The sequence below is a fragment of the Oryzias latipes genome, chromosome 12 (genome assembly GCF_053564925.1).
Source record: "Oryzias latipes strain Hd-rR chromosome 12, Olatipes_Hd-rR_3.1".
NCBI classification, from domain to species: domain Eukaryota; kingdom Metazoa; phylum Chordata; class Actinopteri; order Beloniformes; family Adrianichthyidae; genus Oryzias; species Oryzias latipes.
This window is the reverse complement of record NC_136248.1, coordinates 25,759,618-26,047,975: the sequence shown is the minus strand read 5'-3', so window position 1 is coordinate 26,047,975 and position 288,358 is coordinate 25,759,618. Positions and strand designations below refer to the sequence as shown.

At 37.8% G+C, this 288,358-nt stretch overlaps 1 protein-coding gene and 3 long non-coding RNA genes across 5 annotated transcripts; 2 read left to right on the top strand and 2 right to left on the bottom strand.

Moving 5' to 3' along the window:
• The first annotated feature begins 58,755 nt into the window (after window positions 1-58,755).
• lamc3 (laminin, gamma 3) lies at window positions 58,756-210,569 on the top strand. 2 transcript variants are annotated; one of them, XM_011481527.4, is made up of 28 exons: window positions 58,756-59,306; window positions 67,055-67,359; window positions 88,890-89,020; window positions 97,658-97,824; window positions 117,569-117,757; window positions 118,903-119,020; window positions 126,733-126,831; window positions 128,923-129,059; window positions 129,428-129,547; window positions 148,710-148,908; window positions 162,436-162,545; window positions 168,449-168,676; window positions 186,130-186,318; window positions 186,607-186,852; window positions 187,466-187,619; window positions 187,730-187,872; window positions 187,994-188,172; window positions 191,287-191,470; window positions 192,444-192,688; window positions 196,467-196,543; window positions 196,862-196,996; window positions 198,455-198,674; window positions 200,751-200,897; window positions 204,208-204,310; window positions 204,674-204,876; window positions 207,192-207,308; window positions 208,397-208,496; window positions 209,003-210,569. In XM_011481527.4, exons 1-28 carry the CDS (start codon window positions 58,901-58,903, stop codon window positions 209,263-209,265), a joined length of 4,914 nt encoding a protein of 1,637 aa, XP_011479829.2. In that variant the 5' UTR covers window positions 58,756-58,900; the 3' UTR covers window positions 209,266-210,569. The 2 variants fall into 2 exon arrangements, with proteins under 2 accessions (XP_011479829.2, XP_011479827.2); XM_011481525.4 differs by having other exon boundaries at window positions 207,192-207,332.
• Window positions 167,863-168,297, bottom strand: LOC110016041 (uncharacterized). Its single transcript, XR_002291299.3, has 2 exons — window positions 168,159-168,297; window positions 167,863-168,052 (listed from the first exon to the last, which is right to left on the bottom strand). It is a non-coding gene; the product is annotated as an uncharacterized LOC110016041 (long non-coding RNA).
• Window positions 200,827-210,801, bottom strand: LOC144996745 (uncharacterized). The gene is made up of 3 exons (XR_013659590.1): window positions 210,661-210,801; window positions 201,270-201,375; window positions 200,827-200,960 (listed from the first exon to the last, which is right to left on the bottom strand). It is a non-coding gene; the product is annotated as an uncharacterized LOC144996745 (long non-coding RNA).
• An 11,709-nt stretch (window positions 210,802-222,510) lies between these two features.
• On the top strand, window positions 222,511-223,335 carry LOC144996743 (uncharacterized). Its single transcript, XR_013659589.1, has 2 exons — window positions 222,511-223,100; window positions 223,180-223,335. It is a non-coding gene; the product is annotated as an uncharacterized LOC144996743 (long non-coding RNA).
• Window positions 223,336-288,358: the final 65,023 nt, after the last annotated feature.

Below are 288,358 nucleotides of genomic sequence, written 5' to 3'. Positions count from 1 at the left end.
GTATTGGAACATTAACAGTTTGCCACACAAGGGGGTTGGTCTTCATCCTCTACCAAACTTTAACTCATGGTGCAAAAGAAAATAAATATAACAGTTTAAATCACTAGTTAAAACAGAGTAAAACAGCTAGACAATAAAACCCATGGACAAAAACTCACACTTAGACCCCAATCTGCCCAGACAGACAAAGAAAATGGTATCCCACAATTCCTTGCGATTACTAATGCATCCAATTTAATGGTATCATGTTGGATCAACATGATTGAAATTAGTAACTTTTAAATGGATTATTTTTATGTACAATCGACATGATTCATTCACGTAAGATTTACAAACATAAAATTTTCTGGTTGAAATGACAAGTTACTTTTTCGTTAACTTAATTGGCTGGTAATTTCCTTTTTTTGAGTGTAGCTCAAACTACTACTCATCTAAAGTGTTATCTAAAACAAGTTGTTGTCAGGGAAAGATGAGAAAAGTGATAAAAATATATCTCATTAATACCTGAATTAAATTGAGGAAGCAGAACTGCACCAGGTTCTTGTCCAAGAGGTCACCTGTAAAATGACCATCATCTTTGAGGGTTTGAAAAATATCCATCCAAAACTGAGCACACTGCTTCCGAAGGATCCCCCACCATGATTCAATTCGTTGATTGGCGGTGCTGGAACCATAGATGAAGCTTTGATGTCCGGCGTGATGGTCTGCATGATGTCTGCGTAGGAACATTTCCATTTCTCTGATATGCGTATTTTCTGTCCCAGGATCAGCTCGCAGGCGCTGAGGGCATCCTCCGACGCGCGTCACTGTGTTGATGTAATAATCAGCAATAACTTTGGGGTCGCTGTTGGTGGTATATGCTTCCATCCACATTACATGACGACTAAATCCATCGATGCAGCCGTTTATTGCAATCCCATAAGGCTTTAGTTTGTCAAAGGAGTCCACATGCCATAATGCGTTCGGACCCCGGCATGTATACTGCCTACGCCGCAGACGGCGTGCCCGACGCAAATCTACCCCTTCAGGATCCAAAATCTTTATCAGAGCTCTAATTGTCTCTTGAGAAACAACAAAACCTCTCTGTAGTGCCCGTTGATGAAGCCATCGATATCCCTGCAGCTGTCCACTTCCAATCATTTCTTCTTCCACGAAAGTCAAGATCTCCTCCAAGTCTGTATGATGCTTCCGCCGGAAGAGGCCCAGTTTTCGACATATTCTTTTCAATGTCATGATGCTAATAATAATTTGATTTTGAGTTGCCAAAAGGTTAAGAATTTCTTTGTTTGTGAAACCTATCCGAAAATAAAGCTTCACGAAATGATCCACGTCTCTCATCGTCGACCACGGCTCCGATAAACAGACAACTGTGGTGCTTTCTTCTTTAATTTATGACTTTTTATCTGCTAAATTTATGAGATTTTAAGTTGAAAGTCGACTAAAAAGATTAGTTTTTTTCTCATAAATTTACGACTTTTTATCTCCTAAATTTACGAGATAAAAACTCGTAAATTTATTTTATTTTTTTTGTGTGGCTTTTTTTTTTTTTTTGGTGGCCCTAATACTCCGTCGTACTAAGGACTCTTTTGTTCTCGTAATTATTTTGTTATAATGCTAATTACTTTTTTCGTTGGTAAACTGACACTCAGTTGCATGCCTATTATTCAAAAACACAGCAGACTAATTTATTTTCCAAATTGTTTTGACTTTTACTATTATTTAATATTCAAAAGTCAGGGGTTGATTTGTTTCTTCCCCTGCAGTCTGTCTTTTTTTGTGGTTTTTCAATGTGACCACTCCCTAAACATATCATCATTATAACTAATTATTTAGTTGCAATTTTTACAATCTAAACTAAACTCTAAAATTCTTTTGTTAAAAGTGACTCTATAATTCTGTTAAAAATTTTTTTTTGGAATATACATAGAAATTATTATTTTTTAAATGTCTACTTTTAATTAGTTGTGAAACTGAACGCATTAACAAAGGGTTTGCTTACAATTTCAAAAACTGAATTACAATTTAATTAGAATAGTCGTAACTTGGTAGATACTGCATAGTCGTGTAGATACTTGGTAGACACTGCATCATTTCGAGGTTAAAGTTATTCAAATATCTTAAACCTTTATTAATAATTTGTATGGAACAAAAAAAATTACTGTCAAATGAAAAAATACTTAAAAAGCAAATATTTTTAGTTTACCTCTCTAAATGTGTAAAGTCATTGTGTAATATTCTGAACCAAACTCATTTCAATAAGTTGGATTCACAGTCATCAGGAACTTTGGTGGTCATAAAATAACTTGAAAAATGTTAGAAATAAAGATTTTAACGCAGGAGGGTAGGGGGTCAACGGTAAAAAGCTGTTTTCAGGTCGCAAGGTCAGCTCTCAAATGTTATGAAGTGAGATTAGAATTAGAAGAAGTGGATTTACTCCTCAAAAAAAATGGTTGCTTTGTTACAGCTTTACTCCACATTTATTCTGCAGAGCTTGGAGAGCCACTGTCTAACGAAGTCTAATAACATTAGACATATTGAAGCTTGAATCAGACAAGATATAATGGTTACAGCAGAAAGCCAGAAATCGTCAGTACACAGTTCATCCATCCAATTATGAAGATAATCTGTGCAAAATTAAGCCAAACTGACAAAAGAAAAGACTGCAGTGCAGTAACTAAAAAGAACTGATAGCAAATAAACCAAAAAAAACTGCATCAAAGTTAAATATTTAGGAAGGTACTAGTCGAATAACCTTGTTAGCTTATTTATCACAAAAGCAAACAATGTTTGCTGACCTTCACAGCAATATTTCCATCCAGAAAAATATTTCAATGAATGCAGAACCACACAAAAAAATGTAAAATATTATTTAAAAAATGATAAAATAGGAAAATGCTGATTTTTTTTTTTTTGCATGATTAAAAAAAATAACAAACATTCCTGGTCGAATGCTTTCTTTGCTGTTAACTACAGTCTTTTTTGTCTAAAGCTATTTAGCCTTTATTTTCTATTGGCAAATCTCATCCCACACGAAGCCATAAAGATAAAACTAAATCCAGTGAAAATGTAACTCTTTATTGTAGCTGTGTAATGAAATTTAACCGAGTAGCACAACATTTAAAATGACAAAATGACACCATAGTTTACTGTCCATAAAATAGTCATAGACATTATTGTTGGATTTTGTCTATTAAGCACGGATAAAAATAAAATCTAAAAAAAATATACTTAAAAATGTTTTAATGGGGATTTGTAGGGAGAAAAATATAAATAAATTTGTTTAAATTCTTGGAAAAATTTTCAGCAGCTGGCAGCTTGCTGCTAATGCAGAACATGAAAGATAAATTGGAGGAAATAATAAGCTGGGGGTCTCCGGGTTCAGGCTAGTGATATTTTAGAACTAACCCCTCGGTAAATTTTAAAAGGAAAATGTGTTAAAGGTAGAAAAAAATAATAATTCTTCTACTCCAAAGGCAGCTACATTAAAATGTGCTATGTTGTAGGTAATTAACGCTGAAACTGTCTGCATTAATAGTTTTAAGTGTCGTCAATCATCCATACCCGATTTGTCCTGGCTGGGATCATGAGGGTTGTGGATTTGGCTCCAAAACAGTTTCTACTTGGTCTCCACTGTACAGTCAGCAGCTCTTATGCATCCTGATACTCAAGGATATAAATTATTGAGTCTACATCAATCAATTCCCTGTAACCATGTGAAAAGTCTCAAAGACACTGAACTGGTGCTTTGGCTGAACCAGACATGACAACACCTTTAAAGTCTTGCACTTGAGCCTTCATGGCTTTCTTGAGTAAGCCCTTTTATAGATGCAAGCACCCAACAGCTTTTGGGTGGACAGGGGACAAAGATCTAAATACTTTATTTTAATTATTTAACAAAGTTAGGAACATCTGATGAATCCCTGGAGGGTCCAGAAGTGGGAAAATCCAAGTGAACTTGAGGTTTGGGCTCACCAGGCTGATAACTGTTGAAGTGAACAGCTTTAATGGTGTTAAGAATATGTTGTCAGTGGAGACATATTTGCTTTTTATGCTCCAGGAAAGCTAAACAGTCTGATATTTTTCATCTCTGTGCAACAAACAGACGCAGAAACAGTTGCACAGAGTCGTCCTTTTTCTGGATTTTTAAGTCAGAAAAAGAAACACTCTTTAGTTTAGAAAAGTTGACATCAACACACTCCCTGAAGCTGATTTGTCTGTAAAGAGAACTAATGAGCAACTCTCACAGTACCTTCTACTCTCTCAAACAGTATTTTCAAGTCGAAAACCTGCTGAAATAAAACCCAATAGCCCTTTTTCACTTTCTGCTTTGATGGATCAACTGTTTCCATTATCTTATTTGTAAGATTTTCATCAGCACCACCCATGTAACCCCATTAAAGTGGCTTGAATGTATGCACGGCTCGACCTACCTGAGATGTCTGCACCGAGGAACAGACTGTCACCTAAAATCAGGTAACATATCATTCATGTTTCTTTCATTAAATTAGTGGAGTGTGCCTTGGGAGGACCATTTTCTTTTTTCTTAATTGGTGTATTAATTAAATCAGAGGAACGTATTGTGTTTGCCCACTTTCTAGCTGACACTGCTGAGATACCCAAGCAGGTGAGATTGTGGATAAAAATATAAATGCTAATAGGAAAATAATTATACCTTCAGGAAGGAGTGGGATACAGATTAGATGGTATCTCCAACATTTAATATACAAGTTTCTTGCCAGCCACAGGTGAAAAGACAAATTAGGATTCTAATGCAATTTTCTTACTGCTGCTATTGTGTTTCACTAAACCATTACTGAGGCAAACCCGCGGCAAGTTCCCCATCCGGACATCTACACGTTTGCCATATCCAATTTAACTCTGAAACCCAAACAGAATATTGAAAAGGGGCAATAAACAAACAAATAGCTCATGATTGCTGGGACCAATGACAGTTTTTGACACTTGGTCTCAAAAGTGTGACATGAAAAGCTGTCTTAAAGACCCACTTTGATCATCTTTTGATCTATTTTCAAAGCATTCCCAATGGTTTTTTAATCATAGTTATGTTGTTTATGTTTTTTATAGCCCCCCCCAAACAATTTTGTTTTCAAGGACATAGTTTCTGCAGAGCGAAAGTTCATTAGAAATTTGCATTGGTGCAGAGCAAGCCCTTCCCCACTTCCCATCACCAGTCTGTTTACACGCTCTCCCGCTAGTTTACGGCCAATCGCACCTTCAAATTAAAGGGCCTTAACCATGGACAATCAATTATCAGAGTGGTTAAGTGTATAATCATGTTCATTCGTCATGAAAGAAACCTCAAAGCGGTATTTTGATCCATTAACGCATTTCTGAGTATGGCTCTAAAAAGCTGCTCACTGAGCACCAGCCCCTCCCAACTCACAAATATTAGCGGGTTCTCACGAGCTGACGTAGACAAGTGAGAAGTGCCCCTCCCAGGAAGAGTCTGCGCTCCCATCACAACCCCCAGGCTAACACAAACACAGACCTTCTCCCCAGAGGGAGGAATGGGCGGCACCCACACGGAGCGAAAGCCGGGGTCTCAAGGATTGAGTCGTCTTACTTCTGAGTTGGAAAAGAGCTAAGGAAAATAACTAATATTTATTAAAAACTTTGTTATTTTTTTGTCCTAAAGTAATATATTATCATATATGTGGATTTTGTTCACTATAAAAGGCTCAAGAATGGCATTGGTGAGACATTACTTTAATTAACTTTACTAGTAGCTTCTACATTACAAATACAAGCTTTGTCTGCTCCTGATTCATAATGATTTGAGTTAAGAAATACTCAGAAATGCAATTTGAAGCTTAATTTTATTAAATATGTCCTCCATCAGAAAAATACCACAAGAACATGTTAAAAACACCGAAAACATTTTTTTTTGTCAAAGTAGGAGTTTAAAGCACATTGGTATATTACACACTTCTCTACATTCCATTAAATGAGTTATTATCTCACACTTCTGTATTCCATGACATCTCCATCACAGGTCTTGTAAAACAACATGATATTGTAAATATAATATTAGATGTACCGGTAATATGTAAGTTTTTTAAACAATTATTGAGGCTGTTACAAAAGTAAAAAAAATACGGTGTATGTTTTCAGGTTTTCTTTTTACCTCCAATCCATTAGCCACTACTGATCCTTTAGAGCAGTGTTTTTCAACCTTTTTTGAGCCACGGCACACTTTAACCTTGACAAAAATCTTGCAGCACACCAGCATCCAAAAAAAAAAAAAAAAGAAGGAGAAGCTCTCTACAACCCCTCTGCAATCTCATGTGCATTTTTGTGATAATCATGGCAGAAAAAACTGGAAGTTGCTGCTGTTTTTTCTAAAAGATGTAATAAAAGTTAAGTTAGAAGATTTAAAAACTGTTTGACGTGTGTTTGTTGTTGTTTCAAGACGTTTAAAAGGAGAGACTCGTTGTTCGTTGAGACAATGTCACTTTAACCCAATACATCATGGGAGATGTAGTGCAACCAGCCGCCAAACGCAGACAGACTAGCGTCTCTGAGCTTCATTGTTTTGTTCACTTGTTCCACGGTCTGACACTGGATCCCGCGGGAAAGCTACAGCGCTAAAGAAGAGCTTTAGCTGGTACTTTTGTTGGAACTGAGAGACTTTAAGAGCTAAATCGGAACAAGAAAGTGAAGACTTTAACCACTTCTGATTGGTCAGACTGATGACATGTGATTAAGCCTCCAAGAATGATTACTGGAGACAGTTAAAGGGGCGGGACTTTTCCGAAAACAGTTTTAGCTGCAGCTAGATCGCGGTATCATTCTTATCAAAATGTCCTTAATAGAATAGTCTTTTACGATCTTTCATATTCCTAACTACTCAGTGTTTTATCAGGGCCTGTTTGGATGAACAAAGAGCTGATATCTTGGAGATGGAAAACGTTTTTAGATCAGTTAATAAGGGGGAATTTCCCACGGCACACCTGACCATCTCCCACGGCACACTAGTGTGCCGCTACACACTGGTTGAAAAACACTCCTTTAGATCACATGTGTCAAACGCAAGGTGCCCGGCCATGTTATTTTATGTTGCCCGGGAGAGCATAAAAGTTTTTAATTTCTTAAAATAAAATATTTCTCTAGTTGATTACATATCATTTATGTGTAGCTGTTGTTGTAATTATTCAATGTTTGCAGGTCTTGTGTGTATCCAGACAAATTGTTGTCATCAAACCATCAGTTGGATGCAAGGCTGTGTGCAGCCTTTTTTTTTTAAATGTTACATGTGTAATACATGTTCTTTCTAGCTCATTTTAATCTTATTTTTCTTATTCACTTGGACAGTTTGATCCTTAATTAATGGAGTTGTGTGGGTTTTAATAAGGGGAGAAAATTTAACAGGATTTATGCTAGAGTTATGTATTATAACAACAAACATATGTTTTCTATGCAACTGTAATTGTCACTTTAAAACATTACAACAAATAAATATTGAGTTTTTTAACACTAAGGAGTAGTTGCATTTATTTTTCATTACATTAAGTTACATGTATAAGTTATATCTGGCCCTTTGAGGACTGACGTGGCCCTCTGTGAAAAGTTTGACATCCCTGCTTTAGATAGAAAAACATGTTAAAGTGGAAAATTAATCAAATAAGCATTATAACAACACTTAATCAAACATAGCAATTTCCCCATGATTACTGTCACTTTGTTTTATGTCCACAGTCAAGGCGTATTTTTACCCTGAAACAGTAAAAGAGCTCCGGCATGGCAGAGTCAGCATGCATACAGACTTCTTTGCATGAAGAGGCTTAAACATTTGTTTTGTTCAAAAACAACTAAACCAAAACCCCAGTTATTGTTTTTTTTTTTTTTTTTTTACATTTTTGACTTTAATATGTATTCATATGCTAGCGCTTGGACTTTTTGAGCTTTTTTTTGCCACATTAACTTGGACAAAATGTTAGCTAAATTTTCAGTTGAGTACCCTTTTTACTGCTCTAACAGCCGGATCACTCATCCTGTAGCAGTGTTTTAGGGCTCCCTAAAGACTAAAGGAAAAATTCTATCTGCTCAGTGACAGTTGGTACCCAACAGCAATACCATAAAACCAAAACATGTTTTAGAATGGCCACTGAGGGCACTGAAGCTGAATGAGAGGGTAGCAAAATCCCTCGTTTGCTAAATAAATTGGACCTAATTGACGACAGAAATCTGTGGAAGCATGTGGTTAACTGTTCGGTGCAAGCTCTTGTTTTATAACTTCTAGAACTTGAACCTCCTTCGGGGATATATCCCTGGATATCCCCTGGCAAATCCCTGGATAATTCTCTGACACTCTTGATTTGTTCAAGAACTTTGACTGTAAATAAGAGCTGGACTGAGCAAATGTGACATCACCCATAAAAAATGACTTACTTAAGGATGCAACTATATGAAACCAATTTAGTTGTGGGCGTAGCCATGTCGGAAGCAAACAACGTATCCGATTGGTCCCAGTCTGTTGAAGTCATTGTTTTATGGGCAACCACTCTCGCCAATCAGGAGTGAGCTTGGTGGAAGTCCACACCCCTTCCACTGAAAGTGAGCTTGGGAGTGTATGTCAATCAAACATTTCAAATATTATACATGGGGGCCAGCGGGCACAGCATAGTTATATGGAGGCATCTGATTGGCCAATTTCTCAATTTAATAACTTACACTACAGAAAAAATATGAAAGAAAAAAAATAACAAGAACATGTTACAGAGATATAGTGGTCAATCTGACCTATAGAATGACTGTTTATTTCTTAAAAGAAGTCTATGAATTTTGTCTTCTTGGAGCCAGCAGCTACTTTCTTTTGGGAATGTGAGGGCATCATTGTTATACTGTAGCTTCTTGTTTCCAAAGAAGTACATTTATAAATTAAGCTTACTATTTTGAAAAACGATTTTATCTGTCATATAGACATTTTTGTGAGGTGTTGTGATCCTGGTTCAAAATACTTTGAGGTATTAGATTATATCAACATTAAAATCAATTATGACACATTAACTGTTTAACATTTTCATGGAGAGAAATAGGTTGCCCTCCCTGTCTCTCTTTTTTTATTTTTATTTTTTTTTACTTGTCCTGTCCAACAGCTGGGCAGGCAGATGAGCACTGAGGGCCTCTTGTGTTGGACATATTTTACTTAAACAAGAGGGGTTATGAATCTTCTGACAAACCAGAGGTATGTCTGAATAAACCCCTTTTGTAATTGAGGCCAAACTTTATTAATTTCAACCATGTTTGAAAATCTTTGGTGTTGGACCGGACGGAAAAGGAAAGGAGGGAAGAAGAGAGAGGGATGTTAGGGGGGGGGGGGGGGGGGGGTAAGAGGGTGATAACAGGAGGGGGGTTGGGATAGGACCATGAAGCAGCATAGAGCAACAAGTTTACTGGTTGTTTATCATTACGGTAAGGTTCAAATGTAGTACAGAAAGGGCGGGGCCTGTCTACTCAAAAACTCAAATGTTATCAACACACCTGCTGGCTGAAAAAAATGTCCACATGTCAACATGTACACAAAACCGATGGTGTTCACACACGCATACTTATGCCTTTAAACCAACTAGTGTGAAATATTTCAGTCATTCAATCATGCAAACTGTTAGTGCAAAGGTGAGCTAACACCCGTGCTCAGGTGAGTGTTTCTGTTTTTCTAAAATGGACGGTGGAATGTGAAAAGAAGGAGAGAGAGTGCCCACCCATCCCCACACCAAGACCCCCGCCGCAGCGGCAGCCGGAACCCTCAACGCCACACAGCAGCAGGCAGGGAACAACCGCCCCCCGGGCGACCCAGTCCGCCCTCCCTGTCTCTAAATGCTTTGGGATGCAGTCATTTCTTCTTCCCAAAATGTCATGTAATGGGTGTTTGTGTGTGTGTGTGTGTTTTGTTGCTTGGTCAATTTGTTCTCCTGTCCACCTTTCAGGCAGTCAGTGCCTTTTCATTTCCAATAAATTAAGTTATTGTTTATTTTATTACTACTTTCAGGCCATTATACAAGCCTTCCTTTACCACATTGTCCACTAAACTCTTTCTTGATTCCACGACCACTTTTAGTGTCCAGACTAATAGATCCAGTCCTGATCCTGAACTTGACATGCCATAGCGCAGTGTAATTACTGATACTTTTTTTTTTCAATTCCAAATATTCAATTTTTTTCTTCAATAGAATCAAATAAAATAAAATAGAACTGCATTGATTACATAAAGGGGAAATTACCTTCTGACCATAGCTCCATTAAAAAGAGCAGTTTGAAAATACACTAAGAAAAGTATCATCAATAACTATTGTTCTGTGTCTATAAGGCATTGCAGAGTCTAACAGCTGACAGGAAAATGGTCTGCGAAAGCGCTTTGGGTCTCTGACTGAAGAAACTCCTTGGTGCACCCATGGTCTCATGCAGAGGGTGATGATGAAGATCATCCATGCTGGTTTCCAGTTTCTGTAACATACCTCTCTCACCCACCACAGTCACAGACTCCTAGAACGAAGCCAGATCTCTGCACCAGTTAGTCGATCCTGTTCCTGTTCCTGTCAGTACACCAGCAACCTTACCCCCTAGCAGCTCATTTCGCAGAAGTGGGCAGCTGCAACAATGCCATCATTAAATTTCTTTAAGACAAAGTCCTGTAAACTCTGGAGCCTCCAGTTTGCAATCTTGGGTCGATTCTCCAGCGGCACTTTGTTGTTGCCAAGCGACAATAGCTGACCGTGTAAACGATGCTCTCGCAGACCGCTGCAGACCCAGAAGTGGTGGAAAACAGCCCAAAAATAGTAGGCATGCCACTGCACTCATCACGTGTAAAAATTAAAAGGTCCATGTCTGTCAAAAACAGAATAATAAGAGAATAACAAAACAAAAACAAGTAATCTAACACAGAACTATCGTAACTAGCAGGCTACCGAGATGCTGGTTTGAAACCAAAAAAGAGAAATAAATAAAAAAAAAAAATAAATATATATATATATATATATATATATATATATATATATATATATATATATATATATATATATATATATATATATATATATATATATATAAAAAGGAGTCCAAGTCTAGTTTTTTCAATAGTTGTTATTTTACTTTTTTGGAGAGATGATCACTCCCCAAGCTGAGCAAGCCTCCAATTTTGTTTTTTTGTTTTTTGCATTAATAGTGCTAGAACGGAACCCACCTACCTAACTAACTGCTTTGTGAAAAATGTGCACTTGTATGTAAAGGTGGGGTAAACTTATACAGAATGCTTTAGATGAAAGAAGCAAACTGTAATATTATCCCAATAAAACATTATCTCTCTGTTATAAAAGTTATTATATTCAGTATTCAAATAAGATGGTGAAATGAAAGGAGAAAAAACTAACCAAAACCTCACAGTGTGTATTTTTTTTTTTATCTCATGTATTAACAGACATGTTTGTTTGATTAGTATTGTTTTCCAAAATGCTGTGGAAATACAGCACTTTGGCCATTTTCTACATGAAACCACCACGATGCTTTTAGTTTAATGAAAAGGTCTGCATGTCTGAGAGGCAGTAAATGCACGACATGAGACTTCAACTGTCTTTCACACCCATAATTGTAATCGACTCATTTAGAAATTCTCGCTGCCCCAATCCTCAAGCCCGGAGACTGATGGGAAATGTGTTCAAGCTATTCCATCTAAACCTTTGCCCGCCTACAAAGGCAGCAACCCTGAAAACTGCCAAGAAATTAGTCCCAGTGCTGCGATCAAGCTTCAGCTCAGCTGGAGAGAATAAGTGCAGATCCAACAGTCTTGTCATGTTCTATTTTCTACTCCTCTACCCTCTTCTTCTCACACTCCTCTCACTCACTTTGCCTGTAGATGTCTAATGCAATGCCTCATTATCAAGTGCACCCCCCCATCTCCATCTGTACTGTCAGTGTATTCATCACACAGCGGGCCCCATTACCTGTTAGCAGTGATTTACAGGGGTAGAAATGTGGCTAAAACATTCTCCCTTTGAAACTGCTCTGCACACAGAGCAAAAAGTTTACCCTGTCAATTGAAGTTTCCTATGAAATAGAATAATACAACTGAATTCTTACTAATAATACATTATTAAGTAAAAGTGTGATAATTGCATTTGTACAAAAATAAGTCTTGTTTATAACAAGGATATGATGTTGTCGTTATAAAAAATATTGTGAATGATATACTTGAATAAAAAGGGGATTTAAAATAACACCAAAGGCTACAGATCAACAAATGTGTTAACTGCCTGGCTAAAAAAAGTGAAACAAACTCTCTATCATCATCACATTGGAAGACATCAATTTGGCAAGCCTAATTTGGGATAACAGTTCACTATATCTTCTATTTTTACTTCAAAAACCACAAAGGCGGCTATCTTGATCATTCAAACAATTTATTTTGCATGAACTTATTGATTTTTACACTGCACAACTTCTATACAGAGCTAGGGGGAAATCATTGCCATGTAATATCCAAAAACAGTTCCTAGAAAATGAAAGAGGCTACAAACTGAGGGGATGTAGGAACTTTAAGATCAATTTGATAAGAACCCCCAAGGAAAGTTTCTATGTCTGTGTGTGGCACTAAACTTTGGAACAGGCTAAGTAATGAGCTCAAACAATGACCAGAGGAAGTATTTCCCTCAGAGGGGGAGACAGAGTTCTGACTTCTGAGATGACAACAATAATGTTCCAATGATATTCCGTTTGGATTATTTTAATGTGGAAAAAAACAGTGGGCTGAACTTTAGGAAAGTAAAATGTAAATGATTTAACGGTAATTCTTGTTTACTTGTTTGTTTGTACACATGTTGAATTTACAATTAGAAATACTAGGAATCTGGAAAACGTACCTGCACTGTTCAGTACCCAGGTATTTATCTCAAAGTCACACTGGTTGAAGTTGGCTAAAGATGTCCTGGAATTCAGGTCAGATCGTTCAAAATGAACAAATATTGACTATGAATCGGATTGTCAACCACAAATTAAGATATGTGTTTTTAAAATGAATTGTTACACCCCTAGACTTGACTAACCACCTTCAGAGGTCAAGGCATATTCTAAAAAGTTTACTGAAGAGTCCAAATACCTTTTTGTATGTTCTGCAAGTGACTATAAAGTGTTACCAGGATACAGAAAAGGTGAAAAAACCCAGTAATGTGATTAAAGCTGTAGCAAAATAGGAAAAAAAATGTGTGTGTGTGTGTGTGTGTGTGTGGGGTGTCACTTACACTTGCCCAATGCCAGGAGAGTAAGTGAAAAGAAAAGAGCATCAATGTGACAAAGATCCTGAAGTACATCAGGAATATGCCCCCCCCCCCCCCCCAGCAATTAAGTCCTTTGTGAAGGAAGGCAGTTAGTATCAAATGAGAAGAAAAGAGAGGACAACCAAGGCACAACACGTTCCACTGCTAAACTAAAGCAATGACGGATACTTAGAAACTCCAATACAGTATTCTCCCCACATTTGCGGGGGTCCCTAACCCCTGCGAACATGCAGAACGTACGGGAACATACGGGAAACCACCCCCCATCTCCGCGGCTGAAAATTGTCTGTCACCAGTCCTTACTCATCAAAATGCCTTCTGAAAAATTTCTAATACTTTGTAAAAAAATATCAAAGAATATTGAAATATTGCTCAACATGTTTTTGCTTTTTTTATTCAGAGCAATAAACGCTACAGTAGCATACTTTATAATGCACATTGGGAGTGTCACTCTGTCTTAAAACCAGGAGCTCATGCTTCCTCCTTCATCAGTTCAGTGCATCTTAACATCAAGAGGCCGGTTTCATCCAGATTAAACACCTGCTCCGGATGATAATTATTCTCAGCGATTATCATCATCAGCCTATCCGGATATTTTCCAGCTGCTTCTGAGTCAGCTGATGCCATTTCTCTGTGCTGGGGCACAAGCTTTAGTTGGTAGTGATTCGGGAACGAGGGGAAATTAAAAATAGGTGATTAGAATTCCACAGAGTTCAATAGAGTTATGTGAAATTTTAGGTTGTCCAGGCCCTGTAGGTCACAGGGAGGAGGGGCTGCTTGAAGGCAGTTCTTCGGGGAGTGCAGGTAAGTCTTGGAGTTCCTTTGAGGCTAGGTGAAAATGGAATGTTTGATCGCCATGCATGTTGTAAGTGTATCGTGACGTATTGTGAAGTAGTGCTCTGACAAGCGGATAAGGGCTGTCTATGGGCAAAAAATTGACAGACCAATATGGGCCACTCAGGTAGCCTGCATTTATCCCCTAAACAGCTGTTCTGGCACATTCTGTAGGATTTTGGGGGATCGAAAAGAGGGGGGAAAAAAATGTATAACACACCTGCATTTTACCTACTGACCCTTGCTTGTTTTATAAGCGTTCGCTACGACCTGTCACTCGTTGAAAAAATATGCATGAACATTTTGTAAAGGGAGCAGTGAATAAGCCATAACCTAGCCATTAACCACAGCACTGATCTTGGCGGGTTCCGGACGAACCTCCCCCTCAGCAATCACAAAGCCCAAAAATGACACGCTGGGGGAGTGGAACTCACATTTTTCAGCCTTGACAAACAACTTGTTCTCCAGGAGCCGCTGGAGGACCAGGCGAACATGCCGCCTATGTTCGTTGAGGCTCCTGGAGAAAACAAGAATGTCATCAAGGTAAACAAACACAAAATGATGTATGTAATCTCGGAGCACGTCATTTATGAGTCTCTGGAACACCGCCGGAGCATTAGAAAGTCCAAAAGGCATTACTAGGTATTCATAATGTCCCAGGGGAGTGGTGAAAGCGGTCTTCCACTCATCGCCTTTCCTTATGCGCACCAAATGGTATGCATTTCGCAGGTCCAACTTGGTGAACACCCGCGCCATCTGCAGCGACTCGAATGCGGAGTTCATAAGAGGCAGGGGATACCTGTCTTTAATCGTTATGGCGTTCAGCCCCCGAAAATCAATACAAGGACGCAGCGTCCCGTCCTTCTTGCCCACGAAAAAGAAACCTGCTCCAACAGGCGATGAGGAGGGTCTTATGAGGCCCGCCCGGAGAGAGTCAGTGATGTACCGGTCCATGGCCCCTCTCTCAGGTTTAGACAGACTGTAGAGATGACTCCTGGGAAGGGCGGCTCCAGGCAACAGTTCAATAGCGCAGTCGTAAGGCCTGTGTGGGGGTAAGGAAAGAGCTCGCGACTTAGAAAATACCTCTCTCAGATCGCGGTATTCAGGCGGAACACTGGAGAGGTCAGGTGAGGGCGGCTGCCCTACCGGGTCGGCGGAGTCAGCCCCTGGATACCGAGCTGAACGCAGACAGACTCCATGACAGTCATCACTCCAACTCACAATACGGTTAGTAGGCCAATCTATATGCGGATTATGGAGAAGAAGCCAAGAAAAACCTAACACTACAGGATTATGGGAGGACTCGAAAAGATAACACTCTGTGTGCTCGTGATGATTTCCAGACAGAATGAGGTGAACGGGCTCCGTAATCTGGTTAACAGTAGCAACTGACTCACCATTAAGGGAAATAACCTTTAATGGATGGGAAAGGGACCTGGTCCTGAGACCGATCTGTCTGGCCAGCTCAGCATCCATAAGGTTCCGTTCGGACCCAGAATCTAATAACGCCTGAATGGAAAACCCCTTACCCCCAGAAAAAATTTGACCCTTCAAAATACAGGAAGTGGATGTAACACTAGTGGGCGCTTGACCCCCGCTCGTCAGTGTGCCCACTCTTAAGGACGAGCAGAGGCTTTTGGGCAATCCTTACAGAAATGACCCCGCCGACCACAGTAAAGACACTCACCCGCCGCCATCCGCCGTCTGCGTTCAGTGGGAGATAACCGACCACGCCCTAGCTGCATGGGCTCCTCCGATGGTGCTGCCGGAACGGCTGTGGAGGTGACAGAAGACAAGTGAGTGGAAATACGACCATGGTCAACTGGGGACACCCTGTATGAGGTACCCGTCTCGCGGCGACCTCGCCGACGGTCCTGCAGCCGATTGTCAATACGAATGGCCAAAGCAATGAGCGGCTCCAGAGAAGAGGGCAACTCCAAAGGAGCCAAATGGTCCTTTAACTCCTCCGATAATCCCTCCAAAAACGCGTCTGTGAGCGCTGCGGGGTTCCACCCGCTCTCAGCAGCGAGAGTCCGGAACTCGATGGCATACTCTGCCACCCGGCGGTCCCCCTGAGTCAGCCGTATCAGCGCCCGCGCCGCCTCCCTGCCGGGTTTCGTATGTTGAAAAACCAGGGAAAATGCCTCTAGAAAGGCAGGGAGTGATGAGCAGGTCTCTCCCCCACGTTGCCACTCCGCAGTGGCCCACGCTCCGGCTCTGTCGGAGAGGTGAGAAATGATGAACGCCACTTTGGAGCGGTCCGTGGGAAAGTTAGCAGCCTGTAACTCGAAGTGAAGTTCACACTGGGTGACGAATGCTCGACAGTCCCCGGAGTCACCAGAAAACCTCTCAGGACGTGCTAGTCGAATCCCCGAACTGGAAGACGTCTGGACCGGAACCACCGGGGTGGGCACAGGAGGGGATGGATGAGATGGAAGCGGCTGCTGGATCTGTCTAGCCAAGGCATCAAGGCGGTTGCCGATTAAGCTCAGCTACTGCTCCTGGCGCCCCGACATCTCCAACATCCCTCGTCGAAGGCAGTTCAGCTGCTCCTCCTGCTGACTGATGATCCAATCCCGGTCACTGCTCTGGGCTCGTGCACTCTCCGCGTCTGCTGTGTCCATGGTGACTGGGTCGTAATGTCACGGTTGAGACAGGACACAAATGCAGGACAGCGAAAGAGCTTCAAAAGCAAACAAGGTTTAATCACACTTGGTACTTGAAATGACTGAAGCAAACTTACAGAACGACCCAGTGACAAGAAACAAACAGACCAGGGTTTAAATACACAAATGGGAATGACAAACAGGTGAGCAGACAGGTGCCGGTGATGACTGGTGAAGTTACCTAGTGAAACAAAAGGGGCCCTGAAAGGAAGTAACAAAATAAAAGCCCAAAACCGGAAGTGAGAAAACACCCACCAAACCCGCCCTGGCTCCGGCTCCTGACACAAGCTGTTTTATTGGTGAAATCGTGAAGCTGCAGCAATAGGTGCATAAAACTGCATCAGTTTTAATTTAAGGACATTTATCAATTGTGAATTATTTGATCAATCCTTTAGTGTGCTTACCAGAGGATATTCCTTATGCACAAATTCAATGTAGTCAAGGTAAAGTGATTAGCAAAAAAAAAAAAAAAAACAATGCACTCCTGCTCCCACCATATCAGTTGAGGTTAATGAATTATAATGCTGGTCACAGTCACTGAGAAGAAAAAAACTGTGCTACTCTGATCCTCATCGACTTCAGGCAGCCACCAGGCCTACCAAGCCAGCAAACCCATGAGAGCCCAGCTAAAAGGGCCCGTAAATCTAAATGCTTTTTTGCTTGTGGGAATCAAACGTGCCATCGTGTGCAAATGTGTGTGTGCCTCTGCACAAGCAAAAGGTGGATCAAGTGAACCTTTTGAGGTCTCTGAACTTGAGCTCCAATCAGCACAGCTTGACCTACATTTGATTACTGTTGAGGGTCAATAATCTCAGGAAATCTGACTGTAAAGACATTAGAAAAGCAATAAATGGGAAAAAAAAATCTTCATGCATTGTTTGGCTTTTTATTTTTCTGAAAAGTGTCTTGGTGGTCGTGTTTTTAATTTTTTATTTAATTCTTTCTTGTTTAATTAAAACACTTTGAGTCTGTTTTAATTTTATTCTATATATGTATTTTATTTTATTAAATTTCCTAGAAGAAAAAAAAATCTCAAAACTATTAAAAACACTGCAAATGCCACAATTTAGGAATAAATAAAATATTCAAATTATTATGCAGTAGGCCACTTTTTCCTAATGGAAATGCACTTACATGGCTTACATATAGGGAATAGTTTTCCCTGGTTGTTTACAAATCTCTTCAGCACATTTCTGTTTCAATGCACCCAGAATAAAGTAGATTTATAACTTTTTCTTTATGAGGAAAAAAACATAAATGAATAATACAAATTTGATTCATGTATAATTCTGTGGTTCTTGTGACCTAAGGGGCTTGATACTAACAGGTACGAACACCCTTTCATGGAACAAAAACAATGGGGGAAATTGACTGCAGGGTTTTAATTAGACCTTGTTAGCTAAATAATTGCATCAGTAATGCTAATAATGAACTCTAATTACTTGTGGAAGACTAAATGAGAAAATCAGCAATGGGCAGAGGTGGGTAAGGGGGTGTTCAGGCGTGTTGGATGTGACTCCTTGGAGGAATTTATGTGAAACTTAGTGTTCCATTTTTCAAATTCTAGAAATGAGCAACCAAAGTCTAAGATCAGGAAAGATAGATCCATAATTTAATGCTTTTTAGTGTTTCATTTTTTCAAACATCTGGGAAGGTAATTCACATGATGTCTTCCGCTCATATACTGTCAATAATTCTGCTCTCGAGTTCTCGTTAGGTCTCTCTGACTTTTTGCCTTTATCCTGAGGCTAAATGCCCTGCAGTGTTCCCAGGTCGGCCAGCTCCTTCCATGTCCTCAGGCTCTGTGTCTTTATGTTCTTTCAGTCCTGTCATGCTGTCAGAACAGGAGATTAGTCATTCAATCAGGCTGAAGAGAGGTCTTTTTTGTAGATAAGGCCTGTTCTAAAGGAGCTCCTTTACTTGAAATTGGCCCCCTGCTTATCAGCACAGGACATTTGCATCTTTCCTACTATTTTTTTCTGTCTTTCTGTATCTCTCAAAGTTACCTTTTCTCATAAACTTGCTCTTCGACTCATCAGTCGCATTTTCTTTTGTATACTTTTAATGCGCCTTTGAGGAAACACTTAACAAATTCCCTGGAAAAAAAATCAATGCTTTGTCTGGTATAAAGCCTAAAGTTATGAATGAATCTTATTTTCTCTTATTGCAATTAAATCATTTTTATTTTCTGACACTGACTTGACATCAAACTGTTGAGCTCAGAGCAAGTTTTTTCCCCCCATTCTGTGTATAATAGGCAGCCAGTTTTGCCTAAAGTGACTGCTCAGCATGCTTCAGCAATGCACCAGGGAATAGACCGACACAAGTGTCAAAAACGAGAGATGCAGTTTGCAAGGAAACTGATTTCCAGAAGCAGAAAGATGAAAGGATTGTGCATTTTGAGGGGGGCTTTTAAGTTTATCTCCAATTTAAAAAAAAGGCTTTTTAATGATATGGTGTTTGTGAAGCTTTTTATGATGAAAACTTGGGGTTATGTGGGGTTAACCTCCAGAATTTAGCTCCTCTTGTGGGAAGAACACAAGTAAGGCAGTTTTGCTTCATGACTTCAGTTACAAACAACCATCCTACATTACCGGTAATCTCTAAAGAGAAATCCATGGAAGGCAACACTTTATTCTTATAGTCACCCACTCAAAGTCTCTATATTATCATGACTGGACCATTATATTTATAAAAATGCTATGTTAACTAAACATAGAAACAATTTTAGTGTAGTATTGAATGTTAGGTCGACAGCCTGTACACTCACAATCCACTTTATGTGGTCCACCTTGCAAGTACCGGCTTAGACCCCCTTTTTGTCTTCAGAACTGCTTTAATCCTTGGTGACACAGAATTAACAAGATGTAAACATAGACATAGAATGCAAGTTGTAAACTTTACTATCAACTCAGAAATACACATTTTGGAAAAAAAAAAGCAGATCATCACAGGAGTGAAACCAGCATCTCCTCTATTTTTCTCTGCTCCACTTCCTCTTACCTCACCTGCACAGATTCATCTTAGCCCTACATTTTACCTTCTGGTTGCACCTCTTTCCTTATGGGCTGTGCAGCATGAAATATGATATGGTGTGCAGAGAAAGACCCAAAACAAGGCAATTTGTCAGAGTTAAGGACATACAGCAGCAGGGCACAGAGAGTACAGCCTCCTCGGTGAAACCCACTGCTATAGGTAATCACTGGAAGCACCCTATAATTTTTTGTTTGCCATACGCCATGTCAAAAAGACTCAGTGATGTGCAGGAAAATATGTAAAATGAACAAACACATACATGAATTCAAGCCATGCAGTTGCCTCCTTGGTTTTTAAGCTTCTCTTTCCTGATTTGTGCATTCTAGTTTTCTCTTTATCCCTCCATGTTTCTTTGTTTACTCGCCTAACCATATCTCAAAAACCCTGTTTTCCCTTCTGAGTCTCTTACGCTCTAATCAGCATTTCACTCGCATCTGCTGGCTGCAACTGCCAGTTGTGAGAGCACAAAGACGGCACTCTGCCTCCAAAGAAAAAGTAGCCTGAAGACCACTGCAGTCTGAGCGTGCTGCACTGCTAAAATGTGCCAATAGTTTCCGGATTTGCAAGACTGAGCCTATGGCTGGGTTTTCGTGGCTGTGTGCTCATTCTCGACTCTCCCCACTGTCAGAATTTCCCAAAAAAATGAGGAATTCCGACTAAAACAGCAATGTAGCGTGATACATGGATAAAATTGATTAATTTCACACTCTAACACAATGCTGTAGATGTCACTGCGCTTTGTTCCAACTCAAAAAGCTCATTATGCTTTGGAATTTCAAGGCTAAGTTAAAGAGCTGTGGTTGTTAGGGGAACAGAGAAACAGGAGTTGTCAAAGAATCTGGTTAAATCTCGATTCCAGGAAGTACAGACAGAGCTAATTCTTAATAAAACAACAACGTTATGTTATTTACTCTTTGGCCGAATCCGAATTCATTCCCTACTCCTACGGCTCGTCCCACTGCTCCAATTGTAGGGGTGTTTGGAGCTTTAGTGGTGTCTGAACTTGCATTTTTAAGAGGGAGACGTAGTGACTTAAAGCTGGGTATCCCTCTGCCAGTAGGGTGATTTGCGCCTTGCTTTTGGCACACAGGAGAAATACATGTATTAGATTTGTGTTTTCTGAGCGCTGGCGGCTGCACACTAAGTTAGATGACCGGGAACTGGCTTGACGTCATCGTCTGGATTCGAAGACACTATTTTCCAAACTCCCTACGGAGAAGCCGTACGGATAGCGAAGCAATTCGGATTTGACCTTTGTACTATAAAAAAAAAAAACTTTAAATGTAGAAAAAATCATTTTTCTATTGCTTTTAGACATTCACACTGACGCACTTCACTGATGTGCACAAATTCACTTGAGTCTAATTAAAAAATGCCAATTTAAAACCAACGTTGTTACAAAAGAGTATTAAAAAAACAAAAGAAAAATAAACCATTAAACTAAGGCAAAGAGTAGAATAATGTAGGACTGTTTGCATTCAACTCACTTTAAGTCATTCTAATAAGTCAAAATAATTTGAAGCTATATGTGACAGCTGCTTTCACAAGTGATACACATATAGGATCTAAAAGGATTTGACATAACACCCTGAAATAAGTATGCAATTAAGAAAAAAGCCCAATCTTTTATTCAAAAAGACATAGAAGTCATTGGCTGGATAAGAAAACTGGACTGAGTGAGAGTGATGTCACCCATAAAAAAATGGCACCTCTGTCACCACTTATGGCAATACGGACCCCCTCATGTTGGAGCCAAATGATCTCAGTAACCAGTGATTGGTCCAAGTCATTCTAAGCCAGTATTTCAATGGCAACGACCCTCGCCAACCAGGAGTGAGCTTAGTGCAATAAAGTTCATAGTGTCTGTATTATTAACTGACTTCTTTGTTCTTTTGTCACATACCTGACATGTTTTGATGGAGGTCTTCTCTCTTTGTGAGAGTCCAGGAGTGAGCTTGTTGGATGTTTACACCCATTCCACTTGAAAGCGTGTTCAGGAGAATCTTTCAGTAAAAGATTTCTAACGTTCAGCAGGAGACCACACACTTTTATAGAGGCATCTGATTGGCCAATTTATAACTTGAAGAACTTAATTGCGCTATAGAAAAAAAATTGGATTAGCAAGAACATGTTTGAAAAAGGTAGCAAAGCACACATTTTTATTCGGCGTAACAGCTGTTTATTTTTCAATAGAAGTCCATGGGATTTTGGCTTCTTGAGCCGGTGGGTACTCTTGGGTTGAAACACGAGGAAGGATGGGTCACTAAGTCCACAAAAGCAAAGAAACATAAATTAAATGGACACAATATTTAACTACAATGTAAGAATGCAGCAGTGTGGGTTTGTAGCAGCATAACTAAAAGCAGTGCTCAGAGTCATTCAGACCAACCTTGAAGTCATTCATACTCCACATACTACACGTATTTGTTCAGTTTTGTTGCCAAGTAACCTTTTTTTTCATGCAAACACATGAAAAAGATTTGAAGGCAAATCAGATTCAAATGTGGCTCCAATCAGATTTTGTGAGCTACAAAGCCCAATGTCCCTGTTTTAGAAAAGTCATGTAAATAGAATCTGATATTACAATAAATATTTGTTCATTAAATTTAAGTAAGTAAAACAGTTTATTTCTGCTCCTAATTCAACTTAAACGCAATCTCTTTTTATTTATAGATTATGTAAAAGAAAACCACAGTCAATAAAGATGAAGAAAATGTGCTTTCATAGAATCAAAAGGTTTTTTTTAATTGAGAAGAGCTGAGAACTTTTTGTCCCCCCAAAATTATTTTAAAGCTGTGTTGTATTAATTTGGAACCTGATTTTATACACTTTTACATACTTTTTGTTATACTTGTCTAAGTGGTTTTCTGATAACCGTAATCTCTTTCAGAGGTATGACAAATTAACCTAGAATATTAATCACTGCCTTCGACATTTTTTATTCATTTAATGTCTATTTAACATTAACCTTGCTCACCTTTAAACTAGCTTTTTCCTCTGAAAAACTCTCATATTTATTCATACATCATTTTCTCTTTAGCGACCAAGTCCAAAAGCAAAAACAGGTTTTCCATTAAATTAGAAACCTTCTGGAGAGGAAAAAAAACAAGCCCAAGTTATACAACAAAACAATTGGGTGAGTTTGAATGTTTAAATTCATGTAAAACCAGGTTGTTTAGAGTATTGACAAAAACAAACACAAAATCTTAAATAAAAAAAGAAAGATTTTTTAACATGAAAGTGTTTTCACACCAGATTCTGCATCAGAGACAATTTTCATAGACTACAGGTGTGAAAGCTCAACAAAATTGCTAACTTATGGACCTAACAAGCTTTGTTCAGTGGAGATTTTACCTTGTAGGTCTGGTGATTTTTAGAGATTCTCATATAAGTCAAAAATGGTTCAAAAGTCCAGTTGTTTCAGTTGTTTACTCACAAGTTCAGAGCTTCTCACAAGCAAAATCATACAGTACAGTGTTACCTCGCTATTATTGTGGTTTACCCTTCGCAGTCTCCCCATTTTGCAGATTTTTTAAGACCAAATTTGCGTGTTTTTAAAAAAATTTTTTATTACATGTTGTGTTCTGCTTCCTGATTGACTGTTGACCAAATGTCAGAGGCCCCCAGCTGTTCTGATAGCATGGTGGGATTCATCACTGACACCCACAGCATGGAGTATAGAAGACCGATTCAGGACTTGGTGAACTGCTGTCAAAGATTCCTCATCATTAATGTACAGAAGGTGTACTGCACCATCCCAATGTTGGAACATTAAGAGCTCTTATAAACCTGTCTCTTCAACTGATAATTAAACTTGATTATTAACTTGTCTGCTGAGGAAAACGTGGTTTGAGCAATTTCTCTGAGACTTTTGTGGCCACAAGCTCTTACTAGATGATATAATTATACTGTAAGAAAATACTACAAAATGAAAAAAGTTTTATTTCTGGTAAGATGGATAAAATATGCTTATAATTGTTTGTATTAGGCAAATTTGAGTCAAGGTTCATAAATGTCACTGAGTCTTCAATGGAGTTTTAAATTTAGATACAATATGAATGGAGAGTTTCATAAAAAGGTTCCATAAAAAGTTATCTGAAATGGATTACTTTCAGTTAACTTGCCAATAAAACATTCCTCTATGGGAAATTTCTCTGGCTTCAAGTACATTTATTTTTAAATCTACCTCAAACAGGAAGTCAAAATGCTATATCGTGTTGGGAACATCATCTTAAACTTAATCTGCAATCCTGAAAATAATATGACAAATACTTAGTTTTGCCTTGGAATGTTACAATCTGAAATGTTGTGTTTGTAAAGCTGTGACACCGTTGCTGCATCTCCTGTTTGTGCCTTGAATACATCTAGATTTATAAGTATAAAGGTCATGTTTCCAGTCTCCTACAGTGGCCTGCAGCTTGCTTTATTCATTTGGACACACTCAGCTATATATGTTCCTTTGTTGTCCTTGCAGCTACAAATGCAAACGATGCTTTCGTACACAATTCAGGCTGATTGCTCGCAAATTGCAACACGAGCAATCAGTCCTAAAGGTCAAATTAGAGACACGAATAGGATTTTCCAGAAGCAAATAGACAGAGTAATTGCAACTGATATCTAATTGTTTGGCATTGTTGGTGCTTGTAAGCAATAAATATTGTAATGTTTAGCAAGAGCATGTAAAACGAAACCGCAAGATCTTCGCCCTTTAACATCATTTACCAAAGCATTCATGCTTGAGACCTTAAGAGTCTCATTTGTGTACAGAGATATGCTAAAGGTGAAATATCTAAGCAGCACACCTGGAAGTAGGACCTGCTAGAGGACAGGATGACTCTTGCACTCACAAGCCTATGGAAAGTATTTGTCTTTTCTTTTTAATTGTGGTGGATGTGCAACAACGCTTCATTCATGTCACACAGAGCCTATAAATCACATTCAACACTGACGATGATATGTCATGTTCACGAAAGCGCCAATTGGCCATGAATGCAGCGCTGTGTTGGAGGGTGTGCACAGCAAGTTGACACTTCATGTGTGAACTCCATTCAACCGTGCTCATCCATCAAAGTCATTTGCAGCGGAAGGCCACAATCACGAAAAGGGCACTTCTATATGGATTTTATGCGGCTGTGGAAGGAAACCGGTTAATGAATTTCAATGACTTGCAATTACAGCTGCTGTATTTACATGCAAAAGACTGTGGTGCACGATGCAAGCTGCTATCGCTGCAACAGGGCTCAGTCTCCAGGTGCTGCACCGTGTTGTGTCAAGAGACTAATGATTCAACAGAAGACATCTTCTTTGTTCAAAAAAATCCTCGTTTCAGCCATCTGGTTAACAGATTCAGAAAAATCTCTGGAAACTAGACAGAAGTTTTATCATCAGTAACAGTCCATTATGACTTAAATTACCCTTTAAATACAGCATCTATTATGTATTCATGTATGCCTGCTTTTCTGCTGACCTTTGAAATGCTAACCCCTCCATGTTACTTAGGGAGTATAAATCTGAATCTGCTACATGCCATTTTATTAAACATATATATAAATATATATTTGTATATAAAAATGTTACCAAGATTTTTTTATTTTTTATTGTAGCCCCATTTTTTTTCAATGCTTTATTTATTTGAACATTTATTTATTAAGAAAGGGGCATTGCATTGTACCGTATATTTAACACAGATGATTAGCCATATAGCACAATTGCCATCTGCAGTCCTCTAGCAGGTTGATTTTGTTGAAGAAACAAAGCCGATTTTAAAACAAATGTAAGAGATAAATAGAAATACAGTCTGCAAAAAAGTCAAATACAACATTTTAAAAATTGTCTTTATTTTGTTGTAAATTCTGATTTCTTGTCATTTATATTTCATGGCCCAACTCACTTAATCCTCCTTGGATATTGGTTAAATTGAAAACTTTCACGCTGCAAAAACCGGCCCCCTAGAGGTCAATAAAAAATTCTTAAAATTAAAATGTGACGGGTGGAGCCTGGAGAGAAAACCCAATAGCAGGAAGGAACGACTCGGATCCAGTTTCCAAAACGAGAAGGCTTTAATGCCAAGACCACAAGCGTAAACTGGGGCATAGACAGAAGATGCTCCAGCACAGAATCAAGAACAGTCATAGTTTAAGTAGACCCAAACATAGTTAACACAAAATCAAAACACCTGTGACACTCGCAGGGAACCTCAGGAAGGGGGAGGGACTCCAGGAGAGATCACAGAGAGAAAGTCAGATCTTTTCTTGACAGAACCCCTCCTCCTACGTCCGGCTACCAGACGGACGACGAGGTTGATCAGGGTGGTCAGAGATGGAAACGGGCAACCAGGGATCGGTCAACAACGAACGTGATACGCTCTTGGTTACGCAAGAGTCCGAGCCTGTACCTGCTCCAGGTTCGGCGACAACGTCTCACGAAGGCAGCGGGTCCAGAATAGGAGGCCAGTTGTTCCTGACGAGGAAACAGAGGTGGCTGAAAACCATTGGCAGCCTGGAAAGGGGAGTATCCGGATGAGTTGACCAGAGAGGTTTTGGAATAGTCCGACCATGGGAGCTGAGAAGACCAGGTTCTGGGTCTTTTGCTGCACATGGCTTGTTACGTAGTCTCCAAATCCTGGTTGTACCTCTCCCTGGCCGTTAGTCTGAGGATGAAAGCCAGAAATCAGACTAACCTTAATCCCGAGTATGAATGAGGCCTGAATCCGATCTGAGAAAATCGGAAGCCATGCGGTTTTTTCCTGCTTTTAAATTTAAACCGGTCGTATCCGATCTGTGAGGAAAAAATCGGAATTGGGTCACTTGAACCATGCAGTGTAAATGGGGCCTAAGGCATTCAAAAAAGCTGCTAAAAAAACATTTTTCTTCCATCTTATCAAGACAGCATAAAAAGTAACAACACAGATTTATTAATCTGCGTAATCAATGATAATGTTGGTAACATACCTAAATTGCAGTAGCTGCGTTTAGGAAAAAAAGAGCACAGGTAACGGCCCCTAAAATATAACTGAATAAAATAACAGTTAAAGTTAGTTAATGGATTTAAAGGTTCGATAGAGATGCAGAAGAAGCAAGAAACAAAAGATGAAGGAGAAAAAAAAAGGATTTGCAGGGATCTTTTTGCACTGGCTCAGCAGTAACTGTCATAAGAACCGGGCCACTCCCTGCAGCACCACAACCAAGCCCGATGAGGAATAATGAGCTTTAGAAATCTGTAAAGGTCACTCACTGTTAAGATCTCTTTACACCTTCCTCTGAAGTCCAATCAGAAATGCCGCCGCCCAAGCTCAAGAAGAAAAGTCTATAGTTTTGAGATGGTGTGTATAAAAAAAAAGAAGAAGCAAAGCAGAGCTAAGCACTCTAAAGAAGATCTTTACCTTTATCTGACAACCCCAGAGCAGAGGAGCAGTTGGGAACCACAGTGGGAGCTGAGTAGAGACAAATGAAGGAAGGAGTAAAGGAATTAACTCAGAAAAGGAGAAACGGGAAATGTTAAAGACAACATGGAGAGATTGTGTGCAAAAATGGAGGCAACGACTACTGAACCATGGCAGAAAAAAGTGATGCAGAGAGATGATGGGGACTAAAATCTTCAGAGACGGAGTGGGGGAGCAAATGCATTGTACATCCAAGTGTGTCAAGAAAAAAAGAAGTGAGGACACCTGGTGCTCTTTCATACTGAGTGAGTGCTTGGTTCATCCTCACCTTTCTAAATCATCAAAGGAAGGGAAGAATCATCCTTACCTGTGTGATATTGCACTCAGAAACATATGGTTCTTAATTGCTTCATTTAAACTTAAAAACAGCTGAACTATAACACCAAAAAAGTTTAATGTACACTATAAGGGAGGAAATTGCAGGTAATGGTCTGGACTATATTTGTGTTTAGCTTTTAATGTCTGCATGCTTTGCATTCCATTTAGAGCTGATGCATTGGAGAGTACGCATCTAAACCCAGAACACCTGGACTGAAGTAAAATCTAAAATATGCAGGAAAACTTTGCACATATTTCGGATTTGCATGTTGAGTGAACTTTAAACTGTTTGAAAACAGTGTTCAAAAAGTCAAAGTGTGGGGCGGAGATAAATATCACCTATCTCACTCAGATTTTCTGTAACACTTGAACTATTAGGTTGACATTTTGAAAAGATGTGCCTTGACTCTGTATTTGCTCTAGCACCAGCAAGTTAAACTAATTCCACTCTCATGTCACAATGAATACTCAGTTGTTATGAAAAGCTTCAGTGTCATTTTGAACTGCTTTAGGCCTAAAGAGTTGAAAATTCTTGTGTTAATTGTTTGCATTGCTTATGACAGCGCATAGACAGACGAGTTGTAAAGAGCTGGAAGTGAAGATTTTTTGGGGGGAAAATTTAAAAAACTAAATGTAACACCGACTATTTAAATTGGTTGGATAAAAAAAAAATTTGGTTTTCAAACATCTGCAAACATTTAAGCAAAAATAGAGTGGATTCAGCATATTATTTGTCTTTAAATGTGAAATGGTAACTTATGTGAATTTTGATTTGATTTGATTTGATTTGATTGAATTTAAAATGGTTTATTCCAAGCAATCTAAACAAGAATAATGCATGAAACAATAAATCAACAGTTAAACATTCATACAAAGACGTATCAACTTGGGATAACGTGCTTCTAATATTGTTTTAAGAATAGTCACTGGTGTTTATGCCCTACAACTATGGTGTCCAAACTTTTTTCAGGCCACTGATCGCTTTAATGTCAGACAATAATTTCATGGCACCAGACTGTACGAAGGGTGAAGTGGGCGTCTTCCTCCGTAAACTATCTGCAGCTGATTTAAACTTTATTTGTTCACTAGATTTTGTTTTGGAACCATTAAAAATTGATATTTTCCTTTAACCCGTAACTGTTAAAGTGGAAGTAAAAAAAAAAAGTTCAGCCTGGTCTGACTTTTGTGGGAACAACTGTTGCAATAAATCCATATTTGGAGTTAAGATTGTAAAGACTGGTTTTTGTTTGCTGAATGGAGAAATATTTTTTTAATTATTTTTGCAGCTTTCTTCAAAAAAAAAAAGGTTTTCTGAAATTTGGAGCTCAAATTCAGAAGGTCAGACCAGTATTTATCTTTATCTCCTACTAAGGTTTAAAATTGTAACAGAGTGAGAAAATAAATGTATTTTTACCTCACTTAAGATGTATTTGATATAAAAAAACAAAAAAAACAAAAATGAATCCTAGCAATCTTACTTGTGTTTGGATTTAAATTGTAAGTTGATTCTGGCTAAGATTTTTTCACTTTGTTGCACCTGGAAGAATTCCAATGTCACCCGTATATAAATCCTTACCAAACAATGGAGACAGGACAAGTGGGAGACCAAAAAAAAGAAAACAGGAAGAATAGTGTATCACAACTCTCACCTTGTTTCCTGCGGTCAATTAACATGCAGTACAGAACAATTCTGCTTTGATTCAACTCGCATTACGTTCTTTTTTTTTTGTTCTGCCTCCTCCAGAAACAATTGTACTTGCTTATCAGCTGCTTCATCACTGACTGTTCATCATAAGTGAGCGTTAGATAGTCGTTTTGCCCCGTCATATTCCAAAGAGGTGCTTTTGCTGAGATGGTGATCTAGGTTATCTTTTCTAGGTGATGTAGATGGCATTGTCGAATTGATAAAGTTACATATCTTGAAGAATATATCTACTGGATTACTTTTTTGTTTTATCTGAGAAAAGCATCCCTGCTTAGTCACATTTCCTGATCTTTCTTACAGTGTTTACTTTTAAATGTGGCACTTGGAGGGAAAGAGTCCTCTGGGAACTCCAGCTTCCTCCCACAGTCCACATCATGCTTCGTAGGTCAATTGGTGACCCCTAAAAATGTCCCTTAGGTATGAATGTGAGTGTGTGCAGTTGAATGTCTTTCTGTGACCCTGTGTTAGACTTGCAAAATGTCCATTGTGTACCCCGCCATCGTCAAACAGTAACTTGGTAGTCTCCAGCAGACCCCAAACAGGACAGAGTACGTATGGAAAATGGATAGATAATGGAATACTCCAGTGTACATTTAAAAAAGGCTAATGCATAAAATTAAATAGACTTTCTAACAATCACAACAATTTAGAAAAAACATGGTCGCCTTACAAGGTTATCAAATTATTAAAATGTGTCCTTTATTATGCAATTCCAGTTTTCAGGGCACTGTGACATCACAGAGCCAAGTCAAAACAGAGTTATTCATATTTTCTGTTGTAAGATCCACTCACAGCTTCCACAAGCAAATAGAAGAGTACAGGGAGCAAAAGGATATTCACTTAATCCATTTCTAATCAAAGGAGTTCACAAAGTTTTTTTGTTTTTTTTTAAATGATCTTGGCGTTTAAAAAGAATATTTTTAAGCATAAACTATGAATAGAAAGTAAGAGGCATTAACTAAATAAAAACAAAAAAAAAGGTAAACTAAGGTTAATAATTTTTGGGACAGAACAAAAAGCAGCAACGAATATTTGCTGAAAAAAATAAAGTTTTCAATTTATCGTTTTATGTCTGAATAAAAAACCGTGATGTTCCACTTGAATGCCTTTTTGTATGGTCTTTAGTTTTTACTATTGAGGTTGCACAAAGGGTTGAGCCATATCCTCACTAAAATAAAGAAAAATATGTAGATTTACTTAAAAGCCTTGCCTCAACCGGTTGCACTCTGCCACTCTGAGTTGTAAAACATGCTTATATTATATATAATACGAGCTACGGAATCTCACGAGGATAATTATTGTAGTATTCTACTCCAAACGTTTTGTGTAATCCCTTGCCTAAATCACCGAATAATGCAAAATATTAAATTTACTATATATCTTTTTAAATATGTGAAAAATCTAAAGAGCTACATATGCGTTTTAGTAAAAGTAAAAAAAACAAAAACAAGTGTAGTCCATTTTTTTGGAGTTTTTGCTGATGTTAGAGGTGAGTAGGCATCAGAGGTGGATATTCCGTAGGGAAAAGGGAGCAGCTGCCACCCCTTTAAATATTTTTGCAGCTGAACTTGTAAATAAAAAGTCACAGCTAAGTGTAAAATTGAAGGAATCTAGCTTTTCTTTTTTTTTTCATCTAATTGTAAACCCCAAAATGTGGTCTTACTCCTTTCGGCAAGTGCATTCAACTCCAGTTTAGCCAAAAGAATCAGCTTTGGCATCACATTGGGGTGCCGAAGCTGTTGTAAAGTGCCTGTTTTATTTTGCTCCAGCTATTTTTTTGTGTGTGGTAAAACTGACAAACAAAACAAAAAGTTAAAGACATTGTTTTTCTTTGGTTTTTTCAAATGTATATCTTTGTAATTCCCAAAATCTTTAAGCAATTGTGTGACATGTGCTGGATAACTGTAATTTGACATAACGGCTCTATTTATTGAATCCGTCAAAATTGTAGAAATCGGGGCAGCTTGGTTGGTTTAGGACACAACACTTCTTTTCAGTGCAGGAGGAGTCACTGAAGCTATGACACATCTGAATGCTGGGTTTAAAAATGTAATAATGTTAAGTGTTCAGGCATTAACTTATTATTATTGTGTTAAAGACTTAAAAATCAATGAGCAAGTATTTTACCCCCTAACTAATTTCCAGCTAAAGAAAAAAAAATCACTTACATTTTGCTTTCAAGCACATGCTAAATGAAGGTAATTTTGGAGCAGAAGCTGTTTGATGCATGTTTACATTACCAAGGGGATTAAACTCACAAATTTTCATGTCATGACATTAGTGCTCATCTGGTCTTTTAGGACATTGCAACACATAACTTTGACCGAAGCTCCTTACAGTTTAATCCTAGTAGATTCTTCTAGCACAGCTTCACTCAAGAAAGTGAAGCTGTTGACAGCTCATTTTAGCAAGAAAATAAGGAGGACTGAACAAGACATAAGAGGAACGATGACAAAGGCAGAAAGAAATGTTGCTAGACAGACCTGGAAGCTCAGAGGAGGAGATGGCCGCTGAAAAAAGAGATAAAGAGATTAGTGACGAAGAAGAGGAAATAGTAGAAGAGAACAAAGAGATGAAGCTGAGGAAACAAGGAAAGAGAAAGTCAGTGATATAGAAGCAGATGGTGGTGGCAGGGAGTTGGTGAGTTCTGCTGCAGTTTAAATGTATTAAATGTATAGATTTTTATCATAACAAAATTCTACTATATTGACAATCAGAGAAGAATTGTACTTTTCTGTTGTACTTATTTGTAAAAATGCAAAAATGGTCCAGGTCTTGGCTTAAGTGTTCCATTTTCAAAAATGCACACAATAAAAACTACAGAGTTAAAAATACCTCAAGTTTGGTGGTTTTTAACCCCAACACCGAGGTTATAAAGAGACTAAATTTTCTTCTGAGTTATTGTTACCCTGGAGAAAATAACAAATACTAACTTTCTAAACTAACTTAAAAAACATAAAGGGTTACTAAACAGTAAATTACATTTTTTTGTCTGTTTACCTGTATACATTTTTAACAATTTAAACCCTTGTCCTATCCTATTACCCCACCCTTACATTGACGTGTTATCCCCTACCATGACAAAGGTGGATAAAGGGGAAGAGGATTTCATGTAATCCATGGACACCAGTGAAGATCACAAATAATTAGATAGATAGATAGATAGATAGATAGATAGATAGATAGATAGATAGATAGATAGATAGATAGATAGATAGATAGATAGATAGATAGATAGATAGATAGATAGATAGATAGATAGATAGATAGATAGATAGATAGATAGATAGATAGATAGATAGATAGATAGATAGATAGATAGATAGATAGATAGATAGATAGATAGATAGATAGATAGATAGATAGATAGATAGATAGATAGATAGATGACTTTATTAATCCCACAATGGGGAAATTTCATTTATCTGTGGCAGCAACACGACATTCAGAAATAATCTATATAATATAACATCAATAAAGGACATCACAAATTACATTTATATTAGATAATTTAAAATATTACTAAAATTATTATGAAAAATTATTATCAAAAATGATATTCTTATTAAATAAAGAAATAAATATTAAATAAATACAGCTGCAAAAGTGTAAAAAACATGCGGTCTGCAAAACATGTAAACTGTAAAAAAACATTACAAATTTTTTCAAAATACAGAAATAACTAATGAAGTTCACACCAAGAACAAAAACAAACAACTGTTTTGAAGAACAAAGGTTTGAAACAAAATTTCAAAATTTCAAAAAATTTCAAAATTTCAAAATTTCAAAGTTTCAAAATTGAAGAACAAAGGTTCAGCGCATTGTCTAGTGGGGTCTAGATGACCCAACTCCCGATGTTAAAGTGCCTAGGATAGCACAAGGGTTACAACAAATGTGTTTAATTCCTGAAATTATAGTCTAAAGCTGTCTGTGTACTGCCACCTAGAGGTTAAACAAGGTAGTAAAGTTGAATTTTGTCATTTATTAACTGATGTGAGTCCCACATATTTTCAGATGTTTCACGTTACACTCTGGAGCTCCAGTATAAAACCAGATGTGTTTGTCGGCAATCTTTTCACTGCAGTAGGAGCGGAATATGGACAGCTTTTCGTTGTAATCCGCTGGAAATTTCTCCGCTACCGTAGTCCGGATGGAAAGATGACAGCGTTTCATAAAACAAAAGCACCAAGACGGACCTACAAAAAAATGTTCAATTTTCATTTCCTTTGCAATCATTACTGCCTTCAGTCGAATGGTGACTGTAGAGACGCTGTTCTCTGATCGTTAATCTATCGCTAATCTAACGAACCACCTTGCCTTATTTCCACGGAAACTCAGCAGCATCTTCTTGACTTCCTCCACTTGCGAACCATGGATCCATTAATCTTGAATTATCTTGCATATTCCTCCGCGTAGCTGATAGCTTGCAGTTTAAGTCTTCTTTCATGTCCTCACTTCCCTCCTTACCGTTCTCATGCTGTCCTCTCCTACGTCTTCTTTACCGAAGTCACGTATCAACACATTAGGCGCACGGCAACATAGGGCGCACCATACATTTTGGAGAACATTTACTACTTTTAAGTGCACCTTATGGTCGTGAAACTACGGTCATATGAGGGCGAATCCAAGAAAGCAGGTCAGAAAGCTCATAGATTTAGAAAGATGGAATCCAGGAACAGAAACCAGTCGGGGTTCATAGGAAAAATGCAATTTAAATCCAAAAAGGCACATTCATTGTTTTAGAATCTGAAAAACAAAGTTTCCATGATGAATTAGAAAGAAATATCAGATGAAGTCAGTGTACATAATGCCTAGATGAAAAACATATGTCACACAAACCCAAAAATACAAAATCCACAACCAAGCACACTTACAATACGTCTTTGACATGTGTGGCAAAAGTTCTAATAAAGAAAATAGTGAACCCTTTAAGTTGATGAGAAAAAAGAAACTGGGTTTGGTTCAAAGATGTTATGATGGAAAGTTTCAGGAGAGCTTCTTTGAGTACCAGAACCCTGGATGCAGTCGGTTAGACTGAAAAAACAATTTCCTGTCTGGAGATTATTGGGCTACAATACAAAGAAAATTTAGCCAAAACTATGATGCAGTCATGATGGGCAAGAGCTCTGCAGTCCAAACAAAAGTAAAGAAGTTGGTAATTGTTCACTGGAGTAAAAGGAGTCCTGGAGGAAATTTAAAATGAAGCTGTACAAGTGGACTACTTTCATATTCCCCTAAATTTCATAGGGCTCCTTGCAGTCTTCAAGTTTCTATCTAAGAGGCTTTATTTTTCTACTTTTGCTTTGGATCTTAGTACAGCACACAGATCTTAAGAGTTGCAAGAAAGGGAGACCTTTAATGAGCTGTTCAACAGTGCTTGAAACTGTTTTGAAAGTAACATTTCTCACATTTTAAAGAACCGTTCACATTAAATTGGTATTTTTTGTGTTTTGTGGCATTTTTCTCATGATGGACCTAATATATGAAGAAAATTAAGCTTAAAAATTGCATTTCTAAGTATTTCTTTTTTCATATCCTTAAGAAGCAGATACAAAAAGCAGTTGAAAACGCTTGAAGGTTTGATGTAGAACGTACAACAAGCCACAAGCTCCCTGCTCTGCTCCATTCTGATGCATCTACTTGTAGATGACTACATCCATTTACATATTTGCTCAAAACTGGATAGCTCCAATTTTGTTGCACCACTAATGTTAAGTTGGGCTCATCAAAGAGTGATTTCTTAAAGGAAAATCTGTTTTTGTTAGTGTCTGAGGCGTGTGGGTCTGACCTGAAAGACATAAAAACTGAGACCAAGCAAAATGACTTCTTACAAGAAGCATAGCAAGTGGCATAGGGAACCCCTCCAGTCTGACTCAGTTTGTGGTACCTTTTGAGGAAGTTTTCTTAGAACTTTTTTCACCTGTGTAAGATTAGCATTGTTTTGCCAGTGGATACTGCTGTATGTGAGAGCTGGTTTTCAACTGTAAAGCTTGTATTAAAAAAAACATAGCAGACACATGAGAAATGTAGCAGATCGCAGAGTCAAGAAAAGGCAGCCAAAAGTACTGGATCTGGAAAATTTTGTCAAATGTTTTCCTGAACAAAAGCCACAACTGTTGCTTGGTCTTCTACCTCTTTAAACAAATGAAGCTCTGTACTTGAATGCTCTCGTCCACTGTTTTGTACCCTATGTAAGGGTATTTCCTGCCTCCAACAAGCCTATTAACGCCTCACTTGTTTCTCTGCATTGTGTTATAATATGAAAAATGAGACGACTTCCATTTCATCTGTTCTGGCATGAATGAAAAACAACAAATCTGTGACTCCAAGTCTTCAGAAAATGAATGGCTCTAATAATGGAAGGACAGCATGGACTGAAGGAATCACGTCCTAATCTCGTGCTACTTCCAGAAGGGACAGCAAACTCAGTACCAACAAAAACAACAACAATGATAAAAACAAACAACTAAATAAACTAGAACTCAGAATTTTTAGAGAATTTAAAAAAAAAAAAGAAAAAAAACAGTTTCCTCCTGGGTTACACCAACACAACCTATAGATACTTACTCATCTAGTTCGTACAGACTTTACCTTTGGTCAATGCTGTTTGTGTAGGGTTCATTCCAGAATTAGAGGACATTAGGCTTTAAATTTCATGAAAAGTAAAGCTTTACTTTCCTGCTACATATTCATCAATAATAGGTAATAAACTTTTAAATGCTTGATCTGCTCAGCTAACAGATCAAAGTTTCTGATTAAATGTGTAACAGAGTTGCATGAGGTAGAGTGAGACATTCAATCTAGGCAATCTACATTGTAAAAATATGAACAAGAGAATCGGGAATGCTCTTTTTATTAAATCAATTGTCCACACAGTTACAGGGGACAGCCAGGAAACAACTCCTGAAAACAAAAATAATTTTAAATTGAAGATTAACTGTTTTGATTATTTGGGGGGTGGGACAAAGGACTGGCAGTTTAGGGGATACTCCAAACTTACAGTATTTGGTATTTTAAAAACTGTTTTAAAACATTATTTTCTCTTGTGTTTTTAGGACAATTTACATTTATTTAGAAACTGCATGTTTTAGTAATTTGTATGGAAATAATTTGAATTATAAGGGGGATGTAAAATGTCGTCCAATTCTAGAATGACTCCTAAAGTTTTTTTTTTTTCCTTTCAATTATTAAGACCTTTTTTTAATTAAATGTGTAATTACAGCTGTAATATGAAAAGAAAATGTTTGAAAATACATTCTTTAGATTCTTTCTTTCCCTCCACCATGACCCTTTTGCCCCCTCTTCAGCCACCCAATATAAAATGTCCTTGGTTTGCCACTGGTTGGCATCCATAACACATAGACACAGCCCTTTAAAGCAAACAGAACCAATTCGCACAATCTAAGTTGAGATGTGACCAAAAATGTTAAGAAGATAGAAATATCCACATAGAAAAGCTCCTACCAATATTACACAAGATTTAGTTAGACAGCAGCACTAAAGTTTATCTCAAAACAATCTCTGGCACAATTTCTCTTTTTTTAATTTAAACGACCTCTAGTTGTTCAGAGAAAAATCTCGGTTTCACTATAAATAGTCAGTATCGTGAATTAGATGGGCAAAAATCAACAAAAGTGGTATATAACTTATGTTGGAGTCATGAACGAAGCTCAAGGTGAGCACATAATGCCTGATTAGTAAGAAGGAGACAGATGAGGTGAAGGTACACAAAGTAGCTGAGCAAAATGCTAATGAGTGAAACGGTCAAATATGAAGATTCACACTGATATATGCTGAGGCATGTGCTGTTCTCCTGTTGTGAAGTGTGACTTTTTTCCTAAGGCACACTGGAGCTCCTAATGACTCAAACAACAGAAGTGCTTAGTTCATCAGAAGTGTGCTCTAACATTTGCACTAGTTAAAAATGCCCACAAAACCCACACACCACATGACTCAACCCAGAAATACAGACTTACAAATCCAGGGCCACAAAATGTCAGCATTGGAAATTAGGTCTTGGGGGGGAAGAAAAGTTCTAAATTTTCAAGCCCCCTTTTTTTAATGAAGATATACAAAAAACATGTTTTAGTCAAAGATATTTAAAAACGTTAAAGCAACAGGGAAATTTCCAATCGATGTGTCTGACGTCCAAATGGTACTTGCACTTAACCTTTAGTTAAATGGCCAGTTAGAATCCGCCTGTACCATTGACTCAACTTTAATTCTTGGAAAACCTGCACCTTCCGCAGATTTCAGAGCTTATCAATATGCATATCTAGCTTTCATACAAACATTAAGGTTAAAGGCTGCATTTAGTTAATTCTTCGTTAAGCTGTGTTTATCCATGAGCACGGCTCAAAGACACAAAGCTGCAAGCAAAAAGGCAAACAACTTAATAAGTCAACGGCACGTACAAATCCAACACTTTAAACATTTTGATTTTGTCAAGACACTTGTGCTAATCCACAAAAATAAGCCTGGTAACATAACACCTTTAATATGTGGTTAATACCTTTGATTGAATCGTAAGTAGCCTGTTCACTAAAAGGTTCCAGATCTTAGCGAGTTTGGTGAGCCTGCAGTAGTTTGCATAAATTAAATAAGATCTTCGATACTTTAGAGTCCCGTTGTTTACATTTTAAAATCCAAATTGATTTGATTAATTTCTATAAAATATAAGAATGTTATGTAGTACTAACGACATACATAACCCTTTTATATAATGCAAAGGGTTCTGTACTAACGACATACATAACCCTTTACATTGTAGAAAAAGCACTCAGAACCTTCAATTTAACCATTTGACACCGGAGGGTTAAAAATGTGGTTGACGCTTAAATAACCCAACACTCTTACACATACTGTAACTCTTTGCCGTTTACACGAACAACGTGAATCAGCTGATTCTGACGCAGGGAACTGTGGGTTTTATATCGGTTTTGCCCTGATATAACACAAAATGTTGCATTATGACGCAAATCTGCTTTTCTCTACAACAGTCTAAGCTAATTGACATCATTGTGCAAGCGCATCATTACAGTAAAGGGTTTCATATCAGCGCAAGGTTGCTTTTCTCTGCCTAGGAATCTGCTGGAATTGGAACTGTTAATTGTGTAAATGGATGAAGAGTTGCGGTAATCAAAATACCGTCCCGGTAAAGGGTTAACGGACACATGGATTTCCATGACACCAAAAAACGTCCACTTCCAATGAACAGTCTATGGTAATATATATGTATGCGCGTCTCTAGGGGATGCATTCAAAAGTTTTGCGTTCATGCGGCACTATGCAAGTTAAGTCAGTTTTCGGGCTCTATGGACAGAACGCGCAGCCATTGAGTGGAGTGTTGAAAGCTAAACCAGTAGAAGTTTTATTTATTGAGGTACTAGAATTTGGTAGTGTCCTTTTCAAAACGTTGAAGCACAAACTGTTGTGGGGATTCTTATTCCTTATCCTTATACATATTGTTTATGCTACACACATTTAATGCCTTTTTCATTAAATACCTTTTACATCATTTAACTTTGATGAAGCGGACTGATAAAAACAATTGCGTTATTATGACTATTTCTTTCTGAAGGGCAGTCTGGAACAAGATGGGTGGAAAACAGTTTAGGTCGCACATCAATGTCTTTCCACCGACTCTGCCTCATGACAGACGTTGGGAGGATATTAGATCCTGGAAGCATGCGCACAACAAACCAGTTAGAACTCGAGCTACCCCTCCATGACCATATCAAGACAAAAGGTGATGAGCGTGCTCCTACCCTAACTTACACGGGCTGAGCAAGGAACCAGATGTTTACTCCTTTTATTATTTGTGTGTATGCAGATGGGGAACGCCCCTGTGGCCATATAATCTGCCAAATTTTTACTAGGCAACCCTGCTTGACAACCTCAAGAATGCCGTTTAGTGTTCTTGAATGCCCATCACATGCCCAGTACATAGCATAAGGGTGCATGTAGCCCAAATGTTGCAAGGCAAACCATACAGTGTAAACATTTTAAAGGAGTGAAACAGTGTGTTTTTCTGACGGGAAAAAAAGAAAAACGTTTGTCCCTGCACATCCCATCTTTTAGCCTTGAAAGTGATCACAGGCACCACTGTGAGATAAGCCCCTGAAAGGTCAATAAGGTATCCCATTAGCTGACAAATGACCAGCTCTATAATTCCCAAATAACTAGACCTGCAGGAATTAAAGGATGCATATCAACATAAAAGAAACACCATCTTAATCCCTGAATAGTCTATTTTCCGTTTCTGATCCTACTTTAGGTGGCAGCTCTTAGAAGGTTGTCAAAAAAGGTCATTTTTGTGCTTTCATTTACGCTTTTTAGATCCAGACCTTCAATGGCAAAGCAGACAAAAACAAAAAAAGACTCCTCACACTGTGTCCATCCATATTAGCCTGGGCTATAGTGAGGTAAACACAAAAATAAAAAGCTGAGCATGGCCTGAATAGGCCCAGAGAGATCCACACATTATTCAGGGCACCTGCATGGCCTTGTTTACTCAAACAAGTTCTCCTTCTTCAGTGATAGCTCTGATCCAGGATTAATGTGGTTATTTCCCCCCATTTGTCACGCTCCCCCTCCTCCCCCGCATACACCACTTCCTGTACTCCACCCATATACTCTGTCCACATGGACAGCACTTTTTTTTCTTGAGTTTCTTCCCTTTAAGCATTCTCATGTCCTTCCATTCTTTTCATCTGTTCCTGCAATGACCTGAAAATTGAACAGAGCAACAATGCATGCAACCCCAGCTCCATGAAACGGAAACTCTCAAAGCCTTTTGGGGCTGATTGGTGTGTGGGCACACGCATGTACAAACGAAGCGGATATGAGCAGGTAAAAGACAAAGTTGGAAGGCTAAGAGGTGCACAAGGTTGTTAGAGTGGGCAGGTAGCAGCTGTGGTCACGTAGCAATGAGGTTAGATTTACAAAGATTGAACAGAAACACCCACGTCTGCTTTTCTATTCATCAAAGGTGAAATAGCTGTTAAAATAATGATCTGATCTTTCAGCTTCCACGTACTTCTATGCGTGTGCATAATGCATTTGGGTATGAAGAAACAAACAAAACCCTTGTGATGCAAATGATTTTGTTACTCATGAACAGGAGCTTGGAAAAGCCCACTTAAAAAATGACAATCTATGATTTATAAAACACTTTAAAACAACATGGGATCAGCTTTTAAGCATGAATGAGTCATGGTTTTTCTGCCACCACAGACACGCCCCATTAGTTATGGGTGCTAGACTGATTTATAATTAGTTTCCTCCACGTTCCATCTCTCGTGAAATCCTCACACATAACACAGTTGGATCTATGACAAAGCGCAAAAACATGAACACTGTCCCACAGTTACTTTCCATCTTTATTGATGGCAGCTCATTTGAGTAAATCTTTTACTTTAACAAACATTGCTTTTTATTAGAGGGAGACGAAAATGTTACTCATTATACGCTCCGACAGTTTGAGGCACACAAACATGGCAGAACACCTTTTTGTTCTAAAGACACCATTCAAAGAGAGCTGATGACAACTTTGAGAAATAGCATAGCAGATACTCCACTTCAGGCAATGACTGAGTGACTCCCACTTTCAACTGCATCATTTTGTCATTTCTTCCTATAGGGAGAGTAGGACATGTTCACGCTAAACATTAAACTGAGCCGGATGAGTCTTCCTCTTGAATCTCCACCGGCTTGTACTCAAATTGTGCTTTATGGTCTGGATTCATGTGCATATTCCACTACTTCACATCCCACCGTTGGGCATTTTTTTTCTTAGTCTGTTAGTTAACCACTGCATAAAAAACAGGGATTTTAGTTCCAAACCAAAATACATCTATGGCAGGGATCAGGTAAACGTGCAGTCATCATCATCTGCCATTTTAAGATGTGTGCTAGCAGAGATAAAACAGATATTTGTCCACTAAGGATGCAACAATTCACTTTTCCCATTATTCCGGTTAAATTTAGCATTACAAAACAACAACAAAAAACAAATAAATCAGAAGCAAAATCCTTTTTAATTTTGCTAATAAACAAGTAGCAATGAAGAAAAAACATCAACTGTCTTAAGCTAAGTTTGGTATAACAAAATAATGTTTTTTTTCCTAAATTTAGCACAATTGTTTGCTTTGTGGACTTTTAGCTGAGCTAATAAACCGGTGTGGGTACCGGATGTTCTCGGGTTGCCGGATGTTCTCGGGGTCCTTCAGGGTCCTTCAAATGAGTTATATCACTAGACGAGACATCACGTGGTTCCTCATGGGAGGAGAGCACCGCCATCTTGGTGAGGTCAAGTTTTGAAGACCAAACCACTTTTATAACATTTAATAAAGAGCTCTGTTTTTGCTTTCAATCACTTCATTATATGAAAAAGAAGAATGGCTTGAAATTGCTTAGTTTTGTTCAGAAATACAAACTTCACGAGTACCCCTAACTTAACTAGTATTAGACTACTCAGATTTTTTCTATGTTTCTTTATTTTATTTTACTTGTGTTTGTATTTATTTGTGTGTTATGTTCATTGTTTCTTTTTTTCCCCCTCTTTTGTTTATTTTCTATGTCAATATGTTATATTTGGCAATGGTGACTGATCTTCGAGGCAATATTGATTACATCGTTATTGTTCGTTGTTAACGTTAATGTCATTGTTAATGTATGATACCGCAATTGTCAATAAAGTTTTTAAAAAACTTTGCGACGTTAACTCATTGGTCGTGGCAACTTACAGCCAATCAAATAGTGTGACGTCATCATTGGTCGAACGACCCTGAAGGACCCCGAGAACATCCAGCAACCCGAGAACATCCGGTACCCACACCGGCTGCAATGGGACCCAGCCGACTGCCTGTTCATGTGACAATACCAGTGCATCTGATGCATGGTAATCGGATAAACGGCCCCAAGATTTACGATATGCCAAAAAGCGTGTTATTTGGATGCTACTGGCAACACCTCCAGTGTTAAAGGGTTTATTAATGTAAAATATAGAGATAATGCTCCATATTTATCATGAACACTTTAGAAAACTATGCTCTACTACTGTCAGCGAACATGTCAGAGACCTACTGCTTTGAGACCAAAACATGCTGTGGTCTACTTTTTCAAGATGGTCATGTTTCAGTTTGCTAACCCAAGTCTAAGGTTTAAAACACAACTGTCTCAATAGTAAAAACAAAAAAATTTAAAAAAAACTTTGAAGGTCAAAGGTGCTTGAGTGCAGTAAAATTTGCACACAACTTTTCCATTTGTACACAAACTGTGACAGAGCTTCTGCATAATCCAGAAACAACCATATTATTTGCAATTGTAGACAGTCAAGAGCATAGAAACTAAACCTTTCTCTGCTTTTCTGTGTCAGGCAACCCACCAGGACAGACATGAAGCAGTGTTAAGGGTAAGAAATGAAACAAAAAAGGTAGTCCTTTGGTCTTTGTTTCCAAACCTTTAGGGTATTTTCAGACACAAAAATAGGAGGGAACCGAATTGGTTCCACTTACAAACCGACTAAAGCACAAAGCAGCTATGTCCAATTAAGGGAGGAGCAAATTTTAAGTACAATTCAAAGTGTAAAAAATTCAGAGTCAAATTTAAATGTAAAACTTGAAGCCAGGGAGTGTGAAGCATTCTAATGAAGCCATTGAAGGGGATTAATATGCTGGGTAATTGCTGGCTCTCTTCTTTCTCTCTAAAGCCCTTTTTAATCAACAGTCAACTAATTACTAAACCTAGGGATGTTATGAATGAAAAGTTGCTGGATTCAGGAAGACGGGTGGACTCAGAGATAAGCAAATGGGTTTTTCCCTGCAATCCATTTTAAAAATGCTTGTTTTTGATGTTACAATACCAGAAGTATTTTGGGAATGATTCAACTGTATGGAGGAAGCTGCGTGTTATTGGCATTTGGGGGCAGCTAAAAAAACAAGACCTAGAAAATATCCGCAACCTTTGCTTTGTTTTAACAGCTTTCCACTTCTTGAAATAGTTTTAAAAAGCTTAAGTTTTTTCAGTGGCGGTCCTGTGCATGACTGACATGTTACAGTGCTTGTAAATCTCATTAAATCTGTGACTTTATTATACCATTTAATTCCTAGATTTTGTAATAAGACATGAGTGGTTAAAAGTGGTTATAAATATCCAGCACAGCAATATCCAATAGCACGTCTCCATATGAAAACTGAATCAGATTCAGCTTTGTTGACCAAGTTTAAGTGCATTTATTGGGAATTGGACTTTATTTAAGGACAAAGCATGTAAAAAACTTAAACTAGAAAAAAAAGATGTACACTTTAGCCAGTTTAAAACCATTTAACTGATAATAATTGAACTCCTAACACTGCTAAGCATAACAGTCCAGATGTGGATCCCAGCTGAGGCTATTCTGTATTTTTTAACTGTCTCTTTTAGAACAAGCTATTGCAGTAGCTTGTCATGGTTATCCTAACTAGAAGCAGAAACACATCTCAGTGCTCAGCAATAGTTCAACAAACAAAAGATACTCCTCTTTAACTGAAATCTTGCCATTTGTTTGATGCATTACATCGACTTTCCGTCACACGCAACTTTCTTCTTTCAGAAAGTCCCATTCTCCAGGAAATAGTTTTTCTGTTTGCCTTATTGAACTCTCAAGACCTGTGCGTGTGAATAATTCAAAATATGTCAACAAACAACCCAAAATATCAGGAAAATGACTTCAGCTAACAGGTTGGAAAAGCTTTTGCCATGTAAATAATTTCTAACAAAAATAAAAAAAAAATAAATAGAAATACACCAGATGGTGATAACAGTACAAAGCCATCCAAAAAAAAACCTCCTCAGACCTTGAATTACGTAAAAATGGATTACATACATCGAAGGCCTAATCCAATCATCCTTTGAACTATTTCGGTGGTTTTTAAATTATGATTATGCTGTTTTTTCGCCAAAATCAAAGAACCTGTGTTGTTTTCTTGGACATAGTTTCTGCAGAGCAGCAGTAGTTCATTTCAAATTCCTGGGCTCGAGTGTTGACGTGGAGCAACTTTTATGATGCTGAGAGCTCGAAGCAGGAAGCTTGTGGCCAAACCAGCGTGTCAAAAAATACATTCTTTTTCAAACAACATTTTTTATCTATCCCTGATTCACAACAATTTAAACACAAGTACTCATAAAAAAATTTTTTGCGCCTGTCTTCCATCATGAAAAACAAAAAAAAACATTTTTTTCGCAGTGAGCTTTTAAATGCAGCATAGCCAACACCAACAAGCATGAATGTTCTTAAAACAGTTATAAATTTACTTAAATACTTAAAATGGGAGATTTGTCAGTGTAAGCTCATGTTGCACATCATAAAACTAGACAGATTAATATTTACAAACCTTTATAAAAATCTGTAAAATTTGATATTGGTTTCTTACAATTTGTTATCCTACAGACATCAAAATTCACACAAAAATGTACACTGACCAAAAATATAAACGCAACACTTTTGTTATTGCTCCCATTTTTTATGGTATGAACTCAAAGATGTGAAACATTTTTCACATACACAAAATAACCAGTTCTCTGAAATATTGTTCACAAATCTGTCTAAATCTGTGATAGTGAGCACTTCTCCTTTGCCAAGACAATCCATCCCACCTCGCAGGTGTGCCACATGAAGATGCTGATTAGACAGCATGATTATTGCACAGGTGTGCTTTAGACTGGCCACTCTGAAATCTTCAGTTTTCTTTTGTTGAGGGGGGGCAGGGGACTCAGACAACCAGTCAGTATCTGGTGTGACCACCGTTTGCCTCATGAAGTGCGACACATCTCCTTCGCATAGAGTTGATCAGGTTGTCTATTGTGGCCTGTGGAATGTGAGTCCACTCTTCTTCAATGGCTGTGCAAAGTTGCTGGATATTGGCAGGAACTGGAACACGCTGTCGTATACGCCGATCCAGAGCATCCCAAACATGCTCAATGGGTGACATGTCTGGTGAGTGTGCTGGCCATGCAAGAACTGGGATGTTTTCAGCTTCCAAGAATTGTGTACAGATCCTTGCAACATGGGGCAGTGCATTATCATGCTGCAACATGAGGTGATGTTGTTGGATGTACGGCACAACAATGGGCCCCGGATCACGTCACGGTATCTCTGTGCATTCAAAATGCCATCAATGAAATGCACCTGTGTTCTTCACCCATAACATACAGTACGTATACCTGCCCCTACCATAACCCCACCACCACCATGGGTTACTCGATCCACAACATTGACATCAGAAAACCGCTCACCCACACGACGCCACACACACTGCCATCTGCCCTGAGCAGTGTAAACCGGGATTCATCCGTGAAGAGAACACCTCTCCAACGTGCCAGACGCCATCGCATGTGAGCATTTGCCCACTCAAGTCAGTTACGACGACGAACTGGAGTGAGGTCGAGACCTCGATGAGGACAACGAGCATGCTGATGAGCTTCCCTGAGACGGTTTCTGACAGTTTGTGCAGAAATTCTGTGGTTATGCAGACCGATTGTTTCAGCAGCTGTCCGAGTGGCTGGTCTCAGAAGATCTTGGAGGTGGACATGCTGGACGTGGTCTTGGGCTGGTGTGGTTACACGTGGTCTGCGGTTGTGAGGCCGGTTGGATGTACTGCCAAATTCTCTGAAACGCCTTTGGAGACGGCTTATGGTGGAGAAATGGACATTCAATTCCCTAGCAACAGCTCTGGTGGACATTCCTGCTATCAGCACGCCAATTGCACGCTCCCTCAAAACTTGCGACATCTGTGGCATTGTGCTGTGTGATACCACTGAAGATTTCAGAGTGGCCTTTTCTTGTGGCCAGTCTAAAGCACACCTGTGCAATAATCATGCTGTCTAATCAGCATCTTCATGTGGCACACCTGCGAGGTGGGATGGATTGTCTTGGCAAAGGAGAAGTGCTCACTATCACAGATTTAGACAGATTTGTGAACAATATTTCAGAGAACTGGTTATTTTGTTCATACCATAAAAAATGGGAGCAATAACAAAAGTGTTGCGTTTATATTTTTGGTCAGTGTAAAAGCACCGCTAGAAAAGTTGTTGATAAATTTCTTTAAAAATGTTAATGTCCTTTTTTTTTTACATTTTTGCAGAAGTTACTTGATTTAGGTAATGATCCTATTAAAAAAAGTTGTTTTTTTTTACCAATAATAATTGTTTTCTTTTTGGTAAGTGCAAAAAATGTTAGTTTTCTGAAGTCCAGAGATGAAGAAGCCAAGGCGAAAATGTTTGTCTTTTAACACTTTTCCTTCTTTTTTTGATTGTTCAGTAGGCCCTTAAAATCGTGACGTCATGCACAGTAAATTTTTTTGTAGTCTTTTTTAACTGTTCCCAGAAGAGTTTGGGGGGTGGGTGGGGGCTCAGGAAGGACACGCTAGGTTTTGCTAGGCCACAGCTCATATCAAGCCCATCACGGATGCATTTCAGCTGTTGCTACTAAAAATTACAGAGCCATATCCAGCCCTTTATGGATGCATTGCTTGCCGTTGCTATCGCAAATCCCCTCAGCTCAAGCCATTGTGGAGCAGCAAACCTCACTAAAACTCACTAAATTTTATCCCCTAACAGATTTTTTCGTGCCCCACAGCCAGTTTTTCCTTAGTTTTTATTATATTTGGCTACACTCTTCCATAAGTTTATTTTCTATTGTGACTAATGTTCATCTCTAAAATTCTAGGAGTTTTTATGTTAGTTATTTGACCAATGTTGGCTCATCTCTCTAAGGAAAAATTCACTCCTAGGTTAGTCTTTCAATTATTTAGGGGTCACCTTCTCTCTTGGTTAAGAAACGAGTCCCAAAGTTACCAAGTTACAACCTCCCTGAGTCTAGTTACCAAAATATGGAGTTTCATTAGGGCTGCACTTATGATTCTGCAGTTAATTTAATAAATCAGCTGCACGTCCTCCTCGGGTCTCTTCTCATTGAAGTGAAGCCCTGGCGTAATATCAATAAGGAAGATCTATTATTTTGTTTCCTGGGAATCCTGGGCTGCTGTCACTTTTACTTTCTGCCCTGTCATTTATCATCACACCTTTAATCCTTTTTACCAATAGCTAAACTCTCTGCCTTTTTTCAGCCAATCAGCATTCCCCCTTTTTTTTAATTCATCAACATTGACAACAAACGGTGCAAATGACTTAGAAGCTTTCACACTGATCACAATGTTAGACGATGGAGTCAAACAAGCTCAGATGGTTCCGATTGCGTAGTGTGAATATTTCTGAGCTCTTATTTTGGTGAACATACAGAAAATACGTTTAAAATTTTCACATTTTCTTTTTAGTTGGAGAAGGACTCCACATAACTCTTTCTTTTGAATCCAAAAGCTATCGAGAAATAATCTAATACCCAAAACACTTACAACCGTTTTTTTTTTTCCTTTCCAAAATAAAACAAACAGATAAAGAATTTTAGCTATATGTTAAACAAATCCAACCACTACGCAGTCTGCTTAACAAAGTCGTATTCTACTTTCAGGTGACAAGATGTGATTAGTGTGGCTGTTTTTATATACTGCTGGCGTGTTTAGGGTGTGCTCCTCCAGTCACAGCTGGGATAGCCTCCAGCTGCACCCCAAACCAGATCATGCAGGTGCAGAATGATGAGATTAACTCTCAGTGTTCCCATAAAACTTCAATACAAATAAAACCTCTGGTTTAAAACTTTCTTATTGCAAAAATCTGAATAAAAGTTATTGTTTGACAGTTTAATTGCAACTTCCCACATCTGTATAAGCATCCAACAGCTGGTGCTATTCAGACTAAAAAGGTTCAGAACTTTTGCAGAGCTCGTTAAATATAGTCATCAACTCGAAAGCCCCTCTGCAGTCAGAAAAGGACAGTAATCTTGGAGAAATACAAAAGACGAGAGGACTCTGAGATAATTACTGTTATTTTCTACCTGTGCTCCAGCCAATAGTATCTAATGCCAGCTCTCCTGCATTATATCATAGCACACATAATATGCATTAGAGTGCAGCGTTTAAGGTCTGCTCCCATATACTTGCTCTCCATCTGGCCTCACCATTTTTGTCTCCAGAGCTAGACAACATTATTGATAGCCCGAGTCTATTCATGCATGCCAGGAAGCCAGAGTGAGCCAGCATGTACAATGGCGCAGCTCTGGGCCCCAAACAGCCAAACAGAATCTCTCATCTTAAATTAGAAATTCATTCTGTGCCGGGCACTGAATTGCAAGTGTGGAGGTGTCTACTTCTGGTTTAATTTAAACATTTGAACTGCAAACGCTCACTTGAAATCTGTGTAAGGTTTGCGCTTTGCATTCATGGCACCGTCCACATGAGATAACTTGGACTGAAGCTGGTTTTCGTTGGCATCCATGTCATGTTTAACCTCAGAGGCACAGACTTCCCGTTTGTCAGGCTATGAAAGATGGCTGTGTTTTAGTCAGAGAGAGACGCTCGCATAAGAGACAAAGACGGAAAGATTTTATATGAATGAAACCTAAATTTATGACAAATCCTTTAGATTTTCTGGCTGGGAGCAGACATGACAGATGGGGTAGAATCTGCTGCGACGGACAAAATTGTTGATCTCCAGTGCCACAGCTGACGGAAAAACACTGTTACAGTATTTACCACCCAATTATAAAGTAATTATTTTACGCTTTAAAGACCCACTCTGACCATCTTTTGATCTATTTTAAAAGCGTCCCCAGTAGTCTTTTGGTTATCATGATGCTGTAAAAATAGCATCATGATAACTAAAAGAAAAAATCAGTGTTGTTTCTAGAACATGGTGTATGCGGAGAAGCAGGAGTTCATTAGAAATTCACCTCTAAGTTGTGGGTGGGACAATTGGGATGGAACATCAGCGCCCCCCTTTTTTTCTTCCTCTTTGCTGAGAGCTTTCCGTTTACACACTCCCCAGTGGCTCACAACCCTTCACACCCCCAACTAACATTAATAGTGCAACAATAATGGCAAGCAATATTGGGGCCATCCAGCTGTACAGCTTGCAGCCATATGCCAGCTAAGACAAGGACATTTACAAGTGGACGCATCAGAAGAGAGCAGAGCAGGGAGCTTGTGGCCCACCCAGTGTATTTTCTACATAAAAAAAATATGCTCTTTTTCCAACTGCACTTTTATGTCTGCTCCTGATTCTCACCAATTTGAATAAAGATAGACTCATTAATGCAATTTAAAGCTTAAATTTCTTTGTTTGTCCTCCATCGTCAACAAAAATGTCACAATAACCCTAACCCTAAATAAAAAACACACCTTTATCAAATTTAAACCACAAATAACAGATCAGGTAGGTTAGGGGTTTGCAACCTGAGGCTTTGAAGCTTTTAATTTTTCCATTATATTTTTACTTGGTTTCAAACTAAATGTTAAGAAAATTTGTATTGAAACTGTTCTTTTTTAGGGGGGGTATTTATTTCAGTTAAATAAATGTTATTCATATTTTCAACATGAACATTTCAACTGGATTCTGCATTCATGTTGTTATGTTTACCTATATTTCATACTTAGGAGAAAAAGGATAAAGGCACATCAAAGTTGTTGTGCCCTGACGTTTGACTAAAAATCTGCTCCAACAGGAGGATTCTATTTTACTCAAGGTGCATTTTATTTTGAAAGGGACTTATATGTGATGCTTTCACATATAAAAAAAAGTTTAAAACTGTTAAATATATTATATCACTGTTATAATGTATCCTTGTAATATTTAAAAGCTACGTGTTGTGAATGAATGGTTTAATAATCGCAAAATGATTTAAAAAGTGGTTTTTGTTTGTTTTTCTTTTTACAATAAAGTGGGACTTGATGTCTTTCCCTGGTTTTTGGTTAGTAAGAAAAGGCTCTTTTAGTGTTAAAGATTGCAGACCCCTGAGATTTTAGTTATAGTTTGGTCCCAATCTACTCCACTTTCTGAGTATAACTCAAGCCAATTTTTGTTTCTTTTTTATACCGGTAATTTTAGAAACTGTTTTAAAAGCCACAGACCTTACAACCAAACATCAGTTGTGTTTTTCAAGCAGCCTGTTGGTTTAGCCTTTGGTATTGTGCTTCATTATGAAATCTTCTGATTTTTGTGGAGGTTTTTTTCTTTGTTCCATCTCTGCTGCATCACTAGAGGTATTCAGAGAGCTGGAACAGAAGCAGAATGGCTGCTGTTTGTAAAGATAGTACAAAAAGGTGCAACAGCCCTCAAGGCTCTGTTGATTGTTGTTACTTCCAGTCATTGAGTTTATTGAGAACTCCAGAACAGTTTCAGATTTCTGACCATTAAAAGCACATTGTGTTACAAGCCATGCATGTGATGGCCTTTTATTCTGTGCATAAAATCTTGTACACATAAAATGACCACACAACACATTGGTGGCAGTTCAGTCGCATATGAAAATGTGTCAACATGCAGATCAGAAATAATGACAAATATTATTTTCTCTGTGGATTATGAAAGTCTACTGTAGATTATTTGCAATATACCGGTATATTGATGCTACAGGTCAAGGACAGCAAGGACAAAAAGACCCCAGCTTTTACCCCACTGCAATAGGTGTTTTAAACAAGGCTAAAAACCGTTAAATAATTATACCTGGACCTGCCTGAACAGTGCAATGGTGGAGGTTTTCTTGTCTTTTTTTTTTCTGATTTAGGAATTTTAACACTTATTTGTTAGTGGGGTACCATTTTTTTAATTGTTTTTTTTTATGACTGATACACCTTTTATTTAGCAACAAATTAATTTAAATAATTATAATTCTCCAAATTCACCAAATTATACACTTTTATGTATGATTCATTTAGTCATATTTTTTATCCTGGTATTTTTATTTTTTTTAATATATGAATGTTGCACTGACCAAAGAGCTTTTTTTTTATTTCATTTTACCTATGACAATGACAAATAAAGGTTTATTTTTACATGAAGATAGATACCTATGTACAGTAGACAAAGGTTCTATTTTATATGAGCACTGTAACATGTAAAATATGTTTCTTACCTGAGGGAAATCTGTTTTTTTCAAATACAAAACTCCTGTGTTTTACCTGGTTAACATACATTTTTCAAGATCACATATGTTTGTGTGGTGTGTCGGCACCTGGTTACTTATCACCTTTCACCAAAAGTACTCTAGTGCTGATGAAGACACTTTAAATTTGATGAAATTAGGCCTGCTGAGCAATTAATACCTTTAGTCATCGGGGTCTTTGTATTATTAATCACAGCTAATTAGAAAATGTGATTGCAAAATTGTGTCATTTAATCATCAGTTGAAATTCCATCCAGAAATTCAACATCATACTGTTTCTAAGCGTTCAGAGAGCTGCAGAAGCGACTGCAGTCTGTGTCAGAGGGAAAGCAGCAGCCCTGCAGACACGTGTTGAAATGGGATTGTGGCTTTCTGCACGGAGAACCTGGCAGTGTGCAGCAGCACACAGGTGATGATGTACGGTGCCCATAATTGTACTCGGTCACAAATGTAAAGAGGTTTCCAAAATTCAGAAAAAGGGATAGACAATTTTTAACTATTCAAATGAATATGAAAATTTGTTCATAAAGAAACTGGTTTCAAATGAGCATAATGCGCCGTAACGCAACAATTTCCGTTAGTAATCCTGTGAAGGCCGAAAAGTTTCATTATGTCAAAAATTGTGTTTTATTTAGGTGTCGCCGGCAACAGCCCCAGTGTCAAAGCGTTAAAAAGAAACATTTTTAAAATGCTTGATTAAAAAATATTGTCTTTTCATAATAAGAAGCTATGTTAAAAGAAAAAAAATCCAGTCAGAAAAAAAGAACACTTATGTAACCAGGTGGTATAAAATATTTGTTTGAGGAAGAAATCCATTTTTTATATCATTTTCCAAGTTTCGCAAGTGCCGTGATAAAACAGTAGAGGGCGCAATGCAGTCTGAGGAGGTGCAATCTGCTGAGTTGAGGGTGCACTGAGGGTAGAAGAAGTTGGGTGCAGACGTAGATGGCTGCTGAGATTAGCGGTGAGGGAAAAAAATAACAATCCTTAGCATTTTTATGGTGTGCAGTTCATAGATAATGCCCTGGGTTTGTAAATGTTGTCCAAGTTAATAAATGTTGGCTATATTCTGTGTTGTTGTATTAGGACAGTGGATGTGCGTGTAATTGTAATTGCGTGTAACACTCACGAGTGCTGGAGTTTGTAGGAGAGTGTTTAACATTGCAGTTTGCACCCTTTCCTATTTAATATGTATGGACCTGCCAGTTAGTTTTATTCAGAGCAGCGTGACGTTTAGTGGAAATTGATCATTTACACTACCACTGTATAGAAATGTCAAAAGGCAGTGTGATGATTGTGTTATTTATTTATTTATTTTGTCCATTCAGGTGCCACTGCCATATGATTTTTTTGTTTTTATCTCAACATCCAACCTAAAGTAAACTAAAAAAGTTGACAAAAAAAGGTTTAAAACTTCCAAACTACTATGGAAAATTATTAACAGGAAAACCTTCCAACTGTTTTTAGCTGAAGGTTTTGGCGCTCCCATGTAGTTTTGGATCATTTGATCACACCTCTGTTAAGCCATAATCTTGAGACAAAAACGTGTTCCGAGCAGACTTGTTGCACATCCATGTAAAACAGCTTTGTCAGGCTGGAGGGAACTTTCCTGAAGGTGTGTAACGTCTGAATGTGCTGTACGTGGTGGATGTGCAGGGCTCATTAGCTCGTCAGACTCTGCATTCCCCTGCAGGGATACGGCAGCTCGCACCTGCATAGTTAAGTGAAGGGCTGACAGCTGCGACATCAAATCGCTATATGAAAGCGGTGCTCACCTATACGACACTGTGTCATCATAAAAAGACGGCCCTATCTGCTGGTGTCTTTGCAACAAGCCTCACATCATGACAGCCAGTTGCACCAATCTGCAGCATGAAAGAGGAAAATGGCAGGCGGAGGGCGGGGGGGCATGGGATCTGTGTGAGCGAGGAGTATCGGAGGGAAGATGCACGGAAGATAAGGAGGGGAGAGAAAAAGGGAGTTTGAAATGTAGCGTGGAACTGAGGAAAATAGATGAGAAAAATCTCTCTGGCAATCACACATGAGACAGACTCCATTTGAAATGATCAATCTACCCTCTACAATAGTCATTTTGAGAACCAAAACACTGTGACACTTTGAATCCTGCCTAAACTGGTGATCAGACAAAGGTGCTTTGATAAACCAGAGTCAGATGTCCTCCAAAAGTAGCCATGTGGCTGCGAAACACCGAGAACCCTGAAGTAGGGCATCAAACATAATGACAGTTACGTGTTTATCAGCACTGCATTTTTTCCTAACAGAAGGACTAAACACTCTGGTTCCAAAATGGAACCAGCTTAAAGGAAAATCAGCAGAGGGATTTTTGACAATCTAAGCCTCTCGCTCTGAGTGTGTGGTCAATCATTGCTCCTCGCATCATATGAGCGGCTTTTCTGAATGCTTACAAAAGCAGCATGCGGTTGCTGCAATTGTACACTCCTAAGTTTTCCGCAGACGTCCGCCCCCCCACGCTATCCCCTACTGAAGTTCCATCAGGCCACACGCTGAGTTTATTCAGCCATCAGAAAATACTGCACAGTTTTGAAGTAAAGGGGGGGGGGGGGGGGGGGGACTTCCTCAGCTGACAGGATTATCTATTTATTTATTTTTTAGGACTTTGATTTCTCAACCAACCAGACGTGTCAGGTAAAAGTCCAAAACCCCATTTTCTGCTGATACACTGGAAGTGTCATCCTGACTCAAACATTAAGACTCACATCTGCACTCAAGAAAGAAAAGATTATACATTCTCAGTTTTTCCTGTATTTTCCCATATATTTCACTGTATGTGGTGAAAAACGATTCTCCGTTTGCATCATATGGGAACGTTTCTTGCAAAGCTTGTGTATATACACGCTGAATATCAAACACAGATAGAATGGTTCATGAATGGCAGTGTGTGCATAAGCACTGCATGTTTTATCATGACCCACTTCCAGTGGAATGAAACTGAAGACATCGCGCCTTCGTCCAAATCAGGAAGACGATTTCACTGTGAATGGATGTGGTCCCTTCTCCAATGTCCCTGCCTGAGTACTGAAAGAGCCCCAATAAATCAAACCAATCACAGGCATGAGAAGGGACTTTTCTGCAAATTCTACTGGGATCAGACATGTACAGCATCTAAATGCATCTGTGCGCACCAACTTTATCACCGTCTGCAAGCTGTGGTAGCTCTAACGCTGCCACTAAAAAAAAAAAAAAGAAAGGAAAGCACAGAAACATCCCAATTGGTTTGGTGACAAATACACAGTAAGTGCATACAAACAGAGGACTGTCTTGCAAAAACTTGTGATAACATAAAAATAGGTTTCAGTATTACAGAGTCATTAAAAATAAACTGTTTTACTTTCCACTGGCCTTAAACGTCCCAAGTTGTTGGAGAATGGAAATGAAATTTGCCCAAAAAATAAACAAGTGTTCATCAATGATATTTTCTCAACCTCTATGGTAAATAATATGTAAAAATAGAAAAAAGAAGGGCTGTAGAATGAAGAAAAACTGCTGTGACTGCAGTTGTCAGACTGACAATACAGCACAAAAAAGGAAAATATTAAATGTGGATATTTTTAAATAAAGCATCAATCCTCCAGGCAAAACAGTTTTTGCCAGAAGTCATCAATATTCATTTCTGGGGGGTTATTTTGTAATTCTTTCACAAGGTATTTATCATTATTTAGTACAATTCACAGTTTCCACATTGGTGAAACAGTTCCAAAATTGTCCTTGAATTGCTGCATGAGATCCTAATTAAAAGACAACTGGGAATGGTTTTACAATATATTTTACACAAAGAAATATGTGTATAGTTGGATTGGGATTTTAACAAGATCTTGGAGAGTAAAAAGATGTCAGACAAACGTAGACAAATGTTTCCCTCTTGTTCAAAACTTCACAGAAATATACGTATAGTATTATAGAATAGAAGCAAAGATCTGCTCACAATGGAACATTTCTGTTATCGTACAGGAGAAACGGCAGAGAAGTGTTTGATTGACAATTGCAACAGCCAATCAGGGCACAGAACACAGTGCACTGTTAAGAAAAAAACTTACAAAATCCACGAAATGGCGAGACAGTGAAAGGTGTATGAGGTTCCATTTGTGCCAAAAATATCAAAATGTGTTTTTGCGTCTACTGTTATGTCTTTGGTCCATTGTCTATGTCTATTGAACGAGTTCATTTTACATTGGTTCATGTCTATGTATTACTAAGCAATATCTTCTGCATGCCCATGATTCTTTGATTATTACTTTGTATTAACTTTGTGATGTATATGCTTGCTTTATCCTTAAACTTTATATTTGTCATTGTCCTTATCCCATGTCGTCTAACTACGGCGTCAGGAAGATCCTTAGCAACCGTTGCTAGTGTCGTTTGCTACGTCGTCTCGCCATGTCGTCAGGAAGATCCTTAGCAACCGTTGCTAGTGTCGTCTGCTACGTCGTTTCACGTGTCGTCAGGAAGATCCTTAGCAACCGTTGCTAGTGTCGTTTGCTACGTTCTTTCACCATGTCGTGTCCTTAGATCTTGCTGTATTTCAAATTTTGCAAAGGTCGTCAGAGAAGTCTTTTGTACGGTCGATAAATTGTTTCCCGTATTATCACGGAACAAAACACTTTAAAAAAAAAAAAACCTTTATTGACAATCCTGCAAACGCGCACTGCCACAAAGGGGGGGGGGGGGGGTGCAGCGTACAACGGTTTCACGTTCCCGTTTAAAGTGATTTAGAGTATGGCTTTAATTTAATCTTGTGATGAAACTATTATTTCAAATTATTTTGAAAAATGACTGATCTTTATAAAATATGTTGTTACAAATCTGATGGATAAACGAGGATCAGACGGGCTGATAAGAGCCTTATGTGGTCCCGAGTGCGCCATCTCATGGTCACATAAATAGATTAAAAAGAAAAGCTCAAAAACCAGTCAGTTTTCGACTGTTATATTCATAATTAGTGACTCGACCCACTAAAATTTGAGAAGGTAACTCATCAAAGATATTTTAAAGGCCTCCTTGCAAGGCCCCCGTAAATCGTTCAGCGGCAAAAAAATAAATATTGCCATGGACTAATGACTTGAGGGTTTATTTCTGAACAAATACATTAAATCAACACCAATGTGTTTGTAATTTTATTATTAATAAATCAACCACGTTTTTCATGATCAGAACACAGCACATTCATAAATAGTCTTCGTAAAATGTTCATATTTATTATGTGTCATTCTCCGCGTTAAATAGAAGTAGTTCGCCTCCAGATCAGGTGGTGGCGGTAATGCGCCACTTTGTTTTCGTTTCAAGCGTTGTATGCAAGCCCCCCCCCCCCCCCCCCTTTCTGGCAATACGCGTTTGAGGGAATATCAAAATAAAGTTCATCTTAAAAACGTGTTGTCATGGTTAACCCTGACGTCTGCTTTGATAAACATTTCTTTTTCGTTCCGTGGTAGTACAGGAAAAAATTTACCGGCCTTACAAAGGATAGTAGCTATCGACAGTAGCAACGGTTGCTAAGTCCTGACGACAAAGTGAGACGACCAAAGACATAGACAGTGGACACAAAAACAGATTTTTGGCACAAATGGAACCTCATAAAGGTGAACCGCTGTAGCAAAGGACCCCTGTGCTTGCAGAGAGGTTCCAGTGTGGTCATGTGATCGCACCAATGGCCCATCTCTTTTTTGTTATGGAGCGCCTCATAATTAATGGAAAAAAAGAACTTCAAGGTTCTAAAACATCAGAAATTTAAATCTGGGTGTTTCATTTATCACATTAAAAACTCATTAAAACGTGTTAATTGCTGCTCCTCATCTGGAAAAAAAAAGCCACAGTGCTCACTAAAAAACTTGAACTGACACAAATTGAAACAGAAAAAAATGTTCTACAAATGTTACCTATATATATCAGAGATTGCTTTTTTTCTATTTGATTAAAAATAATCCTATTTAAAAATCTAAAAGTCAGTATGTGATTTCACGAGAAACAACAGTTTTGATACTGCCCATGTACATTCCTCTTTAGGGTGAAAATCATTATTGCGACATAACGTGTGATCCATGTAGCCACACTAACATGACAATTTAATGAACCTTTATTCTTTAGCTGTTTACCTGCCATATCCATTCTGCTCATTGCTAAACACCTGAATCAGGTGTGCATAGTCAGAATCTACACTTACCTGAGACAGTAAACCTGCAGTGAGCAAGGCAGAGATTTCTGAAAACCAAGCAAGAGGTTGAGGCACCAGAGTTAGTTTAGCCCTTTCGCTGATTTCATGATTACATTTTCAACAGTCATGTGTTCAAATCTTGGAAAACTTAAAGAAAGGCTAACAAAAATAAACTCAAACAAACTGGGTTTAGGCGCTGCATGGAGGAACTTGGTCTCCTGGAGAGAACTTGGAGTAGAGTTGCTGCTCATCTGCATAAAGAGGATCCAGCCTGGGTGGCTTGGGCATCTGGTTCAGATGCCTACTGGATGCCTCTTTGGGGAGAAGCCCCGGGCATCCCTCACCTCAAAGAAAGACTTTAACGCCTAGGTACGAACATTAATATTACTCAATACTGTTACCCCTTATGAACACATCATAGTTTCTCTCTGCTTTTAAAACATTTTAAAATTTGCAACACTTTATTAACTTAATATTGTAATGATTCACTTTCATTTAGGGAGTTTAAAAAGGCCATTATTCATAGTCTTGATCCAGAAATTGTGTTTTTATGATTTTTATTATAGCTTCCCTGCTTTAAATTTATTACAAAAAGATATCAAGCACATTACTGCAGAAGTAACAAATGACCCCGAGCTGTCTTTATGAATCACAGGGATACGAAAACAACTTGCTGAATTTCATATTAGCTGTGTCTGGAGTAGACATTGCTGAAAAGCAGTGTAGCGCTTTCATAACTCCATTTTCCGAAATAAATTGCGCCTTTAGGTCACAGAACTCCCCGGAGTGACATTTCTTTATGGAGATGATCCATGCCTGATGAAATATTTCAGACACTTTTAGCACCTCTAGTCTTCCACTGCGAGTCATTATAGTCAGCATTTACCAGTGTGTCCTGCTGTGTGGCCGACCGCCAAGTGCATTTTTTACTTGTATCGATGAGATTCTGTGCTGCCGTGTGAGTCAAATGCAAACACACTGTTGTTATTCTCCTCCCAGCCTAAAAATGTAATGACCTCACTTTTGCAATATTTAAAAGATGTTAAATGAAGGATGTTATTTTTTTGTACCCCCCCCCCCCACACACACACACACACACACACACACTGTTTTACAGTTGATGTAGAAGATCTGTCTGCCAGCAGGTGGAGAAGTCTGAAGGGCCTTTTGATCTTTTAGCCCCCTCCCCTGTCCCTCCTCTGTTTCTTGCTGTTTCTGAAGTGAGGGGTTCTTGCACAAACTTCATTCCAGTCCACAGAGGGGCAACATATGTTGAGGACCAGGCAGGGGCAGGGAGCAGACAAAGAAGCTTGTGGAGGGTTATTTTCTGCTGCTGCTGGATTTTTTTTTCCTTTTCAAGCTTATTTGTCTGCATTTTCAAGTCAAAGTAGATGATTGGGTTTATAGGCATGGATGCGTTATATGTGGTGAACCCTTCACTCCTGACCCTGGTGCTCTCACTTCATTTGCACTTTTACCTTTTGGTTGGGGCCGCGATGGACTCCTGCTATGACGAAGGAGGTATTCCCAGTCACTGCATGCCCAAGTTTGAGAACATCGCCTTTAACCGCACGGTGGAGGCGTCCAACGTCTGCGGTTCTACACCTGAGGACTACTGCATGCAGACTGGCTCGACGCGCTCGTGTCACTACTGTGACGCATCAGATCCAGAGCTGAGTCACAACGCCAGCCTCCTGACTGACTTTCACCGGAATGAGGAGCCCACGTGGTGGCAGAGTCAGTCCATGTTCTATGGCATCCAGTACCCCAAATCCGTCAATCTCACCCTTCACCTTGGTAAGACCAGCAGCTTTCACTCTGTTCTCCTGTTTTCTTGAATGATCTGCATAAAAGCATTGTGTGCAATAACAGCAGTTCAGTGGAAAGAAAATCAATAACACATGCTTATCTTTGTGTCATTAGCATATTTTCTTCTTTTCAATGAGCATCTTCATGTCTCATCTCGAAACTCCTTGGGGGGAGGGGATCTGTTAACTCCAAACAGATGTTCTCAAAACCACACAGTTAACATCCTTCAGTCTAGACTCATCTTTGCAAAATACCCCTTCAGTCCAGACACGGTATCTCTTCACACCAAGGCATTCATGGGAATTTTGTGGGACTTTCATTGAAGGAGGGCATTCAACTGTGGATGACGTATCTAATGAGAAACAGGCAGACAGAGTGTGTGAGGCTGGCCCCCTTTATTCTTTATATTTCCCAAATCTAAAGGAATTCAGAGCTCAATATTGAACATTTCAGACAGAAATTGCACATCAACAAGCCTTTTTCAGTACCAAAATAAAACAATTTGGTAGAGTAATCATTTTGCTTGTCAGGCATTTGCTATTTAAAAACCAACACGAATCTGCTTTAGGTTAAATTTAGCAATTTCTGCAGAAAGCCTGTGTGCTTGATGGGAGTATTTGTTATGATGACAGGACCTGAACTTAGCCAGGCATTTCCATAAAATACCTTTGAAATTCAAAAAGTTACACTTTTTTTGAGAGGTAAATGTCATCAACCCCCTCCAGCGAGGGTAATAATCCTGCAGCCACAGACTTGGCGAGCACATCCACTTTCATGTAAAATTAACTTCATTTTCTTGTCACTTTTGGAAAGTTTTCACAGAACTTTTATGGAAATGGTTGAAATGCATTCCCAGCCGAGTTTAAATGTTAGGGTATATGAGGATAGATGCAATAAAAATGTGTGTGCTTGAAAAATAGGGAAAGTGAATATATTTAGATGTACAATTTGTTTTTAAAATTGTATTAATTCAAGATATCTATTTGGAAAAAATGAGTTAGACATCAGTAAGAAAAACCTTCAGTTCCCAAAGTGAAATGGATATTTGTGTCAGTTGTCAAAGCAAGTATGCTTACATCAAAAATGGTATACTTCCAATAGTGTAATTGTTCTTAAATGTCTTAATGGAAGTTTGATATAGCTAAACTGTCAAAAAGAACAGTTCAACTTGAATGTAAGTTATGTTATTTGAAGGTAATATAAATAGTATTAAAGCAAAAACTATTATTAATATGCACAACTGTGTTTGCATTTTTAACTTAAGTCTCTCAAGGATTCACACAATGGAGTTGATCAAACCAGTAAAGAATATGGCTGCCAGGCAACTGCCAATATTTATTTTATATTTTCCTTTTTATGGAAATGGCCTTAAATAAATATTTCTTCCACGTGGTAAAACAAGACCAAAAAGAAAAGGAAAAGATAAGTTTACGCTATATATTCCTCAAGTTTATTGTCCCAAATTGTCTTTAAGTTAAAACATTTATAAAGATAGTTCTGAATTTACTATAGAATAAAATATAAAAAAGGTTGGAATTTCATTTAAATTGGAAATAAAATAACAAAAAAAAACTAAAACAAAAGTTGCTTTAAATTACAGATTTATCAAAAAATTATGCTAAATCTACCAACTTTTTAAAATCAGTTACATAGTTATACAGTTATAGACATCATAATATCAAAATTGTTCAAAAGAAATGTAAATATCGTATTAAAAAAAAAGGAAGAAACCTCAAATTGAACTCAATTTGAACCAGATTCTTGTTTCCACACCCAAATCCTCTGGATATAATGTGTGTGTTTAGGCAAAAATTGCTTTGACTCCAACCTAAAATACTTTTAAACTAGAATAACTGCTCCCGATGCAGGGGAAGAGACGCTAAAAGATAAAAGTAGATAGAAAATGTCACAGCTCTGACCATTAATGAACGGTTGCATCACAGATGTCCGAAAACAGGAAGAACCCCCATCAGATGGAGAATATGGATTTCCAATAACAAGCAGATGTCTGAGTGTGCCTTTGCTCTTCATAATCTCCAGCTGCTTCTTTTCCTGGAGAGATTTGCCATTGCTGCTCCTCTAAAACCATTCTTAGCGCTTTGTTTGGTTCTTGACACACTTGCATGTCTTGTCTCCCCAGGACTAAAGTGACCCTTGCTCCTTCCAAACATGTGTTCTTCTACACTCAGTGCCTCTGGAGCTTTCTGTCTTAACTCTGTATTTCTAAATGAGTGATGATTAAGTTTTTATCAGACAAAATGTCATGTCATTGGATATCCCTAAATTATGCATGTGTGGCATGCTTTGAGTGCATGTGAAAGCGCTGCGGTCCATCTGGGCTGCTCATGGGGGGTGCCGTCTATGCGACTGCTTTCTTTCGCCTGTCCAAACAAAACAAAATCACTGTGAAGGGAATACAGGCAAATGCTGGGATGATAAACACAGCGGCAGGATGCAGGGACACAAACTGCAGCTTGGTCAGCATGGGTCTGCAATGAAGGAGGAAAAAAAAAAGTAGTGAGGGGGGGGGGGGTTAAGCTCCTTCAAGGGGAGTAAACAAAACATACCAAGGAAAAGGGGCAGGAAATACGCAGAAGTAAATAGATTTTGAAAAAAAATTGCTTTTGCCAGTTGAAAAGTGAGGTCAGGATTTTCCCACACAGAGTTGCTGTGTCACACACATGCACACACACTCAATCTGGATACACTGGCGTCTACAGCTGGTTCTCATTGAGCCGCGTCAAAGAAAACCAACATCCTGCCTCAGATGTTAAATAATGATAACTCAGCCACAGTTGGTGTGGTTCCTTTGAAGCCAGGTTACTGGATTACCACTACAACCTAATCCCCCAATAATAAATTCATTTCTAGATTTTGAAAATGTGCATCCTCATAAAATAAACCCACTTGTGTGTTTATTAGGAGGAATCACTAAACTCCAAGCTTACAAAGTAAACAGATTCATGGTAGTATAGACTATTTCAGGGATGTTTATTCTCTGTCTGAGCAGCTGCGTTAGTTTGACATGGTGACTCAGAGCAGGTCAGACTTTGGCTTACAAATGTACTTCATAGCCTAATTGCTTTATAATGTTGAGAGATTTTATACTTGTGCAAACCTTACAATGGAATACACTACAGCAAAAGTGTACAAGTCAGATTTTGATTAAGAACAATTATAATATCAAGTAGATAGCATGATTTTTTTATGGTATTTTTTATTGAATTTAGAAATGAATATCTTAAATAGATTTGATAAATCTATGTACATTTTTAATGTCATTCTCATTTTTCCTTGGTTTCAAACTAGATCCAAAGAGCTGTATATGAGAATGTTTCCTGGTGTAAAAGCTCTATTTATTTAATTTATTAAAAGAAAAGGAAAAAAAAATGTAGAAGATTTTTCAGGAGACATGTACAAACATAAAATAAGAGAATCATTAGACAGAGCTAAATAACTTATAATACAATTGAGTCCAGCCGATTCCAGTATAGCCTGAATATTTTAATTGTATGCAAATAGACTATAAAAGTGACCAATAGCTTTTATCAAAGAGTTTTTCCCTGTGCTGAAGAAGTACAAGCCAAAATGGGGAGAAAAAAAATCCCTCTTAATAAAAGATTTAGAGAGAAACCTCCACCACAACCAGGGGGTTACCATCTGTCGAGCTGACGAAGGTCTGAGAGAAAAAGAAAGACAGACACAAACAAATATGCAGGAACATCTGTAGTAAGACAAACATGTAGACTTGTAACTACAGCATTGAGAGGAGGATGCAGATACAGAAACACAAACACAAGAGCGCATCTGTTTTAGGACAAAAGAAGGAAGTAAGACTTTAAAACAATGATAATGAGTAAACAGATTAAAACGTTTGTCCAGCAATGTGCAACATAAAGCCGATCTCTTGTTAAAATTGTCTTAAAAACACAAATAACTGGAATCAGGCCAGTTTGCCAAGTAACCACTAGGAGCTTGTTTTACTACCGTAGGTCCTCATTATTGACCGTATAAATGAGAACTAGACTGAGTGACCCCTCCCCCCTCTCATTCCAAACAGGAAGTACCAACTGGTTCCAAAAGACTCCTATTGAGAAATAAACAGCTATATTCAGTCATTCTTGTCAGAATAACCATTCTAGCTCTGCCGTCCATTTTTCACATGTTTATGGTAATCCTGTTTTTTTATTATATTTTTTTTATTTAGTGCAAGTTACTCAAGTTACAGTATAAGCTGGCCAATCAGATCAGATCAGATCAGGTGGTCTCACATCTAATGTTCAAAACATTTGATTGACAGATTCTCCTTAGCCTGCTTTCAAAAAAATCACTCCTGATTGGCGAGTGTGGTTGCCATAGAAATGTTGACTGAAACTCAGACCACTCACTGCCTACTGACGATGTCCGGCTCCAACAAAAAATGGCGATTGAATTGACTTCATTTTGCTGAAGCCAGAAGTAAGCCATTTTTTATGGGTGATGTCACACTTGGTCCAGTTCTCATATATACTGATTATGTACAGTCAAAGCTCCCTATTGGCTTAACCCTTGAACACTGAAACTGCTGCACCAGTGTTGATGTTCTTTGCATAATCACACCCATTCAACCGTTCACATAATTAAAGTAATTCCAATGGATTCTGAAGCTGACAAAATCAGTTTGCACTGGTATGCAACACTTTATGGTTCTAAAGTGTTACTCTTTTCAATTTACTTCAAAACCCATTGGAATTACGTTATTGGGTGAACGGTTGAGGAGTTATACTAGTTCGAAGAGCTCATCTCATTTTCTGTCACTAGAAAAAAACTCTGGTCTTAAAGGGTCAAAACAAACTTTTTTTTTAATATACAAAATGTATCCACCAAACCACACCATTATATCAATAACAACACTTATCTTGCTTAATATTTGAAACTGTGCCTGAACAAGGATATTTCCTTCTAATTGACAGGTGTATGTTGATACCCACACAAAATGCGTTTCCAAAACTATCAGACTTGTTCCACCCACCTTATTGCCCATTTTTGGAAATGTTGATATTTTTTTTACGTTAAAAGTTGTGACAAAAGTGAGAAGAAAAACTGGCGTCAAATGTGCGTCATATACAAACTGCTTCAAATGAACAGGTTTGGAAACAAATTTTCAATAAAAACTGTACTTGTATATGGAACACTACCACAGCACATTTTCTGGAATTCTTGCTTTGTTTTGACACAACTTGCCAAAAATCCAACTGCCTCTGCTGTGCCCTCATAACCATTTGAACTTACACTGTTATTCCCATATTAGCTAATGAATAAAGATTGTGGATCACAAAGATGATTCATGAATCATTAAACTTTAACCAGAGAAGTCCACAAATATCTTTTGCAATTAGTCTGCATTTCATCACATGGGATATCAAGCGCATCCTCCACCTTCTGCATCTTTTATGTTTTTTGCCTCAGCAGGCCTGAGCGCACCTCATGCGGGGCATAAATGAAAGCTAAATGATGGTAGGACTCCTAGACAGAAGATGCCTGGTTCTGACTTGGCAAAGGGAAGCAACAGATGCCATTATGGCTGTATGAGCGTGTGGCTACACTCTCTGAATGTGGCGAGCGGTGGATGCTCAGTATCTAATGATGCAGATGAAAACACCCAGGAGTGCAGTGAAGATGCCTGTTAATAGAGCTCTTGCATCCTGGTCTCAAAATGACTTCAGCTGCGCGCTTAATCCCCTTTCAAGTCGAACAATATTTAGCAGATTTTTGTTCATGCTCTCACGCTGAGGAGGCATTACTCTGCGAGTTCCCCTGATATGACTCCAAGATCGCTGATGGAACCATCTACAGAGAGCAAACATGCCAGCACTTAATCAAAAAGATCTGGAAACTAAGTTTGCTTTAAGATTAGGGATAAAAATGTCAGCTCTCTCACAAAACTAACAGCTTTGCCATCCATCTGCTACCCTATTTTTTAGAATTGTTCACGTAGAAAGCATTATAAAGACATTTAACTAATTAATTAAAGCCTAGTCAAGGTGCAAAATGCAGTCAACACATGAGTATAAGTGGACACGCCCCTATCCTTTTATTTGCCTAATTAAGCTGCACCAGCTAGATTAATTCCACAACTGATCTTGTAATTTGAAAATACCTGCTTTGTGCCTGTTTACCAATTACAACACTGCTTAGTTGGATTTATGCATTCCTTAACATTATCAAGGGTGAGCACCATTTTCTGAAATTGAGCACACATTTATTTTCTAAAAACACACATAACTCGTGACATCCTGGTCTTTTTTTTCTATTCTGATGCCATTTTGTAGTCCAGTCAACAGACGTCACTAGTTTCAGTGTCTCAAACGCTTTACAACCCTGAGCCACTTCCATTGCAATTTCATTCAGTTTGGTTCAGAAAGCTTTGGTTTCACCATCACTACGCTTAGGCTTCCCATCATCATTACTTGTCACAATCAAGAAAGCAAGCAAGCAGCCAGGCAGGCGAGAACTCAGATGCAAAAAAAAAAAAAGAAGTATTACCAAAAGATATAACTAATTGTGCATAGCAACAGTGCACTAGGAAACGGGATGAGTCAACACTGATGGCTCAGGGGTTTTCTGGAGAGTTTCTTAAATACTGCGTGGCTAATTAGAAAAGTGCTGGCAGCTGTGACTGCTCCACAGGATCCACAGGTGAATGGGCGGAGTCACAGCCAGTCTGCACAGAAACCCAAGGAAAGGCACATGTTAGAACCAAAGAAAGGTAATCAACCAAATCATAACATTACTTAAATCCTTACATAAACTGTTTAACAATAATTTAAAAAAAATTATACGGGACTTGTAAATGTTTTTCATTATTTTATTAAAAACCTGAAATTGAACTGTTGTAGTACATTGTATACAAACAATACACCAAGAAAATAATACCAAAAAAGAGCATGTTCTCACCTTAAGAAACACTTTTAGAAGTAATAAAATTGTAAAAAGGTCCCCTTGTACACTGCCTCAGTGTCACATAATCTGATGTTGCATGTTTATGTAGCATATATACATTTTATAGAATACATCAATCTGTTACAAGATTGAGCATTCGGTAGCGTCAAATGTAGGGGATGATAAAAAGGAAAGGAGGTCTTAACAAGGGAGGGACCACATTTTTCAAAAAGTATTGACTCAGTGTAGTTCAGAGTAAGCTTACTACTTAATGTCCCATGAAGAACCACTAAAGGCGCTCTAGCCAAGTGAAACAAGTATGTCAGCACAATGCTAAAACTCATTCCACTACCAAAACTCAGATCAGGCAGAGACCAGCTGTAGCAGTTTTTTTTCTTGTGTGTGCGTATATGTATGTATGTATGTATGTATGTATGTATGGATGGATGGAATGCATGCATGCATGTACACTGTATGTATGTATGTAGACCAAATGGATGAACACACTGGATGAAGCTCACTGCGTCCCCCAATAAAATCCCAGATTCCCATGCGCCAGTCAGACAGCCAACTGAGCCATCCGGCTGCCCTCAATATAACCAACAAACAACTATAAATTAATCATTATTTTAATGAATATTTTAGGTTGTGAATTTATCTCACTGAGTTGAGAAGCCTGTCTGTCAATTTGTGGATCGGGGTTCGTTGTGCTTTAGGACAAGATTCCTACTCCCACATTGGTGCCGATAGTCAGAAAACTAATCTGCAATTTACTTTGGATGAAAACCCTAATAAATAATTTGTTATTTCTCCAGGGAAAGCTTTTGAGATAACCTACATACGCCTGAAGTTCTACACCAGTCGACCCGAGAGCTTCGCCATTTACAAACGCACAGAGGAGGGTGGACCTTGGTTACCTTACCAATATTACAGCGCCTCTTGTAAGAAGACTTATGGGAAGGATGCCAAAGGTTTTATTCGCCCAGGAGAGGAGGAAAAGACCGCTTTGTGTACTGACGAGTTCAGCGATATTTCTCCCCTGACTGGAGGAAACGTGGCTTTCTCCACCTTGGAAGGTCGACCCAGCGCATACAACTTTGACCAAAGCCTGTTTTTGCAGGTGAGCATTTTTTTACTAATGTGTTTGACTTTGTTGAGAGCAAGTTTAAATCTAAGAAGTAGCAAGTTTAATTCTAAGAATAAAAGGAAAAAAAAAAAAAAATTTAAATAATCCTTTTCCCAAAAGAGATTGAACATTTCCTGTAAACTAAACATAAAAATTGCAAGCATTAGTTTTTAATGAATTTTATTTTAAGACTTAGATTTATCAGAGCGAGGATGATATCTGCCTTTCTTTGAAGAAGCAATATATTATTAAAAAAAGCATTTTAAAATCTCATGGGTAACAGCTACACTTTCTTTTTTTGCAATATCTGAAAGGGAGCAGCAAGTGCAGTTGGTGTTTTTTTTATTTTTATTTTTTCTGGTTTTGACATATCGACTGCTGTTGCAAAAAAATAAACATTTTAGAATTAATGTTCAGCAGGACCAGCAGGTTCTCTTTTTCATGTCTTTGTTTTCCTTTTTTGATTAGTGTTTGTTTCAAGGGTCCCTGGCCCCAATAATGCTGGGGATGTGCATGATTTTTTATATTTTTTTTTATGTTTTGGTTAGATTTTGAGATGCCATCCAAGAGCAAACCAAGCCTAAAGAAAGTTTGAGATGGTGTCTACATTTCTGCTAGAATCTAACTAAGACTGATATAATTCCCTTTTGAGAAGCATACATGTTTATTTATATGACCATTGATGTTTTAGCTCCATAAGAGCATTTTTGTGTATGCAGTTTTTCTGTCATAATCATAATTCCAGTTTATTATTTAATTAACAATTATCAATTATAACGCAAGTTTTATAGTTTTATTCCACAACACACATGGCCTTAAACCAGTTTTTATTCTGACTTTTTATGATGTTTTACAAGGATTATTTTAGACTTTAAAGACCCACACTGAGAAAAACCATGTGTTTGGTGTTTATAACATGTTCTAGTAGCATTTTTCTGATGATCGAGAACATATCTAAAGAATATAAGATCTAAAATTCCATTTCTAAAGATTTATCTGATGCATCGTAGACTACGTCTACGTTTTTCTGAGCTGGTGTCTGGCTCAAAACTTTACAACTGGGTAGCTCCAATATCACTCGCTATTTTTGTTACACAGTTAATGTTACGTTGGGGGTGTGAGGAGCCATAAGGTAGTGGGAGAAATTGTAAACAAAGGAACAATTGGAAATAGGGCAGGCTTAATTCATGCCAACAATCCCCACAACTCAGAGGTGAATTTCTAATAAACTACTGCTGCTCTGCAGAAACTATGTCCTAATATGTTTTTTTTTCTTCCCCAAAAATGGTTTAAGAGCCCACGGGAAACACTTTTACAATAGATCAAAAGATGATCGAAGTGGAACTTCAAAAAGGAAAGTACACTAGATGTGGTCTATTGAAGATTGAAAGTTCATGCCTGAAGAAGTAAAACAAATGAACCCACAAACAGGTGTTGCTAAAGATTGAAAACAAACAACCAAAAAATTGCTTTACATTTGTGTGTGTGTGTGTGTGCATTTATATTGGTCAATGAAGACATTTTTTGAATACTTAACCACCCGAGAAGAAGAAAGGGTTGTTTCCATATTCCAAGTAGAAACTTGTTTTACCTAAAACTGTCCTTTGAGTAGAGGCAAATCTGTATGAGTGCGCGTGTGATGGGAGATGAAGGTTCAAACTCTTGACAAGTGGAAGTTCATGACAGTAAGAATGAATAAAATGACTGCAATTTTATCAAAGCTACAGGTATCATAACCATAGTTATATGAGCATGCAAAATGAGGCTAAAAAACTATACAAAAAACAACATTCAAACAAACTTTTAAAACGTTGTTCTTAATGGCTAATATAGATAGTACCTTTCTATTTTTTTCCCCCATATTTTCAGTGTGAATCTTTATGACCTCAAATGCATCTTTTTGAAAACCAGAACAAAGAAGAGGATTCCCAAACATGAATGGGGGGGGGTCCAATGTAAGGGTTTTTCATTTAGCACTTAACTTGTTTTCGCCTTTTACTTACTCAATACAAGGACAAAAATAAACTGAATTGAATACTATATTTAAAATAAAATTTAAATACAACGCAAACTGAGAAACAATCACAGAAGACAATTATACGACACAGAAAACTAAAGCAAATACAATTCATTCATGGCAGCACAAAAAAACAGAAACTTTCTAGTTTTAAAATAAATATATTTCTGAGCTTTATTCCTGCATTTTAGCATGCTTTGTTATATCCTCAAAGCTACTATTACATCCCACAAACAGAAGGCATGCTCAGAGAGGGAAAGCCTGTTAACAGAGCCATATAACCTGCTGTAAAGTTTATTACTGCCTGTGATGCTCCAAGACATAAAACCCTTAACTTCACAGACTTTTAGACAAACAAATATCCGGTGGCAGTTCATGGATATGCATTTCTAAAAGCCTTTTCAAAGCAAGGGAAAAAAAGTCTTGTGTTAAGTTTAGCTCTGATTAACTTTGATGAAGCCTTGAGAGGACTGTGCTGAATTAATGGCAGTCTCTAGAGGGCCAGTCAGGAGAGGGGAGGGCCCAGTAAAGCATGCTTAAAGTGACTAAATAAAGCACTTAATGCAGCCACTCCTTTTCATTTGACAGAGCTAGAAACGATGCACACATGCATCAATCCATGCATGTTAAGTGTGCCTCTACTTAAATTGAAAAACTTTTCCAGACTTCCATGATTAATTACTGAGGATCTTTGATGTTTATCAGTAGTTTTTTTGCTGTTTGGCTAAATTACTGTGCACAGCAGTATTAGCACGTCCCTGTTTTTCTTGCAATTACTTGGAAAACACACAAAAATTGAACCTATAGGAATTTTACGGTGAACACATTTTAATATAATTTGAAAACTAATGAAACGAAAAGACACAGAATGATTGTTCTGCTGCTAGGAAGATATTAGAAATGTTCTTCAGTAGACATCATGTTTTCCCTCAAACAACGTCTATAAAAAATACTGCAACATTTCTTTAGTTGTTACAACTAATAGTTGTATCAGAGTTAGCAACTTTGAATATACATAGGTAAGGCTGGAAGTTAAAAGGTAATTTGTTAAACAAGCTAAAAAGAAAGGATAAGAAGAACTAAGAAAAATCTGGGAACAAGAAATACAGTATGTGGATCGACCAAATAACATATAAATCCAGGAACTATAGATAAAGGGAGTCAAATATTACGACTGGCCATTATATAATTATGATAGGATGTTTACTGATCAAAGATAGGACCAGACTAAAGATTATTTTTGGGAAGAATTTGTAGAATATCCTAAAAATTGTGGTAAATTTTTGGTAATTTGCCAGTTTTTTGTTTTATTGTTTTTTAATGTTTTATGTTTTATCACTCCGTGATCCAGGTGAATACACAATTCTGATTGGCTGCTGAGTGTGGATTAGAAAGTGATAATGGACAGAGAGAATGTACATGACCCAAATGTTCTCTATCACTCTGCTGCCTTCTTTGAAACAACCTTTTGCTTTGTTATCTGGACAAAACATGCAGTAAGAAGTGAACTTTCTCTCTGAACTGATGCTTTATTTACCCTATAGGGATGATCATCATATGTATCCATTCCCTTTGCAGCTGCAGTCGAGGTTTGTGCTGGCTCAGCCATCATGACACATGAAAATAGTCAAATATTCCACTTTTTGTCAATTTAAACCCAAAAAATTAGAAAAATAAAGTACAAAAAATTGATTGATTATATATATAAAAAAAGAAAGCCCCTCTCACCCTTCCGCGGGTGGTTTCTCACCCAAGCTCGGGCAGCGGCCTGGGAGCTTGAGGGTCCTGAAGTATCTTAGCTGTTCCTAGAACTGTGCTTTTCTGGACTGAGAGGTCTGAGGTCTGTCCAGGTATCTGTTGTAGCCACTCCTCCAGCTTGGGGGTTACTGCCCCGAATGCTCCATTTACCACCACTGTCACCTTCACTGACAGTATATATATATGTATACTTTTTTATGACCATTGTGTAAGCAGGATAATGGTTTTTGAAGTGTCCACCTTGTGTGTCGACACCTTGTCAGCTATTATCCCTTACACATAATATTTGTAAAATGTCCTCACAATTTATATACTATTTATTTTTTAAAAGAAATGAAGATAGAATTTTTTTAATTTATAAACTTTTGTGATTTAACAAGTTTCCTTTTTCTTGAAAGCTCACAGCTGCGAATAACCCAGATGGTTTTATGTAATTTATCTGATTTGAATGATTCTTCTCATTGTTCTGTCTTAACAAGGAAAAGGGACACTTTTCCCAAGATGACCTGAGCTAGATTCAGTAACACAATAGAGCTGGTGGCAGAAAAAAGAAGCGACAACAATAAATGACCCTAGCATGAGTGATATGATAAGAAAACCTTTTTTAGAAACCTTACCTCTGTCAGAATCCAATTCAGGAGGAATGTGGACAACATATCAACCTCCCATGGGCAATTTTGTTGCTTTCCAATGTTCCTTACTGCATGCTGCTATTTTTGTTCTTCATCTCCACAATAATATCAGCAATAAAATCTTAAGGAGGAACTTCAGAAGGAGAATTAGGTCACGCTGATGATATTTAATCCCTTATCAAAGCATGAGCTACAATAGTTTTGCTGATTGACCAAATTACCACAGGTTGGATTAAAAATATATCAACCAAAACTCGACTGGCATCTCTGCGACAAAACCTGTCCTCCTCCACATCATTAAATAAGACAGGAAACTTGGGAATTTTGAATAGCATGAGGTGTAACCTAGCATGACCATGATCTATCTAAATCTTAGTGAAGGAAGCTTCTAGACACAGAAAGAGGTTTTGTATATTTCCCTTTATCTACATCTAATTTTTACAGTTCTGATAGTTTGAGTCACCTGCAAAATTGAAAACACTTAAGGTGCTTTCATATAATCCATAGTCCAGGCCACAAGTTGTTACTCTGGGCAGTCTGCTTTGTTTTTGCAAGTTTGGAAGTTCTAGGTAATGTAAAAATGTGGGTTTTGATGTGATGTGGGAGCCTTGTGCTAAAGTGAGAATGAAGACATGTAACCAAAAGACCAAAGATAGGAAGTAAAACAAGCTCCATGCATTCAAAAAACCCTTAAACATCTAAAATAGTACAGTATGAATAAAGAAAATTGAAAATAAAAATGCCTTGCAAACAAAAGAGGACGGACAAAGAGGTGCAGAAAACTGCACACTACTTTGCTTCCAATGTGTCATGTCCAATAAAAGGCAATAATTAAAACAAATGCAGGTCCAATTTGAAAAAAAAGTTAAAAAAACAAAAAATACTGTCCTCTAAGTATACAAGCCCAACTGAGATTTTAGACCTGCATCTTTCTAAAATCAAATTAATCAAGACTTACGTGAGAAAAAATAAAAATCCATATGGCCTTCCTTTTGAAATGTTTCTTTGCAACAGGTTTCCCAAAATCTTTTTGATCAGACCTTATTTTGGGAAACACTGTCCCAAACAACAAGCTGAATGGGTAGTGTTATCCCAGCGGCTTGGTCCACAGTCAAAACTGTAATGTGAAACAAAACCATTTAAACATTGAACGTTTCAGCCAGTCTTTTAAATGTGTCCTCAAGCACTATCAATGCATGAAGACAGACGTGCTAGCCCGGCACCAAGAAAGATGATCTCTGTGACACAGTCTACCTAAATGACTAGGTTTTAAGAAATTGCAAGACAAAGAGGTGATGGAGCTCAGAAAGGTACTCCACCCTCTGTTCCACCTCAGCACACATTTCTTTCTTATGCCAGATGCCGCTTCCTGATAAAATGCTCCCTTTTCTCAAACCACGGCTCTCTGGATGGGCGACGCTTCTGCGGTCCCCTGCAGAGTCAAAAGAATCAGCTTTTCTTGCAAGTGAATCCAATTTAAACTTGGAAAAGATGAAGGGTAGACAGCAGGGGTGAAGCGCCATCAGCTCTCAAGCGAATGCTAAACTGCACAGAGCAGCAGGATTAGCAAGGACATTTTCTGCTCATCTCCGCCGTGTGAGGTTTCCGAGTGAAAATAAGAATTAAATGTACTATTGGATTAACTTTAGTGCTGTTATGGCTTTGGCACATTGTGTGGCAGGCTACTGTCAGTAAGACGACAAACACCCTCACGAAAGAGGAGGAACTGGATTTGGCTTGTGAGATTCTTCTTCTTTTGCTCCGCTGGGACAACAATGAAAGGAAAGTGAATGAAAAAAAAACACAGTATGTGGCTTATCACGAGCTTCTTAACCCTCAGTTTTAAAAGACCTCCTTGGATTTCAGCACAAGAATCATCTCCCTAACCCATTATATCCTGCCTCATCTTATTTTCTTTCCAGCCTCGGTGTATATTACTTGCCATAGCTCCTAGCCTGGTGCACACTTTTACTTGAAAGAAGTTAAGTTTTACACAGACACAGAGCTGCAGCCTGGTTTTAATGTTAAGAGATTAATAAACTGTCCTTTCTTGATTAATCCCCCCTCACACTAGCAATCTTGAACTGTTCTGTATTTTGCTTTTTTGTGTTTTTATATATGTAAGTCTGGACTCTGGAAATTTGGGAACACAGCATACTATAGTGGAAGCATGTCGGACAGAGGACTGAGTCTCCGTTCGCTGCATCGACTCAAAGAAAATGTTGTCTCTCCTCAAAAAGATCATTTGATTAAAACTCGAGGTACATGGGAGGAATAGGAAAATATGTAGTTAAAAAGTCAACGTTAAAGTCCTAGAAGGAAAAGATGGGATCAGGGAGTTTGTAATTTTTCTAATTGCTAGATGTCATGGATATTAAGAGGTGTTCATTTTTAATCAAGTGGGATTTAATCGAATTTATCTGGAAAACCCAATATGGGTGACAATAATTGCATGCAAAGGGCTGCTAGAAGTAATTGAGGAAGAAAACTTGATCAGGTCATTCAGACAGAACAGTGTGCTGACAGTTTACGACAAAAAGCCTTTTTATTTAAGATATTCATAGACATTTCCAGAAATGCGTGCTCCCTGTCCTCTTTAACGAAAATTTAAAGCTGTACTACAAATCTACTCATTTCCAGGACTGTTCCTGGAATAATAAGTAATTTATTTTTTCCCTGAGTCATGTCTTAAGAGATGTGTTGCTCTTCTGCAGGATGCTGGATCTGCATTTTTTTGGTTGCTCTGGCTCAGTAGTCACACATTTTTGTTATGAGGCTAATAGCTAACGTAGAACTTGATTAAAAAAACAGAGTATGGGGCTCAAAAGGGAATTCTATAAGGGCTGATAAGTTACAAATACAATAACAACAAAAGTAAAAGGAAAACAAACCTAAGAAAAAGCAGGAAAGTGCATGGTAAACAACCACGGACGGCAGTCTGACCAATAACAGGGAACAGGTATGAACAATTGACAAAAAGAAATAAAAAACAGGCTTAATAGGATTAGAGATTTTGAATATAGGTAAAGCAATTTTCAGCTCAGACTGAAACATCGTGAGTTCAAATCCAGGCTGAGTAATACCAAAGACTCTTAAAAATGGGATCAAATGCCCCCTTACTTGACACTCAGCATTAAGGGGTTGGATTGGATTGGGGTTTTGGGGGGGTTAAACCACCAAATGGTTCCCAAGCGCACCTGTGTCTGCAGCTCACGGCTCCCCCAGGGGATGGGTCAAATGCAGAGAACAAATATCACACTCCTAGGTGAGACAGATAATGGGACTTTAACTTTTGTGTGATGTAAACTTATCATGACCAGTTTGGATTTGGAAATGATTTATTTTCAATCAATCAAAGCAAAAATAGTCTAAAATCAGAACTCTGCGGAACAAAAATAATTCAAACATAGGATAATTATAAAATTGATTAAAAAAATATGCATACGTTCGCATACACTTGTAAATAATTCAAGTATTACTCTTAATCATAAATAAAATGTTAGCTTTTTAGCATATAGCAAATGACATAATGAAACCAATAAATATTTAGATTGTCAAGAGGAAAGCTTTCTTGAAAGGGAGTGGGAGAAAGCAAATTTATATAATCCCAACGTATGGGTGATCCTGTCATATGGTGTCCTTTCAGCACCCTTAGTCATTAGTAAGGTGTGAGTACTTGCATGGTCCTTACTGACCATGCATGCACGCAGGACGCTTGTACTATTCCCACACACTAATTTCCTTCTTTCCAACAGTGAGGCTGCATGTAAGAAGCACCCAAGGAGTGTGCACTTATCACTTGAATTCCACCAACAGGCTCCTTGGGCAGCGCATAGGATTTGGGAGGGTAAAAAAAAGGAAAAATCCATACGACATGCCTGCGTCTCACCTTAAGTGCTATATAAGTGTTTGCTATGACAAGTCGCCCCGATAACCTTGATTTTAGGAGCAGGCCACCTGCGTGCCCCTGTACTTTTTTGGTTACTAATGTATATTAAAGCAGAGTAAGTTCCTGCACAGACAATGGACCTCTGGGCAGCATGGAAGTGTTAATCACCCTGAGACCGCAGTACAAATGCTGTCTGCTGTACTTCAATATACTTTTGACAAGATCCACTGTTTGATTATGAAGCTGTGAGGGATCAATATAAGCTAAGAATACATGGATCAGGTAGCAAATCTCCCAACAGAGCAGGCAAACACCCTCTCTCCATTCTTCAATCCACCTCGCTCCCACTCTGCTTTACGTTTAAACAACAAGATGAAAGCAGCTGTAATAGACTGATCTCTTCTTCCATTAAAATATAAGACGGATCAATTGCACCATTTTCTTTCATTACATCTCTCATTCCTCCTCTATTTTACGGGTGATGGCACAGATGGGTGTTGTGAGCGGAGACAAAATCAAATCAGCCACCGTCTTTGATGCAAAGTCTGAGCTGGTGGAATGCAAAGGAGATCTGTCTCTCTCTCTCTCAGTGAATCTCCAAAATGCAGATGGAGATGCTTAGTGATGAGATGCAGAGGCTTAGGCTCCCTTAATGGTTGACATAGTGGTTCTCTTATGGGCGGCTAATACTGGCAGGTAGCACAGTTAAGGCAAAATATGAAAAGAAATGATGACTGGAGGATATTCGCCCATCGGTTTATTTTTTTGTTTTGTTTTTTTCTAGAGAAATTAAAGAGAGACACTTCATTTTCAAATTGATCATCTTTCTAAAACAATGCATCACATTGTTTGTGTTGTTTTATAAAATTGCTTCTTTACATCAAAAATCAGTATGTAAACTTCATAAATTAAGAACTTTTTTTGTTTTTTTCAAATAATTTCACTAATTCTTATTTTCGGATAATATGAATATTTTTATGCCTATTTCATGTATCAGGGCGTAACGATTAATCTCTTCAGTCCATGAATTAATTCAGTTTCCTATGATTGAACTTGTTCAATTTGTCTCAGGCAAGTTGTGATCTATGACAATTTTAAAATATTTTCAAAACGAAATACATTGATTATATTGATCTTGGAAAATACCATTTAGATTGAGGCATGAAGGGTTAATTTTACTATATGTAAAAAAAAAAAAATTAAAGAGTACCATCAAATGTGATGGCAGCAAATACGGTCAATTACAATGTGTGGAAACACTGAATTTGTCATAGACATGTGACTATGATGTCCTCTTTGGTTAATTTAATATTGAAAAACTATAGTGGGCTGACCCACTTTACTCTAAATGCCCTGTTCTTTTACAAAAACACCTAATGCATTTCCCCCTGTTTATTAAAAAAGTCCAATTTTGAAGCCAAGATTCTTTTCAGTCTATTCATCTGACATTGTACTGTGGTTTATGTGTTGCTTACCCCAAGAAAAAAACAAAACATGTATAATATTTATAAATGTAATTTTCTTTTACAACACGTATTTGAAATAATTCAAAGTATTTAAATCAAAAATGAAAATTTGCTGCACGGTGGCGCAGTGGTTAGCGCTCTTGCCTCACAGCAAGAAGGCCTCCGATTCAAGTCCCGGCTGGGGATGTGAAAAACTACATCGGCCTTTCTGTGTGGAGTTTGCATGTTCCACCCGTGCATGCGTGGGTTCTCTCCGGGGTCTCCGGCTTTCTCCCACCGTCCAAAAACATGCTTCATAGGTTAATTGGCAACTCTAAATTGTCCCTAGGTGTGAGTGTGAGAGTGAATTGGTGTGTGTTTGTGGACATTCTACCCTGCGACAGACTGGCGACCTGTCCAGGTTGTCCCCTGCCTTCGCCCACAAGTGGCCGGGATAGGCTCCGGCAGCCCCGTGACCCCGAAAGGGAAAAAGCGGTTAAGTAAAAAAAAAAATGAATGAATGAATGAAAATATGAGTAAATATTGACTGGTAATGTTCAAGATTAATTTTTTATATTAAAAATTAAATTCTGAAAAATACTCATTAGGTATTTTAGATATAAAATAAAGAAATTATGTAAAAACAAATAAAAAGGATCTGATTGAAAAAGCAAATCATGTAAAACATTTGAATGTCTTGGTGGTGATTTTCCTAATTTAAAGTTTTTCAAACAAAAGGCTGTTAAAAAACAGTCAAATCAATTCTAAAGGCCGTCACACTATTCCCGTGTTCTGTGTTGAATTACCTCCTTGAAAGTGTTTCCGTCTGCCTTCAACTGTCTGAACTCATGGCTCTCCTGTTTGCTGTCAATCACCCAGGTGCAGAAACCACAAGCTCTCCCTTTGAACAGCAGAGAAAAGCTCCCTGTTTAATCAAGCTTTGCTTTGTTGAAGCAAATTACAAAAAAATTATCAACTTTTCAACAATTTGAAGTTCAAAATATTTTTTCTTCCTGTGCACTTTTTAAACATTCACCAGAAAAAGTGAATCTTTTTATTACACTTCTATTTTTTCTTTAAAGTACCATGAACAGCAGCAGAAATCAAAGTGAAATATTTTCTTATAAACGTCTGTTCAATCCTTTTAATACTTTCTGCTCTATATTCTGTATAGAACCGTATTGCATTCAATTAAAAAAGAAAAAGTCTTTCTAATTTTTCCGTGTGTTTAAAAAAAGATGGATTTTTTTTTCGTTTATTTTTTTACCACGTTTTTCGTTCTAATTGAACAAATAACTACAAACAGACTGGGCACTGACCTCAACTGCTCATGAAAACTATAAGATGAGCTAAAATTAACAGTGGAATATCGACAATTTGTCCGTGTTATCTGTGTCCATTTTAATTATGTACTGCTTTGTTCTTCCTATACTTTTTACAGAGTTAATAGTTGGGAATGCCTCAAATATTGTAGGGATAGTTTGTTTTGTCTGTGAATCAATCCCAAGGATGATGTTGGGCACAAAGCAGCGAAGTTCCATGGCTGACCAGGACACTTACATTATGGGTGTGGTCACGCAGTATTTCTTTTTGATATATATTTGTAATAATTTTTTATTATCTGTTGCTTTATATAAAATTTTATTTATTTTTCGCTGTAATTTTTTTTTTTGTTTTATGATAAAATGTCTTTTTCGATTTTTTTAAAATATTTTTTTTCCGTTTTTCGGTATAATTTGTTTTCGTTTTTTGCTTTAATCCTTTTTAGGACTACAGTTATAGTTCTAAAGCGAGGGCATAAGGACGTATCTACAACTTCTATTACTCGAAGATGCTGATTCACTCTAAGAAAAAAAGGGTAGTAATATAAGGAATTTCTGTGAAGTTTATTTTAACAATAATGAGTAATTGTGATGTTTTGACATTTATGGTTGGTGAGTTACTGAGAAACGGCTTTTGTTAGTCTGGTGTGTTTTTGTGAACTTTATTGACGGCCCCTGGATGCCTCTGCAGCTTAAAAGAATACCTCAAAGCACAGAAGAAGTGGATCCTATTTTATCGAAAAATTGACTGTAACTCGTTTTCTGCATCACCACAAAGCAAAATAAACAGTTCATACTGGTCAATATTTAATACTTCCCCAGTGCTTTGCTCTGTAATTTTTGTGGATGAAGTAAGTAGGAAGAACAAATCAGACTGGAGATATCGTGACAAGCACATAAAAATAAAAATAGAATGGATGTGTCTGACACATCGTGGCTTTTCAACTTTTAATAGCAGGTCATCTTATAGTTTTCATGAGCAAATTGAATTAGTGTCCAGCCTGTTTGTGCTTCTTTGCTTTTGTAAAACAGATAACACAGAAAAAGGTGAGAATGAATTACACCTGGGGTGTTTTTTCTTATACAAGTACAAATTAGAATTGAGATCACAGTTTCATTTTTCATTTTTCTTTTTTAATTAAATGCAACTTAGTTCCATGGTTCTGTGCAAAGTAAAGCATTTTCTTGGAACACAATTCCTGCAATTGAAATATTACTATCTAAATGTTCCTAATGTCATTATTTGGTAATGTGGTCTGCTTGTGCCAGCAGGCATTTGGTTTACTTTCAACTTTGTTTCAACTCAGAGTGCTTCAAGGACATCAGTTCATCCAGCTTATGTGTTTCATGAGTCACATCTGACTTTCTCTGGAAGTCTGCATACTTGAAATTCAGCTAAAACATTTATCCTAATTGAAACCAGGACCAGATGCATTGTTTTCTCTCTTTTGTTTTTTTATAGAGGATTTTCTGAGAAACTTACTGAAAAGTTTTAAAAGAGAAATCAAAATTATCAGAAATGAACGGACGATGCAGAGGTCTTTGTTATCTTTTCAACAATTTTTCATTTCTGATTACCTCTCCTCATCATCTTTAGTTTTCTTTTTTTCTGTTATATCTTGTCAAATGTTCTGTAATGTGTGTTTTTTTGTTTGCTTGTTTTTTTTTTTATTGTCTTTTCTAGCTGGAGGTGGTTTTTGTTCTTTTCCACTTTCTTTATTTGTTTAGTTTGGAATCACTCTTCCTGAAGAATTTGCACACTGCAGAAATGGCTTCCTTTTCCTGTTACCATACAGTATATTCAACTTAAAAATCACTGTAATGGTTGAACTTTTGATATTCTAATTTTAAAAATGTATAAAAAGTTAAATTGAGAGGACATGGACTTGGTCTTGTTTACATCTTAGCTATACTCTGCACCACCATTTTCTTTTGATTAAATGATCAGAGATTGAGGATTATGATACCTTAAAACAGCCACACACAAAAACGAACCAATTTTCTCCCATAATAATAAACAGATTTTTAAAAAGCACAGTAGCTGAACCCCAAACCAACTGCACTGAACCTACAGAGAGAGTCAACAATTACCAAGCAGCTGCCTGCAGGTAATGAGCCCAGGAAAAAGAGACATCCCTCCATTCAAACAACACATCTGTAACTGGATGGACGCCCCCCTCCGATTTAGCAGCGATAGGAGCATATTATATCTGAAAATACCTTGATCTTTTTCCTGGTACCAATACTAGGTGGTTGTGGCCATTCTGCGGAACAACATGACGGTAATTGGAAAAGTAAACCTGTTGATCTTCATGTTGGAGAATTTGATCTCCAGGCTGAGCAGGTATTAACATTTAAATGCAAATATTACATTTCATCCCTTTTACTGATTATTTGCAGAGTAAAACTTGGTTGTTTTGATCAGTGATCGTCTGCATTTGAAGGCAACGCCTACACCTGCCAGCAAACAGCCTCTCCTCCACTGCAGAGTCCTGCGTCTCCTGTGTGGCTCGTTATCACTTCCAGCAGACTGTTTAGTTTCATACGGGAAGTGTCTGGGCAAACGCAAATATTAAAAGTATGTGGACAGTGCTGCTCATTATCTCTCCCTCCCAAAAAGATCTTAATAATGAGGAGAAAAACTTAAAGAATTAAAGCATGCTTTATGGATTTTTTTCCTATTTCAGTTTATATGATCTTATGTTTTCATTTGAATTTCAGAAAAAGAGTTATTAAAGTTGCTTTACCCAACTGTCAGGAATATCATATGTAAAGCAGGTTTTCCCCCTTGCTGGTATTTAATGTTTGTTTTTTGTTATTGGCATAATATTATCAGTTTTTCAAGCTGTAGAATGTTTGACATTGTACACAATGAATCACATAATCCCTCACTTATATAGGTAGAGTGAAAGAAACCAACAATGGTGTTTGTTTAGATCCAGATGTGCAAGAGAGATCCAATTGTACAAAGTCTTGTTTTTTTTCAGAAGCGTTTTTTGATTTGCAGGTTTTTCTTAAGTCTTAATTTTTTTTTTTTTTTGATTTTTTGTCAAGAATAAATTCCTTATTCTAGATCCTAGCTCTTAATGAGGAAACAAATGTTCTACTGTGCTGATTTTGAAAAAGCTCAGAAAGGTGTGAAGCAAAAAGAAGTTATAACGACTTAAAACCTAGTCATAAATAACTTGAATATTTAAAAACCACGTTTTGCATTTCTTCAAGGATCAAATAGTTTACAATGCTGCACAATCATCCAAATCTGGATCTGAAGAGCTGAGATTTTAAAGTCTCTTTTCAAATTACATCAGGTTTTGTTGAAAAGCGACTCATCTTTGATCAATCAGTCTCCGGAGTAACATCTAACATCCTGATAAAGGCCTAAAACATATCATTATTTGGAACATTGTATCTCATTTTACTCTATTTGTTTCTTTCAAAACACGAGAAACATAAGAATCACCAAACCTTTTGACTTCATTCCCTCATAGATGCAATTATTAGCAAAGTGTGAACAACAACACATCACATTTGCTGTGACAGCAGTCTGCGACTTTGTTTTGCATTGAAAGGAGCATATATGAGGAAACTTGACTAGTTAATTAGCAGTAAACTCCCTCAAGACCATATGACAATTTTTCTTAAATTATCCAAAGCAAGAGTCTCTTGGTGATGAAGTGGAAAGGGTAATGGTGGATAAAATAAGAGTCCGGAAGATTTTATTGATCGCCACCCACTCATACAAAGAATATAATGCTTTCACATTAACACCTGTTTAGTCAAGTACTCCATGGGATAATTTCACTTTTCTTTTCATGAATTGAATTTTAGGCAACTTAAATTCAACCTACGTCCTAATAAAAAAATGTCATTAGTGTTTTGTTCCAGGTGACGTTATGATACAGAGCTTTTTAATTAAGATTTCCAAAAATGTGTTAAATGAAACAAAGCATCTGTTTTTTTAATCTATGTAAACTGCTTCTCAGACTGAAGGATAATGTAGAGCACTTTGTGTTTTACTCTGAATGTAAAGCACGTTATGGATGAAAATTCAATATTCTCTTCAAGTTGTCTTTTTAAAAAACAATTCTTCCCAAATGTTTGTTTTAATAATTGGTTTTATTTGGACCCTTTTTGATGCTGATTATTCTTTAAATCAAAACTACAACACTGTGGCAGCAATTTTTCTTAAATAAATCCAATTTTGTCTATTTCTACCTAATTAACAGAGTATTGCTATACCACACAAACAGAATTAAAATGTATGCTTTCAGTTTACATTCACTGAAATTGTCAAAATGGGGTATTGGTTGCAAAAAGTTGGGGATTTGTGAATTATGCACCTCAGCATCTATGGTTTCCTTTTTCCACATGTTTTTTGCACAGGAGACACCTCATCTTAGGACAACGGTAGACTTCACTGAGCTCCTAATAACGTTTTTTTTTTCTTCTCTTTCTCTTAAACGTGTTTTTAAAAGCAATTTGCATGCTATAGGTCCATTATTTTACACATCTGTGGCCATACAGGAGATTGGAAGACCTGGATTCAATTATTTAGATGTGTGAGTGAATACTTTTGGCAAAAAAAAAAGCCAAAGCTGCTTTGACAGATTGTGTTTTGCACTTTTATTAACGGTGACCAAACCTACACTCTTTGAGATCGTCAACAGCCCGTGACTCATTCCCAGTTCTCTCTGTCCCATATCAGGCTGCCATTTTCTGTGCATATGGCTCACAAGGAGCTATGCATATTTTATTAAGCTTAATACAGGAATTGCGTCTTGGCTGTTTTATTAGCATTTTAATTCCATTGCATACTTGGTGCTCGCACATCGGCCTGATTCAGAGACTCCACATCATAATTTTGTTGATTTTAAAATGAATTTCTCAAGTCAAAGTAAAAAAAAAGCAACTGATCGCAATGCATTCTAATGCATTGTCTTAAAACGGACTTTCAATACAACTTTATTTAGAAAAAACAAAGCTCACCTCTTAGTATGCAATTTAGATGTTTTCTTAAAAGTCCAGTTAACTTCAAAGCTAGCTCCATTGTCAAGTTTGTAAAAGATTAAAGCTGCTGTCTGAATTCAAATTTAATTTGTTCAGTCATCCGTTAAAACGGTTTGTCTGTTGCTGCTGCCACCAGTCCGTCCCGTCTCTCGTAGCCTCCTTTTGGCTCCAGAAAGCCGTGTGGCAAATTGGAGCTCAAACATTGAATGACAATGAGTGGAAGAGGGGTGAGGCGGGGGGAGTGGGGTGTACATATTAAGGGCACAGTGAAGTTAAGCAATTAAATTAAAAAGTTATTAACTTTAGAACGGGAGCCGCTGCTCTCTTTCTGCCACTGCTCGCAGCGCTCCGAGTTGAAGGGAACAGTAGAACATAAAGGGGTTGGGGGAAAGATTTTCTAGGTGATGGTGAAGGTTAGAACCTCAGAGATGTCCTCTGCAACTGTTTGTGAGTAAAAAAAAAAAAGGCATTGTGATGTGTGGCTTGAAGCAGTTTCCTGTGAACCTGCTCACTTTGGACAGTCAACCCCGCCTGCAGCACAGGATGGGCTTCCTGCCACTCTCATTCCTAACTCAGCATCGCTGCAGAGCCATGAGCCAAAATGCAAACGTGCAAAAATCAAAGCTAATTAAGCTTTTGCTGTAGTTTGCACTAGTAATAAGTAATAAGCAGACTAATGATTAACCCTAAAGTGATTTCTTTTAAGGCGTTTTTGTGATATTTGGAATTCTTACATAGAATGGCAGTGTTTTGTCAAGCATTACTAAAGCCTCTTATATGATACCAAACTCAGCTTGAAATTAAACACTACTTGTTTTTATTGTGTGGGAGAATTAGGAATATATTGGCAGCTTTAATTGTCTTTGCTGAGCCGGGGGTCTGAATTAAAAGCAGTAATGGCCTCTCATTAGTTAGAGCATGAATCTCATGCATTTTACCATCACCAGTGCAGCTAAAATAATCAGTTTTATGCAAATTAAAAAAAAAAAAAGAAGGTGCGAGCAGAGCAGTTTGTGGCAAAAATGGTTCAAAGTGTTTTTCACAGAGTGATTCAGCATTAAGGTAAAAACAAGAAAGTTTCTTGTTGCTGATGAAGTGATATAAAAAAAAAATAATTGGCAAAGCCTGAACACAATATTAAAATTATAGTATAATTACAAACCTTTAAAGAAGAAAAATTACAATTTTTTCAGTTTTTTTTCTTCAAAAAATAAAAGCATTTTAGAAAAAATAAAATTATTGATGCTTATGGAGCCAAATTAAGCCTAAATAACACTTGTAGCTCTTTGACCATTTTAACAAGAGTCCAGGGTTACAGGGTTAAAAAACAGAAAAAAAGAAAACTCCAACATGCAAAAAATTAAATCAAAATCATCAAAATTAAAGAATAAATTTAGAAATCGAATTAAGGGTAAAGCTTGATTAAAAAGGTTCACTTTAAAACTACGCTAAAAGTCCATGCAAGAAACCTGTTGTGTTTGCTCAACCCCCCTGGAAACAGAAGCTGAAGTAGACACTGAAGTAACAACGAATATAATAAAAAATGTTAAAACATGGGATTGATCAAATTAAAAACTACTTGTCACACATGCAAAATAACCCAAATTGGCTGAATATCGGAATGAAGGTCATACCAAAAACAAATCTGAAGCTTTTGCATTTATTTCCATCTTTCCCCTGTGTTTTGTTTTCTAAGATGACCAAAATGACAGTGTTGCCTAGCAGGCTAGGGATAAACAACATTTAAAATAGGAAAAATTGAGTGCATACCATTATGTCTGCTTTGTCTAACTTTTTAAAACAACTAATATCAAATACAACTATTTGTTTGCATTTTTCTTTTTTTATTTCTGGAGTGTGTACCTGTGAAGATAGTCTACCAATTTAACTATTTCCTTCTCTTATTCCGCCAAGACTATTAATTAAATTAAATGTGTTGCTTTAGGAAGGAAATAAAAGAGACAAAAGAGTGAAAGTATGTAATTTACATCATTGAAGCTCTAATCAGCTGGACGATTACATTTGAAACCTCTTTATTTGACCCATTCCTGCTCACCTTTAGATTAACAATTAGTCCCCTTCCATCCTCTTCCAACACCATTTGACAGTCATTACCTAAATGAAGAAGCCTCTTTTTAGAGCGCTAGTTACCTTCAATCTAATGCTTTAATAGTGCCCTATTATATAAACAGCCTAATTTTCATAATTGACCAGTGAAGTGGTCCTAATTATCCAACGTCAAACACAAAATAGAAGGCAAACAAGAAAGTTAATAGAAAGCCAAATTATAAATCTTTTCAAAACGGGCTAAAAAACAAGACACCAAATGATAATTACGACAGGTTGCTAGGAAACAGTGATAGTAAAAAAAAAAAAAAGAGCTAGGAGGTTACATGATCCATGAAAGCCACAAGCATCTGTTTCACCAATTATTTGGGGTAAGGTTTTCAGATGCTTCAAATAAAAAAAGAAAATGTGTGTAAACAGTTCTGAGTAGCATCTCTGGTAGAACAAAGAGCTGGTGTGAGCCCACTCATGTGCAGCTTCTACACGTCTGCCGGTGAAAGGTGAAGGTCCTGATCGTTCGTGTGGCTTGTGGAAAGGATGGAGTTTTTCAGAAAAGCCTGGGTGTTTCAAGGACAAACTTACAGTAGTAGGAGGGTCGTGCAGATACTTATCAAACTATAACATTCAGCTTACGAACTGCGCAAGTCAGGTTTGTTTTTAAGCCGTGTCCGTCTTTCAGTCCGCACTCCAAACAAACACCTGTTTGATTTTTGACTGCATTTCATGCACAATTCCACATAGTTTGAACATTTATTAATAACGCTTCTTATCTCCGTAACAGTCTGATATCATTATTGATACTATATTTATTTATGTCTGAATGTAAACGGCTGGCCCGGGACCAGAGAGCCTAATTTCGTTTTATCATGATAAAATGACAATAAAGTTTCCTGATTCCTGATTATTTTAAAGAACCTTTTCAAAAATCTCATTTGAACAAAAAACGGGTACAAACATTAAAACAATAAAAATTAAATAGGTTAGTTAGATCATGTTAAGTCTTTAAAAAAAAAAGGTAATGCATATTTTTTAGAAATGCTTTTAGTTGAGTAGGAGGCTTATTGTTAAATATTCATGATAACGTCTTTGTTTTTTACTGTAAAGCATTTTTGATTTCATCTGTGGCATGTGCAGCAGACATCAAGCTACTAACTTGATGACTTACAATAAAAAAGACAAATTGTACTTCTTTACTTTGAATCGGTAGCATCCGAAAACGTACTAATGAAAAAGATGGAAATAAATCTGTGTGTTTGAAGAGCCCAACTCAGGAGACAGAAGTAAAACTTGCCAAACTTAAACATGTTAAAAAATTGAACTATATGTGTCTGAACAAAAAAACAAACAAAAAAACAATCATAACCTAATGTGAGAGTCCAAAGCCCCTAAAGTTACATATAACTGAAAACCATGTACCGTATTTTCCGGACTATAAGTCGCCCTTTTTTTCATAGTTTGGCAAGGGGTGCGACTAATACTCCGCAGCGACTTATATTAGAAATAAATTGAAATAAATACATTGTTAACCCTCCTGTTATGTTCATTTGTGAGGAACAGAGATGATGTTCCTGGGTCAATTTGATGTATGAGGTATGTTAAGTGTTAAGAGTATGTTAAGTGACTCAGAGAATCAGCAAACTTTTTTTTACAGTAAGATCTTGAAGGCTAACAACATAATATTCTATTTTCCAATGATTTCATAGATTCAGAAATGCAATAAAAATAACAACTGTTTCTACAAATACAGGATGAAAACAGAGTATTAGTTGGACAATGATGCTTCATGAAAGGAATAAATAAATAAGTATGAGAAAGAATTACTGTGAAATTATGAGATAAACAGTCTGCTATGATTGTGTAATATGAGGTTGTGAAAGTTATTAGTTCTTGGTCCCAGATTTTGTCAAATAAATTTCCCGTCAAAATGCGACTTATAGCCCAGTGCGACTTATCTGTGTTTTTTTCTACTTTATAATGCATTTTTGGGCTGGTGCGACTTATACTCCGGAGCGACTTATAGTCCGGAAAATACGGTATTTAGTTGTGGTTTCTTGTTAGTTCCAGGTGCGCACCAGTTAGTTCCTAGTGTGTACCATAAAAACCAGCACCAATTTTTTATTTTTATTTTTTTTACTTTTATCTCCCTAAGATAGGGCGATAGAAGTAACATGTGCAGCTTCTACACATCCGCCGGTGAAAGGTGAAGGTCCTGATCGTTCACGTGGCTTGTGGAAAGGTTTTTCAGAAAAGCCTTTTCTTCTTAAGAAAGAAAAGGTGAAAAGAAGACAGAGAGTGGAAAACCGAAAAGCATGGTCCTGAAAATCCTGAGGACTCATTTATTCAGATGATATGATGACTGAGAGGAAGGATCAAACTCAGCAAACACAATACAACTGAAAACAGTCTTAGCTTGCATTATTTAAGAGAAGAAAACCAGGAGCACTAAACTTAAAAAATGCGATGCGACTAATTTTCGAGGTACATTTTTCTTTAAAGTACATATTTTGGTCAATTCTTTCTTCGAAATCACCTGAATGTTTTCTTGAGCAAATCCCTGTGTGCTTTAGGTAATTTGATGAGATTTAGAGACAAAGATGTTGCGTAATTTCTGAGAAAAGGGTCAATGAATGAATTCAAAGTATTTTTTTAGTCTGAAGCCCATCCGCTCTAGTCTTCCTCCTGACACACTTCAAAGACATCTCTAGGGAGGTCTTCACAACACACAGCTTTTTTTTGGAGTCCCAAACCAGGAAGAAGCAAAAAGATGCTCTGCAGCATTATTTTTTTATGTCATTTGTTTTCTCTTAACCTGGCCTCACTTTTATCTCCTACTCTACCATTGTACTTCCTGTTTTGGCTTTCTCTGTGCGTTTTGCTGTCTCTCTTCTCCCACTGATGCTTCATCCCACCTTTATCTTTGCAATGGGTTCAAAGAAAGGAGCTTAAATCATATCAGGTTTGGGAGCTTTGCCAAGGACAGTTTGTTATACTGAAGTACAACTGAGGTGTTTTTTCCTTTTACTTTCTTTTAATTTTTATTAATGTTTTGCTCACATTAATCGCTTATAGCCTTCCTGCTATATTATCAGTATTTCCCCTTCCACAGTTTTATTCTGCTGATAAATGTTCAATCTAGTCTGCTGACCCATTAAGACACCACTAATTTGAACTCATAACTTTGCAAAGACTTTTTGTTTATAGTCTGTTTAGTGGTGTTTTGCCCTACTTGCCTCCTGCTTGTGCCTTAGCAACTACAGCTGCCAACACACAGTCCCTATGGTTCCACTCCATTTCTCTTCATTTGGCAACATCAGCTTGTTAGTTTTTAATTATGTTTGGTCCCAGTCTTTTTTTTTTCATCTGTCTTTTCTTTTCTTTTCTTTTCAGGAATGGGTGACAGCCACTGACCTGCTCATTTCTCTGGACCGCCTGAACACTTTTGGAGACGAGTTTTTCAAAGATGCCAAAGTTTTGCGCTCGTACTTCTACGCCATCTCGGATTTCTCTGTGGGAGGCAGGTAATGAAACTAGAAACTGCACATTCCGAAATTCCCAGAAGGCTTTCTTTAAAGTGCTTTAATTTCCACCGTGCAGGTAAATAAACATGGGATTTTAAGCCACCTTTGAACCGACCACCTGCGCATGCAGCTCTTTCTGTCATATCCATAAGAGTAATTTGGAAAATCGAAAAGCTTGGAATGCTCATGAAGGCTGTCAAACAGCATTTTTGTGCTTATAGAATTACACCTAATTCACACCAAAGCAGCAGCAGTGCATATGTGTCATGTCAGATGCGAGTAATCTGCTTCAGAAGATTCACACCTGAGACTTCATAAACCTTTCTTACTATTGACAGCGATGCAATGCTAAAATTTAGTTGGAATTTAGTTGAGTTTTTTTATTTTCCCACATCTCCATGTCAAACTGCAGAGCTACAGCCAGAGAAACAAAGGAAACAAGCTGCAAGTCTTAAAATTAACTTTTAGTTTACTTTCAAAATAAAACTTTCCCATAACTATCACAGAGACAAAAACAGTACGCATCGCACCAACAACTACTGTGAACTTTGCACTAAGGGCAACAGGAAGTTAGTTGTTGAGGTAGAGAAGCTGAATCTACTGTACAACACAACACCCAGTTTATAAAGACAAGGCGGAGAAAAAAATGGCGCTCAATAACAACAACTTTGGGTTTACACAGTGGACGTGTCAGTCCAAGTGCAGCTCTAATTCTACATTCACACCTGGCTCACAAATGTGCATTCAAGTGACAACTTTCAAAGAAAAGTTTAAGTAAATGTGCGTATAAGTCAGTTTTTGGGCTCTATGTACAAAGCACGCTGTTAAACCAGTTGAACCTTAACCAATCAGGGACTCGGATTTAGTAGTGTCATATTTGTAGCGTTCTTTTTAAAACACGGACATGACAACTGTTTTAAAAGTGACCATGACACAGAAAGTGTTGAGATTGTTTTGCTAATCAAGAAAATATGTGTATATCAAAACTTAATTGTTCTTAAATGGATTTTTCCTCATAAAAAAATGACTTGCTTCTCAAAAATCTGTTTGGACGGGTACTGTGTGGTACCTGCGTCTACTACAGGGTTACTGAACTTGGTTTATGGTGGTTTCATTACAAATATTTATATTTAAAATATACCTGCACATAAAAATCTCTAAACATTGGAGTTATGAAATAGCTGTTTCACTGCTTTTTATTACTAATAAACGAAAGCTTAATATTTAAAAAACGAAGACTTGCTGTTAGTGCATCAGAACATTTGCTGTTGCAAGTTGAGAATGTTCTGTAAATGAAGCAAACATCAGCTTAAATAGATTGCATTTCGTTTTGAAAAACCTGAATATTTTTAAGTTGCTTTTAACTTTAAAAAGTAACCATTGGGAACCGCAGAATGAATTTACTATCCCGGCCACTTGTGGGCGAAGGCAGGGAACACCCTGGACATGTCGCCAGTCACATATCACACATCCATTCACTCTCACACTCTCATCCATGAACAATTTAGAGTTGCCAATTGACCTATGAAGCATGTTTTTGGATGGTGGGAGGAAGCTGGAGACCCCGGAGAGAACTCACGCATGCAAACATGCAAATTCCACACAGAAAGGTTCCCCATTGAACCGGGGGCCTTCTTGCTTTTAGGCAAGAGTGCTAACCACTGTGCCACTGCGCAGCTATTGCGGTTTGTGTCCAGTCAAAAGTATATGACACCAAGTCTTTTATATGTCAGAATAAATCTGTAAAACAAAAAGCCTGGAGCAAGATCAGTGAGGTTTGCACCACTTCATTTTGCACCAAGCCTCTTCCAACCGTGAGTCCCCGCGCTGGTATCAGGTAGCACCAGTCCAGTGTGAACCCTGTAAAGCCAGTTGAAGAATGCCCGTTCAGCGTGTTTTTGCACGCCACAGGCCACATTTTTATTTTCACATGCCATCAGTCGGAATTTAAGCTTTTGAAAAGCCCATGAAGATATCGTTAGTTATAGTTATAATCATAGTTATAATCAGTTCTCTTTTTAGATTAATTTAAAAAAAGGCATAAAATGTTAGACGAAGCAAACAAGAATTGTTTAATAATTAAAATTCCATATTTGTTAAGCTTATATCTAGTTTTCTGACAAGAGTTTTCATTTAACCAAATAAACATTGTTTTTTGAATCAAAAGTTGATGAATTTGTGATCAAATCCTGTTAAATTTGGAATCAAAACGTGAACTTTGGTAGGGATTTCCGTTTCTGATCAGGAAAAAAAAGTCCACTGAAATCTGGAGGAAATGTTTCTGCTGGAGCAACCGCATGATGGGTTGCAACCAAATGACAGCAAACGTTTGATCACTTGTCACAAATAATCACATTTAATGCATTTATATGGGATTACTTATAAAGCTTAGCTTGAATTCACCATTAAATGCATCAGGTTTTTTATTTAATTATGATGAGAATAAAATGAAGTTAAATATAAATTTCAATGTTTATGACAGAAAAAGGGACATGGCATTTCTGTTCATAGGCAGATAGCTTTATATAAACAGTATTTGCAACAATAGCTGAAAAAAAAATGACTTATAGCATTAGTATGCAGTCTATTGGAAATATCAGGAGAGCAGAGTCATTGTTAGTGATCTATAATGTGGATATTCTGTATACTTCCCAGAGCATGGAGTTGCATAAAACTGGGATAGTGTATGTGTGCAAAAGCAAGATAAGTGGCTAGCTCTTCATCCTCTACTTTTTGCTATCTGTCAAGTTACCCATCTGATGAAAGCAAACCAAGAATTCCCCGTTCCCCCTCCACCTCTCTTGGTTTGTTACTCCCTGTAATGAGAAAGAACACGGCACTGCGGACCATGCTGCACATTTTCTGCTGCAGACAGGAGTGGACGATTAAGTCGTTGAGATGAAGCCTTCAAAGAGAGTATAAACTTGATCTGACACCTGTCATAAACACTTAGGATCAGCACAGCGGCATGACAAATTACCCATCAATGTCCACAACACCTGAGGGACAGACCCACACAGCACCATGGTACCCTTAAATCTAGGCTTTCTGATCAAGTACACATGCTTTCACACCACACTGCTTCACGTCACATCTGCAAGTCGCATGCTGCAAGATTTGTTGTGATTTTCCACAGAATATCGATAGGACCCAAACTCAAGGGAGATTTGAGAACACCTGCAGTGAACTCAAATGTTAGAGGTTTTACGTAGAAGGTCATTGGTTCAATCTGGATCAAGAAATCTACTTTTGCAGAGCCATAACCTAAAAAGTTGACCTTTAATCTCAATTATTTGGGGAAAGCTGCTTATTGACTAACAGTTGAATCTGTGCACAGTATTGCACAGTAACTCTTCTTCTTTTAAATTATGTAGATGCTTGACCTATATGCCTTCATTAGGTATTGAAGTCTTTGAACCTACAACTTGCAGGAGTCCAGGATAGTCCATCACACAATAACAAGGTGATCTTTGAACCTCATTCACACATGTTTTTTGTGATAACATTCAGTGTTCCCCCCTTTTTTTCATTGTAAAATCAATTCATTTAAAAGTCAAATCGCACCTGTTGTTTCTCATTGTCATCACATTATTTTAGGATAACGCCCTGCTGCTTTTCAGATTAGCAGACTGGCCATATGCAAGAAGGGGGATGTAACTTCTAAGGGTTCGTGGTAAACAGAGCAGCATCAGAATGCAATAAGAAAGTCAATTTTATAACAACAAAAGAAATATTACAATTTTCAAGATAGAGTTCTGCATTCCTGGGTGAATTAAACAATTTCACCGACTCGACAATTGGCTTAGTCATTTTGGGTCTGCTAAAACAAATATACTCTATTTTAGTCACAACTGCCCTTATGGCTAGATGCGGGCTGTCTGTGGTAAAAATGGGCAAACGTGTACGAGGCACGCAAGTGGCCTGCATGAAATAGCAAAGTAGTAGACTGTTCAGTGAGGTAATGAGCAAATATGTTCATGCACATTTTTCCTATGGGCATGCTGTGAGCGCCAAGTTGTAGCAAACACTCATGGAACGTGCCAGGATAACGTCAGGGTGAAGTAGGCAAGATTCAGGCGTGTCATACGGATATTTTAATTTTCTTTTTACCCACCCCAAATCCTACAGACTGCTCAAGTGGCTCATAAGTGCTGCTCATGTGATAAGTGTGCGCTCCTTGTGTGCCCCGTACAGGTTTGCCTATGTAACCTGTAAGCTTTACTATTGACTAGTCACTAGAGTGTGATGTAAGGGCACCGTATGACAGCATCACATCACGTCATACATCAAAGGTGTGAGCAGCTTCCATTGCATTTACCACAACAATCACAAGTTTCATTTTTAATGAGGCTCAGGGGAATTGCAAGACACACCGCACTCTCTTTCAGATGCGGCCGCTCCTGACAATAGCTTAACCACTGAGTAATGCAGTATAGTCTAAGTGACTTAGATTGACTTTAGGCCCTTGTTTCTTATACAAAAGGAATTTTCTGTGTTCTCTTTAATACTTTTAGCTTGTTGTTGTCCTTTTCCATTTTCAAATTTAAAAAGAAAATTCTTATGTGTTATCAAATTTTAGTTGTAGGTTAATATGTTGTCTTTGCCTTCTGATCTATAGATCTTCCTTTGAGTTGTAATGTTTTTCAGTGTAAAAACTGATCAGTGCATTGTAGACTTGTATTGTCAACAAAACAAAAAAATCTGTCACACGGCAACTTTATTGCGCAATAAAAAAAAAACAAGTTAATGTCTCAATCCAGAAAAAAAAAAAAAAATCAATGGTTGAATTTAAAGTCTTTCTATAACAGAGTCTGTAAGAAAAGTTTAAAGAAAATGTTTTGAATCCAAACATTTATTCTTTATTGTTTTGGCAGGTGGCCATATGTTGTTTGTGCCCTCAGTTCCCCAAAATATGTCCAATTAGATTCATCATACAACAATTTTCACAAAGGTCTAACATTTTGACTGGAGTCACTTTAGTGTTACGTGTTGTTGGCAAGGCAAGTGACAAAAGAAATTACTTAGACCAAGCCTCTGGCTGGCAAAACCATGTGTCTCTACAGCAGCTGACTAATTTTGACATAAGTTGTCATTCATTCACAAGTATCTGATCACATCTCCTTGAGAAAAGCAGGCAGCCTGCCAGATGTACCACACACCGCAAAGGCAGCTGCAACTACACTCCAGAGGAAAATATTTCAACAAGTCGGAAGGTGTAAATGTGTAAAAATCCTGAGAAAATTGCATAGCAATTGTGCGGCCATGGTGCAACGGTAGGGGTTCGACCTCTGATCAGAAGGCAGAAGGTTCAATTCCCACTGGTGGAAGGTTGGTGCCAGTGTGTGAATAGCCATCAGTGGGTGAAAGGGGAAATGTCGTTGTGACTGTAAAGCGCCTTGTGCCTTCGAGGAAGGTAGAAATTCACTATACAAGGCTATGCCGTTTACCAAACTGAATTAATTTTAACAAATTGTCTGAAATATATAGAAAATGATTTGGAAAGTTTTAACCCATGATGATCCAAGACATTTGTGTCAGTTTGACTAATTTTGTTTACAGAAAAATAAAAAATATGTGCTTTTAATTGCAACAAAATATTGTAAATATTGAGCTTTTATTTATTTATTAAGTAACGCTGTCTTTTACAGTACTGTACGTACAGTGTACTTAAGTGGTATTTACATGGTACTTATTGTGGTACTTTTAGGGTATTTACATGGAACTTTTTATGGAGTTTACTTGGTACTTACAGTGTGTTTACATGGTACTTTCCGTGTCTACTTTGTACTTACATGGTACTTACTGTGTATTTATGTGGTACTATTTGGTTCACAAAAAGTACCATGTAATTACCCAGTAAGTCCCATAAAAGTACCATGTAAATACCCTGAAAGTACCCAGTAGTTACACAGTAAGTACCATGTAAATACCACTTATATACACTGTAAGTACTGTACTTCAAAAGAAAATGTTACCATTTATTTTTTTCAAATTAGATCATGCAATAATTTCACCAAAACTCCTGTGTCCATTCTTGCTGATCTTCTCACTTGAGGATGTTTTAAACACATTTTTTCAACAAATCTATTTTTTAGATGGTTGTACAGTAATGTACAACTGTTTTTACATTTTTTTTTAAATTTAAGTTGAATTTCTGAAAGAAAGAATGAATTTTGTTCGCGTTTATAGATTTCTTTCTCCTAAAATCTTTTTCTTGTTGAGCCCAATACAATGCTCTAGAAAAAAAATCTAAGTTACATTATCACATTTAAAGGAATGCTTATTGTTTTTCCTGTTTGTAAAGGCTAACTCCATTGATTAACAACTGTCCACAAGAACGTATCGTTTTATAAAAGTGTGCAGAGTTCTGCCTAACAATATTTTTTTATAGAAGACTGCAAAAGATTTTCAAGGTCCCATTTTACACCCAATATCTAATCATCTTGAGAAAAAAAATCTTTCAAAAATCAAGTTTTGGGTCTGAGAAACTTGTAGGTGAAATCCTTCAAACTTCAGGAGCCATTTAAGAGATTCACAGAAAAATGTCACTGATGAATCACCAAATGAACAACCTTGGTCAACACAATAAAGCTATATGTTAACACTGTCTATGAAACCAAATGTAAAAAACATTTTCTTTAAAAAGAAGCCTTGCTAATAGATGTTAGTTGCTTATATATGTTTGGATTTCTTTGAGAAACTTTGTGCAGGAACTGAAGTAGGTGAAATAAATTGTATTTGGTTAATTTAAGGAGAACACCCTTTAAAGGTTTAAACTTAAAATTACACAAACCAGAACATTTTATCGTTAAGGTAACATCCATGAATAAATTGTTACAGGTCAAGAGTCTGACACAAGAAACTGACAATGTGGGGCTTTCACAAGTTTGAGGTGTTTAAAGCAATGAGAAGCAACTGAGTTCATTGTAACTGAAACCAGGCGTGATTGTTACACGGCAAAGCAGTTAAGCATACCGCAAATGTTCAAAATAACCACATAAAAACAAATCTTTCCATTTGCACATTTATTATATGGTCAGCACTAATGAAAAACACAAAAGCAACACTATGGTCGTTTTTGTTTCTTAAACCCTGGTATGATTCCAACCAATGCCGATTCATGACATTACAGTAAATGAGAGATCATGGCTGAACAGGCAAAAGTTATATGAATCTGAAGGCCACATTTTTTTTTTCACATGACTTTGGATCAAAATTGAAGAAGGATAAAAAGGATTTCAAATGACTGAAAAGCCATTTGTGGTAAAACTTGTTTTTAATGTTGGTGCAGCAGAGCACATCCCCTCCTGACATGTGTCATGACCTTCTGGGTGGCTCCATTATGACTGAACAGAATGACCACAGCAGATCCACTGCAACCTATGGCACGCTCACATTTAACGTGTTACATTTGTTATTTGACCCTTGACTCTTAAGGCCTCTATAGAAAACAGCATTGATTTAAACAGGTATGCTTTTTTGAGCGTTTGAAACGATAAGCAATAGTATCGTATTTTCCGGAGTATAATTCACATTTATTTTACATCGTTTAGCCAGGGGTGCAACTTATACTCTGGAGCAACGTATTTATGTGTTTTTTTTGTGCATTTTTTTGGCTCCTGCGACTTATAATCAGAAAAATATGGCATAGTTTGAATCGGAACTGAGGTAACGTGCAAAAGATTACAGTATTAAGGACGATATACTTTTGCATTTACCTGCTTCAGCTGGAAACATAACTGGAAAACATTTGCTTCATTTAGCTGTGTGTGCTTCTAGTGGTGTGGTTTGTGGGAGGGGCTGAGTCACAGCACAGGCTCCAATGCTAAATAGACAAGAGGAGTACAATGCCTACTTCATATACAGTACAAATTCATGTTTTACAGTTTTTCCTTTCAAATAGTCAAAAGAGGTAAGTGAAAGCTCATTAAATCTAGAGACAAAGTTACTTGGTTGACAACACTGCAGACAACTGAAGATGACACTGTGACATAAGAGGTACAAAAAAACCAAAAAAGCTAGTTCATGGTAGATGCCTTTCACAAGAGGAAAAATAAGAAATGGGTTTAATTTAGAAAAATAACAGACAGCAGTTCATGATCTGACACATCAGTTTGCAGCTCGTGTATGATCTTTAAGAAGTGATGAGAGGGAATGTTTGGAAAATGTCACAAGTGTGTGCAGTGCTTTTGCATTTACACAACATTAATATATTGTGATGCTTGTTAATATATTCACCTTTTTTTCTTTTCTTTGTTTATCTAAGATTGAATTCACTTCAAAAATATGTGCCGACAAATTCACGGAGATGCTTCCTTTGTACCTTCTACTGAAGACCAATGAGAATAGAAAAAGTTCAGATTAGATTAATCCTCAGTAGTTATTTGGCTTATTCCTTCTTTTTTCTTTAGCAGTATTTTAGCCATTGTTAAGGGACACAGCTAAAAGGATTCATCAAACGTAATAAAAGCTTTATCTTAGATCATTTTGGGGAGATTACAGGATACGACGCCTCATTGAGATGTAAAAATTCACCCACCTGTGCATGATTGTGGCTCCTTTGGTGTCATACAGTAGAAACAGAGAAAAAGTCTGTCTTGGCATATTTTACCCATATTATACCCTTTTTCCACTTAGGTGCAAGTGTAACGGTCATGCCAGTGAGTGCGTTGAGGGGGAACGTGGTGACTTGGTTTGTGCCTGCCAGCATCACACCGTGGGAGCTGACTGCCAGAAATGTCACCCCTTTTACCAGGACAGACCCTGGGCCAGGGCCACCGGAGACTCCGCCAACGAGTGTTTGAGTGAGTAGCATGATTTCGGGGTGCTGTCATGAACTCGCTCAGTGCAGCCATCTGGAAAATCCACAGGGCAGTGTTAAATTCAAGTGACAAGCTCACACTGTCAGGGGTTGTGTAAAATCCATATGAGAGTCTGCCCTTCATCACTATGGGGGAAAAAATATTTAAGAACCGGTCGACTGGCACTATCATGTCACCATTCAAACTAAGTGTCGGAGAGTTTTATTAAGCTGCAAATAAACCAAAATCCCCCTTATATATAGGTGAACAAACATACCTGCCACAAGGGCTGAATTCATTTTTTTTAATGGGCAAAAACAGAGAAAATAGTGTTAGAATTGTCATGATCCAGCCATATTGTTTTTACAATTCTTCCTCCTTTAAATGAATAATTTCACCCCCACCACATACTCAAAAACAAAATTTGCACTCACCTAGTAACCGGTGAAAATACATTTTTAACATGTTGAACGACTTCCCTTCCAAAAAATAGAATGACATCACAGCAGCAAAACCGTCAAAAAAAAAAAATCAAAATTCACTAACAAAATTCATTTCAGGAATATTCAAAGGAAGTTTAAAAAGTTCATGGGATGGCCACAGGAATGATGATCTAGCTGCCATTTCGAGTCACTGTGTTAAATTTGGCGATTGTCACATTTCTTCCCACAAAATGGAAAATTGTCTTCACAAAATTTCACAGGACAAAGGTTACGTATACAGCCACAACTGAAATTTTGTTGACCTTTGACCTCGGGTAGAGGATCTTCCAAATAATTTTCTTTACTACCTTCTAAAAATTTAAACACTGACTAGGAATTTTAGTCTATTGCCACCTAACTCCTCGAGCATCATTAGAAAGCTATTTGGGGAAAGAAATGTTATATATATATATATATATATATATATATATATATATATATATATATATATATATATATATACATATATACATATACATATGTTTTAATTTGAAATTAGCGTTAGTGTGGCGAGCTTCCAAAAGTTGCGTTCCCCTGTTGGTCACACATTTTTTACCTGAAAATTGGAAACATTGTATTCTTGGCTCAAGCTGAATAAAATAATATGAGGTAGGATGTGATAATATCAGGAATGTGGACATGCTAAGCAAAAAAACCTTTGTTGCCAAGGAAATCCAAAAGTGTACTTTTGCCAATTCCTCTGAAACGTACCTGTTTGTCACCCCCAGACGACCAAAAATAATATGTTTGCCATGGATGTAAAAAAACAAACAAAAAAAAAACAGAAAAGCTGCTATTTAAAAGAAAAAAAAAGTTTGTGAATTTAACATATGATTGCAGCTGTGGTGCAGCGTTAGGGCAGTCGACCTCTGATCGTAATATTTCAGGTTCGATTCCCGCTTTGCCCGTCCATATGACGAAGTGTCCTCGGGCAAGACACCTGAACCCCACCTTGCCTCTGGTGGAAGGTTGGATCCAGTGTTCGGCAGTGGAGCCACCACTAGCGTGTGAATGTCTGTGTGACTGGGTCTGTGACTGTAAAGTGCTTTGGGCCTTAGAGGAAGGTAGAAAAACACTACATAAGTATACGGCATTAACCATTTACCATTTTACATGTCTCTGACCAGGGTGACAGGGGCAGGAGGGGTAATTGAGGGGCGTGTAGCAGTCGCTCAGCCAATGAGGGTCAGTGAGGGTGGCACCTCCGGGCCATAATTAGCCACTCGTGGCTTTAATTTTAATATATGCAGATGTTATCAGATTCCTTTGTGTTCAAATTGGACCCTATGCATTTATGTTTGCAAGCCTGCTCCCATCTGTGTCTGTTATATACGAATTAACTTGGCTCATCCCTCCATGTTCTTTTACTGCATGCCGCCAAGGATGAAATGTAATTGGCTCAGGGATGAAAACCTTCAAAGGACAGTAGCTCCCAATTTTATTTTCTTATGTTTTTCTTTTTGTGTTTTGCTTAATTCTATTAAGCAGCAAGTTTGTTTTAATTACTCTCACTCTTAGTTCCAAGCAGATGGCGTCTCAAATAGCCTACTGCACCCAATTTAATCAAGGCTCTATATTATAAGCGTGGCTCACAAAAGCAGCTCAGACTGTAAAAGTGTAAAAGCTGAACCCCTCAGTGTAATTGCACTGTTCTGTGTGCCATAAAAATAACTCTGACAGAGTTTGCTCTGCTGACCTTTTATGTAAATTACAAACACAAACTATTAATGCAATATTGGGCTTGGGTGAAAAAAGTTTTAGAAGGGTTTTTTTTTTTTTATCCTGGTAATTAAGGGAGTTGAATGTAATCATTATGGAAAGTAATTCATTATTAATAAAAACTTTAAAAAACGATCCATCAAATAAGTGTAAATTAAATTTGTTTGATATTGTAAGGAAAGACTTAATTTTCTGTAAAGTTGTTTTCACAAGTCAATACGTTTTAACTAAAAAACTACAAGTGGAAAAACATGATAATAAACTCATTATCTACAACATAGAAGCAACATTTCAACTCTGAAAATAATAACAACGTTTTTTAGGACTTTTGAAAACCGAAGCTTACTATGCATTTTGAAAATGTTGTCCATCTTTTGGCATATCCCTACAGGGGTCGCCACAGCGAAGCAGCTTTTAGATTCCCACAGGTGGTTTGGCAAAGATTGTTTTACGCCAGATGTCCTTCCTGACACAACCCTGTATTTTATCCAGGTTGGGGGCCGACACAGGGAGACCCAGACTTGGGGGGGCCCCCTGTGGCTACATAGTTAGGCAGTAGCCTGAAGGGACATGCCTAAGGTTTTCTGCGCCCCAGTATGACCCACAGCCAGCTGAGCCAAATGTGAGCCATGTTCTATTTTAAAATAACCGTGCTTTTTTTTTTTTTTTTTGAAATACAACACAATATTTTGAGAAAAGTCAACTTACTGCAGAAAAAAGACAAAAGGGAGAGGCAACTTTTGCTTTGGAGAAAAAATTTAAAAAAAAATTCAAATAGGCATCGTCTACAAGGAGGAAATTCTAGACCTCTGAGTTGGGGGAGGACTGTTGGTGCGGAGTAAGCCCGCTCTCATTTCCCATCATCCATCTGTTTACATGCTCCTCCATCCAGCCGTAGAGTTTTGAGGCAGCTCGAGTGACACAAATGAATCTAGTCATCTGCAAGTGGATGCATCAGAATGATGCTTGTACCATATCTTCAATGTAACAAAAATGATCCTTTTCAAACACCAGTTTTTTTTTCTGCTTCTGATCCACAACGATTTGAATAAAGCCTAATTTTCTTTATATAAGTCCTCCATCATCAGTAAAATGCTGAAGAACATGTTAAAAATACAAAAAACACCACTTTAGCCGGAGTTTAGTTGAAAATTAAGATGATGTGTTGAAGCCCTGCCTTCAGAGGTTTTATGGAGAGCATAAAATGGGCAAGCTGATTCACCTTGATAATAGATGGGACAAAGAGCAGCAGAAAAGAGAGAGCTGGACTTCCTTACAGAGATGCTGATGCAGTTAAATGATTTAGCCAAGACAGCTTTATTAGTCTGGCAATAAAGTGTTTTAATAAGGTGCAAACATATTGGCAGAAAACAAGAAAATTAAACCACTCAAATAAAAAAATTAAACAAAAATAATTAAGGATCAGCTGCAATGCTGGACAATGTATATTTATGTATTTGTTTGATGCCACTCTACACTGGAGTGACACTTTTGTAAGGAAGATTTGTGTTTGGAATTTCCCAAAATTTCTCTGCCAACTGAAAGTCTTTCACTCTTGTTTAGACGGGGACCCAAAGGGTCCACATCCTGCTGGGCTGTAGGATCCTAGTGTGGAGAAAAACAACACCACAGTTTGAAATGGAAGAATATGCATTGTGGCATTGACAGAAACAGTTTAGGAAGTTTTCCAGTGCCATAAGAAACACATTTACTTATGCTGCTCATTCAATAAATGAACTTTCCTCAGAAATACGTCAAATACGTTTTTATTTACATCTATGGTTCTGACAGACATTATTTTTTTGTGTGTCTTTTTGTCAAATCTCTTTGTAGGACTTAAGTCACGGGTTAGCAAAAGAAGTAATTAGTTTACAAACTTTAGATGCAGTCTTGAAGTAATCCAAAAACAACAAAATAACTCTTCTTCTTTCCTTTTAAAATGTCTTTATATTGAAGTTAAAGGGCAAAAATAACCTTTAAACGCTTGTGTTTTCCAATTTGTACCAATTTAAAATGAACTACTTGGTAGTTAGATCAAATGGGAACAAATGTGTGACCTTTTGAGACACAAAAACTGTTAAGGTTATCAATTAAGTATAATAACAAAGACACATCCAAAGATTAAGAAAATTAGCTCAATGAAATACAATGGATGAACTGTTTTACAGCATTTTATGGTTGATTTAGTTTTCATTTAGTCTTTTTAGATGGTCAATTGTCAGTTCTTGCTTGCAAGAACAACATGCATTATAGTTCAAATAAATTTAGGGGAAAAAAAGTTAAGTTAAGTGCATTTTTGCAATTTTTAAAAGTGCATTTTGGGGGGACCTCAATACGGGACATTGTGGGTGAGTTCAGCATTTGACCTTGAGTTTTAAGTATCCAAGTCTTAGTGAGGAAAAGTTAAAAAAGGGACATATTGAATAAAATATTTAGTAATTGACGTTTTCCCGCTCTGAGCCTGAATTCAAGTACAGCATGCAGCAGATCTCCAAAGTTTTCATTGCATATTCAATTTACAGGTTCATCTGTTTCAGAAGTCCTGCACTTTCAAATCCTTTTCTTTTTCCTCACTGCTGTGAAGTTAGTTATAGCAACGAAAAAAAACAACAACAACAAAAAAAAAAACAACAATGCTCCCTGAGAACAAATTGAGATGTTCCTCTTCTGTCCTGTTAACCTTATAATATTAAAAATGCTGGAGACGGATGGATATTTACTGTCTTCTGATAAAGTGAAAATGTTTACTATAATAACATAAAATTCCTGTCACGGCGAAAGATGTTATCAACCCAAAATAACTTCAATCTTGTATTTCTTTGTAGTGTATAGTCTGATTAGAACAGGTGTTGATTTGATTATTATATTTAAGATTTTAATAATTAGCTGTATTAAAAGGCTAGTGCATTTTTAATCGAATTAAAATCAAGTTTCTTTCTTTTCAGTATAACATCTTTTGGGTTTTATTTCTTGCTGAGGCATGGTCACATTAGTTTTCAGTCTTTAATTATTCACAGCTGTTTCTATTCAGTTAATTATCTCACTGTATTTAAGTTCATGGTTTCAGTTCATCAGTATTAAGTTCTATGTTTGTTATCTGTGCGGTTTGCTGTGTTTGAAGTATAGGCCTCCCCAAACAATTTAGTATTGTTATGCTTTTGTTAGTTTGTTTCCATCAAGATTATGTTTCTTTTTTTTTATTCTCATCACAAAGCTTTTTCTTATTAAAGTTGCCTTCAGCACTCTCCAGATGTTATATGCTCCAGATAATATAAACTAAAAATCTTGTATCTTTTTTTTTTTTTGTAAAGACAATTGCATTCATAACAGTCATATATTTTTCAATCAGTTATGTTTTTGGATTTGTAAATTTTTGTATTTTTGTAAATTTTCTGATTCTGAACCTTTTGGCGACTCAAAATCAGATTATTTTCAGTGGAGACGGCTCAGTGTCAGTAAAGCGGAGTTTCATATGTAAAATAAGGAGCTCAGAGACACGTCCCTAATCCAGATGAAACGTCCCGTTTCAACATAAAACAATAAAGAGGAATGAAAATACTCTATTATATTAGCATTAGGACGTTGAAAATGCCAAAAAAAAAAAAAAAACTATGCTGCTCCTCCTGAGACGGAAGCGTCACACAGACGTAGAGATCTTGTCTTTAGTGGAGGAAAAGGATTGAAGTGGAAAGCTGCAGGGATGCCGATGGCGTCATCGGGCTGCAGAGATCCTGCAAACCACCCATCAATGAATAACACATTGATAAATCATAAATCAAACAAAGGAGCTTCCAATTATTGGGAACGTCATCAATAAACATTCAGCTCAACTGTTAAACTAAGTTTAATCGGTCTGCTCTGCTGCTGTGTTGCGTTCACTTGCTGATCACCTCCACTTTAATCTCGGAGTTTTTTTCTCGTAAATTTACGGTTTAAAATCTTGTAATTTTACTTTTTTTGGTGGCCCTAAAACTCCGTCGTACCGAATTTGTGCTTCGGATGATGCCGTTGAGTTGTTTCTTTTGTGTGTAGTGTGAGCCCTGTCGGCTACAGTATATAATGGCTAACTTAAAATCTGTGTGCAGGTTTTTCACAATTTCATGATCTTTTTATATATTTATGAGAGATCTATTGGTTGATTGTGCATTTGCACAAGGTAATATTTATCTATTTAATTATGAACAGTTTAGGACTCCATATCTACGTTACAGTAAAAGGAAATGACTTTTTCCCCTTTGAAATTGGACATTTGAGAGCAAAACCTGCACCACAAAATAAATTAAAAGCTATGCAAGCTGCATATTACTTGTCAATATTTATTACCAAGCTACAATAAAAGCAACAATAGAAGCTGTCGCTGTTCAATCAGGTTTTTTATTAGACTGTCTTCTATCCTGCTTGCCTAACATGCAAATCGTGCAGTTTTTTCAATCTCGCATCTAATTTTTATTTTTAACCCTTGTGCTATCTTAGATGACCCCACCCTTACATTGACGTGTTCTCCCTACCATGACAAAGGTGGATAAAGGTGGAAAGATTTCATGTAATCCATGGACACCAGTGAAGATCACAGATCATTGAAGAGAAAAGGTTCAGCGCACTGTCTAGTGGGTCTAGATGACCCAACTCCCAACGTTACAGTGCCTAGGATAGCACAAGGGTTAAAACACAAATGCCATATTTTAAATGGATTTTTTTTTTTCGTTTTATTTGTCCTGTCCCACAGCTGAGCAAACAGATGAAAGCTAAAGCAGATTTTGCTGTTATAACATGGGGTTATAATTCTTCTGACACACAAAATGTACATTTGACCACCTGCTTATTCACTCTTCACAAATATGGACATGGGTACTGTTTTTACACCCCTGTCAAAGAATATTGGTTATGCAAATCTTGTGTGTACCTGTGAATAAGTGTGAATAAGTCTTGGGAGATAAATCTTCCATCATTGTTGTATAAATGAGGTGTGTGTGTATGTGAGAACCAAGTCATGCAATTTACTTATGAATGTTACGACTCTGTATTAACGACTGTCCCGCCCCCATCTCCGCTATCTTAACCCCTTATACCCCATCTCTAACATCCTACTCTCTCCCTCTCTTTTCCTTTTCCGTCCGGTACAACAAGGAATGCATATAAATATAACTATAAATTAAGCTTAGCCTCAAACACAAAAGGGGTTTATTCAAATATGCACTCTGTTTATCTGAAAATCCATAAACCCTTGTTGTAACAGCAAAATCTGTCCAATACAAGAGGCCTTCAGCTCTGATGTGCTTGGTCAGCTGTTGGACAGGACAAGTTAAAAAAAAAAAGTTAAACAACAAGTGTGTATGTGTGTGTGTGAAAGACAAAAAGAGCATGTGTTGTTGGAGGGTTACTTCATCTCTGTAGGTTTGGTGGTTGGTCAGACATTGCATTCATCTAGAAAATTTAATGTAAAAATGAGAAATGACTATGCCTGCAGGGATTGTGGTCCCTTTCTGCAAATTATTTTGCAACAGTATAAAGAAATAATTCATATAAAGTGAAGATGACTGGAAAGAGGTTTGCATTTCCTGTCATAGACACACAACAAAGTGGCACCACTCTCCCAAACCCATTTCCCGCTGCTGAAAGAGGGCTCCAAGGCATCACAGAGATTATTATGGCACGAATTCAACACCAACAATATGAAAGCAAACTGGTTAAATTGTAAAAGAAATGAGCACAAATGTTTGTTTATTTTTCTTTTTTTTAATTCTTCACCATTTGAAATGCTCCTACATTTACACCTCTGTAGCAGCCATCCTTATAAAAACGAACATAGCACATCACCTGACTAATGTTGGCACTAATCTTTAAACTTGCTGAAAAAGTCATGAAAATGCATAAATTAGAACCAGAAATGTTATGTAAATGTGATTGCAAGTGCTACAGATCGCATTCCCATTACAGAATCAGTGCTAATAACCTATAATTATCAGGTCTGAAATGTTGGTGCTGCTTTTAAACTTTTAGCAATTTCCCTATTCATTATTATGGTTCACATTAGCAAATTTTGTATTTTGCCTCATCCTTTTCAGAAACTCATTATGCTCTTTTCATGCATTGTCTCATTTGGTTTGGGAAATAGTCACATCACAGTCACTTTTGCATTAAAAAGCCTATTTCCTGCCACCCACACTGCTGTTAAAAGTAATTTAGATTTAGAAAAAAATACAGTAGCATTAATGAATCTGAAAGCTACCTTTTACATATTTTTATATAGCTTTGATTCCCAGTCATTTTGCATGGTTTGCTTGCTATGCCATGAACCAGCTTTCTTCAGGAGATGTTGACTGAAAAAAACCCACAGGAGATGAGGAGGAGAATAACTCTTACTGCATGTCCGTGCTAATTTCACTGAGACTAAACCCCTAAAGAGAAATGTGAGATCACTGTTTATGTCGGTGTAGGCATGCTATGCAAATTAAAGAGGGGTTGAAAATGCTCAGCAGGAGCCTAAAAGTGCTGCAGGACTTGTCTCTCAAGGGGAAGTTATTGTCACATTTTCAGCAAAGGCATTACACCATTCATTTGTCTCATAGGCACAAAACGGGGTTTATTGTAGTGAAGGTTTCCAATTAGTGAACAAAGGCACACAGAAGGGCGATTCAAGTCCTGTGTGGGCAGAACCTGGCCTTTGATTTGCCAAATTACTGATCTCCATTAGCTGCTACCAATCCTTCTGTCTTGTTTTCCAATTGATTTCAAACCCCTTTTTAGTTGTGTTTTTAAAAGAAAGACAAATGTTTTTCCTTTACTATACCTAGGGCACAACAACCCGAATGCACCATTTACACCGGGCATGTGTTGAGAGTTTAAGAACCCCCCTTGGTGTTCACACCAGACCAGCGGCGGACAAGCAGGGAGCAGCCGGGAGGGGATTCTTCTTCTTTTGTTTTTCTACTGTGTACCTCTATGCTGTTTGCCAGCGCTTGTCTGCCACCTACAGTTGGAAAAGTCTTGGTGCGAAATGTTGAAGTGGTGAAAAGTCTTTCTCCAGGATTTTTCTTTCACAGCTCTAGTCTGATGTATGAAAGACTTGGTGTCAGAGAATTCCCATCGGACACAAATCCTAATCATTAATTTCTCCTTCGTGATCTAAATGTTGGCACTTCCGTGTTTTGAAAAGGACGCTACCCATCTGTCATGACGAAGTCCAAGTCTCCGATTGGTCGAAGTTCAACTGTTTGACGTTCAAGCAGTCGAAAGTTCAGCTGGTTGAACTTGCAGCGTGCAAGTTCAACAAACTAAAAACTAAAAACAAACAAACTAAAAAACTTGTGTAGCAACACGTAAATGCGAGGTTAGAATTTGGAAATCTGAAATGCGGGTTAATGAGCCAAAAGTTGCTGTTTAAATGCGAGTTGCTGCGGCTGGTGTGATTGTACCGAACTGTTTCAAAAATTAAAGGGGTTTATGCAAATATAGAGCTTCTGTGTCTAAACAGTACAATTGGTTTCTCAGTGACTGGACAGTAAAAGTTTAAAAAAAATGTATGACATCAGAGATTATGTGTACAATTTAGACACAAATTCTTTATTTATAGAAAATATACTGCATAAACTGTACATGTGCTTCTTTATCAACTTGTAGTTTTGACAAATAAAAAAGGAAGAAGTATCTTGGTTTGTTCTGTACAGCTTTAGAATTTTTAAAGTGGTATGGAAATAGGTCTTTATGTGCATCAGTAGTTAGTGCTTAAGTTTTTTCTCAGGGTTGTGCATTATTATTATATCAGAACTTTATATTTTCTTTAAATCTAACATTCAATTCCATCTGGACTTTAAACACCGTTTTAAAAATAAAACCATCAGACTGCAGCATATAATCATATAACTGTGCCTTCAGGATTAATCATGTTTTCTTTTTTCTTTTCTGCATGAATAAAGTCAGGAAAAAGGTACTATTAAAGGAAAAGAACAGCGAAGAAAAAGTATTTCTTTGTGGGATAGAGAAAAGTAAACTTGTTAAAGTTGTTTTAGGACAAACGTTTACTGATAGGAATGTATCAATCATTTTATGAGATACCAAGAAAATATATTGTTCCATCTTCATTACCATTCTATCATAAGCTGGTTTTAAGACTGATCAAACTATGTAGCTGTTAATTACCCATGAATTTAAAAAAAAAATGATATATTTGTATGTCTAAAATTTGTTTCTATCACTGTTAGTGTAGATTGCATTGATTAAATATGACTCACAAATAACTTTAAAACAATATCCGACCATTCTTCATTTGAATATCTACAGTGTGTCTCACCCGCAGCAATGCAGACGATCTACTGTTTGCTGAGCTGGCTTTAGCAGCAGGATTGAATTTATGCCTGGTGTCCTTTCAGTGCATGAAGGCTACACATTGTGAGTGATCCTGAGGCTGTGGCTTCCCTAGAAAAGGACTGGGGGGAAAAACAACAACCATGTTGAAGAGGTGGCTGTGGGTGGACAGGCCTGTAAATGTCATCCAGATGGTCAATCATAGCCTGAAGAGAATGTGGGGTCTTCGTGTTACCAAGATGTGGGGAAAAAGAGAATGTAACCGTTTGGTCTCGCATTGGTGCCTAGAGCAATCCTCATACCACATATCGAGACAAATTAGTGGTAGAGGCAACACACTCTAAAGTGTTTTCTGAAGGATTTGTCATTATTTCCTTTAGACTGTGAAAATTAGTTAGAGACTGCCGTCATTTAGTATCCTAATTGTTATCATGGAGCCGTTCAGTTGCCATTTGTGCATGGATGCCATTGGCCTGTTTCATGGAAACAGACGCATCCTTGATTGCTGCTATTTAAAGCCAAACAGTTCCTATGCATGCATGTTGGTAATAGCGGAGCCGGTTAAACTGATATTTCAGACGAATTGTGCATTTTGTGGCACAAGCCCCATTGTTATTAATTGGAGAAAATTTCCAAATTGGCATTCAGTGTGTATGCATTAGTATGCTAAAGTAAATTACAACTTTATCAGTAGCAGATTTTTGCCTTATTTTCTCTATAAGTTGAACTTTTCTCGTCTTTAAATCTAAAATATTTTGCAAAGGAGCATCATAGCCTACCTTCCTAGTACCTTCCTGATGCACTGGGAAATGACACGAACACAGCTGCACACTGACAAACATCCAAGACAGCAAATGAGGGGAACCCATTGTGTCGAGATGAGATTTTTGACCATAACAATGGTTAGATATCCTAAATGTGGTCACCACTTGAGCATTCTATACAGTGTGCGCCCACACTTTGGTGTACTGCAAAAGGAAGACATAAAGCAGCTGTCCCCTCTATGCCTATCCCAAATGATGAGATTTATGCTTCATTAAGTAACTATTTTGGAAAAAAAAAAAAAAACTTTAAAAAATGTTTCTAAATTCTGGTAATCCTGAAAAAAATGTAGTATTTAGCAATTTTTGCAATAAGTAGCATTGATTTTTAACATCAAAAAGAGGATTTTACAGAATTAATTTGATATTTTTCATGTTTAAAAGAAAAAACCCCACAAATTTAAATCTATTTTAATACATTAAAAGTGCTACAGCAGCCTCTAAAGACAGAGAAAAGTAGAAATAAACATTCACTCCCAGGTTGTCTTAGGGATAATGTGCTATTTACCACTCAACTAAACCTGACTGATTAAAACAATTACAGATAGATCCAATCTGATTTGGAATCACCAAAAATTGCTTTGTCTTCTAAGGAGCTGCGAGTGCCTGCTGAGGGAGCAGATTGACAGATCTTATTGGCTGTGGTCTAGCTCAATATAGCATGTCAGCAAGAGAAAGAGAGAGTCAATCCAGCAATGATCAACTGTGGCAGCAGTACCTTTGTTAATCACAGTTGTCTCCAGTAAAGGTTTGCCAAATTTGTAGATAAAAAAACAAATAAATAAAGGAATCGTAGGAATCTTTTACGTCATGATTCAGAATCTAGAATCCAGAAAGCATCGGTTCACTTTCGGAAAATGTGTTGGGGTGCAAGAGCACACATGCAGTGTGGCGTTTCCCCCCAACATTATAGAGTATAAATCTACCTCTTCAAGTTAGTGTGATGCTTCTCCAACATTTGTGATCAGTGGAGCATGTAGCAGCTCGAGAGCTAAAGGTGAGCAGATGCATTAGACCCCACACGTCTATTGATTTTTTTTTGTTTTTTAACTTTAAAATAGCCTTCTCTCCATAGATTTTATTTATAAGCACAAATGAATGAACTGCATTAATTAGGATTTTTAGTTTTAAATCATTACGCATCCATTCAATTTAAATCCCTGAAAAATGTAAATATTTAAAAAGAAAAAAAATACAATTAAAAAAAATAATAATAATAACCTTCCACAGCTATAAATAATCAAAGTGCGAGCCATTGTCAGGTTTGGCAAAGATTTCATGAAAATCTTTTTTTTTTTTTAGTCTTAAACACGTTTTTGGGGCATGTTTCATTGAATCCAACGTTTTAAGCAAATATTAAATTAGTCATGTTTTTATTGCTTACAGTACATGTTTTTTAATACATGTCATTACAATTCATGAGTCCCCATCTTTTTTCTTCCCAGATAGATGGTTTCACATCTTTTTTTATGAGTTTTGTTATTCTTACTTTCCAAACTTCAAGTAATTTGCTTCTATAGCTTCATTTATTGTTTCAAATTTATACTTTCCACTTATTCAACTTCATTCATTGTAGCTTTCAGCTCTTAAACCACTGAAGAATCACTGATTTGCTCTGATCTCAGGTTTTCTATTGTAGTAATACTATTTTATCTATGTAACAAATCCCTTTTTTAATGCAATAACGAAACAGACAATACAGAAATGACATAAAAAGTCTTACATTTTTCCGAGAAATGAAGATATGCACCTAATTTCCCATTCACTTTTGAGTTCAGCTTTCGCACCTTTAGAATCACCTCTCCCTCAAGGCTGGAAATGTTTGATCAGATTCTAAAGATAATCACTCAGACCAATTTTGTGTGAGTTTGCCAAGACCCTTTTCTCAAAAGGAACAGCTGAACTTAAATAATGTTGGTAGAAATGTTCCCTGCAGCAAAAAAATGAGCTGCAAGACTCCATCACTGTGGGGGCAGGGCAGTTAGGCCTGCGCAGTTCACAAAGGCACTCACTCGCCCACTTGTTGAGGATAATGGTGAAGAATGACTCATCAGACCATATCACATTCTCTCCACTTGTGTGGTGACCATTGCACATTGTTTTTACGCCACTTAGCTCTGCATTTGTCTTTTTAAAGAGGGGTTTATGCAAGCGGCATGCTGCTCCTCCTGTTTCATGCTGGTCTGTTTTCTTTAGAAGAAATTGGACTAATCTAAAAGCACTGCAGTTTTCAGGAAGTTAAGCTTTTTTTTTCAGCTGACTTTTATTTTTTGTTGTCCCAACATTGGCTACATAAAATTTCTAGGTGTTCTTAAAACTCCTGGGTGTTTTTAAAGTACCTCTCAGGGGTGATAGGCGAGAGTGAATATTAGGTCAGGGCTTTGGCTATGAAAGATGAAGTTTTATGGAACAAGTAATTATGTTCAACATTTAAAAGCTACACGAAGCTTATGTGATCGTGGTTTGTTGCTGTTTTAGATCATTTTGTAGGTGTTCTTTTTTATGCTGATGATGTTCTGCTCTGTTTTTATTCACCTATTACATTTTCATATGTCTGTTTTACTGAAAACAACTTTGGGTAAATTCATATTTTCTTCAATTAAACACAGGCTTAAAACTGTCTTGACGTAGATCTTTTGTGGTCCATTGAAGTTAGATGGTGTTAAGACTTGCAGAATTCTTTGTCTTTAAAAAACTCACCCAGGACATCTTTAGCCAAAAACTCAAGTTAAATACCTAGGTATGTACAGGGCAGGTCAAGTTTCCAGATTCCTCGTACAGGATAATCAAGTTTAAATGAAATATGTGTACAAACAAACAAGTAAACAAAATTAGATTAGTTTATTTTTATTTTATTATACTATATACTATATTTCCCATTGTGTATATTCCCACAATGGGAAATTTGTTCAACGCATTTGACCCATCACCTGGGGGAGCGGTAAGCTGCAGCCAAACCTCGCTCAGGAGGCAGTAGCGTTAAGGGACTTGCCCAAGGGCCCTCACTGGGTGATTTTAATTGCTCGCCACTGATATTGTTCATTCACCTCCGGGAATCAAATCCTGCATGGTAGTTTTTTTATTTTTTTTTTAACTTGTCCTGTCCAACAGCTAGGCAGACAGAGGGTACAGGTAGTCTTTCACCTTACCAACTGAGCCAACCAGCCGCCCAATAAGGTTCAGCCCACTGTTGTTGGAATATCATTAGAACACCAATGTGGTCTTTGCTAAATTCAATGTGTTTCCACAGATTGGACTGTGATGATGGTTTGACATTTTTTGCTGCCATCATGTGTGTGTTGTCTACAATTCTGTGATGCACTTGGCTGTTTTTGCGTTTTAGTAAAATAATCCTTCCGTTGCTTCAATCCAAATGGTCAATGTAATTGGTTTTACTTTATTTTAAAACAATTTTATCAAGGTATAGATGTATTCAAATAAGAACTTGCCTCAGTCAGATTGATCTGGTCGAATCATTGAAATGGAAATCAATTTACTGTTAGTTGTAAGTCAATTAAGTGTTACCCTTAGTGTTATTTCATTATTCAAATGTTGTCTTCGCATTATGCATTGGGTTCTTTATGGGTGGAGTTCGCACGTTCTCTTCATGCGTAAGTGGGTTTTCTCCGGGAACTCCGGATACCTAAAAAATGTTTTGTATGTTGATTGATTGTACTGACCTAGGTATGTTGACCTGCTCACGGTGAACCTCAACTTCACAACCCCAACTTCACCCAACAATAGAGTGTTAGGCCCCAGCAACCTTATGACCCCAAAAGGGATTCAGTTGGTTTGGAAAATTGATAGTACAGGTCAATATGAACAGCCATGGCACAAAGGTAGAGCGGTCGACCTCTGTTTGTGATATTGCTGGTTCAGTTCCCACTCTGCGTGGGCTTCAGCAAAACACTAAACCCCTTGCTTCATATAGTTATAGGTCAGTACCAGTGTTTGGCAGCGGAGCCGCCATCAGTGTGTGAATGTGAGTGTAAATGGATGAAAGGGACTGTGACTGCAAAGCACTTTGGGCCTTGGATAGTATAGCGCTTTACAAGTATACGCCATTTACCATTTTATACATTGGGGATCTGGGAACTGGACTAATTTATTCAAAGTTTTCCCTTAATTTCTGTTATTAAACCGCTTTGATTACAATATTTAAACCAAACCTCCTTGGAGATAAAGGAAGCGGGTTGCCCTGCGGACCTGCCATACATTAGTTTCACACGAGATAGCTTTTGACAGAACTTATAAGATATACTAAGTATAACATAGGTTACTCATATTTAATTAACTGATTTAGCCTGTGATGAGTTTTCCCTTGAATAAAAGTAGACAACTCAAATTACTGCAGATTTCATGGGAGTCTACATGGAGCTGCAGTGATGATGAAAAAGCGAAAGAGGCTTGAGATCCTTTTGACAGTGCTGCCGCCTGGCTGTCAGCTTGTCTGACCAGCACTGGCAACAGCGCCACTAGCCTGCATTATCAAGACGGAGTGGAAGGGAGGTGACAAGTAGGAGCTGACTGGTGGAATCTGTGCTCTACCTGCCCACTACTGTCAATCAGAACTAAATCATGCAGCAACTTTCTGTGTTGGAGGAGGACAGATTTGTCAGATTCAGTTGCAGCATAACCAGTAAGAGCAGAAGGGAGCAGCATATTGTTTTTAAGAGTCTACTTTTAGCTGTGTAAAGGTCTGGGTTGACCCTTATTATTTTTATCGTAACTGCTTCTTCAGGGAAATATTTGTCAAGTTAGGTTATATTTGTACTCTGACAGTCCCAGCTTCGTTAACAAATTTTTGTTCCATTCTAACCTAAAGTTCACCTCAGTGACTCTAGTTCTCTCAAAAAAAATCTCAAAGTAGGCAGATTTAAATAGTAATGTTATATTATCAAATATTTTTGCTACACTTATTAGTTAAAGAAAAAACACTGTTTTAGAGTTCATCAAGTGATCTTAATTTTTTGGGCTTCCAATTATTTTTTTGCACCTCAAGTTTGCAGAAACTATAAGTTACACATGCGCTTAAACTGGATTTCAAATGCTAAAAGAGAGCTGTTAACTCCAGTTTAAACAAAAAAGTTAAATTCTGACTATTATAATTGCCATTTCTTGTGTCAAATAAATTGGTATGGCCTTTCATTTATCAAGGACAGATAATAGAAAGATCCAGTAACATGAATCTGTGTATTTAAATTTAGTTTTCTATTCATTGAAAACAAGCTAACTTTCCGTAAATTTTTTAAAAATAAATAGTAAGTAATGTCCTTTAAAAATAATTATTCACGTGATTAGTCCTTCATAAACACGGATGTTAGCGATACTTGGATTTACAGCAGATACCTTCACATTTCTGTATGTGTGTCTCATTACATTGGATGAGGATGTTTAGAGCGGAAAGCGGCTACTTCCGTGTCTCTGTGACCCACATTCGTTCAAGAGGGGAAAAATAAAAACAAGAATGATCTATTTATTATTATCTCGATGAAAATAAGAAAAATATCATAATATTTAGGATGGCCAAGCTTCCTGCTTCCCCATACTGTAGTGATTCTCCGGACATAGCTCGCTCGAGCTACGAGCTCCGGCCTGCCGTGGAGCTCTTTTGCTTGTCATGCCGGCATTCGGACAGCTGGTTGGCCGGTAGACGGACAGCCAGCTGCGGTATGGGCGATTGTAGTTTAGGGTTGAATAGTAATAATAATATTCAGGACTTGTCTTTTAATAACATACTTGTTAGCAGTCACTTAACACCTGAAGGCTACATGCTACGTATCCCATCATGCATCACACATATCCCATAATGCAGTGGTCCCCAACCACCGGGCCGCGGCCCGGTACCGGTCCGCGGGACACTTGGCACTGGGCCGCGGAACGGTACCCGGCCGCGGGAAATTTTAGCACCGGGACGCACAGAAAGAAAAAATAATTTCCATTTTGTTGTTTTTTTCGAAAAAAACGTTTTATTTTGAAAAGTGACCGGATTCTCTCTGTTACATCCGTCACACTTAACGCACGTCAAAGTCGCGACACTAAACATCACGTGATACACACCTTGCGTTGCACCTCAACACCCCCCACCCCCCACCCCCCCACCGGTCCGCGGTAAACGTGCCTTGCGTTGTACCGGTCCGCGGTACAATGCAATCAACATGTCCCCAATCAACATGTCCCTGTAACTGTGGAGCATTCAAAGACAACAGGATAAATGTATATCAGAATGTTATTCCGTTCCCAAGCATTAATTATTCCGTGGGAATGAAATATTATTTTGTGGGAACGCTTTATTTATTTATTTTACCCATGTCAGATAGCGGGCTCCGTACAAAATAATAATATATGTGAAATAACATTTCAATTATTTTTTCTTGCTTTTGTCCCCAGATTATAAAAGGGAAAATATGTTGTGAGAGTCTGCATATATAGATCATTTTAAGGTTTAAACAAGCTTTATAACTATTTTTTTTTATTTTTTTTATTTATGTAACTGTAATGACCATTTTTTTATGACAACAAACAACATTTTTTATTTATTTTTTCATGACACCTCCTAAATTGACTGGATGCCAGGATAAAGTGACGTGCAGTAACGTTTTAAATTACGAATTCATTCCTATAAACATTTTCAAATTTGGGGGCACAAACTACCTCAAATAATAAGAAAAAAAATATTGATGCAGATTTGTCCTAATTACTTTTCCGTTTGCAGAAGACTAAACTTCTAATGATACTTAAAGATGTGTGTACACTAATCCCACAAACATCTTGTTAATGTGAGTTCCTGACAGTAAACAAGCCAGAAATGGAAAAGTGAATGATTCTTTCAGTAATGAGATAGAGACTTCATATCAACCATTTTTATTTCATAGTGGTCATTATTCAGGAATAACAGAGTGTGACAATGTGTGACCGAAGCCTTGTACCTGTTATGCATTGTTTAAAAAAGTCTAAATAAAAGTAACCAGCTGTGGTAATTGCAAACAAACCCCAGATGTTTTTTTGAAATGTAATAATAATAGATATATATTACAAACTAATAATATCGCATGATTTATATGTTTAAAATATCAAAATATGAAGAAGATAAGAGCAAAATGTGTTTATTACTGGAATTTATTGATATAATTAATGTTAGAATGTCTTTTTTATTTCTTTTGTGGAACACTGAAAATATCGGTTTGGATTTTTGCACTCAAAAAGGCGCTCAAAAGAGGTTTTTCATAATTTGAGCAAAAAAGGAATCTTTGGCTTACGTTTTTTAATGAATGCGTAATGGAGTCAGCTCATTCTGCATTTAAGTGAAGCCATCAGTCTATAACGAACAGAAATATAGATAAATAGACATCTATAGAATGTATTTTTGCTGCTTTTATACTGAAGGTTATACCGAAAGCTTCAGTTAACTGCTTGCTTTTATAATAGTTTTGATTTATCATCATTTAACAAATGCAGAAAAAGCTTTTCAGAAAGTGGAGTCTGAAAGGAGACTGCAGTTTGAAATAGTGGAGCACAAGGTTGAGCTGCACTAAGTTTTACATACATTCCCATTTATCACCATATAGGAATTTTGATAGAGCTTGTCAAGTTGAATGATGCGCCTTCACGGTTACAGTTTGTTAAGACAGAATGGGAATTAGGGGCCAAGTTTTTATGACACTGCGATGCCTTCGAGCTGAAAACAGCGTTAAGAAATAATGCAATTTGGCATGTGTGTCTTCCAGAAGTAAACTGGGCAGTATCACTCAACATCTCCAATAAGTGGCTGTGGAACAAAGGAGAAAAAACAATAACTTAGGCAGAAGATCTTTTCTTTGAATATGCAGTGAAACTCCTGTGAAAACTGCTTAACATTTGAGTCAAACCCCAAAATATCAAAATTTATTGCCAAATACATATTGGATGAAAATGTATCCATTTAAATCACGTTTAGTTAATTCTTACCGAGTTAGTTTTAAAAGTAACTACGGTTGGAACTGCTGGTTAAGAAGGATGAGCAACTGTTTGGTTATTTTCAGCACAACAGAAAACCTGATCATAATGAAATTGGCTAAATAAGTTACCCCTCGGGGTAAATGACAAACCAAGAAGGGATTTGAAGGAAGGTTATGACGCTATGATGGTGTTTTATCAGCCGAGTAATTTGCTCTTGTATAAACACGAATTACTGTTATCTAAGTACCCCTTGACAGCCAATTGGCTCCTCATTAGGCCTGTGTGAAATGAGATTAGCAGCGAGCCTCTAAATTATGATCCAATCCCAGAACACATAATCTCTCATGCCTAGATCTTTCCATTTCTTCCCTTCATCTATTTTTGTCGAGTTTCTTTTTACCTCATGTCCTTTTGCGCTTTTTGGCTTTTTCTTCTTTTTTTTTTTGCATCTTTTCTCACTGGGTTGTTTCTGATGTTTTTCAGAGTGCAACTGCAACGGGAGATCAGATCAGTGCATCTTTGACATGGAGCAATACAGGAGCACTGGCAGTGGGGGACGCTGTGTGGACTGCAGAGACAACACAGATGGGGCCCACTGTGAGCACTGCAAAGCAAACCACTACAGGGTTGCACCAGAAGACCCATGCCTGGCCTGCAACTGCAACATCAACGGTAAACTGCAAATACTGTACGATTTATCGCAAGATCTTGCAATACATTTTTACATTTCTTTGTTGAAAAAATTAGAAAATTAGAGAAATTTCTTTTTACTTGCTTATCAGTCAGTTGATGAGCTATATAGCTTTTGTTTATTTATTTTTTAAAAACCCCATCTTAGAAAGCTGACATTTCCTTTTATGCTGATGACATACAACTGTACAGCTCATTTAATTATTCTTAGTTACCCAAACTGTTCTGTTTAACTGTTTGACCTGCAACAATCACTGGTTAGAGTCCAATTTTATGAATTCAGATAAGACAGAAACATTAATCATTGCTCCTGAAAATGGGATCTCTCTGATCAGATATCACATGGAGAACAATTTATGATCACACCTGGATTACTGTTAAACTGTATAGTCTCTTTACATGTTTAAGTCTAAATAAACTTTACCACCCCAGGCTGTTCAGAACTGCACATCTGTTGACCCACACCAGCAAAAAAGCACAAATCACTCCAGTTTCAGCAGCACTCCACAGGCTCCCAATTCACTTTGGAATTCATTAAAAAATTTAACTAGAGTTAAATTTTAACTTTACTTTTAGAATTCTACATGGTCCGACTCCCCATTATCTCTGAGTTTCTTTGATTCCACAAATCTCATACATTGGAATTTACACAGTAATGACTCCCAATCTCCGGAACGCTCCACTGACTAAACTGAGGCTTTTAAAAAACACCTGATGACCTTTTTATTTTAGCAGACATTTGGCTAAATGTGCGTCTGATGTTGGTGAAATTTTGCAATTTTGTGTTTAATACACTTCATTTTTCATTTGATCCTATTTTTTGTAGTTTTTGGCCCCGTTGTGTTGCACTTTGTGCATTAAAATGTGCTCCATAACTGCAGTGAAATCGGCTACAGTCTTGCTCCAAACTTTTCTTTGTAATTTGCAAAAAGAATTTCAATACCCCTATTTTCAGTTACTCCCACTTCAACACATTATTAATGACTTATTGATCCATCACATGTAATCACCAATAGACTATTGCTTTTTGGGCCAGTTGAAAGTGCTCTTCTTTTCATTTGTAACCCTCCTGTTTTTTTTTTTTTTTATTCTTTTCTTTTGTGCATGCACGATCCATATCCTCTTAGGCTCAGTGAGTCTACAGTGCAATGCAGAGGGAAGGTGTGTCTGCCGTCCTGGTGTGACGGGGGCCAAGTGTAACATGTGTCAGGATGGATTCCACTCTCTTGGCCCCAGTGGCTGCAGGTGAGCAGTGCGGTCATAAACACTAAGGGTTTCTTAAAGTGAGGGCTACCTCTCCATTGGCTTCAGCCCATCTAACCCAAACACTTCTTTTTCTTTGAAAAGGTTAAACTGTGTGATTTTTCTGGTGCTCAAAAATGGCAGAAAACAAGTTACTTATATCAAATAGAAAATAAATGAGTTTGCAGGATTTGTTTTTGACCTTCCAACTTTCATTGGAAATTGCAGGTTTTTGTACATTATATAACCTAAAAATGTCAGTGATAAAACACAACTTGAATCAATGAATTGGCAATATAACAATATGTGTTCTGTGTTTTAAGATAGATTTACTGATTTGAAACAGAAAATCTAGGTTCTTGTTAGAATTGTACCCTTTGGTGCCTTTTTAGTCCTGTTTTTGTGGTTTTTGTAATGTTTTATGTCTTCGCCCTGTTGATAATCACTCACAACTGTCTTCATTTTGGTTAATTACCCTCAGTGTAATTAAGTGTCTGGTTGTCGGTTCATCCTTGTCAGGTCATCATAAATTTTAATTTAAGTATTTATGGTTTTTGTCACACTTTGACTTTATAAAGCTTTTAGTTCCTGCCACTGAAGCCTGGTCTCCTGCATTGTGGAACCTTCACCACCGGTTCATGGCAGAATGGCCTCACCAACCACAACCCAGAAGGAGATTTTTTGCTGAAGTGGCAGTTCTCGCCACTGCAGTCCACGCCATGTCATACACAATGCCAGAAAAAAGTTTTCCTGCAGCCCTGTTCAAGTCACAGCATGCCCCATCAAGCCAGCCCGTTCATACAAGGCGTTGCCTGGTCACTCCTCTTCATGTGTCCTGTACCTGATGATGTTTGTCCAATTTACCCACATATTCTCATTCCCTGTACCTGAGAAGGGTCGCTTGGACTTCTCCTAACATTCTGTTTCTGAGGAAGGAGTCTTCATGATACCCCTCACCTCTGAGCAGCTCCAGGACCTGTTCAATTTTCTGGTTTGATTTTGTTCTGATCCTCCCACAAGTTCACTGTCTCCAAATATTGTTTTAGAGACAGTGGTCCCCAACCTCTGGGCCATGGACCAGTACGTGTGACAGTTGGTACCGGGCCGCAGAGAAAAACACAACCTATGTTTTTCCTTTTTTTTTTTTTTTATGATCGGATTCTGAAGGAACTTTTATTTTGAAAAATACTGGATTCTCTCCACCACATTCGACTCATTTTTGACACATGTGATCAAGTTGTTTGGTCACATGTAGAAAATCCATCCGCTACTTTCTTAAAGCTGCTGCTCCGACCGCTAAAGTAAAAGTTACCAAGCTAACAAAGTAAACATGAAACAAAATTATTTGGCCAATGAGGAAACAGAAAAATAACCTTTGACCTCATTTAACGCCAAATATCAAGACTTTACTTTAAATATGAATTTATTGCTACAGTTGTTAAATTTTTAAAACACCCTCTTATTTTTTTATTTATCCTTTGCACCTTAAAAGTTGAACGAGGCTAAGGTCAGCTAGATATTTTACAGAGGATGAAAATAAACTTTACCCTCAAAAGTTAAGGGAACCTGGAGGCTAAAAAAGCCTCGTACCGGCCGGTCTGTGAAAATATTGTCTAACATTGGACTGGTCTGTGGCCTAAAAAGATTGGGGACCACTGCATCAGGGCATCCGAGATCTGCCCTTTTGTGGAGAGGCAAAGTGTGGATTGTACCCTTTGGTTTATTTTCAGTCTTGGCCTTTCTTCCTCCTGCCAGTCTCACTGGGTTCTCTTTCATCCTTGTTTTGTTTTTATTTCTCCCTTTGCTTCATGAATGCAAGCTTTCATGGTTTTAACATGCTTTGAGTTTATTAAAGTTTATACTTCTTGGCATCAGACCCAGTCTTCTATACATTTTGGGTCCTACACTACTAGTTTCTTAGTTACATTTTAAAAAGATAAGCTTAACAAATAACTTTTCCTTTTCTATAATAAGAAAACCACACTAACAAAATGAAACAACCGTTTAGTAAAGCAGCATGACTTAAAACTCTCTGTGGCACCACTGCAAACTCTGCATCTTATTAGCAACTACATCTGTGCCAAACACCGTGTCACACTGCTAAAAAGACAAGTCGACTTGTTATTCTATGTGTAAAAATGACAATTGGAAACAATCATATTGAAAGGAACTTCTTTTGTTATTGGAAATTTAGCTGTTACTCAGTTTTGTCAAAAAGATAATTTAGCTGCTGCTCTTTCCAGCCAGCAAATTCATTCAATCATTTGATAACTGTTTTTAATTTCATACAAGACTTAAAATTCAGTGAGACTTCATGCTAAAGAACCTTCCCCTACAAAATGGAGTTATTTTCTTTATCTACTCAGTTTCTTTTCTTTTGCAATCACTGTTTACATATGACCCTGAGACAGACTGGCGACCAGTCCAGGGTATCCCTTGCCTACGCCCAAGTGACCGGGATAGGCTCCGGCAACCCCGTGACCCCGAAAGGGAATAAACGGTTAAGAAGATGAATGAATGTTTACATATGAGTAGATCACTGTTATGCTGATGCAAGGCTCATTTAAGGAAAAACAGTAGTTTAAATGACCAAATTGAATTATTTTTCTTAGCTTTTAACTCAGAAAAATGATAAACAAACATTGTTTGCATTGCATAACAGCTTTATGTTATCGAATTACTCATAATTTTTGAATTTTTTACATTTAAATTATTATGTTTCATATCTCAAATAATAAAATGATATATTGGTTTTAATTAATACTATTGATTAGAACCAATGTAACTTAGCTAAGTAAATATTGCTTTCCCATGAGCTTGCTTTCCCTAAATTAACCTCAATTTCACAGGCACATACTTGATCCCAGTGTGCTTAAACTTGAATGTAAACAACAAAAAACTGCTTGTTGGGTCAAGTTATGGCCCCAAACGCTCACTGAACATAGACTAAAAACAGAGTAAGAGGTAAAAAATATGGTTAGTAGATGTAAAAATGAAAAAAATATATAAACAGGCCTATGCAACTGCACTTTTCAAGGGTGCTCTGAAGACAATTAACAACTATTTTGTGTTGCTTTTTTCATGAAATCCGCCATAGCTTCTGCTCTAAGGAAGCAAAGTATTCAAGAAAAACAAAAACAAACTCCTAACCCAAACAATGTGGCAATGGGGAGATATGGCATGAAAATAATGTGGCACAGCAACTAAAATCACCCGGAAAACTCTACTTAATATCATTTAAAGCCCTTTTAACACCAGCGTTTCAAGGCCATGTCACACAGCCACTACGTAAAATTTGCACATTTTCCTTGTATGAAATTTTGGTCTTTTGTGATACATGTGTGATATACTTAATTCATAGGTTTTTCTTACGTTCGTAATGCTTCGATGTGCGCAGATCTCCAGCGAGGGTTTCTGCCATCGGGTCTTTACGTGACTTCAGTTTTGAGTTAAAAATAAAATTATGCAGTGTATGCATGTTTAATGTGGTGCATATTTAATTAATACATAAATCTTATTAAACTGTGCGTGATTTTTGCAAGATGCAGACGCAAACTTGTGGCTTTCTGCGGATCTCTGCATATGTCTAACAAACTTTTCACGCATTTACCACAATGTATAACTTTTATAACACGTACATGGCACACATATCACTTTAAGATTACGTAATTGAGGCATGAAAAACTAATTAATCGCATATGAAGAGCGCAATAACCCAGCAGGGTTCATGTTCTACGTTGATTTATGTGTTCTTTGCGTCATGTAAAGAACCACAACTTTTCTTACTTTTTTCCATGTTTATTCACGTATGACCAATTTTTATCAGCGCAATACGTGCAAAATGTGCATAGTGGCTGTGTGACATAGCATTTAGCTCCAGTGTGGACACAATAACCACAATTACCGTTATTTATGTCCTGTCACAAGTGACAGCTCTGGAAATGAAAGGTTAACAAGAGTGCTGATTAGATATCAACCCCCCGCCCAAAAATAATGTTTAATTAGGCTTAGAATTGTAATTAATAATATTTACAACTTCAAATACTAAGTCATTTTTCACTTAAATGAACACTTTAATTGGCCACTCTAGATATGTTGCTTTAATTTTCAGTGAGACGAAAAAACAAGTGCAAATGTTTTAAATGTTTTAATGTACAGCACACAAAAAGTATCTCATTTGTAATAGCAGATATGCACACAATGCATTCCTGTCCATCTGCATTAATTAGTTGGTCACAGCCGGTACTGACCAACAGGGCGACAGATTTGGTGTTTGAACTCTTAGAATCCATCACGGGACCGTGCAGCCATCTCCATCTGTTGCCATGGCACCAAGATCCAGCATAACTGCCTTTTAGAAACTTCACAAAAGAGTTTTAGCTGCAGCTAACCCCTAGGAGAAACTTGGCCTCAATTATCCGCTTTCCTCCATGAGTGGAAATTATTCTGTGTTGGTAGAAATTTTTTAGTTTTAATTACAGTACCTCTCAATATGCCTTTATTTTCATGACTAATTATTGATTGGCAAGGGTTCACCTTATCTTGATTTGATATTTAACACCGACTCGTGTAATTTCTTTTGACGATGAAGCAAAGAAAGAGATCTGCCAATTATCTGATTTATTTCTGATTACAAATGCATTCTGGGGGTACTTTGAACATGCACTCAAGTAATGCATTCATTGAAAAAAAATGTCTCCATATTTGTTCTCAGCTCTGATATTGATCATTGCAGAATGCCACAAGAGTGAGGGCTAAATTGATTTTGAGATAGGCCGACTTGCATTCATTTCTCAGATATGAGACAGATTTAGACCTTGAACAATCACACCAGTTTAAATTTGTTTCTGCTTTGTTGCAATTTAAAGATGCACTGACTCGCCTCATGCATTTTAAAGATAAAAGGTGCATTTCAGCTTTGTGAGACCTTGGAGCTTTAATACTAAGTAAGTGTGAATGTGAGCCTGCATGTAGATGTTCATAAAGGTGCATATGTGGAATTATGTTTTATTTATGTTCCTTAGTCTATCCTTACTGACCCGCTGAAGCTGCCGGGGGAATCTCAAGTTCTAATCGTGTTGAAGAGCATTTCAATGATTGTTTGATGCCCCTATTATTTCTGCTACTTAACTTTGAATGGGCTCCCAACAGCTAGTGGACTGACTGTTAAATAGAATTGTGGCTGTTTCATTTGAAAGGCCAGAAAATAGAATAATGGTGATAAACTCAAACAAAATTACCAATTTATTTCATTTGCAAGCCTTTTTTAAGAGATTTCTATAATCCATCTGCAATTCATTTTTCATCAAAGGTAAAAAAAAATCCCTGGGATCACTAATTGCATATATAAATATATAATTTGTGAATATGTGACCATTTATGATAAAGGACAGTTTACAGGTGCTCTTCTTAAGTGGACAGTCTGAGGCCAAATTGGCTCTTTTTAACCAGTACTTCATATTTTGCCTTATCTTTCAAATTTTTCGTGCAAATCTTTGCAAACCAAAGACTTAAATTAATGGAAAAAGATTTACTCATAGAAAAAAAACGTGCTCAACGTCGTCCACGCACACACGCTTTCCATTTTTCAACTATCAAACACAAGCTGCGGATGTGAGGTGAGAATTACTCAGACCAATGGAGCAGAAACAGGGAGAGGCGGATTGCCTTGGGATAATTGAATTATTTGTAATAACACCTCATTAAAAATAGATTCTGTCTTATAGTCTTAAACAAAGGTGATCAATCAGGTAACAGGATCAAACATGTTTTTACATTTTTCAAGTATCTTCTGACCCACTTACATACTCACTTCCCTTAAGCAAGGCTGTCTGTGCGCTTGGTCAAACACTTTGCTGCTTTTGTTTGTAATTTGTAAACAAATCGTTTGAATGACTTTGACATTATGATGAAAAAAAAGATCGTCTACAATTTAAAAAAAAAAAAATCCTTATAAATATGATTGTTGTTGTTTAGTAGAGGTGCTCAAAAGTCATTTTTGCAAATCGGAGAAAGTCTGAGGCCACGTCAATGACCAACTTTGGTGTGAGCTGGTGTGTTCATGAAACTAGGAGTGTGATTTTGCAAAGATTTCACATGTAAGCTTGATTCATTTGACTTGTTGTGAGTCATAATGTAAACAAGACTTCAAACCACATTGTGCTCAAAAAGGTGGAACAAATGCATCCACTCGGCATACATGTGAAGCTTTATGAGACAGACAGCTACTTTTTTTATGCAAATGTCACATCCTGGTGCTGTAAAACGCTTCCTTTTCTCACTTGTTTGCATATAATAACTCAATTTAGAGGGCATTTCAACTATCAGCTAAGATGTGTAAAACGAAGCCAGGGGGAATGTTTAGTCTTTTAAACTCATTCAACCCCTTAATGTTGGACTTTATTTCCAATTCTAAAAAAAAATATGATTTAATGTCTTTTTATGTTCACCTAATTAATGCTTAATGTGGTGAAGTCCTGGATTTAACGGTACGTCTCAAATTAGTAACATATGACATTAAGGGGTTAAAGTTGAGTGGAAAGTACTGGATTGATCCTTTAACACCAATGGTGTCGCCAATGACACCTTATTATCACATGCTCTTTGACATACTGTAACTCTGGCATTTTACGCAATCGGAAGCGGAGAAAAGCGGCTTTTCTTATAGACTTCACTCAATTAATCAACACTTTACGTTAGTAATGTGATTCTCCTCGACAGAATCTGCTGAAATCATGTTAATTTTGAAAACGGTTAAAGAGCAATGGCAGTCCAAAGAATATTAACACTACAGCTAAATCTCTGGTGTTAAAGGGTTAAGGCAGCAAAGGTAAGGCAACCTAGAGCATATTACCATAAGCACATTTCTCTCCCAAAGTCTGTTTCATTGACTGGTGTGAGCACCTTCATTCATTCATCCTTTTTTATTCATTCATTCATTCAGCTTGGTTGGTAAGTCTGCTACGGTATGTGACCTGTTGTAAAAATGTCCCAGACTATGGTGCATGATCCAGCTAATGCCACAGCCCATTTTGTGATCATAGTTGCACATAAATAAATAAAAAAATAAATGAATAAAAAAGAATAAAGGACAGACCATTGATGTGACCATGTTTTGTTTCCATAAAACACACTGCTTGCTTTTTTGCTTTAACTGAAGTCATATTTTATAACATAAGTGCACACAAGGTAATTTTTTTTCCAGTTAACAAATGATAAATTATCTTTTAAAAATACATGGTTTATTAAAGCATATTAATATATGGTAAAGTCTTTATTAGCAAGTAGTAAATCACAACACTTACTGTCCCCCCTTATGCAAGTATAAAATGCAAGAAGTTTATTCAAAGTCACACATTTAAATTCACAATACAATAACAGAATAACATTTTCTAATAACGACTAAGAGCTCATATTTAAATAAACACTGAAGTCTCTTTTGTCCTTTTCAGGTGAGTCGCAACACTTCTTAAATGTGTTAAATACTAATAATTATTATGTTCATTTTAGAACTGAAAAACACAAAAACAAAACAATTGATTTATTACTTGTCACCCTGCACCCTCTACATTCTTTTTGGAACATGCTGTTCAGATAAGCTCTTTTGTTTACACACATATTAGTTATATTTCTTTGTTCTTAACTTAACTTAAAGTAGTGTGTTTTCCTTAAATTTTTCTGGCTTCTTGAGTGGAAACAGCATTTTCTGCCTGCAGGCCATGTGAGTGCCACCACAGCGGGAGTGTTGGCGAGTGCTCTCCACTGGACGGGCAATGTTTCTGTAAGCGAAATGTGGAGGGACACCGCTGTGGCCGGTGAGTTTCTAGTCTTTTATGTTATGTCACATGCATGCTCAGGCAACCCGTGTGTATTTCTGTGTGTTCCCATGTGTGTTTCCCAGATTTATAAATGAAAGGGTTTAACAACTGTATCAAATATATTTTTGTGCAAGCTTGGCAGTACGGCGGCTGACCATAAATACGTGGTTCATATGCTGCGCACTTTGTTTGTGTGAGAGTGCATGTGTCTTTGAGAAGGATTTAAGGCCCAGAAACTCCAGACCTAGTTGCAGGGTGAAGCTGCTGTAGTAGCCATGCACTGCCACAGTTGTAAGGTGGACGGTCTGCAGCTCCCCACTGAGTTATAGACAGACATAATGCTTAATTTTATTTTATTTTTTGGCTATTTTGCAAAGCTGCTGGGGCTGATTCACAAATATTTTTTCATACTGTTGGAGAACTGACAGGAAGCCTTCAAGGTGGAGGAGTCTAAAAGCACAGCCCCCAAAAAGATCTGCTCTATCTTAAAATTAAAGGTCACACGCAGCATCTGGACCCTAGATGAACAAAGATGGGTCTTGGTGTTTTGTCTGTAGAGGACTTAAAAGTGCTGCAGCATAATTTTTACAAGAAAGAAAACAAAAGTGAGACAACATTGCTCCTATTTCACTATCCTCCCACTGGCTACCAAAAAAGATTGCTCACCAATTTTCTGATAGGGTCTTAAAACGAAGAGGACAAAAACACAACGCTAAAATCAGCTTCCACCTAACGTCTACCACAAAGGATGTCAATAAAGTCGCACTCCGGTCATTTCTTGAATTCAGAGCGTTCCTACTGTTCTTTTATTCATGATTATGTGGTTTTTAGTCAAAATCAAAAGACCTGTGTCGTTTTCTAGGGCATAGTTTCTGCAGAGCAGCAGTGCATTAGAAATTCCCAATTCACTGAGTTGCCACGGAGCAACCCTGCTTCCCTTCCTTTCAGTTTTCTGTTTACGGGCTCTCCTGCTAGCTTACACCCCTTTACAACCCCAACATTGGTCTGAGCAAAATTGGAGCTATCCAGCCGTACAGTTTGGAGCCAGATACCAGTTCACACGAAGAAACGTACCCGGATCTGTTTGTGTACATGTGGATCCATCAGAATGGAGCAGGAAGCGTGTGGCCCACCCAGAAAGATTTTTAAAGACAATCTTTTTCAAACTGCATTTGTTTTCATCTGAGTCAGATGATTTGAATGAAGAAAAATCAGAAATGCAATTTTAAGCTTAATTTTCTTTATATATGTCCTTCATCATGGGATTAATGGCAAAAGAACATGTTAAAAACAACAAACTCTCAATATTCAGTCTTTAACTCATGTTTATCATTGCAGTTTAACGCTGTAAAACAAATGTAATAAACACTATACCTATGACAAATTGTTGTTTCAAAAATTCACTTTCAAAATAATTTTACATAGCTACTGGTTGTTATTCATTATTGTGCAGTAGATAGATGGCAATATGTAAACCTGCTCCCCTTTCCCGTCAGATTCTGTGACATTTTATGAATGTGCAGTTTTCTATACAGCAGCCTGCGCGGCAGGTGCAGCAAAAAGGAAGAAGATCAAAAGTTTTTCTTTTTTCGCTTTTAAGGATGCCTTTTTTAAAGATGACAGTGCGCCCAACTGTTGCCTTCCCTGTCATGTTCCTGTAGTACACAGGTCAAATCCGCTACACACCTTTTGTCATTAGAAACAGACACAGCCCTAGGTCTCCCACCACTGAATAATTCAGTTCTTCCTGTTTCTTGACTCTTTTTTTTCCCTTTTTTTTTTACTGATTTCACAGCTCATTGAACAAGGTTCTCTGCTGTGTAATGTGTCTTGTGTCGTGGCTGTTTTTTGCAGTGTACCTTAGCGCTTATATGCCAGGAAATGCGTGCAGGTCAGAACAAGATGTCTTCCCAGCTGAGCTCCTTTTTTTTCTTTCTTTTTTTTTTTGCCTCATCTTCAACGTTGTGCAGAAATCATCATCTTTAGGGATTAACCTAAAGAGTACACAGCAGCAGAACGCAGGGTAAATTCTTGGGAATCGGGTTGTACAATATCTGCATATTAATAACCTTTTATTTTTACCTGCAGATGCAAGCCAGGATTTTTTAATTTGCAGCTCCAAAACCCAGCGGGCTGTCAGCCGTGTTTCTGTTTTGGCCACTCACTGGCATGCTCCTCATCCAATCACTACACTCCTGTCAACATCACTTCTGATTTCATTGAAGGTATTGTTTCAGACTCCCTAGCCATTAATGAGGTTCATTTATAATAGCGGGAGCTCTATTATACCAGAAGGCCAAAAATTGTGGTGATATTTTTTTTTTCTCTGCTTTTCATCAACTGCTTCATTTATTTTACTTTGTTCCAAATGCTTATTGTTTTGTCTTTGGTTGCTTTAGAGAAAATGTGAGACCTTGGTTGGGGTTTTTGACATTTTGATTTAGTAAAGTGTGCATGATGTATTTTTTTTGCCACACTGTGGACATATTTACCCACTGATTTCATCACTTTGTGGTTTGTCTGCAGCCTCATCTGCTGCAGACGTGGTAGTGTTGTGATCTCTATCATGCCTCTGAACCTCTTTTGATGCCAGATCAGGACCGCTGGGTGGGGGAGTTCTTTGGCGGCGAGGAGTATATCCTGCAGTGGAAGGAGGGTGAAGTCTACCTGCTGCCTCTCACAGAGGAGGACAGTGGCTTCTACAAAGCTCCTGGTGAGTAAAGTAAAAAGTAAAGTTCACAAGATTGTTTTACAAACCTTAACCTCAGAAGATGAAGGACAACCTCCCTGTCCATTTTGAAGATGTAAACAACGGGTGAAGGAGGCGACATGGTTTGTCAAATCAATAAAATCCACTTGAATGCATCAGCTTATCGCAGGAAATTTAAGACATTTTAGATGTCTATTGGAGGGTTTGCTTTATTGTTTGCCTTACTGGCTACAATTACATGTTCTCCATGTTCTAGATAAAAAGTCTTTGGGAATAGGACTCTGAATTAAATGTGTGTTGCAATAACAAGAGCTTAATACATTACATTTCAGTTTGATTATGCACAGGAGGTGTCTTCATGTTTTGCCACATAAAATAAATTACTTAGGGGGAAAAAAAAGGGTTTCAAACATATTTGTCCAGGCCTACAAAATGAATATAAGTGCATTTATATTGCATGTATTGATATTAAACCAAAACAAATGAAATCTTTGTAACCACTAAATTCATATCCAAGGGCTTTGGATGAAACTTTAGACTCCAAACTGGAAAAACAGTTAACTCTTCAATCCCTACTGATGCAAATGTACATCAAATCACACTGGCTCCAAAATTAACTTGATTTACCAGAGAAAAAATATAACTGACTTCTTTTATTTTTCATATCTGGAAATAAATTCAGGCGTCAAATGTACAAAACAGTCAACCAACAAAAGGCTTTATTCCTGTGGTGTTAGTGCTTAAAAACATGAACATTTTATTATTATTTTATTTTATAGGCATATTACATGTTTATGGTGGATTTAATTTCCTCCAATTGTAGTTGTTACAGTTAAAAAAGAAGGGTGGAGCCATTATTATTAGTTTTTGCATATTTTGTAGCTATTTCCCAAAATCCCTCCCAAGTGCTGGAAGTTTACATCAGCTGTATGAATTCATACTTTGCTAACAATGTTCAAACATGCTTAAACTAGCCAATCATTTAAGCTAGCAATTCTGATTGCTTTTATCTAGATGGAAAGTTTGTTTAAATGGAAATCGTGAATGTGGTAAAAAAAAAAAAAAAAAATGTGTGTTTTTTCTTATTTATAATGCAGTAATATGTAAGAAATCTGGAATCAGTAAATCAAAATGAATAATAAATGCATAGAACAGAGGAAATTCACAAGCAGTTTGATAAAACTCTAAATTTTTTATGAGTCATTCAGGAAAACTTTTTAGCAACTTCACTAATATTGCCACCCACACATAGACTATTGAATACAATACTTTGTACATGTCATAACTGTAGGCTTGTACAACAAACAACAAAAAGAAACCAGATATATTTGCTTCATTGCTGTGGGACAAAATTCCATCAAATGTGTGCTAAAATGCTCGTATCTTTCAATTTCCTGTCATTAGCAGTGATAGACGGGAAGAATGTTACCCAGAGTTACGCAGTTTGTGTGCAACACAGTCCAGCAGCCTGTTTGATCCTCATTTCTAGGAATACAGCAGCCAATATTGGTTAACATATTTTAATTCTGACTGTCCAGTAAGCAATCCAGAACTTATACTGAAATTCTGGTTAAATCAGCAGTTATTTTAAATAATTTTATCATTTCAGAAAAATATCAATGATATATGATCATTCATTTCATTCTGATACAGAAAAAAAAGGTCAAAGTTTGTCCAAAAAGGATCTAGCTTGCTGTTTTGTTTTTTTTTCCTTTTAACAAAATCTTCACAAAAGTTCACCGGAAATTATTTTTTGGGAAAAATGTATAAAGTTGTATTTGACAAATCACTTACTTATTTATGGAAGAGTCCTGTAAAATGTTCTTATCCACAAAATTATGTTTTTGTTGGGAAACGACTTTTGCAGTGATTTCAAATCTCCTTTTCTGCTTTTTCACTGGTTATATTAATAGTCTTCACAACTGTGTTCTCCACTAAATGTTATTGTCTTTTCAGGATAAAATGAAAAAGAGTTGAGACAAAGCTTTTTACACACAGTCAAATAGGTGAAAGCACCACAGGAAATCTTAGATTAACTAAAACAAGAAGCTGGCATGGAACAGTTGAAAATTAGGAAATAATAAACTGACAGGGGCTATGATAAAAAAAAATAAAAGCAGCAGGTGTGCTAAAGTTTAGTTGGACTAAGTGTGAATGGATAACAGGGAGCTGACTGAAGAGAAAGGAAAATTCAAAAAGTTTGATCTTAATACTGAAACTAAGAATCAACTGTAAAACATCAAGCAAACACAAAACCAAAGTGTTGAACCGAGAAAAGGCAGATGCAGCATTTCTTGATGAAGTAGAAAACAATTCACCAAGCATAAATGACCAAAAAAGAACACATTAAGATAAACATTAAGCAAAAAAAAAAAAGACAATTCAGTCAGACAACAAGTCAGACAATTTGTTGAAATGTAACCTGGAGAGTAATAAAAGACTCAAGTCATTGAAGCTGAAGACCCAATTGTTGATAAGGGAGGAGGGTTGGCATTAACAAATCAATTTTGAGTGCATTGTAAATAAAGTCTAATTTTTGTTTTAAATATGTTTTTTTTTATTGCACAGTCATTTTCAATTCATTTAGCTTCAACATGTCAATGACGATATCATCTCCAAACCTGCTTTATACCTTTTGGGGTCACATGGCTAGAAATGATCAATAAAAAGAAATAAGCAAACATCACTCGTGAAAATGTGCTAGACAGAAGGTCATTTGAATGTTCTGAGGGGAAAAAAACTGTAAATAGAAACATGCATAGCATAAGGTGTAAAAAGGGATGGGATCATACAAGGTTTTTCTTCTACCCACTCCTTTTCAAGCACATTATTTTGTTTTATCTATTTTTAACTCTTGTGTTTATTTTGATTTTGTGTTGGTGTTTAAAATAAAATTATTTAAAAAAACAAAACACAAAGGTTGCTGGGGCCTAACCTAACTATTGGGCGCAACAGCCAGTTTGGTCGGAGCTCTTACCCTGCAGTGCCATTAACGTGTTCTCATGCTTTACGAGAACAACAGCACCATTGTGGTTGAAAACCACGTCTTAAGCAGAAGAGAAAGACTTTTATTTATAGTATAAACAATTGCCATTTAGTTCCTATTATGCCTTTAGTATTTGCCCCCTCAAATTCATCTGCTGTGTAATGACCACACCCATTTTACATTTGACCAAATGCACGACTCAAAGTGCTCCTTCTAGACGCAAATGTAACTTGACAGCTGTCATTGGGACGTCACTTCATTGAAAAGCAGAAAACCATGACCTTCTCTTCCTTTTTCTCAGAGTTTTATAAAAAAACAAAACTTTGCTTGTCACTTTGGTAATAATCCATTAAATAGCACAACTTTCCAATTTTTTTTTAACAGCATTTTAAATCTAAATATTCATATTTTGGGAATACTGTAGCCTACTGTAGCCTTCTGCCTATTGGGAGCTTCACCTAACGTGAAATCAATTGATTCATGTAGTGTATAAACCAGCTTTAAAAATGTATACAATACATTAGACCTGGTATACTTTAAAAAAAATAAGTATTTGGATAAAGTATACGTTAAGTTTTTTTCCTTACCATATCAACATTAAGAAATAAATAGGTCTATGTGTCATTGAGAACGCTTGAAAATCAATGGTTCCTTTCTGTATCGGTAAAAGTCACTGTTGGTTTGCTTTTATTTATCTCAGTACTAGTTAGATACCCTCAGACTGTAGTTCTTGGTGTTTTCTTGTGACATTTTTCTTATAGTGCCTGTCAGACATTTGGAAAATTACGTTTAGTAAGTATTTCTTTTTTCAAATTGTTCTATAATCGGGACGAGAAAAAACTGAAAAAAAATCTCGTCTTAAAACTGTTCTGCTGGATAGCTCCAATATTGTTCACCATTTTTGTTGCACCTCTAATGTTGGGTTGGGAGTGTGAAGGGCAGTAAGCTAGCAAGAGAGAGTGTAAACAAAGGGATGATGGGAAGGGAGGTGCAGGGTTGCTGCGACCCAACAGAGGCAACTCAGACGTCAATTTCTAAACGATGCCCTAGAAAACAACACAGTTTGGCTAAAATAAAAACAGCATATTCATACCTAAAAGACCGCTGGAAATAATTTTCAAAGTTCTCAAAAGATGATCGGAGTGGGAATTAAAGCTCTATCGCCATTGCAGTGGTTAAAAAATATAAATCACGTTAGTTTTTGAGCTTCCATAACATCTATTGATTGTTTCTGTTGTTTCTTACTGAGATAATTCATGGTATTTTGGCAGCGGGTCCTGCGATGGCTTTTCTGATAGCACTTCTTCCAATCCCTTATCAGAGCCATTAAGATAAGGGAATAAGCTGGCCCAGCGACAGGACTGAGAGTTCATTTCTGTCAGCTGCCCCAGCAGTAAAGGTCTGACGGAATTGGATGTCTTGGCTTGGCTGGAAAGGCAACAAAGGGAAAATTGGCTGGGCCTCTTGGTTTTCACTAAGTCGGTTTTCAGGCATGGAGACACAGCCGCTTTGTGCAGTCCTTGGCCAGAAGCAAAAACAAGGGCAATCCCATTAACTCTGTATTCCTTAGGTTTAATGCCTGGAACAGCCATTTAAAGAGAAAATAACACCTGCACTAGTTAGTCATTGATGTGCGACTATATTAAACTGTGCAGATTTAAATGTATATTTCCAGACGTATACAGCGTCTTGTTTACAGTAACTGTTGTGCGTCTGAAGGCCACCACGCTGATAAGTGGTCCAGCTGGTGGCAACAGGCTTTGTGACAGGCTGCTTATCTCCTTTGTGCAGGACTTGTGCATGTTGATTGCCGGCATTACAAATACATGCATCCTCTGCAGTGCCATCCCTATTAATGACCTCATTTCCCCCCACACACCTTTTCATAGAGTTGCATGTTTAGCCACCTTTAAGATTAGAGCAGAAAGGCAGCAGCTTTAAAGGCAGCTCTTTTTCTCCTCTTTCTCTCATCTAGCCACCACCGCTTCCCTCCTTGCCTCTTCCTTTTAATTTCTCGTTTGTGCTCAAATTCCTCTGCTGTGTACTTCCACAAAGTAAAAGATAATTTTGAGTGACATCGGCATGTCGGACATCATACAAAATGCAGCTCCTGTGATTGCTGTGAATGTATGCGTCACAGCACTTTGCCATGAGCTCGAGCTGTCAAGTAAGAGTTCAATCGTCTCTAATTTTATTGAATTGTTAGCTATAGCAAAGAATGTTTACAACCCCCCACCCACCTCTAAAAATATCAGTCGTAAGCAGGCCGTGGACTAAAATATTTTCTCAACTGTTATTGAGGTGAGGATGTTGGCTGGGGAGAAATGTCTTTTTTTTTCTTCTTTTTTTAACATGAAAGAAAATAGAAGACAGAATTGCATTCCTGAATTCCCCATGACCGCAGGCCAACAAAGCATTTACACAAGCGGGGATGTCAGAATTGCTCCTTATTTTTCACCACATGAAGATGTTTCATCTTTGTAAACACTTTCAAATTGCCATCCCCTCCCATTTTCCCTTCAGTTCAAATATGTCAAGTTGTAAGCGAAAAAAAAGGCCGACATTTGTGAATCTGTATGTGAAGTTGAAAGCGCTCTGTTTTTCTTTTTTTTTTTTTGTCTCTCTACAACCTCCACATTTCCGCACCTTATCCACCGAAACGGCGTGGCAGTTGATGGGGGTGTAGTTCCCAAGGCGATTTGAGACTTAGTCTCAGTAAGCAGAAAATGTCATGAGCAAACATAAAATATCACTGTAAACATTTGGTTTAACCAGACTTTAAAAACTGGTCACCCCCCTGAAACTGTTTCTCGCTGAAAGGGGACATCATACATGCCTTTACGGCAATCTGTTGATGCCATCTTTTTTTTCATCAGGCCAACCTGCCAATCTTTAACCATCAAAGAAAATCTCGAATAAAACAAGAGCAAACAGAGAAGGTAAAAAGAGACAGAATTCTAAATGAAATATCCCTCTAGTAAAAGGAGAAAAAAGCAGCAAATGCTTGCTTCTGTGTTCAGCTCAGGAGAGAAAAAAGTCATTTGAGCGCAGCCCTAGGCTACCTGTCATTTATACTCAAACTGCTGTTGGAGCCAGGGGCCTCACACAACCTGAGTGCTTCTTGAAACCAACTTACATGTTACTCATTCTGGTGGCACTGCCCTGCAGAAATATGCAAAGCAAATAATAGCTGTCAGAGAGGAAATGAGAAAAAGAGTTGAGGGATACAGTAGAAAGGGTAAAAAAAAAAAAAAAAGAGTAAAAAATAAAAAAGGAAGGTGTGGAAAAAAAACATCTACATTTAGCATGCTGAAAGGGATATAAATAAAGAAAATAAGTGAAAACATCAGATCTACAGTTGCAGAGACTAAACAATCGACCAAAACACAGCTAATTCTGCAAAATTTTCTGAGTTTTGACAGTAATGCAAGTGAGTGAAGATCGGAGTGTGAGATTGACAGGAGGATTGATTCGGCGTTCATCTGTATTTCGACTGCCGTACCGATCCTTTGTGGTGAGGAGAGAGTTAAATCAGAGAGCGAAGCTCTCAATTTGCTGGCTGATCTTCATTCCAATTCTCACCTATGGTCATGATCGAAAGAACGGGATCATCAAAACTAGCGGACAAAATGAGCTTTCTGAGTGCTCCCTTAGAAATAAGGTGAGAAGGTCGGTCTCCCAAAAAGGGCTCGAGAAGTGGCTCAGAGGTGGCTCGGGCATCGAGACGCCTCACTTGGGAGGTATTCCTGACAGGTCCAACTAGGCAGAGATCCCAAGAAAGACTTAGGAAATGCTGGAGAGACTGCATCTCTCTACTGGCCTGGGAACGCCTCTGAGTCCCCTTGGAGGAGCTGGAGGAAGGATGGATGGATGGATGGAAGGAAGGAAGGAAGGAAGGAAGGAAGGAAGGAAGGAAGGAAGGAAGGAAGGAAGGAAGGAAGGAAGGAAGGAAGGAAGGAAGGAAGGAAGGAAGGAAGGAAGGAAGGAAGGAAGGAAGGAAGGAAGGAAGGAAGGAAAACAATACACATGAAATTCATGTCGTGCACTTTGCTCTCTTTTTGTTTAAACTCCCAGTAATACCTCAAAATTCCTCCAAAACATAACATCCCAAATGTAGGTTATACCAGTTTTTGTTTCTTGTTTTTTGGCTAAAGTGCTTTAATGGGGACTGCAGATTATTTGTGATCACAGCTCACTCTTGGCTGACCATTCCACACCTAATACCCCTATTTCCCACCAAACAACTTGGCTAGATTTAACGACACAGTCTACAGACAGATTCCCTTCCACGATAGGTCAGCTCACACATTCACCTGCCTGGCCGTGTGATGCCCTTTCCTTACTCAGTGCCGCTGAATCTAAAAAAATGTTTTGCTTTGCTCTGTCTGATGTGACTGCAGGTCACTTTATATCGCTTTGCAGCTCAGGCTCCTCACACTTCAAAGTGAAACGTTCCTTTACCTCGCTCTGGCCTGGAGAATGTCTCTGCACCGGGTGTCACTGGTGGTTTGTTTGCGAGAGGTGACATTGATTTAATCGAAAGCGAGTTGATTTAATTTGGCTGGTGAGAAGTCTAAACCATCTGATTGAGTGGAAGCTCCTTCCCCATTCAACAGAAGTTATGTGAGCATCTATCACTTGTGATGGCGGCTTTACGTGCCTCTGGCAGATTGCCTGCAGCTGGAGGACTTCAGACTAATCTGGCACACATAAAATCAAATTGAAATCCAGCACTACAGACTAAATATGGTTCCCTAAAATATTAGTATAAATGATTAAAAATAGGGCAATACTGCAATGTTAAAAACCAGTGTAATTACTAATTCATAATTTACCATCATTTTTTTTTTCAAATTAGTAGATATATCTTTTTTTTTATAGAATTTCTTCTTGAAATAATGTAAAATATTGTGTAAATTTTGTTTTGCTTTGCATTTTCATAACTTAAAATTAGATAAATAAAACATTAGAGGACGAACATGATGTATTTAACTAAAGAAGAGCAGAGCAACTGCTTTTATCAGTTAATTAAATGCAAAAGCCGACACTAAGTTCGTTGATTTTTAAAGGCAGCCCGTTTCCAGTGTTATACTTGACAAAATGATTTGAAACCAGCATTTCTTTCTGTGTTAAAAACTAATTCGCCACCATTCTGCTGTATTCTGATATAAGGACATCTTTGGTTTTAGAGTTGTCCCTTGTTATCGTGATTCACCTATATGGTCTCAATGTTATGTAGAATTTTTTCAGTCCAATTTTGCACCCTTTTTTTTCTTAAAACAGTTCACTGTATTCTGCATCCCGATTGGCTGTTGACCTCGTCAATACATTTCCTCCGTGTTGTGCCTTCTGTACAGAGGGCATCTAGTTTGCCACATTTTCACAAATCTTCGTTACCGAGTAGATTGTTTTTTATTCTACAATACTGGATTTATTATTCTGTGAAGGTTTGAACGGGGCGGCTGTGGTGCAGCGGTAGGGCAGTCCACCCATGATCATAAGATTGTAGGTTCGATTCCCGCCTTGCACGCCCATGAGTCGAAGTGTCCTTGGGCAAGACACTGAACCCCACCTTGCCTCTGGTGGTAGGCAGGCGCCTGTGTTTGGCAGCGGAGCCGCCATCAGTGTGTGAATGTGTGAGTGAATGTGTGTGTGACTGGGTGAATGGGTCTGTGACTGTAAAGCGCTTTGTCCTTGTAGGAAGAAAGGCGCTATACAAGTATACGCCATTTTAGAGTGTTAAAGAGAAAAGTGTGAAAATGTTAATGTCTGTCTGATTAAAGTGTATAAAGTGTGTAGTTAGTGGTTTTACTGCCTTAAAACAACTGTAATCCTACTTCGCATAATTCACCTATCATATGCGCTGCTAATTTAGCAATTTTGTTGCAAGCTTTCAGACATCTTTAAGAGTTGCTTTTTAGTATTAGTGGTCACCAAAAAAGGCAAGTAACTCACTATCCTTAAGGCACACTAGGGTAATCTAAAAGGCTCAGTTTTAAGTGGCAGGTATGCAGAATATTTTATTTAATTGGTTTGGTTTCACAATGCACTCTTAAGTGTGAACCAATCAGCATAGCATAAATTGCCCTTTTTTCTTCTGTACATGCAATGGGTATTATGGGTGTTGCTATAAGCCCCTTTCACATCCTGATTTGGTCACAGTTTATCTGTGTAATAAAGTATTCCCTTGTTTATCGCCGGGGTTGTGTTCTACAATAACCCGCGATATGTGAAATACGCAAAGCAGGATCACATGTGTTTTAAGCCAGTAAATCCCCTCACTACACACTTTCTACACTTCTAAGATCTAAAGCCAATCAGGATGCAGAACAAAGAGCAAGACCCCAAAACGGTCTGACTCCTCCCCCATGAGCGCATATATACCAGCTCTTTGACCAGCTCATTCAGAATTGACAAAGCCTCTTGGATAAGAGGTGAAACGTCTTCTAACTATAAAACCAAGTCCAGATGACATCCCCTAAACCTACTACAAGACCCCAAAAGGTAAACTGCCCTATAGCGAGGTAAAAGAATAGTTATTCAAATAAAAGCTATTCTAAGAGGCACTTCAACACAACGCTCTTCAAACAACTCAACACATCACTGTGTTTTGGTCCTAGTATAGGAGAGAGACTTTGCACTACCACACTTTAAACACATGTTTGACATTAAAAGCTCTTCAAAATTCAAGCCTTTTGTTTAAAGTTTTAACTGATAGCTTGAGTATCGGTCTAAATCAACCATAAGAACCACCTAATATTTTACAACCTTGTTTTATTCAACAGTTGCTACACAATGCAATCCTTTCTTATTTGTTATGCAAGTTAAAATTACTATTACAAATCCTTGATGATGCACATGCAGTATTAAACATGACTAATCCCTTTATTGTATATTCAAAATGATTCATTACGTTGGAGAATGCAGTGCAAGTGGGGCCATTTTTAATGAGCAGTTAGTGTTGTGGAAAATTCATGCTTTGTTGCTTCAGCAGCACAAAAAGAACCACACAATGCAAATGAAAGCCCAATTGAAATATTGGCCAGTTTGCAACATTTGACACATTAGTGCATACAACTGTAAGGGAACACTAAGGAGGGGTTATTGGTACAGTCACACTATTGTATTACTAGGCTCATTACCCAAGATTATGCGAGGTGTGTGCAGCATTTTCCATATTATTAATAATTTCCAAAGTAATATTTCCTGACTTTTATTTTCTGTGAACACACGTTTTCTTTCATTAGTCATTATTTCTGTGCGTCACTACCCAGATGGAGGTAATTACTTTAAACATCTCTCCAAAAACTGCAGCTTTACATGTTTTACATATAGCATCCATAATCAATGATTCACCAGTGATAAATCATCTAGAAAAAAGAAATGTACATTCTTACTGTTTTTTAATGTTCTGTGCAAAAACTCAGAGCTCCATAAACATTAGAAGACTGTTAAAGATCACAACAAAGTTTAAAACTAGGACTAAAAAGAGAGTTCTCTCCCCACATCAGGAAGGCTGTGGTCCAAGTCCCAACTGGGTTCTTTCTGTGTAGTGTAGAAAGGTATGTATCATGGGTCATAGGTCAATTGATGGCTTTAAATTAGTACTTGGGTGTGAATATTAGTGTGTGGCCTTTTGTTTCTGTGTACCCAGCCTTCACCTAGTTGGCTGTGATAGGCTCCAGCAACCCTGTGTCCCCAAAATAAATTAAGTAAGCTTAGAAATGAATGGATGGTTGTAACAGGCCAAATAAATAATATCTGTTTATTTACTTCTTGATTGGTTTCTATATATTTCCCATAATGTATAGACTATTCTCTTGTTTATTTACATTCTAAATTTAACACACAATAAGAGAAATCTGCAATGTTGAATTAAAGATGTTTCAAGGCAGTAAAACCCCTCACTACACTCTTTTCTAAGACTAAGGATAACATTTTCACTTTTCTTTGTTATTAAACTCTTAAAGTTCATACCTTTACAGAAAAATAAGCAGTATTCTTCTTCTTTCTCTTTCGGCTTTTCCCATCAGGGGTCGCCACACCGAAACAACCTCTCCTTCGAGGATGAGTCGCATGGTTAATGAATGAAAACAAAGATCTGATCACAACTGAATTTGTTTGCAGATTTTTTGAAGCTTTCTGTACAGGAGACATGGCAAGGTCAACAGCCAATCAGGATGCAAAACAGTCCGCTGTAGAAAAGAAAAGAAAAAAAACAAACATCCAAAATTGATCAACAGAAGTCAAGAAAAACAATGACAATGTGAAAGATGAACTGCAAAATAGCAAAGGCCCACTGTTTCCAAAATTAGTGCATGAAAGTGTCTGTATTTTCCGCTCTGTCAAATACTTCTAAAGTTGCACACACTAGTTTAGAAACTTTACTCAAAAACAAAGTTTGTTCTCTTAAACTCTGAAGCACAAACTTTTAACATCTTCCTTCCATGCTTTAGATTTTGTTTTGTGTGTTTTGTTTCTGATCTCCTAGATGTGAGAAAAGAGTTATTGATCACTCGCATAACTAATGTGCTTTTTATTTAATTACTGCCCGTGTCTCTCATTTCCTGCCTATTCCTAATAATTGCTTAGAGTTAAATGACCAATGGAGTCATTGAAATGGGCGTTCTCCCCCTGTTGCTTTCAAAATTTGATATCGTGAAATTGACATTGTGTTTCCTATAATAAATGAAAAATACTGTATTACATCAAAGATGCATATATTTTAATAGGTTTATTTTGAAGAAAAAAAAATCAATCAAACGTTTCTTTGTCATTATTGGTGAAAATAAACCAGCCGAGCTAAACGCTCCATTTCAGGGCATCAAGGAGTCATTCAACATGCAGGTGAGAAAACAATGAAGCTGTTGATAAGAGTGGGCTGGAAAAGGACAGCTCACCACAATAAAAGCTGGTATTTGATTATCAGAAAACAGAATTGCTTTGAATATTAAAGAGACCCTCTCACGAAGGAAAACTTGAAAAAAATAAATCTCAGTTTTGATGCCAAAGCCATCTGGAGCCCCTGAAGATCTCAGGATGGTGTTTTACACACAATTACACTGAAAAACAAGATGGCAACCAACCGTGCAAACTGTCACGCTTTCTCTCCTTCTCAAACACATCTGGCAGAGAATCCTCACATTGTTTCCTTAAAATGTAAAATAAAAAAAAACAATACACGGCTTCAGTTACGGGAAAATACTGAACTGGGGACACATAAAAGTTTTTAAGATTTCAGAATCTCCCCACAAAACTGTAATTATTTTGAACTGGGCTCTAAAATTAGGGAAAAGTTTTTGGTAGTTTGCATTAGTTTGCTGTCATTCATTCATTTCCAGAGCACATTACGCCACCACCCAAGTTCTGGACACAGTCAAACCAATACAACACATAGAAAGCAATAAAAGCAATTTAACACAAATTACCGTAAATTCCGGACTACAAAGCGCACCCGATCATTAGCCGCACCCACCCATTTTCACGTGTTTAACTAATTTTATACATACACAAGCCGCGTCGGGGTACAAGCCGCATGAATTAGGCAACATTGTCATCCTGACGGATCACTTCCTGACTCAGAGTGTAAGTGTGATTTATTAGCACCAGTGGGTGAAGTCATTTTTGCCTCAGGCTCTTGTCTTTGAGTCTATCTGCAACAACCAAACAGTATGCACCTCTATTCTGTTCACAAGTTCCTCAGTTATGGTTTTTATTTTATTTTATTTTTTTTAACTTATTGACAATCTAAGTATCACACATAAAATTACAAACAGTAACCATATAATCAACATTACATCCCTCAGTTATGATGAGGAAATTTACATCCCCGATCCCCCATTTCCCATGAGTCTTAGGGGCTAAAGGCGGGGCCAACGCCCGGCTCGCCATTCTGTTGTACGTGTTTAAGAATGAGCAGCAGTGCATGGAGGGGTGAACGGGTAAAGCTCTCCTTCCGCTTGTGTCGCGGCAGCGTTATGGGAGTAACAGGGCTGGTTAAAAAACACGCTAGTAAAATAAAGCAGCAACGACTGAAAAGCGCGCGCCTCAGCGCGATACGCGCGCCTCCTCGCGGCGCGTGGGTCAGAAGTTTCCTTCCACAACAAACACTTGCTCCGCGGACGCCTCGAGTAAGCCCTGGCTGCAGCCTGCAGAATGGCTCGACGCCTCTGCGCTCCGCGCTCCCGCGCGCTCCTTGTCTCCCCTTCCTATCTACTCCGACAGCTCTGGCCAGCGCGGCTACAGGGAGGAGCGCTTCGTCCCCATTGCGCCGGTGGACGGAGCAAATCGTGTCTGTGCAGAGCAATCGGACTTATTACTGTACGTTTTGTGTATGAGGGGCGGATGCGTTGTTACGTGTGGGAGCCTTCAGACTGCCATCGGCCCCGCAGCTCACACGACACGCAGTCTCCAGCTCACACGGAGGCTGTGAGCGTTTCAATGCAAATCTCTGCTCAGTCCTTAGAAACCGTTAACACGACCACGTCAATTTGTGTTTCCAGTCGTGTCCCGACAAAATAAAGGCTGATATTATTGCCACATATTTACGTGCAGCCAGCCGAGTCACTATGACTTAGAGGTAAATGCACTCCTGAGCATGCGCTGTTCTCTCCGTCACGCAGCTGACCGGCTTTTCCAAACCCGTTGGTGATTTTTTCACGCTGCTTTTAACTATTGCTTTTATCTTGAAAGCTTCATCATATTGTAGCGGCGATCACGTGCACGTTGGGTCTAATGTCACCAAAGGATTCTGGGATGCGGCTGGACATGCGTGTTTCGTTTTGTTGAACCATGACTGAAGTGTCTAAGACCTGAAGTGAGGTCCATGCTGTTTGGCTGCTTAGAGGTGTGTTGAAAAATAAATGACTTGTGTTTGATGTTAGAGAATTCAAACCATTCACTGTGTCCAAAAATACGTACACGGCGGCCGCCAATAAAATCCAATAAGTACCCGCGTCACTGAATAAGCCGCAGGGCTGTAAGCGCAGGAAAAAAGTAGCGGCTTGTAGTCCGGAAATTACGGTACAAAAAAAAAAAAAACATAAAAAAAGGGCAGCCATGCAGATGCTATTGCATGGTGGTGGAGGATGAGTTTGGCTATATTTTTAGTTTCATAGTGGAAAAAAGACAAAGAAGCACCTGGTCTTTTTTTCTTACGTTAACTACCGGTAGTTTCTTTCTGGAACAATTCCGTTTTGATGTCATCCAAAAGTGGAGATATTTGGTCCTAACACACATCTGCCAAAGAGAGAATAGTGGAGCAGTGTTTTTCAACTTTTTTTGAAAACTAAAATCCCGCCACACACCAGCATCCAAAAATTAAAAAAGGAGAAACTCTATAGTCTGTATTGATGTACAGTCCCTTCGCAATGTTTTTTTTCTAGAAGATGTTAGTTTTCAGTAATAATTTTTAACGAAATTAATTATTACTACCCTGGTAATTTTTTTACCCTTCAGTTTATAATATGCAAATTTTTGTAACCTCACAAAAAAACAAATATATTCTTTCTAAATAATGATTTATTTTTTAATTTTTTTCAATGTTGGTGCAAAGGCAACCGTAATTTTTGAACAATTATAAGATCACAATATGTTTGATAAAATTTACACGGAAAGACATTGTATCTATGCTACACAAAAAGTGAGCCTGTTGAATTTTTATTAGTTTTTCTCTTGACTTAATCAAAGATGAAGTCTTTGAAAACTTTAACAGAAATGTTTTATTTCTTTTTAGATGATTAAATTGTTTCAATTTAGTTTAATTGTGTCTGTTGGCCACTTCACCTTAAAGCTGTTGTTATTACTTCTTCTTAAATTTAACATATAAAATAATCCAGACCTTCTTAGAAAAGGGTTTCAGTTAGAAAGATGACTTGGACCAAACTCTGGGATGTTTGGTCTGTTAATAAACACAAACCTTGAAGGAGAACTAAACTGTTGACCTCTGATTTAATCAAAAACATTTAAAAAATGTTTGATGTGTGTTCGTTGTGGTTTCAAGGTGACAGACTCGCTTCTCTGAGCTTCATTGTTTTGTTCACTTTTTCCACGTTCTGATACCAGATCCCACGGAAAGCTACACCGCTAAAGACGAGCTTTAGCTGGTATTTTTGTTGGAACTGAGAGACTTGATGAGCAGAATCGGAACAAGGAAGTGAAGAATTTAACCACTTCTGATTGGTCAGACTGGTGACATGTGATGAAGCCTCCAAGAATGATTGGTGGAGACAGTTGAAGGGGCGGGACTTTTCCGTAAACAGAGCTGAAGCTACGGCTAAATCATGGTACTGTCATTCTTATCAAAATGTCTTTAATGGAATCAAATAAACACAAAGAAAAAAGTTTTATCATCTATCATATTCCTAACTACTCAGTGTTTTATCAGGACCTGTTTGGATGAACAAAGAGCTGATATCCTGGAGATGGGAAATGTTTTTAGATCAGTGAATGGGTAATTTCCCGCGGCACACTAGTTGAAAAACACTGCCATGGAGAAAGTGAGAGTGGATGTGTTAGCCTGGGGACGGTGCTACAAGCGCAGACTCTTCCTGGAAGGGGCTGTTCCTCTCTTTGTTACGTCACAATGGGAGAATCCACTCATTTTCATGGAACTGGAGGTGCTGGAGCTCAGAACGCAGGTTTTTAGAGGAATACTCAGAGATGCATTTTTGTTAGGAATAAATACATTTTAAAGCTTTAAAAAGTTGATTTCTCATGATATAGGCCCTTTAAAGACAATTAGCATTTAACAAATCCAGATAATTAACGCAAATAAATAGTGGTGGTGTAGTGTTAATGATATGGGATTGTGTATCAAATGTGGTTTGTTTTAGCTAATCTACCTAAAATCCAAAACTATCCAAAAATCAAAATCAATAAATTTCAGGATTCAGGATTCTTTATTGTCATTTCACCAAAGGGGATGAAACGTACTTTGTGTCTCTGGTCCCGGGCCAGCCGTTTACAGTGAGATTAAGACAAGAAGTAAGATAAGAGACATATTCCATTCCAATTGAGTATTGCATCTCAATCTATCATCCTGTACGTTTTTGAACACATAATTACGGTTTGGTGTAAAAGTACAACTGTGGTACTGGTTAAGGTTGGATAATTAAGGAAGCCAAACACTGGTAAAAATCGTGTTAGGCAAATTAAAACTAATCAGGTCATACAAGCATCAATAGTGACTCCCACACAAAATTTGGTATCATTAAGAAAAACTTGATGAAAGTTCGTTTCTGGGCTTTAAACTGTAGAATTCCTTCTAAGCAGCTGAAATGTATAAACCATCCTGAGGACTCCTGAAGTTATTAGAACTTTCAGGCAATGAAGGAAAAACACAAGATTTGATGAAAAGGGCTTCTCACCATCTGTTTGCCACAGGGTCGGTTAGTCATGCATTCGAATTGTGTTGCAAGCATTTACATGAAGAACGTTTTAATATCACAGGAGAGAATGGATGAAATTGAATTTAAGGAATTTCTGAACAAAAACATTATGGTGTGCAAAAATAGTCAAAGATGAAAGAAGGGTGACTAATGACGAACCTGAGGGGTTTCACTTAGATGAAAAAGGAAAATTAAAAATCTTTCATATAAAAAATCTATTGGCTGGCTACAATTCCTTTACAAGTCCTCATATTTTATTTGCTGAAAGGGGAGATACTTTTTGCTGGTTTTTTGCCTAAAGCGTTTTTTCCTGCTTCCATCTCAAAATTCAAAATTAAGTAAACACTAAAAGCTACATTTCAAAGACATTTGTTCATAATAAAGTGTCACTTCCAAGAAATCTAGTTAGTATTGACTTAGTTAGTTTTTACAAAGTGTTTACGACTGATCAACCAAGTTTATTCCTTCTGTTAAAACTACAGCAATAATCTTGACTACATCATTATGTATTTATATCTCTGTGTGTTTAAAATCAAATTTTAGCTTTATTATCTAAACGCATGGTACCACAGAGTGCTCTACTGAAATAAAGTACAGTAAACATTTAGAAATAAAACTATGGGAAAATAGGAATTAAATGTAAATTCATTTAATAATTATTAAAAAAAAATAGATTAAATATTAGTTAAATGAAAAATTCGGTGGCTGTTGGATGGCTCTGTGGTTAAGTGCAGAACTGGCACATGGGAAATCAGGGTTAGGTATCCGGGGGGGTGCTCTCAGGATGAGTTTTATCTAATTTGGGTGGGTGCAAAACCCTTAACTATGTAGCCACAAAGAGGGCCGAGATGTCTGGGTCTGCCTGTGTCAGTCCCCAGCCCAGATAAAATACAGGGTTGTTTCAGGAAGGGCTCTAAAAGAAATCTCTGCCAAACCAATCGGTAAAAGCTGGTTCGCAGTGGTGACCCCTGAAGGGATGTGCAGAAAGCTGAACAGCATTAAATAAAAAAGAGGTGCAAACAAGAAAAAATGTAAAATATAGATTTAAAAAATCATTGAAAATAAAAACAATCCTTTAAGAAAATCATAAAATTGAGAGAAAAATTGAAAAAATCTATATTTTAAAGTAAATAAATTGTGTAAACATTTAAACCATTGCTGGCAGCTGGTTTTATAACAAACAAAAAAGTTGAAAACCAAAAAAGTTACAATTTTTTTCTTTCTAGATAACCTTAGCATTGTTGCAGTGCAAAAGTAGAGCTGACTTGTTGGAATTGAAAGTTCTGCTAACTGTGATAAAAATATTTTCTCACTAAGACAAGTCAATTACTTGGTTCAATTGGGTGGGGATAAAGCTAAAAAAGTGTATATCAGCTGCAGTGCGGGTGTTGGGGAATTCTGGCTGCCACTGCTGCGGCGGCGGGGGTCTTGGTGTGGGGATGACTGTGCCCTCTCCTTCTTTCTTTTTACATTCCATCATTCATTTCAGAGGAACATAAACACTCACTTGAGCACAGGTGTTAGCTCACCTTTGCACTAATATTATGCATGAGTGAATAAAATATTTCACACTAGTTTGTTTGAAAGGCATAGGTTTGCGTGTGGGAACATTATTTGTATTGTGTACATGTTGACAGGCGAACGTTTTTGGAGCCAACAGGTATGTTTGTGGGATTTGGGTGTGTGTGTGGACAGGCCCCGCCTTTATAGACTTGTAGTACATCTGACCCTCACTGTAATGAGTAAACCCATCCAGAAACTGGTTGCCTTTTTCTGTTTCACGGTTTTACCCCCTCCCCCCTTCTATAATCACCCTCCTACCCCCCTCCCCTCTCTCTAATATCCCTCTCTCTTCTTTCCTTCTTTCCTTTTCCGTCCGGTACAACACAAAAGATTTTAAAATATGATTAAAATGAATAAAGTTTGGCCTCGATTACAAAAGGGGTTTATTCAAACATACCTCTGGTTTGTCAGAAGATTCATAACCCCTATAGTTAAAGTAAAATATGTCCAACACAAGAGGCCCTCAGCTCTCATCTGTTTGCCCAGCTGTTGGACAGGACAAGTTAAGGAAAAAAAATATATAGTGTCTCTTTCATTTCAGTTGCTTTACATTTACAATGCACTCATGCGAGGTCACCAACCCCTCCTGAAATGTCCTGTTACAACAAGCAACAGAAGGAAAAGACACAGTTAGTGGAAAACCGGCTTATTAAGAGCTGCCAAAGTATATTATTCAAGGAAACAAATTTTTTTGATGTTAACTAAAAAACTATAAAAAGGAGCTATACATGAATGCACCTTTTTCAAATACACTTCATGAAGAGTTGAGCCATTTTTTTCTCCAAAAAGTTTGTTTTCCTATTGGTTTCAACTTGTATACTAGTCTAAATCTTAATAATTGTAGATTCAAACAAACTTCCGTTGAGATCTAGCTACATGTTTTTAACAGGGCTGAAGGGTTGTACAGTGGATAACGCCGCACTGCAAGAAGGCCCTCGGTTCAAGTCTCAACTGGGTTACCTGAAAACAAAATATCGTTCTGTGTGGACGGGTTTGTTGACCGTCTCATGTTGCATGCACTAAGTTTTCTCTGGGGACTCCGGCTTCCTTCCACCGTCCAAAATAGATTTGTGGCCCTGCGACAGACTGGCAACCTGTCCAGGATGCCCCCCGCCTTTTGCCCACGAGTGGCGGGATAGGCTCCAGCAGCCCCGTGATCCCGATAGGGACCAAACAGGTTTAGAAGATGAATTAACTTTTAACATCCAACCTGTGTTGTCTCTTCCAGATAAATTTCTGGGTCACCAAATCTACAGCTATGGTCAGCCTCTCCACATCACCTTCACGTCTGAGACCTATGATCTCCTCCCCAACAGCCTCACAGTTATTCTCGAAGGCTCCGGAATGACCCTGTCGGCTGATCTTTACCCCAAACCAATTCTCCATCCTGACCCCAGCAACTCCCCGATGCAGCATTTTATTGTCAGGTATGAATTCTAGCACAGACTCTCTGTGGTTTAAGCTGTTGTCTACATTTTACTCTCTAAAATACTAAAACTTTAATGCTGAGATGTTGGTTTCTACTGTGAGCCGGTTGCTGACTCTGTTATTTTTTGCTACTTCATGCAATATGTGAAATCTCCAGTGCACAAGATAGTTTGGTTTTTTAGTCAATATTATTATGTATTAAAATATCTATACTCAAATGGAAAGATTTGTAGTCTTCAAAACAAATGTAAAGCTTCATTCATAAAAAAAAAAAAATAGAAACAAAGTCATTTTGGTGTTTCAGTTGGGAAAAGATTTTAAAAGAACCTTTTTTAAAGGTTTGAAACTCATAAGAACAACAAATTTAAATTGACCAGTTCCAATGCCATTAAAAGAAATGTGAGTAGCTGCCTCTGCAAGGGAGCTCACAATTTAGGACCACACAGGAGAGCTGGAGGGGAAGAAAAGGATCAATACCTGGAAGGAAAAGTGGTGGCAATGCCATGCAAATTACACAAAAAAAACCTGTTTGATTTAGAACTGGATCATTCCTCCACTCTAAGTTAATAGGAGGTAGCACCAGAGGCCCTTATGACCAGGTCACAGCGATGTAAAGAAAGCTAAATGCAATGTAGTAACACCATGCCGAGTGTAAGATGGAGTAAGGGGTTGGTCTGTGGCCTGCAGGGAAAATCTGCAGTGGGTGGTTATTCTGTTTTTTTTATTTCCAGCTGTGGGGCTGGGAATTGGACACAAACAGTTTTAGCTGGTGGATAAAATTGAACTAGTCATCACAGTTGAGGCAAACGTGATTTCAGACAGAAAGTACAGAATCATGTTAATATTACAAATCTGGAACACCATGAAGTAGGTTGGGATGTTTTATCACTTTTCTCTTCTAACGTTGGCCAATGTCCGTTGGCTAATATGCTCATGGTTTATTCAGTTAGCTAGGCAAAATGTTAACAAACTGTTTTACATTTTTTAGTCCTCAATAATCTGACAATAAAATAAACAATACTAGTACTAATCATTTAATGCCTCAGTCGCTGCCAATATGGTGTCTGCATCATGCTTGAATGCTTGCAGGAAATTAGACAATCTGAAATCAATCAGAGCATAGTTTGTGTGCTTGTCCTACAGGCGCTTATGTATCACCTGTATATCATAAGGGTGTATGATTTACAATATAATTAGAAATACTTCAAAATACACTTATACACAACAATGGTGCGTTCCATTTTTATGACATCACTTAAAGTGCCTGTACAAGCTTTAAGGGAACTGCAAGACACACATGCACCCCCCCTTTGAGTTGTGGCCACTCCTGTCTATAACCCTTCACGGGCTCGTACAACCCAAAAGTCGTCGCTCAACCCCCTGCATGGGTGCATGAGATTAAAATTAAGAATTTTGATTAAAAGCAACCCTCTTTTCAGTGGGATTCTTATTCTGAAAGAAATTGTGGTCAAGCAAAAGGCGATTAGAGTGAAATCTGTGCAGCAGAACCTAAGAATTAAACCAAATAACATGATTAATGGATACTGTGTTACTTTGGCACATGCTCCAACCAAAATTATAGGATTAAAATTAATAGTTTTTAAAGTTTTTGCATGTGATTTGCTTTTTCTTTTTCTTTTTTTACTCTGCATAAGATGCAGCAGATGGGATGAAAACTTAGAAATGAGTGCAAAAATTTCCTCATTAGAAGGTGTTTGTCTGTGTTCTGATGCTTCTGCGAGAGATTACAGCGTGTGTGTGTCCAGGCTTAGTTTTGCATGCTAAGTCCTGCACCACCTAGAAATAGCTGTAGTAGACCATCTTTCTGAGTTTTTCCCCAATGTTTCTCTAACGTAATGACAAAGTTAGGATGGAGTTAAATATTTGGTTTGTGTTTAATGAGTGTCTGAGTTGAACCGTCTTTGACTCACTGCAGCACTTTGCTTTTCACATCTGCAGTTTTCTAAATCTGAGCATGTTTTTCCTTCTCACATATGGTGGGATGCATTATGTGGCCTCTTAGATGATGACGGGTACTTAGTGTTGCAGCAATCAGAGTGCATTTATCTTTAGAAAATGTTCAGATGTTTAAACTTCTTTTGCTCTTTTTCTTTTTTTCATATTGATCTATACCATTTGGCAATATGTAAGAAAATACAGCCCGCTGTAATTTGTGGAAACAATCAGAGATTTAGATAAAAAAAGCAGAAACCCAAATCAAGCCAGGATACTTTTCTGCTATGCAGAGCTGGTGTTAACTTTATTTGTTGTTGGCAGTACGCCTTCTTTATAACGTACTGTTATGTGCAATGTCCCAGCTTGTTTTGGCTTCGTCTAATTAAATCGCTATTTTGAATTTTAAGCAAGAACTGATTTTATGTATTTATTTATTTTTCTACATTTCTGCAGAACCTCTGCTTCTTGGTCAGTGCTCATTTAGGAAAGAGGTTTTCCATGCACCACGGAAACAGCTTTTTTCTGATCAAGTGCAGTTAAAGAATACTTATAAAGTTGCTTGTTCAATTTGTGCTTTTTTCAACCCATTTGCCACAAGGTACTGTAATTTGTTTTTGTCAGAAAACCAGGTGGTGGATTTTTAGTTATAAACATGAGACAAAACTTAAAAGAAGAAAAAAACTTTTCAGATCACCTGACATATTTTTTCATTTATTTTAAACATTTTTTTGGTGTTAATCATGCATGCTGTCCATCATTACATCAAATGATGATAGCACAGATCTAAGATTGACCTAATACTTTTTCTAAAAGACTTTTGGCATCAGACTTTAAATGAAAATTCTAAGAAATTATATAACCTAAATGTTCTTAACTTGATCAGTCATCTTGCGTTATGCGTCTGATGCTATACGTTCACACCGGCGGGGGTGATGGACATTCTTAAACATGCTAAACACACAGACTTAAAGGATCATTTAGCCCATGCTGTTCACACTAGACAAGCAGGGAAGGGCTTATTTTTCTTTTTGTGCTGTTTACTTGCACATGTCTACCGTAACTCCGACCGGGTGCAAACCGCTATTATTAATTTGTCTTCCATGATCAATTTTTAAATAGTTGGCACTTCGGTGAGTTACAGGGGACCCCATTCATACGTCATTTCCAAATTGAAATGCCAATCCAATTTCTACCTTATTTATCATGTTTAACAGCCATGCGTTTTGTATGCATTTAAAGCGGAAAGCCCAAAAAGTGAGTTGCTGAGTGGGGGTATGACTGTTGCCTAATGGTTGTCCTTGCGCTGGGCTTCTGATGTCCCGCCTCACTGTTGCTCCTCAAAAAAGAAACTGGTCAAACTTGAAGAGGGAACGGCTGTCATGGAGAGGCAGGCTTGTGCTGAAGAGGTGAACCCTGGTGTGACAGCCTGTGGAGAAAAAGCCAGCTAATCAGTCACAGAGAGATCTCATTAGGCCTGTCAGCCCAGGGTAGTGGATGCAGGTGCCCCGGTCTCCACAAGGAACCTGTTCAAAAACAGGCTCAACTTATTCACTGTATTTTTGTTCTGTTTCCCCAACTGGCCTGGAGTCTTGTAGCTCGTAATCCTTCTCATCCCACTCAGCAACTCCTTCACACTGTTTTGTTGCAATTTGTCTTCTTATGTGTTATTCTTTTTTTTCTCAACACCCACAGACCATTTCAACTCCCTCAGTGTATCATCCAGTGCTGCAAAAACCCTCCTCTTCCCCAAGAAGGGATTTAATTGTCTTTGTTTTTGCCGAGTTTGTTTAAGTGAAACAAAGAAAACACTAAACTGTTAAATTGCATTGAAGAGCCCACATTAAAGTTTTTTTTTTCACTTTATACTCAGAAGACTGTTTTTCTGGCTCACAAAAGTCCTCTAGAGCCTCTATGTCTCTCAAAAATAGGTCAGTCTTGTTTAAACTCATTATACATGTTAATAAATCAAACCCAAAAAAAGCTCTGGATAAATGAGTGGGAGAGCTGCATGGTGGTATAGTGGTTAGCACTCTCACTTCTTAAAGAGAAGGCCCTGGTTCAAATCCCGACTGGGTCCTTTCAGTGTGGAGTTTGCATGTTCTCCGAGGCTTTCTCTGGACACTCCAGTGTCCTCCCAAAGTCTAAAATTATGATTCATAGGCTATATGGTGATTTGAAATTGTCTCTCAGGTGTAAATATGAGAGTTTGTGGTTGTGTGTCCTGGTGACCTGTCTTGGGTATACCAAGCTTTTGACAACAGTAGCTAAGATAGGCTCCAGCAACCCTGTGACCCTGAATGAGATTCAGTGGTTTCAGAAAATAGATGGATGATGGAGGTTAATTGTGAAGACATTTAAGGTCAAAACGATAATGTGGGAATAATGCTATAATAGAATATATGAATATTGTAGTGTGGATTGAGGTTTAAAACTCTATTTTAGTCATTGACTGTACATGAAAACTGGACAGAGTGAGTGTGACTTCATCCATAGAAATAAAACCTAATAAATATGAACATTTAATCAATATTAATTATGAATCTACTCTGATCTTATGATAATGTCAAATGTCTTCAAGCAAGAATGGTTATTCTGACAAATAAAATGACTAACTAATAGCTTTTTTATTTCTCAATAGAAGTCTATGGGATTTCGGCTATGGAGGGGGCGGGTACTTCCTGTTTGAAACACAACTCAGTCCAGTTCTCATATACTGCCAATTAATTTAGTTGAGTGTGCAATGGCAGTCAGTACTTATAGAGGGAGTAACATCAATATTATTCAATCATCAAATGTCACTGAGCATCAACTGTATATTCAAAGTAGTGTTCAGTTCATCATTTTGTTGATAAATATATATTATAATGAAGCAGGAACAGTGTCATGGAGAGGTCCCCCTGTTACCAAACTCCTCATTACTGAAGTGTGTGTGTGTGTGTGGGGGGGGGGAGACTGTCAGCTAATTACTGAGTCTGTGTTCAGGTGTTTATTTAACCTACTATTCAGGTAATGTGACAAATAATTTACATTTCAACATCATACAAACCATCTTGTACAGTTTTTACATTTTATTTCACATTTTAAATCCTGAGGCTGACATGTGGATGAATCAAACTTGTAAATAAAGAGCCTTCACAAAGACCCTCCCCTCCCCTGATTCATCTACAGTTTGTGTGTGATCATATTAAGGCCTGTTCACACCGGGACGAATTTCGCCGGCGATTTTCGCCGACGTTTAACGCCTCGTGACTAAACAAAGGGCACCAATGAGAGTGTGCACACCGACGCGAAAAAATGCCACGCGCCAAAGCGTCAAAAAAAAAAAACGCCTCGGGTTCGTTTTTTTTTTTTCGACGCGTCGCGTTGAAATCTATTCGACCAATGAGAATGCCGCTTTTGCACACGTGTCTGGAGCTTCTGAAGTTACAGTAAAACACAACTTGGGGGCGCTCAAACACAAAACTGCCTTGCTGAGCACACATACCAGCGAAGAAGATAGACGCCAAGTAGCGTCTACACTGCCGCAAAGAAATAATGACGGACATTCTAAAATATCCCCTTACCAAGTACCAGTTGGAGCTACTGATGCTTGAAATATTCATGTTTTCTTTGTATTATTCTGACAAGCGCGTAAATACTTGCTCTCTTCTTCTGAGTGAAAAGCGACTTTAAGAATCGTAAAGTTGCGCAGCGCCACCTTGTGTTCAGGAGTATTTCTGTTTACATTAAGCGCCATCTAATGTCAGGGAATGAAATTGCATGTTCGCTCGGCTCACCGTCAGCGAAAATCGCCTGGGTGTGAACACAAAAAACGTGGCGAAAAACGCTGGCGAATAACGCCTGTCGAATATTCGTTCCGGTGTGCACGGGCCTTCAGGCTGCAGAGGTGTGTGGCCTCGTCTTCAACCCAACAAAAGTCCATCTATCTTGTTTGCTCATTCAAAGAATCCAGCTCCTCGAGGGGGGACAGAGCTTGCAGCTGACTGTCACCTCAAATATTTCTGTCCTTTTCTTCTATCTCTGCAGTAATGACTTTTCAGTTTGCACCCACTGTCCCGGATAAATGCCTCCATCTGAACCACACTGTACTCTTTCTTTGAGAGTAATTGAATGTAGAAAGTTAGGTCTGACATCTCAATGTCATTTTCATTTATAAGCGCTTAGGTAGTCTGCGTAAAAAAAAAGTATTTTTTTCTGTTCAATTAAAAATTGATCTACATACAAAGTATGAATTCACATGAATGAGATACAACACAGCCATTCAAAGTAATAGAATTTCAAAAATGGTAATATGTGTTTCTCAGAATATGAAATAAACATGAGCATAAACATATTACACAAACACACACACATTTACTTGCCTGTGTCTTGATTGACAGCATGTGCATTCATCGATGGTAAACATGATAACCTGTTAAGTGGCTTTTTGTTCCCACCTGATGCAGAGGTTATTTTAGAATCTGATGGAGAGGCAAATGGAGGCTGTGGGGATTTGTGGCGGGGTAATTGAGAGGAAGAGGTGAACACTTTATGAAAAGTAGCTTCAACTCCTCTCTGGTGTTTACTCTCTTCCCCTAAATCTGTGGGTGGGATAGTTTTATCGCTAGATTTGTAGCAATTTTTGAATCTGCTCTACATGCGTTTTTTGGAAAGAATAAAACAATCTTTTTGTTGATTATTGAGCATTTATAAAAACTGTAATAAGATGTCTGCTTTAAACTGCTGGATAAAGTGCTTCTATTGGTAAAAAGACACAAAAGAGCAGTTCGGTTAAAATTAAATAACAATACCTGACAGATGTTTCACAGTAAAAGGAGAATTTGTTCACGGTATAAACCATTAGATTTCTGAGGATTGAGCTCCTGGATTTTGTTTTGTCGGTCTTGTTTTTGATCATGTACTTTTTTTATTTGCCCCCTATCTGTCATACCATGTTAAGATTGATCACCCACAGCTGTCTTGATTTCTGTTTTTAATGTTAGGGGTATTTAAGGGTGTACTCAGACTGGACACATTTGGTTTGCCTAGATTGAACCAGAGTTTTTTCCCACGATAATCCGAAACAAATTTTCAACAACTGTAGCCACCATGGCCGGGAATTATGGGATGTAAACATCGTAATGTACATTTTAGTGTAATGTACAGTACATTGCTTCTCACGCTGTTTTTACCAACAATCTATATGTCATAAACCCTTATCAGTGTACCTTCATGGCCGCCGTCTCAGCAACCACCTTGCAGCATGCCTCCGCTGTACTAAAGTAAGAAGTTTTGTACCTTTGTGTGCTTGGTGACATGAGTGCCATCGATATAGAAGAAGGATTAGCATCTATCATTTTCATAACTCTTTGTATTGCCAAAAAAACTATTTTAATAAATTGGAAAAACAAGAAAAATATAAACATAAGTCAACACAGAAATCTGCTGTTTGATCATATCAGCTTGGAAAAAATGTCAGCCCAAAGCTCAAGTAACTTTGAAAGAATTCAGTCTCTCTGGTCTCCTGTGGTTGACTCCATGACTTAGGGGGTGGGGGGCTTGGTCGTCGCTGCTCCTTGCCCTTCTGCCGTGGTTTGGGGTGGGGGTCGGGGCTTCTGGTGCCTGGCGGGGGCGGTGGGGGGCTCCGTTGGTCGGGGGGTCGGGTCCGGTGCCTGGGTGGGGCGGGCTGGGGCGCTGCGTGGTCCTCTGGGCTTGGGTGTGGGGGTGCGTGGTGGGGGGGGTGGGGTGGTGGTCTGGCTTGGCTTGGGGGGGTGGTCCCTTTGCCTGTGCTGGGGGGGGTTGGCGGGGGGCCCTGCTCGGGTGGGGGGGGCCCAGCGGCGCCGGATGGGCTGCCCATCTGCACCTGGGGCTGGGATCGGCCCTTCCCTGGCTCTGGGACGGGACGGGACAACCCTCTCGGGGCCCCCGGTCGCTCTGGGTGTCACCCGCTTCGGCTGCGGGGTCTGGGGTGGGGTGGGGTGGGGGGCTTGTCGGCCCTGTCCTGTGGGGGGGCGTTCTGGGGGGGAGGGGGGGCCCATTATTAGTACGGGTCGGGGGGGCTAGCGGGTCGGGGTCTCCGCTGAGGCAATCAGTGGTTGCCTCGGCCGGTTGGCCTCCTCGGTCCCGTCGAGGCCTGACCAGAGCTCTTCTAGGGCCGGCGTCTGGGGGTGGGGGCCTGGGCTTGCTCCGGGGGGGGGCGACGCTTTCTGGCTCCTCTCTCTCTGTGTGGGGTGGGTGGTGCCGGGCCTGGGGTGTCGGCGCCTCCGGGGGTGGGCCCCTGGGCTGGGTGGCCCTGGCCCCTTTGCTGGGGGTGGGCTGGGGGACGGCTGTTTGACCACCGGGGGACAGTCTACCAGCTGTCCCCAACTTACCCCCTTCCTTATATAACCTCATATTAGGGTGAGGGGGTGGGGGGTCTAGCCTGCGATGCGCCTTGGGGGGGGGCTACTTGGGAGTGGCCCCCCTCCTATGGTTTCCGTATGGAGTGGGCCCCCCCTCTTTCGGTTTTATTTGCACCTTAGACATGTATGGTCCTTGGTAGGGGGGGTGCTTGGACATCACTGCAAGCAAGCAGCAGATGTCCTCCTGGCACCCTACCCGCCAATTTTAACCGCACCTTAGACATTTAGGGCCCCTTGGTGTAGAGGGTGAGGGGACATCACTGTGAGTAATCAGGAAATGTCCCCTTAGTGCCCTACTCGCCAATTTTAACTGCACCCCCCCTTAGTACACACACCCCTCCCCCTTCAATATATACATTCAAACATAAACACACACACATGCACACAAACACCCTCTCAAACACCCATACAGCACACACATTTTACAAGGAAGGTGGGACCTGGGTCCATCTGTCCCCTACCCCTTCCCTGGTGGGGGGTGCGGGCCCCTTGGCGATGGCGGCCGTGTCCCTTGGGTGCCGGCTCCCTGGGCCCGGCGGTGCTCTCTCCGCACGGTGGGGGGGTTCATATTACACCTGAGCCGGGGGTGTTCGTGTCCCTGGGGGGTGGGTCCTGGTCCTTGCCCCTGGGCGCTGGGCCCCGCCAAACTTCCAACATGGCCGAGCCTGGTCGGGCCATATTTATAACATCCCTTGTGGGCCGCCCTTTTTTCCCCGGGGTTCCCCCCTCCTTGGCGGGGGCGGCGGGCCCCTGCCTTGCTCCTACCTGGACCAACCGTGGGCCGGGTGGGTGGCTGCCTGGAGTGCGGAGCGGGTCTCCCTTGGGGGGTCCTGGCTCGTACCTGGGGTCGGGGCGGGGGGATGCCCGGAACTCCTGGGTGGTGGTGGGGTGCTCGTCTGGGGCTGTGGGCGTCCCTCTCCGGTGGGGCCCTGCGTTGGGCTCTTCCGGCGCGGCGGGGGGCTGCTTTCCTGGCTGGGCTGGGGCGGCGCTCTCTTTCCCTCTGCGCCTCCCTGCTCTCTGGCTCTGGGGGCCTCGCGGCGGTCCGGCTGGCCCTGGCCTGGGTGGCGGTCTTGGTCGCCCGGGGGGCGGTTGTTCCCTGCCTGTTCCCGTGTGGCGTTGGGGGAATTCCGGCTGCCGCTGCTGCTACGGCGGGGGTATGGGTGTGGGGGTGGCTGGGCGCTCCTCCTCCTTCTTTTCACATTCCACCATCCATTTTAGAAGAACATAAACACTCACCTGAGCACAGGTGTTAGCTCACCTTTGCACTAATAGTTTGCATGATTGAATGAATGAAAGATTTCACACTAGTTGGTTTAAAGGCATAGGTATGCGTTCGTGAACACTATCTGTTTTGTGTGCATGTTGACATGTGGACATTTTTGCGGCTAGCAGGTGTGTTGATAATATTTGAGTGTGTGTGAACAGGCCCCGCCCTTTTTGTACTACATTTGAACCGTACCGTAACGATAAACAACCAGTAAACCTGTCTGCTCTATGCTGCTTCATGGTCTTACCCCCCTTCCCCTCCTATTATCACCCTCCTACCCCCCCCTCTCTCTAACGTCCCTCTCTCTTCTTCCCCTCTTTCCTTTTCCGTCCGGTCCAACACCAAAGATTTTCAAACATGATTGAAATTAATAAATTTTGGCCTCAATTACAAAAGGGGTTTATTCAGACATACCTTTGGTTTGTCTGAAGATGAATAACCCCTCTTGTTAAAATAAAATATGTCCAACACAAGAGGCCCTCAGCTCTCATCTGTTTGCCTAGCTGTTGGACAGGACAAGTTAAAAAAAAAAAAAAAAAAAAAAAAAGAAGAAGTTTTGTACCTCATCTCTCTTTAGGGTCACGTCGGCGCCCGCCCACCATTCCACTTTTACTCGCATATTGGATACCTTGATTCATCTACAGCCTTGTGGGGATGGTCAGGTGGAGGGGGGCTCGGTGAAACATCCGTGGTCATCTTTCACTAGTCCGCCCCACAATTTTAACTTCCACTTAAGACACCACACACTGCCTGTTAGCACCACACACACAGCAAATACACACCGCACACAGAACGACCCCAGGGTGGGGTGGCTCTGCTGATTAGCAGCGGTATGGCCCGCCACACTGGAGATCTCCTATTTTACCTGCAGCACACACACAGTACACCCACACCACCATACATAGGTGGGGTCGGGGAGGGGCGGCCTGTCTTCGCCCGCCTGGTCCTCTCAGGATGGCCTGGCTTGTGGGGATCCTGTTGGCTAAAAGTGGTCGGGCGTGCGGCGCTGGGGGGTTGATCGGCCGGAAGGGGTTACTGAGTGGCGACGGACGGTGGGGGGAAACCAGAAGATTGTGTTTGTGTGTGCGAGAGTCTATGGATAGGGAAAGACCAGGGGGCTGGCTCGCCGTGACCCGCAGTGGCTCACCCTCCCCATTGCAGAGTGGGGAAGGCATTAGGGGGGATATGGAAGGAGGGGTCGAGGAACATGGTGGGTGAGGGGGTCGTAGAGGGTAGAGTAGTGGGGGGTGGGGGATTGAGCTGTAATTGCGCGGTGATCTCTTAGCGGCTTGGGTTGGGTGCTGGGGCTGGCTTGCGGAGACGAGGCTCCGGCTGGGTGGTGGGTGGCTCATGGGTCCTCGGGTCCCTGGCTTCATCTTTGGCTCATGTCTCGGTGTCCGGCGCCCGGTGGCCCCCATGGCTGCTGCCTGGTACGGCCGAGCGCGCCTGTCCTGTGGCCTGAGGGCCCTGACGCCAGGTTTGCCTATGCCTCCCGGTGCCGGGGGGGGCCCCTGTAGGGTGGAGAGGATCTGTGTCACCTTATGAACACACGGTTCACATAGGCAGCATGCATGCAGCTCCACCCCCACGTGCACACTGCCACACTGCTCCCTGTCTGCTTTATCCCTCCCCCTAACCCACAGTGTATTGATGGACAGATATCATCTTTGTGTCAGAATTTCACCTTCGGATGTAATATTTTTCTTTCCAGCAGATCTGGTATAATTGTTACACAGCTTAAAATAACAACCTATTCAAATCGGCGCTTTTATCCCCCCCCCCTCTCCCTTTTGTTCTCTTCTACCCCCTCACACTTTTCCCCTCTCCCTCCAGACACACACTAAATATAACAAATAAATCAAAAATCATAAAGAAACAAAAAGGGGTTTGTACGAATTTACACTCTGGTTTTCCGAAGGTATATAACCTCTTTTTGTGATAGTAAAACCTGTCCAACACAAAAGGCCCTCAGCCCTCATCTGTTTATTTAGTTGTTGGACAGAACAAGTTAAGACATTGATACAGAAATTCAAAACTGGTCAGCAAAATATAAAGTTGACTCAGTGAACTATCCCTACAAGGATTACGCAGTGTAGAACTTTCATCATTTCTGACTAAAGAGATTTCTAGTCACATAGTTTTGTTTACAAGCTTTGGTTCCAAACTGGTTGAAGTCTGAATACAGACCAAACGCAAGGTTCAAGACTGGGTTCAGACCAAAGTAAGTGGACTTAGTTTGGACCAACTGACTTTTCCAGTCTGAATAAACCATTAGAGAAAAATATCCAGGAACAAACCTTTTGAAATCAATGACTTGCTTTTAGTAATTTTTACTCTAGTTTTAATCATGTTTACATCAAATCTTTGTCATTTTATAATAATAAACAGTGTAAAGTTCATATAAGCATCAGAACCCAAATGTAACATGTTAGAATATTCAGTGTAGGTACATTAATAATGCACAAACCTCAATCACAAGTAAGCGCCACTGGCTTGCTGTCCTTTTTCATTTTACGTTCTGTTTTTAGACTTGCACAGCTAAATTATAGTAATAAGATGTTTCCATGAATGTTAAATTAATACGATTAAAAATTCTTTCACATTTAATTACAAGCTCACCTGCAGGACCCTAAAAGTTTTCCGTTTGGCACATTAATAATGTTTTTCGGCCCTCGCAGCACTATCCGTCTTTATCTTTCGAGGGTGCTTACGAGTCTCGGCGTAAGTATTCAGCATTGTTTTCGGTTCCTCTCTTCTGATGATCGCCTCTCATCCTCTGCGGGGCGAGCTTAATTACAGTGCGGCTCTGCGCGCTCTGCTTGCTGCTGATTAAAAGGGACAGTGACACTCCATAGGGAAAGCATGATTGGGAGTTTGTTCCCTTTCATGCATACTCTGCTTATCGCTCTCTGACCAGCTCCATTACCATGGCTTTGAGGCCCAGTTTGTAATTGCCTCTCTTTATTACTGTGCCTACATGTCAGGCCAGGATGCAAGGACCCGCCGCATCAAGAGTGAGTGTGTGGCAAGACACTTACATGGGGGTAAATGCAAATGTTGAGGATCATAAAATGTTTTGATTGGGATATACTCTCACGCTGTGCATTTATTGACTTAATATTAAAGCAATGATGCTATCCATTGAATACACAGATTAACAACTTTTAAAAATATGTTAGTTGCTATTTTTTACTCATGAATTTTTTTTTTTTTTTTTGGATATTGGGTTTTTATCTTTACTTTCAATCAGATCTATGCCTGCATTCATTTTAAATGTGTACATCAAAAGATGGAATCTCAGAAACTGGTTCAGTGTCGCCTAAATTCAAAGTCATTAGAGTTGTGCCAACACTCCGTAATTACACAGTGGGGACCACAAACTAGAACACTTTTGCTCCTACATAAGTCTATATCCCATAAATGTATATGCAGCCTAAATGGGAAACGGTTCCCAACACAACATCAGCTGTGTGTCGCTTACACAGCACCTGTCATCATGATGGAAAGAATGCAACTCTCCAGGAGTTAAAGGGGCAGATGTCAGCTGTGCCGCCTGGCTTTGCAAAACATCTTTCAGCAGATGGCAAACCTCAATGATCAAGACCCTGAATATATGTTGAAGTCAGCACATTTATATTTTTTTTCCACCACTCAGTGCTGGTCGTGCTTTATATAGCCTACCATCAAAACATGAAGCACACGCAGATGACAGGGAGTTTCTTATCTTTGCAGTAGTTTGGAGCAATAAAATAGCTTTGAAATCAATTTAGTTGGTAATAAATCTTCCACAAAAGCAGATTAACTCTGTTGTGTTCAGCGTTTGCTCCAGTAAAATGCAGTGCTTCTGGTGTTTTAATCATAGCTGGTACATGTGCTGCATAAAATATATTGCAAATGATGTTTCGTGTCTCCTCATTTCACAGACTTCATGAATATGAGACGAGCTTCAAACCTCGTCTGTCTGCCTTTGAGCTCCAGCATCTCCTCTACAACCTGACAGCTCTGAAAATCAGCAATGCTGGGGGACACAACTGTAAGTGTGTGCTTTTGTGTCTTACTGAACAGTTTATGTGTGTGACAAAATCTGTTTAGCATTTTGTAATATATATATTATTTTATTTTGTTAAACCTTGAAGTCACATCAGTTATAATATCTACAGTGGTGACATACTATCCAATTTATCACATAGTCTTTCAACTTTACTGGATTTTAAAAAAATTGATGCATTTTTGATCAATTCATTTCAATTGTAAACCCTTTTATTGGAACTCAAATTATTCAGCGGAAATGCAGACAGTTTGAATTCATTATGAGAAACATTTTTTCCCATCTTAGTCCTGAAAATGTCTCTCTTGTCCTCTCATGTCCTCACTCCCCCTTTTATCTGATAGTTTCATTTTACAAACAAGCCGGATCTGGGAGGCGTCACACTGGATGTGACTGTGGAGAAGACAGAACAGCTGGGCAAAATTACCAGCTTTCTCATTTACTTTCACCATTTTAATTAGCTGCTCAGCGCAGACGTTGTGACACCTACTCTTCCTACGCAAGCACAAACACAAGCCCAGACGTTTGCACACAAACGGCGGACAATCATGCATATTCCATCAAACTGATTTTTGTAGCCGCCCACATCTGCGTGTTAACGTAGTCGGGTGTTGCAGCTTGAAATCCATGTGCATCATTACAGGCATCACTAAATAGTTTTGGTTTCAAGCTCAGCACCTTATTCCTCTTTTCTTTTCACTTTTACATTTCTCTGCCTGCCTTACAGAGACCCCGTAATAACAGAAGTATTTTATTTTAATGACAATGTTGTCTTTAGGCTGAAAGGCAGGCTTTGACATCAGTCACAGCAAATGCTTTTTTTCTCTCTCTCTCTGCTTCTAAAATTGAGTCTTGAACAGGCCGCATGGTCGTACGGAACATTAATGAGAAATCAATGGTTTAACGGCTTAATATAAAGGTACATTAAAAGGCTCCAAGGCTGCGGTGAGCCATTTACGTCTGGTAAAATCTTGACTGGTCTGAAAGGGTTTCTTGGAGAGAAAAGGATTGATTGACTCAAACTTGCACACCGTGACTCCAAATGAAATACTTTTAATTAACGGAAATATATGTTTCACTCCTCCAATTCCACATATTGCCTGTTGAACGTGGCAAATGAGATCAGGGAAAGGGTAGAGGCCAGGCACATCACAGTGACGGAGGAGAACAGGCTTGCGGTGTGATTATCCCTCAGTGGTGTAGATGAAGGAAGTTACATCACCCTTAAAAGAAGTGGCTGATCCAAGGGTGTTCGAAGCAGGGTTCATCCTCCTTTTGGTTCTTAACCTTTCCCACTGTCTTACCCAGATCATTATGTCTCACAACTTCTCTTGATGTGTGTCTAACAAAAGTTGGTGATGCTCTTCAAACAGAGGTGTCCCTAAAATCTTTATTGTGGTGCCCAGTTCGGCCAGAATCAATTCCTTTGAATAGTTTTCTTGGTGTTGCAGGTGTGAAAGCTCAAACACATTCTGGTTTAAAAGTGATCAAACTTTGATCTGGCTGAAGATGTTTGTCTCTATTCATTTGCATGTGGTTCTCTACAGTGTGGATGCAGATGGACATTCCATACAGTGGGGTAAAAAAGTTTTAGTCAGCCACCAATTGTGTAAATTCTCCTACTTAAATAGATAAGAGAAGCCTGTTATTTTCATCATAGATATACCTCAACTATGAGAGACAAATGAGAAAAACAATCCAGAAAATCACATTGTCGGATTTTTAAACAATTTATTTGTAAATTATGGTGGGAAATAAGCATTTGGTCACCTGATAACAAGTAAGATTTCTGGCCCTCACAAACCAATAACCTCTTCTGTAAGATGATCCTCTGTCCTCCATTAACCTGTAATAATGGCACCTGTTTTAACTCATCTATATAAAAGGCAACTGTCCACAACCTCAAACAGTCCCACTCCAAACTCCACTATGGCCAAGACCAAAGAGCTGTCTAAGGCTACGTTCACACTGCAGGGCTTAATGCTCAATTCCGATTTATTGAAAAAATCAGATTTTTTTTGCGAGGCCCTTCACATTTCCAATTAAATTTGAACTTTTGTGATCTCCTGTGTGAACATGAAATGACCCAGAAGTGACCCGCATGCGCAGAAGAGTACTCAACGGGGAACAACGTCACTTGTTGTTTGCGGAAGTAGCTAACGTTAACAATGGATGTCAACAACAGTGTTGTCAACAGCGGAGCTCTTTTGCATTATTACATTTATTTTCACAAAGGAGCCAGCACAATTACAATCTTCTCATTTTAAGAAGGCATTGGAGCCAGGATCGTCTGTACCCACTGTTGTGGAATGGGGATGGGGATGTGGATGTGGATGTGGATGTAGATGTGGATGTGTTGGGGGCACGCGCGGGTGTGTAGAGGAGAGAGCGGGTGCAGCGCAGGAGGGAATGAGAGGGGCAGTGGGGGCGCATTCATGTTGTGTGTTACGGAGGAAGGAGAACCATAATAAAAGAAGGCTCCCCCAGAATAAATGCTATTGACTCTTTATTAACCCGCTCTGGAGAATCTGAGGGTCCGAATAGGTAAGTGAACCCCGGAGGAGGATCCGCTTTCGGTCCCCCGCGCTTCTGACCACGGTCGGAAAGGGGGACAAAAAAAAAGGTAATCCCTGGAAAGGTTCAACACCACGATTGGCCATTTAGCTGGAAATGTTTTCAAAAACCACCCGGTTGCGATAAGAGCCCTGGAGTTTTGCCTGAATAGAGCTGCCACCCCAAATATTAATCAAATCGGTGACCTCGCTTCCCTTCCACTGACTGGTCTCAGCAGCATCGTCCACCATGGTTAATGTTTATGTTCTCGTTCCCGCCTACTTCAATGCAGAATTATGACGTTTGTAGCGTATCAATGACGTATGGGTCAGATACTTGTGGCCTGGCCGTTCAGACGGTGGTCACGTTTCAAAAGATCAGATACGCATCGGATTCAGGACCACATACCCAAGTGGCCTAGGTCGCAATTGAAAAGATCGGATCTGTGTCGTTCAGACTGTCATGAAAAGATCAGACACAGGTCAAATAGGGGCAAAAAAATCGGAATTGGGTCATTTCAGCCTGCAGTGTGAACGTAGCCTTAGTAAAACAGTTGATTCATGTTGATTTTATAGCACCTTCCTGCTGTAAACTGTTGCATTCCTGACCCAAAGTTTTTTCCTCCACTTCAGAATCCACTGGCATTTCCTTAATTGTGTATACAGTTGAAGAGTTACGGTATAGTTGAAAGAAGGTCAACACTGGAACTAAAGCTCTAGAAGTAAAGGGTTGAAAATTTCAATTTAACTTCTTTCTTTGTTAGCTCAAATTTAAGAAACTTTTTTTAATAAATCAACTCAAAATCTCAAATAATTTGGAGAAAAATCTATTTCACTACAAATGTGTTTAACTACATGAAAGTAGTAAAGAGTAAAAATATTTTTAGTGAAATAGAGTCAATATGGCAGACAAAACGCATTTTAGAATTAAAGTCTTTTTTAACGCTTCAGTTTTATTTTATTTTTTTTAATTTACTTGTTATTCATTTTTTGGGAAGGTGTTGCATCACTAGTCTCAATAAACACAACTGCATGCTTCGTTTGGAATAAAGGCATAAAGGCAATACTGCTCCCAGACTGTCATACAATTTGTTTAACTTGATGTTTCCTACCACTTTCTAATAAATATTAATGTCACTCGAGAACCGTTAGTATTTTTGTGCTACTTCCTGTAAACCAAAGTTGTCAGCTGACAGCTGGTTTCATCCCATTTTCCTGCTTTTTCCTACTCTGCATTTAAACACGTTTGAGTTCCTAACAAAGCACTCTGGGATTTTACAAGAGCAGCATTGTCTAATTTAAATTAAACTTTACAATCTGTGTTTTTGTTGCTCTTGCATGTGAAATTACTCTGAGAATGGTGGTTTAACTATGCAGCTCATGCCAGCTGCAGCTCATCAGAGACTAGGTGAAGGAAAAAACGTCTTTGGGGGAGTCTAACCATGGTTCATCTAACACGTTGCCACAATATAAAAGAGATACTGTTAAAAAATAATTTGAACAGGTTGCTTTGCTCTGTGAGCAGAGGTTGTGAAAGTGCATCTCACCTTGTATTTTGACAGAAGGATCAGAGGAAAAGGAGAAAAGCGAAAAGTAGGGGGAGCTTTAGGGGAAAACAAATAGCATCAAATGAAATACTTTAAAACTGTCAGAACTGATATTTCATTTAAGAAAATCCATACATAAATTTAAAAGTCAATGCACTCTTCTACAATCTAATTCTGCTTTCAGAGAGAGCACACACTGCAATGGACACAAATGGATTAAAAGTAATTTTGTTTGGTTGCAGCTAAGAGACTGAAGGTTTGGGGGGGAGGAGGTTATGTTCAGGATAGGGGAAAAAAAGGTTCCTAAAACCCTAAAAAGAGCTCATATAACACACTATTCTATTGTATTCTGCCCCCTTTTCCTCACCTCCTATATTTTTTCTCAGGGCTTCATAATTTGCTTGATTAAAGCGTCTGACTTCTTCTTCAGACGATGTATGTGTTTGAGTCTGCATTAAATGTGGAGTTATCGACCATATGATTAGACGAATCTGTCAGGGTAAACATGAGGCAGAATCTGCTATGCAGCTAAATCTGAAAACAACCGCCTCTCTTCTGATTTAAAACCATGTATCACGAAAAAGGTAAATGCTATTTAGGACCTGTTCCAGTGCCAGCAAAAATAGCAGCCGAGCTAAAAATATAAATAAAACTTTGTAAATAATAATATATAAATAATGTAAATAATAATTTAAACTATAAAATTATACAAATTGCCCAGTATTTTATATTAAAAACAATCAAGTCAGTTTTCAAATCTGTGCTGACAAATTTAAATGTTTGTGAATCAAATTTTTGTTTTAAAGACCCACTCAGATTAAAATGTAGTTTTTGGTGTTCTTAACACATTCTTGAAGGATTTCTTCTTGATGATAGCGACATGGATAAAGAAAATTAGGCTCAAAATTCCGTCTCTGGTTGTTCTTTATTCCATGTACATCTTTGTTTTCCTCATCTGAGCTGGAATCTGGCTCCAAACTATGACTGGAAAGTTCCATTATTGCTCGTCACTTTGTTGCATCGATATTGTTAGGTTGGGGCTGTAAGCTCGCAATAGTATAAGAAGTGTAAACAAATAGATGATGGGAAGTAGAGGGGGGCTTTCTCCATACCAACGGTTCCGCACACCACCCAGTGGTGAATTTTGAAGTATTTCTTAGAGTTAACGAGGCTGGACCCAGAAGCAGCACAGAACAGAGATGGTAAATGAGAAAAAGTCTTTATTTTGGTGAGTTCTGGCTTTGACGGCTTGTGGCTTGGACGTCTGAAGGAATGAAGAACGGCTGGTCTGGTGGGGTTTGCAACGACGGTAAAGTTTTGTGGAGCCTTGCTTTGTGTCCTGATCCTGGACGGCAGATGAGAACAATGGTGAGGATGACGCTGGAGGCAATTCCTGAAGGAGCAGAAAAACAGTGGATTAAGTCGCATAAAGGGTTTTGGCATTGGCATAGAGCTTGGCTTAGACGTGGACTAGAGCTTAGCATTGGTCAATACTCTACCGCTGAGAGCAGACGGGCCAACGCCGGCTGGAGGGTGAGGGATCCATAAATAGGCTGAAGATTGATGAGGAGAATGGTAACAGGTGAGGAGATGATTCCCCGGTAGGAGTGGGAGGAGACCATGATCCTAACAGTATTTTGGCTCAAAATTAAATGAATCATAATTTAACGACCATGGGAAGGTTTAAAAATATTTTTGTGTTTTTTAAAGAGATCGTTCTATTTTCGAGAAACCTGATTTGAATCTCACTAAGGTTCTTTCCACTCCCCTTTTCCTCCTTCCTCTTCAGATACGTCACAGCTTGCCAGGGTAACCCTCGCCTCCGCTTCCATCTCTTCCCGTCCACTGAGTCTCCCCGCTGCGTGGGTGGAACAATGTTCCTGCCCGCTGGGCTTCTCTGGTCAGTTCTGTGAGGGATGTGCTCCAGGATTCACCCGACAAGAACCTGGCGGAGGGCCTCTTTCAGCATGCGTGCCCTGCAAATGCCACCAGCATGGAATCTGTGATCCAGAGACGGGTAATGGGTGAAAGAATTTCAATTTATTTTTCGTTTTCTTCTATTTTTGGTGATTTTTATACTTTGATAAGGAGAAGAGGGATAGCATCCACATTGATGTGTTTAAGCAAACTTACAGCTCTCTCACCTGGTGTCAACTTTTCAATTTTCAGAAGAAATGAGCCCTATCACTTCATAATGGTACACATGATGTCAGAAACACGGACATGCTTGCTCGCTCAGTCATAGTGGAACCAATCACTCAAATGTGCACATTTATGCTTGTGCACTTCCAGCGAATGTGTCTAGGTCGGTGAAGGAGTTTTAGCTAACTTGTTTTTATAGTTTAAGGCACTTCTTCACTGGCCTCTCATCCTGGATGAGATGCTTCTACATGTTTAAATGATAAATCTAGAAAATGTCACCAAGGCATAATGACTTTGGAGCCACTTCACCGACAACTAATCAACAACATTTCTGTTTCAGTGATTCCGGCTAAAATAAAAATGCCTAAAAAAATGGCTGAAATATTGAATTCATAAATCAAATGCAGAACCTTTATATTTAAAGGCAAACTCCATCAATTTCACAACGCGTGGCGGCCCGAACAGTTATGAGGAGGGGCTTTGAAATAACTGGAGAATGTCTTCTGAGGGCTGAGGTTGGATTTGATAAAACATGGTTGAAGGATGAACTGGATTAGCAGAATTGCAGTGCAGTTTGCAGAAACAATACAATCCATGAAATCAAAGATAAAAAAAGTTGTTTTTTTTCTATCATTTTCTAAAAAAATCCTAATTATTGCTGTTACTGATATTGTCTAAGACCCATCTCCTGGCTGAAGGATGATGTGATTGTTCAAGAAAACATCAGTTCAAATTCTCGCGATTTAAATCATACTAGGTGTTTTTCTGTTTTTGCTTTTTTTAAAAGAAGGACATTGTGTTTTAATAGGTATGCTGCTTCCACCTTATTGTTTGATCCAGAGTGGAGTTTGTTACCTCAGATAATCCAGTTTGTTAGAGGTGTGAATATTCATCTTAAAAAAAAAAGGTATTAGGTAATGTCAGAATTCCCTCCCTACTCCCAATAACTACTAAAAAACTATGTAGTGCTGTGCTTCAGACAAAATGTTAAAAATTTCACAAAGTAATAACCTAATAGTATTAATAACAGCATTTTATGAAGACTAATTATAAATCTACTGTGTTCTGAAGATGAAAACTTGGATGTTTATTAAAAAAATCCTTTTTTTATAAACATCCACACATTCATAAAATACCAATCTAGTGAAAATCGATGCACACTTGTTTGTTGCAGAGACTTCTAGGAATTATTCAAGAGCACTCGATTTTGAATTGTAGATTCTGTCAGCACTACAAAATGGTGAACGCACTACGTAGTAAGCAGTGAAGGAAGTCGGACACAACCTTAGTTTCCTTCCTAGTGACAGTGGTGAACCTTAAATCAACCAGAGTAAGTAAAGGACAATTCATTGAACAAAAATATAAATGCATTACTTTCGCTTTTGCTCCTAATTGACATGAGATGAATTCATATTTACAGTTAATGATGGTAACATTCAGTCTTCTTTGTTAAAAAAAACAGTTAAAGGGCCTTTATCATGCTTTTCTTCAGCCATTCAGAGTAAACTATATACATATACATGATAACATATTAAAGAACATTTTTTTAATGTTGTGGTTCGGAAGTAGGACGACTTGATCTCGGAGGCACCAGCTTTCGCTTCAAGTGGGTGCTCCCCATTTCATGACATCGACCTAGAGCCGGCCTTGCCCGCAAAATCAAGCAACATTCAAACTTTTGCAAAGACGGATTTGCATATTGTGCATACGAAAGGAAAGCGTTTAGCCAATCACCGCTAGCTCAGCTGAGAAAGTTGGCGTGTGTGTTGGCCTAGGGGTGGTGTTGGAAGCCCAGACTCTTCCTAGAAGGGGCTGTTTCTCACTTTGTTTAATAGTTGATAATAGTATGAGAACCCACTTTTTTTCGTGGATTGGGAGGGGCTGGTGCTCAGAGATGTGAGAATGGAGTTGTTTTTCCATTAGGAATAAACATTATAATACACGTAAAAGCTCCAAAAAAGCTAGTATAGGCCTTTCTAAAAAAAGTTCTTACATAATTCTTTCCCTAATGCCAGTTATGAGAATGCCCCACATTGAAATCCAGCTTCATGTGGCATCATCAGGAAGGGCTCACACAATACTTTCTGTCACAGTGCCTCTGTTAGAGTGCGGGGAGCAGAGCAAGATCCCGCTTTTGGACTAGAGTGTCTGTTTAACAGTGACAGTCAGTCATCGTTGCTTCAAGGGAACATAACTCTTCATCCCCCAGGGGCATTGGCATGCCATCACTCAAACTGAGAACAGGAAGGCTGTGCTAATACAGCAACAACCTCATTTCGCACAACTCATCTCTACAATAACAGCAGGAACACTACAGCCTGTATTTAATACACCTGACACAAATATGGGAGCCAGCAGCAGCAACAGCGTTTGCAGCTTTATCGTTTAGATTTCCACCTTAGACGCAACTTCAGGTAAATGACAGAAGTTAAACAACAGCTCCTGGCTGTGTAAACAATCTGGCTGCAGTTATTTATATGTATTTGCCTGCTTGACTGTCGTACTTTTCGTCTCACCCTCAGACTCTTCTAAACGCTCACATTCTCACAGCTTTAAACAATCAATCCCACTTGAATGGTCGACTAGCCCATTCGAAGACCCACTCTTCTATCTTTTATCTTTCTTCAATCTGTCACTTACTCTCATGGCTCTTTCTCCATTTTACCCTCTGACTTTAACGGTGGGAGATCTGACCCAGTTAAAAGTTGTCTTCAGCTTCTGAACGAGCATGTCAGTCATCTTTGGGTCTTTCTGTTTGTGCCTGAGGTCGGAGGGTGAGGCTGGTATTGCTCCTTGCCTGCCACGTCAACAGTTAGACTTGTAAGCCGCCTCTTTGCTTCTTTCTCATTTGCCTTTAGATTTCAGCAGTTCCATATGTCTCTTCTTAACCTAGTTGGCTGTCTTTCTTTGTCAAACACACATTCCTTCGCTCTGCCTGCTCGCCAGACTCCCTCAAGTCGCCATCTCAATGCTACCTCTCCAATGCACCTGCCTTCCTCAGTCATCTTGAGTTTGTTTTTGCCGTCCTTGACTCCCGTCTGTGCAGACTTTTGCATCTCTACCGTGCATATATCTCCTTTTTTTTTTGACAGGGTGTGTTTCTTGTCAATATTGTTTTTTTCTCTGCGATGAGAAAACTCACATCTGTCCAGCTTTTTTCAATCACTTTGATAAGCCTTAAAAGTCCCATCACAATCATCTTTTGATCTATTGTTAAGCGGCCCCAGTGGTCTTTTAATTATGATTATGTCAAAATTGAAAAAGAAAAAACCTGTGTGGTTCTCTAGAAGCAGATACTCACCTCTAAGTTGTGGGCGTAACCATTTGTGCAGAAATGCATTTCAGTTGATATCCCTTCATCCCTCTCTTTACACTCTCTCCCACTAGCTTACAGCACCTCACCACCCCACGGTAACATAACAGGTGCAAGATAAATGGCGACCAATATTAGAGCAATCCAGCCGTACAGTTTTGAGTCACATGCCAGCTTGGAGGAAGATAAAAAAACAAAGACGTACTTGAATAGTGGATAATGGTAAATGGCGAATACTTGCCATAGCGCTTTCTACCTTCCTTGAAGGTCCAAAGCGCTTTACAGTCACAAACCCATTCACACACACATTCGCACACACATTCACACACTGGTGGTGGCTCAGATACATCAGCATGGAACGGAGCAGGGAGACTTTGGCATGCCCAATTCAGTTGCTGGGTCACAACTGACAGCTTTTCAAAAGGCATGTTTTGATTTGCTCCTGATTTACCACAATTTGAATAAAGAAATACTTGGAAATGCAGTTTTAAGCTTAAATTCTTTTACATGTGTCCTCCAACATGAGAAAAATGCTGCTGCAAGAACACGTTAAAAACACCCAAAACAGTGTTTTCATTGCATTTGGTCTTCAAAAAACTTTTTGCTTAAAAAAATGTCGACATTGCAGCTAAAAACTGCTAATTTATAAAGAAATACAATGATGTTCTTCAATCATTGCATAAACTGCCATTAAACAGTGGTTTAGGCATAATAATCAGATGTGAGTTGCATGACAAAGCCTCTCATGGATTTTGTGTGGCTTTGTTTCCATAGAGTCTGTGTTGTTTGGGCACAGTACGTGCCGCTGCGATGTCACGCGTAGAAAACAGCTTGTGTTTATTTGATGGATTTCTCTAAGATCAGAACTGAAAAGATGCTCAGACGTGTTTGTATAGCAACGTGTTACATGCAGATTTAACGGAAAATGACATCTGTGCCAAAGAATAAAAAACAAACATCCTGCGGTTCAGCAGAAAAACACATACACTCACTGGGCCTCATTACTGTATATGACAGAATGAGTTTTCATCACCTGGTGGACAAACTGTCAGGTTTTGTTTGTCGTTCGGGGGATTTTCTTAAAATACCATGAGATCCTTTTTCTTTTTGGCATAGAATCTGCCTGTCATTCTTTTAACCACTGTCCTACAAAGACATTGCAAGTTCAGGACAGTTATAAAACAGTGTGTCGAAGGAAAAAAAAAAAGATTTTTTATAGACAGCTCTTTTCATTTTTCTAAAAAGAAATTTCAGTAATTGAATTGCCTATGAGTATTAACTTTAAAGTAAAATTTTCTTTCTTATTTTGTAAGAAAAAATGGTGCAATTTTGAATGCTTTTCTTTAAACTACCACTGTTTTGTGATCATATTTTGTTTTTTAGGTGGATCTATTATTAATATGAATTCTTAATTAATTTATTATAAATATTTATATTCTGTATCCTAGTTTTTAATGACTAATGCTTATTAGCTGAAGATCAATTAGTTATTATTTTTTGTTTCCAATGACTGAATAATTCACTTTTATTTTTTTTATTTGTAATTTTTGATTTTATTTAAATTAACAACTGATGCAGTTACCAAAGAGCCCTCTTTAAATGTTATCGTACCAGTGACAATGACAAATAAAATACTATTTAAAATATGTAGCAATCATACTACTGTATAAAGCCACCAAACCACAAAAAGAAAGAAATTATAATTCAGAGGTCCGCTTTAATGAAAATCATGTTTTTGGTGTGTTTTTTTTCCATTTTTTAAATCTTTTACTTCTAGTATTTTCTTGTGGCAGGGGACATTTTTAAAAAAAACAGTCAAAAAAGTTTTTATGAGTATTTCTTTGTTCAGATTGTTGTGAATCAGAAGCACCAGGTACGTCTTTGTTTTCTTCGTCCAAGTTGGCATCTGCCTCAAAACTGTACGGCTGGATAGCTCCAATATTGCTCGCCATTTTTGTTGCAGCGGTAAAGTTAGGTTAGGGGCGTGTAGGTCTGTAAGCCAGAGAGAGGATGGAGGCTCGCTTACTATGCACCAACAGTTCCACTCACAACTCAGATTCGAATTTCTAATGAACTCCTGCTGCTCTGCAGAGACTGTGCTAGAAAACAACAGTTTGTAACACGATTTTGGCTAAAAATTGCATCATCATAATGAAAAAATAAAACACTGACAACGTTTTTATAACAGATCAAGAGATGATTGGAGTGGGTCTTCAAAAAAGTATTACAGCCTGAGGGAAAAGTGGTAATATTAGGATAAAATTCGACATTAATTTGCACATTTTCAACACCCAATTATTTTTTGTTCTCAGTAAAGCTTTTATTTTTTTTTCTTTTATAATTTATTATTTATTTTAAAGTAATGTTTTGTGTTCAAGTTTTGTTCACCCCACCCTGCGACACCTGCTCATGTCACACAATAATTTCATTTATCCACATATGTTTCTGTTTTAGTAAAATTTCAGCTATTTTCAAGTTCAACATTGATTCTGTTTAATTCACATTTCAGCTCAGTTGGTTTGTCACTTTAGAGTTTACGTTACGTAAAGTCTTTAATCCCTTAATGCCGTTCATTGCTAATTCGCATCATGTAATCCCGGACAACAATGAGGAATATTTTTTAAATAATTACAAATAAAGTCAGGCATAAAGGGGTAAATTTTCTTTTTCCTGCACTTCCGTCCTCCATCACCTTCTGTCCTGACAGAAAGAACAAGCACTTTTTTAAATGCTTTTCACAAAGTCTCTTGCTTTTAAAGAGGGAGATTGAATCATCTAAATGTGCCTTGTGAGAGGTAATAACAGCTTTGTGGACTTTTGCACAACTGAAGTTCATGATGGCGTTGATGATGAAAGACTGTTTGGAAACTGTGATGAGCGTGACGAAATGTTGGCAAACTCATTTTGATCAACCCTGAATATACAAATGGTCATTTGGAATGTGGATGGTGAGTTCACAGCAATTCTTCTTTTGCACACACACAAGCCAAAACGTTTTTTTCTGAATGAATGGGAATCGTGAAAACAACAGTCTGTGTTCAACAGATGTTGAAGAATTTCTCCAAGGTGGTGCTGATACTCAAAAAGAAAAGTCCGAATGCGAGTTCCTTTGGTGTAGCTTGGAGCTTGACGACAGCTTAGTGACTCGCTGAGAAGCTTTTGTTTTGAAGTATTTTCGTTTGAAAGACTTATCGGGGCGGTCATAACAGCTCTGCCTTGGAAGGAAAATTGTCACTCTTCGGAGCTGACAGGTTCTTGAGAATTTTTTTTTTTTTCAAGCGCATAAGCTTTTCAGGATGTTTTTAAAATATTTACATGCCCCAAGCGCAATGCAAATGATGAATGAGCGTTGAATATGGAACATGGTGTCCTCTGAGTCATGGATCAAACGAGCCTTGTGTGCTGTGTCCTTTGGAGTCTGGTGTTGAATAGCATAAGCCGCCTATCAGCAAAGGAAGCCAACTAAAATTAGCCCCTCTTTTACGAGCCGATGATTAGGATGGGATGTCATGTTCTGACGGCCTGTTGGCTTTACCAAATGAAAGGAAGCCAAGCAAACATAGAAGCTCTGCTCTGATTTAGAAGTTCAGGTCAAGGAAAACTATCAGGAAAAGTTGATTAAACATCCTGTTCATCATTTGTCACCTGGTGGGCGGACTGGCCTGCTGTTTCTTCTATCAGAATCTTAATTGCTGTGTAATTACCTAACGACTTGTATCATCATGCAGGGTGTGCCCACAGACTAAACAGGAATGGAGTTTATTCAACGCCTGGCGAGGGAAGCTGCAGCCAATGGTGCTTCATAATCATGATTTATTAACACTCTCTCAGTCGTGTCGGTTTATTTACTGTAGCGCAACACAACAGATTGGGAATGTTAATATTTGTGGTGGAACGAGCACACAGAGATCCGTGCCGCGCCATGCCGCTGCACCATGAAAGCAAACATATGTACGTCGGATTCAAAGAAAAGTTGGACTCGCAGTTGTCAGCGTTTTGGCTTCATTGTGCAACCGGACATGCTGCCGTGCAGAACGTACATCCAAGTAATTGCAAATAGTCCAGCCAGTAAATTGGGAAGAAACCATAATACATGCATCTTAAAGATGGGAGGGATGGGGTCTGAAGAGGAGGAGAGATCATTGTAATGTATAGATGGAACGGAGACACAATTTTCTCTTTGGCCCGTCCTGCAGAGCAGTGCTCATCAATCACCTAAACAAATGAAACACATGATGCTCTCGACATTAGGCTGAATACTCCACATCAGACTACAGTGTTAGAACTTACCTGGTTGTAAAATGTTCTACTAAACCTTTAATCTAAAACTTGTCCAGGAATGAATAAAGAAACAGATGTGTCAAAACTACTGTAAGCATTTTAGAATAAATCAGAAATCCAATGTGATTTTTGCCACGGTTTGAATCCTAAAAAACTAGAGCTTAACTGAAAGCGTACAAAAATACAACTATAGAGAAAATTAACAATCAAAAACATTTTAAGATTAAACAAAAATAAGGATTTTTTAAAAGGGCCTATATCATGCTAGTCTTGAGCCATTCAGAGTAAACTTTATCCATTTATACCATGGTCCGGGTGAATACTCTATTCTGATTGGCTGCTGGGTGTGGATTAAAATATATATACCACGCCTTAAAAAAGTAGTTCTGGTCACATAGCATAAATGTTCTATTTCACTGCGCTGGCATAAAACAAACTTTGGCTGGACATCTGGACAAAAACAACTGCTAAGAGGTGAACTTTCTCTCTCAACTGATGCTTTATTTAACCCGTCAGGACGATCAGCATATATATAATCGCTTTAAATCGCCGAATCTTGACTGCAGCGGTGGTGCGGCATCTTGTTACATTACTGTGACAATGTGCCGCACCACGTAACAAATAGTCCACTTTTCGTGAAAAAAGCGATTCAAATCAGAAAAAAAACAAGAATTAAGGACTAAAAACTGGTTAATATTTATTTATTTTGTAAGTGACCATGGTATAAGCGGGTTAATGGCCTTCGAAGTGTGCATGATCGCTTTTTAACGCACTTCGCGGAAGCAGCCATCCGACGCTTCCACGACGTGCGTTAAGAAGTGATAATGCACACTTTTTCGGCCATTGAGTTATTTTCCCAGTTCTTTTACTTGGTGGGAAAATGACCTGGGATTCTGCACCCCTCCCAGGTGCAGAATCTACCTGGGAGGGGCAGTTCTCCCCTATCTACGTCATGGTGTAAACCCTTTAAGAAGAGGCTGTCACGCTTGAGGAAAAACTGGAAAAATTCATTTTCACGGAACAATTTAGCATCAAAACTTTAGCTTCAGTCTTTAGATTCTTTTGACTACCGTAACTCTTCAAATTTTTATTCATATTCACATAATTCAGCTGATTCTGTTGCAGAGAAAGTGTTTTTTTTTTGGTGTTTTAACCCTTTTTGTTAGTAATATTGATGCAAATGTCATGATTTGAATTTGTTGTCTTGTTTTTGGTCCTTGTTCTGTCTTGTTTCTGTTTCCTGTTTTATTTTGAAAGTCTCCTGTCTTGTCTGTTTTCTTGAGTTTTACTTCCTTTGGTCCCCATCAGCCCTGATCGTGTCCACCTGTGTCTTGTCTGCCCTCCTCCTGTGTTGGTCCATTACCCCTGTTATGGTGTCATGCCATGTTCCTCGTTCCTTGTTCCTTGTCTCATGCCACGTCACAGTGAGTTTTTGTTTTTTGGTTTTGTCATCCTGCTCGGCAGCGCCTTTTGTTTATAATTAAACCCCTTGCCCTGGAACTGTGTGCCTCCGCCTCTGCATTCTGGGTCCTACCGGCTTTCTAGCCACCCCCGCACCGTGACAGCAAAGTAAATAAAGCATCAGAATCAGCTGAAATGCATGTAAACGGTCGAACGTCTACAGTACATCTAAGAGCATATTTTATTTAGATGTTGCCAATATTAAATAATATTAATAATGACGTCTCCAATATTAAAGGGTTACTTAAAAAAGTACTAAACTCTAACATGCGAAACAAAATGTAATAATCAAATTGTTATGGAGCTTTACCAACAAATTTTCATTGCAGTTGATTTTATCAATGAAGTAATTTTTCTTTAAAGGAATAATAAATAAATTGGGCAAAAAGCAACCTTTTTGTTTGCTATCATGAAAATGTTGTTATTCTATTTGTGACAGACACTACTTAGTTCAATTTAAAATATTTGTTTTATGAGAATGTTCTGCATACTTTAGCAAAATTATTTGAGAATGGAAAATAAATCAATGCTCATTTCAACCGAGGTCTTCAGTACTTTGTCATTGATACCTATGCTTCAAATGTTAACAGAGTTAATAAGATAAAAGTGTTAATCTTCACAAAATTCTTAAAATCTGCTTAAAGTAGCAAAAATTGTTTCCAGTTGCTGACATTATTCAATAGATCCTTGATGAGAAACGTCTGGATTTGCATCCGTTTTGACAGTGTGTCCACAATGATTTCCTTGTCTAGACAAATTTCATCAAAGAAAGGTCAAAACCTTTTCACATCAGCCATCTTTGGCAGCAGGGCTTTGAGCCAAGACAGGCAAATGAAGCACTGGCTTTGTTTATCTCTGTTTTATTTGTATTTGTGCTCGGGAGGAGATAAGTAAAGCGGGGCAAACGGGATTAGCAATAAAAAAAATACATTGAAAGATCCATTGCAGACTGACTCCATCTATCTTCCCCTCATTGTGCCCTCTTCATATCCCATCGCTCTGATGCAGGCAGTGGATCTTAGGATCTTAGCCTGCAACAAACACGGCCCACCAAAGAGATTAAAGGCTGGATAAAGTGACACCAGAGCCAAACTCCCTCCCACATCAGTTTTTCAGCCTCAACTTTTTTCTAACTAATGGCCTTCGAGAACCAAAGCGATAGCGTTTAAACACACGCCTTGGAAAATCACACCCTTAACTTCCTCTGTTCAGATGTTTTGACCCATTGTTTGTTATTTTTTTTCTTTGGTTTATAACCTTATTTATGCCAGACGGGTCCTTCGAATGTGTATTTTGCTGCAGCAGTGGTTGACTCCTGCAAAATAACCTTCACTCTCCCAAACTCCTCCAACACACCGCAGTGGGCGTGACATTTGGTTCTGGGAATGCACTCTGCATTATTCAAAAAATTTGGCCCCGCGCAAATGTTAAAGAGGGAAATGAGATGTGTGCTGCTTTACAACAGAACAGCAAACATACAGGCTTTTAAGCCAACATGCATCTCTCATTATAAGCTTGAGTTTAACTGAAAACCAGTAACTGTAGCTGCATTTCTTCAAAGCAACAAGATTTGAACCACATCTAATGCTAGTTCATGCACTCCCCAGGTTGTGTTTGTCTAGGGGAAAAAAGTAAAATAAAAAAATGAAACAGCTCAAAGGCACTCTGCAAAAATACAACATTGATTCATAAACATGTCAAATCTGTGAAATAAAAATCAATCCCATCCCACAACTTGAAAATAAAAAAGTATAAAAAATGAGTACTCAAATCTTGATCTTTGCAGTTAATTTTGAATTTATGCGGGATTATTTATTCAGCCGAGTAAACAGGCTGTAGCTGCTCAAGAAGAATATGTATGGCTCTTTTGAATAAAACGTCTTGTTTTTTTTTAAATTGAAGAATATTTGATAAAAACATTGAACATCTGGAATTTCTTTCATATTTTCTGAAATCTGACTTTGATCTTCTAATTTCTAATGTATTACTAACCTAAGTCTAGGTTTTTTCCAAAATTACTCACAAATATTGGATGTTTTACTTCCCTACCTGTTTACTGTACATATTTTACCATTGAATATTTTATTCATGACATCGTTGATGGCTTCCGCCTCATTCTTTTAACAGCCTTTGAATGCATAAATGTGAATAAGTCATGACCTTTTAAATGCCAGATGCGCGCTTCAAAAAGAGGGGATCTGTGGGAATCTGTGGGAAAGTAATAGAAAATAAATCAATATTTAATGAAAAAAATGCAAAAAGATATTTTTTTTAAAAATTCCCAACCTGTCACTTGGTTTTCGAGGCATTTGGAATCAAAAGAATGATTGATCAAACCATCGATCGTCAGACTAACATACTTTCAGTGGCCATTAACATCAGGTATTTTAGTCGTTTTACAAATATAACATATCATGTTCATACAAATATTAGTATATCCCACTATAATCTTAATTATTCTAGGTTACAATCTGCCAAGAGCTTGTGAGAACTTCTTTTTTTGTCCTTTTTCTTTCTTTCTTTTTCCAAACTTTACAATAAAATAGTCACACAAATGGTACACTGTACTTGTGTTAGTGTGCTTGTGTTAAGAAATAACTCTATTATAATTGACTTTAAGAGTAAGTTTTGTAGTAAATTGGAACACAGAATTTCTAAAAAAAATAATGCTTTTCAACATAGAAAAAATGTGTTTATTTGCTTAAAGGATTAGTCAGAGAAATGTTAATTTTTCCAAATTTCTTGAATTTGTTCTATACTTTTCCTAAATGGTCCCAAACAAATGCTTCCATCAAACCATCAAGGTATTTCAAACACTACCAATTAATTGTTCTAAAACATGCAATAAAAAGGAGTTTGATTGCATTTTTTTTTACTGTGTTAAAAATTGTCTCGTTAAAGGCACTGTTTAAACTCACCCAAATTGGTACAGATGATCCCCATAATTTTTTAAGCAACCCTGTTCAGTTTTGCACAATTTGATCACATCAAAGTGTGCCTAATTAAAATATATAACTACCATGTTTTTATACATCACTGCCTATATTCTGACTAATATTGAGAAAATGTTTACATTTTTGGAAAAAAAAGTAGCATGCTTTCATAACTCACCCACATTTTCACTAAGGAAATGCCTAATCAGGTTCAGAACCAAATCTTAAATAGACTTTTACTTAGAGTTTGTTGTGTATTTAGTATCAATAAGTTGCATCTCCTAAAGTTCTTCTTCATTGCCACCAGACTAAATAACACATAAACCCATTAATCCATCCATTGTTCACTGCTTATTAGAGTTTGCTTCAAGAGTGTTGCAGTGGACATGTCTGACTCATCAGAAAGCTGTTCAGGGAGCATTCTCGCTATGTGTTGTAATGCCCACAACTGGCTCCTCTTGATGGGGTTGTTCTACCCTGAGGTCCTCCTGGAGAGCTCATCTTCACACCCTATAAGTAAGACCTCAGCCACTCCAAATTTACCGCTCTTTATATTTGTGACCTTGTCCGATGGTTTATAATCTTGGCTACATGTGGGAGTGGAAACGTAAACTGATATTAGTAAACTGGTAAATTAGGAGCCTTTTCTTTCATATTAGCTATAAAGATAATCATTTCTTCTTTATTTAGCTTTAATCTGAGCCAAAGCAAGGCGCACAAGGAGGAAGAGTAGCCACAGCAACAAATAGCAGGACGTTGGGGATGGATCTAGCGCTGTCCTGCTGTCCCTTTATAACAGCTCTGCGACCCAAAGCTTTGTCACAAAACATGAGCTACAACCACAGTTGCACGAGCTGGCCCCCTCTGTAGCCCACAGGGCTTGGCTGTGACAATTAGGCCTGAGCCTCCATGCACAAAACACGAATTGATGCATTTATTTTCCAACCATCACATCGTGACAAAACATATTTCCCCTGCCATGCGTGCTGCACACATTATGTATGGGTTTGGACAGAACGTGCTGCCCTTTTCCCTCAGCATTATTCCCTCTCTTCTCTGCTGCAGCCCACTTAGACTGCAGCGACAGGCCACATCTGCAGCAGCAAGCACTGGCAGCGTGTTTGTATCCATTTAGACAACAACGTCCCTGAGAAGCAGTCCTGCAGCACATTTAACCCAGGCTCCTATCTCATGGCCTTAGGGACCACATGCAAACTTTTCTTTCTGTGTGTCTCTTCTCTCTGCGTTTTCCCTCTTCTTCTTCATTAAAACAGGGTGTTCCCATGCATTAGTAAACAGATTCTTTTGCCCTGCAGCTTTTCACTGTTGCAGTGGGATGCAGAGATCCTGGAAAATGTGAAGGTCTTAAAGAGCTCGTGTTTAGACTTTTTGCCCATATTGCTTTGGTTGAATATCAGGGAAAAAAAAGAATTATTTGTATTATTTGTAATGTATTTTGGCTTTTTTGTCCGTGAAATCTCGCCGTTGAGGCAAAGTGAAAAGTAACACTCGCATAACTCACGTGTTTCTTTGAAGCCGTGTGGCTTGTTTACCAAGGGCCCCACATCCTGCCCTCTTTTCCCAGAGAGACCTCCCAAGATGGTGCAACATGACGCACAATCATTTGTTCAAAAAATAAATCCAGAGACAAGAATTCAATTACAAAGAGAAAAGTAAGCCCCCATCTCCTAAACAAAAACACATTTCTCCCAGGATTTTTTTTGCCTTTTTCTTGCCGCTGTCTCCATCTGTTGTTAAAGCGGTTACAAGCCACTGCAGACAGCGATAACCACTATCTTTTGTAGAGCTGTGCACTTTGTGTAAAAAAAGGAGCACTGAATGATGTTCAAGTATAAACTCAGCTGACTGATTCATGTGAAAAGAAGTAGCTGCTGAGCCTGTCTGCCTGTCTTTGCTGTACCTGTTGCAGCCCGTCAGCTGTCCCACGGTGTTGCGTCATTGTTGTTGCTTCATAAATGAGGCACGCCACTCCGGCCGGCGTGTATTCTTGCAGACAAAAAGCTAGGCGGGGCAAAAGAGAAGAATAAAGTGCTGGGAGAATGAACAGTGCTGGAGAGGAGCCCTTTGTGTGTTTGTGTGTGAAGGGCTCTTGAGCAGCTCCTGCCTGCTTGTTCCCCATACAGAAATATTGCTTTTCTATCACAGAACAGACGAGCAGGAGTTCAGGCAAAGAGCAGAGCACTGAAGTGCAGAGCTGCATGCCTGGCAAAAAAAAAAAAAGGACGAGGTAGGATGAGAGGAGCATCATACAGATATTTCAAAGGAGTCATATCGTGGCGCTCTGAGGGGAGATTCACAGAAATCCCAATTCATTAAAGCTGAATAAAAGCTCATTGATTCAATAATGAAATTATTCCTTACATATGTTAAGAGGGAAGGGCGATTAGCATGGCGATAAGGGAGATGGTTTGAGGAGGGATCCGGCCATCCACTGGCATTTTGTGATGAATGGCGTTAGCCTTTCGGAGAGCGGATGGAATGATAATAGGAGGACCTCTGCTGCCTCATATCACGCTCAGTCATCTTCACACTCAGTAAAGTCAGCACATTTCGACTGCCATTAAATTTACTACGGCTCATTGGGGATCGACAGCGTCAGAGTCTCTGATTGCACGGCGGAATCAAAGAAAGATTCACTTCTTTCCTCCAGGAACAATCATTATTGCTAAATACTGCTCCTAAATGACTGGAATTTCATGCATGAAAGTTGAGCATTATTCATCTCACCTTGCAGTGGAACTGATCATTTCTTTTCAAAGGTCCACACTTCATCAGGCAAGGAGATAACTGCTCCACATGATGAATCTGTAATCAATTTAGCTTTAAAACCATTATTCTATCTCACTGGTTTGCACTTAACGGGGTTTTGTTTGGCAGTGGGAGGTGCTGCTAGCAGTGACCTCGAAACAAGAACTTCACGGGTTGTGAGTCGACTGGAAAATGCACAAAGAGATTCTCGCTGAATCACGCAGCAGGCCGGGGAAAGGAATAATGGGAAATTTGATGAAGCATTTGTGAGGGTTTTTTGGCCATTTTTCTTTAACTTTCAAAACTCTTATAGATATGCTTGCTGAAAAATCCAGACTTAATTCCAGTCATTGAAAAAAAAGTATTAAAGTTACAATATGAGGATTGAATTCACCATTTTTCATAAATAGTTTATAGCAAAGCAACTTTTTTCAAAATAATTTTTAGAATAAAGACAAATTTCAATAAATGTAAATAAAAAACAGATGTAAGATAGCACAGTTAAAGCTGCCTAACTTGGAAGAATTCCTGAATCAAAAATCTAAATTACATGTCTGAATTTATGCTATTGAAGAGTCAATTTAATCCCATTTTGATCAAGGCTTGTCCATATGGATTGCCACATGTTACTGCAGATGGATTGTGGTTTAACCAAAGAAAGCTTTCACACTGCACATCAGTTTTAGACAAAAATTGATGTTGGCATTTTTCATTAAAAAAATGAAAGTTGTGAATCTGAAGGAGCACTAACAGCAAGTGATTGGAAATTTTATCATTGGTAAATATTGCATAGTGTTGAGACACTTATCAATTCATAATGGAGCATAATAGAACACTAGAAGAATTAGCTACTTTTCTTCCATGTGACTTTTTGTTCTTCTGATCATTCTTTACTTAGAGCAATAATGAATAGTTGTAACCGCATGATTCTTCTGATCAACTTTATTTAGTCTATTCTTTTTCAGTGTTGTATAAATCCATTAAAACCTAGACCGAGTGAGTGTGACATCAACAGTAAAAAATGGCTTACTTCTGCTCCAATGAAAGGAAGTCAACTCAGTCGCCATTTTTTTGCGATGCAAACATGTTGGAGCCAGAAATTGACAGTAAGCAGTGATTCGTCTGAGTTAGTCTGAGTCATCATTTCAATGGCAACGACTCCAACCAACCAAGAGTGAGATTGTTGGAAGGCCACACCCCTAGTACTTCAAAGCAGCCTCAGGAGAATCCGTCAAACGCTTCAAACTTTCAATGTGCAACCTCATACTTTATATTGAAGCATCTGATTGGCCAGTTTGTAACTTGAACAAGTTGCACGGAAGAAATGTTATAAAACAATTACTATTAGCATGAACATGTTGAAAAAGGTAGCAGAGCAAGAGTAATTATTCTGACAAATATAATGACTGAGTATCAGCTGTTTATTTCTTTAGAGAAGTCTATAGGATTTTGGCTTCTTGGAACCTGTGAGCAGTCATGGTGTAAAACAAAACCAGAACAAAAAAGGTGGGATATGGCTTGTTTCCTATTCAGTTTAGCTGTGTAAGGTGGACTCAATTCACCCCAAAGCTGGATCCTTACAATGCAGAAAGTTTCATTTTTGTTGTCTGAGCTTAGAAACCTTATAAAATTAGAATAATAGACATCAATCACATGCTGTCATGTAATCTGTGTGGAATAAATGTTTTTATTTTATCAACAGGACACTCAAAATACCTTATTTTAACCATGCAAATGCTGCAGTAACCATCAAATAAAAGGGAAAACAGCTTTGTGATTATTTCTAAATAAAGTTAAAACATAAAGTTTTTTTTACTGTTGCGTTGCAAGTCTTAGTTGAAAAATTGGACATCCAAAAAAAAAAAAAAAAAAAAAAAAAAAAAAAAAAATTGGACATCCTCTTCATTTCTTGTCATGTTTTTTTCACGGCTTCATCTCAGAGGTTGTCACGCACAGTTGGTTCGAGGGTTGTTTGCGGATCTAATTGTCTCAGGCTGTGCAGTTGGGGTCACTGTGGGTCACTGAACTCCAGAGATCCGAGACTCCCCAGCTCTACTATCTCACAGTCATCCGCAACACTGCTGGAGGTACTTTATCCCACGATTGTGTCACATCACTTAGTCATCATTTAGCCATGCTGGTAGCTTCACATGTTTATATTACTAAAAAGTAGATTGAAAATAAAGTCAATAAAAAGATTGGGGTTTATCAAACAGGTGTTTGATATTTATTCTGCAGTTTTTCCCAATAAGAGTTTGTTTTTAGTGCAACTTAGAAATGTTAATTCAGCCATTTAACAGGGGAGTTACTTTTGAAAAGTCTCTCTGACTTAATTTGGTTCACATATTTCCCAAAGCAATTACAGCCGGGGTGAATGCAGTTGTCTTCTGCTCTCCTTTGTGAGCTTTTGGTATTTTTTGTGGTATTATTTTTTTTCAGACTGTGATGTTTGTTTGCTCAGAGGTAGAGCGCCCTCTGCTGGTGAGGAGAGACTCCTCCTCTCATTTGTTTGTATAGCAGGTGGGTCACCTCACAAATGCGCCTTTTCTGAATTCCTTCTTGTGGTTTCAGGTGTGTGCGAGTGCTCCCACTTCACTACGGGGATGACCTGTGAGCACTGCCTGCCAGGCTACTATGGCAACGCCCTGATTGGCACACCTGGTGATTGTCAGCCTTGCCCTTGTCCGGACCGCAGCAGCTGTGTCCAAATTGCGGAGACGGGACAGGTGGTGTGCACCAACTGCCCTGCAGGACAGACAGGTGACATGAGCTTCCAGTCAATTTCAAAGAAATCCATAAACCCAATAAATACCGGGCATACATCAAGATCAGAACAATTTTTCCACATGACAGGTCGATGCTGAAAGCAGCTCATTTGCAGTCCCCGTCATTCTGCAGCAGAACGCCACCTGTGACTCCCAACACATCCAATATGAATTTTTAATTTAATTACAACAGAGTCTGACTTGATGAGACTCTGACCTCTGATGGTGTTCTTGCTCAGTCAGTCATCAAACTCCTGCCCACCTCCATCTCCCCCTCGTGCAGGGATGCGCTGTCAGATGTGCGAAGACGGTTACTATGGTGACCCCATGGGACAATCTGGGACGGTTCGACCATGTGTGAGGTGCAACTGCAACGGCAATGTGGACTTCAATGCAGTGGGAATATGCGACCACTTCACTGGGCAGTGTCTTAAGTGCATGGGGCACACAGAGGGCGACCACTGCCAGCGCTGCCAGCGGGGTTTCTATGGCAACGCCCTGGAGCAAACATCTGGCCAGAAGTGCAAGCGTGAGTAACAGTTGTGGGGACAAAATAATGTATTATTCCAGTCATTTTCTTAAAATTTATCGAGATATACTTTTGGCAAACAGTCAAAAATGTGGTTATTACTAAATCCAAATGAACATTTTGTTGTCGTATTTTAAGATGTTAATACGGTAATAAATTGTACTGTGATGGGTCTACAAGATTTCTTCAAATCTTTCTACGATCAGAATTTCTTTTGAATAACTTTGAACATAACAGAATGCTCATTAAAAATGATTCAGGGCTTGGACAGCATCTTTGAAGAAATGACCTGTAAAAATATTCAGTTCAGCTAAAAGGTGGAACTGAGGTGAAAAAACTGTCCTGGGTCAGAAAGAAAGCAGAGAAATCCAAGTCCCTGAACTGACTTAAAAAAAAAAATCTTAAACATATAGAAATAAAGCTTGCTGCGATGTTTATCTGTTGGTCCTTCTTTTAATTCACAGTTATGTGTTTTTGTGCCCCGTTAAGTAGCATGGGGATCCTTGATATTTTTTTGTTATTTTCCTTCCAGTATTCAAATGAGATAAAGCAAATTAAATCATGGTGCAATATTTCCAATTGTGGATGTATTTATGTATTTTTCTCTTTTTAGCATGCAGCTGCAGCTCTGCTGGAACCTCTGGGCATGTAAATGAATGCCATCCTCAGACAGGAAGCTGTCATTGCCTCAGTCACGTGACCGGCCGGGACTGCAGTTATTGTGAAGTTGGCTTCTTCAACCTTCAGCCGGGCTATGGATGTGAGAGGTAAACAGATATCACTTTAACAGAAAAAAATCCTAGTTAAAAATATGTCACATAACAGGGTTTGGAAGCTTGATTTAATGTGGAATGTATTGTTTTCTTATCATCTTTAGGTGCAAATGCAGTCCAATTGGCTCCACTTCACAGGCTTGCCATCCATTCACAGGTGAGTGTGTGTGCCGCCCAGGAGTGGAGGGGACGCTGTGCGATTCTTGTCGTCTGGGATTCTTTGGATTCTCATCACGAGGTTGTAGAGGTAATTTAATCCTCGCAATGTGCTGTCATCTAATCCCCTAATGCAGATCCTACATTGAAGGCTCTCCGGTTCTCATAATATTTATCTCTGCTTCTCTCGCCTTGGTTCTGGTTTCATCAAGCTTGCAACTGTGACCCAATGGGCTCCGTTTCCATGCAGTGCCACGGTAACGGTACCTGCCAGTGTCGGCAAGGCTTTGTGGGTTACAAGTGTGACAAATGCGAGGTGAATTATTTCCACAATAGGGCCAATCACCAATGCGAAGAATGTCCAGTGTGCTACAGCCTCGTCAAGAAACAGGTGGGTTGGAGTGGAGCAATATTGTTATGAGTTGGTATGAACATTTATAATATCCCATTTAAATATTTATGTATTCAAACAGAGCATAAAATAAATTTAAAGACCAAAAAATTATTTTATTATGTTTTTTTATGTCACTATTTAAATTCTGAAATTAAAAGATATTTGAAGTCTTAAACAGTTGGCAAATTAAAGGAAAACATCAGATTTAATATTCTCTATATAATTTTAAAAGCTCCCGGCAATTTGATCAAATCTGCTCAATGAAACAAACTTATGCAACAGTTCGTATTTTTTCTGGAGCTGTAATCAACTTACATGGCAAAGGGAAACGTTATATTGTTCTCATTATAGAATTATTAGCATCTTTTTTTTAATTTTTTATTTTTTGACAGTTCAATTTCTGTTTCTAAACTGCTTGAAAGCCAGGGTTATATCATCTTTGTTTTACATTAAATGTGTGATTAAAAAAAGAAAGTACACTGACAACCCTGAAACACCTGTGACTTCAATAGTGTAAACCTTTATTTAAAAAGGTTCAGCCTCTTGAAAATGATTCAACAAATTAACTAAAAAATGAATAAAACTTAACCTCATTTAATTTTTATGTCCAAATTTTTGTTTCCTCTGAAAGACCTACTCCAATAAGAATCGCGTCTTTAACATGCTGTGAGGGGATTTAGGCTAGCAGGAGAGTGTGCAAAGAGAGAACGCAGTTATTGGTGACGGGAAAGGGGGAAAACGTTGCTTTGTGCCAATGATCCCGCCCACAAATCATAGGCAAATTTCTAATAAACTACTGCACCTTTGCAGAAACTATCCCTAAGAAAACGACACAAGTTATTTTATATTTTGGCCACAAACTCCATAATCATCATTAAAAGACCACTGGGAACATTTTGAAAATAGCTGAAAAAATGATCGGAGTGGGTCTCAAATGTAACGTTCCACTCCTGTAGCCAACTATCTGTATTTTCTCCCTTTTTGTCTCAATTTTCATCTCAAATCATAATGTAGCTCTATGGATCTATTCAGTAAAGTAATTAAATATGTAATATGCAGCTTCTCGGGTCGTTTCTGGGATTTGAATAATATTTCAGAGACGAGAGAAGAGCAGCTTTTTTGAGTCATGTTCTTTCACTTTGGTTCAGGACTGCCTTTACGGAGAATCCTTTAGGAAAAGTTAAAAGGGGGCAGAACTGACAGGATTTTCCAAAAAAATGACTGTACCTTGAGGACAACTGTAGACATTAAACGAAAAGGTTTCCAAACCTCAATATTAGGAAAAAGATTTAGCTTCACATTTGCACTGGATTTCACTCAATATCTGACAATTTTTCCTAAAATCTGGATCTAGGTTCAAATGGGTTTTTATTTTTGACTAATTTATATAAATGTGTTCCACACCCACACTGAGAGGAAATAGTTAGTTGTGGAAAAAGCCCAGTTTCCCTGGAGCGTCATTGCTTTGTGGACCCTCACCACAACCATATGGCTCCTTTGTATTTGGAGATTGCAAGCAAACAGTGGATGTGCAGTGAAACAGAAAGAGACATTTGCCCTAATGATCTCCTGAGCTGCGCTTTCCTGTCCCTTCAGATTTGTTGCAACCCACGTTTGTGCTAATCCAGGTGCTGTGTTCCTGTTTTCCGAGGACAATCCAATACTTATAACATTTTTTTTTCTTCTAAACGTATTCTTGTTCCAGTTAAAGTGGCTTTATGTTCTCCCCGGGCCAGCTTGTACCTGTGTGAAGGCTTGCTGTGATTCCCTTTGTGTTAGCAATTCAGTGAACATCCCAACCCATGTCTGCTCTGAACGCCTGCAATTACTCTTCCTGTCCACAGTCTTCCTCATGCTGCCCATCTAACAGCTCCCGTTTTCATTGAAGCTTAAAGATAGAAAGGAATAAGGCTGAGGAAAAAAAAGATATGGGTTAGCATTGATAGCTATTTTAATAGTTGCTGAATTTCAACTGCCATTACAAATGGACATGGGTTGTCTGTGCATAAAAAAAGATGCAAACCTGTCCGCTGGTAGCCTGCTCTGTAAACCTGTAGACAAAAAAATGATCATGTAAATGTTTTTTGTCATGGCAGGCTACGTGCAACAGGTTGTAGTGACCACTTATACAACACCTAAGGGCAAGTGGCCTAAGCTAAGGGTGAAGTAGGTGGGACGCAGGCGATTTTTCTTTCTTTTAACTACCCTAACCCCTGCACACAGTGCAAGGAGTCTGTGAGTGCTGTTCCAGTGACAAGTACGCACTCCTTGCTTGCAGTCTGACTGTTGGAAACTAGGAAATTAGACAACCAGAGCAAAGTCCATAAGTGACTGTAACTTATATTATCTTAATACTACACAATACACTTACCAGACGCACAACAATGGTATGTTCCATTTTCGTGGTGTCCCTTAAGATGGCAGTACGAGCCTCAAGGAAACTACAAGACAAATACTTCAAGGAACAATGACCACATGCATGACAATCATATGTTCCATTTTCATGACGTCTCTCAAGGTGGCTGTACAATTTTCAAGACACACCTGCACATTTCTTAAGCTGCAGCTGCACCTGTCCACCATCCTTCATGGGCCTAGACAACCCAGAAACTCACAGCTCTGCGTGTGACTAAGGCATTAGTGGTCAGATGATGTAAGATGGGGAACATTTGCTAAACGTTTTGCAACCGGCTCAAAATTTGTTCTGGTTGAAAGAAGCGGAACCAAATTACAAGCTCTGTAACCACATTTTGGACCATTTAGCTACAAGGGATCACAAATTGGTGCCAATCACTGTGCTTTCCTGTTCCCATTTTCAGACCTGACTTTCATTCTTTTTAGAGTCTAGCCTCGTTATCTTTCTTCACCGTTTTCCTGCACTGCCTTCTACACAGAGAATAACAAGTGGTTCTGGATATGAAAACCGCATTCTGTCCTTATCACATTGTTGATATTCATTTATTCATTGCTTTTGTTGAAATTTTGATGTTTCGTTGCACCAAGACTCACAGTTCCACCCCAATCCCTGCATCTAAATAAATATTTTGTTGTAGTCTTTCATGTCTCTCTCCTTTTTCATTTTATTGTCTTTAAATTGTGGCGCTATTACAGGCTGAGAAACTTCAGACTCGCCTGCAGGATTTGGAGAAGCTCCTTTCTCACTTTGATTGTCGAGGTAGACTCGGAAGGCAGCCAAACCTGCAGCAGTATCACATGGCTGGGTTTTACCAGCATGACCAGCTCCGGGGGGAGGATTCTCTTCCTAACGCTCTGGAGGATTTTCTGGCCTTCCAAGGTACAACACCCCGAAGATAAATCACCTCAGCTTGTCACTATCTTTAATATTTCCCATGTAGTCATGACATCTTAAGAGCATTTGCTTTGTGGAACATGAGGCTCGCCCATTTGCCGTCGCAACCGTTGTGTCGCGTTTCGGCTGCGAGACGATAACACGCCATATCAGTGCATGCGGGACCAGCAGGCAGGAAAGTGACATGAAACATCCCTCGACTGTCTGCAGACGACCCGTTTCTCTGTCTGCGTCCCCCTCCCTGGGATATTGCTTCATGGGCAACAAAAGCGATTAAATCAAGAAACAGGCATCAATAGCAACTTCTCCCAATTACCGTAACACAATGCTGATATATCCTCATTATCCTTGGAGGGGAACAGGCTTACAGGCTCAGCTGCACGGGCCAAATGGAGACAAATCATAACAATATAGAACAAAGTGCCATGCAACCAACTGAATCCCTATTTATATGACAGATAGTCCATCTGTAATCCTGGGTTTTATTATGATCATGGTTGCAATCATGATCACAATTGTCCCACAGTCTCTCACTAACACCCACATCACATTCCAGACCACTTTTTTAAGACGGTAGGTGGCTTAGTGGAGACTTAATGACCGTGTGCCAGGCTCAACGTGTGGGAATGCAAAGGCAAAAAAGGCACCAAAGGGGAGCAGGCACACTTATTAACTTCTGTTTCATAAGACAAGGTGCACCACTAAATGACGCAACGGCCTCGACATATGGTCCTCTTAACGCTCAGCTTAAAATAAAACAGATGCCAGAAAATAAAGCGTGAGGAGAACAAGGAAAAGCATTCTCAAAAAAAAAACAAATAGAGTGAATGGGAAATGAGGAGAGAAACCTGAAAGCAGGCTGAAAGGAGTAGGGAGAAGAGCTTTTTTTTTTTGGGGGGGGGGGGGGGGGGTATTCCATAAACGACTTAATGTGGTTTTATTTGCTTTGTTCTTTCAGAGGCACGGGAGGCCTTCATAAAACAATTTTCCTCGCTGGAAGCAGCTACAGGCACACTTTCAGCACAGCTGCATGGCCTTACATTCACTTTGAACTGCAGCATCAGCGTGACACAGGCTGAGGGAAGTGATGGGAGGAAGGATGAAAGGCACGGAGGAGTGTGTCGCACCTTTACGGTCGCTCTGCTCATGATCAAAGCTTCTGAGAAGCTGCTGAAGCAGGCCACTCTAGACCTGGACAACATGGTAAGTGACTCAAATGTACTTTACATTTAACATTTGTTCATGTGGTTAAAATGATCAAAAGAGTTCAAAATGTCCTCTGTGATTTTTTTTTTTCCGGAGAACTTATTTTAAAAGGAAACATTTAATGTCTGGAGGAGTTTGCCCTTTGTATACACTATATTACCAAAAATATTTGTTCATTCATCCAAATGATCAGGATCAGGTGGCCTGGCCTCAGGTGTAAAAGAAAATCAAGCACTCTTGCAGGCAAACTGTATTTTTTACAAACTTTGTCATTGGATTGCTCCTAAACATTCCACAGTCAACTGTCAGTTCTATCATAACAAAATGAAAGAGCTTGCAAGAGGTCGCATCCAAACCACACATCACCAAGTGCAATGCAAAGCGTCGGATGCAGTGGTGTAACTGGTCTGGACTTTAGAGCAGAGGAGACGCGTTCTCTAGAGTGAAGAATCATGTTTTCTTATCTGCCAATCTGATGGACGAGTCTGGGATTGGAGGTTGCCAGGAGAACGGTACATTTCAGACTGCAATTTGCAGAGTTTTAAATTTGGTGGAGGAGGAATTATGGGGGTTATGTGGGGTTAATTAAGTGACCCTTACTGTTTTTAGAAGGATAAGGTGCACCTAAAAATCCTAAATATTTTTCAAAAGAAGAAAATACCCCTTATATCCAGCGCACCCTATCAAAAATATGTCAAAATGTTTAGTTCAACAACAAAGTAAAGATCAATTAATCTTTACTTTGTTAAAGATCACTTGATGGGGTAATTCGTCCTGAGCTTCAACTGTTTGTCAATGAACTGAATAAAGTAGTTTGTTTCATTTAATGCTCCCAGTAGTCTAATGATACATTACTTTTTAGTTTTCTTTAAACCAGAAAGCCACAATGCAGGGTAAAAGACCCAGGGTGAAGAATCCTGCTGTAAACACTTAAAAAGGGCTGCATGTCCTGTGATTGCATCTGCATTGCCCAAATATTGAAACTGGCTGCCACAGTTTTACAAAATTGCATTTGGTAACGCAGCTTTCGAACACTTGTTGACTAGATTGAATTGTTTTTATAAGAGCAACCCTTGTCTCTTTGCATTAAGGGGCTTTACCTTTATGTTTAAAGAATGAAATCTTTGGGAGTTTTTTGGGTCAGCTTGCTTGTAACTAAATACCCAAGAAGTTCCATCCATCTCACCGCCAGTATCTTTGGAAAGATTTTTAAATGCTCTAAATACTTGCGGGAAAACAGTGGCTACGTCTTGTGCTTTTTTTAGAGACACACAAACCCAGATTTTCTTCATATTTTGCGACGTGAAACACGGCACATTGAAATTGTTCTTATGAAGTGGTGGGAAAAAAAAAAAAGTAGACCACATGAAGTTGCATTGCTCTCCTGGAGAAAGTGAGCTGTTCTCCACATCAAACCTCAGCTTTATTAAGGGTTTTCTAAGGGCTTCATTGCTCTGTGAACTCTTTGATTAAAACTGGATCAAATGCGTCCAAGCACCATCAGGCACACCAAACGCAAGCATGCCATCAAACAATCAATACATCATCTTTTGTTTACCCAAAGAGGAGCAACTTCATCCATTTTTAAATAAAGAATTGAAGCCTCCAAACAGCAGAAGTTGTGTCAAAAGAAAGCTGTCAAGCAAAAGCTCTCGCAAAAAGAGCAATGGTTTCTAAACAACTTCTCTTGAGGGGAAAAAGAAGCCAAACATTATCTGCTGGGTGACTTACAAAGTTCCCTTTGAGAGAGGTTTTCAATTTGAGAGAAAAACAATAAGACAAAGATGACCCGAGTGGGTTTTGAACTTTTTTCCACATCGTAATAGACCAACTGAGAGAAGATGGCGACACATACTAACAGAAAACTGTTGGTAAATTTGAACACAAAAAAAAAGAGTAGAATAAGACTGTCGCCATCATCTGAATGCTGCAGCAGTGTTTAAGACGTGTCAGACCAGATTATATGTTTCCGGTAAATTGAGTCACTGCTTCCTTTCATCCTGAAGGTGTCTAAATCACGCTTCTCTAAAGGGGTTTTTGTGTACAATGAACTGCAAAGCTCTGGATATCTTCTTTTTCCTGACTGGTCTCTAACACCTCTCTGGTATCCAACAGCCTGTGACTGATTTGAATCTCATCTGTTTTCTTAATTCTATCGGCAGATATGAACTTTCAAATGTTGTGTTTATATGTTTATGTGGAGATATTTTTTTTATCTCAGCCATTTCATTGATTTATTGCAGGTGTTTAACATCAAATTTTGCCCAAAGTCTTGTTAGAAAATAAAAATATGTACATATTCGTGCATCTTCATGATTCTGCAGACTAACATAGTTCGACTATTTTCGCTCCATCTGCACAAATCTAGCAGGGATTGGAGGAGTAGCTGGTCTGAGCACTGTTCAGTATCACAAGTTGAGTTAGGGAAGCAAAATTACTTTGTCCAGGTTTCCCTGCAGTTGTGTACAGTGTTACTCAGAACCACAACAGTATAGATCTACTGTGGCTGTGTTATTTACCAAAGGAGCTCTGTTCACAGCTGTATATATGATGGTGCAGAATGTGTCCTTTTGGTGGAAATTGTTTCCATTGTTGTTGCTGTTACAGTTCTGTAGTTCTTTCAAATTGACTCAAAAGTATATCAGATTCCAATGGCGGACATAAGACGTAACCAAAGTTTAACACACACAAGGAGAGGTAACCTAAACTAAAAGAACACCAATCTTTAGAAGAAAATCAGAAAGTAGTAAAATGTTCATGTTAGTTAGAGTTACTTCAAGTTGAACGTAATACAATTAAAATACAATGACAAGTATTTTGTTGCTAGTTCTAAGCAAATGGTTTGTATTTTTCAAGGTTTTATAAAGTTTGTTTAGAGTAGAGTAACAAAGTGTAATAAGGGGGAAGACAATATGAGAATATCATCTCAGTACAAATTGGCCTATCTTAACAAATCCTTATAAAACCTAAAAGTAGCACTCAGTCTTTGAATCTGAATGTTAAACTTTTTTTTCCAAAATGATGGCAATAAATGCCAGTCAACAATTATTAAACTTTAAAATAAAATGTTTAAAAAAGAACCAAAGGGAAATTTGATTTTTTTGAGTCTTGTATCAAGTTTTTCTATTGTCAAAGACTGTGGAGCACAATAATTTTAACTTATTTTAACAAAAATGTCCTTAATGAAACGAGAAAATTCTCGATATTTAGATAACTTGTATAGCAAAGAGAAGTTAAAACTCCTGAAAACCTGATAAAACATATTTTATCAACAATTTTCAGATTGTTTCCAATGAACAGATTGAGATGGTAATTGGTAGATTTGGTTCTGACTGCTTCTGTAATCCTGAAGCAGAAATTTATATCCAAATTAATATAACTGGCTGCCTAAGAAGCTGGGGAAAAAAGAAGATTATCATTGCTTATTCATTTGATTAGCATTTTTCCAAGTTAACGAACAACTTGGAGGATGCAGCTTTTTATTTTACTGATTTTTTACAAGTAAGGTATTTTAACACAAAGGAATCATTGTAAGATTGGTAGAAAGTTCAGCTCCAGCTATGAAACTGCCAGCTGACATTATTTCATTGATTGCTCTCAAAGTGTTAAAACTTCAATTGTGTTTAATAGTTTCTTTTGTGTGAGCCATTTTATGATTAAATTAAAGCGTTCAAAAAGTCTATACAAAAACAGGCTTTTCGTTTTTATTATACTTGATACTTTTTTGTACCTTCTCACCATGTTGGTTTTCCATTCCTACCAATTTTCTTTTCAGATCTTTCCTTTTGAGACAACGTCAACGCCTAACAAATGGAACCTGATGGTCAATGAGTCACAGGTGCTTATGGAAAGGTGAGCCAGGTTTCTGGTGGTCTATTAAAAGCAAACATGGCTGGAGTAATCTCTGCTGGTCCCCTTTGTCAGCTTGTCAGCTTGTCACCTGCACTGCGGTTAGACCGCTTCGAATCGATGCTCTCGGCTTCTCGTAGTACGCAGCTTTATTGTGTAGCAGTTCCAGAAGCTTGGCCAAGAGATTCAGTGAGGGGAAGGCATTGATGTTGAAATCTATTTCACCTCTCCTCGGGCAGGCGTAAAAGGCCATTATTCTATAAACGTTCCCTCCCTCCTCTTTTCCCTTTGTCCACCTTTTTTTTTTCTTTTCCCTTGCAGCCACAGAGAAATGGCGGACCTTATTGAGGCCGTGGCCACCAGGGCGCTACAAGCCTCAAAGCAGACCTTCAGTCTCCTGATGGATCTACTGCGGGACAACTCCACAGAGGAGTACATCAGGAATCTAACGGAGCAGTGAGCAGAAAAACCCCAAACACCCACCACAATAAAGATTTACTGAAAGAGTGCTTATGAGAATGCTGCTTTCTGAATCAATCGTTCTTCATTAAAAAAAGAGCCCCTATGAGGTGAAAAACCTCCTGAATTAGCGCACTTTTACACAATATCAGTGTAATTTAACTTGTCAGTACTCTGCTAGATGTAAAAGCAGGTTAGAGTGGAGAAGTAAGACATTTGACCACAGGGGGACAGCTTTTCTCCGCTGTAAGCCGCATGCTTTTTGGTTTTGCAGGGCACTTGCTACTTCTCCTAGCGTGTGATTGCTCTGAGGATTATCCCGAATGCTACACAGGATGATGCAAATAGCCCACCGGTGGCCATGATGAGAGCAAGGAGCGAGAAGCTCAAAATTGATTAGCTCCTCCTAACAGTCGGCTTGATTCAGGAAAGGCTGTGTTCATCTCTGGGGCACTGCTGCACGTTGGCGCGTGTCACTTCCTAAGATAAGAAGCGAGCTCTTTACACACAGATGGGCTGCATTTTTCTACTCATAGTTCCCCACATGTTGGTACTTAAGCAGATCAGAAGTGTTTTGCAGAACCTTACCATTCAGTCAGAAAATAACGAGACAATCAACCCTTTTGTGGAAATCAATTTGAGGCTAAATAGCATGAATCTAGTCAAATGTAGAAATCACAGAACCTTGCAGACGCATCATTTGTCACAGAAACAAAATAAGAGGGTCACAAGAAGACTGGGAGCTTGAGCAGACAGGCTGGGAGCAAGCCGTGTCCAACAGAGTTAGGAGCACAGACAACCTTATAACTCAGTGAGCCCTAAAGTGCGGATAATCAGCTTACTTTACAACTTCAATGCATTCCATATGTAACCATATGTAATGTCGTCACAACTGCCCTTAAGGGTGGGTACGGGCAGTCTGAGAGCAAAATAAATCAACAAAGGTGAGCCCTTTGATGGAAAATATTCATGCACTCTTTTTTTACGGGCATACTGTGGGTAACAGGTCATGGTGAACACCTAAACAACGTTTAAGGTTAAGTAAGGGTTAAGTAGGTGAGATGCAGACATATCGTACAGATTTTTCCTTTCTTTCTTCAACCCCCCTGAACACTGCACACTTGGTTAGGGGTCTGCAAGTAGGTCTATGGGTCAACCCCCCGTAAAGGTACGACTAAGGCATTAGACATATAATTTATCACAGAAAAAGTATTAAGATTGCCAAAATAGATACATTTATGTTTTTTTATTATTATCGGTATATCAATTTTAAATCCATGACAGTGTTCCCTACACCTTTCCTTGTTATGATCATTTTTCTTTACGACCTTCATGAATTCCATATGTAACCATACGTGAAGGATGTTTCAAGACTTAATGTTCACAGTGTGATCATTTTTTTATGGGACTAACCTGATTTCTTTCACACTTTTCTTTATTTCTTTTTTCTGTCAGGATTGCACAGATGCAGCAGCAGAAGGAGAACTTAACTCTGCAGCTGAATGAAACGGCAGCCAAACAGCAGGCCCTGCTGGAGGAAGATGCTGTTTTAAGCCTCACCCTCAACAACATCACATCATCCTTTCATCAGCTGCTTCTGACTGATGGCAGAAAATCTTCAGAGGGCGGCCAAACAAAGTTCAACCAAACAAGTGAAAGCAACGACACCACTGAGGTCAGACTTCAACCAGAGAGTAAAGTTATATTTTCACTGTTAACTGAGGAGCCACTGTTTGTTCTGTTTAGGACTTTTGTTTGGATAGTGGACAAGCAAATGTTTCCTGCATGTTTGCTCAATATTCGGTTCAGCAGTTGTTGTTCCAATGATATTTATGAAAAAGAATTATCACAATAAAGCACAGAATGGGACTGCAGTGATTGAAAATCAACAAAGACAGTGTAAAAGCAACAGCCATTCGATTTATTTCAGTCCACAATCATTTTGCAGTGTTAAGTACAAAGGCACCATTTATCTAATTAATCTGATTTATTTCTGGGAAAAAGGGGAAAAAAAACTGCCAGTTCATGACCAAAGTCATCTCCAGGCCCAACAAAAAAGTAAGAAAAAACATCAAATCAAAGATATCAGTGATATATTTAAAAAAATCCTTTTATTTAGTGCAAATCATTTGTCTAACTTTATTTTACTATGAGTCTATTTAAAATAACTCCATCCATCCACCTCCTGAATCCTCTTTGGGGTCATGGGAGCTGGCGTTAAACCAGCAACCACGTTAACCAAGGAAATTAAGAAAATAACCAGACAATGCATAAAAGCAAACAGACAAAAAAAATGTTGAAGATGGACTGACAGAAGGACGATACCAGTTCGTGGGACACTTGGTACTGGGCCGCACTGAAAAAAAACATGACCTACATTTTTTTCCATTTTCATTATAATCGGATTCTAAAGGAAGTTTTTTTTTTGAAAAACCACTGCATTCTAGATACATTGGACTCCTCTTTGATGCATGTCAAGTCGCTCGGTCACCACTTAATAAAAACCCTCAAGTTAGCAAAGTCAACAAAAACAAACACATTTGGAAAGTTTCTTTTTACAGAGAAGATTCAAGTGAGGAAAAAGAAAAAGAGGCTTTCACTTCAAAGAAAAAAAAAACTGTATTTAACAGACAAAACCAGGAGTCTTAACTTGAAATCTAAATTTATTGTAACAGTTATTCCCACACACCATAATTTAAGTGGATAAATGGATCGATTTTAAGACATTGAATGGGATTGTTTAAAATGAACCAATATCAACTATGAATCATATCGTCAACCACAAATTATGATATGAATCAAATCATTGTTAAAATGAAGTATTACACCTAATGGATGAGAAGAAGAAGATTTAAAGGCCCAGGATGTCATGAACTTCAAGAAGTCACTTGGATGAAGGTAAACCTTCATCTTTCTGGAAAAAAAAAACAGAAAAAACGTCCTTATATTGCAATACTAATTAAGGTGGGCCTCATGATCTAAACCTACAATTAATAACCCTAGAGTGGTACAAAGGTTCTGAATACTTTAAAAACTTGATAAAAAGTTACAATGTTAGAAAATGAGCTCATGGCTGAAGCAGTCTGCCAATCCCAAAGACCGCTAGAACCTTATTAAATCGCTTCATTATCGATAACAAACACCCAGTTTAGCAAACCTCTCTTTTTTCAATTGACTCCACATGAGCTGCAAATATAATGAGTCGGACTGTTTGTACATCTGTTTGTCTCATTTGAATTGCAAACACTTGGAGCTAAATCCTCTATGTCTGGAAAATGTTCATTTGGACAAAAAGTTAAGTGATGATCACATCAGCTCACAAGTCTGATTTTTGCCCAAATATTTCACACAAATATCTATCAGAGCTGACGAATCTATTGCTGATGGATCACTTTGTGACCCCCTGAGGCCCCCCCAGTACTTCATTTCCTTGCTGTAAAGTCTTCTAAAATCTGATAAATCAGAAAGAGTTGGTCCTAGTTTGTGTCTACTGGCATAAAATCACAAAGCGGCACTTCAAGTGCTCCTCCTGATTTCCCTTTTGGCAAGAGTAACACTTAACAGGCATAAGAGAGAAGATTTTGGCAGAGTTTGCTGCTTATAGGGTACAAGACGTTCCACAGGAGGATGATTGTGTCATCCATGAGAAGACAGACTGTCACAAATTACTTTTTTGACTAAGGTTTTACCAGTAAAGAAAACTTGTTGAATATCATCTCCTGTCCTTCTTTTCTGACTGCTTCCTGTCAAGTGGGGGGAAAACCTTCTCAAAAAATCAGAGGAGCTCAACCAGGAAATTCAGACCAAAGACGGCCTCATCGGGAGGATCAGGGAGAAGATGGAGCCTGAGACACTCGCAGCCAGTGAGAACTTGGAGAAAGTGGAGAGCATCGATCAGGTAACCATGCATAGATTCTTTGGGACTTTACATGTGAAGACGGAGGAAGTTGCAGAGATGACTCTGCAAAGACAAATTTCTTACTTTTTTCACTAAATAATATAACTTACCGAAAAATAAACTGCTTTAAAGAAGTACATTCACTGAGCTCTATATTTAAGTTCAATCCTAGAATTTACAAGTGGCTCCAGAATTTGCGTTTTAAAAAATTATCAACTTGCCAGCATTCATTGGCTCAGAGACGTGACAGCCTTGGTGTCCTGTGCTGCAATGCATCTTTTTGTTATATTGGTCTCTTCTTGACATGAATACAGATGTTTCCAGCATTTTCTGGAGCCACTTGTTAGTTACAGCCCAGTGTGCTCCACTTACCAAATAGACCACTTTTGTTTTCTCCATCTTTGTCATTTCCAGCTCCTCTGTCAAGCCCTGATTTTTCTTCTTTGTTGTAAGGAATCCGGAATCAGATCGGTTGAATCTGCAGAAGGTAGACAGACGAGATTTAGCATCTGCAGTTGAATTATTTCCCTGTAAAAAACAGTTTACATATTCATGGGATCTGTTGCGATTTTATCCCTGAAGGGATACAATCCAGATTAATTGGAAGAGGTCATGTGGAAAATCCTCTGTGTTTTGAGTGGAAAAACTGAGGTTTTTCACACCAAATATGAAGAATTTATATTTTAAACATTCATTTGTGTCATTCAGAAATTAACTTTTAAAATCTCTATTACTTTTCATAGCAGTATTTAGGTTAAAGTGTTGCCTAGAAATACCAAGCTGTCAGATGAAACTATAATAAGGGTTATAAAACATAAATCAGGCAACAAAGCATTCTTTTTTTCCATTTAAGCAGGAAGATTTTGCAGTTTTGGTCCCAAAACTGTCTCCCTGTTCAGCTCGTGAAATGCACCCTGGAAAAGATTTACTCTGAATCTTCCAACAACAAGGCTTGAGATTGTAAACAAAAAGATCTTCACGTATGGATTCAGAAGCAGCACATCTGAAAAGCCAGAGCACTGTTGTTGTGTTCAAGATGAACAACATCAAGAGAATTTCCCAACCAAGCCTGTAATCTTTTCTTAAACTTTTCATCTTGCAAAGGTGGTTCCAGCTTCGAGGCTTTGGAATGATCTTTCTGCTGCCTAGTCTGAACGAGCTTTTTTTTTTTAATACAACAATCTCTTCATTACATTCACAATCTGATGCCTTGTAGCCTCACAGAACAGATCCTGGGCCCCCCCTCTTTCACAGATTTAAAGCTGGGACTGGCGTGCCTTTGTTTTGAAAGCGTGTCTTCCTGTTAAGGTGGTTGATGATCAAAGATGAAGCCAGCAGCAGAGGCAGTCACACACCTGAATGTTTCTGTAAAGAAGGAGGCGACTGGCGCTGCTTTGTGTAGGCACAGACCGATTCTGAGCCAAGCTGACTGTGTTTGGTGTGTAAGAGTAGAGCAGTGTTTGTGTTCATATTTCATGGCTTGCTTTGTGGGGAAAAAAAGCTTTTGAGAGGGTGTGTGGGGGGGGGGATGTCTACATGTGGTATAACAACAAACACCAGGATGTAGGCTGATGTGAAAACCGCAGCTACTGTAGATTTGAGGGGGTTTGTGCTCTTAAAGAAAAGTTAGAAATAGATCTTTTGGGTCTTGTCAGTTGTCGGGTGAGTTCTCCTTGGAATAGACTCGGTTGTCACGGTTGTGTTGTCGCACGCAGCAAACGTTTTTCCCCCCAAAAAAACATGTTGCCCATGTGGTTAAATAAAAAACACTGAAAAATGACAGTTCTTGATGCAGAGGAGAAATGAAGATAAATGTTCCTCAACTTAGGCGTTCTCCTTTCCCCCCCTACACAAAAAAAAAAGATCAGATTCTATCGGATCATTTAATGCTGTGCACCACAGAGTAACAAGTATGTGAGTCAATCTGCTTTAAGGGAATGACTGAGAATCCAAAGCACAGACAAGAGAATCACATGCATACTGTATTTGTTGCCATGTTTTTTCAGGAGCCAAGTTTAGAAAAAGTGTCCTTTTAGAAAATAAATGAGTACATTTTTAAACTTCTTTTGCAGTGCCCCAAACTGTGGTTTTTATTTTTATTATAAATACATTTGAGCAAACGAAATGCATTTTACCAAAAGCAAACGGGTTGACTTTGTGTTCTCGTAAAAAGATTTTTTGTTTGTTTTTTTCATATGGAACTTAAACTGGGTTTGAAGCTTCATTAAAATGTTTAGATTTCCATTTGGATTCATCCATCAATGATCCAGAATTAAATGCAAAACACAAAATTGATTACTTTAAATTTAAAAATTGTAAAAATCTTTTGAGCTTTATGCACACAAAAAACTAAATTATTATTTTCCAGCATATCTCTGAATCCAGGACTGGGGACTAATGGGGCTTCTTCAAAATATGCAAATTCAGTGGGGGTTGGGTGGCTTATGTTCATGATTCTTGAGTTTAACCCCTACTGGTACATCAATACTTTGCCACATCTTTGGATAATCAGTTTGTCAAACTGCTGAATAGGACAAAAAAAATCTAATTCTTAAATATCTGAAAGGACATTTAATTATTTAATATTTAAGGACTGTCTGAAAGACAAATTACTGAAAGAAGTGTTTATAATAAATCTATGGAAAGAGAAAAAAAACACACACAAAATAAAAAAACATAATAATACATAAGAATAGTAAATAAGATAAACAAATTACCCCATACCATTCCCAGTCACTGCCACGGTCATACCATCACTCCATCACGCATGACCTGTACTATGTGCTACCACATGCAGCTAAGCTGCTGTAAGCTTATATTACTAAAGAGCTGGAAAAGTACTCAAAAAGGGACCCCATAAATCTTCAAAAATGTCAAGAGACTTTTTGAGTGAACACCTAATTTTCTCCCGTTTTAAGCAGGACATGGTATCCTGTAGCCACTGTGAATGAGATGGGGGAGAGGCATCTTTCCATTTAAGCAGTACAGCACGCCGTGCCAGGAGTGATGAAAGGCTATGCAGTGTTTTTTTTCATGGATTTATTTTGAAAGGACAAGAGAGTTTTTGCCCAAGCTTTGGTACGATGCTTACGCATCACTAGTGTAGTATGAGACTTGTTGTAAAATGTTACAAATGTATAATTTGGCTCTATAGATGTGAACCGCCACTGCACGATTAGATAAAAACCTAATCAACAGTCAGCGGACCAAAATGTTCTAACACTTAAGAGCAGAGCTAAAGGTTTCGTGAGCACTGTTGCATGCCTTGAACACATTCTGATTCATCATTTTTCCTTGTTTCTTTGCAAAGCTAAAGGCTCAAGCTCAAGATTTAAAGGTCGTAGCGTTATCCTCGGTTGTGACGGGAAAGGAGGTGGAATCAGAAACCATCAGCTTGTACAGACGTCTGGAAAGTAAGTCTCCATCTTTTTTTTTTTTCCTTAAGTTTAAAGATGACGCAATGATGCAATTTAAATTAAAACGTCAAACTCTGAGATGTCAAAAGAGCTGGAGATTCTAGTGTTGATGTAGAATTTGTCATTAAAGCTATTGTAACTTGACACCAGCTGTCATATTTTAAAATGTGTAGCAGATTTTTTACATTAAAATCAAGATTTGTTTTTAGGTCAAGCATCTGCCTCAAAATTCAAATACTGAGTGCTCATGATCCATGAAGTGAATTTTTGTCAGCCTTTGCATTGGTTGATGGCATTTTAAATAAAAGAGAGAATGTACAAGGCTTTAGAAAGTAGAAACTTTCTATACGTTATGTTCAGACATGGTGGAGGAGTGGCCCCACCTGCAGGCCCAGACCAAAGCTGCAGTGAAGAAGGAAAAACACCTGAAAGAGAAAGTCCTCCCTGATGCCCGAAGGAAGGCATCGCAGGTTAAGAAGAGCCTACAGCCGGCTGTGGAAAACGCCAGCCTGTCAAACAATGCTACCAAGGAGGCAAAGCAAAGAGTTCATAATGTTGAAAAGGTATGTCTCTGTTTTGTTTAACCTATTTAGCTATGCCTATTTAAAAAAAATGGCCTTCTGTGTTACTTTCATGAGGATTACTGTCTTCTTTTATGCACATCTGAACTGCATCCGAATGATATTAATATTTTTAGAAGTGAAGAGTTTTGCAGCAACTCAAAAATCGACTTTAGATCTATTTGCAGCTCTGCTCAGAGCCTGATACACACACTTTGTCAGTAATCCTTTTTTGTAATGAGTTTTAATGATAAATGCTGCAAAAAATGTCAGATGTGAAGACAAATAACGGTTATTTAGTTTAATCAGTCTGACACATTTTCTATTGAACTTTCTTTTAACAATGAAGCAGAAAAATACTTCCAGTTTTTTTTAAGCTTAAAGTCTTAAAATGTGTCCACCATGACAGGTCTGCTGTTAAACAGCCAAACAACGACTATATTAGTTCATTTACACCCAAATTAAGGTGTAGTTTTTCACTTCATCCTCAAGAAGGAATCTGTCAGGAATGCTAACAAACACATAGTTCAAGTGTTACATGTTTGAAATTAGTGACAGAATAGTGATGAAGTTATTAGTGATTGTCTCCAGTGAAAGTAAGTGACTTAAAATAACTTAAATTGAAATGTTGTTTCATTATTTTTTCAAAGAATAGTTCTTCAGAAATAGCAAAGGAATTTCCTGCGGCAGGAGAAAACATGGAGGTTCAACAAAAGGCCACATGATTTCCCATGAAGGTGGACAGGAGAATCTCAGCCATGACTTTTCCTTCAGAGACTTTTTCATTCGTTAGTCGCGTTATTCTCCATAAGGAAGTGTGTCTACGTGGTCGAGGATGTCTTCACATTTACTGAAACAGAACCGTCCTCATCCCCTCGCCTCTTACTTGCCGTTGGATCGGCCCTGATGAGACAACTCGCTGTGCTCAGATCCACTGTGGTCATCTTTTTATCAATTGTAAAAGCTTTCCTAGTGGTCTTTTTATTATGACTAAGCTGTTTTTAGCCAAAATTAAACATTTAAAAAAAAAACTGACATTATTAGTTTCTGCAGAACCGGAGTAGTTCATTCGAAATGTACGTCCATGTTGTGTGCGGGACTGTTGACACGCAGCAATACCGCCCCTTTTCCCCTCCCCGTGGCTGAGAGCCTGCCGTTTAGATGCTCTCCCACTAGCCTACAGCCCCTCACACCCCCAACCTAACATTAACGGTGCAACAAAAAAAGGGAGGAATATTGGAGCCATCCAGTCGTTCACAGTTTTAAGTCAGATACCAGCTCGGACAAGGAAAATGAAGACATAGCTGGATCTAGTCGTCTACAGCAGAGCAGGGAGCTTCCGGCCCACCCAGAGTATTTTCTACGTCACAAAGAAGCTCTTTTTCCAATGGCATTTTTTCGTCTGCTCTTGATTCACAACGATTTAAATAAAGAAAAACTCAAAAACCCCACTTTTAAGCTTAATTTTCTTTATATATGTCCTCCATCATAACAAAAATGGCACAAGAACATGTTAAAAACACCAAAAGCACAATTTTAATCGTAGTCGGTCTTTAAATGTACATCACCATTGAAAGAACTCACCAAAAAGGTCTGATCCAACATGGTTAGAACCATGTTATTAAGCCTCACTAGATTTTTCAGGTCACTTCCTTTGTAGCAGAATTATTTTGGACACATGAATCAGTTCTTTAGTCTAGAAGAAGACGCATGAACCATACATTAAAAAGAAAATACTGCCTACAGGGAAACTTGTGATAGTCAGTTGCTGCTTTGCTTCTTCCTACTAAAATAGATTCAAACAAGTGTGGGGGCTCCAAGGAGAAAGTGCATTTGGTGTTTGAAGTGGATTTTGAAGCTTTTTGAGTGATCAATGCAGCTGCCTGACTTGATTTTTATTGATGATTCCTGAAAGAATTTGTCGAAAAATACTGAGGAAAATTGGCAAGAACTTTAACTATATAAGGGGAAGAAACTTTGTGGTTAGACATTAATAAAACCTCCTCTTTTTTATATATAAATATGTGTATATATATATATATATATATATATATATATATGTGTATATATATAAATATATATATATATATTTGTATTAGATTAATATTATAAGGATGTAGATTTATGAGCATTAGTAATTTTCTTTAGAAGTTCTTTAGCCTTGTTTCACAATCAACTAATTTTTTTTTTACATAACCCGAATAATTTTTTCCCTCCTGAAAGTCTTTAAGACATCTACATATTAGGATGTCCTTTTTCTTTCGATGTTTTCACCTTTTTGTGGTTAACTTCTGTTTCCTGTTTATTTTTTGATTTAGGAGTCCAAAGCAATTCTGATCCAAGCCAAGCATACCAGGACTGCATCAGGTCACCTCAGCTCTCACATAGACTCTGCTTTAAAGCAGCTGTCTGAGCAGGAGTCTACACTGAAGAAGGTGAAGATCCCGCCGCCCCCTGAGGTACTTTTTTTGATCAGTCCGCTGTTTTAGGACGCCAGGAAATGAGTGGGTACAAAATGTGTTACAATCTTCATATACAGAAAGAAAGCATTTGCTGAGTGAATTTGTTTTTATGGAAAGAAATATACATAATTTGCCACTAATACTGTTAATTTTCCTGAGTGAGATGAGAGTTGTTATAAATCATTACACACAGTCATGACATCACTGTTTGCAGCATTCATTGTAGGTTGTCTTTTGAAACATATAAACTGGAATGAATGAATGATCATTTTATAAAGGATTCAGTAGCAAGAGTGCATGCATTTTAAAAAAAATCCTATAAAATGATGTAATTATTAAGTGAGTACAACCAGATTTGAGGTCTTGAGTCACATTAAACTAAACTGACAATGCTTTGCATAGGAATGCACCAACACGGTCTGTTATTGTGTCCTCAAAATCAGTTTGAAGTATTGTGATGACAATTCCGTGACCAAAAAAATATTTATACTTACTATAAGCTTTTAGACTTGAGATTTGACTTGAAAAAAAAATGCAAAACTTCAGGTTTGATTCTGGATTAATGCAACTTGTAACCATCTTCTGTCAGTGAGGTTTGAAAGCTGGCAAATAGCTTGATATTTAGCATTTAACTTGGTGCATTAAAACAACCACTGATGGCACCACAACCTCTGTGTTGCTAATGGCTTATAAAAAGAAAAAAATATATATTTTATACACTACAGTAAAGGGAGATGTTATCTGTATCATCATGCTAACTTCTACATGACAGTTATGTATTTTCTACATCTTGCACATATTAATTAGATGAAGACTATGTTCAGGAATTCATGAAACTAACTAGAACCAGTTCATTTGACCTTTTTCCTTATGTGTTTGCTCTCATTACTTTTTTTTTTTTATCAGACCTCTCCTTTGATCACTGTATTTCAAATATTCAGGAATTTATTTTGACAATAGAATAAACCAATGCTTTCCTCATGCTCTAAAAACAGCAAACTCTCAGCAGGCAGATGTGCTCATTCATTGTACTGCTTCAAACTGTTTCTTTTCATGCCCAGCCTGAGGTGTCCCTGACCAGCATAAAGGAGGATGTGGAGGCAGCCAAACTCCAGCTGGAGGCTTACTCTACTGCACTCACTGAGCTAATCAGCAAGATTGGTAAATCACTCTCTGGATGATTGTCACTATAGCTACTTTTTAGTCTCTGTGAATGTAAAAGCAATTTATCTTGATTTTAACTAAATGTCACTTCACTAAAGATTTCTGGGCATTTTAATGCCCCATTTAACATGGAAGCATTTGTCACATTTATCCCTAGGTAGTGTAGTAACTCCCATTCAGAAGTGTGAATGGATTTGAAAAAACTTGTTTTGCTATATTTTTGACAGAATTATCTGTAAAATTAACTGAAACCTTTTTTGTAATATACAGAAGATTTTATGGAATTAACTATAAAGGCCAGAATTTGGCACTTCCTGGTCCGTGTATCTGTATGGCTGTTAGGATGATGAGCCTGTAATTATGCTATCATGCAGGCTGACAACTCCTCAAATCAGTAATTCTGGGGAGTCGTTAATAAGCAACAGTCTGAAAAACTGATCGCCGAGAGTCTGCCGTTTTTTTCCCCCCCTCCATCTGTCCCCGCTCCCGCATGTTGTGACCAGATGGGAGCGTGCCACTGGAGCGGTTTGATCGGATCTTAAACGAGACAGCACGCCGCCTGAGCATGCTGCGCGGGAGTGTGGAGAGCCCGGCGCTGAGCTCAAAGATCCAGAAGCTGCACGCGGCTGCTAAGGAGCAGAAGAGCCGCCTGTCCCTCATCGAGCAGGACATCCAGGAGATCAGAGAGGAGAGGGACAGCCTCAGAGACATCGCCCTAAATCTGCCCCAGTCCTGCCCCCAGAATCCAGGAGGAGGTAAAGCCTAAAAACTGAAGACGATGGTTACATCACTGAGAAAACTGCTCAACGCAAGAGGATTTGTTTTAAGGAAAGAGGCTGTGGTCATTTGTTTAGCTTTTAATCACAGTGATATAATTCTTTTATTTTCTCATTTGTTTCCCATGAAGCTACATAAGATTTTACCACCACTGAGCGCTCCCGTCTGCTTTGATTCATTTCCAAACCTTCTCCTTTATCTGAATAGTTTTCTTTCTTGTGTCTCAACCGTCAGCTTCTGTTCAAATGTTAAAGACCCACTCCGATCATCTTTTGATCAAATTTAAAAGCGTTTCCAGTGGTCTTTTAATTCATCAAAATCAAAAAACCTGTTTAGTTTCCAGGACTTAGTTTCTGCAGAGCGGCAGAAGTTCATTATAAATTCGTCTCTGAAGCCACGTTCACACCGCCCTCAGCAACGCGTGTTGAAGTGGTCACTTCGAATGAAAAGTCTATGTAAATGAGCGTAAAAGCGCATTTTGGGCTTTTGCATTCAAGATTCTTGTGTTCGCGTGTAGCTGAGCACATTTTTAAGACTGTTTTCAGGCTTTATGCCAAAAGAGCGGCCATGGAACATTGAAACATCATTTCTTTTTGTCTGCTACTGATTCACAACAATTTGATTTAAAAAATACTCAGAAATGCACTTTCCTATCTTTCTTCTTCAAATGAAAGACATTAAAAAACATGATTTTCATCAGAGTGGGTCTTTAAGAAGCTGCCATTCTGAACTGCTGAGTTTTGATCTGAAGCTTAGAAAAATACTGATTCTCCTTTGTGAGGGTGAAACCCAGACTGTCATATTTTAATCATCATCACATCTTCCTTGAAATTAGAAACGATGGCCGCAGCAGGATTCAGGTCAGGTATCAACACCAGATCATCAATAGAATTTATTTCAAGTGCCCGCCTCTCTATTGAGCAGTTTTTTTTTTTATGTCGTCATGAGCCACAAACAAGTATTCAAGCATGTGCTGTCTGTAAATGATCACACATTCTGGCTCCCTGTGACTAGTATCCAAACATATCATTTTACAGGTATTCTGGGTAAATTTTACACCGACATATTCTTGAAAGGACCAAAAAAAGTCACATTGTACTGTATTTATCTGCAAACAGAAATTCAAAGTACAACTAAAATTGAATGTTGCCTCTGTGTATTAAACTGCTATGGAACATCAATGCACTAGACTATACTGTGACTCAACCAGAGATAAGAGAGCTGCTCGATGCAGGGGATTGTGTAAACCTTTAAATGAGCATGTCAGGAAGCATAATAAACTCTGTCTCTGCATTCTTTGGATTTGTTGAAAGTTTCTTCATCCTTTTTGTTGTGCTTGTGTTTTAAACTGTTGTCATGCTGAAATGTCTAAACAAACTTTTACCTGGTGAAGCATCGTCCTCCAGTCTGCGTCAGTGGAACCCAGCGTTGTGCAGTTTCCATTGGACTGTCTGCCAGCAGAAGCCAGATTTTCATGTAGGACCTCACACCCTCCTCCTACCCAGCTCCTACCACAGATATCACTTTCAGCTTTTGACTACATCTTCTGAGGTTTTCCACACTGTGGAACGTCTCATATATTTTTTAGAATAGTTCGCACTTCGGCCACTGGAACTTAAAAGATTTAGCTATGACCGTATAGACATTTTCTGCACTGTGAGCGGCTGCAATGCACAGCGGCAAGATCTGGAAGAGCTCCTTTGTCTTATCCATGACTGTCCACAAACCAACTGCAGAGAACTGCTATTCTTCACGTGTGCAGCTGATTCAAACACCTGTTTTCAATCAATCAGGGTATTTAGGAGGAGTTCTTGGACCATTTGGAACAGAACTTTGACACTTTCCATAGGCTACGACAGTTTGCTAATCTGGACGTGCCTTTCCTATTTTTAAAATATCAATAGAAGTTGAACAAAAACCGTGGAAAAACAAAAAGCAGATAATCTGACAATGTAGAACTGAAAACCAGAAACTTCTATACACTGAAGACAATGAACAGAAATGAAGACAGCTGTGGATAATTAACATGAGCCTGGAGTGACTGACAGAACTGAAAAAACAGACTGAAAAACTGAACTAAACTGCAGACTTCTCACAGCAACAGTATGATAATAACATTAAATATTATTAATAATATTTTTAATGTTTTTAGAATAAAACTTGTAGGACATCTGTGTTTAAAGCATTACCATCTGTATTAAACTTGATTCGTGCAGCCAGTGGCGTTCTACACTAACGTACTCCCTGGCGATTAACACCCCCCACCCCACCCCCCCGCACACACACACACACACACACACACACACACACACACACACACACACACACATACAAATTTGACAACATCCTTTTGTCTCTATCTTTATTTAACATGTTACACAAAATACCTGGATTTTATAACTCGTATTACAGGGGTGTCAAACTCAGTGGCACAGGGGGCCTAAATTAAAAACACGCTTTAGGTTTTGGGTCGAACAACATAAACAGTTAATGAATACACTAAAGCTAAACTTTTTAACCTTTAAAGCTCAAGTTTTTGAACATAAATATGAATAAAAACAGACAGCAATATTAATCCAGAATAAATCAAGTTAAACCTTAAATAACATAATATTTTGCTCTCCATAAAAATATATTCTGTCAAAATGCGCCCACTACCCCTCCCCTTTTTCCTTCTCTGAGATAGGCCGTTCCAAAGTTTGTGTAATAATAGATAATGTAAAACCGATAGTGGAGCCATTTTTCTTTTCTTCCAAGCACGGGGATGCTACCCCCCACGGAAATTTGCGCATCGGGCAATTGCCCGTATTGCCCGTGCCTAAAACCGCTACTGTCTGCAGCACATTTTGCCAATATAAATATCCTCCAGTGTTTTATTGCTTTGATGTCTTCCAAGTCTGTGATAAAGTAAATGAGCTCATGCTGACAATCATTTGTTTACATAAAAATGACAATTGTATCACTTTCACCAACACAGATAACTTAGCTGAGTATTTATCTATTAGTGTTTTATTTTAAATTTTACTTAATTTCCGTATTGTTTAAAGGACAAAAAAAAGTGTTTGCTGCCGTTTTCTACCTTTGAGCCCCTGCCACTCTAAAAAATCCTGTGCACGACCATGCTGCCAGTTATGTCATTAATTACCAAAAAAAATAACTTCTTTATCCATTTTGCAGGAATTCCTGATACATCTGAAGCAGACTGGTAAATGACTGTATCTCTCTTTTTTTTAATACCTTTAGAGCTCTTTCTGTTTTCGAGCTTGCAATAAACTTAGTAAATCTGTTTGTGCACATTTAAACTAACTGAGAGGATTACTTGGCATTTACAAAAACATCCCTAAGTTCATTGCACCATAAAATATCTGTAAAGTCTTTCTTTTTAATCTAAGACTGAAAATTAATTCACTCTTCGAGCATACATAAGCATTTCCAAATTGTACTTTACCTTAGAATGCCCATTAATGAAATTGTTCACTCAGTTTTTAAATTTAGGTTTATTACTGCCTGGCTAAATCCCACAATTATAGATGTGGATTAACGTCCCAGCTTTGCTATCACACAAAAAACAGCAGAACATTTCTCATCTATCATGGGGATAAATGCTGATTTATAACAAATTATTTTCAGTCTGGTTAGCAGCTCAGCCCAGATGAGTATCACATCTGAGGAAATCGAAACATGACTGGTTGAAGACAGAGCACAGGTTGTTTTTTAGGTCATCAATTTATCAAAATACCAATTCAATCATTTATGTTTTAATAAAAATGTTTACTTTAGATCATGTCAGCCATTGGGGTAAGGCTTGAAATCATGGGTAACGCTTCCTTTCACAGTACAGTGCTTAAAGGGTATTTAAATCCCAATTTCCTAAGCTGGGATCAATAAAGTATCTTTAACTTATCTTAAATAGTACTTTTATTGTACTTACTGGGTACCTATAGGGCACATGCTGTGTATTTATGTGGTACTATATTTGCCTTATACTTGTGTACCTACAAGGCACAACATGGTGTGTATGCTGTGCACACATCAGTTTTTTTTATATAGTACCTAATGGGTATGTATGTGTTGTTATTGTGTTTTGGGATTTTGTATGAATACCACAAGGCAAGGCAAGTTTATTTGTATAGCACAATCCGTACACAAAGTAATTCAAGGTGCTTCACAAAACAGAGAAATGCATTAAAATCACAATACATCATAGAAATAATCAACGTAAAATTTACTTTAAAAGAAAAAAAAAATTGAAAATTGATTTAAAAATAAAGGAAGGAAAGGAAAGAAAAGTGCATATAGGACCTTTCAGTCATATACACGGCTAAAAAGAAATGTTTTAAGTCTAGATTTGAACATAAACACAGAAGAGGCCTGTCTTACGACTTCAGGGAGGCTGTTCCAGATTTTTGCTGCAGAATATTGAAACGCTGATTCCCCTTGTTTAGTTCTGAGTCTGGGAATCAACAGGAGGCCGGCCCCTGAGGTCCTCAGAGTACAAGATGGTTCATATGGCACTAACATGTCAGAGATGTACTTTGGTGCTCGGCCATGGAGAGACTTGTACACAAGCAGAGCTGCTTTGAAGTCTATTCTTTGAGGTACAGGGAGCCAGTGCAGAGACCTGAGCACAGGACTAATGTGATCATACTTCCTGGTTCTGGTCAGGACTCGAGCAGCAGCATTCTGGATGTACTGAAGCTGTTTTACAGCTCGTTTGGAGAGGCCGGTGAGCAGGCCGTTACAGTAGTCTAACCTACTGGAGACAAATGCATGAATAAGTATCTCCAGGTCTGGCTTTGACACTATGTTTTTGATTTTGGCAATGTTTTTCAGATGATAAAATGCTGCTGATGTTACTGACTTGATATGGCTTTTAAAGTTTAGGTCAGAGTCCATGATTACCCCTAGATTTCTGACTTGATTTGAGGGTTTAAGAGACAGAGAATGAAGGTAGCTGCTGACACTTTCTCTTTGTTTTTGTGGGCCAAAAATAATAACTTCGGTCTTGTTTGAGTTTAGCTGGAGAAAGTTGTTCTGCATCCACGCACTGATCTGTTGGAGGCAGTGGCTGAGTGAATCCACCGGCCAATATTCACCTGTTGTCAGTGACACATAGATCTGAGTATCATCTGCATAGTTGTGATAAGATATGTTATTACTGCGTATTAACTGCCCTAGTGGCAGCATGTAGAGGTTGAACAGAAGGGGTCCCAGGATCGATCCCTGGGGCACACCACAAGTCAAGGCCATGTAGTCTGAGACACAACTCCCAATTTCAACAAAATATTTCCTGTCTTCCAGATAAGACTTGAGCCAGCTTAGGGCAGATCCAGAGATGCCAACCCAGTCTTGGAGTCTGTGCAAAAGGATCCCATGATCAACAGTATCAAAGGCAGCACTCAGGTCTAGCAGGATTAAGACAGTGACTTTGCCATCATCAGTGTTCAGGCGGATGTCGTTGGTTAACTTGATAAGAGCAGTTTCTGTGCTATGATGGGGTCTAAAACCTGACTGGAAAACATCAAATTAATTGTTTAATAAGAGAAAATCAGTGAGCTGTTGGTAGACAACTTTTTCGAGGACTTTTCCTAAAAATGCCAGATTAGCGATAGGTCTGTAATTATTCAGTACAGTGGGATCAAGACCGCTTTTCTTCAGGAGAGGTTTAAGGACTGCAGTTTTTAAGGCCTCTGGAAATATTCCAGATTGAAGAGACATGTTAACTATTTGAGTAATTGGTGGCAACACACTGTTCAGGACAGACTTTAGAAATCTAGTGGGTTACACAACAAGGCAGCATGTAGACGAGCTCAGATGGGTGATGGTCTCTTGGACAGTTTGGTCAGTGACAGGTACAAAGTGAGTCAGCTTAGAGTGAGTAGGTGGCCGTTGGATAGTTATATGTGTTGTGGAGTTGATGGCTTCTTTTAATGCCCTGAACCTTGTCATTAAAAAATACAGCAAACTAATTACATTTAGGTGTGCAAACCAGTTCTATTGGTAGCTGGGTTGGAGGGTTAGTTAATCTGTTTTCTGTTGTGAACAGGACACGAGAGTTGCTGCTGCAACTTCCAATGATTTCAGAGAAGTACCTTTCCCTTGTTCTGCATAAGATCTGGTTGTAAGCGTAGAACTCCCCCTTATACATTTCATAATGAACCTGGAGTTTTGACTTGCGCCACTTTCGCTCAGCTCTGCGGCACTGTTGTTTCTGTGCCCTGACTAGATCATCGTTCCTCCAGGGAGCTTTCTGTCTATGTTTTCTCAATTTAACCTTCATAGGGGCAATGGCATCCAGAACATTCAAGATGCTAGAAGTAACAGAATTCAGCATTTCATCAACATTGGCACCAGAGATTATTCGTTTAACTCCTTGGTACAAGACTTTAGATAAGAGTCCTGTAATCACTGGAACAGTAGAACTTGGGCAACATAAAGTTTGCATTCTTCTGTGGCTGACTCCACTGATAGTGCCATCTCCAAGCAGCAGCGTATCTCTGACCTTGACGTTTGGCACAGATTTTCTTTCTGCCTGTGCTTTGTTGCAAACATTATGACTCCTATTCTGTGGTCCAATTTCACTTTGTTCTTTAACATCACATTGTGTTAGGGGTAAAAATCTGTTTGTGAGCTTTATTTCGGATGTTCTGTCATCTTTACGCTTTGGCTTGACACAGAGTTCCTCCGCACAAAGTTTCGGAAAGGACACAACATCACTCAGGTCTATGTCACTGTTATTCTTCTCATTTGTAGTAAGAGCAGGCTTCTTACCACCCGATGTTACTGGAAGGGTCTTGTGAAGTCTATTTTCAGTTTCCAAAGTAAATATCCGTGTTTGTAGCTCTTTAATTTCTTGTTGGTAGATCCGACAGCGTTCACAGTGGGAGTTTGTTTTGTTTCCTCTTTCGGACATGTCGCTGGCTTGTCAGACGTAAAAATATTGATTTGTATAGGTGGAAGTCACAAAAAAGGATGACCAGTCTGATATTCCAGGAGTTGTGGATGAGGTAAAATAATTAAAAATGATTAATTAAATGATTAAAAAGCAAATAAAGCAGGAAGCGGCAGGAGCAGGGGAAAAAGCGTCTGCACTCTTTTGCAGGGGGAGGAGAAAGCCCATTAGCAAGAACCCCATTAGCACTTCTGGGTTATTTCTTCAACCCAATTCCTGAGTTATACATGTTGGAGTGTGTTTTTGGGTTACGTTTTTGGGGTTATAGGGATTTCATTTTATCCCAATGTTTATGTTTTGTTTTTTGTTTTTTTTTCCGGAGATAAAGTAACTCTTAGTCCCTGTTTGACCACCAAAGTTGGGTTAAAAACAACCCAACCTAGGATATTTATGGACTAGGGCATATGGTGTATACTTGTATAGCGCTTTTCTACCTACAACGCTCAAAGCGCTTTACAGTCACAGTCCCATTCACCCAGTCACACACACATTCACACACTGGCGGCGGCTCCGCTGCCGAATACTGGCGCCATCCTACCACCAGAGGCAAGGTGTCTTGCCCAACTCATGGCCGTGCAGGGCAGGAATCGAACCTCCAATCATATGATCATGGGTCGACTGCCCTACCGCTGCACCATGACCGCCCTGTGGAACTAGTACTACATATATACACAGAAGGTACCCAGTAGGTACAGCAAAAGTACCATGTAAGTACCAGTATTGAACCGTCAGACATTTAGTAAAAAATAAAACACAAGCAGTTAAGTTTTAAAAATTACAAAATTCAAGAAGTAGAGGGGAAATTGACTCTCTTCACCATGACTTCAGAACTCTTCGTAGTAACAAACTTTTTCAAGGCCTTTAATAAAGAGCTGTTAAGAGCTTTTAATACTCCTACTAAAGTGGAAATTGTTGAGTCATACGCCAATATTTTACCAGAACCAACTGGTAATTTTGTATATACACAAAAAAGCATTTTTTTATTTGGGCATCAGAACAATTATCAGAGCACTTTTGTGACTGTAATAGACAGTCACTCGGAGAGGATCCTAAAGTGGTTGGAGAAAACATGACATTTGATTGAGAAAAAGCCCAGATCTAAACAAAAGTGGGGCCCCATGTGGGGCTTGGAGCTGGGCAAAAGCAGAGGAGGGGGTCATTACTAGCTGCTCGTTTACATTCACTGGAGTAACATAAATTCTCCTGTTTGTTTGCCGGCTTGCATGTTGGCAGACGCATTTTGGACTGCGTTCACATGGCGGCCATGTGCTGGGGATAGATTACAAAAGCCTTTCCAAGCAAAGCACATTACTGTCAATATAGCTAATTAAATCAGAATACAAGTAAATAAATAAACAAAAATGAGTGCAGGATCCAGAAGCCTGACTTGGTCTGAGCAGGCAGAGCAAGGGCAAATCCCTAACATCAAAGATGTTTTCTGACACCCCCTTGCTGTGCATCGCTACCCACTTCAGGGACACTAAATATGCGAGCCTCCGCCACCCAGAACATATCCACTTTTAAATCCTAAGCCTTGCAATGCTTTATGGACTGTCAAAAAATAAAATCTAAGAGCTGTCCTCTGCTTCTCTTTCTATTAGCCATGGTTTCAAATGATCCCACAGCAGCTCTGACTGCGAGTTTAAGGATGAACAGATTAAATAGGCTTGTTGCGGCTAAACAGCGTTGAGGGCCGCCGAGGCCTATGCTCCGGCTTCTCTGTCAAACACGCATTCCAATAAAAGTCCAAACTTTTGCCTCGCTGGTGAAGTATTTATTTCTTTCTTCTGCGGGTTTTCCCTAAATTAAATACTCCAGCAGTGACAAACTTCCAAATTCACACAAGTAACGCGGTCAACAAATTGTATGACCACCCCACTTCCTCATCAATTCATTGTGCGTCATCAGTGAGTCAGTGAGCACCTTTCAAAATGTGCGCAACTGACGCCCACAGTGATACACCCACAACCCGGTCGATGACGTAGAGCTTCACCTGTGCCACCTCCATTATGGCTCCTACAGGGCTCCTAACCACCAGAAAAAAAAAGTCACGTAGCAACACACCTTACCGCATCTGTGAAGTTATGAAATCATGTAAACAAATTTTAAAGCTTGTTGTTTTTTTTTTTTTACAATGATACATGAATTTATGCAGGATGCTGATTCCTGCAGCCCCTCTTTTTATTCATAAATATGTTATTATCACAGTGCATAACACCTGTGCTCCACAGTAAATGCAGTGAGTACCGTTATCATCAGCATCACAGAATCCTTCTCAAATACTGAGCTGATTTGAAGTAAACATCTGAAAAAAATGTGGTCAAACATCTTAATTCCTTGTACTCAAGTTACCCAGATAATGATAATTTCAGTGAAGTCGAATTGCGACGTGATGAGACTGAAAAAAGAACGACTTTCTTGTTGCAACATGTGGAATCATTCATTTTAAAACTTGAAAGAAAAAGCCTTTGCATGATGAAATAATTGCAATCCTTGCTTTATAATCAAAACACAGGTTTTCTTTTACTATACAGTCTTTATCATGGATGCAGAAGATGCTGTGTGTCCTTTTGGAGGTTGTTGAGCTTTGAGAAAATTCTGTTATGAATGTGACTGTATTCTATGGAGAAAATCCTTCAAAGAGCTGGAAGGTTGAGGGTTGAAACCAGCAAGGAAAACAAAAATGGAGCAAAAAATAGTTTGTGATAAACAATGTCCTATAAATGGCAAGAGATTCTTAAAACATGCTGTCAAAAGCGGGGGTTAAAAGCAGCTTTTTGGTTCTTTTACAACACAAAAACAATGGTGGCCTCATTTTAGGCACTCAGAGAGAGGAGCCTTTTGTCTGTGAAAAGAACATGTTTACAAATTACATTTAAAAGCTAAAGATGACAGTTTTTAATGGGTTGTCCATTGGATGAATGCCTTTTGAAAAAAAACAACAAAAAATACTTTGGTTTTTTTTGATCAAGGCATCTCACAGCAAGAAGGCTCCTGGTTCAAGTCCCGACTGGGGAACCATAAACAGAACACCAATGGAGGACCTTTGTGTGGAGTTTGTGTGTTCTCCCCGTGCACGCTTGTGTGTTCTCCGGGAACTCCGGCTTCCTCCCACTGTCCAAAAACATACTTCATAGGTTGTGTGTATAGTGTGTGATTTGTTGCCCTGTGACAGACTGGCGACCTGTCATCTCCCATGCCTTTGCCCACGAGTGGCTGGGATAAGCTCCAGCAGCCCTGTGACCCCCTAAAGGAATGAAACAAGTTTTGAAGATGAACAAATGAATATTTTTCAATCAGGAAGTAGTTTGGAAGCCAAGATCAAGACCACACAAAGAGAAGCTGAACACAATACCTAACGGCTTAGTCACAACTGCCCTTTATGGGTGGACACGGGCTGTCTGTGGGTGAAAAATGGGCAAAGGAACGTGGCCTGAAGTTACGTTCACACCGGGCATTTGAAAAGTGTTCAAGACAGTGATGCACAAGTGAACACTGTAGCCTTAAATGTAGCTGTAAGTAGCAGTATTTTTATTTTCTCAGTCTGTTACTGATTCTTAATTCTTAAAACTGATTTTCTTGGCCTTTTTTTGCCTTTGCAGAACCCTCACCTCTTGTTAAACAGGTCACTCTTGCCAACTACTTGTCTTCTGCCTTTGCTGAAGCACTAACAGCTTTTTAACAGAAAACTTAGTCCAAACCTCTTTGCTAATCTTCTGGTTGTATTGTTAACCTTAAAACAGGTGGATTGTGCTTAAAAGGAAGCAGTTTAAGGGTTGACAACGGTCATCTGTGCCACTGTGAGAAAATTTACTCAAAATAAAATTCTATTACTCTTCAAAGGTCATTATGACCAAAAAAGATCTTATTGCAAAGAAAACTGAGATAATGGGAGAAATTTGCACAACGACGGAGTTTTAGGGCCATCAAAAAAATAAATAAATAGTAAAATTACAAATATTACAAGATTTTAAGTCGTAGATTTATAAGAAAAAAACAGTAAATTTACGAGAAAAAACTCGTAAATTTACAAGATTAAAGTCAAAGTGAGCATACAGAACAGCGAGTGAACGCCGCGCAGCAGCAGAGCAGGCAGAAAAAACTCCATTGTAAAGGTAAGCTGAATGTTTATTGATAACGTTCCAAATGTTTGGAAGGTCCTTTGTTTGATTTACAATTTATTAATGTTTTATTTATTAATGGGTGGTTTGCAGGATCTCTACAGCCCGATGAAGCCATCAGTATCCCTGCAGCTGTCCACTTTAATCCTTTCTTCCTAAAGACAAGATCTTTACGTTTGTGTGACGCTTGTCTGAGGAGGAGCATTTTCTGGCATTTTCAACGTTCAAATGCTAATATAACAGACTATTTTCCTTCCTCTTTATTGTTCTATGTTGAAACGGGACGTTTCATCTTTAGGAGGGGGCGCATTTAACACTTCTTACTTCCGCATTGGTGTTCTGATGACAGGTTCATGACGTAAGGTGACAAATGGACTTCAGGGTGTGTGAATAAAAAGGAAAATAAAGGCTGCAGCGGTCCTCTACACCCAAACATGTCTCTGAGCTCCTTATTTTTTACATATGAAACTCCGCTTCACTGAAACTGAACCTCGGAAAGCCAGCTCCACTGAAAGTAATCTGATTTTGAGTCGCCAAAAGGTTCAGAATCTCTGTTTTTTAAACCTATCCGGAAATAAAGTTTCACAAAAGGTTCCACATCTTTCATCTTTAAGCTAAGCTCCGATACATGGAAAACTTTGGTGTTTTTTCCGCGTTAATCTATGACTTTTTATCTCGTAAATTTACGAGTTTTTTTCTCGTAAATTTACGAGTTTTTTTCTCGTAAATTTACGACTTAACATCTCGTAATTTAACAGTTATGACTTTCTTTCTCGTAAATGAACTACTTAAAAGTCGGAATTTTGTTTGTAAACTGGCCCTAAAACTCTGTCGTAGTGCACTTTGGTGTGCTTTTTTTTCCCTTTTTTTATTTATTTATTTTTTATTTGTTTTAATCAAGTTTTGTAATGAGTTGTGCTCCTTTCACACTGGGTTTAAATTAACCATCCAGCTGTTTTGATTTCTGTTAATTGTGCTCAGCATATATAAGAGTCTGGTTTTCTTTTAATCCTTGTCAGGTCATTAGTTGCGTCACCTTTTCTGTTTCTTACTTGGATTTGGCTTATTGAGCCTGGTCTCCTGGATTTTGGTTTTTGTACCACCAATTCCTGGTACATAGCCGTGTTTTATTTTAGCAGATTATTGTCAACTTTTACCCCAGATTCCATGGATTTAATTTTAAAAAGTTTAAAATTGGGTTGTGGCGCTGAAATCGGGGTTATTATGGATGTAACTAGAGGAAAAACACTTCATTCTTTGATAGATTCAATTCATGCAAACATAATTGCGTTTGGGAAGAAGACTCAAAGTTTACTGCTGCATTCAAACTCTATACTCAATTCAATCCACCTGTTCATGGCTGCAGGCTAAGAAGGCTTTTATTTATAGATGTGTTCATCACTTCAATGACACACTTTTAGGTGTGCAATGCGCAAATGCTTCTTGGTATGAAAAAAATCTAATATGAAGGTTTTTTTGTTTTTCATCTTTATCCTAAAAATGGCACAGTGCATTTTGACAGGTTTGTAATTGAAGCCATTAGTTGTATAACACAATGATGCATTGAAAATGTTAAAGTTATGAAAACTGGAAAAACATGTTATATCCCATATGATTTTTCAACATTTAAAGTCCAGATTTCCACTATTTAATTTATTGAACAACTTGGAACTTATTTATTTATTATTTTTAAAGAGGAACATACATACATTTTTTAATGACTGAAAAGTAAAAAAAGAAGCAAGGGTCTGTAACTTTCAACCCTTAAAGAGCCATTTCTCACTGACCACAACCCAATTGGAGTCACAAAGTCTTATTTAACCCTGCATTATCAGTCGTATCATATTTGATACACACATTTCTGATACTCCTATCTCATTGATATGATCCAAAATGTCCTTGAAAACCCATTGTATATACCTTGGCCCATGTTCTCTGCCCTGTAGTTCATCATCATTCCACTGCAGGCAGTATAAGGGCTTTTCCTGCTCTTTTCAAAATGGCTGCTTCCATAACATTGGAAAAAACACTTTTGGCGGGAAAACGTTTTGCTAATTTTCAAAACTTCTTGCTGTATTGAAAGAATGCAAAATTTGTTGATACTTCATTCTCTATAATACAGTTACACCTTGTAAAAAGTGTGTGGATCAAATTTGTTACAGCTGGTGAAAAGGATGTATTTTTCCTGATCACTCCTGTCAATATTTTTGCATCTTAACGTAACATTGTTGTGAGCAAAAACTTACCAAATCAGCCAACGTGTTATAATTGATACTATTTCTAAAAAAATATATATATTGCAAATCTTTTTTTCTGATTTCAAAGGGCTTAAAAATGATCTTAGTTTCCCAAAAAATTAAGTTTTTTTTTTTCACTTATATTATGAAGTGGGCTTTACATGGTTAAACCTTCAGAAAAATAACACACTGAATTACAGTTATTTTTTATTATGCTATTTTTTGCATAAATAAACAATAATCATAAAGAGATTTCTTTTTATATGAAACACATCACAACATTTGACAGAGGCTCACATGACTTCCTATCAAAATAAAAGTATTATCTCAATGCAGCAAGTGTTGTGGTATAGGTATAGTGATGTAGCATTGATTAAAAAATACATCAAAAAATACCACACACTGTTTGTTATCGTTGTTGGTGACTCTCAGGCAGAAATTGCTAACTGTACTTACTGAACTCAAAAAGATATTTTAGGATACACTACCAGTGGCGGTTTTTGATATGGGCGATGTGGGCGGTCGCCCAGGGCGGCACGTCGTAGGGGGCGGCATTTGCCGTGCCTGATGCGTTACGCAATTCAAAGAGGAAGCTTGGCGCTTTTAATTTGAAATTGCTTCAGCAACCGACACTTAATGCTGGTATTTTAACACATCAGACTAATAAGAATCTCTTCCTCCTACTTCCTCTTCACACTTATGGTGCAAAAAAAAAAAAAAAAAAAAAAAAAAAAAAAAAAAAAAAAGAATACCTCAGAGTGAAACAACGTAAAACAGGCACATGAAAAGGAATTAGGCAGAACAAACATCCGTGCTCAACCCAATTTCGAAAAAAGCAGGCAATGGAGATTATTTCCCACAATTCTTTGCTCCGACACAGCAGACCCGATGCGCACGTGACCACCGCCCTCTGCTACAAGACGCTTGCGGCCACACCTCTTTGCGGTAGTCTTTGGAACATAAGTCAAAAAACTCAAGAGGGGAGCGCAACTCGCCGGTGGCTGGCTGAATCACACTAACGGGTGTGAGGGGAGTCTTTTTCTATCTGACAATCAACTCTGAGCCGCAGCTGCGCCTCCCGTCATAGAGACGGAGCCGCGTGTGTCAGAGGGAAGGGGAGGGGGAGGGGGAGGGGGGATGAGATCAGACCATTTTTTTAGGATTGAGGTTTTTTGGAGGATTTCTGCTGTTGGTGTTGCACAAAATTAGGGAAATGCCAAATATTTTTTGAATAATCCCACTGATGAGTTCTATGATTTAGTCTTTAATGTTTTATAAGACCTAAACATATTAATCACAATAAGTTTTATTTTTTAGATCTAATCCCTCTGTTATGTTTCACAAAGACACACACAGGACGTCACACATTAAGAAATTATTGCTAAAAACGAAGCAGGAGTCCAGCTCTAAAAAAAATGCTCTAAAAAATGATGAAAGACCAAAAAAATGGAATTATTTGATATGTAATTTCTTATTAATATTTCCAGGCTTTCTTTGCTTTTTGTCCTGCAGCATGTTCATATTTGTATAATTTTGACAGAATATATTTAAATGGAGAACAAATTATTACAAGTTATTTAAGGTTTAACTTGAATTATTCTGGATTAATGTTCCTGTTTTTATTCATATTTATGTTCAAAAAGTTCAGTGTAAAAGGTTTAAAAGTTTAGCTTTAGTGTGTTCAGTAAATGTTTATCTTCTTCGGCCCAAAACCTTAAGCGTGTTTTTAACTTAGGCCCCTGTGTGACTGAGTTTGACCCCCCTGTAATACGAGTCTAGAAAATTCATGCATTTTTTGAGTAAAATGGCTAAATAGAGGATAGGGAACACAACAGGATGTTGTCAAATTTTGTATGTGTCGGCGGGGGGGGGGGGGGGGGGGGGTTTGGGGCGCTGGTGGGGTTACTCGCCCAGGGAGTAAGTTAGGGTAGAACCGCCACTGTACACTACGCTTGAAAATTGGTCAAAATAAAAAAAGACGAATCTAAAATCCTACTTCTATTTGTGAAGGAATCGAATAAAGTTTGGCTTACTTGACTGTTTTGTTTAATTTTCTGCATTCAGTCCAAAAAATATGTTACTTTTTACCAAAGAATCACAAAAGAGGCGTCAAAGAGCTACATGTGTTGTGGACCCCTGCACTAGACAATAAAGACAAAATCTCTTTAAAACATGTTAAATAATCTAATCAGAAAATCTCTACAAATGTTTTTTTTTTTTTTGATTGATCAAGAAAAGCTACTAAAAATAAAATAAAAAAGCTTGGACAAAAAAATAAAAGCATTTATGCAAAAATAAAATATTGATCTAAATCAGGTTTGTCAATTAATTTTTTTCAGATAAGTTTCACTTGCGTTTTATTTATTTTGATTTGCTTTAGGTCATTTCGTTTGTTTTTGGCAGCCAGTCCCAAGTCTCCTGCCTCTAAGTCCATCCCTAAACCCTAACATTGTTTTAACCCACAGTTAAAAATATTCAAAAATCCCCACGAAAAGGCCTAAAGAAGTAAGTTCCTACCTTTTTAAAGGAATTCAAGTTTGATTTGGCTGCAGGCAAACACAACAAAATTTGATTTGTTTTTTTAAGATTTTTTTTTTAAAAGGACCTTAAAGCAAATAAAGAATTTTTTTAAACTTACTTCTGATTTTCTATTCTCTTTTTTTTTCTGCCGAAAAGATGCAATATTTTTCTATCGGTGTGGGCAATACTGGGAATTTTGGTATTGATCCGATAGCAAGAAATTGTAAGGGCCAGTACCCATACTTTTTCTGTAACTGTGTGATTATGGAAAATTTTTTGGAAATACAAAGTTTTTTTTTCATTAAGTGCATGATAAAACACAGGACAGAGACAACAATTTGAACTGAACATGCATCAGATATATAACATGTTAGTAATAGCATAATACAAGAAGAAGACAGAAACAGTAACTAGTGCACAATTTTTAAAAAGCTACTTCAATGTAATAAAATTTAAAAAAAGCACCAAAAACATATATTTTAGAATAAAGAATAATAAAGCAACAAAGTCACTAGTAAAAGAAAAAAAGTGACAAAAGCAACACTGTAATAAAGATAAATTAAAGTTCCATTAGTTGTCACACACCTAGGTGTAACATTTATTCTCCGCTTTTAACCGCTGGGGGTGCGGTGAGCTGCAGACACAGTGGTGGTTGGGTATGCGCTGTCTACACAGACAGTGTTGCCAGATAAGGCAGTATTCCACTTAAATCGGGCTGGTTTTTGCTTAAATTCAGCTGTTTTTTGTTTTTGTTTTTCCCAATCTGGTAACACTCCAAACATACATACTCAGATCGATCCGCACATCACCGTCAAACAGGATAGTATGGGGCACTTTTACTTTCAGCGAAATTAATGTTTTTATTCCAAACTAAAGTGTACAGAAGGCAATAAAAACGCTATATATATATATATATATATATATATATATATATATATATATATATATATATATATATATATATATATATATATATATATATATATATATATATATATATATATATATATATATATATATATATATATATATCACAATCAGTCAATCACAGAAACCAATGAACTGGTTTACACTTCAGCAGCAGTGATCCTTAGATCCTTGGCTATAAGAGCAACCATGGAAGAAAATAATACCCACCATGGAAGCAACGGTTAGAGGCCAAAATCAAGGAAACTCGGAGTGATGGGAGTAAGCTGACAGAGGCTCAAAGAGGTACAATGAGAAAGCAAGTACCTAAGAGATACAGCCAGATGCCCATACCTGAAGCACTGGAAACTGAGGTACACAAGAGACAATGAAGCCAGACAGATAAACAGGCTGTTCACAACTCAGCCTGTGAAAGTGAGCTCTCAGTGTCAGGGTCAAAACAGCCGAGCAGACCCACCAAGGCTGGAAACTGAACAGTACTGGAAAAGTATATGGGATAAAGACACAGCACATAACAGCAATGCCCAGTGGCTGGTCTTTCTGAGAAAAGAACATAGCAACCTCCCTGAACAGAATCCAGTAACCATCACAGTGGCAGACATCCAAGACAGAGTCTCAGGTATGAAGAACTGGACAGCACCGGGCCCTGACATGATACATGCCTACTGGCTAAAGAAGCTTACCGCACTCCACGAGCGCCTGGCAGCACAAATGAACCAGCTGCTAAGAGATGGGACTCACCCCGAATGGCTAACGGAAGGCCGAACGATGCCAATCCAGAAAGATCCCTCAAAGGGTGCAGTCCCATCCAACTACCAGCCAATAACCTGTCTGTCCACAACATGGAAGCTAATGTTAGGCATCATTGCAACCAAGATAAATAGGCACATGGATCAATACATGAGTAACATACAGAAGGGCATTGGTAGAGACTCCAGAGGAGCCAAACACCAACTCCTGGTTGACAGAACAGTTGCTCAAGACTGCAGGTCACAACACACCAACCTGTGCACAGCCTGGATTGATTACAAGAAAGCCTATGACTCAATTCCACACACCTGGATCACTGAATACTTGGAGCTGTACAACATCAACAGGACTCTAAGAGCCTTCATAGGAAACTCAATGAAGCTGTGGAAAACCACCCTTGAAGCCAATCGGAAGCCACTTGTACGAGTGTCCATCAAATGTGGGACATACCAAGGTGATGCTCTTTTAACCACTGCTGTTCTGCATAGGTCTGAACCCCCTGAGCCAAATAATAAACAAACAGACTGGCTATGGATACTGACTCAGAAATGGGGCCAACATCCCTCACCTCCTCTACATGGATGACATCAAGCTATATACTAAGAGCGTCATTCGGACTCGAGAAATGCAGCCAGATGGTGACAAAGAGAGGCAAGGTAGTCCACACAGGAGGGGTCTCACTCCCAGAAGGCACAATAGCAGACATCAAGGACAGTTACAAGTACCTTGAAATTCCACAGGCAAATGGCAACCTGGAGCAGGCAACAAGGAAAGCTGCAACAGCTAAATACCTCCAACGAGTAAGGCAAGTCCTGAGAAGCCAGCTCAATGGAAAAAATAAGACCCAGGCAATAAACAGCAACGCACTGCCAGTTATCAGATACCCTGTAGGAATAATAAGATGGCCAAAGGAAGGGTTACAGACCACGGATGTTATAACACGAAAGCTCCTCATCATGCATGGAGGGTTCCATCCCAAATCCAGCACCCTGAGACTATATGCTAGCCGCAAGGAAGGAGGCCGAGGACTAGTGAGCGTAGAAGCCACTATCCAGGATGAAACATCCAAGATGCATGAGTACATCAAGCTCAAGGCCCCAACTGACAGTGTGCTCAATGAATGTCTCAATGGAGAGCAGAGGATACAGTGCTGGAGGACAGATCCTCATGGGAGGACAAACCCCTGCATGGGATGTACCACCGGACCATAACTGAACTGAAGTGACAAGAAGTCCTACCAATGGCTAGAAAGGGCTGGCCTACAGGACAGCACCGAAGCGCTCATCCTGGCAGCTCAGGAACAAGCCCTGAGCAGTACCAGATAATACCAGAGCAATAGAGGCTCAGATCTACCACACCAGACAAGACCCAAGGTGTAGGCTGTGCAAAGAGGCGCCTGAAACAATCCAGCACATAACTGCAGGGTGTAAGATGCTGGCAGTGAGCATACATGGAGCGCCACAATAAAGTGGCTGGAATAATATACAGGGACATGTGTGCAGAATATGGACTGGAAACCCCAAAGTCAAAATGGGAAACACCTCAGAAGGTAGTAGAAAATGAGAGGGCAAAGATCCTGTGGGACTTCCAGATCCAGATTGATAGGATGGTAATGGCGAACCAACCAGACATTGTAGTGGTGGACAAAGAACAGAGGAAAGCCGTTGTGGTGGATGTGGCAGTGCCAAGGCGATGGGAACATCAGGAAGAAGGAACATGAGAAACTGGAGAAATACCAGGGACTCAGAGAAGAACTGGAGAAAGCATGGAAAGTGAAGGTGACAGTGGTGCCTGTGGTAATTGGAGCACTCGGGGCAGTAATCCCCAAGCTGTAGGAGTGGCTACAACAGATACCTGGAAAGACCTCAGATCTCTCAGTCCAAAAAAGCGCAGTGCTATAGCTAAGATACTGCGCAGGACCCTCAAGCTCCCAGGCCTCTGGAAGAGGACCCGAGCTTGGAGGAGAAACCACCCGCGGAGGTTGAGAGGGGCGTTTTTTTATATACATATATATATATATACATACATATATAAAACTGGTGATAAATGTTGACTTTCTGTTAACAACAACGTATAAAACTGTAAAATACATTAAACTTTAACAAGAAGCAGTCGCTGTCAGTAAATATTTCATACTTATGGTTCCGACTGTGCTTTTTTCTGCTGTTGACAAGCCCACAAGAAGGATTTGTCCAAAATATTTATTTTACTGTGTCAGTTTATGATGACAGGAAAATTTTCATATAGGGCTAAAACTGACTTCTCCTCAGCCATTAAAAGAGTTCAATAAGCTGTAAGTTCTGTGTATTTTTCCCTCGTAAACATCTCAGTGTTTGAGCAAAACAATGAAAAAATCTTGCATTTTAACACAAATTGTAACTGAAGAGTCTTTTGTTTTCAAGTGTCAAACAAATATGCATGCTGTCCTAAATAAAAAAAGACTGCCTTGGCTCATACACAACAACAAACAGTTATTTATTTTAGAAGAAAGGAGGGAGAGGAATAGGAGATGGAGCTAGGTTGTTTTTTTTTTTTCTCCTGGACAGGTAAGTGCACTTTGTGTTATCCAGCATTTATTAGGTGGACTAGTGCTGTCAAGGGATCTTGTGGAGCCTGAAAGGGTCCATCCTCAGAAAAAAGAAAGTTCAAGCAGAGCTGTTAGGATTGGAAACCTTAAAATGCAAAAGCCTGCTGACTCTTTCCTATAAGCAACATTAGGAATGTTGATGTGTTTGGTTTGGGAAATTAGGGAATCTGTTACATGTGTACATGTGCAAATGTGCTAATTTTGTATACAGTTTGTGATGTTTTATAAAAACATAAACTAAAAAAGTCCCATTGGTGATGTGCAACACGAGCTCTGGTGGAAATATTTTATCCAAGATTGCAAAATGATCTCTATCCAAAAAAGTCTGTTTATAAATCTGCCCTCATTTGTCTGTGTCTCTCTGTGTGGCGAAGATCGTAGGTTAGTAAAATAAAGGGGTCAATAGGAAGTGAGTGCTTCAGTTATGGTTTCATTAAGCCTAGGCCTAGTTTAAAATTCAAAGCGATTTGTAATCGCTTAGGTCGCATTGGTCTCAAGGCCATTTGAGTGGAATCGCCCCAATTGCTGGGAAATGAGACACCTACTGATGACATCCTCCACGACTGGAATTTTACGCCAATAGTGCAATGGCGTGCAATTGCGCCATTTAACCTGAATTCTTTTCAAACAGGAGCTATTGTCCTCTTCTGTTTAGTGGACAAACACACCACTTCCTCCTCTGCCTCTCGTGTATCTGTGTGTTCGCAGACACAGCAAGTGGATGATCAAGATGTCTTTTATGTCAAAAATAAACGCTAGAGACAATTGCCTTGCTTGAAACGTAAACACGCCACTCAGAAGTTCTTCGCAGGCGTGTCTTTCAGTTCCTCATGTGGCTCATATAGGGCCACCAGACAGTGCCCTTACGCCACACTAGTCATTAGCAAGGTGCACACATTACTGACTGTGTACAAATGTGCAAGCACGAGGTGTGCAAGTAACTGCCCACAGACACGCCTGTAGGATGACCACACAAAATGTGCTCTGATTGTCCAATTTCCTCATTTCTAGCAGTCAGGTTGTGCAAAAGGGGACACACTCTTGAAGCACTTGGATTTGAACCCAATTCTTGGAGTAGCTATGTTGGGAAATATTTTTTGGGGTCCTTTTTTGGGAAAAAGCTTCTTTTTTGGCTTACAGTGGTTTCACTGGAACCCAATTTATGTTTTTTTTTTTTTTAAATAACCCAGCTAGAAGTTTTGTCTTTTTTAACCTCGGGGTTGAGTTAAAAACAATCCAGATTTGGTTATTTTTAACTATGCAGTTTTTAGTTTGTCGCTATCACATGAATAGCACTTACGGCTGAATTTCTAGGGTTTAGGGGGAGATGGAAAGATGAATATGGTAAACTGGCACTGATGCTGCCGAACACTGGCACCAAACCTCCACCAAAGGCAAAGTGGGGTTTTGCCCAAGGACACTTTGACACGTGGGCGGGCAAGGCGGGAATCAAATCTGCAGCCGTCTGTTCAGAGGTCAACCGCCCTACCTCTGCCGCCCAAATAATCTGTATGACCCACTTTATTGGTTGAATGCTATAAAGCATTCAACCCTTTGTTTTCCTGTTTCTCTTTATTGGTTGAATGCTGTAAAGCATTCAACCCTTTGTTTTCCTGTTTATCTTTATTGGTTGAATGCTGTATAGCATTCAACCCTTTGTTTTCCTCTTATGCTATCTTCCGCCGTTTTTCGGCACTTAACTCCTTCTACAATTTTTAACCTATTTTAACCATTCAACTTTTAAAATGTTCAGCTCTTTCAGCTTATTAATGCTATGACTTTTGGTTTTTCAATTCCTTCAACTTTTTAAGATATTCCAGGTTTTCCGGGATTTTTTTGCCCTATTAAAATGCATGGGGAAGTTATGGCGCATGAGGCGCCCGGTTCGACACCCCGTTCGGACACTTCAAATTTTTCAACCATAAAATTATTAAAATCTTTCACTATTTCACTTTATTTCAGCTATGAACTTTGGCCCTTCAAATCCTTCAACTTTTCAAGATATTCCAGGATTTTCCAGGGTTTTTCAAGATTTCTGCTCCATTAAAATACATAGAGAATCCTTGAAACCTTTGTTTCTTTCAACCATAATAACTTCAACATGCCTTTGGCTAGAAACACCGTTCAAACATTAAACTGCTCACAGGACTTTGGACTTTAATATAAGTTTTGAAATTATTATGGGATGGCAACGCCAACTATGGTTTGGCGGCCATTTTCAGCCTAAATGTGAGGCGATTTAAAATTTAAGTTTTAGCTATTTTAACCATTTTACTATTACAATGTTCAGATCTTTCAGCTTAATCCTTTCTGCCATAACTTTTGGTCCTTCAAATCCTTGAACCTTTTAAGATATTCCAGGATACTCCAGGATTTCCCAGGAGTTATGCTCCATTTAAATACAAGGATAATCCTTGAAAACCTTTGTTTCTTCTAACCATTGTAACTTCAACATGCTTTCAGCTAGAGACACAGTTCAAACATTTAAATGTTCACAAGGCTTTGGATTTCAACATAAATTTTGCAATTATTATGGGATGGCAACACTACCTACTGTTTGAAAGCCATTTTTTGACAAAATCTGAAGCAAATATTGCAAAAAACTTAATCCATGGCTGGAACTGAACATATTGAAATTCAATGGATCTGGACATATAAGGAATGTGGGCGTGGTTAGCAAACAAACTTCGTTGCTAAGGACATCCAAGGGTTAACTTTTTCCAATTTGTCTGAAACTGACGTCGATTTGTTCGTCATCCCTAGGCGACTCAAACATAAAATGGTTGCTATGGAGATAAAATTAATAGAAAACCCGCCATTTTGAAAAAAGTGGATTTTTTTTTTATCAACTTAGAACATGTAGCTTTTACCAATATGATACTCTCAAACAATGTGTTTTTTTTAGTCAGTTGATGATGCTGATTTTAGTGCTAGCACTTTTAGCCATATTAGCAACATCTTCACATTTTCAACAATTCAGCCATTTTTTCAACAATTTCAGCTTTAATGCTTAACTCCTTCTACAAACTTTGACCCATTTTAGCCATTTTACTATTACAATGTTCAACTTTTTCAGCTTATTCCTGCTAGGACTTTTGCACCTTTAACTTTTCATGGTTCTTCCAGTACAGTTCAGCCATTTCTTCAGCTAATTCAGCTTTCATTCAGCAGTACAGCATTCAACCCTGCATTTTCTTCTGGAAATGCAGCTCCTTCTAGTTGGTTGAATGCTGTAAAGCATTCAACCCTTTGTTTTCCTGTTTCTCTTTATTGGTTGAATGCTGTAAAGCATTCATTGGTTGAATGCTGTAAAGCATTCAACCCTTTGTTTTTCTGTTTCTCTTTCTTTATTATTGGTTGAATGCTGTAAAGCATTCAACCCTTTGTTTTCCTGTTTCTCTTTATTTATTATTATTATTATAGTATCTTCCGCCGTTTTTTGGCGTTTAACTACTTCTACAATTTTTAACCTATTTTAACCATTCTACTTTTAAAATGTTCATCTCTTTCATCTTATTTCTGCTATGACTTTTGGTTTTTCAAATCCTTTTACTTTTTAAGATATTCCAGGTTTTCCGGGAATTTTTGGTCCATTGAAATACATGGAGAATTTTTCGTTCAGAAGTTCACAGTTAAACTCCTTCTACAATTTTTCACCTATTTTAACCGTTCGACTATGAAAATGTTCAGCTCTTTCATCTTATTCTAGCTATGACATTTTGGTCCTTCAAATCTTTGAACTTTTCCAGATATTCCCGGATATTCCCAGATTTTCCAATCTTTTTGCTCCATTGGCCACACCTTTGCTTCTTTAAACAATTGTAACTTTAACATTCTTTTGGCTAGAGACACCGTTCAAATATTGAAATGTTCACAAGGTTTTGGACTTCAACATAAGGTTCAAAATTATTATGGGATGGCAACACCACCTACAGTTTGGCGGCCATTTTGTGCCAAAATGTGAGGCAATTTTAAACTTCTTCAAACTTTCACCTATTTTTACCATTCTACTATTACAATGTTCAACCTTTTCAGCTTATTCCTTTCAGCTATGACTTTTGGTCCTTCAAATCCTTGAACTTTTCCAGATATTCCCGGATATTCCCAGATTTTCCAATCTTTTTGCTCCATTGGCCACACCTTTGCTTCTTTAAAAAATTGTAACTTTAACATTCTTTTGGCTAGAGACACCGTTCAAATATTGAAATGTTCACAAGGTTTTGGACTTCAACATAAAGTTCAAAATTATTATGGGATGGCAACACCACCTACAGTTTGGCGGCCATTTTGTGCCAAAATGTGAGGCAATTTTAAACTTCTTCAAACTTTCACGTATCTTAATCCTACTATTACAATGTTCAACCCTTTCAGCTTATTCCTTTCAGCTACGACTTTTAGTCTTTCAAATCTTTGAACTTTTCAAGATATTCCAAGATTTTCCAGGATTTTCCAAGATTTTTGCTTCATTTAAATACATGGAGAATCCTTGAAAACCTTTGTTGCTTTCAAGCATTATAACTTTAACAAGCTTTCAGCTAGAGGCACCGTTCAAACATTGAAATGCTCACAAGGCTTTGGACTTCAACATACGTTTTGAAATTATTATGGGATGGCAACAAAACCTACTGTTTGGTGGGCATTTTTTGACAAAATCTGAAGCAAATGTTGCAATAAACTTCATCCATGGCTGGAACTGAACATATTGAAATTCACTGGATCTGGACATATAAGGAATGTGGGCGTGGTTAGCAAACAAAGCTCGTTGCTAAGGACGTCCAAAAGTTTACTTTTTCCGATTCATCTGAAACCGACGTTGATTTGTTCCTCATCTCCAGGCGACCCAAACGTAAAATGGTTGCTATGGAGATAAAATTAATAAAAAGCCGCCATTTTGAAAAAAATGGATTTTCTATTAACTTAGAACATGTAGCTTTTACCAATATGATACTCTCAAACAATGTGTTTTTTGGATTCAGTTGATGATGCTGATTCCAATGCTAGCACTTTTAGCCATTTTAGCAACTTCTTCAAATTTTCAACACTTCAGCCATTTTTTCAACAATTTCAGCTTTAATGCTTAACTCCTTCTACAAACTTTGACCTATTTCAGCCATTCTACTATTACAATGTTCAACTTTTTCATCTTATTCCTGCTAGGACTTTTGCACATTTAACTTTTCAAGGTTTTCCCAGTACAGTTAAGCCATTTCTTCAGCTAATTCAGCTTTCATTCAGCAGTACAGCATTCAACCCTGCATTTTCTTCTGGAAATGCAGCTCCTTCTAGTTATTATCGCATCTTATAGTATCTTCCGCCGTTTTTTGGCACTTAACTACTTCTACAATTTTTAACCTATTTTAACCATTCAACTTTTAAAATGTTCATCTCTTTGTGCTTATTTCTGCTATGACTTTTGGTTTTTCAAATCCTTTTACTTTTTAAGATATTCCAGGTTTTCCGGGAATTTTTGCTCCATTGAAATACATGGAGAATTTTTCGTTCAGAAGTTCACAGTTAAACTCCTTCTACAATTTTTCACCTATTTTAACCGTTCGACTATGAAAATGTTCAGCTCTTTCATCTTATTCAAGCTATGACATTTTGGTCCTTCAAATCCCTGAACTTTTCCATTTATTCCCGGATATTCCTGAATTTTCCAATCTTTTTGCTCCATTGGCCACACCTTTGCTTCTTTAAACAATTGTAACTTTAACATTCTTTTGGCTAGAGACACCGTTCAAATATTGAAATGTTCACAAGGTTTTGGACTTCAACATAAAGTTCAAAATTATTATGGGATGGCAACACCACCTACAGTTTGTCGGCCATTTTGTGCCAAAATGTGAGGCAATTTTAAACTTCTTCAAACTTTCACGTATTTTAATCCTTCTACTATTACAATGTTCAACCCTTTCAGCTTATTCCTTTCAGCTACGACTTTTAGTCTTTCAAATCTTTGAACTTTTCAAGATATTCCAAGATTTTCCAGGATTTTCCAAGATTTTTGCTTCATTTAAATACATGGAGAATCCTTGAAAACCTTTGTTGCTTTCAAGCATTATAACTTTTAAAAGCTTTCAGCTAGAGGCACCGTTCAAACATTGAAATGCTCACAAGGCTTTGGACTTCAACATACGTTTCGAAATTATTATGGGATGGCAACACAACCTACTGTTTGGTTGGCATTTTTTGACAAAATCTGAAGCAAATGTTGCAATAAACTTCATCCATGGCTGGAACTGAACATATTGAAATTCACTGGATCTGGACATATAAGGAATGTGGGCGTGGTTAGCAAACAAACTTCGTTGCTAAGGACGTCCAAAGGTTTACTTTTTCCGATTTGTCTGAAACTGACGTCGATTTGTTCGTCATCCCCAGGCGACCGAAACATAAAATGGTTGCTATGGAGATAAAATCAATAGGAAAGCCGCCATTTTGGAAAAAGTGGATTTTCTGTCAACTTAGAACATGTAGCTTTTAACAATATGATACTCTCAAACAAAGTGTTTTTTTGAGTCAGTTGATGATGCTGATTCCAATGCTAGCACTTTTAACCATTTTAGCAACATCTTCAAATTTTCAACAGTCCAGTCATTTTTTTATCAACTTAAGCTTTCATGCTTAACTCCTTCTACATTTTTTGACCTATTTTAGCCATTCTACTATTACAATGTTCAACTTTTTCAACTTTTTCCTGCTATGATTTTTTTTTAAATCTTTTAACTTTTAAAGATATTCCGGGATTTCCCAGGATTTTTGCTTCATTAAAATACATAGGAAATCTTTTTTTTAACTTCTTTCACAGTTTTTTACCTACTTTAACCATTCTACTTTTAAAATGTTGAGCTCTTTCAGCTCTGTTCAGCCATTTCTTCAGCAAATTCAGCTTTCATTCAGCATTATAGCATTCAACCCTGCATTTTCTTCTGGAAATGCAGCTCCTTCTAGTTTATTGGTTGAATGCTGTAAAGCATTCAACCCTTTGTTTTCCTGTTTCTCTTTATTTATTGGTTGAATGCTGTAAAGCATTCAACCCTTTGTTTTCCTGTTTCTCTTTATTTATTATTATCGTATCTTATAGTATCTTCCGCCGTTTTTTGGCGTTTAACTACTTCTACAATTTTTAACCTATTTTAACCATTCTACTATTAAAATGTTCATCTCTTTCATCTTATTTCTGCTATGACTTTTGGTTTTTCAAATCCTTTTACTTTTTAAGATATTCCAGGTTTTCCGGGAATTTTTGCTCCATTGAAATACATGGAGAATTGTTCGTTCAAAAGTTCACAGTTAAACTCCTTCTACAATTTTTCACCTATTTTAACCGTTCGACTATGAAAATGTTCAGCTCTTTCATCTTATTCTAGCTATGACATTTTGGTCCTTCAAATCTTTGAACTTTTCCAGATATTCCCGGATATTCCCAGATTTTCCAATGTTTTTGCTCCATTGGCCACACCTTTGCTTCTTTAAACAATTGTAACTTTAACATTCTTTTGGCTAGAGACACCGTTCAAATATTGAAATGTTCACAAGGTTTTGGACTTCAACATAAGGTTCAAAATTATTATGGGATGGCAACACCACCTACAGTTTGGCGGCCATTTTGTGCCAAAATGTGAGGCAATTTTAAACTTCTTCAAACTTTCACCTATTTTTACCATTCTACTATTAAAATGTTCAACCCTTTCAGCTTATTCCTTTCAGCTACGACTTTTAGTCTTTCAAATCTTTGAACTTTTCAAGATATTCCAAGATTTTCCAGGATTTTCCAAGATTTTTGCTTCATTTAAATACATGGAGAATCCTTGAAAACCTTTGTTGCTTTCAAGCATTATAACTTTAACATGCTTTCAGCTAGAGGCACCGTTCAAACATTGAAATGCTCACAAGGCTTTGGACTTCAACATACGTTTTGAAATTATTATGGGATGGCAACACCACCTACTGTTTGGTGGGCATTTTTTGACAAAATCTGAAGCAAATGTTGCAATAAATTTCATCCATGGCTGTAACTGAACATATTGAAATTCACTGGATCTGGACATATAAGGAATGTGGGCGTGGTTAGCAAACAAAGCTCGTTGCTAAGGACGTCCAAAAGTTTACTTTTTCCGATTCATCTGAAACCGACGTTGATTTGTTCCTCATCTCCAGGCGACCCAAACATAAAATGGTTGCTATGGAGATAAAATCAATAGAAAAGCCGCCATTTTGAAAAGAGTGGATTTTCTATCAACTTAGAACATGTAGCTTTTACCAATATAATACTCTCAAACAACGTGTTTTTTGGAGTCAGTTGATGATGCTGATGCTAGCACCTTTAGCCATTTTAGCATCATCTTCAAATTTTCAACCGTACATCCATTTTTTCAACAATTTCAACTTTCATGCTTAACTCCGTCTACAAATTTTGATCCGTTTTGGTCATTTTACTTTTACAATGTTCACCTCTGACTTTTGGTGCTTTAATTTTCGAAAATATTCCAGGAAATTTCAGCCATTTTTTCAACAATTACAGCTTTCATGCTTAACTCCTTCTACAATGTTTGACCTATTTTAGACATTCTACTTTTACAATGTTCAGCTTTTTCATCATATTTCTGCTTTCATTCAGCAATACAGCATTCAACCCTGCATTTTCTTCTGGAAATGCAGCTCCTTCTAGTGTTACATTTGTTTTCTTCTTATGCTATCTTCCGCCGTTTTTCGGCACTTAACTCCTCCTACAATTTTTAACCTATTTGAACCGTTCAACTTTTAAAATGTTCAGCTCTTTCATCTTATTACTGCTATGACTTTTGGTTTTTCAAATCCTTGTACTTTTTAAGATATTTTAGGATATTTCAGGATTTTTTGCTTCATTGAAATACATTGAAAAAAAATCCTTGCAAACCTTTGTTTCTTTCAACCATTATAACTTCAACATACTTGTAGCTAGAGACTTCGTTCAAACATTAAAATGATCACAAGGCTTTGGACTTTAAAATACGGTTAGAAATCATTATGGGATGTCGACACAAACTACTGTTTGGTGGCCATTTTATGACAAAATCTGAAGCAAATATTGCAATAAACTTCATCCATGGCTGGAACTGAACATATTGAAATTCACTGGATCTGGACATATATGGAATGTGGGCGTGGTTAGCAAACAAACTTCGTTGCTAAGGACGTCCAAAGGTTTACTTTTTCCGATTTGTCTGAAACTGACGTCAATCTGTTCGTCATCCCCAGGCGACCCAAACATAAAATGGTTGCTATGGAGATAAAATCAATAGAAAAGCCGCCATTTTGAAAAAAGTGGATTTTCTGTCAACTTAGAACATGTAGCATTTACCAACATGACACTCTTAAATAATGTGGTTTTTTGCGTCAGTTGATGATGCTGATGCTATCTTCAAATTTTCAACAGTACATCCATTTTTTTCAACAATTCCAGTTTTCATGCTTAACTCCGTCTACAAATTTTGACCTGTTTTGGTCATTCTACTTTTACAATGTTCACCTTTTACTTTTGGTCCTTTAACTTTTCAAAATATTCCAGGATTTTCCAGGACAGTTCAGCTATTTTTTCAACAATTTCAGCTTTCATGCTTAACTCCTTCTACAATGTTTGACCTATTTTAGACATTCTACTTTTACAATGTTCAGCTTTTTCATCATATTTCTGCTTTCATTCAGCAATACAGCATTCAACCCTGCATTTTCTTCTGGAAATGCAGCTCCTTCTAGTTATTGGTTGAATGCTGTATAGCATTCAACCCTTTGTTTTCCTCTTACGCTATCTTCCGCCGTTTTTCGGCACTTAACTCCTTCTACAATTTTCAACCTATTTTAACCATTCAACTATTAAACTGTTCAGCTCTTTCAGCTTATTACTGCTATGACTTTCGGTTTTTCAAATCCTTGAACTTTTTAAGATATTCCAGGATTTTCCATGATTTTTTCTCCATTGAAATACATGGAGAATTTTTCGTGCAGAAGTTCACAGTTAAACTTCTTCTACAATTTTTCACCTATTTTAACCATTCAACTATTAAAATGTTCAGCTCTTTCATCTTATTCCAGCTATGACATTTTGTCCTTCAAATCCTTGAACTTTTCCAGATATTCCCGGATATTCCCAGATTTTCCAATGTTTTTGCTCCATTGGCCACACCTTTGCTTCTTTAAACAATTGTAACTTTAACATTCTTTTGGCTAGAGACACCGTTCAAATATTGAAATGTTCACAAGGTTTTGGACTTCAACATAAGACTCAAAATTATTATGGGATGGCAACACCACCTACAGTTTGGCGGCCATTTTGTGCCAAAATGTGAAGCAATTTTAAACTTCTTCAAACTTTCACGTATTTTAATCCTTCTACTATTACAATGTTCAACCCTTTCAGCTTATTCCTTTCAGCTACGACTTTTAGTCTTTCAAATCTTTGAAATTTTCAAGATATTCCAAGATTTTCCAGGATTTTCCAAGATTTTTGCTTCATTTAAATACATGGAGAATCCTTGAAAACCTTTGTTGCTTTCAAGCATTATAACTTTAACAAGCTTTCAGCTAGAGGCACCGTTCAAACATTGAAATGCTCACAAGGCTTTGGACTTCAACATACGTTTTGAAATTATTATGGGATGGCAACAAAACCTACTGTTTGCTGGGCATTTTTTGACAAAATCTGAAGCAAATGTTGCAATAAACTTCATCCATGGCTGGAACTGAACATATTGAAATTCACTGGATCTTGACATATAAGGAATGTGGGCGTGGTTAGCAAACAAAGCTCGTTGCTAAGGATGTCCAAAAGTTTACTTTTTCCGATTCATCTGAAACCGACGTTGATTTGTTCCTCATCTCCAGGCGACCCAAACATAAAATGGTTGCTATGGAGATAAAATCAATAGAAAAGCCGCCATTTTGAAAAGAGTGGATTTTCTATCAACTTAGAACATGTAGCTTTTACCAATATAATACTCTCAAACAACGTGTTTTTTGGAGTCAGTTGATGATGCTGATTCCAATGCTAGTACTTTTAGCCATTTTAGCAACATCTTCAAATTTTCAACAATTCAGCCATTTTTTCAACAATTTCAGCTTTCATGCTTAAGTCCTACAAATTTTGACCTATTTCAGCCATTCTACTATTACAATGTTCAACTTTTTCAGCTTATTCCTGCTAGGACTTTTGCACCTTTAACTTTCCATGGTTCTTCCAGTACAGTTCAGCCATTTCTTCAGCTAATTCAGCTTTCATTCAGCAGTACAGCATTCAACCCTGCATTTGCTTCTGGAAATGCAGCTCCTTCTAGTTATTGGTTGAATGCTGTAAAGCATTCAACCCTTTGTTTTCCTGTTTCTCTTTATTTATTATTCTTTACGCCTATCTTCCGCCGTTTTTCGCCGCTTAACTCCTTCTACAATTTTTAACCGATTGTAACCATTCAACTTTTAAAATGTTCAGCTCTTTCTGCTTATTTGTGCTATGACTTTTGGTTTTTCAAATCCTTTTACTTTTTAAGATATTCCCGGTTTTCCGGGAATTTTTGCTCCATTGAAATACATGGAGAATTTTTCGTGCAGAAGTTCACAGTTAAACTCCTTCTACAATTTTTCACCTATTTTAACCGTTCGACTATGGAAATGTTCAGCTCTTTCATCTTATTCTAGCTATGACATTTTGTTCTTCAAATCCTTGGACTTTTCCAGATATTCCCGGATATTCCCGGATTTTCCAATTATTTTGCTCCATTGACCACACCTTTGCTTTTTTAAACAATTGTAACTTTAACATTCTTTTGGCTAGAGACACCGTTCAAATATTGAAATATTCACAAGGCTTTGGACTTCAACATAAGGCTCAAAATTATTATGGGATGGCAACACCACCTACAGTTTGGCGGCCATTTTGTCCCAAAATGTGAGGCAATTTTAAACTTCTTCAAACTTTCACCTATTTTTACCATTCTACTATTACAATGTTCAACCCTTTCAGCTTATTCCATTCAGCTACGACTTTTAGTCTTTCAAATCTTTGAACTTTTCAAGATATTCCAAGATTTTCCAGGATTTTCCAAGATTTTTGCTTCATTTAAATACATGGAGAATCCTTGAAAACCTTTGTTGCTTTCAAGCATTATAACTTTAACATGCTTTCAGCTAGAGGCACCGTTCAAACATTGAAATGCTCACAAGGCTTTGGACTTCAACATACGTTTTGAAATTATTATGGGATGGCAACACTACCTACTGTTTGGTGGGCATTTTTTGACAAAATCTGAAGAAAATATTGCAATAAACTTCATCCATGGCTGGAACTGAACATATTGAAATTCACTGGATCTGGACATATAAGGAATGTGGGCGTGGTTTGCAAACAAAGTTCGTTGCTAAGGACGTCCAAAAGTTTACTTTTTCCGATTCATCTGAAACCGACGTTGATTTGTTCCTCATCTCCAGGCGACCCAAACATAAAATGGTTGCTATGGAGATAAAATCAATAGAAAAGCTGCCATTTTGAAAAGATTGGATTTTCTATCAACTTAGAACATGTAGCTTTGACCAATATGATACTCTCAAACAATGTGTTTTTTGGAGTCAGTTGATGATGCTGATTCCAATGCTAGCACTTTTGGCCATTTTAGCAACATCTTCAAATTTTCAAAAGTTCAGCCATTTTTTCAACAATTTCAGCTTTCATGCTTAACTCCTTCTACAAACTTTGACCTATTTTAGCCATTCTACTATTACAATGTTCAACTTTTTTAGCTTATTCCTGCTATGACTTTTTTTCTCAAATCTTTGAACTTTTAAATATATTCGAGGATTTTTGCTTCATTAAAATACATGGGAAATCTTATAGCTTAACTTCTTTTACAGTTTTTTACCCACTTTGACCATTCTACGTTTAAAATGTTGAGCTCTTCCAGCTCTGTTCAGCCATTTCTTTAGCAAATTCAGCTTTCATTCAGCAATACAGCATTCAACCCTGCATTTTCTTCTGGAAATGCAGCCCCTTCTAGTTATTATAGTATCTTCCGCCGTTTTTTGGCGTTTAACTACTTCTACAATTTTTAACCTATTTTAACCATTCTACTTTTAAAATGTTCATCTCTTTCATCTTATTTCTGCTATGACTTTTGGTTTTTCAAATCCTTTTACTTTTTAAGATATTCCAGGTTTTCCGGGAATTTTTGGTCCATTGAAATACATGGAGAATTTTTCGTTCAGAAGTTCACAGTTAAACTCCTTCTACAATTTTTCACCTATTTTAACCGTTCGACTATGAAAATGTTCAGCTCTTTCATCTTATTCTAGCTATGACATTTTGGTCCTTCAAATCTTTGAACTTTTCCAGATATTCCCGGATATTCCCAGATTTTCCAATGTTTTTGCTCCATTGGCCACACCTTTGCTTCTTTAAACAATTGTAACTTTAACATTCTTTTGGCTAGAGACACCGTTCAAATATTGAAATGTTCACAAGGTTTTGGACTTCAACATAAGGTTCAAAATTATTATGGGATGGCAACACCACCTACAGTTTGGCGGCCATTTTGTGCCAAAATGTGAGGCAATTTTAAACAGTTGAGCCATTTCATCCACAAATTCAGCTTTTTTTCAATCATGAAAACCTTTGCTACTTCCAACCATAACAGCTTCCACACAATTTTAGCTAGAGACACCATTCAAACGTTAAAATGATCAGAGCAGCTTAAGCACACGCACAAACACTCAATGTATGTTAGAAAAAACAGTGGGAGCAAATCTAAGTTAGTTTGGATGTATTTTTTATTTTCCTCCTCGTAGCTGGAAGCTGCAGTTTAAACATGTGCTCCGCAGCCATCTTGTGGACAAGCGTTGGGACCCGGGCGTTAGCCCCGCCCACGGCCGCTAAGGCTCATGGGACAGTGTTGATTCCCAAACCATGAGTTAGGTGGCTGTTACGAGAAGTGACTATCATGTTTTTACACCACATATGTTAGTGTTTAAATGGAAATATAATGCTGTATCACTCAGCTTGCTAGCTGATGATCAATATATCTCTCCATTATACATGGATGAGTGTGCTAAGACTAATGGCACATTCATAGTTGAGAAAATTAATCATGAGGCTCAGCATTAGACAGGATGCTCCCTACTGGAGGAGGTGACTCCACTTTTACTGTCAAATGGTCAGTGCTTTGGAATACAACATTAAGGTTCAATGTCATTATGGGATTGATTCTGTTTGGCAGCCATTTTGTGTTTTTCAAATCTGAAACCATTGTTTCTTTAAACAAAGATAACTTCAACATACTTGTCGCTAGAGACACCGTTCAAACATTAAAATGATCACAAGGCTTTGGACTATAAAATACGTTTAGAAATCATTATGGGATGTCGACACAACATAATGTTGGTGGCCTTTTTATGACAAATAAATTATTGGCCTTCTGGAGCAAATATTGCAATAAACTTAATCCATGGCTGGAACTGAACATATTGAAATTCACTGGATCTGGACATATAAGGAATGTGGGCGTGGTTAGCCAACAAACTTCGTTGCTAAGGACGTCCAAAGGTTTACTTTTACCGATTTGTCTGAAACTGACGTCGATTTGTTCGTCATCCCATGCCGACCCAAACATAAAATGGTTGCTATGGAGATAAAATCAATAGAAAAGCCGTCATTTTGAAAAAAGTGGATTTTTTTTATCAACCAAGAACATGTAGCTTTTACCAATATGATACTCTCAAACAATGTGTTTTTTGAGTCAGTTGATGATGCTGATTCCAATGATAGCACTTTTAGCCATTTTAGCAACAACTTTAAATTTTCAACAGTTCAGCCATTTTTTCATCAACTTAAGCTTTCATGCTTAATTCCTTCTACATTTTTGACCTATTTTAGCCCATCTACTATTACAATGTTCAACTTTTTCAGCTTATTCTTTCTATGAGTTTTGATCCTTTAGTTTTTCAAGATTTTCAAGCAAAGTTCAGCCATTTCTTCAGCAAATTCAGCTTTCATTCAGCAGTACAGCATTCAACCCTGCATTTTCTTCTGGAAATGCAGCTCCTTCTAGTTGGTTGAATGCTGTAAAGCATTCAACCCTTTGTTTTTCTGTTTCTCTTTATTGGTTGAATGCTGTAAAGCATTCAACCCTTTGTTTTTCTGTTTCTCTTTATTGGTTGAATGCTGTAAAGCATTCAACCCTTTGTTTTCCTGTTTCTCTTTATTTATTATTATCGTATCTTATAGTATCTTCCGCCGTTTTTTGGCGTTTAACTACTTCTACAATTTTTAACCCATTTTAACCATTCAACTTTTAAAATGTTCAGCTCTTTCAGCTTATTCCTGCTATGACTTTTGGTTTTTCAAATCCTTTTACTTTTTAAGATATTCCAGTTTTTCCGGGAATTTTTGCTCCATTGAAATACATGGAGAATTTTTCGTTCAGAAGTTCACAGTTAAACTCCTTCTACAATTTTTCACCTATTTTAACCGTTCGACTATGAAAATGTTCAGCTCTTTCATCTTATTCAAGCTATGACATTTTGGTCCTTCAAATCCCTGAACTTTTCCATTTATTCCCGGATATTCCTGAATTTTCCAATCTTTTTGCTCCATTGGCCACACCTTTGCTTCTTTAAACAATTGTAACTTTAACATTCTTTTGGCTAGAGACACCGTTCAAATATTGAAATGTTCACAAGGTTTTGGACTTCAACATAAGGTTCAAAATTATTATGGGATGGCAACACCACCTACAGTTTGGCGGCCATTTTGTGCCAAAATGTGAGGCAATTTTAAACTTCTTCAAACTTTCACCTATTTTTACCATTCTACTATTACAATGTTCAACCCTTTCAGCTTATTCCTTTCAGCTATGACTTTTGGTCCTTCAAATCCTTGAACTTTTCCAGATATTCCCGGATATTCCCAGATTTTCCAATGTTTTTGCTCCATTGGCCACACCTTTGCTTCTTTAAACAATTGTAACTTTAACATTATTTTGGCTAGAGACACCGTTCAAATATTGAAATTTTCACAAGGTTTTGGACTTCAACATAAGGTTTAAAAATTATTATGGGATGGCAACACCACCTACAGTTTGGCGGCCATTTTGTGCCAAAATGTGAGGCAATTTTAAACTTCTTCAAACTTTCACCTATTTTTACCATTCTACTATTACAATGTTCAACCCTTTCATCTTATTCCTTTCAGCTATGACTTTTGGTCCTTCAAATCTTAGAACTTTTCCAGATATTCCCGGATATTCCCAGATTTTCCAATGTTTTTGCTCCATTGGCCACACCTTTGCTTTTTTTAAAAATTTTAACTTTAACATTCTTTTGGCTAGAGACACCGTTCAAATATTGAAATGTTCACAAGGTTTTGGACTTCAACATAAGGTTCAAAATTATTATGGGATGGCAACACCACCTACAGTTTGGTGGCCATTTTGTGCCAAAATGTGAGGCAATTTTAAACTTCTTCAAACTTTCACGTATTTTAATCCTTCTACTATTACAATGTTCAACCCTTTCAGCTTATTCCTTTGAGCTACGACTTTTAGTCTTTCAAATCTTTGAACTTTTCAAGATATTCCAAGATTTTCCAGGATTTTCCAATGTTTTTGCTCCATTGGCCACACCTTTGCTTTTTTTAAAAATTGTAACTTTAACATTCTTTTGGCTAGAGACACCGTTCAAATATTGAAATGTTCACAAGGTTTTGGACTTCAACATAAGGTTCAAAATTATTATGGGATGGCAACACCACCTACAGTTTGGCGGCCATTTTGTGCCAAAATGTGAGGCAATTTTAAACTTCTTCAAACTTTCACCTATTTTTACCATTCTACTATTACAATGTTCAACCCTTTCAGCTTATTCCTTTCAGCTACGACTTTTAGTCTTTCAAATCTTTGAACTTTTCAAGATATTCCAAGATTTTCCAGGATTTTCCAAGATTTTTGCTTCATTTAAATACATGGAGAATCCTTGAAAACCTTTGTTGCTTTCAAGCATTATAACTTTAACATGCTTTCAGCTAGAGGCACCGTTCAAACATTGAAATGCTCACAAGGCTTTGGACTTCAACATACGTTTTGAAATTATTATGGGATGGCAACACAACCTATTGTTTGGTGGGCATTTTTTGACAAAATCTGAAGCAAATGTTGCAATAAACTTCATCCATGGCTGGAACTGAACATATTGAAATTCACTGGATCTGGACCTATAAGGAATGTGGGCGTGGTTAGCAAACAAAGCTCGTTGCTAAGGACGTCCAAAAATTTACTTTTTCCGATTCATCTGAAACCGACGTTGATTTGTTCCTCATCTCCAGGCGACCCAAACATAAAATGGTTGCTATGGAGATAAAATCAATAGAAAAGCCGCCATTTTGAAAAGACTGGATTTTCTATCAACTTAGAACATGTAGCTTTTACCAATATAATACTCTCAAACAACGTGTTTTTTGGAGTCAGTTGATGATGCTGATTCCATTGCTAGTACTTTTAGCCATTTTAGCAACTTCTTCAAATTTTCAACACTTCAGCCATTTTTTCAACAATTTCAGCTTTCATGCTTAAGTCCTACAAATTTTGACCTATTTCAGCCATTCTACTATTACAATGTTCAACTTTTTCATCTTATTCCTGCTAGGACTTTTGCACATTTAACTTTTCAAGGTTTTCCCAGTACAGTTAAGCCATTTCTTCAGCTAATTCAGCTTTCATTCAGCAGTACAGCATTCAACCCTGCATTTTCTTCTGGAAATGCAGCTCCTTCTAGTTTATTATAGTATCTTCCGCCGTTTTTTGGCGTTTAACTCCTTCTACAATTTTTAACCGATTTTAACCATTCAACTTTTAAAATGTTCAGCTCTTTCATCTTATTTCTGCTATGACTTTTGGTTTTTCAAATCCTTTTACTTTTTAAGATATTCCAGGTTTTCCGGGAATTTTTGCTGCATTGAAATACATGGAGAATTTTTCGTACAGAAGTTCACAGTTAAACTCCTTCTACAATTTTTCACCTATTTTAACCGTTCGACTATGAAAATGTTCAGCTCTTTCATCTTATTCTAGCTATGACATTTTGGTCCTTCAAATCTTTGAACTTTTCCAGATATTCCCGGATATTCCCAGATTTTCCAATGTTTTTGCTCCATTGGCCACGCCTTTGCTTCTTTAAACAATTGTAACTTTAACATTCTTTTGGCTAGAGACACCGTTCAAATATTGAAATGTTCACAAGGTTTTGGACTTCAACATAAGGTTCAAAATTATTATGGGATGGCAACACCACCTACAGTTTGGCGGCCATTTTGTGCCAAAATGTGAGGCAATTTTAAACTTCTTCAAACTTTCACCTATTTTTACCATTCTACTATTACAATGTTCAACCTTTTCAGCTTATTCCTTTCAGCTATGACTTTTGGTCCTTCAAATCCTTGAACTTTTCCAGATATTCCCGGATATTCCCAGATTTTCCAATGTTTTTGCTCCATTGGCCACGCCTTTGCTTCTTTAAACAATTGTAACTTTAACATTCTTTTGGCTAGAGACACCGTTCAAATATTGAAATGTTCACAAGGTTTTGGACTTCAACATAAGGTTCAAAATTATTATGGGATGGCAACACCACCTACAGTTTGGCGGCCATTTTGTGCCAAAATGTGAGGCAATTTTAAACTTCTTCAAACTTTCACCTATTTTTACCATTCTACTATTACAATGTTCAACCTTTTCAGCTTATTCCTTTCAGCTATGACTTTTGGTCCTTCAAATCCTTGAACTTTTCCAGATATTCCCGGATATTCCCAGATTTTCCAATCTTTTTGCTCCATTGGCCACACCTTTGCTTCTTTAAACAATTGTAACTTTAACATTCTTTTGGCTAGAGACACCGTTCAAATATTGAAATGTTCACAAGGTTTTGGACTTCAACATAAGGTTCAAAATTATTATGGGATGGCAACACCACCTACAGTTTGGCGGCCATTTTGTGCCAAAATGTGAGGCAATTTTAAACTTCTTCAAACTTTCACCTATTTTTACCATTTTACTATTACAATGTTCAACCTTTTCAGCTTATTCCTTTCAGCTATGACTTTTGGTCCTTCAAATCCTTGAACTTTTCCAGATATTCCCGGATATTCCCAGATTTTCCAATCTTTTTGCTCCTTTGGCCACACCTTTGCTTCTTTAAACAATTGTAACTTTAACATTCTTTTGGCTAGAGACACCGTTCAAATATTGAAATGTTCACAAGGTTTTGGACTTCAACATAAGGTTTAAAAATTATTATGGGATGGCAACACCACCTACAGTTTGGCGGCCATTTTGTGCCAAAATGTGAGGCATTTTTAAACTTCTATAAACTTTCACCTATTTTTACCATTCTACTATTACAATGTTCAACCCTTTCATCTTATTCCTTTCAGCTATGACTTTTGGTCCTTCAAATCTTTGAACTTTTCCAGATATTCACGGATATTCCCAGATTTTCCAATCTTTTTGCTCCATTGGCCACACCTTTGCTTCTTTAAACAATTGTAACTTTAACATTCTTTTGGCTAGAGACACCGTTCAAATATTGAAATGTTCACAAGGTTTTGGACTTCAACATAAGGTTCAAAATTATTATGGGATGGCAACACCACCTACAGTTTGGCGGCCATTTTGTGCCAAAATGTGAGGCAATTTTAAACTTCTTCAAACTTTCACCTATTTTTACCATTCTACTATTACAATGTTCAACCCTTTCATCTTATTCCTTTCAGCTATGACTTTTGGTCCTTCAAATCTTTGAACTTTTCCAGATATTCCCGGATATTCCCAGATTTTCCAATCTTTTTGCTCCTTTGGCCACACCTTTGCTTCTTTAAACAATTGTAACTTTAACATTCTTTTGGCTAGAGACACCGTTCAAATATTGAAATGTTCACAAGGTTTTGGACTTCAACATAAGGTTCAAAATTATTATGGGATGGCAACACCACCTACAGTTTGGCGGCCATTTTGTGCCAAAATGTGAGGCAATTTTTAACTTCTTCAAACTTTCACCTATTTTTACCATTCTACTATTACAATGTTCAACCTTTTCAGCTTATTCCTTTCAGCTATGACTTTTGGTCCTTCAAATCCTTGAACTTTTCCAGATATTCCCGGATATTCCCAGATTTTCCAATCTTTTTGCTCCATTGGCCACACCTTTGCTTCTTTAAACAATTGTAACTTTAACATTCTTTTGGCTAGAGACACCGTTCAAATATTGAAATGTTCACAAGGTTTTGGACTTCAACATAAGGTTCAAAATTATTATGGGATGGCAACACCACCTACAGTTTGGCGGCCATTTTGTGCCAAAATGTGAGGCAATTTTAAACTTCTTCAAACTTTCACCTATTTTTACCATTCTACTATTACAATGTTCAACCTTTTCAGCTTATTCCTTTCAGCTATGACTTTTGGTCCTTCAAATCCTTGAACTTTTCCAGATATTCCCGGATATTCCCAGATTTTCCAATCTTTTTGCTCCATTGGCCACACCTTTGCTTCTTTAAACAATTGTAACTTTAACATTCTTTTGGCTAGAGACACCGTTCAAATATTGAAATGTTCACAAGGTTTTGGACTTCAACATAAGGTTTGAAAATTATTATGGGATGGCAACACCACCTACAGTTTGGCGGCCATTTTGTGCCAAAATGTGAGGCAATTTTAAACTTCTTCAAACTTTCACCTATTTTTACCATTCTACTATTACAATGTTCAACCTTTTCAGCTTATTCCTTTCAGCTATGACTTTTGGTCCTTCAAATCCTTGAACTTTTCCAGATATTCCCGGATATTCCCAGATTTTCCAATCTTTTTGCTCCATTGGCCACACCTTTGCTTCTTTAAACAATTGTAACTTTAACATTCTTTTGGCTACAGACACCGTTCAAATATTGAAATGTTCACAAGGTTTTGGACTTCAACATAAAGTTCAAAATTATTATGGGATGGCAACACCACCTACAGTTTGGCGGCCATTTTGTGCCAAAATGTGAGGCAATTTTAAACTTCTTCAAACTTTCACGTATTTTAATCCTTCTACTATTACAATGTTCAACCCTTTCAGCTTATTCCTTTCAGCTACGACTTTTAGTCTTTCAAATCTTTGAACTTTTCAAGATATTCCAAGATTTTCCAGGATTTTCCAAGATTTTTGCTTCATTTAAATACATGGAGAATCCTTGAAAACCTTTGTTGCTTTCAAGCATTATAACTTTAACAAGCTTTCAGCTAGAGGCACCGTTCAAACATTGAATTGATCACAAGGCTTTGGACTTCAACATACGTTTTGAAATTATTATGGGATGGCAACACAACCTACTGTTTGGTGGGCATTTTTTGACAAAATCTGAAGCAAATATTGCAATAAACTTCATCCATGGCTGGAACTGAACATATTGAAATTCACTGGATCTGGACATATAAGGAATGTGGGCGTGGTTAGCAAACAAACTTCATTGCTAAGGACGTCCAAAGGTTTACTTTTTCCGATTCATCTGAAACCGACGTTGATTTGTTCCTCATCTCCAGGCGACCCAAACGTAAAATGGTTGCTATGGAGATAAAATTAATAGAAAAGCCGCCATTTTGAAAAAAGTGGATTTTCTGTCAACTTATAACATGTAGCTTTTACCAATATGATTCTTTCAAACAATTTGTTGTTTTGAGTCAGTTGATGATGCTGATGCTAGCACTTTTTGACATTTTAGCATCATCTTCAAATTTTCAACAGTACATCCATTTTTTTAACAATTTGAGCTTTCATGCTTAAGTCCATCTACAAATTTTGACCTGTTTTGGTCATTCTACTTTTACAATGTTCACCTTTGACTTGTGGTCCTTTAATTTTTCAAAATATTCCAGGATTTTCCAGGAAATTTCAGCCATTTTTTCAACAATTTTTTAGCTTTCATGCTTAACTCCTTCTACAATGTTTGACCTATTTTGGACATTCTACTTTTACAATGTTCAGCTTTTTCATCATATTTCTGCTTTCATTCAGCAATACAGCATTCAACCCTGCATTTTCTTCTGGAAATGCAGCTCCTTCTAGTGTTACATTTGTTTTCCTCTTATGCTATCTTCCACCGTTTTTCGGCACTTAACTCCTTCTACAATTTTTAACCTATTAAAACCGTTCAGCTTTTAAAATGTTTAGCTCTTTCAGCTTATTACTGCTATGACTTTTGGTTTTTCAAATCCTTGTACTTTTTAAGATATTCCAGTTTTTCCGGGAATTTTTGCCCTATTAATATGCATTGGGAAGTTATATACGGGCCTTATTAATTTATACCGGCTGCATTTTGTCATCACAAAAGTGATAGCTCAGCGGCTAAGTAAGCAGGTTTATAATACTGAGGTTCTGAGTTCGATTCCGGCATCAGACTTTTTCTGCATGGTTTTTTACCTTGCCTTTCTTGATAAAATTCAGTTTGACTAATTCAATTAGATTTCGTTACATGGAAGAATTTTCTTTGAGTTGGGGTTACTCATAAGTTTTGACTTTTTATCCTTCAACTTTTAGGGATTTTCCAGGACAGTTGAGCCATTTCATCCACAAATTCAGCTTTTTTTCAATCATGAAAACCTTTGCTACTTCCAACCATAACAGCTTCCACACAATTTTACCTAGAGACACCATTCTAACGTTAAAATGATCAGAGCAGCTTAAGCACACGCACAAACACTCAATGTATGTTAGAAAAAACAGTGGGAGCAAATCTAAGTTAGTTTGGATGTATTTTTTATTTTCCTCCTCGTAGCTGGAAGCTGCAGTTTAAACATGTGCTCCGCAGCCATCTTGTGGACAAGCGTTGGGACCCGGGCCTTAGCCCCGCCCACGGCCGCTAAGGCTCATGGGAAAGTGTTGATTCCCAAACCATGAGTTAGGTGGCTGTTACGAGAAGTGACTATCATGTTTTTACACCAGATATTTTAGAGTCTAAATGGCAATATAATGCTGTATCATTCAGCTTGCTAGCTGATGATCATTATATCTCTCCATCATACATGGATGAGTGTGCTAAGACTAATGGCACATTTATAGTTGAGAGAATTAATCATGAGGCTCAGCATTTCACAGGATGCTCCCTACTGGAGGAGGTGACTCCACTTTTACTGTCAAATGATCAGTGCTTTGGATTACAACATCAAGGTTCAATGTCATTATGGAATGGAGACTGTTTGGCAGCCATTTTGTGTTCTTCAAATCTGAAACCATTGTTTCTTTAAACGAATATAACTTCAACATACTTGTAGCTAGAGACACCGTTCAAACATTAAAATGATCACAAGGCTTTGGACGATAAAATACGTTGAGAAATCATTATGGGATGTCGACACAACCTACTGTTGGTGGACTTTTATGACAAAATCTGAAGCAAATATTGCAACAAACTTCATCCATGGCTGGAACTGAACATATTGAAAATCACTGGATCTGGACATATAAGGAATGTGGGCGTGGTTAGCAAACAAACTTCGTTGCTAAGGACGTCCAAAGGTTTACTTTTTCCAATTTGTCTGAAACTGACGTTGATTTGTTCGTCATCCCCAGGCGACCCAAACATAAAATGGTTGCTATGGAGATAAAATTAATAGAAAAGCCGCCATTTTGAAAAAAGTGGATTTTCTGTCAACTTAGACATGTAGCTTTTACCAATATGATATTCTCAAAAAATTTGTTTTATTGAGTCAGTTGATGATGCTGATTCCAATGCTGGCACTTCAAGCCATTTTAGCATCATCTTCAAATTTTCAACAGTACCTCCATTTTTTCAACATTTCCAGCTTTCATGCTTAACTCCGTCTACAAATTTTGACCTGTTTTGGTCATTCTACTTTTACAATGTTCACCTTTGACTTGTGGTCCTTTAACTTTTCAAAATATTTCAGGATTTTGCAGGACAGTTCAACCATTTTTTTGAACAATTTCAGCTTTCATGCTTAACTCCTTCTACAATGTTTGACCTATTTTAGACATTCTACTTTTACAATGTTCAGCTTTTTCATCATATTTCTGCTTTCATTCAGCAATACAGCATTCAACCCTGCATTTTCTTCTGGAAATGCAGCTCCTTCTAGTTGGTTGAATGCTGTAAAGCATTCAACCCTTTGTTTTCCTCTTCTGCTATCTTCCGCCGTTTTTCGGCACTTAACTCCTTCTACAATTTTTAACCGATTGTAACCATTCAACTTTTAAAATGTTCAGCTCTTTCAGCTCATTCCTGCTATGACTTTTGGTTTTTCAAATCCTTTTACTTTTTAAGATATTCCAGGTTTTCCGGGAATTTTTGCTCCATTGAAATACATGGAGAATTTTTCGTTCAGAAGTTCACAGTTAAACTCCTTCTACAATTTTTCACCTATTTTAACCGTTTGACTATGAAAATGTTCAGCTCTTTCATCTTATTCCAGCTATGACATTTTAGTCCTTCAAATCCCTGAACTTTTCCATTTATTCCCGGATATTCCCAGATTTTCCAATCTTTTTGCTCCATTGGCCACACCTTTGCTTCTTTAAACAATTGTAACTTTAACATTCTTTTGGCTAGAGACACCGTTCAAATATTGAAATGTTCACAAGGTTTTGGACTTCAACATAAGGTTTAAAAATTATTATGGGATGGCAACACCACCTACAGTTTGGCGGCCATTTTGTGCCAAAATGTGAGGCAATTTTAAACTTCTTCAAACTTTCATGTATTTTAATCCTTCTACTATTACAATGTTCAACCCTTTCAGCTTATTCCTTTCAGCTACGACTTTTAGTCTTTCAAATCTTTGAACTTTTCAAGATATTCCAAGATTTTCCAGGATTTTCCAAGATTTTTGCTTCATTTAAATACATGGAGAATCCTTGAAAACCTTTGTTGCTTTCAAGCATTATAACTTTAACAAGCTTTCAGCTAGAGGCACCGTTCAAACATTGAAATGCTCACAAGGCTTTGGACTTCAACATACGTTTTGAAATTATTATGGGATGGCAACACAATCTACTGTTCTGTGGGCATTTTTTGACAAAATCTGAAGCAAATGTTGCAATAAACTTCATCCATGGCTGGAACTGAACATATTGAAATTCACTGGATCTGGACATATAAGGAATGTGGGCGTGGTTAGCAAACAAAGCTCGTTGCTAAGGACGTCCAAAAGTTTACTTTTTCCGATTCATCTGAAACCGACGTTGATTTGTTCCTCATCTCCAGGCGACCCAAACATAAAATGGTTGCTATGGAGATAAAATCAATAGAAAAGCCGCCATTTTGAAAAAAGTGGATTTTCTGTCAACTTAGAACATGTAGCTTTTACCAACATGACACTCTTAAACAATGTGATTTTTTGAGTCAGTTGATGATGCTGATGCTAGCACTTTTAGCCATTTTAGCATCATCTTCAAATTTTCAACCGTACATCCATTTTTTCAACAATTTCAACTTTCATGCTTAACTCCGTCTACAAATTTTGATCCGTTTTGGTCATTCTACTTTTACAATGTTCAGCTTTTTCATCATATTTCTGCTTTCATTCAGCAATACAGCATTCAACCCTGCATTTTCTTCTGGAAATGCAGCTCCTTCTAGTTGGTTGAATGCTGTAAAGCATTCAACCCTTTGTTTTCCTGTTTCTCTTTATTTATTATTATTATAGTATCTTCCGCCGTTTTTTGGCGTTTAACTACTTCTACAATTTTTAACCTATTTTAACCATTCTACTATTAAAATGTTCATCTCTTTCATCTTATTTCTGCTATGACTTTTGGTTTTTCAAATCCTTTTACTTTTTAAGATATTCCAGGTTTTCCGGGAATTTTTGCTCCATTGAAATACATGGAGAATTTTTCGTTCAGAAGTTCACAGTTAAACTCCTTCTACAATTTTTCACCTATTTTAACCGTTCGACTATGAAAATGTTCAGCTCTTTCATCTTATTCTAGCTATGACATTTTGGTCCTTCAAATCTTTGAACTTTTCCAGATATTCCCGGATATTCCCAGATTTTCCAATCTTTTTGCTCCATTGACCACACCTTTGCTTCTTTAAACAATTGTAACTTTAACATTCTTTTGGCTAGAGACACAGTTCAAATATTGAAATGTTCACAAGGTTTTGGACTTCAACATAAGGTTCAAAATTATTATGGGATGGCAACACCACCTACAGTTTGGCGGCCATTTTGTGCCAAAATGTGAGGCAATTTTAAACTTCTTCAAACTTTCACCTATTTTTACCATTCTACTATTACAATGTTCAACCCTTTCAGCTTATTCCTTTCAGCTATGACTTTTGGTCCTTCAAATCCTTGAACTTTTCCAGATATTCCCGGATATTCCCAGATTTTCCAATGTTTTTGCTCCATTGGCCACACCTTTGCTTCTTTAAACAATTGTAACTTTAACATTCTTTTGGCTAGAGACACCGTTCAAATATTGAAATGTTCACAAGGTTTTGGACTTCAACATAAGGTTCAAAATTATTATGGGATGGCAACATCACCTACAGTTTGGCGGCCATTTTGTGCCAAAATGTGAGGCAATTTTAAACTTCTTCAAACTTTCACCTATTTTTACCATTCTACTATTACAATGTTCAACCCTTTCATTTTATTCCTTTCAGCTATGACTTTTGGTCCTTCAAATCTTTGAACTTTTCCAGATATTCCCGGATATTCCCAGATTTTCCAATGTTTTTGCTCCATTGGCCACACCTTTGCTTCTTTAAACAATTGTAACTTTAACATTCTTTTGGCTAGAGACACCGTTCAAATATTGAAATGTTCACAAGGTTTTGGACTTCAACATAAGGTTCAAAATTATTATGGGATGGCAACACCACCTACAGTTTGGTGGCCATTTTGTGCCAAAATGTGAGGCAATTTTAAACTTCTTCAAACTTTCACGTATTTTAATCCTTCTACTATTACAATGTTCAACCCTTTCAGCTTATTCCTTTCAGCTACGACTTTTAGTCTTTCAAATCTTTGAACTTTTCAAGATATTCCAAGATTTTCCAGGATTTTTGCTCCATTAAAATGCATAGGGAATTCTTGTGCTTAACCTCTTTTACAGGTTTTTACTTTTTTTAACCATTTTACTTTTAAAATGTTGATCTCTTTCAGCTCAGTTCAGCCATTTATTTTACACATTAAGCTTTCTTTCAGCAATACAGCATTCAACCCTGCATTTTCTTCTGGAAATGCAGCTCCTTCTAGTGTTACATTTGTTTTCTTCTTATGCTATCTTCCGCCGTTTTTCGGCACTTAACTCCTCCTACAATTTTTAACCTATTTGAACCGTTCAACTTTTAAAATGTTCAGCTCTTTCATCTTATTACTGCTATGACTTTTGGTTTTTCAAATCCTTGTACTTTTTAAGATATTTTAGGATATTTCAGGATTTTTTGCTTCATTGAAATACATTGAAAAAAAATCCTTGCAAACCTTTGTTTCTTTCAACCATTATAACTTCAACATACTTGTAGCTAGAGACACCGTTCAAACATTAAAATGATCACAAGGCTTTGGACTTTAAAATACGTTTAGAAATCATTATGGGATGTCGACACAAACTACTGTTTGGTGGCCATTTTATGACAAAATCTGAAGCAAATATTGCAATAAACTTCATCCATGGCTGGAACTGAACATATTGAAATTCACTGGATCTGGACATATATGGAATGTGGGCGTGGTTAGCAAACAAACTTCGTTGCTAAGGACGTCCAAAGGTTTACTTTTTCCGATTTGTCTAAAACTGACGTCAATCTGTTCGTCATCCCCAGGCGACCCAAACATAAAATGGTTGCTATGGAGATAAAATCAATAGAAAAGCCGCCATTTTGAAAAAAGTGGATTTTCTGTCAACTTAGAACATGTAGCTTTTACCAACATGACACTCTTAAACAATGTGGTTTTTTGCGTCAGTTGATGATGCTGATGCTATCTTCAAATTTTCAACAGTACATCCATTTTTTTCAACAATTCCAGTTTTCATGCTAAACTCCGTCTACAAATTTTGAACTGTTTTGGTCATTCTACTTTTACAATGTTCACCTTTGACTTTTGGTCCTTTAACTTTTCAAAATATTCCAGGATTTTCCAGGACAGTTCAGCTATTTTTTCAACAATTTCAGCTTTCATGCTTAACTCCTTCTACAATGTTTGACCTATTTTAGACATTATACTTTTAAAATGTTCAGCTTTTTCATCATATTTCTGCTTTCATTCAGCAATACAGCATTCAACCCTGCATTTTCTTCTGGAAATGCAGCTCCTTCTAGTTGGTTGAATGCTGTAAAGCATTCAACCCTTTGTTTTCCTGTTTCTCTTTATTTATTATTATTATTATAGTATCTTCCGCCGTTTTTTGGCGTTTAACTACTTCTACAATTTTTAACCTATTTTAACCATTCAACTTTTAAAATGTTCAGCTCTTTTACCTTTTTTCTGCTATGACTTTTGGTTTTTCTAGTCCTTATACTTTTTAAGATATTCCAGGTTTTCCGTGAATTTTTGCCCTATTAAAATACATTGGAAAGTTATGGTGCAAGAGGTACCCGGTTCGACACCCGGTTCGGACGCTTGAAATTTTTTTACCATTCAACTAATAACATTTTTAACTCTTTCAACTTATTACAGTTATTACTTTTGGACCTTCAAATCATTGATTTTTTTAAGATATTCCAGGATTTTCCAGGATTTTTGCTCCATTAAAATACATAGGGAATTCTTGTGCTTAACCTTTTTTACAGGTTTTCACCTTTTTTAACCATTTTACTTTTAAAATGTTGAGCTTTTTCAGCTCAGTTCAGCCATTTCTTTTACAAATTAAGCTTTCTTTCAGCAATACAGCATTCAACCCTGCATTTTCTTCTGGAAATGCAGCTCCTTCTAGTTGGTTGAATGCTGTATAGCATTCAACCCTTTGTTTTCCTCTTACGCTATCTTCCGCCGTTTTTCGGCACTTAACTCCTTCTACAATTTTCAACCTATTTTAATCATTCAACTATTAAACTGTTCAGCTCTTTCTGCTTATTTGTGCTATGACTTTTGGTTTTTCAAATCCTTGAACTTTTTAAGATATTCCAGGATTTTCCATGATTTTTTCTCCATTGAAATACATGGAGAATTTTTCGTGCAGAAGTTCACAGTTAAACTTCTTCTACAATTTTTCACCTATTTTAACCATTCAACTATTAAAATGTTCAGCTCTTTCATCTTATTCCAGCTATGACATTTTGTCCTTCAAATCCTTGAACTTTTCCAGATAGTCCCGGTTATTCCCGGATTTTCCAATATTTTTGCTCCATTGGCCACACCTTTGCTTCTTTAAACAATTGTAACTTTAACATTCTTTTGGCTAGAGACACCGTTCAAACATTGAAATGTTCACAAGGTTTTGGACTTCAATATAAGGCTCAAAATTATTATGGGATGGCAACACCACCTACAGTTTAGCGGCCATTTTTTGCCAAAATGTGAGGCAATTTTAAACTTCTTCAAACTTTCACCTATTTCAATCATTCTACTATTTCAATGTTCAACTCCTTCAGCTTATTCCTTTCAGCTATTACTTTTGGTCCTTCAAATCTTTGAACTTTTCAAGATATTCCAGGATTTTCCAAGATTTTCGCTCCATTTAAATACATTGAGAATCCTTGAAAACCTTTGGTTCTTTCAACCATTGTAACTTCAACATGCCTTTAGCTAGAGATACCGTTCAAACGTTAAATTGATCACAAGGCTTTGGACTATAAAATAGGTTTAGAATTCATTATGGGATGTCGACACAACCTACTGTTTGGTGGCCATTTTTTGACCAAATCTGAAGCAAATATTGCATTTAACTTCATCCATGGCTGGAACTGAACATATTGAAATTCACTGGATCTGGACATATAAGGAATGTGGGCGTGGTTAGCAAACAAAATTCGTTGCTATGGACGTCCAAAGGTTTACTTTTTCTGATTTGTCTGAAACTGACGTCGATTGGTTCGTCATCCCCAGGCGACCCAAACATAAAATGGTTGCTATGGAGATAGAATTAATAGAAAAGCCGCCATTTTGAAAAAAGTGGATTTTCTATCAACTTAGACATGTAGCTTTTACCAATATGATACTCTCAAACAATGTGTTTTTTTGAGTCGGTTATTGATGCTGATTCCAATGCTAGCACTTTTAGCTTTTTTAGCAACATCTTCAAATTTTCAACAGTTCAGCCATTTTTTCAACAATTTCAGCTTTAATGCTTAACTCCTTCTACAAATTTTGACCTATTTTAGACATTCTACTATTACAATGTTCACCTTTTTCAGCTTATTCCTACTAGGACTTTTGATCATTTAACTTTTCAAGGTTTTTCCAGTACAGTTCAGACATTTCTTCAGCAAATTTAGCTTTCATTCAGCAGTACAGCATTCAACCCTGCATTTTCTTCTGGAAATGCAGCTCCTTCTAGTTTATTATAGTATCTTCCGCCGTTTTTTGGCGTTTAACTCCTTCTACAATTTTTAACCGATTTTAACCATTCAACTTTTAAAATGTTCAGCTCTTTCATCTTATTTCTGCTATGACTTTTGGTTTTTCAAATCCTTTTACTTTTTAAGATATTCCAGGTTTTCCGGGAATTTTTGTTCCATTGAAATACATGGAGAATTTTTCGTTCAGAAGTTCACAGTTAAACTCCTTCTACAATTTTTCACCTATTTTAACCGTTCGACTATGAAAATGTTCAGCTCTTTCATCTTATTCTAGCTATGACATTTTGGTCCTTCAAATCTTTGAACTTTTCCAGATATTCCCGGATATTCCCAGATTTTCCAATGTTTTTGCTCCATTGGCCACACCTTTGCTTCTTTAAGCAATTGTAACTTTAACATTCTTTTGGCTAGAGACACCGTTCAAATATTGAAATGTTCACAAGGTTTTGGACTTCAACATAAGGTTCAAAATTATTATGGGATGGCAACACCACCTACAGTTTTGTGCCAAAATGTGAGGCAATTTTAAACTTCTTCAAACTTTCACGTATTTTAATCCTTCTACTATTACAATGTTCAACCCTTTCAGCTTATTCCTTTCAGCTATGACTTTTGGTCCTTCAAATCATTGAACTTTTCCAGATATTCCCGGATATTCCCAGATTTTCCAATCTTTTTGCTCCATTGGCCACACCTTTGCTTCTTTAAACAATTGTAACTTTAACATTCTTTTGGCTAGAGACACCGTTCAAATATTGAAATGTTCACAAGGTTTTGGACTTCAACATAAGGTTTAAAAATTATTATGGGATGGCAACACCACCTACAGTTTGGCGGCCATTTTGTGCCAAAATGTGAGGCAATTTTAAACTTCTTCAAACTTTCACCTATTTTTACCATTCTACTATTACAATGTTCAACCCTTTCATCTTAGTCCTTTCAGCTATGACTTTTGGTCCTTCAAATCTTTGAACTTTTCAAGATATTCCAAGATTTTCCAGGATTTTCCAAGATTTTTGCTTCATTTAAATACATGGAGAATCCTTGAAAACCTTTGTTGCTTTCAAGCATTATAACTTTAACATGCTTTCAGCTAGAGGCACCGTTCAAACATTGAAATGCTCACAAGGCTTTGGACTTCAACATACGTTTTGAAATTATTATGGGATGGCAACACAACCTACTGTTTGGTGGGCATTTTTTGACAAAATCTGAAGCAAATGTTGCAATAAATTTCATCCATGGCTGGAACTGAACATATTGAAATTCACTGGATCTGGACATATAAGGAATGTGGGCGTGGTTAGCAAACAAAGCTCGTTGCTAAGGACGTCCAAAAATTTACTTTTTCCGATTCATCTGAAACCGACGTGGATTTGTTCCTCATCTCCAGGCGACCCAAACATAAAATGGTTGCTATGGAGATAAAATCAATAAAAAAGCCGCCATTTTGAAAAGAGTGGATTTTCTATCAACTTAGAACATGTAGCTTTTACCAATATAATACTCTCAAACAACGTGTTTTTTGGAGTCAGTTGATGATGCTGATTCCAATGCTAGTACTTTTAGCCATTTTAGCAACATCTTCAAATTTTCAACAATTCAGCCATTTTTTCAACAATTTCAGCTTTCATGCTTAAGTCCTACAAATTTTGACCTATTTCAGCCATTCTACTATTACAATGTTCAACTTTTTCAGCTTATTCCTGCTAGGACTTTTGCACCTTTAACTTTTCATGGTTCTTCCAGTACAGTTCAGCCATTTCTTCAGCTAATTCAGCTTTCATTCAGCAGTACAGCATTCAACCCTGCATTTTCTTCTGGAAATGCAGCTCCTTCTAGTGTTACATTTGTTTTCCTCTTATGCTATCTTCCGCCGTTTTTCGGCACTTAACTCCTTCTACAATTTTTAACCGATTTTTACCGTTCAACTTTTAAAATGTTCATCTCTTTCATCTTATTTCTGCTATGACTTCTTCTATTACAATGTTCAGCCCTGTCAGCTTATTCCTTTAAGCTACTACTTTTGGTCTTTCAAATCTTTGAACTTTTCAAGATATTCCAAGATTTTCCAGGATTTTCCAAGATTTTTGCTTCATTTAAATACATGGAGAATTCTTGAAAACCTCTGTTTCTTTTAAGCATTATAATGTTAACATGCTTTTAGCAAGAGACACTGTTCAAACATTGAAATGCTCACAAGGCTTTGGACTTCAACATACTTTTTGAAATTATTATGGGATGGCAATACAACCTGGAGTTTGGCGGCCATTTTGTGCCTAAATGTGAGGCAATATTAACTTTCAGTTTTTAACCTATTTTAACCAGTTTACTATTGAAATGTTCAACTCTTATAGCTTATTCCTTTCAGCTATGAATCTCGTGCCTTCATATACTTGAACTTTTCAAGATATTCCAGGATATTCCAGGATTTTCCAAGATTTTTGTTTCATTTAAATACATGGAGAATTCTTGAAAACTTTTGTTTCTTTCAAGCATTATAACTTCGACATACTTGTAGCTAGAGACACCGTTCAAACATTAAAATGATCACAAGGCTTTGGACTATAAAATACGTTTAGAAATCATTATGGGATGTCGACACAACCTAATGTTGGTGGCCTTTTTATGACAAAATCTAAAGCAAATATTGCAATAAACTTTATCCATGGCTTGAACGGAACATATTGAAATTCACTGGATCTGGACATATAAGGAATGTGGGCGTGGTTAGCAAACAAACTTCGTTGCTAAGGACGTCCAAAGGTTTACTTTTTCCGATTTGTGTGAAACTAATGTCGATTTGTTCGTTATCCCCAGGCGACCCAAACATAAAATGGTTGCTATGGAGATAAAATTAATAGAAAAGCCGCCATTTTGAAAAAAGTGGATTTACTGTCAACTTAGAACATGTAGCTTTTACCAATATGATACTCTCAAACAATGTGTTTTTTTGAGTCAGTTGATGATGCTAATGCTAGCACTTTTAGCCATTTTAGCATCATCTTCAAATTTTCAACAGTACATCCATTTTTATCAACAATTTCAGCTTTCATGCTTAACTCCGTATACAAATTTTGACCTGTTTTGATCATTCTACTATTACAATGTTCACCTTTGACTTTTGGTCCTTTAACTTTTCAAAATATTCCAGGATTTTCCAGGACAGTTCAGCCATTTTTTCAACAATTTCAGCTTTCATGCTTAACTCCTTCTACAATGTTTGACCTATTTTAGACATTCTACTTTTACAATTTCAGCTTTTCCATCATATTTCTGCTTTCATTCAGCAATACAGCATTCAACCCTGCATTTTCTTCTGGAAATGCAACTCCTTCTAGTTGGTTGAATGCTGTAAAGCATTCAACCCTTTGTTTTCCTGTTTCTCTTTATTGGTTGAATGCTGTAAAGCATTCAACCCTTTGTTTTCCTGTTTCTCTTTATTTGGTTGAATGCTGTATAGCATTCAACCCTTTGTTTTCCTCTTACGCTATCTTCCGCCGTTTTTCGGCACTTAACTCCTTCTACAATTTTCAACCTATTTTAACCATTCAACTATTAAACTGTTCAGCTCTTTCAGCTTATTACTGCTATGACTTTTGGTTTTTCAAATCCTTGAACTTTTTAAGATATTCCAGGATTTTCCATGATTTTTTCTCCATTGAAATACATGGAGAAATTTTCGTGCAGAAGTTCACAGTTAAACTTCTTCTACAATTTTTCACCTATTTTAACCATTCAACTATTAAAATGTTCAGCTCTTTCATCTTATTCTAGCTATGACATTTTGTCCTTCAAATCCTTGAACTTTTCCAGATAGTCCCGGTTATTCCCGGATTTTCCAATATTTTTGCTCCATTGGCCACACCTTTGCTTCTTTAAACAATTGTAACTTTAACATTCTTTTGGCTAGAGACACCGTTCAAACATTGAAATGTTCACAAGGTTTTGGACTTCAATATAAGGCTCAAAATTATTATGGGATGGCAACACCACCTACAGTTTGGCGGCCATTTTGTGCCAAAATGTGAGGCAATTTTAAACTTCTTCAAACTTTCACCTATTTCAATCATTCTACTATTTCAATGTTCAACTCCTTCAGCTTATTCCTTTCAGCTATTACTTTTGGTCCTTCAAATCTTTGAACTTTTCAAGATATTACAGGATTTTCCAAGATTTTCGCTCCATTTAAATACATTGAGAATCCTTGAAAACCTTTGGTTCTTTCAACCATTGTAACTTCAACATGCCTTTAGCTAGAGATACCGTTCAAACGTTAAATTGATCACAAGGCTTTGGACTATAAAATAGGTTTAGAAATCATTATGGGATGTCGACACAACCTACTGTTGGTGGCCATTTTTTGACCAAATCTGAAGCAAATATTGCATTTAACTTCATCCATGGCTGGAACTGAACATATTGAAATTCACTGGATCTGGACATATAAGGAATGTGGGCGTGGTTAGCAAACAAACTTCGTTGCTATGGACGTCCAAAGGTTTACTTTTTCTGATTTTTCTGAAACTGACGTCGATTGGTTCGTCATCCCCAGGCGACCCAAACATAAAATGGTTGCTATGGAGATAGAATTAATAGAAAAGCCGCCATTTTGAAAAAAGTGGATTTTCTATCAACTTAGACATGTAGCTTTTACCAATATGATACTCTCAAACAATGTGTTTTTTTGAGTCGGGTGATGATGCTGATTCCAATGCTAGCACTTTTAGCCATTTTAGCAACATCTTCAAATTTTCAACAGTTCAGCCATTTTTTCAACAATTTCAGCTTTAATGCTTAACTCCTTCTACAAATTTTGACCTATTTTAGACATTCTACTATTACAATGTTCACCTTTTTCAGCTTATTCCTACTAGGACTTTTGATCATTTAACTTTTCAAGGTTTTTCCAGTACAGTTCAGACATTTCTTCAGCAAATTTAGCTTTCATTCAGCAGTACAGCATTCAACCCTGCATTTTCTTCTGGAAATGCAGCTCTTTCTAGTTATTGGTTGAATGCTGTAAAGCATTCAACCCTTTGTTTTTCTGTTTCTCTTTATTGGTTGAATGCTGTAAAGCATTCAACCCTTTGTTTTCCTCTCACGCTATCTTCCGCCGTTTTTCGGCACTTAACTCCTTCAACAATTTTCAACCTATTTTAACCATTCAGCTCTTAAACTGTTCAGCTCTTTCAGCTTATTACTGCTATGACTTTTGGTTTTTCAAATCCTTGAACTTTTTAAGATATTCCAGGATTTTCCAGGATTTTTTCTCCATTGAAATACATGGAGAATTTTTCGTGCAGAAGTTTACAGTTAAACTTCTTTTACAATTTTTAACCTATTTTAACCATTCAACTATTAAAATGTTCAGCTCTTTCATCTTATTCCAGCTATGACATTTTTTCTTTCAAATCCTTGAACTTTTCCAGAGATTCCCGGATATTCCCGGATTTTCCAATATTTTTGCTCCATTGGCCAAACCTTTGCTTCTTTAAACAATTGTAACTTTAACATTCTTTTGGCTAGAGACACCGTTCAAACATTGAAATGTTCACAAGGCTTTGGACTTCAATATAAGGCTCAAAATTATTATGGGATGGCAACACCACCTACAGTTTGGTGGCCATTTTGTCCCAAAATGTGAGGCAATTTTAAACTTCTCCAACTTTCACCTATTTTAACCATTCCACTATTAAAATGTTCAACCCTTTCAGCTTATTCCTTTCAGCTACGACTTTTAGTCTTTCAAATCTTTGAACTTTTCAAGATATTCCAGGATTTTCCAGGATTTTCCAAGATTTTCGCTCCATTTAAATACATTGAGAATCCTTGAAAACCTTTGGTTCTTTCAACCATTGTAACTTCAACATGCCTTTAGCTAGAGACACCGTTCAAACGTTTAATTGATCACAAGGCTTTGGACTATAAAATAGGTTTAGAAATCATTATGGGATGTCGACACAACCTACTGTTTGGTAGCCATTTTTTGACCAAATCTGAAGCAAATATTGCAATAAACTTCATCCATGGCTGGAACTGAACATATTGAAATTCAATGGATCTGGACATATAAGGAATGTGGGCGTGGTTAGCAAACAAACTTTGTTGCTAAGGACGTCCAAAGGTTTACTTTTTCCGATTTGTCTGAAACTGACGTCGATTTGTTCGTCATCCCCAGGCGACCCAAACATAAAATGGTTGCTATGGAGATAAAATTAATAGAAAAGCCGCCATTTTGAAAAAAAGTGGATTTTCTATCAACTTAGAACATGTAGCTTTTACCAATATGATACTCTCAAACAATGTGTTTTTTTGAGTCATTTGATGATGCTGATTCCAATGCTCGCACTTTTAGCCAATTTAGCAGCATCTTCAAATTTTCAACAGTTCAGGCATTTTTTCAACAATTTCAGCTTTAATGCTTAACTCCTTCTACAAATTTTGACCTATTTTAGCTATTCTACTATTACAATTTTCCACCTTTTCAGCTTATTCCTGCTAGGACTTCTGATCCTTTAACTTTTCAAGGTTTTTCCAGTACAGTTCAGCCATTTCTTCAGCAAATTTAGCTTTCATTCAGCAGTACAGCATTCAACCCTGCATTTTCTTCTGGAAATGCAGCTCTTTCTAGTTTATTATAGTATCTTCCGCCGTTTTTTGGCGTTTAACTCCTTCTACAATTTTTAACCGATTTTAACCATTCAACTTTTAAAATGTTCAGCTCTTTCATCTTATTTCTGCTATGACTTTTGGTTTTTCAAATCCTTTTACTTTTTAAGATATTCCAGGTTTTCCGGGAATTTTTGTTCCATTGAAATACATGGAGAATTTTTCGTTCAGAAGTTCACAGTTAAACTCCTTCTACAGTTTTTCACCTATTTTAACTGTTCGACTATGAAAATGTTCAGCTCTTTCATCTTATTCTAGCTATGACATTTTGGTCCTTCAAATCTTTGAACTTTTCCAGATATTCCCGGATATTCCCAGATTTTCCAATGTTTTTGCTCCATTGGCCACACCTTTGCTTCTTTAAGCAATTGTAACTTTAACATTCTTTTGGCTAGAGACACCGTTCAAATATTGAAATGTTCACAAGGTTTTGGACTTCAACATAAGGTTCAAAATTATTATGGGATGGCAACACCACCTACAGTTTGGCGGCCATTTTGTGCCAAAATGTGAGGCAATTTTAAACTTCTTCAAACTTTCACGTATTTTAATCCTTCTACTATTACAATGTTCAACCCTTTCAGCTTATTCCTTTCAGCTATGACTTTTGGTCCTTCAAATCATTGAACTTTTCCAGATATTCCCGGATATTCCCAGATTTTCCAATCTTTTTGCTCCATTGGCCACACCTTTGCTTCTTTAAACAATTGTAACTTTAACATTCTTTTGGCTAGAGACACCGTTCAAATATTGAAATTTTCACAAGGTTTTGGACTTCAACATAAGGTTTAAAAATTATTATGGGATGGCAACACCACCTACAGTTTGGCGGCCATTTTGTGCCAAAATGTGAGGCAATTTTAAACTTCTTCAAACTTTCACCTATTTTTACCATTCTACTATTACAATGTTCAACCCTTTCAGCTTATTCCTTTCAGCTATGACTTTTGGTCCTTCAAATCTTTGAACTTTTCCAGATATTCCTGGATATTCCCAGATTTTCCAATGTTTTTGCTCCATTGGCCACACCTTTGCTTTTTTAAACAATTGTAACTTTAACATTCTTTTGGCCAGAGACACCGTTCAAATATTGAAATGTTCACAAGGTTTTGGACTTCAACATAAGGTTCAAAATTATTATGGGATGGCAACACCACCTACAGTTTGGCAGCCATTTTGTGCCAAAATGTGAGGCAATTTTAAACTTCTTCAAACTTTCACGTATTTTAATCCTTCTACTATTACAATGTTCAACCCTTTCAGCTTATTCCTTTCAGCTACGACTTTTAGTCTTTCAAATCTTTGAACTTTTCAAGATATTCCAAGATTTTCCAGGATTTTCCAAGATTTTTGCTTCATTTAAATACATGGAGAATCCTTGAAAACCTTTGTTGCTTTCAAGCATTATAACTTTAACATGCTTTCAGCTAGAGGCACCGTTCAAACATTGAAATGCTCACAAGGCTTTGGACTTCAACATACGTTTTGAAATTATTATGGGATGGCAACACAACCTACTGTTTGGTGGGCATTTTTTGACAAAATCTGAAGCAAATGTTGCAATAAATTTCATCCATGGCTGGAACTGAACATATTGAAATTCACTGGATCTGGACATATAAGGAATGTGGGCGTGGTTAGCAAACAAAGCTCGTTGCTAAGGACGTCCAAAAATTTACTTTTTCCGATTCATCTGAAACCGACGTGGATTTGTTCCTCATCTCCAGGCGACCCAAACATAAAATGGTTGCTATGGAGATAAAATCAATAAAAAAGCCGCCATTTTGAAAAGAGTGGATTTTCTATCAACTTAGAACATGTAGCTTTTACCAATATAATACTCTCAAACAACGTGTTTTTTGGAGTCAGTTGATGATGCTGATTCCAATGCTAGTACTTTTAGCCATTTTAGCAACATCTTCAAATTTTCAACAATTCAGCCATTTTTTCAACAATTTCAGCTTTCATGCTTAAGTCCTACAAATTTTGACCTATTTCAGCCATTCTACTATTACAATGTTCAACTTTTTCAGCTTATTCCTGCTAGGACTTTTGCACCTTTAACTTTTCATGGTTCTTCCAGTACAGTTCAGCCATTTCTTCAGCTAATTCAGCTTTCATTCAGCAGTACAGCATTCAACCCTGCATTTTCTTCTGGAAATGCAGCTCCTTCTAGTGTTACATTTGTTTTCCTCTTATGCTATCTTCCGCCGTTTTTCGGCACTTAACTCCTTCTACAATTTTTAACCGATTTTTACCGTTCAACTTTTAAAATGTTCATCTCTTTCATCTTATTTCTGCTATGACTTCTTCTATTACAATGTTCAGCCCTGTCAGCTTATTCCTTTAAGCTACTACTTTTGGTCTTTCAAATCTTTGAACTTTTCAAGATATTCCAAGATTTTCCAGGATTTTCCAAGATTTTTGCTTCATTTAAATACATGGAGAATTCTTGAAAACCTCTGTTTCTTTTAAGCATTATAATGTTAACATGCTTTTAGCAAGAGACACTGTTCAAACATTGAAATGCTCACAAGGCTTTGGACTTCAACATACTTTTTGAAATTATTATGGGATGGCAATACAACCTGGAGTTTGGCGGCCATTTTGTGCCTAAATGTGAGGCAATATTAACTTTCAGTTTTTAACCTATTTTAACCAGTTTACTATTGAAATGTTCAACTCTTATAGCTTATTCCTTTCAGCTATGAATCTCGTGCCTTCATATACTTGAACTTTTCAAGATATTCCAGGATATTCCAGGATTTTCCAAGATTTTTGCTTCATTTAAATACATGGAGAATTCTTGAAAACTTTTGTTTCTTTCAAGCATTATAACTTCGACATACTTGTAGCTAGAGACACCGTTCAAACATTAAAATGATCACAAGGCTTTGGACTATAAAATACGTTTAGAAATCATTATGGGATGTCGACACAACCTAATGTTGGTGGCCTTTTTATGACAAAATCTAAAGCAAATATTGCAATAAACTTTATCCATGGCTTGAACGGAACATATTGAAATTCACTGGATCTGGACATATAAGGAATGTGGGCGTGGTTAGCAAACAAACTTCGTTGCTAAGGACGTCCAAAGGTTTACTTTTTCCGATTTGTGTGAAACTAATGTCGATTTGTTCGTTATCCCCAGGCGACCCAAACATAAAATGGTTGCTATGGAGATAAAATTAATAGAAAAGCCGCCATTTTGAAAAAAGTGGATTTACTGTCAACTTAGAACATGTAGCTTTTACCAATATGATACTCTCAAACAATGTGTTTTTTTGAGTCAGTTGATGATGCTAATGCTAGCACTTTTAGCCATTTTAGCATCATCTTCAAATTTTCAACAGTACATCCATTTTTATCAACAATTTCAGCTTTCATGCTTAACTCCGTATACAAATTTTGACCTGTTTTGGTCATTCTACTATTACAATGTTCACCTTTGACTTTTGGTCCTTTAACTTTTCAAAATATTCCAGGATTTTCCAGGACAGTTCAGCCATTTTTTCAACAATTTCAGCTTTCATGCTTAACTCCTTCTACAATGTTTGACCTATTTTAGACATTCTACTTTTACAATTTCAGCTTTTCCATCATATTTCTGCTTTCATTCAGCAATACAGCATTCAACCCTGCATTTTCTTCTGGAAATGCAGCTCCTTCTAGTTGGTTGAATGCTGTAAAGCATTCAACCCTTTGTTTTCCTGTTTCTCTTTATTGGTTGAATGCTGTAAAGCATTCAACCCTTTGTTTTCCTGTTTCTCTTTATTTGGTTGAATGCTGTATAGCATTCAACCCTTTGTTTTCCTCTTACGCTATCTTCCGCCGTTTTTCGGCACTTAACTCCTTCTACAATTTTCAACCTATTTTAACCATTCAACTATTAAACTGTTCAGCTCTTTCAGCTTATTACTGCTATGACTTTTGGTTTTTCAAATCCTTGAACTTTTTAAGATATTCCAGGATTTTCCATGATTTTTTCTCCATTGAAATACATGGAGAAATTTTCGTGCAGAAGTTCACAGTTAAACTTCTTCTACAATTTTTCACCTATTTTAACCATTCAACTATTAAAATGTTCAGCTCTTTCATCTTATTCTAGCTATGACATTTTGTCCTTCAAATCCTTGAACTTTTCCAGATAGTCCCGGTTATTCCCGGATTTTCCAATATTTTTGCTCCATTGGCCACACCTTTGCTTCTTTAAACAATTGTAACTTTAACATTCTTTTGGCTAGAGACACCGTTCAAACATTGAAATGTTCACAAGGTTTTGGACTTCAATATAAGGCTCAAAATTATTATGGGATGGCAACACCACCTACAGTTTGGCGGCCATTTTGTGCCAAAATGTGAGGCAATTTTAAACTTCTTCAAACTTTCACCTATTTCAATCATTCTACTATTTCAATGTTCAACTCCTTCAGCTTATTCCTTTCAGCTATTACTTTTGGTCCTTCAAATCTTTGAACTTTTCAAGATATTACAGGATTTTCCAAGATTTTCGCTCCATTTAAATACATTGAGAATCCTTGAAAACCTTTGGTTCTTTCAACCATTGTAACTTCAACATGCCTTTAGCTAGAGATACCGTTCAAACGTTAAATTGATCACAAGGCTTTGGACTATAAAATAGGTTTAGAAATCATTATGGGATGTCGACACAACCTACTGTTGGTGGCCATTTTTTGACCAAATCTGAAGCAAATATTGCATTTAACTTCATCCATGGCTGGAACTGAACATATTGAAATTCACTGGATCTGGACATATAAGGAATGTGGGCGTGGTTAGCAAACAAACTTCGTTGCTATGGACGTCCAAAGGTTTACTTTTTCTGATTTTTCTGAAACTGACGTCGATTGGTTCGTCATCCCCAGGCGACCCAAACATAAAATGGTTGCTATGGAGATAGAATTAATAGAAAAGCCGCCATTTTGAAAAAAGTGGATTTTCTATCAACTTAGACATGTAGCTTTTACCAATATGATACTCTCAAACAATGTGTTTTTTTGAGTCGGGTGATGATGCTGATTCCAATGCTAGCACTTTTAGCCATTTTAGCAACATCTTCAAATTTTCAACAGTTCAGCCATTTTTTCAACAATTTCAGCTTTAATGCTTAACTCCTTCTACAAATTTTGACCTATTTTAGACATTCTACTATTACAATGTTCACCTTTTTCAGCTTATTCCTACTAGGACTTTTGATCATTTAACTTTTCAAGGTTTTTCCAGTACAGTTCAGACATTTCTTCAGCAAATTTAGCTTTCATTCAGCAGTACAGCATTCAACCCTGCATTTTCTTCTGGAAATGCAGCTCTTTCTAGTTATTGGTTGAATGCTGTAAAGCATTCAACCCTTTGTTTTTCTGTTTCTCTTTATTGGTTGAATGCTATAAAGCATTCAACCCTTTGTTTTCCTGTTTCTCTTTATTTATTATTATTATTATTATTTATACTATCTTCCGCCGTTTTTTGACACTTAACTACTTCTACAATTTTTAACCGATTGTAACCATTCAACTTTTAAAATGTTCAGCTTTTTCAGCTTATTATTGCTATGACTTTTGGTACTTCTAATCCTTCTACTTTTTAAGATATTCCAGTTTTTCCGGGAATTTTTGCCCTATTAAAATGCATTAGGAAGTTATAATGCAGGAGGCGCCCGGTTCGACACCCGGTTCGGACGCTTCAAATTTTTTTTACCATTTTACTTTTAAAATGTTCAACTCTTTCAACTTATTACAGTTATTACTTTTGGTCATTCAAATCATTGAACTTTTTAAGATATTCCAGGATTTTCCAGGATTTTTTGCTCCATTAAAATACATAGAGAATCCTTGTGCTAAACTTCTTTTACAGGTTTTTACTTATTTTAACCATTGTATGAAACAGTTCAGCTCATTCCTTTCCTTCAAATCTTCAAATTTTCATTAATTCAGCCATTTTTTAATAATTTCATGCCTTGTTTAACTCCTTTTACAATTTTTTTACCTCCAAAATTTTTTTTTTACCACCACTTTTGGACCTTCAAATCCTGTGACTTTTCAAAAGTGAAGGCTCATGGGAAAGTGTTGATTCCCAAACCATGAGTTAGGTGGCTGTTACGAGAAGTGACTATGATGTTTTTGCACCACATAAGTAGTGGTTCAATGAAATATAATGCTGTATCATTCAGCTAGCTAGCTGATGATCAATATATCTCTCCATTATAAATGGATGTGTGTGCAAAAACTAATGCCACATGCATAGTTGAGAGATTTGATCTTGAAGTTCTGCTTTTGCCACAATTTCTCCTGTTGCATGATGTGGCTCCACTTTTACTGTCAAATGATTAGTGCTTTGGATTATAAAATCAAGGTTTGAAGGCATTATGGGATGGAGACTGTTTGGCAGCCATTTTGTGTTTTTCAAATCTGAAAGCCTTTGTTTCTTTAAACGAATATAACTTCAAAATACTTGCAGCTAGAGACACCGTTCAAACATTAAAATGATCACAAGGCTATGGACTATTAAATACGTTTAGAAATCATTATGGGATGTCGACACAACCTAATGTTGGTGGCCTTTTTATGACAAAATCTGAAGCAAATATTGCAATAAACTTAATCCATGGCTGGAACTGAACAGATTGAAATTCACTGGATCTGGACATATAAGGAATGTGGGCGTGGTTAGCCAACAAACTTCGTTGCTAAGGACGTCCAAAGGTTTACTTTTTCCGATTTGTCTGAAACTGACGTCGATTTGTTCGTCATCCCATGCCGACTCAAACGTAAAATGGTTGCTATGGAGATAGAATTAGTAGAAAAGCCGCCATTTTGAAAAAAGTGGATTTTCTGTCAACTTAGACATGTAGCTTTTACCAATATGATACTCTTAAACAATGTGGTTTTTTGAGTCAGTTGATGATGCTGATTCCAATGCTAGCACTTTTAGCCATTTTAGCATCATGTTCAAATTTTCAACAGTACATCCATTTTTTCAACAATACCAGCTTTCATGCTTAACTCCATCTACAAATTTTGACCTGTTGTGGTCATTTTACTTTTACAATGTTCACCTTTGACTTGTGGTCCTTTAACTTTTCAAAATGTTTCAGGATTTTGCTGGACAGTTCAGCCATTTTTTTTGAACAATTTCAGCTTTCATGCTGACCTATTTTAGACATTCTACTTTTACAATGTTCAGCTTTTTCATCATATTTCAGCTTTCATTCAGCAATACAGCATTCAACCCTGCATTTTCTTCTGGAAATGCAGCTCCTTCTAGTTATTATTTATACTATCTTCCGCCGTTTTTTGACACTTAACTCCTTCTACAATTTTTAACCGATTTTTACCATTCAACTTTTAAAATGTTCAGCTTTTTCAGCTTATTATTGCTATGACTTTTGGTACTTCTAATCCTTGTACTTTTTAAGAAATTCCAGTTTTTCCGGGAATTTTTGCCCTATTAAAATGCATTGGGAAGTTATGATGCACGAGGCGCCCGGTTCGACACCCGGTTCGGACGCTTCAAAATTTTTTACCATTTTACTTTTAAAATGTTCAACTCTTTCAACTTATTACAGTTATTACTTTTGGTCATTCAAATCATTGAACTTTTTAAGATATTCCAGGATTTTCCAGGATTTTTGGCTCCATTAAAATACATAGAGAATCCTTGTGCTTAACTTCTTTTACAGGTTTTTACTTACTTTAACCATTGTATGAAACAGTTCAGCTCATTCCTTTCCTTCAAATCTTCAAATTTTCATTAATTCAGCCATTTTTTCAATAATTTCAGGCCTTGTTTAACTCCTTTTACAATTTTTTTACCTCCAAAAATTTTTTTTACCACCACTTTTGGTCCTTCAAATCCTGCGACTTTTCAAAAGTGAAGGCTCATGGGAAAGTGTTGATTACCAAACCATGAGTTAGGTGGCTGTTACGAGAAGTGATTATCATGTTTTTGCACCACATAAGTTAGTGGTTTAATGAAAATATAATGCTGTATCATTCAGCTAGCTGGCTGATGATCAATATATCTCTCCATTATACATGGATGTGTTTGCAAAAAGTAATGGCACATGCATAGTTGAGAGAATTGATCTTGAAGCTCTGCATATGCCAGAATGTGTCCTGCTGCAGGATGTGGCTACACTTTTATTGTCAAATGATTGGTGCTTTGGATTACAACACCAAGGTTTGACATCATTGTGGGATGGAGACTGTTTGGCATCCATTTTGTGATTTTCAAAGTTGAAACCTCTGTTTCTTTCAACCAATATAACTTCCACATACTTGTAGCTAGAATCGTCAAACATTAAAATGATCACAAGGCTTTGGACTATAAAATACATTTAGAAATCATTATGGGATGTCGACACAACCTACTGTTGGTGGCCTTTTTATGACAAAATCTGAAGCAAATATTGCAATAAACTTCATCCATGGCTGGAACTGAACATATTGAAATTCACTGGATCTGGACATATAAGGAATGTGGGCGTGGTTAGCCAACAAACTTCGTTGCTAAGGACGTCCAAAGGTTTACTTTTTCCGATTTGTCTGAAACTGACGTCGATTTGTTCGTCATCCCATGCCGACCCAAACCTAAAATGGTTGCTATGGAGATAAAATTAATAGAAAAGCCGCCATTTTGAAAAAAGTGGATTTTCTGTCAACTTAGAACATGTAGCTTTTACCAATATGATACTCTTAAACAATGTGGTTTTTTGAGTCAGTTGATGATGCTGATGCTAGCACTTTCAGCCATTTTAGCATCATCTTCAAATTTTCAACAGTACATCCATTTTTTCAACAATTTAAGCTTTCATGCTTAACTCCGTCTACAAATTTTGACCTGTTTTGGTCATTCTACTTTTACAATGTTCACCTTTGACTTGTGGTCCTTTAACTTTTCAAAATATTTCAGGATTTTGCAGGCAGTTCAGCCATTTTTTTTGAACAATTTCAGCTTTCATGCTTAACTCCTTCTACAATGTTTGACCTATTTTAGACATTCTACTTTTACAATGTTCAGCTTTTTCATCATATTTCTGCTTTCATTCAGCAATACAGCATTCAACCCTGCATTTTCTTCTGGAAATGCAGCTCCTTCTAGTTTATTATAGTATCTTCCGCCGTTTTTTGGCGTTTAACTCCTTCTACAATTTTTAACCGATTTTAACCATTCAACTTTTAAAATGTTCAGCTCTTTCATCTTATTTCTGCTATGACTTTTGGTTTTTCAAATCCTTTTACTTTTTAAGATATTCCAGGTTTTCCGGGAATTTTTGTTCCATTGAAATACATGGAGAATTTTTCGTTCAGAAGTTCACAGTTAAACTCCTTCTACAGTTTTTCACCTATTTTAACTGTTCGACTATGAAAATGTTCAGCTCTTTCATCTTATTCTAGCTATGACATTTTGGTCCTTCAAATCTTTGAACTTTTCCAGATATTCCCGGATATTCCCAGATTTTCCAATGTTTTTGCTCCATTGGCCACACCTTTGCTTCTTTAAGCAATTGTAACTTTAACATTCTTTTGGCTAGAGACACCGTTCAAATATTGAAATGTTCACAAGGTTTTGGACTTCAACATAAGGTTCAAAATTATTATGGGATGGCAACACCACCTACAGTTTGGCGGCCATTTTGTGCCAAAATGTGAGGCAATTTTAAACTTCTTCAAACTTTCACGTATTTTAATCCTTCTACTATTACAATGTTCAACCCTTTCAGCTTATTCCTTTCAGCTATGACTTTTGGTCCTTCAAATCATTGAACTTTTCCAGATATTCCCGGATATTCCCAGATTTTCCAATCTTTTTGCTCCATTGGCCACACCTTTGCTTCTTTAAACAATTGTAACTTTAACATTCTTTTGGCTAGAGACACCGTTCAAATATTGAAATTTTCACAAGGTTTTGGACTTCAACATAAGGTTTAAAAATTATTATGGGATGGCAACACCACCTACAGTTTGGCGGCCATTTTGTGCCAAAATGTGAGGCAATTTTAAACTTCTTCAAACTTTCACCTATTTTTACCATTCTACTATTACAATGTTCAACCCTTTCAGCTTATTCCTTTCAGCTATGACTTTTGGTCCTTCAAATCTTTGAACTTTTCCAGATATTCCCGGATATTCCCAGATTTTCCAATGTTTTTGCTCCATTGGCCACACCTTTGCTTCTTTAAACAATTGTAACTTTAACATTCTTTTGGCCAGAGACACCGTTCAAATATTGAAATGTTCACAAGGTTTTGGACTTCAACATAAGGTTCAAAATTATTATGGGATGGCAACACCACCTACAGTTTGGCAGCCATTTTGTGCCAAAATGTGAGGCAATTTTAAACTTCTTCAAACTTTCACGTATTTTAATCCTTCTACTATTACAATGTTCAACCCTTTCAGCTTATTCCTTTCAGCTACGACTTTTAGTCTTTCAAATCTTTGAACTTTTCAAGATATTCCAAGATTTTCCAGGATTTTCCAAGATTTTTGCTTCATTTAAATACATGGAGAATCCTTGAAAACCTTTGTTGCTTTCAAGCATTATAACTTTAACATGCTTTCAGCTAGAGGCACCGTTCAAACATTGAAATGCTCACAAGGCTTTGGACTTCAACATACGTTTTGAAATTATTATGGGATGGCAACACAACCTACTGTTTGGTGGGCATTTTTTGACAAAATCTGAAGCAAATGTTGCAATAAATTTCATCCATGGCTGGAACTGAACATATTGAAATTCACTGGATCTGGACATATAAGGAATGTGGGCGTGGTTAGCAAACAAAGCTCGTTGCTAAGGACGTCCAAAAATTTACTTTTTCCGATTCATCTGAAACCGACGTGGATTTGTTCCTCATCTCCAGGCGACCCAAACATAAAATGGTTGCTATGGAGATAAAATCAATAAAAAAGCCGCCATTTTGAAAAGAGTGGATTTTCTATCAACTTAGAACATGTAGCTTTTACCAATATAATACTCTCAAACAACGTGTTTTTTGGAGTCAGTTGATGATGCTGATTCCAATGCTAGTACTTTTAGCCATTTTAGCAACATCTTCAAATTTTCAACAATTCAGCCATTTTTTCAACAATTTCAGCTTTCATGCTTAAGTCCTACAAATTTTGACCTATTTCAGCCATTCTACTATTACAATGTTCAACTTTTTCAGCTTATTCCTGCTAGGACTTTTGCACCTTTAACTTTTCATGGTTCTTCCAGTACAGTTCAGCCATTTCTTCAGCTAATTCAGCTTTCATTCAGCAGTACAGCATTCAACCCTGCATTTTCTTCTGGAAATGCAGCTCCTTCTAGTGTTACATTTGTTTTCCTCTTATGCTATCTTCGGCCGTATTTTGGCACTTAACTCCTTCTACAATTTTTAACGTATTTTAACCGTTCAACTTTTAAAATGTTCAGCTCTTTCATCTTATTACTGCTATGACTTTTGGCTTTTCAAATCTTAGTACTTTTTAAGATATTTTAGGATATTTCAGGATTTTTTGCTTCATTGAAATACATTGAAAATCCTAGCCCCGCCCACGGCCGCTTAGGCTCATGGGTAGTGTTGATTCCCACACCATGAGTTAGGTGGCTGTTACGAGAAGTCACTATCATGTTGTTACACCATACAAGTTAGTGGTAAAATGACAATTTAATGCTGTGTCATTCAGCTAGCTAGCTGACGATCCATATTTCTCATTCATTTTACATGGATGAGTGTGCCAAGACCAATGGCACATGCATAGTTGAGAGAACTAATCTTGAAGCTCAGCATTTGACAGGATGCGCCCTACTGGAGGAGGTGACTCCACTTAAACTGTCAAATGATAAGTGCTTTGGAGTACAACATCAAGGTTTGAAGTCATTATGGGCTGGTGACTGTTTGGCAGCCATTTTGTTTTACAAATATGAAGCCTTTGTTTCTTTAAACGAATATAACTTCAACATACTTGTAGCAACAGACACTGTTCAAACATGAAAATGATCACAAGGCTTTGGACTTCAATATGAGGCTCAAAACTATTATGGGATGGCAACACCACCTAGAGTTTGGTGGCCATTTTGTGCCAAAATGTGAGGCAATTTTAAACTTCTTCAAACTTTCACCTATTTTAATCATTCTACTATTACAATGTTCAACCCTGTCAGCTTATTCCTTTCAGCTACTACTTTTGGTCTTTCACATCTTTGAACTTTTCAAGATATTCCAAGATTTTTGCTTCATTTAAATACATGGAGAATTCTTGAAAACCTCTGTTTCTTTCTAGCATTATAACTTTAACATACTTGTAGCTAGAGACACCGTTCAAACATTAAAATGATCACAAGGCTTTGGACTATAAAATACGTTTATAAATCATTATGGGATGTCGACACAACCTACTGTTGGTGGCCTTTTTCTGAAAAAATCTGAAGCAAAGATTGCAATAAACTTCATCCATGGCTGGAACTGAACATATTGAAATTCACTGGATCTGGACATATAAGGAATGTGGGCGTGGTTAGCAAACAAACTTCGTTGCTAAGGACGTCCAAAGGTTTACTTTTTCCGATTTGTCTGAAACTGACGTCGATTTGTTCGTCATCCCATGCCGACCCAAACGTAAAATGGTTGCTATGGAGATAAATTTAATAGAAAAGCCGCCATTTTGAAAAAAGTGGATTTTCTGTCAACTTAGAACATGTAGCTTTTACCAATATGATGCTCTTAAACAATGTGGTTTTTTGAGTCAGTTGTTGATGCTGATGCTAGCACTTTTAGCCATTTTAGCATCATCTTCAAATTTTCAACAGTACATCCATTTTTTCAACAATTCCAGCTTTCATGCTTAACTCCGTCTACAAATTTTGACCTGTTTTGGTCATTCTACTTTTACAATGTTCACCTTGGACTTTTGATCCTTTAATTTTTCAAAATATTCCAGGATTTTCCAGGACATTTCAGCCATTTTTTCAACAATTTTTTAGCTTTCATGCTTAACTCCTTCTACAATGTTTGACCTATTTTAGACATTCTACTTTTACAATGTTCAGCTTTTTCATCATATTTCTGCTTTCATTCAGCAATACAGCATTCAACCCTGCATTTTCTTCTGGAAATGCAGCTCCTTCTAGTTGGTTGAATGCTGTAAAGCATTCAACCCTTTGTTTTCCTGTTTCTCTTTATTTATTATTATTGGTTGAATGCTGTAAAGCATTCAACCCTTTGTTTTCCTGTTTCTCTTTATTTATTATTCTTTACGCCTATCTTCCGCCGTTTTTCGCCGCTTAACTCCTTCTACAATTTTTAACCGATTGTAACCATTCAACTTTTAAAATGTTCAGCTCTTTCTGCTTATTTGTGCTATGACTTTTGGTTTTTCAAATCCTTTTACTTTTTAAGATATTCCAGGTTTTCCGGGAATTTTTGCTCCATTGAAATACATGGAGAATTTTCCGTGCAGAAGTTCACAGTTAAACTCCTTCTACAATTTTTCACCTATTTTAACCGTTCGACTATGAAAATGTTCAGCTCTTTCATCTTATTCTAGCTATGACATTTTGTTCTTCAAATCCTTGAACTTTTCCAGATATTCCCGGATATTCCCGGATTTTCCAATTATTTTGCTCCATTGACCACACCTTTGCTTCTTTAAACCATTGTAACGTCAACATGCTTTCAGGTAGAGACACTGTTCAAACATTTAAATGTTCACAAGGCTTTGGACTTCAACATAAGGCTCAAAATTATTATGGGATGGCAACACCACCTACAGTTTGGCGGCCATTTTGTGCCAAAATGTGAGGCAATTTTAAACTTCTTCAAACTTTCACCTATTTTTACCATTCTACTATTACAATGTTCAACCCTTTCAGCTTATTCCTTTCAGCTATGACATTTGGTCCTTCAAATCCTTGAACTTTTCCAGATATTCCCGGATATTCACAGATTTTCCAATCTTTTTGCTCCATTGGCCACACCTTTGCTTCTTTAAACAATTGTAACTTTAACATTCTTTTGGCTAGAGACACCGTTCAAATAATAAAATGTTCACAAGGTTTTGGACTTCAACATAAGGTTCAAAATTATTATGGGATGGCAACACCACCTACAGTTTGGCGGCCATTTTGTGCCAAAATGTGAGGCAATTTTAAACTTCTTCAAACTTTCACCTATTTTTACCATTCTACTATTACAATGTTCAACCCTTTCAGCTTATTCCTTTCAGCTACGACTTTTAGTCTTTCAAATCTTTGAACTTTTCAAGATATTCCAAGATTTTCCAGGATTTTCCAAGATTTTTGTTTCATTGAAATACATGGAGAATCCTTGAAAACCTTTGTTGCTTTCAAGCATTATAACTTTAACATGCTTTCAGCTAGAGGCACCGTTCAAACATTGAAATGCTCACAAGGCTTTGGACTATAAAATACACTTAGAAATCATTATGGGATGTCGACACAAACTACTGTTTGGTGGCCATTTTATGACAAAATCTGAAGCAAATATTGCAATAAACTTCATCCATGGCTGGAACTGAACATATTGAAATTCACTGGATCTGGACATATATGGAATGTGGGCGTGGTTAGCAAACAAACTTCGTTGCTAAGGACGTCCAAAGGTTTAGTTTTTCCGATTCATCTGAAACTGACGTCAATCTGTTCGTCATCCCCAGGCGACCCAAACATAAAATGGTTGCTATGGAGATAAAATCAATAGAAAAGCCGCCATTTTGAAAAAAGTGGATTTTCTGTCCACTTAGAACATGTAGCTTTTACCAACATGACACTCTTAAACAATGTGTTTTTTTGAGTCAGTTGATGATGCTGATGCTAGCACTTTTAGCCATTTTAGCATCATCTTCAAATTTTCAACAGTACATCCATTTTTTCAACAATTTCAGCTTTCATGCTTAACTCCGTCTACAAATTTTGACCTGTTTTGGTCATTCTACTTTTACAATGTTCACCTTTGACTTTTGGTCCTTTAATTTTTCAAAATATTCCAGGATTTTCCAGGACATTTCAGCCATTTTTTCAACAATTTTTTAGCTTTCATGCTTAACTCCTTCTACAATGTTTGACCTATTTTAGACATTCTACTTTTACAATGTTCAGCTTTTTCATCATATTTCTGCTTTCATTCAGCAATACAGCATTCAACCCTGCATTTTCTTCTGGAAATGCAGCTCCTTCTAGTTATTATTTATACTATCTTCCGCCGTTTTTTGACACTTAACTACTTCTACAATTTTTAACCGATTTTTACCATTCAACTTTTAAAATGTTCAGCTTTTTCAGCTTATTATTGCTATGACTTTTGGTACTTCTAATCCTTTTACTTTTTAAGATATTCCAGTTTTTCCGGGAATTTTTGCCCTATTAAAATGCATTGGGAAGTTATGATGCACGAGGCGCCCGGTTCGACACCCGGTTCGGACGCTTCAAAATTTTTTACCATTTTACTTTTAAAATGTTCAACTCTTTCAACTTATTACAGTTATTACTTTTGGTCATTCAAATCATTGAACTTTTTAAGATATTCCAGGATTTTCCAGGATTTTTGGCTCCATTAAAATACATAGAGAATCCTTGTGCTTAACTTCTTTTACAGGTTTTTACTTACTTTAACCATTGTATGAAACAGTTCAGCTCATTCCTTTCCTTCAAATCTTCAAATTTTCATTAATTCAGCCATTTTTTCAATAATTTCAGGCCTTGTTTAACTCCTTTTACAATTTTTTTACCTCCAAAATTTTTTTTTACCACCACCTTTGGTCCTTCAAATCCTGCGACTTTTCAAAAGTGAAGGCTCATGGGAAAGTGTTGATTCCCAAACCATGAGTTAGGTGGCTGTTACGAGAAGTGACTATGATGTTTTTGCACCACATAAGTTAGTGGTTTAATGAAAATATAATGCTGTATCATTCAGCTAGCTAGATGATGATCAATATATCTCTCCATTATACAAGGATGTGTTTGTAAAAAGTTATGGCAAATGCATAGTTGAGAGAATTGATCTTGAAGCTCTGCATATGCCAGAATATCTCCTGCTGCAGGATGTGGCTACACTTACTGTCAAATGATTAGTGCTTTGGAGTACAACATCTAGGTTTGACGTCATTGTGGGATGGAGACTGTTTGGCAGCCATTTTGTGTTTTTCAAATTTGAAACCTCTGTTTCTTTCAACCAATATAACTTCCACATATTTGTAGCTAGAGACACCGTTCAAACACTAAAATGATCACAAGGCTTTGGACTATTAAATACGTTTAGAAATCATTATGGGATGTCGACACAACCTACTGTTGCTGGCCTTTTTATGACAAAATCTGAAGCAAATATTGCAATAAACTTCATCCATGGCTGGAACTGAACATATTGAAATTCACTGGATCTGGACATATAAGGAATGTGGGCGTGGTTAGCCAACAAACTTCGTTGCTAAGGACGTCCAAAGGTTTACTTTTTCTGATTTGTCTGAAACTGACGTCGATTTGTTCGTCATCCCATGCCGACCCAAACGTAAAATGGTTGCTATGGAGATAAAATTAATAGAAAAGCCGCCATTTTGAAAAAAGTGGATTTTCTGTCAACTTAGAACATGTAGCTTTTACCAATATGATACTCTTAAACAATGTGGTTTTTTGAGTCAGTTGATGATGCTGATGCTAGCACTTTCAGCCATTTTAGCATCATCTTCAAATTTTCAACAGTACATCCATTTTTTCAACAATTTCAGCTTTCATGCTTAACTCCGTCTACAAATTTTGACCTGTTTTGGTCATTCTACTTTTACAATGTTCACCTTTGACTTGTGGTCCTTTAACTTTTCAAAATATTTCAGGATTTTGCAGGCAGTTCAGCCATTTTTTTTGAACAATTTCAGCTTTCATGCTTAACTCCTTCTACAATGTTTGACCTATTTTAGACATTCTACTTTTACAATGTTCAGCTTTTTCATCATATTTCTGCTTTCATTCAGCAATACAGCATTCAACCCTGCATTTTCTTCTGGAAATGCAGCTCCTTCTAGTTATTATTATTGGTTGAATGCTGTAAAGCATTCAACCCTTTGTTTTCCTGTTTCTCTTTATTGGTTGAATGCTGTAAAGCATTCAACCCTTTGTTTTCCTGTTTCTCTTTATTTATTATTGGTTGAATGCTGTAAAGCATTCAACCCTTTGTTTTCCTGTTTCTCTTTATTTATTATTATTATTATAGTATCTTCCGCCGTTTTTTGGCGTTTAACTACTTCTACAATTTTTAACCTATTTTAACCATTCTACTATTAAAATGTTCATCTCTTTCATCTTATTTCTGCTATGACTTTTGGTTTTTCAAATCCTTTTACTTTTTAAGATATTCCAGGTTTTCCGGGAATTTTTGCTCCATTGAAATACATGGAGAATTTTTCGTTCAGAAGTTCACAGTTAAACTCCTTCTACAATTTTTCACCTATTTTAACCGTTCGACTATGAAAATGTTCAGCTCTTTCATCTTATTCTAGCTATGACATTTTGGTCCTTCAAATCCCTGAACTTTTCCATTTATTCCCGGATATTCCTGAATTTTCCAATCTTTTTGCTCCATTGGCCACACCTTTGCTTCTTTAAACAATTGTAACTTTAACATTCTTTTGGCTAGAGACACCGTTCAAATATTGAAATGTTCACAAGGTTTTGGACTTCAACACAAGGTTCAAAATTATTATGGGATGGCAACACCACCTACAGTTTGGCGGCCATTTTGTGCCAAAATGTGAGGCAATTTTAAACTTCTTCAAACTTTCACCTATTTTTACCATTCTACTATTACAATGTTCAACCCTTTCAGCTTATTCCTTTCAGCTATGACTTTTGGTCCTTCAAATCCTTGAACCTTTCCAGATATTCCCGGATATTCCCAGATTTTCCAATCTTTTTGCTCCATTGGCCACACCTTTGCTTCTTTAAACAATTGTAACTTTAACATTCTTTTGGCTAGAGACACCGTTCAAATATTGAAATGTTCACAAGGTTTTGGACTTCAATATAAGGTTTAAAAATTATTATGGGATGGCAACACCACCTACAGTTTGGCGGCCATTTTGTGCCAAAATGTGAGGCAATTTTAAACTTCTTCAAACTTTCACCTATTTTTACCATTCTACTATTACAATGTTCAACCTTTTCAGCTTATTCCTTTCAGCTATGACTTTTGGTCCTTCAAATCCTTGAACTTTTCCAGATATTCCCGGATATTCCCAGATTTTCCAATCTTTTTGCTCCATTGGCCACACCTTTGCTTCTTTAAACAATTGTAACTTTAACATTCTTTTGGATAGAGACACCGTTCAAATATTGAAATGTTCACAAGGTTTTGGACTTCAACATAAAGTTCAAAATTATTATGGGATGGCAACACCACCTACAGTTTGGCGGCCATTTTGTGCCAAAATGTGAGGCAATTTTAAACTTCTTCAAACTTTCACGTATTTTAATCCTTCTACTATTACAATGTTCAACCCTTTCAGCTTATTCCTTTCAGCTACGACTTTTAGTCTTTCAAATCTTTGAACTTTTCAAGATATTCCAATATTTTCCAGGATTTTCCAAGATTTTTGCTTCATTTAAATACATGGAGAATCCTTGAAAACCTTTGTTGCTTTCAAGCATTATAACTTTAACAAGCTTTCAGCTAGAGGCACCGTTCAAACATTGAAATGCTCACAAGGCTTTGGACTTCAACATACGTTTTGAAATTATTATGGGATGGCAACACAACCTACTGTTTGTTGGGCATTTTTTGACAAAATCTGAAGCAAATGTTGCAATAAACTTCATCCATGGCTGGAACTGAACATATTGAAATTCACTGGATCTGGACATATAAGGAATGTGTGCGTGGTTAGCAAACAAAGCTCGTTGCTAAGGACCTCCAAAAATTTACTTTTTCCGATTCATCTGAAACCGACGTTGATTTGTTCCTCATCTCCAGGCGACCCAAACATAAAATGGTTGCTATGGAGATAAAATCAATAGAAAAGCCGCCATTTTGAAAAGAGTGGATTTTCTATCAACTTGGAACATGTAGCTTTTACCAATATAATACTCTCAAACAACGTGTTTTTTGGAGTCAGTTGATGATGCTGATTCCAATGCTAGTACTTTTAGCCATTTTAGCAACATCTTCAAATTTTCAACAATTCAGCCATTTTTTCAACAATTTCAGCTTTCATGCTTAAGTCCTACAAATTTTGACCTATTTCAACCATTCTACTATTACAATGTTCAACTTTTTCAGCTTATTCCTGCTAGGACTTTTGCACCTTTAACTTTTCATGGTTCTTCCAGTACAGTTCAGCCATTTCTTCAGCTAATTCAGCTTTCATTCAGCAGTACAGCATTCAACCCTGCATTTCTTCTGGAAATGCAGCTCCTTCTAGTTATTGGTTGAATGCTGTAAAGCATTCAACCCTTTGTTTTCCTGTTTCTCTTTATTTATTATTATTATAGTATCTTCCGCCGTTTTTTGGCGTTTAACTACTTCTACAATTTTTAACCTATTTTAACCATTCTACTATTAAAATGTTCATCTCTTTCATCTTATTTCTGCTATGACTTTTGGTTTTTCAAATCCTTTTACTTTTTAAGATATTCCAGGTTTTCCGGGAATTTTTGCTCCATTGAAATACATGGAGAATTTTTCGTTCAGAAGTTCACAGTTAAACTCCTTCTACAATTTTTCACCTATTTTAACCGTTCGACTATGAAAATGTTCAGCTCTTTCATCTTATTCTAGCTATGACATTTTGGTCCTTCAAATCTTTGAACTTTTCCAGATATTCCCGGATATTCCCAGATTTTCCAATGTTTTTGCTCCATTGGCCACACCCTTGCTTCTTTAAACAATTGTAACTTTAACATTCTTTTGGCTAGAGACACCGTTCAAATATTGAAATGTTCACAAGGTTTTGGACTTCAACATAAGATTCAAAATTATTATGGGATGGCAACACTACCTACAGTTTGGCGGCCATTTTGTGCCAAAATGTGAGGCAATTTTAAACATCTTCAAACTTTCACCTATTTTTACCATTCTACTATTACAATGTTCAACCTTTTCAGCTTATTCCTTTCAGCTATGACTTTTGGTCCTTCAAATCCTTGAACTTTTCCAGATATTCCTGGATATTCCCAGATTTTCCAATCTTTTTTTTCCATTGGCCACACCTTTGCTTCTTTAAACAATTGTAACTTTAACATTCTTTTGGCTAGAGACACCGTTCAAATATTGAAATGTTCACAAGGTTTTGGACTTCAACATAAGGTTCAAAATTATTATGGGATGGCAACACCACCTACAGTTTGGCGGCCATTTTTTCCCAAAATGTGAGGCAATTTTAAACTTCTTCAAACTTTCACCTATTTTTACCATTCTACTATTACAATATTCAACCCTTTCAGATTATTCCTTTCAGCTATGACTTTTGGTCCTTCAAATCCTTGAACTTTTCCAGATATTCCCGGATATTCCCAGATTTTCCAATCTTTTTGCTCCATTGGCCACACCTTTGCTTCTTTAAACAATTGTAACTTTAACATTCTTTTGGCTAGAGACACCGTTCAAATATTGAAATGTTCACAAGGTTTTGGACTTCAACATAAGGTTTAAAAATTATTATGGGATGGCAACACCACCTACAGTTTGGCGGCCATTTTGTGCCAAAATGTGAGGCAATTTTAAACTTCTTCAAACTTTCACCTATTTTTACCATTCTACTATTACAATGTTCAACCTTTTCAGCTTATTCCTTTCAGCTACGACTTTTAGTCTTTCAAATCTTTGAACTTTTCAAGATATTCCAAGATTTTCCAGGATTTTCCAAGATTTCCAAGATTTGCTTCATTTAAATACTTGGAGAATCCTTGAAAACCTTTGTTGCTTTCAAGCATTATAACTTTAACATGCTTTCAGCTAGAGGCACCGTTCAAACATTGAAATGCTCACAAGGCTTTGGACTTCAACATACGTTTTGAAATTATTATGGGATGGCAACACAACCTACTGTTTGGTGGGCATTTTTTGACAAAATCTGAAGCAAATGTTGCAATAAACTTCATCCATGGCTGGAACTGAACATATTGAAATTCACTGGATCTGGACATATAAGGAATGTGGGCGTGGTTAGCAAACAAAGCTCGTTGCTAAGGACGTCCAAAAGTTTACTTTTTCCGATTCATCTGAAACCGACGTTGATTTGTTCCTCATCTCCAGGCGACCCAAACATAAAATGGTTGCTATGGAGATAAAATTAATAGAAAAGCCGCCATTTTGAAAAAAGTGGATTTTCTGTCAACTTAGAACATGTAGCTTTTGCCAATATGATACTCTCAAACAATGTGGTTTTTTGAGTCAGTTGATGATGCTGATGCTAGCACTTTTAGCCATTTTAGCATCATCTTCAAATTTTCAACAGTACATCCATTTTTATCAACAATTTCAGCTTTCATGCTTAACTCCGTCTACAAATTTTGACCTGTTTTGGTCATTCTACTTTTACAATGTTCACCTTTGACTTTTGGTCCTTTAATTTTTCAAAATATTCCAGGATTTTCCAGGACAGTTCAGCTATTTTTCAACAATTTCAGCTTTCATGCTTAACTCCTTCTACAATGTTTGACCTATTTTAGACATTCTACTTTTACAATGTTCAGCTTTTTCATCATATTTCTGCTTTCATTCAGCAATACAGCATTCAACCCTGCATTTTCTTCTGGAAATGCAGCTCCTTCT

What these genes read in the sequence shown, in the direction of transcription:
- lamc3 (XM_011481525.4), top strand. Translation starts at nt 58,901, where the DNA reads ATGATTGGGTTTATAGGCATGGATGCGTTATATGTGGTGAACCCTTCA. An exon ending in CTTGGCCCCAGTGGCTGCAG is followed by an intron (nt 119,021 to 126,732) that starts GTGAGCAGTGCG and finishes TTCTGCCTGCAG; the next exon opens with GCCATGTGAGTGCCACCACA. An exon ending in ATCAGGAATCTAACGGAGCA is followed by an intron (nt 196,997 to 198,454) that starts GTGAGCAGAAAA and finishes TTTTTCTGTCAG; the next exon opens with GATTGCACAGATGCAGCAGC.